Source organism: Mauremys mutica, chromosome 5 (genome assembly GCF_020497125.1).
Source record: "Mauremys mutica isolate MM-2020 ecotype Southern chromosome 5, ASM2049712v1, whole genome shotgun sequence".
NCBI lineage: Eukaryota > Metazoa > Chordata > Testudines > Geoemydidae > Mauremys > Mauremys mutica.
Genome location: NC_059076.1, coordinates 78185571 through 78473928, shown reverse-complemented (window position 1 = coordinate 78473928; position 288358 = coordinate 78185571). Strand labels below are relative to the sequence as shown.

The following is a 288358-nucleotide window of genomic DNA, read 5'->3' as shown; positions in this document are numbered from 1 at the left end:
TTGCCTATTTATTATTTGAATGGTACAGCTGAGTGAGATTCTTTAAGGTACTACATACATTATAAGTGATGACAGAGCAATGAAGGCCAGATTTTTAAAGGTATTTAGGTGCCTAAAGGTGTAGCTAGGTGCCTAGTAGGACTTTCAAAAGTGCCTAGGGATCTAACTCCCAATGAGCTCTGAAGATCCCAATAAGAACCTTTCTACATCTTTAGGCACATAAATATCTTTTAAAACTTTGCACCTAGAGTTTTGAATACATTCTCTGTTGTTTTTATCTTAAAGCTTTAAAGAAATAAATACAGATAATTAATCTGCAGTTTGGTGGCTAAAAGCATTAAGCAAATGATGACCATGCTCTCACTGAAGTCAAGTTGGTGAAATATCCATTTACTTAGAGAGAAACAGAGGAAACCCTTATTTTCTATTGTACCAGGACTCTATACAACTCCAGTTTTTTCAGTCAAGCACCATTTCAGTATCTAGAAAACTTCTTTGTAGCATACAGACATTATTTTTAAGGGTATGTTTTCATTGTACAGTTAACTTGGGCTCTGACCTGGATTTTAGCCTCAACCCCCTTATCATCCAAACAGAAAAATCTCTGACCCAGATCTGGAAGTGCTAGATTACAAAGATGGGCTCTGGGTTAGAGCCTGGGTTCTGCTTTAACTCAGGCTAGAACCTGTTAACTTTGCAGTGAAGTTGCAGGAAAAATCACTTGAGTGTTGATAGTTCCCCGGTGCCTTTCCACAATTCCCCTGAAGGATGGACAAATTATCCCCAGCTGACTGGAGAAAATATCCTAGAGCATCTCAGCACAAAGAACTATGCAATATGTCCCAAGACACACACAGGCAAGTGCAGAAACAGTGAGGACACAATAGTAGAGGTAGGGCTTTGCAAATCTCAGCTAAGCTAACCTGAATCCTCAGGTTGACAATCTGGATGACCATCAGCTAGGTCAACTGTAGAGCTGACATACGGAAAGGGCCATAAAGTTTTCCTATAGCCTCACTCTTTGCATCTCTGCATAAAACTTCCCTTGACATCAAGTAAAGATGCATCTCCATTTGAGCTGTGAGGTGTGATTCCCAGATTGTGTAGACGTACCCACACTAGCTCTGCTTGGGCTAGTGTGCTAAAAATAGCAGTGTGGCCAGGGTAGTGCAGGCAGGAGCTTGGGCTAACTGCCAGAGTACATTCCCTCTAGGTTCATACTCAGGTAGTTACCCCAAGCCACAGCCCAGGTGACCCCAGCTACTCTGCTATTTTTAGTGTGCTAACTAAGCACAGCTAGTGCAGGTACTTCTATGTGAGCTGGGAATCGCACCTCCCAGCTCAAATGTCAACGTACTCTAAGACCTAATCTACATTGTGGGGGGGAATTGATCTAAGTTATGCAACTTGAGCTGAAGTCAACGTACTTAGACCTACTCACCGTGGTGTCTTCACTGCAATGAGTCGACTGCTGCCGCTCCCCCCTTGACTCTGCCTGTGCCTCTCGTGGTGGTGGAGTACAGGAATCGACGGGAGAGCGCTCAGGGGTCGATTTATTGCGTCTAGACGAGACACGATAAATCGATCCCCACTGGATCAATTGCTTCCTGCCGATCCGGTGGGTAGTGTAGACATGCCCTTAGTGTGGCATATGTAACATGAAGAATATGGCCCCTACAGTCCTGTTAGATTCTTTGCTGAAATACTGCAGAGCACAGGTATGTACAGAATATTGTGGGACATAAATCATGGTAGATGGAAATAGGTTGCATTAGCTGGAACTAGAGACAGATAAATGCCCAAATAAGAACCCATGTGTTTTGTTTGTAAAATGTTTCTGTGACACAGACATGCCAAGGCAGGTATGCTGCCCCTGTGTCTGACCATCTTCTCAATATTTCACCAAAGGGGTCAGCTGCCAAAAGCTGAGAACTAGCCGATTGTCATAATAATTGTGAAATGTTTGTAAGGGAAACAATTTTAGAATTATCAGCCATGTAGGATACTGTGTTTCACAACTGTTGGAAGTGAAATTTGTCACCTGAGGCAGGTGTCTCTGAGCTGACTCAATCAATATTGAGAACAATCAATATCTGGAGAGGCAGCCTGTGATGGGGTGTACAAACCTCACACTGGGCAACAAGGTGCTATGGGATTATTTTGGGCTCAGCCATCCCCACCACACCTGCAGCAAATGCTCCATCTGTTGGAGGAATTAAAAAACAGGGAATTTATTTGGGGGCAGAACTGGAGGGGAGCAGACCTGAAGCCCACAGCTCCAGCTGTGTAGGACTGAGGGAAGCCTAAGGGCTCTGACACAGCTGCCCAAGGGGGCTCTCCCCAAGAGAAGGGAGAACCCACCCCAGAGGCAATCAGAGAGGGAAGTATTCCCTTTCCCCCGCCTGTGGACCCTGGACCTTGGTAACCCCCTCTTACTTGGTTTGGACTTCCCCAACAAGGGAAAGCCTTGGACTAAGCTGACCTGGGAGGGGAGGGGGGATGAACGATGAGAGGAAGAGGCCCAGGGAGGACAGCCTTGGTTGCCAAACCACTGGTAGCCCAAAGGGCCCTAGGTGAGAGCCCAGTGGAATGGGAGGGCCTCCCCTCCCCACAACCCCCTGGGCAGTCAGGGTTTGCGGCCATGACCAATAGGTCATGCTCCCCAAGTGAGGACCATTACACAGCCTAAGCCCTGTGTTTATAGTCTGGACCACACACACGCTTGAGCATTCACAAAGATAAAATGACCCCAAGAAAAGTCTCTGAACAGGGGACCTGTTGGTCTGAGTGACACTTATAAGAGAGGGCACAAGATGTTATCTATTATGGAGTGTCTCTTGAAAGGTGGATTCCAGCTTTCTTGACTGGACAAGCACTGTAAAGATTTTCCATTGTTGAGAAGTATCTCATCTGACAGGGAAGTAACTTGTTAATAAGTATAGCCTATAGAGTTTTTATGTTTTTCTTTTACCTGTAACTTTGTTTCAAAATCCTTATATTTGCTTTTATTTGAATCTTTATCTCAAGGTCTGTTAAATAAACTTCAATTCAGTTTTACTGTAGACACAACTAAGTGCACGGTGCTAAGAAGAGGTTGAACAGAGGTGCAACTAGTAAAGTGAGGTGCACTGCTTCTATGGAGCAGATTGGTGTACACTGCAGGTATCCAGAAGATAAGAAACTGGGCTCTGATGTGTATCAAAGTGCAATGCTACACTGGGAAAGAGTGGAGCTTGTACAACCCAGAGCAGAGCAAACGTGCTGCCAGCAGTTGATATTTGTATGCACAAACAAGGCTTCCTCTTGTTGTGAGCAGGTGGTAGCGATTCATTGTGGACACCTCAGTTAACCCTGAAAAGTGTCAGTTTCTACCTGATCAGATCAATTCTGTTAAAAGGTATTTATCTTCCTGTCATTTTGAGAAATATTACCCACATTAACTCCCTTATAATATGACATACTGGATTACTGTGCTAACAGAACATGGAAAATTGCATTATCTTATGATGTGATAGGTTTTTTATTTTAATGTGCATTAAAGAATTATTTGTCAGATTATTTGTCAAATGTTACTAAGATCTTTGATATGGCTTTGTGAGCTATATGTTTTTCTCCTTCCTCTCCAGAGGTCCTTTTCATGTTTAAGTTTCCACATGTCCCTCTTATTCACAATTACAGTGTACAATCTAATTCTTCTCTTTATGCAGTGCTTAAAATTGTGCTACATAATTCCAGTTTCAAGCAAAAATAATAGATTATTGGAGTAACTGATGATGTGAAACAGTTGCCACGGCAAGTGGCAGTGTAAACAGCTCATTGTCGGCAGGAGCGCTCTCCTGTCAACAACGCAAACCCCGCTCGTAAGAGGTGAAAGTATTTTGTCAGCAAAAGTGCCGACAAACAGCAGTTACACTGCCTGACTTTTAGTGACACAGCTGTGTCACTAAAAGCTGTGTAGTGTAGACAAACCCACACTTGTATAACTGCATGGGAGGAGGGATGGGAATCAGCAGTCCTTTGTGCATGTTATATAAATTATTCACTAGAGCAGGGATCACTTACATTTTAACTAATGTTCCCTATTTAAAATACTGCACCAAATTTTGGCTTGATGGGAGGGTCCCTTTGCATCACTCCCATGATGGGGGAAATTCCTACCTGGTGTAGTGTGGGTTGGGGGTATGTCTGGAGGAAGGTATGTAGCCAGAGTGCCTTCAAACCTCAGTTGTAGTAATGGCTACATAGCTAGTTCAAATAAGAGCAGCCAGGAAAGATAGAATCTTTGTTTAGAAAGTAGAGGACTTCTGTTTTTAAAGTATCATCCCATAGACACATAGCATTAATTGCATGACACTTGTTTTATCTAATTTAGAAAGATGAAGGGAGAGGGCAGCCCAGTCAAGATTTCAATGTGATTTTCCAGGGATTCGGGGTTTTCCAAAATTGACACAAAACCATTAAGCCACCCTGTGACTGGATTCCCCAGGGTGCAGCCTGGGATTGTGGTACTGCTGTGCCCCCTTAACACTCCAGCCTGGACTGTCTTTCACAAAGCTTTGCTAGTGACAAGCAGCAAACTCCTCCAAGTGCTTTTATCACTCAGCACAAGCACATGTGGAGCCCCACCCCCAGCTAGATTGCATGAATGCTCCCAAAGCCATTCATGAATGACACAAAGAAAGGCACCAGCCAAATCCCCCAGCTCCCAACCTTGTACCTCAGGAATATACTGTCTTGCACGGCTCAAGACGAGCAGTGCATATTTATTAATTGGTTCACCACTTCATCTGTGGAAAGTGGATATACACTAGCCTTTGTGAACCTGAGCAGATTTACCACATACTTCAGGCAAACTCACTGGTAAAGATAAACAGTTAAACAAATTTATTGACTACAAAAGATAGGTTTTAAGTGATAGGCAAAAAGTCAGAGTGGTTACCAAAAGAAAATATAAGCACGCAGTCTAAACTTTCAACCCTATTAGACTAAGCAACATCTAGATTAAGCAGTTTTCCTCACCCCACTGGATATTCCAGTTCATAGTATACAGGTTTCACCCTTGAAACCTGGGCCAGTCTCCTCTGTTGGAGTCTTCAGTCTTCTCAGTATCCTTGTTGCTTGTGGCATAGGTGGGGGAAGGAGAAAGGCTGTGCATTAGGCCACTGTGTTCGTTTTATACCCCTAGTCCATGTGATTGGAGAACACAAGTCCAGGCATGTCTGGTGGGCATTGCTGAGTCCCCAGACAAGGTTGAGCAATTCCCTTGGTGTGGCCTTGTGCAAGTGAGTCATTGCATTGTAGCTCCCTTGCTGGATAATGGCTGTTGATGGTTGTTCGACACCCACTGGACCATTCGTTAGCTCTCTTGTCCTTGTATCTGGGATCTAATATCTGGGCAGTTCCCCAACTCTCAGCAGATTTTAGTGACAATCATACAACATAATCTGATAACTTCATACACACTAATAACACTGCTCTACAGGCAAAATGCTTCTGAAATAAATGTAGTCAAACTTTACTAATTCTGGGTCACTGAGAACGAAAATGATGCTTAATATTGTTGATTGGCTCTAGTTTTCAAGTTATGCTATTGGGTCAGTATATACGACCCTTGACTTGGCAATAGCAGAGGATAAGTGAGTTATAAAGGGAAGGGATCTCAATTTAAACCAGAAATGACTAAAATACATCTTTGACTGGATCTATGAATAAATCTATGACTGGGTTTGGACAGTACTTGCTTTTTAGGCAAAACAATGAATGATGCAATCTGAAGCTGGTATTGTGTCATACATGATATGAATTGCATCATGTTATTCCTAGAAGTCATGGATGATGCAATCATAACGAAGCTTAAATCACTCTGCTGAACAAATTGCCCTATATCAGCTCTAGAAATCATACAGTGTCGTGCTCTCTTATTTGTCAGTGTTTGATTTTGCAAAGGGACACATTTCTGTTTAGCCAAAGTGAGCAGAGATGCCTCGTACTTGTGTGAACAGTGCAGATAACTTCTGCTATGTTTGTGGTGAAGTGACTTTTGCATCACAAAAGCGCAGTATAACCACTATGGTTAAGAAAGCCTATCACCTTTATTTTGGCTGCAAAATTGGAGATCAGGACAAGAGGTGGGCCCCACACATATGCTGCAACACTTGTGCAACAAATCTTCGCCAGTGGTTGAACAGGAAAAGGAAATCTATGCCTTTTGCAGTGCCAATGATTGGAGAGAGCCAACAGATCATACCAGCAATTGTTACTTCTGCATGGAGCCTCCAGTTGGGAACGGTGCGTCAAAGAAGTAAAGGTGGACTGTGCATTATCCAAACATTCCATCAGCTATACGCCCAGTACCCCACGGAGAAGGACTGCCGGTTCCTGATGCACTAGAATCATTCTCACTTGAGTCAGACAAGGAAGAGGAAGAGGATGAAACTTCTGGTCCTGAACCATCAATGTCACAGGACCCACATTTTCTCCCATCCTCCTCCTCTGAACCACACCTCATAACACAAGGTGAACTGAATGACCTTGTCAGGGATTTGGAACTACCCAAGAATAAGGCAGAGCTGTTGGGCTCCAGACTACAGCAGTGGAATCTCCTGGCAGGTGATGTTAGGGTTTCCATGTTCCGTGACTGTCAAAAGGATCTTGTCCCATTCTTCTTCATGGAAGGTGATCTTGTAGCCTGCAACAACATCGATGGTGTGATGGCAGCCCTCAACATCGTTCACGATCCAGATGAGTGGAGACTGTTCATTGATTCGTCGAAGACGAGTCTTAAAGCTGTTTTACTGCATAATGGCAATGTTTTGCCATCAATTCCAGTTGGTCATGCAGTCCATATGAAGGAAACCTATGACAACATGAAACAACTTTTGAGGTGCATAAACTATGACCAACATCAGTGGCAGCTTTGTGGCGATTTGAAGGTTGTTGCTCTCTTGCTTGGTCTGCAGACTGGCTACACAAAGTACTGCTGTTTGCTCTGCGAATGGGATAGTCGTGCAAGAGATTCCCACTACATCAAGAAAGATTGGCCACTCCGACAGTCATTGGAGCCTGGGAGGAAAAGTGTTCAGCATCCACCACTTGTTGAATCAAGGAAGATTTTGTTACCACCCTTACACATCAAGCTGGGTCTGATGAAGAACTTTGTCAAGGCCATTGACAAAACACAAGCAGCTTTCAAGTACCTCCGTGGAAAATTTCCAAGGTTAAGTGAAGCTAAGATAAAGGAAGGTGTCTTTGTTGGTCCTCAGATTCGTGAACTTCTTCGAGATGATGCATTTGACCATGCACTGCGTGGCAAGGAAAAGACGGCATGGAAAGCCTTCCAGTTAGTGGCAATAAATTTTCTCGGAAACAACAAGGCAGACAACTACAGGTTGTTGGTGGAAAACCTCCTCAAGGCATACAAAAGCCTTGGTTGCAACATGTCACTAAAGATACATTTTTTGCACTCTCATCTAGATTTTTTTCCACCGAACTGCGGAGCAGTGAGCGACGAGCACGGCGAGCGATTTCACCAGGACATTGCAACAATGGAGAAACGCTATCAGGGCAAATGGAGCCCATCAATGCTTGCAGACTATTGCTGGACAGTGACAAGAGATGCTCCATTTAATGAATACAAGAGACAAGCCAAGAAGCGCCGAGTAGACACTGAATAGGACTAAACTATGTACATAATAGTTTTTTGCCTTTTGTTTCATAATAAATTTTAGTTATATAACCCTTTTGCTGATTTTTAAAGCGTTACATAAACAGGACAGATGAAATATTATCATGTAAGGCAACCATAAACACATGAAAAGACCTAGATTTACAATTTATGATTAAAACTCTGCTATCTACACAATATACATAGACATAAAACGTAAAAACTTAAATAACTTAGAAACAGTAGCCAATCAGTTGTTTTAATTGTCATATTTGAATTCAGCACATCAAAATGCATAATAAATAGCACATTTTATCTCTGAAGCAGACGACTTCTCAAAAACTGTAGACCAGTGTAATATACATATTTAGATAGAACCATAGCTTTCAGTGGATCAAACCTTTCCCCTGATACCTCACGTGGCCTGTTTTATATGAAATATCACAATTATATATATAAATTATGAATGTGAGGGTTACAGGGAGCTCCCCTGAGATAAAGTGTAACACATCCTCACTTTTCTGACCTGTACAACCAAGTAGTAAACTACTAAAATCAGTTATTTGTCATTTTTTTGAAAGTTCTGAAACTGAAATATGAAAAAATGTAATTAAACGATGCTATGTATTTTGAAATTCACTTCTGAAAGAACTGGGGGGAGGATATAAAGGAGAAATGGTGAAATGGGCTTGAACTTTTCCAGGTGTAAAGTAACATAACTCAGTTGACTTCAATGGCCATCTACCCCAAAGTTTCTTAAATCAAAGTTTTTCCTCAGACAGCACATCTTTAGCAATTCTTTGCTTTCACAACTCATAAATTTAATGGCCTTTTCTCAGATTTCACAATATCAGCATGGCTTTCAATTCAGACGTCACACTCAAGCCCATCATAGCAAGGGACAATGTGACAATAAAGGACTAGAAAAAGTTGTATTGTAATTGTGCTTGAAAAATGGAGTTTAAAAATGTATTTGTACTCTTCACCTTTAACATGTGTTATTCCAGGAACAAAGGGAGGGCAGAATATGTATGAGCAGGATAATGACAGGCCTGGTCACATCACTGGTTGTTTTGTCCATGACAAATGCATTACCGGTTGTCCCCCTTGTCACAGAAGATAGCAAGCTAATTATAGCAGCTGCAGATCACAAGTTATGCAGCTTTTATTTATAATTATGTAAATCAGAGTTTAGATTCTACATCCCTTATGTAAATGTTTGTATGAACTGGTCTGTTAGAGAAATCCTGGGCCTGCTGAAGTCAATGCCATTGACCTCATCGGGAACAAATGTCCCCCAGCATCAAGTACTTTATTAAGATGTACAAACATTTGTCTTGATGCCAAAATGAAATGCTTTGGAGGATTCTGTGTGTTGTAAAGATTCATGGCAAGTGATTTAGTGAACAGTGCTAAATTAACAGCTCCGTTTAGATAACCTAACTCCCATTCAATTCCCTACCCCTCCTTCCCCCCACCCCGGGCTCAGGAAAGTCATTTTAAGAACCAACTACACGTTGGATCATGATTGAGTATTACTGGCATCTATTTGAGCACTGTCCAGTACTCTTTAAAACGTGATTCTGACTGGTAGGTTCAATCACAGTACAAACCACACCTGAGTGAGTGGTTGTAGCAAAGTTAATGTAAATGCACTTTGCCACAAATGGGTCAAATTCTACTTTAATTAATACCATTCTAAATCCAAAAGAAACTCCATTGACTTAAATGGACACTATTGTCATTCTGTTCACACCGCACCTTCCATTACTCCTCATTGTCCATCATATCTAATTTAAACTTCCTGTCCTCATCTTCCATAACTCTTCTCCTGTCTAATAATCTAACCTAATCTCTTATCATGTCACCCTCGCCTGGTTCTGTCAATGATGCCAGCCCTAATGCCCCAGGCATCTCTTTCTCACATAAGTATTTGTTACTTCTTCCTTGCAACACTCTCCTTTCTCCAATTTCCCAAATCACTACACTCATTCAGATCTCTTGTTAAGTGTTTCCTCTTCTATGATGTCCACAGTAAAAGTCAATTTCTAATATTAACCACTGCTTTTAAAAAATACAATATTAATGTGTTAATTGAGCCATCAAATCATTCGGCCTGAGAAAGACCTTGGGAACCATTCCCTCAACTGGTGGTTCAGGCAGTGAGTTGGGATGTGGGATACCCAAGTTCAAATCTCTGTTGCAGTGAACAGTTAATTATTTATGCAAAGAGGAAAAGCATCAACAGGAAAGACCAAGCGAGAGACACCCCAATATAGTCTGATAGTAAGGGCATTCACTTTGGAAGCAGATGAGTTGGGTTCAGATCCCTGCTCCACACTGGGGATTTGAACCTACGTCTTCCACTTCCCACGTAAGTGCCCTACCAACTCAGCTAAAAGCTATGAGTGGTTTCTCCAACTAGTTTGTGAATCTAACCCTTTACAAATGCCCAGACACAAAATGTATTTGATTGAACCACACGTTTTGAGTTGAATTCAACACTTTCAGTTCACCAAAATTTTTCCTATTGGATTGTAAGTGTGCAGGACTCACCCCTGCGGCACCTCCTGCTGGTCATCTCCAGGAATTAGCTCTCCAAGAATTAGCTCTCTCTGCAGGCTGGTGTCCCTACTGCTTGGCCCCCGTGTCCCTCCCAGACCTGGTGCCCTGTTATTTGGGGCACTGCCCCCTGGCAGTAACCCCTCAGTCTTAGGGTTTACCCTCCCCAGGGAACCCCCACCCACTATCCCCACCTCACCTCAGTATATGGCTACTGCCAGTCATTGTCTAGCCCTCACACCCTGGGGCAGACTTCAGTATCAGCCTACTCATCACTGGCAAGGTTGGGTTTGGACCTGCTGCCTTTGCCTACCCCTGGGCTGCCCTCTGCAACCCCCAGTACCTGTTGGCCCAATGCTAGGCCACAGCCTGAGGCTTTCCAGGCTGGAGCTCCACAGCTTCTCCACCTTTCCCTAGCCCTGCTCCACTCAGGTACCCTGTCTCTAGCTCCCTGCAGCCAGGTCTATCTCCTTCTACAGCCAGAGAGAGACTGGTGAGCTCCTGGCTCCCAGCCTCTTACATAAGAACATAAGAACATAAGAACGGCCGTACCGGGTCAGACCAAAGGTCCATCTAGCCCAGTATCTGTCTACCGACAGTGGCCAATGCCAGGTGCCCCGGAGGGAGTGAACCTAACAGGCAATGATCAAGTGATCTCTCTCCTGCCATCCATCTCCATCCTCTGACGAACAGAGACTAGGGACACCATTCTTTACCCATCCTGGCTAATAGCCATTTATGGACTTCACCACCATGAATTTATCCAGTTCTCTTTTAAACACTGTTAGAGTCCTAGCCTTCACACCTCCTCAGGTAAGGAGTTCCACAAGTTGACTGTGCGCTGCGTGAAGAAGAATTTCCTTTTATTTGTTTTAAACCTGCTGCCTAATTAATTGCATTTGGTGACCCCTAGTTCTTGTATTATGGGAATAAGTAAATAACTTTTCCTTATCCACTTTCTCAACATCACTCATGATTTTATATAGCTCTATCATATCCCTCCTTAGTCTCCTCTTTTCCAAGCTAAAGAGTCCTAGCCTCTTTAATCTTTCCTCATATGGGACCCTCTCCAAACCCCTAATCATTTTAGTTGCCCTTTTCTGAGCCTTTTCTAGTGCTAGAATATCTTTTTTGGGGTGAGGAGACCACATCTGTACACATTATTCAAGATGTGGGCGTACTATGGATTTATATAAGGGCAATAATATTTTCTCAGTCTTATTCTCTATCCCCTCTTTAATGATTCCTAACATCTTGTTTGCTTTTTTGACCGCCTCTGCACACTGCGTGGACATCTTCAGAGAACTATCCACGATGACTCCAAGATCTTTTTCCTGACTCGTTGTAGCTAAATTAGCCCTCATCATATTGTATGTATAGTTTGGGTTATTTTTTCCAATGTGCATTATTTTACATTTATCCATATTAAATTTCATTTGCCATTTTGTTGCCCAATCACTGAATTTTGCGAGATCTTTTTGAAGTTCTTCACAATCTGCTTTGGTCTTAACTATATTGAGTAGTTTAGTATCATCTGCAAACTTTGCCATCTCACTGTTTACCCCTTTCTCCAGATCAGTCTGATATATACTTTATACAGGCTTTATACAGGCTCAGGAATGGGGCATGATCAGGGCGTGGCCCAGCTGCGGCTACTTTCCCAATCAACCTAGCAGCTTTTCCCCCTGCCACAGCCCTCTCCAAGGACTATTTCTAGCCCTGCAAGGCAGGAGTGGGTAACCACCCTGCTACACTGATTCAACCCAAATGGAAGCTTTGCTGATTTTTTAAAATTGATAGTGAACAGAAAATCAGTTATTCATTTTCTGTAGTACCACCACTGAATGTGGTTCATGATCTGTACCAGAAAATTTACTTATACTGAATCTGCTTTCAGTGACTACGGGATTCAAGAACATTTGTTTCCTTATTCATTAAAATATTTTAACTAGGTTACTTTCTGTTTTCCACCTAATTAAAATAGCCACTCAAGACAATGGGAATTCACATGCTACTCTGTCCTAATGCTTTACATTTTTAAAGTTTAGACATAAATACTGTAGCAGAAGGCTAAATTAAGATTAGATATGCAGTATCATGCTGCTGTAAATGTTTTAGTTAATCCAGTGGGAAGAGCATAACAGCAATTTATTCTGTTAATTAGTTTTTGGCAAACTCATGGTATATATTTCAACTTTGTCTATGTTGCTCTACTTTTTGCTTGTTTAATAACATGTACTGATTCTGATTTTCTATGTATTACATTCACTGTTGTCATAGTCCATATAATTCATAGTCATGACCAAGTGCATATTAGATGAAAGGCACAGTCTGATGTTGTTAGTGAAGTTTAATTTAAAATTGATTCAAGATGGAGAAGAAATATTGTCTCAGTCTCTCTCAATGTAGTCTATTTAATGATCTTCAGCCTTCTGTCCACTACTTCAGCTGTAGTGTTCATAGAGAGAAATCATGGAAACATTTAAATAGTTTTTCTATTACATCCAAAGAGAAAACAGCAGTCCCCACAATGTTAGCTTGGATAGAAAAGATTGATAGAGATTTTGCTTCTAGTTCTGCAAAAATTCTGTCCGAAAGTTTACAGATTCCTAGAATCTTAGATGTTAGAGGTGGAGACAGCCCATTGGATAATGAACTGATAATGTTCCCTACAATTCATTTACTAGTATTTTGTTTAGTGCCATATAATTTTCAGGTTTCAGAGTAGCAGCCGTGTTAGTCTGTATCCGCAAAAAGAACAGGAGTACTTGTGGCACCTTAAAGACTAACACATTTATTTTAGCATGAGCTTTCGTGAGCTACAGCTCACTTCTTCAGATGCATAGAATGGAACACACAGACAGGAGATATTTATACATACAGAGAACATGAAAAGGTGGAAGTATGCATAAGTGATGGGACTTCCATCACCCTGTTGAAAGACTATCCCAGAGTTTAATACATCTTGTCAGGAAGATTTGCCTGATATTCAACCTAAAGATTTTGAGATGTTCCTATTTTGTGTCTATGCAGAAGTATAATTTAGAATCACATTTATTAGTAAACAGAATGGACAAAATTTCACTAAAGGACTCAATAACTTACCTAAAATACAATTCAATGATTTGTGCTAAAGTTCATGTAGATTTTGGAGGCCATGGACATTTTCACAAATTCACCAGTGATTTTCCAAGTACTTTCAAATACTGAATAAAATGACTTCATGAATAGTAGCAAGACAAAGTCTCCATGTTTGTTCATTAAAATATGTATGGATAATTGTGTATTATTCTCCCCGCTCTGTGAATCTCCAAGTTGCACCCTCTTTGCCAAGCATAGATCAAAGAAACAGCACACTTGGCTGCTGATCCTATTTAGATAGCTGAACATCAAATCAGAACCCTAGATTGTGAATGTTGTCATCCAGATGGTTTCTCCAACCAAACAGAATCACTTCCATTTTGTCAGAATTGAGCTTTAGCCAATTAGTCCTCAGCCAAGCCCTAGAGTCAATGATGTACTGAGTAAAATGAGACTGCACCATCTGGGTCTGATGAAAAATGTTGATGGTACTACAATCAAAATATGGCCTTAGATATATAAAATTAAAAAAACCTACTATTCAGACTTAGGCAGCTACATCACTAACAATATCAATCATAAAACATATTCCTAACTAGAACTGGTTGAAAAAAACTTAAATATAAGCAAAGTAGACTTCAACTTTTTGGCAAAAAAAATTATGAAACACTGGGTGCCTCATAGGAGTTGTACTTCAGGTGCCTAATTCTCCCCCTAGGAGAAATTACCTTTTCTGATTACATCTCCCATGATGCAACATGGTCTCTCTTTATGGAGAGGGAAGGCAATTGCATCATGGAGGTGCCCAACTGTGGTGCATCATGGAAGATGTAGTCAGACCAGGGAACCCGGCTTATAAAAGAGAATGGGAGAATTAGGCACCTAAACTACCACTATCAAAAGCCAGCATGGCAATATATCCAAATCAAAATACTTACACTTTTGGCCAAAATATTTGGGTTTTACGCATTTGGTTTTTCAACAAATCTAAATTTTCTATGGAAAGCAGACACGATTTGAAGAACTTGGTTTAGCTGAAGACTCAGTATTCACTGAAAAATCATTTGAATGGAAACTTTTCAACTATTCCTACTTCTTAATTTATGCCAATATTTTGTAAAGTTGTTATTTTCAAGTGCCTCTTTCATCATTAAAAAAGGCTTTTTTTAAAAAAGACAAAAATGACAGCTAGATGCCCAACTCCACCTTGAAAAAAGGGGCACTGTTGCCTCCCAAGACCGCATGACTGCAGTTTTGGCTCTGCAGTGGCCTGCTCAATTTTGTTCTCTCAACCCTGGTCAAGGAGAATCCAAACACTGCATTGTACAGCAGTATATCTCCCTTTGATACAGCCTTGAGAAGGAAGCACTTGTTCAGTGATTTAGAGGCTCTTAGCTGAGAGCCTAGATAAAGCTAAAAAAATCCCAAAACAAAAATTCTCTAGTTTCCAGCAGCAGCGCCTTCTTCTGTAAGGCCTCAAGCTTCTCCACTGCTGGAAGAGCTCTGCAGTCTTTCCTCTGTTTGCTCAGGGTATTTCCCAGGCCTCCCTGGGAGCGCCCATCCTCTGGAGCTTCTTTCCTCCTCAGGAATATTTCCTAAGCCTTTTATTAGGCCCAGGTATTCCTTACGTAATTATCTGCTGCCCGGCTAGGTAAGCAGTTAAATATCCTTAAGTGGACTTGGTTGTCTTAGTCCCTTCAGTGAAGCCTGTCACAGGTAGGCTGGACATTATTGAGTCTAGTGTCAAAAAATTGGGAGTTAGTTATATCTTTCTTTAACATTGAAGCTGACCCAGTGAATGGAGATATCCTTAGATCTCCCTGAGACACACAGACTGACAATCTTAGTTTTTTCTATAGCACCTATCCCCATAATAACTTATATTGTTGTCTGTCAATAATATTGCCATGTTTCTTCAGTCTTTTCACTTGATGAATTAGTTTTCATAATTCTTTACTGTTTGGTCTCTCAAATTATGTATTTAAGAAAAGTTTAGCAAGGTCAATCAGGTCAAACTCTTATGAACTCATATGCTCATCCTCATTCATCTTCATTCGCCTGATTGGCTCTCTATAAACTTTCTATACCAGTGGTTCTCAAAATGTGGGTTGGGATCCCAGAGTGGGTCATGACCCCATTTTAATGGAGTCACCAGGGCTGGTGTTAGACTTGCTGGGGCTTGAGGCCCAAGCTCAAGCCCCACCGCCTGAGACCCAAGCCCAAGGGTTTCAGCCCTGAGCAGTGGGGCTCGGCTTCAGCTTTGGCCCTGGGCAAGGGGCTCAGTTTACAGGCCCCCCACACAGGGAGGAAGCCCTTGGGCTTTGGCTTTGCCCCACCTGGGGAGGTAGGGTTCAGGCAGGCTCAGGCTTCCCCCTTCCTGGGGTTGTGTAGTAATTTTTGTTGTCAGAAGGGGGTTGCGGTGCAATGAAGTTTGAGAACCCCTGTACTATACTAATCAACAAGGTCCTCCGTGGCCTTGCTCCTGTTTATTTGCCCTATCACCTTTATTATTATATTCCAGCTTGTATGTAAGAGGTCCTCAAACTTTTTCATAGCATGGACCACATCTTAATAGAAAGATTTGCTTGTGAATCTCATATTCATAATTGCACAAACCACTTCCCTCCCAACTGCAACTGAATAGCATCCCTGTGGTAAATACAGCAATTGCTTATATGGAAAAATGATATCAGGAAAGTATTAATGCCAAAAAATTCAAAAACAGATGCATATAATTAGGCTCTTAAATCTATATTTAGGCATCTAAACAAATGTCCTTATTTTCAAAAATGCTGAGTACCCAGCAGCTTCCACTAAAATCAGTGGGACAGATTGTCTTTTGTAGAAAGGCCCCTTTACTCCACTTTTGCACTGTGAAGCTATTCTGTAATAGCTATTTAGGAATAGCTATTATGGTAACACCATCCCTGAATAACTCTTTGTGTGGACACAATTAGTCTAGAAAAAAAGTGTCCACCTATAGGATTATTTAGGAATAGGTATTGTGTTTTAAATTCACACTCTACCTGAATCTGAATTAACTTTCAAGTGTAGACAAGCCACTAGTGTAAATGACAATTGGTCCCAATGAGACTAATTTTAGATACCCATTTAATAACATATGAAATCAGAAAGAAGTCCTGCAAAAAGTAGAAACATGGACAGATTTCCAAGCTAAAAAATCCCAGTTTTATTAATCTCTCTTCATATGGAAGTTGTTCCATTCCCTTGTTCATTTTTGTTGCCCTTTTCTGAACCTTTTCCAATTCCAATATATCTTTTTTGAGATGGGGCGACCACCTCTGCATGCAATATTCAAGATGTGGGCATACCGTGGATTTGAAGAGAGGCAATATGATATTTTCTTTCTTATTATCTATCCCTTTCTTAATGATTCCCAACATTCTGTTCGCTTTTTTGACTGCTGCTGCACATAGAGTGGATGTTTTCAGAGAACTAGCCACAATGATTCCACGATCGCTTTCTTGAGTGCTAACAGCTAATTTAGATCCCATCATTTTATATGTATATTGGGATTATGTTTTCCAATGTGCATGACTTTACATTTATCAACACTGAATTTCATCTGCCATTTTGTTGCCCAGTCACCCAGTTTTGAGACATCCTTTTGTAGCTCTTTGCAGTCTGCCTGGACTTAACTATCTTGAGTAATTTTGTATCATCTACAAATTTTTCCACCTCATTGTTTACCCCTTTTTCCTGATCATTTATGAATATGTAGAATAGGACTAGTATCAGTACAGACCCCTGGGATACCACTAATTATCTCTCTCCAAAAACTGACCATTTATTCCTACCCTTTTAACCAGTTACCAACCCATGAGAGGACCTTCTCTCTTATCCCATGACAGCTTACTTTGCTTAAGATTCTTTGGTAAGGGACCTGGTCAAAGGCTTTCTGAAAATCTAAGTACACTATATCCACTGTATCCCTCTTGTCCACATGCTTGTTGACCCTGTCAAAGAATTCTAGTAGATTGGCGAGGCATGATTTCCTTTTGCAAAAACCATGTTGACTCCTCCCAACAAATTATGTTCATCTATGTGTCTGACAATTTTGTTCTTTACTATAGTTTCAACCAGTTTGCCCAGTACTGAAGTCAGGCTTACCGGCCTGAAATTGCCGGGATCACCTCTGGAGCCCTTTTAAAAAATTGGTGTCACATTAGCTATCCTCCAGTCATTTGGTACAGAAGCTGATTTTACTTCTGTATTTGCCACTGCTGCTGGAATATTATGTTCAGTTCTGGTGTCCACAATGCAAGAAGGATGTTGATATGTTGAAGAGTGTTCAGAGAAGAGCCACAAGAATGATTAAAGCATTAGAAAACATGCCTTATAGTGATATACTCAAGGAGCTCAATCTATTTAGCTTAACACAGAAAAGATTACGGGTGACTTGACTTGATGACAGTCTTTAAGTACAGAAAACCCTTGCTATAATGAACACCTCAGAATCCAAGCCATGTGTTCATTATAGCCAGTGGTTCATTATAGCAAAAGAGACCCACCATGGGGACAATGCAGGGGAGAGGGCAGCTGTCGGGCCCCGACACAGCTGCAGGGCACGAGGTGGGATCCAGCAACCAGGTTCATTATATCAGAAAGTTCATTATTATGAAGGGTGTTATAGCAAGGGTGTACTGTATCTACATGGGGAACAAATATTTAATAATGGTCTCATCAATCTATAAAAGAAAGTTATAATATGATTCAATGGTTAGAAGTTGAAGCTAGACAAATTCAGACTGGAAATAAAGTGTATTTTTTTTAAAAGGGAGGGTAATTAAGCATTGGAAAAATTTACCTAGGGTCATGGTGGATTCTAAATCACTGGAAACTTTTAAATCAAGATTAGATGTTTTACTAAAAGATATGCTGTAGGAATTATTTCAGGGAAGTTCTATGGCCTGTGTTATACAGGAAGTCAGACTAGATTATCACAACGGCCCCTTCTGTCCTTGGAATCTATGAATCAATGATATTTAGTAAGGCTTTTTATACTCTTACTTGACTTTCTTGTAAACAAACTAGGGAAATATAACCTAGATGGAGCTACTATAAGGTGGTTGCATAACTTATTGGAAAACTATTCCCAGAGAGTAGTTATCGGTGGTTCACAGTCAAGTGGAATGGCATATCAAGTGAGGTCCCACATGGATCCGTTCTGGGTCCAGTTCTGTTCAATATCTTCATCAATGATTTAGATAATGGCATAGAGAGTACACCTATAAATTTTGTGGGCAATACCAACCTGAGTGGGGTCGCAAGTGCTTTGGAGAATAGGATTAAAATTCAAAATGATCTGGACAAACTGGAGAAATGGTCTGAAGTAAATAGGATGAAATTCAATAAGGACAAATGCAAAGTACTCCACTTAGGAAGGAAACAATCAGTTGCACACATACAAAATTGGAAATGACTTCCTAGGAAGGAATACTAAAGAAAAGGATCTTGGGGTTATAGTGGATCGCAAGCTAAATATGAGTCAACGGTGTAACGCTGTTGCAAAAAAAAAAAGTGAACATCATTCTGGAATGTATTAGCAGGAATGCTGTACGCAAGACATGAGAAGTAATTTTTCTACTCTACTCAGCACTGATTAGGCCTCAACTGGAGTATTGTGTTGAGTTCTCGGCACCACATTTTTGGAAAGATGTGGACAAATTGGAGAAAGTCCAGAGAGCAACAAAAATTATTAGAGGTCTAGAAAACATAACCTATGAGGAAAGATTGAAAACACTGGGTTTGTTTAATCTGGAGAAGAGAAGACTGGTGGGGGGGCGCATAAGAACAGTTCTGAAGTACATAAAAAGTTGTTTCAAGGAGGAGGGAGAAAAATTTTTCTAGTTAACATCTGAGGATAGGAAAAGAAGCAATGAGATTGAATTGCAGCAAGGGAGATTTAGGTTGGACATTAGGAAAAATTTCCTGTCAGGGTAGTTAAGCACTGGATGAAATTGCCTAGGGAGGCTATGGAATCTCCATCAGTGAAGGTTTTTAAGAATAGGTTAGATAAATACCTGTCAGAAATTGTCTAGTTATTATGTAGTTCTGGCTTGAGAGCAGAGGATTGGACTAGATGACCTCTCAGGGTTTCATCTAATCTGACACTTCTATGATTCTCATAAGCAAACCCAGGAAATGTGGTCTAGATGAAATTACTATAAAGTAGGTGCCCAACTGGTTGAGAAACCATAATCAAAGAGTAGTTATCAATGGTTCATTCTCAAACTAGGTGGGCGTATCTAGTTGGGTCCAGCAGAGGTCTGTCCTGGGTCCAATACTATTCAACTCTTTCATAAATGACTTGAAGGAGTGGGGAGTATATTTATAAAATTTTCCAGAAGAGTTGTTAGCACTTTGAAGGACAGGATTCGAATTCAAAGTGACCTTGAACAATTCTCCAATTTATCTGAAATCAATAAGTTGAAATTCAATAAAGACAAGTGTAAAGTACTACACTTAGGAAGGACACAAATTCCAGAAATACAAAATGGGGAATAACTAACTAGGCAGTAGTACTGCAGAAAAGGATATGGAGGTTATAGTGGATCACAAATTGAATATGAGCCAATAATGTGATGCAGTTGCAGAAAAGGATAGTATTTGGGATGATTTAAGAGAACTGTCATATTGTTCTGCTACTTGTCACTGGTGAGGCCCCAGTTGGAGTATTGAGTCCAGTTTTGTGTGCCACACTTTGGACTCTCTCCAATTTGTCTACATCTCAGAGGAGAGGAACAAAAACTGTCAAAGTTTTAGAAAACCAGACCTCTGTGGAAAGGTTAAAAAAAAAGGGCATGTTTAGTTTTGAGAAAAGAAGAATGAGGAGGTGGATCTGTTAATCATCTTCCAATATGTTAAGGGCTGTTATAAAGGGGATGGTGATCAATTATTCTCCATGTCCACTGAAAGCAGGACAAGAAGTAATGGGCTTAATCTGCAGCAAGAGAGATTTTGATTTGATATTTGGAAAATCTTTCTAACTATAAGCGTAGTTACACGCTGAAACAGACTTCCAAGAGAGTTATGGAATTCCCATCATTGGAGGTTTTTAAGAACAAGTTAGACAAGCCCTGTCAAGGATGGTCTAGGTATATTTGGACCTGCCTCAATGAAGGGGGCTACAGTAGATGACCTTTCAAGATCCCTTCTAGCCCTACAAGCCTATGATTCTTTGATTTTATTTTTTAAATTCCTGGCTGAAGTGAGCCAGCTCTAGGTGACTCACGAATTCTATATGCACAGCCAATGATCCGTGAATCAATTTGGGAACAATTATTTTTATTTTATAATTCTCAGAAACAGGAAAATATTACATGTCTGAATGTCATGAGATGACAGTTGCTAATGCCATTGTTCAATGTACCAGGGGGCTTTAGAATTCTCTAACTTGTGATTTAAGATCAAAGGTTTGTGTTTCAAAAGGGTTAGACTTCTGCATTCTTCAAAATTTCTTAAATGGTTTACTTTAGCTTAATTTATTATTTCAGTTATTTATTATTGCAACGCACCCTGGTGTGAATTTTAGGGAAGGTGTTTGTCTTTTATTTATTGTATTGTATTCCTAGAATTTTGCAAGTCACATGTATCAGATGATGATACAAACACCCAACAACAAAATTATAAATAGGTTTGTGAATAAATTACATATATCTTGAGATGAGAGATTGTCTCTCTATAAGTCCCTCTAGAAGTGTGCAAAAAAATCCTCACTGCTGTTAAAACTGGGAAAACTACATTTGCATATGATTTAGGAACCAATCCTACAAACACTCGCTGCCAGAGCTAGTACCTAGATTTTGATTTCTGTTCACAGATGTAGTGCTTGCACTATTCAGGAAGTGCTGGGATGTTTTCAGGGGAGTAAGCACTACTCCCAGCAATATTTGCAGTACTGAGCCTTTAAGTCAATACAGATAACACAGTCCAGTCCAGAGAGTCAAATTCTCATCTCATTGAATTCAGGTGTAAAATTCCCTTTGACTTCAATGTGATCAAGAGGGCAAAAATTAAATGGGAGCCTTGGGGGGAATAAACATTATCCCCAGAAGTATGTGGAGGACAAAGCTCTTTTCTTGAAAGCTTAACTCTCTGTACAATGACAAGCATGCTATCAGGGTACAGTAAATACTATATTCCCTCTGTGTGACTTTTATCTTTACTGGCACTCTTATCAAGGCTTCTCTCAAACGTCTCACTTGACCTCTCTCTCATTCCAGTTATCAAACTGTAATTTAGAATTGCTTAAGGCTACACTTAGCAGTGGGCAGGAAGGGATCACTGCTATTTTCCAGTGTGCACTGGGGGAAATCATATATATAAATATGTGAAGAGGCCAATATAAAATGTACCAAAAAAATAAATAAATAAACTTGAGTTGTCATGGGCAACCCTTTTTGCTCATGAGAGAGGGATGACAATGAGAAACATATGGAACAAAAGATACAAGATTTGAAAGAAGGTGCAGAAAGAAATGTAAGAAAAACGTGACAAAATGTATTCCATTCAGCTAATCAAGTGAATTGCCAGACAGACAAATCTCTCTTTTGCTTTTTGTCCTTCAATGAAATCTCATTTGTTTTTGAGAGCAAGTAGTTGTGTAGCACCGTTTTCCATCCAACTGGCAGCAAAACCAACTGCGAGTGAAAACCTCTATAAATGAAGAAGTATGCAAGGAAGGTTCAATTTTACTAATTCCAGCCAGGGTCCATCATTGCCAACTTTTTCCCTTTAGTCTCACTCTCTGACTTTCCATCTTACCCAGAGAGAAAGACAACATGAATTGTTGGTTTTGGGGTTTTTTAATTCTCTCTGAGTCATGCTGCTGCAAAGCATCTGAGTCTTTTGGAGGCATTTCTGGATTGTCTCTTCCTCTTAGAATCAGATGTTGTATTTGTATGGATTAAAGTTGTGGAATCCAAGTATCTTGATTTTTCCAGATAATACATGCTGCAAAAGATCTTAGGAAGTAATCTTAAATTAATTATGAGGCGTCTTTCAAATGTCCTTTCTTGTAGATAAGAGTGAAGATTCTCTCACTGGGCAGAAATTAAACAAATACTTCCAACTGAATGATAAGGTGATGCCATGTAATTTTATAATAATTAAAAGCATTTTTAAAACCTGAGGATTTGTGTCAAAATAAGAAAAATACATTCCCCCTTGATAAAACTGAGGAAAATTTACCAATCAATGTATTTTAAAAGAACGAAGGGCTTGTGGTTCAAGTGTCATAACAGCCCTAATCTACACCTTTTAAAATATTTTACAATATCCAAAAGTAAGGAAATCTTCAAGACAAAATGGTTTTGTGGTCAACCTACTATGTGACCTTCCCCCAGTCACTCAGAGCTTGATCCAAAGGCCTTGAAGTCAATTGGATCTTTTCTGTTGACTGCAATGGCCATTGGATCAGGCTCCTAATCTATATGCCTCAGTCCCAAATTTGCAAAAGAGGAGAAAGAGCTTAACAATATTTTGCCTATCAGATCTAACACTGATCCCTGCAGTACTCCCCCAGATGCCTTCCCCCAGCTCATGTCAATTAGTATTAACCTTTTCACAGTTCATAACTATTTCTATCCAGTCCAATTTGAAATTAATTTTCCAAGCAATTGCAGTTCTGATGTCCCCTTCGCTGCATTTAGCCCCTTTTATAGAGGAGAGTACTGTGCAGTCTACCACAGTGAGTGAATAAATAGCAGGGAGCCATGCCACTAGGGAAAAGAGGGCCCAGTGAGCAGCACAGAGGCCTTGATATCCTCAGAATTAAACCCAGATTTTCATATGGATTATTGAATTTGCACAGTTTGAAGGTGATGCACCTTGCACTCTATGCACGACCACAGAATCCTCATCCTATGGGACTGAATTGTGAAATTTAACCACTGGCTAGAGAGTGGGTTGGAGGGTGCAGCACTGTATAGCCCCATGAGTAGCTCAATTGGGATTGTGCTTCAAGAAGGCACAATATCGTTGGATTACCCAGAGTGAGCGGTAACTGTGCAAGCTTCTCTCATTGGTTTACAGACCCCATGCTTCTATGACCCCAACTGTTACAAGCAGTTATTTAGGTCACACTGGCAGCCTCCTTATAAGCTCTCCAACCCCCCACTTCTGCCTCATCATACCAGTCTCTCACTACCTGGTCCAGAGTGGGAAATGTTTCTGAAATTCTGAGTTCTAACTTGCAGAGTTTTTCGATTAATCTTTCTACATTAGGGAAAATTTACATTAGCCCTAAATCTCTACTAACCTTGAAAATCATGGGCACAGTCAGACTTTTTTTTTTATGTTTCCCATGTTATTTTTCAGGAAATCCCTACCCTGCAGTATAATTGTAACATCTTAGAGTAATGCAGTTAATTGCATGTTCTTTCCATCACTGTTGATACATTAAGCACATTACTACATTTTAATCTTTTATAACTACTTTCAAAGGACAGGATTATCACTTGCTCATATGTCAGTGGCTGCTATGTCACCATCAAGTCCACATTTGGGTAAAATCTAATGGTGGTGATTATTTATATTTTATTTTTAAGTCCTTCTCATCTCTTGAAAGATTCCTCCAGAATATGAAAACACTTGAGAGAAAAACAGCAGCTTTGCAGGATGCCTCAATATGCTTGGCTAGCACTTGACAATACAGACCTGACTGCCAGGAATTCAATATTATTAGACCTTTATGGCAGTATCAGTTTACACTATGCAGAATAGGCACTGAGGTCAGCACAACTGCAGTCATGATTACTGAAATAAAATTATGTCTAATTGATTCAACAGTTAGAAGGCAGGTGCATGAAAAAAAATTAAGCAAAGTAAATTCTTTAGCACTCACAGAAAAGATATTATGAGAAGGTTGTATCACCAGTACGCATGTTTTGTAGACTAAAGCCTCAAATACTACCTTGTAATGAAAAGGCTTATCTGAGCAAAAAAATCACAATAGAAGAAATCCAAGAACACATGCTTAAAAAAGATTAAAAAGGTAAAATGAGATGAGGATACTTGCAACAAAATAAAATAAAATAACTCAGAACTGCAGAGAATAGAGGTTATCCATCAAAGATTCAATCATGTGTCAGATTCCAGATACATCTCTATTTTATTAGCATAAGAAGAGGAATGAAAAGTTCTGTAGCATTCTGAAAGGTACCTTTGTTCTAATGTCACCTTTTGATGTTACCATTTAACACTGTTCTAACCACTTTAACAAGAAGATCACTTTGCTTGGCTTTTCTGTGGTGTATCTCTGGGCACCTACATTAGTTACATTATAGAGAAAAGGTAACTGACGCATCAACTTCTATAAACAGTTCCTAGGGAAAGCGCTCCACAGGCTGTATTAGCTTTCATGTAGTTAAGGTGTAATACATATTAAACATTCTTTTGTAAGCATGCCTGGACGTTAGCTGGTTTGAGTTGATCAGCTCTTAAGGCCTGATCCTGGAAGGTGCTAAGTGTTCAGTGAAGGAAGTGGCCCTTGATTGTGTCCAATCAGTACTCAACAAAAGCACTCAGGCTGGGATTTTGAAAAGCACCTAAGTAAGATAGGCACTTAACTCCCATTTAATGTTCAGGGAAGTTAAGTGCCTATCTTACTTAGGCACTTTTGAGAACTTCAAGCTCAGCACCTTGCAGGATGAGACCCTAAGAATACTGTGAGAAGCACAGATTTTTTTTTATGTTACAGCTATTTCATTCACACCCCCATGGTAGTAGTGCTGATTCAATTTTTTATTACAAGCTGGTAAGTTTGATTATGTGTTTTCAAACCAAATCCTATTTCATGCATTCCAGGTTTTGTTTTGTTTTTGTGTGCTGCATACCAACTACACTGCTGTTAGCAGTTAAACTTGTGAGTCAAGTATAAAGAAGTCACTGCTGGCTTGAACTAGTGGAACTGTTTCTTTAGCTCTTAACTAATCCCTTGTCTGGAAAGCTGGAAACCTAAATTTTAATCTCCACTATTCATAACCTCTCTCTTTCAATGCATTTTTATAAACAGTGTAGTTTATTTCAGAGCTGTGTGTAACACTTGCCAGTTGTCTAGAGTCCAGCTGGATATGGGAAGCAGTATGCAGGTAATTAGAGATATGGACTATAGTGGTGACATGAGCTAATTACAAAATTATCGGTAACCAGGATGATACAATAATGTGAGTTGCCATGTAGTTACCATCTTTGTCAGTGGAGTTACCATGTATAACCCAGGTTTTCATGTCGTTATCCCAAAATAGTATGCATAATTCTGCAAAAAATTTATAACTGATTTGTCATCATAGTGTTCCAAACATCGAAGGGCAATGGGGAAACACACACATAAGAAAAATCCAAACTCATTATGGCAACATGCTCAGTGGGGTTTCTCTGCAATGTTGGCCAGTAGTGCAGATTACAGAGGAAATGCAGGCCAGACCTACAAAATGGGGGGCTGAATCCTGGAAAGCAGTGACTCAGGGAAGAGTTTAGGGGTCATAGTAGGGAAACAACTCAACATGAGGTTTCTGTGCAATGTTGTAGCAAAAAAGGGCTAATGCTATTGTTGGATGTATGAGAAGGAGTAGGCAATTCAGGGATAACAAGATGAAATGCAATGGCCTGTGATATACAGGAGGTCAGACAATGGTCTAATCATCCCTTTTGGCCTGGAGCTTTATGAAGCTATGAAACACTTGACTCTCCAGTTTCCTCTTCCAGCAGAGCAGCAACCCAGAGATATGGAAATCAGGGCAGCCTTTGGGTGCTATTTTTTGATGGACAGTTTCTTTTCCTTCTTTGGCTTTATTTTTATTACTGGATACAAGCACCCTGTGCACCCTTATGTAGTGTACAAATAGTCATAATTAATTCATCATCAATTAGGCACCTAACTTGGGGGAGCACTTTAGACGTGCCAAAGCAGAGATTAGGTTTGAACTCTGGAGAACTGGGTTCAATTTCTTCCTCTGCTATGGACTTTATGTGATCTTAGGCAAGTAATTTAAGCCCAGATCCACAATGGCATTTAAGATCCTAACTTCCAACAATTTCAGTGAAGTTAGCAGCCTAAATAAGTTTGTGGATCTGGGCATTAGGGTATGTCTACACTGCAAAAAATACCCCATGACAGTGAGGCTCAGAGTGCAGGTCTTCAGGCTCATGGGGCTCATGCTAAAAATAGCAGTGTAGACACCCCTTCTCGGGCCTGAAAATCGACATAACTATTTTTAGTACCATAGTACAAGCCTTGCAAGCCAGAGTCTGTAGACCTGGTCTCAGAGTCTCTCTGGACCTCACTTCTCTATCTGTCAAATGAAGATAACACTTCTTACCTCCCAGACATGTTGTGAGAACACGGCTGCTACTCTGAAACGCTAAGGATTGTGAGGCACTCAGATGTTACAGTAATGGGAGCCATAGATTGTTTTAAAATCTTACCATAAACCTGCTTAGCACTGAATTGCTTTTGTTTAAAGACTTCAGTACACAACTAAATGTAATGAGGAACAGGGCGGGACAGGCAATTTCATGGCTGTTGTGGGCAGACATGAGATCTGCTCAATTATTTTCCAGATACATTGCTAAAGTTTCCTAAATTATATATCCCTTTTTAGTTTCCTGATTGATTTAGTGAGAGGGAGGTGGGGAAATGCTCTTCAGATTGATGGTACCAGTGACAGGTTAAACTTAGTCAAAACTGCAGACCCATTATTATTAAACAATAAAAAAAGTTGTAAACTGTTGACCTCCTCCAGAGTCTCTGCTTCATTTTTTTTCCTTCTCCTTAATGTCAAAAAGCTCAAGAGAAATGCCAGAAACCAAGAATTCATAATCCTGTACTCAAGTAGTGCAAAGTGTAACAGCACTGTTGGAACATGATTAAGACATAAATAGAAGTTGCATAAACATCACATTGTGGCCTTTTTTTTAATCAAAGTTTACTAGAACAAATACTGTGCCTGATGGGAAAACAGTAGATAAAGCCAAAATATGACCAAAATAAAACTGTCATGAAAAATGTATTGTTCCAAAGATACCTAGAGATAGATGTGGGTCTGGACTTTCAAAACAGAAGCTGCCCTAGGCTAGACTCACAAAGAGCCTTAGGTGCCTAACTGCCTCTTTAGGCGCTTAACTGCCTCTTTAGGTGCCAAAGTCCAACAGTTAAGCACCACTGACACTCACAAAACCCCCAATCAGCTGCTGCCTAACTCTGTAGGCACCTAAATTCCCACTGATGGGCATGCATAAAACAGTCCTGACAGTGCTGAGCTACATGGTGTCCTGGCTCCTGCTTAAGCCCTGGTGGGATTCCAAAAGTAGGCATTCCCCCACCTCATTGGGGACCAAGGTGGGAAGTGAGCTCTGAACCTACTCTCTATACCTGTGAGGGCCAGAACCAGGACAGTCCTAGGTTAGTGATACTTCCCCATTACCACAGGAGGCTTTGCCAGTGCTCCGGCAGAATGACTTTGTGAGGCTGGGCCCAGGACGAAGTACTGCCCAGCAGTGCCTGAGTGGCAGCTCCTCCCAGCTCATTGATTGGCTGGCACTGGTACTAAGCCAGGACGCCATGATAGGGAGTTGTCTGAGCAACAATACAGACTGCCTGCCTGGCTTCAGACTTGTATGTGTTCCCAGACCCCAGTTTCTGACCCTGCCTCCTGATGTCTGACTGTTGGTTTATACTCTGGTCTGTCTTGGACTCTGACCCTGTGGTACCTGACTTAGCCTAAGTCCTACTCTGACTGCCCATGACCAGCTTATAAAAGTGTCTAAACTGTAGCTAAGCATAGAGCATAGTTTGGGGTAAAGGAATTTTAAAGGAATGTTTAGAGTCTATTATGAAAATCTGATCACTGAGTATGTGTACAGATGCTGGGGATTATGTGGGCAGATGCTGGGTGGATATGAGATAGAGAAAGTGCCCTGAGTTACACAAGTTTAATATGCCACTATTACTTTGTGACCCATGATTTGGGGTTGAAATAGCTCCCTGTGTATATTTTGAAGTAAAGTTTTTTGGCTCTTCTGATGGACACTTGAAAACATAATATTTCTTTCTATTCAGCAATATGTTTATTACTAACACTGATTTGAGGCTACACAATTGTTTTACCATTTTATTTGATGCTACCAATGACACTTTTCAGCAAAAATTCTTAGGATGCCTTCCCCAAATAATTGTTTCAAAAATTCTGAGGAAGAGCTACAGGCTGGACCTCAGATTCCCCTCCTGAATCCAACATTGCCAAACAATAGTGAGAATCTAGTTTGTTGTTGTTCATGCATAGTGTAGAATGAATGTATTAGGAGATGGGAATTAGAAAGCATGGTTAATATGGGATGCTGTTTATTAGGCAAGTCTTGTCTTACCACACTGCATGTTTCCCACTCTAATCCCACATCTTGGTTTCTTTCCTGACATCACCTTGTAGGTGTTCAGTTAGTAATTTAAGATTAACATTGCCAAAACTGAATGTCTTGTTTTCTCTGGTCCCAAAGGCTTCCCTTCTCCCCTATTTCTCTGTCACTTTAGGTAACAAATGCTATCTTCCCAATATTTCAGGTCCATATTCTGGGAGTTACCTTAAACTCGTCTCTTTAGATCCACTTGCCAAAGCTGTGGCCAAGTCTTTCTGCTTCTACCTACATAACGTTGCTATGATCTGACCTGTTTAGACTACCACGATTCTCCTTCAGGCCCTCATCTCACGCTTTATCTCCTCAGCTCTTGTCTTCATACCAGCCACACGTCCCCCACCAAGTGCTGCTGCATTCTGGCTCATCATTCTGACCGCATCATCTCCTTTTTGGGATCCTTCCACTGGCTCCCTCTACTCCAGCACCACATCACACACCAAGTTCGCTGTCTTTGCTTTTAAGGCCCTTCACCATTTAACCCCACCTTCTGCATCCATGTACTGGGATTGCTCATCTGTCTGTTTTTCCCTCTGCTACCTCAGTGCCTTCTCCCAGGCCAACCCCATGCATGGGGAAGACTCCCAACGGAATTCATAAAGCTGCCATCTTATCCTCTTTTAAATTCCTCCTTAAAACTACTTCTGCCATGATCACTGCTTAGTATTGGTTAGGCAAGAGGCAAGCCGAGACTTGTATTTTTCCTGCTAAACGCTCTTCATTTTGTTAACTCATCCTTCCCACACACATCATTTGTCTGTTTTGTCCACTTACTGTCTCTTTTCTGACACCTAAACTGAACATTCCTGCTCCAAAGAACAATGTCTTAATTTGTATGTATAGCACTTAGCCCCAAGGGCCCAGAGCCTTGACTGGGTTTTTCAGGCGCTAGTACACCTCTACCTCAATATAACACTGTCCTCGGGAGCCAAAAAATCTTAGCGCATTATAGGTGAAACTGCATTATATCGAACTTGCTTTGATCCACCAGAGTGCACAGCCCCGCCCCTTGGAGTGCTGCTTTACCGCATTATATCCAAATTTGTGTTATAGCGGGTCGCGTTATATCGGGGTAGAGGTGTATTAATTAATAATTAATCAATTACTGGGCAGTCATCCATGTTCCTGTCCTGTAACAAAGTTGTTCTTCAATTCATTAAGTAGTAATCCTGTAAAATTCACTCTGGAGCTGTTCAGGAGAATAAATCCAGATATTGTCACTGATTATAAAAGGGCAGACAACAGCAGTCACTGCCAGGGAATGTCAGCACTCCTTCTGAAGGATTACCTCACAGTAAAGTTTGAAACCTCTGAAATTGCCAGCAAAGTGGTTCACTCTGCACATCAACTTCTTTTCACCTTTTTCTGTGCCCTTACCCTTTCCTAGGAATCATGGAAAACTCACAGCTTGTTTGAGACAGCTGACTGAGACTGCTGTACACAGATGCTTCTACTGGACTTGCCCACATGTCAGTATTGATTGTTTTTAACTGGACTTATACAAAGTGCTTGGCCAGGGGAAGGGCCCTGCTAGGAAACTCTGCTGGGAAAGATTCCCTCAACATAGGATTGAGTACTGGAGAAAATCTGGTTCTGCAGATACAAGCCAGATTGTACATAAACTTCACACAGAACAACATTCTGGGTACATAATGTAAGGGTCACACATTTCTGCTCTTGCTGTCTCTTTTCTAAGTCTTATGCTAACAGTATGCAAAGTAACTCCTAGAACAGATCCAATTTAGCAAATCTACATTTCTCAGCTGATAACTGAATTCCACACAGTATATTGGTGAGAGTCAGATATGCATGACAGGAAATGACTGTCTTTGAAAGGATCTCATTTTAGAAGTAATTTATGCTCTGAAGGGAGCATGAATACAGCCCTGGGAAGGCCATGGGAAGGGAGTCTTGTGGAGAATTACTAATCTTACAGATAAATTAGGGGCAATGGAGAGTTTTCATTCCATATATAGTTTAAAATCACTCACTGAATTGAGATTCCCAGGGCCTACTTGTAACATGCAAATATGTCCAGACATAACAGCAGCCCTGGCTAGCCCATGAGGAAACAGAGCAAGGCATCCATCAATACTAGTTGAAGCTGGGCAGTGAGGTGTGCTGAGGAGTGTGTGGAACCAGAGTCTGCTTGATGCCCAAATGTCAATAGGATTTTAAAAGTGAGATGCACAGTTGGCTATCTGTTTAGCACTTAGATGTTGCTATTTATATGTTACAGTGTTGCACAGATCATAGGTGTGGTTCTCATCCATTATGTCACATGTGCTAATGCACAATTAGCATCTGTTAATGGCATTTCTGTGTTCAACCCAGGATTTTTAATAGCAATGACAATCAGTGGATATGTTTGCTATTTGCTAGAGATCAGCACCATGTTTGGGGCATCAAGCGCACCAGGCGGTAACTTCTGCTGGTTTTGGTTTACTTGGCAAGCATCCTAATTATTTTCTGTAAAAAGTAGCCCTATAAGTTCTCAGCATCCCTGAAAAACACATCCACACACTGCTGGTGCCTGATATTCACTGAGTTTTTAAGAGTTCAAGGCCTGCTTTATGCATAGAGAGAGCCTGTATTCTAAGGAAACAAAATGCCCAGGAGAGAAATGTGTATAGAAATTAAAATCCCTGTGGAAACAATCATCAGGCAAATATTTTAAATTAGTCAGGATTATAAACTATTTACTTTGTTCATTTATCCACAATCTCCCAGTCAATATTTGCAGATCAAATTTACTACTGCAAAATGCTGCCAAACACTACACATGGCAGAAATTTCTTAGATATTAAAAGCAGGAAATGAGATGAGAAACCTTTTAAAAACATATAAGCCACTAACATAACAAGTTGTATTAGTGAAACTTAAACTGCAAATACTGCTGAATGAGAGTTAGTAAAGTCAAGGAAATGAAGAGAGGGTTTGGGATCTGACTTTAAAATGTCTGAACTATATTTATCCTACCAGCATCATTTCAGATTCTCTTCAGGAGAAGTAGCATCACCCAAGTGTTATGGGGAAATGGAGTATTGTTTGGTGAAAACTTTTAGTTAATGAGCTACACATAATAAATGTAGAGTTTGGGAAATATTTTACTTCTCTCAGAGTAGAATTTAACCACTAATAATTTTGATCCCTGTTTATTAGAGTTGGTTGAAACTTTTAGTGAAGAAAGTTATCCTGCCATAAAATGCTTTTGTATAATTACAATTTTTCCACAGGATACTTTGAAACAATTTTAATTTAACATAGACTTAATATCATTTTGCTTCACTTAAAAAAAAAAAGAACACTTTACGTCAAAACAATGATTCAAAATAATTTTCATTTTTTTCTTTTTCAGTTATAAAAGAACATTTTAAATTGAAATTGTCAGTTTAATTTTGAATAATTTGCAAATTTCACACAGAAAAACCAAAATGTTTCAATCAAAGAAATTTCCCCAAGGAAAACTGTTTCTCACATCAGCTATCCTGTTCATTTGTCTCTTAGGATTTTGTACAGTGCCCATCATTCTGCTGTCTAACATCTGACATCTCGCTGTCCAGCATGGATAATTATTATACTGGAGTTGGGGAACCACAATGACCAACCCCGAACAATACATTTTTAGAATTCCAGAATAGACTGTCTATTATACTGCTCCCATAAATGTAATGATTAAATCAGTGCATCTCGCCTATGAGCATGTTCTCATGGAAAATCATAATAGGACTGTCCTAGCATAATAGATTCATAGAAAACCTTGAGGTTATCTAAGCCATCCTCCTCCATTGAGGAAGGACCAATTACTATATACCTAGACCACCCCTGAGAGGTGACTGTGTAACGGTTATAAAATCTCCAATGACAGGAATTCTTTGGAAGCCTATTCCAGTGCTGAACTATCCCCAGTATCTAACTTAAATCTCCCTTGCTGCAGATTAAGCTGGTTACATCTTGTCCTATCTTTAGTGAACAGGGAGAACAATTGATCACTGACCTCTTTGTAACAGCCTTTATCACAGGAGTAGTCTATTTTTTGTCAAGGTCCATTTTTCTTGTTCAAGATATAGTCAAGGTCCAGACACCAGAGAAAATAATAAAAAATAACAATAATGATAATAAGTAAATTAAAAGATTTCAGGGTCTATTCAAAAGTGTCTGGCAGTCCGGATTTGGCACACAGTCCACCTATTGACTACGCCTACCTTAACATATCTGAAGACTGCTATCAGGTCTTCTTTTCTCAAGATTAAACATGCTCAGGTTTTTTTTACTTTTCATCAGAGGTCAGGTATTCCAAACCTTTTAGCATTTTTGTTGATCTCCTCAGGACTCTCTCGAATTTGTGCACATCTTTCTTAAAGTGTGGTACCCACAACTGGACACAGTACTCCAGCTGAGGATTCCCCAGTGCTGAGTAGAGTGGGACAATTTATGTTCAGTTAGGGTTGCCAGGCATTCAGTTTTCGATCGGAATGCGTGGCTGAAAAGGGACCCTGGCGGCTCCAGTCAGCACTGCTGACTGGGCTGTTAAAAGTCCAGTTGGCTGCCCGCAGTGGGGCAGGCAGGGTGTCTGCCCAATTCTGCACAACTCCCAGAAAGCTGCCAGTATCTCCCTCTGGCTCCTGAGTGTAGGTATGTCCACAGGGGCTCTGTGCACTGCTCCCCCACCCAGCGCTGGCTCTGCAGCTCCCATTGGATGGGCACTGTGGCCAATGGGAGCTGCGGGGGCAGCGCCTGCAGGCAGAGGCAGTGTGCTGAGCCGCCTGCCTGCACCTCTGCATAGGAGACAGAGGGAGATGCTGGCAGCTATCTGGGAGCCGCCTGAGGTAAGCACTACACAGAGAATGCATCCCATGCCCCAACCCCCTGCCCCAGCCTGGAGCCCTCTCCCACACTCCAAATCCCTGGGCCCAGCCTGTACCCTAAACCTCTCATTTCTTGCCCCACCCCAAAGCCCGCATCCCCAGCCCAGAGCCTGCACCCCCTCCCACACACCAATCCCCTGCTCCAGGCCTGAGCCCCTTCCTGCACTCTGAACCCCTTGGCTCCAGCCCAGAGCCCCGTCCTGCACCCTAAGCCTCTCATCTCCAGCCCCACTTCAGAGCCCACATCCCCAGCTGAAGCCCTCACCCCTTCTTGCACCCCAACCCCCTGCCCCAGCCTGCTGAAAATGAGTCAATGAGCGAGGGTCAGGGAGAGCGAGCGAGCGACAGAGGGAAGGGGGATGGAGTGAGTGGGGGCGGGGCCTCGGAGAAGGGGTGGGACCGAGGCAAGGGTTTCAGTTTTCTGCAAATAGAAAGTTGGCAACTCTGTCCTGTGTCTGACCTATAACACTGCTGTAAATAGAACCCCAGAATATTAGTCTTTTTTGCAACTTCGTCACATTCAATTTTGCAATCCACTATAGCCCCAGAAACTCTTCAGCAGTACTACTACATAGCCAGTTAGCCCCATTTTGTAATTGTGTAGCTGATATTTTCTTTATAAATGAGTATTTTGCACTTGCTTTTACTGAATTTCATCTTGCTCAATTCAGTCCAGTTTTCCAGTTTGACAAGGTCATTTTGAATTCTAATCCTGACCTCCAAAGTGCTAGCAACCCCTTCCCTCCCATCTTGGAGGTATCCAAAATTTTACAAGCATATTCTCCACTCCATTATCCAAGTCATTAATTAAAATATTGAATAGTACTGGACCAGGACAGACGCTGGCAGACACAGCTAGATTCATCCTCCCAGTGTGACAGCAAGCCATTGACAACTACTCTTTGAATATGGTCTGTGATGAAGCAGAGAAATTGCCCGCCAGCATGGCAGGGGTCAAAGGGAGCCTTTGGGCCTAGCTAGCTATACTTGCATCCAATGCCAGGCCTGAACAGAGGAGAGCCTGGCTCATTTGAGGGCTGACTGGCTAAGAGGCAGGAGCTAGATGCCTCACTACCTGAGAGGAAGGGTCACTTGCCTGCTAGCCAAGGCAACCACCAGGGAGTAAGTGTTTTCCTTTGTCAGCCAAGGGAGACTGGCAAGAAATCTAGGAGCCTCCAGCAACTGAATTAACTGGGTGTCTGAAACACAGAGACATTGTGGGGTTTGGCCTCACCAAACTTATGACTGCCCTACCCAAAGTAGCCTGGGACTGTGGCAGGGTGCCCTCTCAAGGTCCATGAGGGGGTGCTACTGGAAGTAAGCCACCCTAAACTGAAGGGACAGTGGTAGGAAGTATCCTGGGGCAGTGGATTTAGTCTTCCTGCTGAGGGGGTCCCCCCTGTTCAGGGATTGACTCACACAGGGCCCTGGCTGGGACCCAATGGAGCGGGAGGGCTCATGGTCACCTACCCCACCTCCTAAAAGACTGAGACACCTCAACCAAAGAAACAAGGGGCTGGAATTCAGGCACACCAACCACTAGGCTGCCTGGCTTTCCAAGCACCCTGTTTCATGGTCTTTCAACCAGTTGTGCACCAACCTTATAGTGATTTCATCTAGACCACACTTCCCTAGTTTGCTTATGAAAATGTCATATAGAATCTGTTGAAAGCCTTGCTTAAATCATGATATTGTCAAAGTTAGACTCAGGACTCTCAGTTTGTCAGACCACTCTGTTTTATTAGCACAGCGCTCTGCTAATAACACCAAGATAATGTGAGCACCATGCAAGACACAAACTATCTTATTTATACAGATAAAAGGGTGAGAACTTAATAAGATAACAAAGGAAGCAGAATCAGATAGTTTACCTGGGCTAGGCATGCATATCTTATTTCCTTACTAACTATTACCGATCTTCTGTTAATGTTTTGCCATTAGCACCATTGTTTATGCCTAATGTTTCTTTTCCTGGCACCTGTATTTCAACATTTCTTATTTCTGCTTAAAGGTACATACAACATTTCTTTAATCCATTCTTATTTTTACAATATAATTCATTCTACTTTCACAATATCATATCTATGGCTTCCCACATCCATTAGGCCAGTAATCCTGTCAATGAAGGAAATTGGGTTGGTTTGACATGACTTCTTGACAAATCCACGTTGGTTCTTACTTATAAACCTATTAAATTGTAGATGTATACAAACTGATTGTTTAAAAATTTGCTTTGATACCTAGAAAGATACTGCAGTTAGGTTGACTGGGCTATAATTCTTGGGTGTTCTATGTTTGCCCTTCTCCAGTCTTCTGAGACCTCATCCATCCAGGAGTTCTCATAGATAATCGCTAATGGTTACGAAATTGCTTCCTTAAGTATTGTAGGATGAATTTCATAAGCCCCTGTCAACTTGAATACATCTGACTTATATAAACATTCTTTAACCTGTTCTTTCCCTATTATGGCTTGTGTTCCTTCACCCTTGTTAATATGGATTGTCTTAAGTATCTGGTCACAATCAACTTTTTTAATGAAGACTGAAGCAAAACAGGCAGTAAACACCTCAGCCTTCTGGATATCATCTGTTGGCTCTCCTTCCCTGCTAAGTAGAGAACCTACATATTCCTTCATTAAAATGCATTTAGAGAACCTCTTCTTATTGCCTTTTATGTCCTCTGCTAGGTATAACTAATTCTGTGCCTTAGTCTTTCTAATTTTTGTCCCTGCATATTTGTGCTATTCTTTAGTACTCATCCTTAGCAATTTTTTCAGGTTTCCACATTTTGTCGGATTCCATTTTTATTTTTAGGTAATTTTAAAAGCTCGTGATTGAACCATATTGGCCTCTTGCTGGTCTAATCTTTCCTTTGCACTGGGATAGTTTGTTTGCCTTTAATATTGCCTCTGTGAGTAATTGCCACCTCTCCTGACTACCTTTTTCCCTGAGATTTTTTCTGTCTGGAATTTTAGTTGCCAGTTCCCTGAGTTTGTTAAAGTCACTACTTTTTTCAGGTATGCTTTCCTTATTCTCCCTCCTTTCCTCAGCATCCTGAAGTCTATTTCATGATCACGTTCATCCAAATTGCCTTCAACCTTTAGATTCTCAACCAATTCCTCCGTTAGGCAGAATGAAGTCTAAAATGACTGTCTCCCTGGTTACTTCCTGAACTTTCTGAATCAAGTTGTCCCCCATACATTCCAAAAATTTAATGGAGACTTTGATTTGCCATATTACTTTTCCATAGATATCTGTGTAGTAAATTTTCCCAATTACTACCAGGTCTGTGTTTTGGATACTTTTGTGTGTTCTAGAAATGCCACATCTATCTCCTTCTGATTGGTGGTCTGTAGTAGACCCCTACTATGACATTGCCCATATTTTCCTCACTTTTTTTTTTTACCCAGAGACTTTCAACTTGTCTGCCTCTCACATCCTGCTACACCTCAGAACAAGTGTATATATCCCTGATGTATAATGTAACACCACCTTCCTTTTTTCACCTGTTATCCTTCCTGAACAAGCTATACCCCCTCTACTAATATTCAAATCTTGAAATTTATTCCATCAAGTTTGTGATGCCAATTAAGTCATAATGTAGCTTATATATTAATAGTTCCAGTTCTTGTTTATTCCCCGTACTCCTTGCATCTGTGTATAGACACCTAAGATGCTGAGCAGATTTCCCCACTCTTATCCCTCATGAAGTTCTTCAAATTCTGAAGCATACCAGATCATGCAAAACAGGCCTTGGAGCAGCATTATCTCCATTATGAGCTAGACTGAGAAAACAAGCCTCATGCTGAGGCTCCCTCTTGAGTTGGTAGTTATAATGGAATGGCCCTCCAAGGAAAGTTGCAGAAGCCCGATCCCTAAAACATTTAAAGCTAGATTATTCAAATATGCAGAATGTAAGGACACTGGCAGGAGGCTAACTAGATGACCCAAGAAGTCTTTTCCATCTCATTTCTGAGAGAGATTCTTAATACTGGTTAGAAGAAAAGGGCTGAGGGCTCTCTCTATAGCAGAGGTGGGCAAACTGCAGCCCGCGGGACCCTCCTGCCCGGCCCCTGAGCTCCTGGCCCAGAAGGCTAGCCCCCGGCCCCTCCCCGTACAATGCTCTGGGCGGCGGGGCTGGGAGCAACTGCTGGGCGGCCTGACCCGGTGCTCTGTTCTGCGTGGTGGCATGGCTGGCTCCAGCCAAGCAGCACAGCAGCCTGTCCTGGTGCTCTGGGCAGTGCAGCTGTAGTGCCGGCAGCCACCAGAGCTCCAGGCAGTGTGGTAAGGGAGCAGGGAGCAGGGGGGGTTGGACAGAGGGCAGGGGAGTTCATGGTGGTCGTCAGGGGGCGGGGGTGTGGATAGGGGTCGGGGTGGTCAGAGGGCGGGGAACAGGGGGGTTGAATGGGGGCAGGAGTCCCGGGGGGGTAGTCAGGAAGGAGAGGGGGGATTGGATGGGGCAGCGGAGGGCAGTCAGAGGCAAGGGTGGTCAGGGGTCAGGGAGAAGGGGTGGTTGGATGGGGCAGGGATCCAAGGGGGGGCATTCAGGAATGAGAGGAGGGGTTGGATGGGGGGTGTATGCGGTTAGAGGACAGGGAGCGATGGATGGGGCAGAGGTCCTGGGGGGACTGTCAGGGGATAGGGAAGGGGGGGTGGATGGGGCAGGAGTCCCAGGGGGGCATCAGGGGTTGAGAAGCAGGGGGGATTGGATAGGGGGCGGGGGCCAGGCCACGCCTGGCTGTTTGGGGAGGCACAGCCTCCCCTAATCAGCCCTCCATACAATTTCAGAAACCTGATGTGGCCTTCAGGCCAAAAAGTTTTCCCTCCCCTGCTCTATAGGTACTCTGTCTATGTTCAAATATTAATATGTTTTTCAGACATGTCATAAGGTGAGCAGAGTCCAGTGCACCTGGACTGACTACCTGCTGCCCAACATGGCTTAAGAGGAGGCACCTGTGCCTTATAAAGGGGAAGAAAGCTGCAGGTTATTGTTAGCAGATGGCTGCAGATACTGCAAAAAGTAGGAAGGCTCCTGCAGGGCTCTTAGTCAGCGGGGGAAAGGTCTGTGGAGAAGGCCAAACTCCAGGCAAGAGGTGCTGGGAGAGCAGAAATACAGACCCTCAGGGAGGAAGGGCTATGCCTGGCTTGAAACTGGAGCAGAAAAGTATTGGAACTCTGAAGGGACGACAGACCCTCGGAAAGAGGAAGTTAAAACTGAACACTTTATAAGTCTTTTTCTTTTGAAAGTTTTGTGCAGTACTTAATTGGACCCCAGAAGGGGGAATGTTTTAAATATCTGGGCTGTGTGGACTTTTTAAGGGATCCTGAGTGAAGGGAAAGCTGAGGCAGGGCTCAGTAGAGCCATACTTGGCCGGAACGTTGTGCTACATGGCTGGCGCATCTTTTAACAAGGTATACCTTTTCCTTCTACACCATTTTTTAACACTGAGATCTTAATCTGATAAATTGATGCACTTGTCCAAAATGACTATTCGATTAACAAATGGATGCTTTATTTCTACAACTATCTTCCATTTGTCTATGGTCCTTGGAAATAGCTGATAATATTTCATTAATCGAAATGTTAGTCAAATTACAAAAAAAGTACATTTAAAAATCACCTTCCATTAAAAAAACCAAACCCACATCTCTACATCCAGCATTACCCACTATCAAAATACGGCCACCTCTCGGGTAAAAGGTTGGAGTTGTGTAGACCATTGGTCTACAGTACATAGCCAAAATTCCTCCATTCTGCCAAGGGCACCCAAGAAAACACTTATTCTTATGAAAAGTGCTGTAGAATATTCAATATCAACGCAGAGCAGATAGGATAGACAAGAGTTAAGAGAAGGGAAAAGCCAGACATGCAGGTAAATAGTATCAAAAGCAGACCTTTTGAGAAAGTATACATTCTTTTTTCCTAGCACTTTTCTGAAAGATTTAAGTATAACTGTTAACAGGTCAGAAGACACCCAAGTAAGTGAATGCCAATTGTACTTTCCTGCAATGTATTCTGGAGTTTGTGTAATTGCAACTTAAGCAAATAGACATTTTTTACACAATGTTAGGTGAGTATGACGAGGTGTGCATGTCCCACACTGGGACTGCGGGGTTAACCCTTCACTGTGGGCTGAGGAAGCCACGCCCCCATGGCCCTACTGGGCATACTCAAAGTGCAACACCAGTATAAGAGGGAGCAGCCTGGCTCAGTTTGGGTGGACTGCCGTAGGGGAAGGAGGTGTGCCGCTGGCTCCTGCTAAAGGTCCATTGGCACTTCACGACGCAGAGGTCAGCCAGCTGACAGCAACCCTCAACCCCCAGGCACTGGACATGACTGAGGGAGAAGGAACCAGGGGAACTAGGAATCCACGAGATGTGGAGAAGAGGGTAGGAAGTAACCCAGGGAGTCTACAGGGAGTTGGGTGGACAACCAGAGGCTAGCTCGGCGTGTTTCAACCAGATTCCCACTGAGCTGGTGACCTGCAACCCTGCCACCAACAGGGTCCTGGGTTGGGACCCAGTGGAGAGGGAGGGCCCGGATCCCCCTATCCTGGCTGCCACCCACCCTGAGTGGTGGGCCATCCTGACAGTCACTGACTCTGGCCACTAGGCTGCACAGCCCTGAGCTTGAGGGCAGTTATTGACTCTGGCCGCTAGGCCACACAGCCCTTACCCTGGGGGCAGTGATTGACTCTGGCCACTAGGCTGCATGGGGCAGTTATTGACTCCAACCACTGGAATGCACAGCTCCGGCTAGGGGTGCACAGGCGTGACCATGGGCCTGACCCGTGACAGTGAGCAATATGTAACTTCATTGTATAAGTGTTTTGTGCAGAACCCCGACTCTCACTAAGCAATGAGAAACTTGAGGAATGAGAAAAAAATACACAAATTACTGCCCCACAACTAAAGTAAACTAAAAATAAATTGTAGTGCCTACTTATTTTAATTTCTGCTAATACCAGTAAGAGAACATGAATTATAGTTAAGAAAGGTACACCAACCTTGTTCCTGAGATAACAGCAATGTAAACAATCAGACATTTATACAACCTTGGGAATCAAAACAAGTGCCAACTTCCCACTGAATGTCTGGCATAGGCTCCCGGTAGTAATGTCACTGGGGCTTTCAAAGTGTGCAGCTATAAAAACATTTATTTCAGAAATGCTACAGTTTGAAGAGATTTTAGTGATGAATTAGAATGCTAAAGTTTAAGTCATAGTCTCCACCTGATGGTTATTTATGGGTCCTATTATGCCACAGGATCACTTAAGCCCCAGTTCAGCAAGATACATATTTAAGTACATGCAAAGCTTCATACTCCATTGAATGTTGAAGAAGGAGACTTCCACATCAACTTTATCCATCCACACTGGAGGTAAGACAGGAGGCCACAGATGTGGTTTAATTAGTCTTCAATTTTATTGACTTAAAATATCTGGGAGTAGCCAGCAAAAATTTTGTACAGTGCAGGAAGGAAGGGAGTTGGTTCTCCACTCTGAGATGTAGGATTCCCAATCCTCTCCCCCTTATTCAGCTCTCTTAAGGGATGCTTTCTTTCAAATCCTCTTCCAACCCATTTTACCTGATAACTGTATTCCTTCTATACTGCGCATCTGCACTGGCCATACACCACAACAGCACCATTGAGTCCCTCAGCACCATTGAATCCCAGACGACCCAGGGAGAACATGAAAAACCCACCTGCCTTGGCCAGTGTTGTGGTGAGGGAAAAATTCCTTCCCAGCCCCCTAAGGAAAATGGTAACTGGCATAATGGCCAGAGACGGTCAAGAAGGAACCTTTTGGTCCTTTTGCCACACTCAGGGTGGGTGCTGCCAATCCCAATCATGGGAAGAGGGTCACTACAGAGCTGCATGGGGTATAAATACCTCTCCACTCTTCTGGTCAGCAGGAAGGGCAATGCAGTGACTTTCTCTAAACCTGACCCCAGGTGCTTCCTGCCCTTCCTGTCCATCCCTGTACACTTCCCCCTTTGCCCCATCTGTTGTAAGCAAACCCTTAAAGAAGCAATTACCATCTTCTTTCAGCTATCTGGACAAAGACCCACTCGCATGAAGGTTACAGTGAGCTTATTCTCTTGCATTGAAACCATCTTGTTTTGAGAAATATTGAGTTTGTGGATTTATTATTGATGTGTGAATTAGTGAGATTATTTCTTCTACCTTCATTGGGAATCATTATAGATGTATGATTCATTGAGGAAGTACCTAGTGCTTCCATATAAATAAAGAACATACTATAAATATTTTTCCAACTGCTTTCACAATTCACTTGAAAGATTTATTTGTGGGTTTAAACTCATCATTTTTCTTGGTCATCTAAGTGAACAATCCTCTCTGACTCAGTATATATCATCTCTGAATGTTTAATGCATGCCAGATTGTGTGACAATATTCCTCCTATCTAAAGTTCCCAGTGGACACTTCATCTTAGAAGATTCACAGATTTAGTGTGGCTGGGATGTTGTCTTATGTCAGGAGTCTAACCCTAACTGTAGGAGACAGTAAGGTGCAGTCTAAGGTCTACTCTAATTCCAATTAGCCTTTTCCTGTGTTCTTAACATTTTGTTGATGCTTAGTATTTACGTATATAACAAAGTAATGCTACCAGGAGGTTTGATTTCAGTACTGCTACTGTTTAAGATGATTTCAAGCACAGGGCCTTAGAAATTATGTTTTTCCTCTCTTGGAATATTCCCTTTGATCATCCCTCTCTGGTAAAACTACAACATGAAAAATTACTAGTACGTAGTTTTCACTGTTCATGAAAGTTCTTGGTTTATTATACAATTTGTAAATATATATAAACCAAGATTTTATTCCAGTTTTAAGAACAGTTCTGCACAAACTTTGGAGGAGGGGCCAGTTCTTATTTTATCCATCCGGTTCACCTATCCCTAAGGTGTAATATGATGTGCAAAATCAGCCAAGAAAATCCTGTGTGCTCACTGTATTTACAGATACTGAGATGGGTAATTAAATTATGATAGTAATAAAATAATTAGTCTAATTATTGCAGAAGTTAAAGAAGCTCACTTTTCCCAGGGGATTTTCTTAAACGCCAAGATGATTGCCAGCTATCTAGGAAAAGCTGATTCTTCAGATCATCTTGCCCAATCCTATCTTTTCATGGATCAAGATCATGAGACAATCTGTCAAACTTGATAACTACACTTCTGGATTATTTCTAACATCACAGTCAGAATCAAAAGGCCTTGTACTTGGTCATTATAATGTCTTGAGTGAAAAACATATTGAGACAATGTAGGAAGCAATTAAAATATCTAATCAATACCAACACCCCTCAAATACAACTTGCCTGCCACAGGCGCCGCCTCCCGCAGCTCCCATTGGTCACAGTTTCTGGCCAATGGAGCTGCGGACCCAGCCCTTGGGGTGGTGGCAGTGCACAGAGCCTCTCTGGCCACCCATGCATCTAGGGGCTGCAAGGACCTGGTGGCCACTTCTGGGAGCTGCGCGGAGCTAGGGCAGGCAGGGAGCCTGCCTTAGCCCCAGGCCCCCATTGTGCTGCCGACCAAACTTTTAACGGCCGGTCAGCGGTGCTGACTGGAGCCACCAGGGTTCCTTTTCGACCAGGCATTCCGGTAGAAAACTGGATGCCTGGCAACCCTAATTGAGGTTTATATTTCCAAGAATGCTGACCAATCTGGCAGCCCCCAAAACTGCAGGCAGTTTGTCAGATCACCATCTGAGCAGGTACCTATGTATTTTCTGAAATTGTTCTGACAGTCTGAGTATGAGTCATGACTTATGATAGGGTAGTGTTTTGTTTTACATGATTCTAAGTACCAAGTCAAGTTCTCCAAATTTGGGAGGAGTGGCTTTTATACATAGTTACCAGTTTAGATAAAAGCAATTCATTTTGCAAGCTCAAAGGCATTTCCAAGCAGAAACCAGCAGATTGTATTGAATCTCTTTAAAAAAAAAAACTTTGAAAAAGAGAAGGTCAGAGATCAGGAATATGAAGAATTTGATTTTTCAATAAAACATGAATTCAAAATGAGTGCAATTGAGATGACCAGGTACCAGCTCATGCTAAGGCCCTTAGGCCTCTCTGAACACTGACAAACCAGTCTGGCTCACTTATGTGTTAGTATGGTTAAAATAGATCCTAAGTTTATAAGGATTATTTAGTGTTTAAATTGTAGGAGATGCTGCATGTATTAATCTGATAACATCTCTACCGCATGGTATAAGGTTATAGTAAGTGTTTGCATTGCAATCCTCTGTAATTGTGTAAGTCAAACAGGAAAGGAGTAGAAATGCTGGCTTCCTACACAAGGTGTTAGGTCCTGCCCATGAAGAAAGCCCATTGAAACAGTGAACCATTGTGAAACATGAAACAACAAATGCTTTATTGATTGTTCCCCCACAGCCATGAAGAGACATGCAGGTGGACTCATCTCATCAGCTTGAACTCTGGGGGCAAGGAATAAAAGTCCCTGACAAGAAGGCATAGTTTCTCTAGTCTGCTTGAACTCAGTAGTCTAGTGTGGGTTAGCCCTAGAGGACTTACAGAGCTTGCATATTAAAGCAGCTTTTTTTGCAACCTAAGACTGTAACTCATTTGTGTGTGTTTATCTGATCTAACCTTGTAAATAACTCATTTCTTTTCCTTAATTAACAAATCTTTAGACAGTTTATTATAGGATTGGCTACAAGCATTCTCTATGGTTTTAAGATCTGAGGTGCAATTAACCTGGGATAAGTGACTGGCCCTTTGAGAGTAGGAGTAATTTGAATTGTGTTGTGATTTTTGATGTAAGGGGCCATCCGTCCCAAAGGCAAGTTTGCCGAGGTGGCAAGATAGTCCGTAGTGCCCCAGGGGACTGGCTGGCTCAATGTTAAGCCTGTTAGAGCACTTGAGAGGTTCATACCTGATACTTGGTGAAATCTAATTATAGAACTCACAACCCTTTTGAGGTTTGTGCCCTGCTTCTTCACAGTCTGCCCTGAGGTTGGTACTCATGCTGCTGAGCCACTGCAGACTGCATGACAGTAACTATGTGCACAAATCCTGAGCCTGATACAAAGCCCATTGAACTCAGACTTTTCATTGGCTTCAGTGGGGCTGTGGATCAGGCCTCCAGTGTACAACTAAACCTGCACATTTTTTAAAATCAGACTCTAAACCAAATCTTAATATGTGAAACATTATTTTGGATTCCTCTAGCAGCTCTGTCTCCTATCAATTTTCTAGTTTTTAGAAGAAGCTTGATATTCTTTAGGAAGAATCTGCTTATTTGAGTGGGTGAAGTGAAGAACATACTGAGACAGAGTCACTGAGATGATACATACTTACCACTTATCAAAATATTTGAACTTGTAGCACAAACACAAATTCTTGATTTCTCCCACTGCCAAACAGTAAATAGCTGAGATGTCAAGTCTGGTGTCACCACAGGCCAGAAATTCTTTCTAAGAAAGAGTAATAATTTCTTAGAATTTGCCGTGACACTTGTTGAAACACTATGTTTGACATTTAAGGGAACAGACAAATACTTTTCCACCTGAAGATAACAATCTAGATAGTGCAAAGAAGAGCACAAAGTCTAGAGTAACGCTATTGAAATTTGGATTTAAATTTACATCAGAGCAGAATTTAACGTAAATAGTTTATCTTCCTTAATAATTCTGAGATTATTGGCCTTCCTCTCATAAACAGAAACTAAGCTAAATTTTAAAAGGGTCATAGGAGCATTCGTGTACACAGGAAAACTTGAAGTTTCATAAATCATCCAACTTCAGTTTGGAATTTAGACTTAAATTAGGTCCGATTTCCTTTCTCATTCTGATAAATAGTTCTTCTCCTACCAGGATAAATCTAGGAGTTGTAGAAAGTATAAAATACAAATACATATAAAAAGCATAGTCCAATATGAGATGCAGAGGTCCAGGAAACTCTCTTGTCAGACTACTGAGAAGTGTAAGCATCTGTTCACAGTGCAAAGACTATCAGAACTGTCTCTAAGCTCAAAATAAAAATATCTAAGACTCAGAAAAATATATTGCTTTAAAAGCAATGTTATCAGTTGTATTAAGACAGACCTTTCCCTAAAGAATGTGTTACATTTAAAATTTAATTGGATTTTTTGTTTGGCCAAGCCAAAATGAACATCTTGTCTTATTTAATGATATGAGTCTGTCAGGAAGACTAGTGAGAAACTAGACACAGACAAAACTTTGTAAAGGGTTCCAAGAAACTTGTATTTTGGGAAGATTTAAAATGCTCAAGGCTGTCCTAAGGATTTTGGGGAAGGTTACCGAAATTTCTGGCTACACTTCAAACTTAACAGATACATCTTACATAACAAATCTATGTGTAGGTGGGATCTTCAGGTCCCCACATCTCCTGAAGTGGAAACCAGTTGCTTGATCCTTTCCATTGTACAAAGGAGTTAATATCAGTTCAGTTATCTTCATAGGCAAAAGAGCTAGAAACTCATTTTTTCAATGAAAGCTAATATTTTTACTTCACAAGGCCCAAATATTAGCTCTGTTAAGAAGGGCATTGCACAAGCCCCCTTATTGATGGATAAAAATGCAGATTAAAGAAATAGGTGATTTCTTTGAATGAATGACATAGAATTGACATGTTCACTTCTCGCTCATCCATCAGCATTTATATACTGTGTATTAATAACTGGATGACCCTGTTCTAATTTCACTTCTCCTTGAATGGAAAAAGAAGAGAAATAATTTGACTTACATTAGTCAACAAGCAGATCATCACTGTCCCCCAGGCAACAGATGGTGACAAGACATTATGGTAGATAATCTAAGATTCTTTTAAATCAAGTTAAACATAGATATACAATAAAATATCAATGCCACATATGAATTCATGTCTTCAAATTTGGATGTTGGGGAAGAAGCAGAGATTCATAACACTGGATTTAAACCTGCAATAAGCATTCTTATTTTGATGCACTTAAACTATCATAAACAGTAGACATTCCTGTGAAAACCTCTCAAAAATGGCTCAAATCTTACAAGAACAGCTGATTTCATGGAATTTCCACTATTCAATACTGTAGAAATCTCAGATTTCTGAAATTTGGGATCAAAACCTTCTTGCAAGAATTATTAGCATTATGTCAGCACCACCAAATCTGAGTCATCTTCAGGCTTAAATCCATTCCGTGACCTGACCATCATTTTCTCCGCTTATATTCCCTTCCTCCTCTTTTTTCTTTATCTCACTTACTAACAATATATTATCAGCCATCAGTCACATCTTTTCTAACAAAGTACATTACTTTCTATAACTACTTAAATTCAGTGGCATGAGCAGATCATGTGTCATATGTATAAAACTTGACTTTGTTTCTCAAACCCATTCATGCTGCAATATCAGGATATAACAAGCCAGATTAAATAGGGCCTAATCATAGGGCAGTTTTACACACCTGTAACTTCATTGCTCTCAGCAGAGTTCATCCTGACTTTTACGACAGTGTTAAGAAAGAATCAGGGCCACATTTTCTTACTTCTGTTGGTTTATTTTATAATTGGTGCATTATAATGTGCAGTTTTTTATTGTGTGATCTTATAAAGTAAAATACCTAGGAGAAAGATAATTACCTAGCTTTGACACTATTTGTGACAGAAGTGTTCTTGACAGACATATACTGAAACAGTCATGTTTAATTAAGGTTATAATCCAGCAATGCAGCTAAGCACATCCTTAAATTTAAATAAACAAATAGCCCCACTAAGGTCTATGAGTGCAGGGTGTTCAAGAGTTCAGATAACATTCCTAAGAACCTAGAAATACTTCTCTGCTGGTCTAAATGTTGGTCTGAACCTATGATTTGTAATCCTTCATCAGAAGAGGATTACATGTAATGTATGATTTGGGATCCTTCAGCAGAAAAGACAATTAAGAAATTAAGTGAATGAAATCCTTGTAGGGTGAGGCTAAATCAAGGCTGCAGTTTAACCACTTCAGTGCTTTTTTAAAATTCTGCTGCTAAGGGGTTCCTTTGACTGTGACACATATATGTATTTGGTCTATATATGGACAGCTGGATTCATGGATGGTCAAAAGCAAATCCTTATGTTCTTGAGCAGAATGCTCTACTGGGAGTTCCTATTTTTCAAGAAAAATATCCTCATTACTATCCTTCCTTCTATGATATAAAAATCCTTATAAAATAGACAAGTGAATAGGTATAACTAATTACATCTAATATTAGTCCATTTTTCCTTCAGCCATTAATACATGCTGTGATTAGGATGTACTATGAATTATTACCTCCTCCATCCCCCTTGCCACAAACCCACCACACTTGGCACCATATAACTGAGCTTATAAAAGAGGCCCTTTAAAATATATATATATCAGCACTTCTTCAATTTCACTTTAAGAACTGTCTGTAATATAGATGCTATTTGAACTAGTGACCTTATCCCATAACAATGAGTGCAATGTTTCATGTCAGTGTTTCACAGAGTTTGAATTCCTTTTTCCAACAATAATTCTGAGTTTTCATTTTAAACATCTTTCAAAATCTAAACTTCATGTTCCTACTTCAAAACGCAGGTAATGTGAACAAATATCTTCCTACTCTGTGGGGACTGGAATTTATGATAAAAGGAAGGCAAACACTGACTAAGAGCAATGTACTCTATGCATAAAGCAGAAGAACAATCTGCTACACCATAAGTATAGATCAGTGATGGAAACCAGAGTAGTCTTTAATAGACTGTAGCTGTGTAAGTATGTATTTCTTCATCATGAGAAAAACACATTCTGGAGTTATAGGAAGTGCCATAAGCTGCAGCATTAAAACTCATTTCAGTTCAGTAAATAACAGGAATGAGGTGTGCTAATAAACTGTAAAGAGAGATGGAAGAATGAGCAAAAGAAAGTTCAGGGGCTAAGTTTAATTCCAATGGATCTGGCCTAGTTTCATTTAAACTCTAAACTATGCCTCTCAGCTTGACAGTGTCCAAATGTGGGACACAATGTGTTACAAAGACCTAAAATGAGGGACATAAAAAGTTGTTTCTGCAGCAAATTTAAAATGACACAGGATCTATTCCTTTTCTTTTCATAACCTAACATTCATGATTTTTTATTTCTGACAAATCATTTTCAACAAAAGAAGTGAGGGGACACCAAATTTATGTGGGACATAGTTAATTTGGAGCTAAAATGAATAATGAAAGACATTTGAGAGATATGCTGCAAGTATAAGCCTGAAATTTCACCAATTCATTGGCAACTACAGATCCTCCATTTTAAGTTAATTAGGAGGCCAACAAAGACAACTTTTTCAGATGTTCTAATATCTGGTCAAGGAAGACAACATTTATAAAGATTAGAAAAGTATGTCCTAACTGAGGGTACGTCTACACTTACCTGCCGGTTCGACGCGGAGAGTTCGACTTTTTGGAGTTCGAACTATCGTGTCTGATCTAGACGCGATAGTTCGAACTCCGGAAGCGCCGCGGTCGACTCCGGTACTCCACCTCGGCAGAAGGAGTTGGCGGAGTCGACGGGGGAGCCGCGGAGTTCGACCCCGCCGCGTGTGGACGGGTGAGTTGTTCGAATTAGGGTACTTCAAATTCAGCTACGCTATTCACGTAGCTGAATTTGCGTACCCTAATTCGAACCCCCTTCTTACTTAGTGTAGACCAGGCCTGAGGGAGATATTGAAGAATTCAGCTGGTAGTCATAGAGTTTTGCAAGACAACTGCTTCATTTCAAAGCATGCCAGCCAAAGCTGTACAAATAGAGGAATATTCTACATATGTTTCATATGCAGAAATCTCATTTATGTCAACTGGAATTCAGTGTACAGTGAGGGTATTGAAAATAGCTTATAATTAATGGCAAAGGTAGAATTCAGATAATTCATATTTCCCCATGTTAGTCAATTCCAATTTCTTATTTGCAAGGTGTCATTAGATATGTTTTAGAAAGATAATGTAGAGCTTCTTTTTTAGGAGACTAGCTTAAAAAGACAGGATCTCATATTAACCGGGGAGGATTTTCTATGTACAATTCTTATCGTAAGGGACCTCTTCCCTTTTACATGTCTTGTTACATGGAAACAGAAGTTCCACCTCAACTTCTCTAGCAGCCAACAAATCCTAGACCCGTTATTAAAAATCTAATTTCTCTGTTGATATATCAGCCAAAATGATGAGTCCATAAAGAAACCTTATGGGGTGTATAAATTAAAAAACACAACCCCCCTCCCCAACACCAACTGTAAACCCACTTTAAATGAAGATACACTGAGAAGGTCATGAGACTTCCATGGGCTGAGAATGGATGATTTTCTCAGACTTCCATGGGCTGAGACAATATGGGGAGAGGGGAGAAACAGTGGGAAGGAAAGCAGATGTGTCTGGATATACAATGGTAAGTGAATCACAGAGTCTCCAGTATGTTAAATCACAACTTTTGTCTCAGTAATGTTAAAGGCCACAAAACTAGTACATTCAGAGATAAGAGTGAGGTTTAGCTTTTTAACTCATTTCACTCCTCCTGGGAACATTGAGTGATTTCTTTTACTGTGTTTTATATGCTATGATATCAGGCTCAAATAGCTTATCCAAATTCGATACTTTTTCACTTGCAATTTTCTTTTCCTGGTTATTGCTGTCGTAAAGAAAGAACAAATGGTCTCACAGCTCAAATAATGTTCTCAAATTATTCCTTAAAATTTTTATCTTAATCGTCTTTCATGAGGCATCAGTTCCAAAGGAACACTTATTTATTGAATTAATGACCTAGTCTGTTGGTCAGGGTGTTAGCATAGACCTGAGTCATTTAAATTAGTTTCTGTACCAAATGACTGGAGGATAGCTAATGAGACACCAATTTTTAAAAAGGGCTCCAGAGGTGATCCTGGCAATTACAGGCAGAAAGTTTGACTGCAGCACTGGGCAAATTGCTTGAAACTATAGTAAAGAACAAAATTGTCAAACACATAGATGAACATAATTTGTTGGGGAAGAGTCAACGTGTTTTTTTGTAAAGCAAAATCATGCCTCACCAATCTTCTAGAATTATTTGAGTGGAGCAACAAGCATGTGGACAAAGGGGATCCAGTGAATATAGTGTACTTAGATTTTCAGAAAGCCTTTGACAAGGTCCCTCATAAAAGGCTCTTAAGCAAAGTAAGCTGTCATGGCATAAGAGAGAAGGTCCTCTCACGGACTGGTAACTGGTTAAAAGATAGGAAACAAAGGATGGGAATAAATGGCGGGTTTTTCAGAATGGGGAGAGGTAAATAGTGGAGTCTCCCAGGGGTCTGTACTTGGCCCAGTCCTATTCAACATATTTATAAATGATCTGGAAAAGAGAGTAAACAGTGAAATGGCAAAATTTGCAGATGATACAATGCTACTCAAGATATTTAGGTCCCACGCAGACTCTGAAGAGCTACAAAGGGATTTCTCCAAACTGGATGACTGGGCAACTAAATGGCAGATGAAATTCAATGTTGATAAATGCAAAGTAATGCACATTGGAAAACATTATCCTAACTATACATATAAAATGATTGGGGGCTAAATTAGCTGTTACCACTCAAGAGAGAGATCCTGGAGTCATTGGGGATAGTTATTTGAAAACATCCACTCAATGTGCAGCGTCAGTCAAAAAAGCAAACAGAATGTCGGGAATCATTAAGAAAGAGATAAATAATAAGACAGAAAATATCATATTGCCTCTATATGAATCCATGATATGCCCACATTTGGAATACTGCATGCAGATGAGGCCGCCCCATCTCAAAGATGTATTGGAATTGGAAAAGGTTCAGAAAAGGGCAACAAAAATTATTAGAGGTATGGAACAGATTCCATAAGAAGAGAGATTAAAAAGACTGGGACTTTTCAGCTTGGAAAAGAGTCAACTGAGGCAGGGAGAGATATGATAGAGATCTATAAAATCATGACTGGTGTGGAGAAAGTAAATAAGGAAGCGTTATTTATTTATTTCTTCTCATAACACAAGAACTAGGAGTCAACAAATGAAATTAATAGGCAGCCGGTTTAAAACAAACAGAGGGAAATATTTCTTCACACGACGCACAGTCAACCTGTGTAAACTCTTTGCCAGAGGATGTTGTGAAGGCCAAGATTATAACAGGGTTCAAAAAAGAACTGAGATAAATTCATTGAGGATAGGTCTATCAATTGCTATTAGCCAGGATGGGCAGGGATGGTGTCCCTAGCCTCTGTTTGCCAGAAGCTGGGAATGGGTGACTGGGGATGGATCACTTGATGATTACTTGTGCTGTTCATTCCCTCTGGGGCTCCTGACATTAGCAACTGTTGGAAGACAGGATACTGGGCTAGATGGACCTTTGGTCAGACCCAGTATGGCCATTTTTATGTTCTTATGAGTCCAAGTATCTGTTCTGCTATTTACTTTGCATGACCTTGGCCAATTCACTGAGGGCCAGATTTTTAAAGGTATGCAGGTACCTAAAATGCAGGTGGACAACTAAGTGGGCTTTTCAAAAACACCTAGACACATAACTTGATTGATTTCAATGGGAAATAGGTGGTTAGGTACTTTTGCAAATCCCACTAGGCACCTATCTGGATCTTTAGACACCTAGATACCTTTAAAAATCTGACACTTAGCCTCTCTGTGCCTCTGCTCCCCATCTGTAAAATGGGAATAATAATTCCCTATCCCACAGGGGTGTAGAGGATAAATATATTAAATATTATGAGGTGCTCAGATACTACAGTAGTGGTAGGGGACTATAAGTACCTTAGAATGTTTATTAGCACAGTTCAGGCCAAAGAGAGTATATCAGATGACAGTTGCTCAAATTTAAAGTATTTTCATTCTCCAGTACAACACGTTCAGCAGCATGAGCTAGCCTTTCACTTACTCAGTAGTTAGCATTGCTTTACTTTTTTGATATGCTAAAGAAACATCTCAAGAGAAAGCTACGTCCACACTAAACAGATGGTTCTCAGTGCCGTCCTTCTCATCTAGTTAAACTGCTGAATTAATTTTGGCACATAAAGGTCAAATTACTTGCCTAACGTCAAATAGTGACACAATGGCTTAGCCAGGAATAGACCCTGGGATTCTTATGGATTCTAGATTTTACTTTCACTACTCGACCATCTTATCTAAGAACTGTATTTTTTAGGTTGATATTGAGCAAGGATCTTTGTAGCAAAATTATAAAATTATAGAATAAGCTCTCTTCCTCTGACTCCTCTTGCATATTACAAATTCTAATAGTCTAATATTTACTTCATTATCCTAATTGTCCACTATATTTCCAGAGGCAGGTATAAATATGCAGGCAAGAATCAGTCTAGAGATAACGAGGTTAGTTCAGCTCAGGATTAAACAAAAACTGTGAATGGCTAGCCATCTACAAAAGCAGTTTCTCCTTCCTTGGTGTTCATTCCTCAACTGCTAGAAGAGGGCCTCATCCTCCCTGACTGAACTAACCTCGTTATCTCTAGACTGATTCTTGCCTGCATATTTATAGCTGCCTCTGGAAATTTCCACTACATGCATCTGACGAAGTGAGTATTTACCCGTGAAAGCTTATGCTCCAAAACATCTGTTAGTCTATAAAGTGCCACAGGACTCTTTGTCGCATTTTTTTAAAAGCTCCTTTAGTAAAATCGGGATATCTGGTCACCCTATGCCTCATCCTATTTTACATTCTCATTTTTCATCACAACCTCATTCTACTGATCTTTTAAATTGATATTTCTGGTTCATTCATTTCAAATGAATCTGTAAAATGGCATGAAATTTAATTAGATCTACCTAAAAGTATTCAATTTTTTTAACAATGCTTTATATTTTATTTGTTCTGCCATTTGTAATCTTCAAAACAGGTTACTTTTTGAAGAACATACAAACGTATTGATTGTGCTGGCTTTTGAGCAGCTGGGAATGCTCAGAGGCACATTGTCAGTGCATTGGCAAGGCCATTAAGGTCCTGATCCTAAACCTGTTACAATCAATGGGGTCTTTCCATTGACTTGAATGGGCTTTGGAGCAGACCCTAAGAGCAACTCTTGTTGTTCTTTACACATCTGGTTTCCTATCCATCATGCTGAACATTACCTTGCTAGTTGCTTCCCAGCAATATATTGTAAAGTGTTTCAGATTCAATTTTTAAAAGTCCATTTCTATGGAAGTAATAAATGAGTGTTGGGGACACATATGACTTGCAATGATCATTGGAAGTCTCAGAGAGAGAGCAAGATTTGCTAATAATATGGTGTTGTATGGAGATATTGATATACGATATTCCAGTAGTTACTGTACAATGAACTTACATTGTTTGAAAGGTTACAAGTAACTCACACTGCTATTTTTCCACAATTAACTGCCACATTTCTGATATTTAAGCAATGCACCAGTAGTCACAACTATGTTGTAAATTGTTCACTATACAGTATTAGGACTCGATCCTGCAGCTTTACTGAGACACCTCCTTTATGTCAATGGGAGCTTTCCCTAAAGGCAATAGGACTGGATCTTCATTGTGCTTTTCATTCCTGTCACTTGGAAGTAGCTGCTTGTCCCTACTGGACATGTAGTAAGAGAGAGACAGACAGAAAAGACAGTTTTACAGCCTTAGCTAACAGCCAGTTGGCCATTAGCTCATGTAGCAGAGTCTCATGCACTGAGGTCCCAGGTTCAATCCCACCTGATGATGACAGGGGTCTCTTGGTGTTACAACAGCAATACCTCTTGGATCTCCCAGGTTCATTCAACTAGCAGCACCACTGTGGCCAGCCTGATTATCCCTGAGAACAAGCCTCTTTCATCCAGTACTGCTGAACAACAGTAAAATAGATATTGCACCTGGAATAGTAGTTCTCACATAGATGGTTTAAAAAATATTTATAGTTAAGTCTGTATTCAGCCAGCTGTTTGTATCCCAGCCCTTAGCAGTAATAAAATTATAACTGAGGTCTACCCTGTGCAGAAACTGTCATATTAACCCATAAACAATTTATACCAATTCTACTCTATACTATGGTATCCAAAGAGCTTATTGCAGTTTTCTGCTCCTAAGGGTATGAGAGAATTCATCTTACCTCCAAACAATGTATTTTGTACTTGGAATGTACTAGAGACCATTTTTTATTTCAGAAAGTGGAGAAAGCTTCAAGGGAGAGGCTGTTCTAGATTTGATTGTGACATATAAGGAGGATCTGGTTGAGAGTTTGAAAATGGAAGACAGCTTAGATAAAAGTGATCATGAAATGGTAGAGTTCATGATTCTAAGGAATGGTAGGAGGGAAAACAGCTAATGGATTTCAAGAAGGCAGACTGTAGCAAACTCAAGGCATTGGTAGGTAAGATCTCATGGGAAGCAAGTCTTAGGGGAAAAACAGTTTGAGAGAGGTGGCAGTTTCTCAAAGAGACATTATTAATGGCACAAGAGCAAACTATACCACTGCGTAGGAAAGATAGGGAGTATATCAAGAGACCACCCTGGCTTAACCAAGAGATCTTCAATTATCTGAAACTCAGAAAAGAGTCCAATGAAAAATGGAAACTGGGTCAAAAGACAAAGGATGAATATAAACAAATAACATGAGTATGTAGGAACAAAATTAGAAAGGCCAAGGTACAAAACAAGATTAAATCAGCTAGAGACATAAAGGGTAACACGAAAACATTCTACAATTACATTAGGAGCAAGAAGAAGACCAAGAACAGGGTAGGCCCATTATCCTTGGGACTAAAGGGGGGAAAAAAACACTAACAGAAAATGTGGAAATGGCAGAACTGCTAAATGACTTTTTTTTGTTTCGGTTTTCACGAAAAAGGTTACTGGCTATTGGACGTTCAACGTGAATGCCAGTGAAAATGAGAGAGGCTCAGAGGGAAAGAACAAGTTAAAAATTATTTAGACAAGTTAGATGTCTTCAAGTCACCAGGGCCTGATGAAATACATCCTAGAATACTTAAGAAATTGACTGGGGAGATATCTGAGCCATTAGAGATTATCTTCAAAAAGTCATGGAAGACGGGAGAGGTGCAAGAGGGACTGGAAAAGGGCAAAAATAGTGCCAATCTATAAAAAGGGAAATAAGGACAACCTGGGCAATTACAGAGCAGTCAGTTTAACTTCACTATCCGGAAAGATAATGAAGCAAATAATTAAGCAATCAATTTGCAAACCCCTAAAATAAGGTGATAAGTAACAATCAGCATGGATTTGTCAAGAACAAATTGTCAGACCAATGTAATAGCTTTCTTTGACAGAGTAACAAGACTTGTGGATGGTTTATGTGGTAAATGTTGTATATCTTGACTTTAGTAAAGCTTTTGATACTGTCTCACATGACCATCTCATAAACAAACTATGGAAATACAACCTACTATACAAGCTACTACTATAAGGTGGGTGGATAACTGGTTAGAAAACTATTCCCGAGAGAGTAGTTATCAGTGGTTCACAGTCAAGCTCTAAGGTCATATCGAGTGGGGTCCTACAGGGATCAGTTCTGGGTCCGGTTCTGTTCAATATCTTCATCAATGATTTAGATAATGGCACAGAAAGTACACTTATAAAGTTTGTGGACAATACCAAGCTTTGGAGAATGATTAAAATTCAAAATGATCTGGACAAACTGGAGAAATGGTCTGAAGTAAATAAGATGAAATTCAATAAGGACAAATACAAAGTACTCCAGTTACGAAGGAACAATCAGTTGCACACATTCAAAATGGGAAATGACTGCCTAGGAAGGAGTACTGCAGCAACAGATATGGGGGTCATGGTAGATCACAAGATAAATATGAGTCAACAGTGTAACTCTGTTGCAAAAAAAAAAAGCCAACATCATTCTGGGATGTATTAGCAGGGATGTTGTAAGCAAGATACAAGAAGTAATTCTTCCACTCTATGCCTCGCTGATTAGACCTCAGATGGAGTATCGTGTTCAGTTGTGAGCTCCACATATCAGGAATGATGTGGACAAATTGGAGAAAGTCCAGAGGAGAGCAACAAAAATGAGTAAAGGTCTAGAAAACATGACCTATGAGGGAAGATTGAAAAAAAATGAGTTTGTTTAGTCTAAAGAAGAGAAGACTGAGAAGGGACATAACAGTTTTCAAGTACATAAAAGGTTGTTACAAGGAGAAGGGAGAAAAATTGTTCTCCCTAACCTCTGATGATAGGACAAGAAGCAATGGGCTTAAATTGCAACAAGGGCAGATTAGGTTGGACACTAGAAAAAACTTCCTATCAGGGTGGTTTAGCACTGGAATAAATTGCCAGAGAAGTTGTAGAACCTCCATCATTGGAGATTTTTAAGAGCGGGTTAGACAAACACCTGTCATGGATGGTCTAGATAATACATAGTCCTGCCATGAGTGCAGGAGTGAGAGAGGGACCTCTCTAGGTCCCTTCCAGTTCTATGATTGTGTATTTTTTCCCAGTGAATATTGTGGCTACAATCATGTCCCACTAGTCTTCAGTGAAGATCTGAAGTTGGCGGGTAAAATATTATTTTAAATGTGCTCTTTTTAGTATTGATGTCGCGACTCCAGGAACATTTACGTTGGACACCAAAGTTGACAAAATACTTTCTGACTTGGTACCAAGGACTATCACTAGTTGTAGAGTAACATTTTCAGAAGCCCCTAAATGCCATAAAGAGCCAGCAAAATTTAAGGCCCGGTCTATAATATAAAGGTTTGCCTATAATTATATAATTATACCAGTATAGTTAAACCAGCACAACCCTCTAGTGTGGATGCTGCTATATCAATATAAATGCTTATATTGGTACAGCTTAGGCTGGTTCTGCATTTACCAGCATAGCTATGTCAATTAAAAAAAATCACACCCACTCCCCAACTGCTCTAGCTATGCCAATAAAATTTAAGGGTAGACCTGGCATTTGGCTCTGAAGTCACTTAAGCACTATTAAAAAATTTACCCACAGATGATATCATCTCCCATAGTCAATACTACAATTATGGATAATGAGCCAAATCCAGCAGTCTTTACTCCAATTATTACAATGAAATTAAGAACAGAGAATTATTCACCTCTCCCATGCCCAAGAAAGTAGTCTGAAATACTACCGGTATTTAAAGTAAAAAAGATCAAGGTTTCATGCACTGAATGTTTGATTAGTACTTACTTAGTATCATCTCCTAAAATAACTTTTCCTTTCATTACACATATCTTCAGATATTTTTATTTTTGTCTGGTATATGATCAACACTTCAGTGTTAACAGGTCAATATATTGAATGTCAGTGAAAAATAGGCATAAATTCCTAGTGAATGTTTAGAAAACTTCAGGTGTCAATGCTAATTATGGATCAAAACAATGTATTTAATATTGAGATGTCCATATAAAGTTACCTGGGCAGATGTCCTCCACAGCCCCAAAAATACTGCTTTCCTGACCCATTTGCTTTGAAAACCTTCTACAATTGGTTGTACAAATAAAAATATTCATACTGTTAAGAGCTTTGACAGTACCTATATGATAAGATGCATCTTAAAAGTGCAGTTGCTAAGAAATAAGTGACTGATCTATTGTACACAACATCCAAAAGGGTGATACATATAACTTAGTGTTAAAAAGATATCCCTCATGTGTTAGGAGAGGGTTGAATTCATAAATGCAAGGAACAGTTTTAGAACTGACAAACAGCAGTAATGTAACAGACTTATATGAGCATCCCAGACAGACACCATTCTTCACTGCAGTCTCTACAGTGATTTAATCAGTTGGTGACATGTAGTGTAACAATATTCTGTTACATTTGTTTGTTGAATATATTTTATTCAAAAGTAAACACAATATACTGTCCACTAAACCCAGGATGACAGAATCTAAACGAATGATAGCCATATTAGCACTTGCAGCTAATGACTAGGATTTATTACCAATTCTTCCTCAGAAGATATAACCTTTTGGTTATTGCCCTATGTTTAACAATAATATATGATCTATAAAACAGGCTATAAAAAGGTTATGCTACTCTAGCACTTGAGTTGCATGATTGCCTGGTGCTGATTTGGGGATCTTTCCAGGAGGAGCCAAAGGGAGCCAGTACTCAGTGAGACCCCATAAGTCACATTTCTCTGCTGGCCTCCTCATCAGTTTAAACATTCATTAAAAAACAAAATACAACGAAAATAATTACTGTGATGATTCACATTCCAAATGTGAACTGATATACTGCTGGTTTCCTGAGACTTCAGCTGCCATTCATCTCTCTCAGTGGCAGCTGGTAATGAGGAGCTACAGGAACTAAGCCCTGCCTTTTAAGTCCCTTCCCCTTTAAACAAATGATACCCATCTCTCTCTCTTCTATACCACTTTTCAGCAGTAGATTTCAAATCACTCTACAAAGAAGATTAGTATCATTATTCCAGTTTTACAGATAGAGAAACTAAGTCATGGGAAAGCAACATGTCTAAGGCCACACAACAAACCTTTAGCAGAGCTGGGCTAAGAACTGAGGTCTTGCAAAGCCTAGGCTAATGTATGAACCACTGAGCCACACTGCCTTCCAACAAGTCAGTACATTGTGCCAGATCTCTTTCTTTTATGACTTCTCTCCAGCACCACAAAGAAGAGAGACCAGCACAGGGTGTATGGGGACAATCAGATGCTAGCTTCTACAGGGCAGCACCAGTGAGCCCAGTCAAGGGAGGGATGGACACACAGTGCTGGTAGGTCCCCAGCCCCTAAGGGAGTTTGTTCCTCTGCTGAAAGTATGAAACAGCACAGACAGCAGAGCATGCTCACAAGCTGCCTTTTTAGTCCCCTATGGGACTAAAGCAGATTTGTCCCAAAAGATGTGAACACAGGTGCAATCTTATTTCAGGGCTCCACCTCAGGAGCAGCACTAAGGTCCCAAACTAAGGCAGAGGAGCTGGTCATAGTGTGGTTTCAAGGAGGCAGCAGGTAGGGGCTGGTGACCTGGAGGAGAGGTTTGAAAGGGGGAGCCTGTGATCCAGGGAGAAAGCTGAGCAGCTTGTTCATTTTCAAAAGCAATGGTGGGATTTAAAGCAGAGAAGTTACTGGGGAAGTCAGAACTTATTTAATACAGGGAGAGCCCCAAATTGCTAGACGGTTTGTTTGGAGATCAGAAATGACTTTGTATGTGTTTGGGGTGGGGGATCTAACTGCTAGCTCCAGTCCCACTGTTTATTTTGGGCACCAGGCATCAATGCTCCCTTGGTTTTTATCTCTGAAGCCCAGCGAAGATAATTTGAATGTAAACATTAAGTATTTTACTGCTGATCAGTTTAGCAGAAACAACTGCCTATTCTGTGACTATGAGCAGAGTGTGAATACTGCTACCTTTTCTTTTCCAGTCTGACTTTTGACTGACAACGTATGTTCCTAATTTGTTTTGTGCCTGTAGTTTAGATCCTTGTTCATGGCTTTATACCTTCCCATTTGCACTATGGTTTAATGCCATTTTGCTCATCTATGTACATACGCAATACACAGACTCCATCTTGTATAAATTGCTGCTGCTTGGATTTTGGGTACCAGCAATAAACTGAACACAGAAAACTCCAGTTAGGGTTCCATTCTGTTGCTGGCCAATCAGAGCCCATATTAATTTTGGAGTGCTATACTTGACCTTTAAAGCCTTTCTCATGATCTTTTATTTATTCACTCTTGAATCAATAAGTGTTAACTAAGGGCCCCTGTTATTTCATTAAGGGCTTGATTCAAAGCCCCTTAAAGCACATTTCAATAAGCTTAGGATCAGGCCCTAGTACCTGAATATGTATATGACTTCAAAGGTTTACTTACACAATATGCCCTAATGGTGCATCCGTTCCCCTTACTAAAAATATATAAAGTTACCATATGCAGCTGTTCAGCTGGGAAAAACCACTTCACTGTGTGTCATAGTTTTCACAGCTGAATTAATGAGACAGACTGTTGTAACATATAAACTTCCTCCTACTTTTTGTGAAATATACACAAACATGAACTATGGGTCAGCCCATCTAGCTTAGATGTGTCAGAATGTGACATGACATGAAGTGATATTATCACATAATCTGAGGCTTGGTCATGCCACGTGCTACATTATCTTGTTACATGAAATGAAAAATTACAAATATATTTGTAAAGAAAATGCATGTTCAGATGAAGCAAGCACAATTAATTCAACTGACTATGATCTAATCCAAATTCTTTTGCATTTAGTGCAGAGTCAAACATTTCTACACTGAAATATGTAGATTATCTTTGGGGAGGCTAGAGTTTAATTTAGAGTGCAGTAATGGTCACTCAGAAGTTTTCTTTTACCACTGTATATTGCAGCATAACCACTGAACTATAAACAGATAACATAATGAATTGTAAACCAGATTGCCTGTTCTCATGTCTCCTAAAGAAGGAAAGCATTTGAGGGCTTGGAATGTGTGGGATTTTGACTTGATAGTCTTTTTTGTGCAGTGTTGGCCTTTGTGATATTCTGTGACCTTTAATAATCAATTAGTAGGGTTCTGGTTTATTATCTTTTTGTATAATACAGAAGCATAACACTAAGTAAACATTATAATAAAATAGTATGTTAATAAGGAATTAGGATGGAGGAAAAACATCTATCTGAAGACAAAATAAGAGAAAAAATGATCAGAAACAGTAAAAAGAGTGATATTGAAGGCAGAAAAAATTCAGGGAGCCCATCTTATGGAAGAGATGTGGCTGATATGTCCTGTATTTAATTTTATAATACATTTCCATTGGCTATGACATTGTACAAAATATTTTTTTCAGAGCTGATACCACAATTTTACTACCATACGACCTTTAAACTCTCAGGTAGAGACTACCTTTTATTTTTTGTACATAGCATAATGAGCCCCCAATCCTGACTGGGCACAACAGAAATACAAATAAATAAATAAATAACAGCCTTCTAAATACAAATCAGCTTTCCACTTCAATGACTTCATCACACTTCCTTCTGGATAAATGAACAGATATTTGAAATTTGCATCATTTAGTTGCAAATTCTTGAAGAGGGTACTAAGGTTAACCATACAAGGTTTTTATCTGGTCCAGTTTTTCTGTGATTTCAATATGGCCAAATATGTACATTGTTTACTAAAAGAAATTGAGGGATTCGAGACTAATCAATGAGTAGTGTTTTAAAAAGATACTAGCTACCTCCATATATCACTTCTTGTGTCTGGTCTCATTAGCTGTGTTAATGATTCTAAAGCAACCAAGTATAAATAAGAGGGCAAAGGACAACCTTCCTTGGCAATTTTTGTAGATTATGTGGCTGCAATGACATTCCATTAAAGATCACTGATAAAGTCTAAGCAAGACACACAAAATTACTGCTCCAGGTAGCAAGAGAATCACAGATCCTAACTTCCTCAGATTTCAGACAGGCAGATTCAATCAACTCAGCAGAGTGTATTTTCCACATGGACTAAACCCAGCAATGCTTCTATTGTGTTAAAAATGTAAAGGAATGTCTATTTTAAAAAAGAAAAATATAAGATAAAGGGCAAATATATCACATCATTTGTGGGTGAACACTTTTCACAAACCAATCACTCTATAGCTGACTTATCAGTCCTCATCCTCAAAGAAAATCTGTACAACACTGCCAAAATATGAGCCTGGGAGCTTAAATTAATAGCTTTGCTTGACACTAAAAATCCTGGACCAAATAGAGACCTTGGATTTATGGCTTATTACAACAATATATAACCCACTTACATCCTTCAGCTGCTTCCTCTCCCCGCTTCCTTTCCTTTCTGTGACTGCAGGGGTGTAAACAGGCCACTTCACCTTGAATGGTCCCTTGATATATGTGTTAACTACTTATACTATACAATCTGTGCCACCTTGTATTTAGCTGTGACACTCTGAGTTAGTCTCCCAGACCTGAAAAAGAGTTCTGTGTAAGTTCAAAAGCTTGTCTCTCTCCTGACAGAAATTGGTCCAAAAAAAGAGATTACCTCACCCACCTTCTCTCTCTAATATCCTGGGACCAACATGGCTACAACAACACTGCATACTTAAAAACTCAGCGTTCCTTCACAGTGGACTCATAGGCTACAAAATTGTTGACCTAACTTACCAGCGTACAGCTGGCCCAGTAATTACATTGCTTGTGCACGTCTACACTTTGCTCCTTGTGCCAGCGGTGCACATCCTCACCAGGAGCACTTGTATGGATTGTACTGTCAGTGTGGGGCATTGTCAGAGAGCTCCTGAAAGCTAGTAACAGTTGACATAAGCAATGCAGTGTCAACACTGATACTGCTCAACCCTAACTACATTGACCTTGACTCTACGCCACTTGTGGAGGTGGAGTTATTAAGTCAGTTGTAGTGGGGCTGTTACCTCAGCGGGAATGAAATGAAAGTGTAGACACTTCGATAGTTGGATTGACGTAAGCTGCGTTGCATTGACCTAACTCTGTAGTGTAGACCAGACTCTAGATACTGACATTTTTCCTGTCGTTATTTCACACACCAGTGTGTAGTAATTTGGTAAATGTAGACTTTTAAGGACTAGCACATCATTTATCCAATTCAGCAGTCTAAATATTAAACTGATTAAATATTAAATAAAGGAATCACCTTTAATAGAGAAGAATAAATGAGAGAGACTATGTGTTCTAACTTGGCTGCTTGGATCAAGATAAAGCATTGCATGTTAGTCCCTATAGACTCTGTAGGATGAAAAATTGTATTAATGATGATAGTGGCTACAGTCTTCTCTACTTTAAACAACTAGGTACAGTCTTTACAAGTTGCAAATGCAGTCCTCATTTTGTCAATGTTTGGATTTTCAAGGCTATTGGCTATTTCCTTCATTATATTCAGTTGAAGAAATGCATCTTTAATTAATATTCTTCCCATGTATTTTTTTTCATGTTTTCTTTTTTTCCCTTTGAAATGGTTTACAATAATTGATATGTACCTGCAGTAACAGTTATAAACAAAATTATATCAAAAACATAAGCAATAATCATGGGATCATAAAATTGTTGTGTATAAATACTTGTAAATATGGTTCTAATATAAATAGCTGATCTTTCATAATAAGCCCAGAGGCCAATGTAAGCAATGTTGAACAGGAAACCGCATTGTGTGCTTATGGAATTTTTTATTTCATATATTAGTTCTTCAGAACAAGTTCTTTATATAAATAATTTCTTTTGAATTACTGATGATTTAGCAAATTCCCTTAAGCACATGATGTAGGGGAGGAATCATGAGCCAAAAATAACACATTATTCCCAAGTACAAATTAAAATGAATATAATGTGACAAATTAAAAGTAAAATATTACCTGTGCAAAAACACAATCAGAGTGACTCACATCTGCTGGAGTTCTTTGTGAGGAAGGTAGGCCTTATGGTTATGGAAGTGAACTAAGACTCTGCAGATATGAGTTCAATATCTGGGTCTACTATAGATTTCCTGTGTAATGTTGTGTCATAATCTCTGTGTGTCGATTCTCTATCTCTAAAACAAGTATAATTCCTTCTTTCTTTGTTTTGTCTATTATGCTAGTAAAGAATAGCCTCTGACACACACAATTTGTAAGATGTGTGGACAGTGTTTACTTGGATGGTGCATTAGGAAAAAAAATAATCCTTGGTAAGGTCTTTCTTAATGGATTTTTATGTAAAATACTAGAAGGATACTGTCATCCCATGAGTTTGCAAGCAGAATTCCCCATTCTTGTTGCTGTCGTTTTTGTTTGTTATTTTTTGCTTAACAACTACTGACATGAATCCTCCATGAGTCATTCCTGATATTGCCTTCTTCAAAAATCCTGTAAAGTTTCTGGTATCTGGGTTTTTGAGCTAACTAGAATTTTTGTATATTTCAAAGCATACACATGCATTTATTTTAAACTTGTACAGAATGTATATTCCTATGGCAACTACTTACAGAATTGATTGTGTACACTGTATATGTATAACTGGAAGGTATTAACATTTTGAAATACGTATGGTGGTCACTGATTGCTGAATAATATCCTTCATACTCAAACTTGAGCAATTTTACAAAAATATTTGGCATTTTAGTCAAATGTGATATACTTTGAAGCAGCCTTTGGAAGAGCATTCCTTCACCGATTTCATTAAACTCAACATTCTCTATTAATTACAGGCACTACTATGGATAACATTATAGGTACAGAAGCCACAGCTGTGGGAACCAGATTCTATAGAGAGGCACTGTAAGAATGGTAGTTCCCTAGGGCATTTGGGGCCTTGTTCTTAACAGTCTTGCACCTTGTGCAGCCATTTAACACCAGTGAAAAGTATTTTAAAGCAGTGCAAGACCACAGTGCTAGTGTTTTACATTCACAGGTATAAATAATTGCACAGAGTGCAAGGCAGTGGAGAATCAGACCTGTAGCCTGCAAAATACCCTTTCTTTTTTACTCCAAGGTGAAGGTGCACTAGAAAAGACTACTCTATTTTGGAAGTGCAGTGTGTGCTCCCTCCCAAACTGTCTCCCCCCCACCAGTCCCAGAAGATAGGTTTAAGGAAGAGGGGATGCCTGCCCTTATGGTGTCCAGTCCTACTCTAATCTCCTTGTGCTTAGACTCAGAGGTCCGGTAGAGCTGCCATTCCCAGTAGAGTCACTGGGAATTTTTCCATTAATTTCAATGGGAATTGGATCACACCCACAAATTGTAAGTCCATGGACATTGTCTGTCCCTGCACGAGGGTTCCCCTGTGGCCTTCCCACTAGGGTGACCAGACATCCGAATATTATCAGGCTCATGCCAATATTATAGGACTTTGTCTTGTATACCCTCTTCCCCCCACCCCTCCCAAAATGTCCTGATTTTGCACACTTGCTATCTGGTCACCCTATCCCTATTTCCCATTCTGCATCTACATTAAGGGAGTCAAAATCTGATTTTTCATACTAATTCAAGGAGTGAATTTCAGGATTGGGACTATCTTTTTTACTTGTTTGTACTATAATTGCTGGCCATCCTAAACAACATTGGAAATTAATGCATCAGCAATGCTATTTTACACTCCAAGAATGGGCCTGCCCTAAATTTAATGGAATTAGGTGTTTAATTAAAGCTAGCTACTTAACTTTTCAGTCTCAAGCATGCTATCTAGAAAGTCCCAAGCATAACTTTGAGAAATAGAAACTAGATTTGTGATAATTTGAAAAGAGGTGACAGTTTGTAAACCTTACTGGAACAAAACTCTTCTGGCAGGCTTCAGTCTGAATGCTTACCAAAAAGTTATTGCTGGCTTAAATTTATGCTACACAAAGGGATGGCATACACCCCAATATTCTTTCAAGGACAGGGAGGAAAAGAACAGGAAGAGGTAGAGAAAAGTATAAATGAAATTGTACAGGCATATTTAAAGATCAAAAGGTGTGAGTTTTACCAATTGTTGAATAGAAAAAAAATGTCCTTTGATTTCAGAAATAGGGTATTTCCTACTATACATCATCACCCACAAGTGCTTGCAAAAGATTGTCTTAATCACATTACACTGCTTCCTGCTGCTCCAGCTAAATGCCACTGTGTTTTTCAACTATTGCTACTACTGATATTGTTCAATCAGTGCTTGTTCACATAGCATTGGTAACTAATATGCTCCAGTAGGTCAAAGCTTTGTAGCTGCAAACAGCTGACTAATCTGACAGTTAAACAGTATGATATTATGAATGCTTCATTAGGAGCATGGGAGTAGTCTTAAGTTTATGTAAGATGCTGAAAATTTTGGCAACTATTTCTGGGAAAGTGCCTGATGATTCTTCCTTTAGAAGCCTAATTTGAGAATTTAATTTTGAATTACAAAGGATGCTCCACAGTATTGAACTCTGTATTTGTTCCATAAAACTACAAATTAATTCATTGACACATCTGAGAGCTCCTTATTGAGTGTCATGCTAAGTTAGAATAATAAACAATGTAAAATGTCAAAAGCAAGTTATTTTATCCTCCACATTTTCCCTTTGCCCTAGGGTTGGGTCCTGCAAGTTCTCAGCACCTTGTAAGCAGCATTGTTAATTTGCTTATTTGCTTTCAGTATTTATTACATCCAAAATAAGGACCAACTAGAATGGAATACAGAAGAATGTACATACGCAATATATTTGTTTAGAGGCCTTGACTTCTCTTTCTAACTTTAAATCAAGGATTGGCTACAAATAATAGGGCTCCATTCTTGACCCCCTCATTTCATCTCTCTTGGTGACCTAATTCATAAAATTGGCTTTAATTATCATATTTATGCTGATGATTCCAGCCCTCTCTTCTTCCATCCAAACCAATATCTTGGCCTGCCTTTGCAGAATCTCCTCATGGATGTCCAACTGTCAACTCAAGCTCAGCATGTCCATAGCTGAGTTCTTGAGCTTCTCCATAATTTCTCCCTTATCCCCCTTTCTCAGTCACTGTGGACAACATCACTATCCTCCATATCATCCAGGACATCATCTTTGACTTCTTCCCTGGACCTACACATTCAGGTTGTGTCTATATCTTGCCAGAATCTCAAGCTCTGGAATTTCCTCTTTGTCAACACAGCTAAAACTCTCATCTAGATACTAATCATCTCATTCTCCTCCCTTCTGGCCTTGACAAATCCCCTATTTGTCCCCATGGTATCCATTCAGAACACTGCTGCATCACATATTCCATGTCTCCCTACTCTTTGTATCCCACCCTGATTGACTCCCAGTTCTCCACCACATCAAGCACAAACTACTTGTTTTCATTTTAATTGCCCTTAATGGCCTATCAAGATGCACAGCGGAGGTGGGATTCTACCAGTGTTGCTGCTCTTCATTGATCTGTTTACTCTGGCATTGTTGCATGAAGGGGTGAATTTTACTCTATTTTTACTTTGCTCTGCACATACACAAAGGTGTGGGAGGTCACAATAACCCTATCCGCTCCTTTGTGGCAGCCACATACATTAGTACTTTCTGTGCTCCTGGGGGTGTAGGGGTTGCTCCCTTTGTGTGCAGGACATATCTTCAGATGATAGAGATGGAGAGGAAGAAGGAGGTGGGAACATGGCTCCAGTCCCCACTCTTTAACACTAAGTGCACTGGGTGAGCATGCTGCACCCAGGAAGGGACATGGCCATGGACAAGTGCCCCTCCTCTGCCCCTAACCAGGAGACCTCCCAGCTAGGAGAAATCCTACTTCTCTGATCAACTCCACCCAGCTCCCAACCCACGCCAGTGACAATAAGGCACAAAGAAGCCCCAGATAAATGCCATATCAAAGGTATACTGTAGAAGATTGAATAATACCAAACTATATTAAATAGCCTACATTTTCTATATTCCTTGAAATATAAAAACTACCACTTTCTAGACAAATTTTCTGAATTCTATATGTCTGCTACACCAAGTGAAATTTGTATGTTGTCAGAAACTCCCCCCAGCAAGCCTTTCTGTGATTTTTTTTTCATTTGTATTTTGCATTTTTTTACTCCCTCATGCACAGCGCATAGCATTTACCATCTTTACGTGAAGTTGGTATGTGGCATGTTTGAAAACTGAATGCCAAAAAGTTCCTGAAAGGATTGAAGGTTAATGGCATTAGTCTGCCCCTTGACTATAGGAACCTGTCAATCTAATTTAAACTGACAGATGTGCTTTTACAGCTGGAACTGCATTGAGTATCTTTAAGTTTTGGCCTTCTGGGAGGAAAATAATGTATAAAACAGCAAGGAATTCCACTGAGTAGCTTTTTCTAACACAGAAGTTAGGTAGTGTGTTTTCCTAAGAAGCCTCAAGAATTCACAGGAGTTTCTCCAAAGCAGCAATACTTTTATGCGTTACCAAAAAAGCTAAACTTCTCCCAAAAAACCATATTACGCCAAAGAGAGTAAAACCTTGTGGGTAGCAGTTGTTCTGATACATGATCCCACCAATACATGATATTAATTTGATAGACTTTTTAAATTAAATGGACACATTAAATGAAATTCCTTTTCGAGAGAGCCTTTTCAGAATTTATTTTTGTTACAGCTTTGAATGGATTATTTTGACTAATAAACATACACATATTTTTTTCCCCTCAGAAAGTCAATAGACTCCCATAGAAGTCAATAAGAGATATCTGAGCGGATGTACAGGCAGAATTTGAAATCTCAGAATACATTTCCTGACACAATAAAAAGTGCATTTTTCCTATAATTTTGTTTATATAAAGATCAATAACAGCAGTAGATTCTAGCAAAAAGTTTAGTCTATGGTATTTTTACTGTATTTTAATAAATTGCTGCATAGCTAGATGTGTAGAAGAAACATTGATACTCTGAAATTATTCAAATTTTTAAGATGTATCGTAACACTTATGTGACTGCACTTCATGCTGTACAATTTCAGTTTGCAGACATATTTTGTAATGGAAATATTTTGTACAGTCAGTTGCAGCTCTAAACAGATCAATAAATTACAATGTTTAAAAAAAGATTAGATATAAGGGTCACTTCCTTATAAATGCCACTCTTTCTAGAGAGTGGTACAAAAAGTGCTACTGTTGATCTCCAAGGGTTAGCACTGAAGTCCCTTGAGACAATACATAGATAACATCTGAAAGTTTGTTTGGAGTAGAACAGCACTGAGGTCACTTTTCAAGACAACAAACTGTCTGCTGCATTCTCTGACCCTGAAAGGTTAGAGTTTAGGAATTTCCTGAAGAGATTCTGTTTGGTCTAACATTTTTATGAAAGTATCTAGGGAATAATCAGAGCAATAGTGGGATTATTTTCACCGGAGTTGTAAAACTCTGTTATCTTGCCAAAATACTTTCCGGATGATGCCTGCTAAAAAGTTATATCAATGAAATGGGGAAACTGCAATTCTTTGTGAACCTACAGACAAAATGTTTTACTTTTCCTGGGTGCTTCTCTCTATGTATGTAGCCACATATAAGCAATTTTCAACGTTCCATATAAGAAAGAGTAGCATAAATAAAATGTTACTCATTTGTTCTATGTATCAAAACACTTTTATGTGATTGCACTTCATGCTATGTGATGCTCTCCCTCATTGAATTTGCTGTTGTCGTCTTTCTTATCTGAAATAGACATAATTTAAAAAAAAAAAGAAAAACTTAATACACCGAGTCATTTTCTGAGGTAATAGGATTTGCTAATGACATGCCACAAATCACATGGGCATGCATGATTGACTGGAAAAAACAAAGCTGCAATTTCATTTTTAAATTTTGCATGATAATCAGTAGGGGGTGACAGGTAGGTCATATCTAATCATTTTTCCCCTATAATGGGGCGGCTGCCTCACTCCAGGAGAAAATGGATTAAAGTAGGCCAGAGAGGCTGCGCAGAGGGGCAGCCAATCAGAAAGGGCCTGTGGGCAGCCAATCAGGACCAGGCTGAGCCCTATATAAAGGCTGCAGCACAAAGGAGAGACAAGTCTTCCCCTAACCAGTAAGGAAAGAGTACTGGATTCTTGTAGAAGGGGTGTCACAGAGAGTTTTTGTTTCTTAGTTCTTCATAATCTGTTCTTTTTTAGCTAACATTTTACTCTATAAACACTAAAAAATAATCTGCATAGCTACACTAAAAAAATAAGCTGCATAGCTACCAAAGGCTAACAGTTGGATCCAAAATGATGTGATTCAAAGCTATAAATCAGAGTATAAAATAATATTTTTCATGCAAAATAAGTAAAATTAAAAACATTGTGGAGCTGAAAATCTGAAACAAATAAGCAAATTATCTCAGTACTGTACATGTAATGAGAATGTACTGTAAATGAAGTACATTGCTTTTCTGTTACAAGCATGAAATGTATTTTTAAAATGTTATGAATTTTAAAAAGGAAATACTTTTTCTAATTATAAACTTGAGGCAAAGCACACATACAAGATATATCTTTGCTGTCCTGATGCTGGTTAACAGCCATTTAATGGGCAATAAAGTAGGTACCCTAATGCAGTAAACCGTGTGGTCTTTCCTTGAACTGTCAAGCCATGCGTTGAACTCCAGCGAATAACAGTGCACCTCAATGATCTTAGCAAGATTTCTTTGGGGCTTCTAATAGAGTGCAGAGCACTAAAAATGTGAAAAGGAAATTATTTGCTTTTTTATGGTCCGGGACTAAAAAGGCACTGTTGTGTTCACCCTTCTGTTCAATACTCTTTCTCTCCACCCCCACCCCTTGGATCCTTTCTCTTTTAATGGCCACAAGTAGTTGAAGAGAAGCTCCTCCATCTTTGGCTTTTATTCAAACACAGCAGCTAAACACTCCCACAAAAGCAAGACATAAGGGATCATTCAGAAAGGGCGCAAATTCTGAAGCCTTTACTTAGTCCTTCTTCAGGAAAAAAAATCCACTTGAAATACTGAGTAAACACTGAGAAATGACTTCACAATTTGGCCTAAGTATACAAGTTGTGAATATAATAACTGTATCAACAAAACCCTCAGAGAAGTTCTATTAAAGTGCATCTTTCTCTTCTCTACCCCCGTAAAGAGTAGAGGGATGATGGTGGAGTTTGACTATGCATTTATTTAGGTACCTCCCCCACACTGTATTCACCAAGCAAATTGTTCCAGCACTGCTTGCCCAAAATAGGAGACTATGGCCAAAATAGGGGATAAAAAGTACAACTGTAAATTTTGCTTTGCCCCTAGAAGAACGCTAATTTGAAGACCTCTTCCTGACTTCCCTGTAAACATTAACATACTTGAACAAACCCCTTCCACAATGTCTTAATATAAACACAAAACTAGTCAACAATTTGAAATTATATTTAAAATCAAAGTAACATATTAAAACAAAGATTAAGGATAACATATGCTGCCCAGTGTAACAGCAGGATTTAGGACATAAGCCCTCCACAGCAGTCTTCAAGAAAGAAGCATAGCAGGAGATCAGGGGTGTTAGCGCTTCTGTCAGTGTGGCTGGGCAAGTATATATAATTCGAAAAGATAAGTGATACAGAGTACATGTATTCTTTGTTATAGGTCATAGAGCCACCAAGTATAACAAAATATGACATGCTGAAAGGCAAAAATATAAAGGTAATATATCAAAACAGTCTTTTCAAATCAAAACAGGTTATTGGATCTGGATTATGGCTTGAAAATATTTTTAATAGAATGACAGTTTTGTAGCATTTCTGTGTAAAATGATGCAAAAGGGCCTGAGGGAAAGCATTTCAGTAGTCATCAAAAATTAGTCCTTTGTTCAGATACTGTACAACAGGGAATGCTTTCAGCAGATACTGAATTTTCATATAAAGGAAGTGCTGGTGAGTAGAAGTAGAAAAAGGGCTTTACATTATGAAAAAAAGGTTTGTTTCAATAAACACCTCCTTGCAGTCTATAACCTCACCCTTAGCAAGTTCTGGTTATTAAATGAAAGTTATGGTACTAGGTCTGCTTTCACTGTTCCCATCAACATAGCATGACTGAAAACTTCAGGATGAAAGAAGTCATGAATTAAAAAGAACAGGAGTACTTGTGGCACCTTAGAGACATTCCAGAGCAGGGATATACTTAAGTAGGGGGGAAAGAAAAGCTAAGGCTTTGTTTTCTGATGCATAGCAGTAATGTTTATAATATAGAAAACACATACCCCTTTAAAACTCACTTGATTGGCTAAAAGTTATTTCTTCCACCAACTACAGAAATCCCCAAGCACATGCTGTTTTGCTTAATGGGAACCGATTTACAAAGCATTTATGGAATGTATGGAAGGAACAAGTCTGAAAACATATACACCAGCGATGCATACCAGCTGCAGTTATTCCCTCCTTCCTCGTTGACTTTAGCAATTTAGGGCTTGATCAAGCACAAAATACTCATGACCTTCAGAGCCATGTAAGACCTGTAAGGCTGCAGATCCTAATTCCACAGCGGGCTCAGCTATTCAAAAGAGAGAACATTTTTCCACAGAATCCTGAAATAAATCTGCCTCACTTCTGAGAACTGTGGGGCAGCCGAGGAGGATGAAAGCTCATATAAATTAGTCTCCCATTTCCCATGTTGCAGTGTCCCCAATTCCCAAGAACTTCAGACCTTTCTTTATCATCAAAGCTAGCAGGAGAGCAAGTTATATGTCTGGGTTGCCAGTGATAGCAGAAGACTGGACTTGGTGACCCAGACTGTCTCTTTCTTATGTTGCTCAATGAGCTGAGGCACAACTAGAATATGGGAACTCCCTAAGCCTCACAGTTACTCACAGGACCCTGCTTGCCATTTAAGAAAAAAGCAACATAAATGGCCAAAGCAAATCAGTTAATGGCCCTAATTCTCCTCTCAGTTGCACTATTGCACATTACATGCTTCCTTCATTATTGACTTTGGCCATTTGGCTGAAAGTTCTGCAGAAAAGGACCTGGGGATTACAATGGACGAGAAGCTGGCTATGAGTCAGCCCTCATTGCCAAGAAGGCCAACGGCATATTGGGCTGTATTAATAGAAGCATTGCCAGCAGATAGAGAAGGGATTATTCCCCTCTATTCGGCACTGGTGAGGCCACACCTGGAATATTGTGTCAGTTTTGGATGTGGACAAATTGGAGAGAGTCCAGAAGAAGGCAATGAAAATGATTAGGGGGCTGGGGCACGTGATTTATGAGGAGAGGCTGAGGGAACTGGGGTTATTTAGTCTACAGAAGAGAAGAGCGAGGGGGGATTTGATAGCAGCCTTCAACTACCTGAAAGGGGGTTCCAAAGAGCAGGGGCAGCTCCAAGCAAGTTCAACAAGCGCGTGCCTGGGGTGGCAAGCTGCGGGGGCGGCCTGCCAGTCGCTGTGAGGGTGGCAGTCAGGCTGCCTTTGGCAGCTTGCCTGTGGGAGGTCCACCGGTCCAGCAGTTTCGGCAGCAATTTGGCAGCAGGTACACCAAAGCCGTGGGATCGGCAGCGGCAGATCACCCGCACAAACGCTGCCAAATCCACGTGCTTGGGACGGCAAAAAACATAGAGCCACCCCTGCCAAAGAGGATGGAGCTAGGCTGTTCTCAGTGGTGGCAGATGACAGAACAAGAAGCAATGGTCTCAAGCTGCAGTGGGGGAGGTCTAGGTTGGATATTAGGAAACACTATTTCACTAGAAGGGTGGTGAAGCACTGGAATGGGTTACCTAGGCAGGTGGTAGAATCTCCTTCCTTAGAGGTTTTTAAGGTCAGGCTTGAGAAAGCCCTGGCTGGGATGATTTAGTTGGGGATTGGTCCTGCTTTGAGCAGGGGATTGGACTTGATGACCTCCTGAGGTCTCTTCTAACCGTAATATTCTATGATTCTATGAAAGCAAATATAGGATATCAATTTATTATTTTGTATGTTCTTTGTCTAGGATACTAAATATTGCATTTGCAGAGGGATGGCTTCAATGTTTTTTTTCCCATCTACTTATTTCCATGACGCTATGCTTTGCCATTTTCAAAGATACCCTTAATGATGGGCAATCTGGGTGGCAGGCAAGAATCAGGGTGCACCATTGGAGACAGATGAATATAGATTCCTGATTTGGGGATGTGCCAAATTCTAGTTCTGAGTCTATCCAAAGGCTAGCCGTGTATATTTTACATTTGTAAAGACCAAACAAGTTAAATGGGATACAAGTTAAGAGTAACTATGTGTACTTCATTGGCAACTATTTTGCAAACAGTCTCCAGCAGACTTTATAATGTCTTAAATTTTTGTAAAATATCAGTATAACAAAATATATTTTGTCTTTCCAGCAAGCAAATGAAACTGAGTTTCATAAACATAATCACATTGCTTTCTTTACTATCAATACTGATAGGCTTCCATTGACTTCAGATAGGCTTTGGATGAGGCCCTAAATCTCTGGTTCAGTTCTAGTTCTCAGACTTGCTCTTGATCACATTGTGAATGTCTGTAATGTAAATCTATCCACTTCCTATGCTTGATGTTATAAGGCATGTTTAGTAGTTTTTGTGATAATTCTTTAGACATAAGGCTAAGTTGATGAACATTTTTGTATCTACTTTCCAATTTTTACTTAATTCAATGCACAGAATTCAATCTGTGGAATCCAGTGAGGAAAGGAATCCTGCATCCCAGTCAGTGGAGCGGGAACAGAGCCATTCCATAATTTCCGCCAATGAACCCTGCATGTCTGCTTTATAGGGAGGACTGGCTAGTGAATCCCTGGGGTAGAATATTCACCTGATTACACCTCGTGCCTCAACACCTGCCAGGACACCATGTGCACTAGTGTGTAGTAAGAGCCCCTACAGAGCACAACATCCTGCCTCCCACACCCCATTTGCAATGGAAACACAGTAGTTCCATTGGAGCAGGTCCATCTTCAGCCATGATGGATTTGCCCAAGGACATCTATATTTAAACAGAAAAACAACAAAAAGAATGAAGGAAGTAAAAAACAATAGGATTTAGCTATAAGCCTAGTTGATTTGATTTATACCATCATGGGTAATCATAGAATTATAAGATATCAGGGTTGGAAGGGACGTCAGGACGTCATCTAGTCCAACCTCCTGCTCAAAGCAGGACCAATCCCCAACTAAATCATCCCAGCAAGGGCTTTGTCAAGCCTGACCTTAAAAACCACTAAGGAAGGAGATTACACCACCTCCCTAAGTAACCCATTCCAGTGCTTCACCATGCTCCTATTCTGTGCATCTCTAGATAACTGCACATTGCTATTTTCTGTGACAAAAGTATCTGAATAAAATATAAGCATTCTGTTTAGGCTTTCAAATTATCCAGAGTTAGAATACTTCAGTTATACTTGCATCTAGGTCCTGTTAATAATCTCAAAGAAGAAAAACACTGTCATTACAACTGTAATTAGGCAAGCCATATTTTCTCAAAGGAGCTGTCTAGTCAGGACCAGAAATCTTTCTTCTGCTGAGAGGGCTTTTATCAATTTTCTTCCCCTCAAGAACTATCCTCAAACTTGGTGCAGAGAGTATTTTTCTTGACACACTTAACTTATAACTATTAAATTAAAATCTTAGTTTAAATGTAGATGTTACATCTCTATTTTTACTTTTTATTTATACTAAAGTCAGCAGGATACTCTTTGATTGTATTTCTGGATCCAAATTGAACCCAAAACGACTGGGCAGGGTGGTGTGGAAAAGGAGCCCTGACTGTGTTGCATGAGCATCTGTGTCTCCTTTCCCTGAACATCTGCAAGCCTTTCCATAGACATAGATGGGTTGGGCCGTATGGGTAGAGAGAAAACTTATGGGAGAGGAAGACACTGTGGAACTGGGTGAATAGCCATTATATGTGCCATGCTTCTCTCTTAATCCAGCAGATTTAAAAATGGAAGTTGCCCAATGGTTAATGCCATTCTAAACTGCATAAATTTCCTCTCTGCACTTTTTAATCCCTTCAATGGGAATATGGTACAAACTTGGGAAGAGAACTGTGATGGAGCAGAGAAACCCTATGTCAGCAGAGAAGGGGTTACAGAGATCTCTACCCTGCTATAGCTGCAGCCAATGCCAGGCCTGGAGGGGGAAGACAAGGAGAGAACCTGGCTCAGTTCAGGGCTGACTGGCAAAGAGGCAAGAGGTAGCCAAGCATCTTTATCACTAGAATCAATGGCCTTAGGGAACCAGTCTGCTAGGGCTAGGCTGACTCTTTGTTACAGAGAACCTAGGGCTCTGCAGGATTTCCAGTCAGCATCTCTCTTTCGTACGGAGATTAGAATCCCCCTTGAGAAAAGAATACAGAGGAAACTCTGCCAGGTGAACCTCATGAATTTCCAACGTGTTTTTTTCCCTCCTCCCATAGAAAAAATGATGAGAGGGTGATAATCCCTCTATGTGCAGGGATTATCTTGACAAGCCTGAGCACTGAGATAGCTGCTGGGGAGAAGAACGGTGTGACCGACAGAGATGGGGAGCACCCAGGAATGAGTGGATTTTATTATTTGACTGTAAGGACATTGTGGGGTTAGGCCTCTCCAGTTTTACATCTGCCCTGCCCAGAGGGACCTGAGGCTGCAGCAGGACACTGCAAAATGTCCACAAGGGTGCACTACCCCAGGCAGGACATTATAGACTGTTTGGACTCTCAGGGCTATGCCCCAAACTGAAGGGACATAGGTAGGAAGTGGCCTAAGGTAGCATATTTGCATTTGCTGCAGGGAGGCCCCTGCCAGAGTTGCTTCCTACAGGGCCTTGGACTGAGACTGGGTGGAGAGGGAGGACTATACCCTGGGTTCCAGTACTATACCCCCTCAAAAACTGAGACCCAAAGGTGGGTGGAGGCCTATGGTGTGTGGTCAGCACCTCTGCCATCCTAGCAGAGAAGCAAGGGGTCAGAAGTCAGGGGCATTAACCTCTAAGCCACCTGGCCCTCCAAGCATCTTTATCACTAGAATCAATGGCCTTAGGGAACCAGTCTGCTAGGGCTAGGCTGACTCTTTGTTACAGAGAACCTAGGGCTCTGCAGGATTTCCAGTCAGCATCTCTCTTTCGTACGGAGATTAGAATCCCCCTTGAGAAAAGAATACAGAGGAAACTCTGCCAGGTGAACCTCATGAATTTCCAACGTGTTTTTTTCCCTCCTCCCACAGAAAAAATGATGAGAGGGTGATGATTGGGACTAGTGTTTCTTTGAGCTTTCATTCCTGGAAACATTAAAAAACATTAATCAGTTGAGTTCATAACTCTAAATAATACTGCATTAAATGCAGTCAGTTAATGGTACGCATAATGTCATAAAACTTATGAACACATTATTGAAAACTCAAAAAGTACCCAAGGCACATTAAGAGAAGCACTGGGAATTAAGAAGTAATTTTTCACTGTTGTCTTAAATAGGGCAAGTTTACCCTTTAATAAAAATGTGTTGCTAATGAATAATAAAAAGCTCTTGCTTGCCAGTGTTATCAATGCGTTCTTCAGAGAGAGACCTGGTACCAGCAGGGATGGAGAGTTCTCTCTAAAAAAAAAAAAAAAAAGAATAACTTCTTCTACTGCAGACCTATCATCAGTGTTTGACACAGTTGACCATGGGGTACTACTAAATTATCTGAGAAACCTACCGGGGGGTTGGAGGGACCTGATGTGTACTTTCTTCAGTCCTTCCAGTTACTTGGATTTCAGAGGGTCATATTGGGCACCTGCTCTTCTGACTTGGGAACATTCACAGATGGAGTCCTACAAGCTTAATTCTATTCCCTGTAGCATTCAACATATATGTTAAATCCCTTGGGGATAATGTAATCTGCCATGAACTTCAGTGCCAGAAAAATGTAGTCAAACCTTAATATATTTCCTTCACATCAAACAGAGATAATACCACCAAGCAATTCTCCTGAGCAAGAAAAGCTCTTGGAGAAAGTAGCTCGATGAAAAATAATTCAGTGGAGACAGAAGTGATGCTGGTGGTGGAGAAAATTGTTCTGAAGAACTACTGTTATTAGTTATTTATTTGTATTATCATAATGCCTAGAGCAGAACAGGAAGACAGTCAATGCTCCCAAGAACTTACGACCTAAGGATAAGACAAGAGACAGGTGAATATAGACAGACAGGAGAATACAAGGAAACAGTGAGGATAATATTAATCAGTATGATAGGCATTGGTCTTTGCACACCAGTGGCCTAGCAATTGCCCAGTTTTTGCAGGCAACATGGCAAAGGATAGTTTTCAGGAAAAATCTGAAGGATAATGAGGTAGCATTGAGGATGTTTATGGGGAGCTCTTCCCAAGTGTGAGGGGCAGCATGGGAGAAAGCACAAAGGAATTTGTCTGAAAATTTAACAAGTGGGCAATGGAGGTGGGTACTGTGAATAAAGCACCTCTTCCATGCTACCATCACATGACCTTGGGTCCACTGATTCAGGCACAGGCCAGAGCTGTGCCTTAAGCCCTTGCAGGCTCAGCTCACCCCTGTGATGATAACAGAACACGGTATTCCTGATTAGGGTGTAACAGCAATTTGTTGAATGCCAATATTATGTGTTCACTATTTGCTTTTTGGTGGCCACTCTGCATTGAACAGATGTTTGGATCGAATCATCCACAATGACCTCTGGTCTTTTTTATGAAGGGCTCATTAATTTAGAACCCATGTGTATGTGTAGTTCAGATTATTCCACCCAAAATGCATTCATCATATATAATTTCATCTGCCATCACGCTGCCAATTTGCCTACCTATATTAGATCCCTCTCAAGTTCCTCATAGTTTTTGCTAGTCTTGTCCGATCTAAATAGTTTTGCATGATATGCAAATTTTGCCACCTCACTATTCACCTCTTTTTCCAAATCATTAATAAATATATTAAATAATACTGACTATATAGTCAACCTTGGTATACCCCTCTACTTAAACTTTGGAATGTTAAAAAATATTCCTCTAGTAAGACTAGATACTTAAAAAGACAAAGTCAGTACCCTGAAGAGCATATCATTCATATTAGATATAAGACAGATAAACAAAAGGGAATGGATGCAACAGAAGAAAAAAAAGCATACTGTTTGGTTTGGTTTTGTATGGTTCACACCTTGTTAGTTCTGATTTTTTTTAAATGTGAGTTAAATTTTTAGGAGTATGTGGTCAAGCACAAGAGCAGGATTAGATGATACCAGAGAGTAGTTTAGCATGATGGGAATAACTGAGGGAAGTGAGTTTAAAGGGGGTACATAAAGGGTAAATGGGGTTCAAAGGCATATTTTTTAAAGTACCATGCAAGTTAAATGCTGCATTTTATAGAATTGTAGGATTTTTCATTGAAAACAGTCAGGTATGTTTGCATTGATACTTTAAGCAAACTATTCAAGTTTTCTGCTGGATGCTTATTATGGTTTATTCATCTCTTGTACCTCTTTACTCCCAGAAAAATGTGTGTTGTTTAAATAAGTAACTAACCTTTGTATTCATCTCTTTTTTCTTAGCACATTCTGATTTCTCCTGAACAAATGAGTAGTTTCTAAACTTCCCATGAAATAAATTCACAAGTGTATTTCATAAAACTGTAAATAAAAGTCACATTTAAATGTAATGGTAATTTCAATGAGCAGAGGGGTTTTGGTTTGGTTTGGTTTTTTTAGTTATATTGCTTCAGCAGTTAATTGACTTTCCCCACCAATGAACTCAGCTCTTAAGTACAGTGGGGAAAAAAATTCCTCGAGTGTTTTCTATAAATCCATGTAACCAATTCACGGCTTAATGAATCTTTGCCAGAGGAACTATGCCTGGCATTTCTATTATACTTCAGAAGCAAACTAGGCCAAAAGTCTAAATAGTTAAAGGTCACTAATATGTCAGGTCTTGAGGCTGGAATGGGTTTTCAATCTTTTTGTTAGGTGCATATAATTTTCTGCACAGGCATGTGCAGATGGTGTAGCTGCATAGAGACCCATGCTTTGCAAAAAAAGAGTGGCGTGCCCCATCAGAAAATCAGGTATGAAGACACCCATATGGAAGAAGGATGGGGTAATCTGCTTACATAAAACTCAATCCCAAAAGAATACCATTTCTTTCCTCTTCCTCAGGCTCCACCAATTTTAGCTGTTTATACTAAGCTCCTGACCTGCTGCTTGTCTGTAAAGAACACGGGGAATGCTCCTTGTTCATGTAAGCACAGTAAACAGAACTCTTATCATAGAAGCTTCCCTACTCACTCTGCCTGACTGAGAAATGGTTGCTTTTTCAGCTCTTGAATTCTTCAAATTGAGATTAGATGCTTTCTGAAAAATATGCTTTAGGCAGTCATCAGTTATTAGGTTTAGTATAGGAGTAACTGGATGAGATTCTATACCAGGGGTTGGCAACCTATGGCACGCAGCTCGCCAGGTAAGCACCCTAGCAGGCTGGGCCAGTTTGTTTACCTGCTGCATTGGCAGGTTCAGCTGATCGCGGCTCCCACTGGCCGCGGTTCGCCATTCCAGGCCAATGGGGGCGGCGGGAAGCGGAGTGGGCCGAAGGATGTGCTGGCCGTGTCTTCCCACCACCCCCATTGGCCTGGGATGGTGAACCAAGGCCAGTGGGAGCCGCGATCAGCCGAACCTGCCAATGCAGCAGGTAAACAAACTGGCCCAGCCTGCCAGAGTGCTTACCCTGGCGAGCCACGTGCCAGAGGTTGCCGAGCCCTGTTCTATACCCTGAGTTACACAGGACATCAGATTAGATGGCCTAATGGTCTTTTATGTCTTTAAAATCTATGACACATTTTAGAAATGCTCAGAATTTTTTCCAGTAAAAGAACAGTTGGAACAAGTTTGCTAACTATCTACTAGTATATATGAGGCTGCTTATATATGATTATGAGATGGTTTCAACAAACTCTTCTGCCTTGAAAAATGTTTCAAAACTGTCAATGTTTCAACATTTTTCTAAATGAAAACAATTCGTTTTTCCATTTTGAAACTACTTTGTTTCAAAATGTAAGCTAATTAAACTGAAAAAAGATTACAAGAAAGAAAAAAAGGTTGAAATAAAAACAAAACATTTCAAAATTATTTCAATGAAATGTTTCAACCCAAACCAAAATTGTTTTCAGTTTTGCAATTCATGAACATTTTTTGAGATTTCTACTTTTTGAGATGGTAAAAAATTTCAAACTCTCATAAATATTTATGGGATGGGGAAACCATTTCCCGCCCAGCACTAGATGTGATTAAATATGTTGGGTTGTGTTCCTATTTACCAAATTATATGATCTACTCTGAACAAAATGGCTATTACTTAGCAGCCCACATATAGATGGGAATTTTGAGGCATTAGAAGAAGATTAATATTGCACTCAAAAGAAATACAGTCCATTTGTATAATCTTAAGAAATAGACAGACAAGCATGTGAAAGCATGCAAATCTGAACAGGGAAATATAATGTATCAGAACTGGATGAGCATATTCAGAAATAATCAAAGACCCAGTCTTGCAAAATTCTTATGCACATGCATAATTTTAAACTTGGGAGTACTTCCTTTAAAATAAATAGGATTAATCATTTGTTTAGTTACATACATGCCGAGATGTCTTGCAGGATCAGGGCCCTATTGCAGCAGTTGTATCTGTCTGGCTAGAAGAGGTATAGTTAGATCAGTTTGAGAGGCAGTCTTTTTTTGAAAATGTATCCATGTCTAGTTCTGTCATATGGCAAGAAAATCAATTTTGTCACATTATCCAAATCATGATTTTTTTTAACCTAAGTGGAATGGATTAAAACTGCTGCTAAAAATATGTTGAAAAATTGGCAATTAAGAAGTAAGTTCACATCTGAACAGAGGAAAATATTTCCTTCAGTTTCAGGGGAGATGAAGGTTGAAAATAACATAAAACATACTTGGATTCTGGCTTGCAAAGCCATTTCTGCAATTTGGAAACTAAGAAACACAGAAAAACAATGGAAAAAAAACCTTACTTTCTCAGAATGTGAGTTTGAATTGCCAAAATTTCTACCAAAACTAACAATTGAGAAAATTAAGCAAAGCTGTGTGAGTTTTTATAATACTGTCCCAATTATACAGCAAATCTATTAAAGTAGGACTAATGACTGCTGTGTATTTTAACACTGTTCTGAATACCTGTGAATAATGAACAAAATTAACTTATGAACTATAGTGATATAGCTTTTATTTATGAATCATTTTTCTATTATTTGGCCAATTCTACTGCCAGGTCCATCTTAGCTAGCTTTCAATGCACTGGGAAAACCTTTTATATGAATAATAAAGATATTTGATATAAGTGCCTGAACAAGTCAATGAAGGAACAAATATTGTAAAGCAAAAAGGTGAAATGTTTACCTTAAACAGAACAGATCTCTTAACATTGTGAAGGACACACTTGAATGCTGATACTGATTAATTGTGAAGTTAACTCCAGCAGGTGCCATAGAATGTTTAACTGGTGCCTGGCGTTGTCATAGCAACCAAGGATACAAGCATGGAAAGTATCTTTTGATTTTAATTATGAAGAGGAAGGCCAGTCTGGGGATAGAATCTGACTTGTATAGAGTTACTCAGGCTTAGGAACTCTGGGAGTTGGGTTACGTTTTCAAAAGAGAGTAGCACACCTCAGTTAAAGGATGAATTGGGTCTAAGGCTGGATAATCCAACTGTTTGAACCCAGCAAGATGAGAGATGAAGACTGTATGCCTTTGGCTCAGTAGACTACAGAGGTAGTTGAAGCAAGTGGCACTGGTAAAAATATCCCCTGACATAGTTAGGGAAATAAGCATTCATCTAGGCTTGACTGAGGCTCCCTTGGAAATCCCAGTTATACTGCTGATAAGACTGTTTTACTTTTCCTGCATTTAATTTTTTTTTAAATCCTGTTTCTTTGTTATCTTATGAGAATTATTTTTGAAAGCCTGGTTCATTTTTACACTTTCCACAACTGTGTATATTTAGCTGAAAATTTTGCTAGACTTGTTATTTATCTTTATTTTTTCCTTCAGCTTGTGATTGCCGTTTTCAATCGCTAAGAATGTAATTATGATGGGTGTTTGAATCTATGTTAAATCTGCCCAGCTTCAAAACAAACTAATAAATATCTTAGATGGAGCTCCATGAGATGTATAGCCTTACGAATACTGGAAAAGGAAAGATGAATGTCAGGAACTCTAAAAAATAATAATAAAAAATCTATCCAGTTACCTTAATTTTCATCAAGTGGGTCTGTACTAGAGACTGTGATATCCCCTTTTTTTGCTTGTTTGTTTTTGCTTGAAATAGCAGAACAGGACATATTTTTATTACAGTAAAATGAACAAAAAATTAAACCTTAGGGGAAAAGTCATAGCAATTTTGAAAGAGAGAGGCACTGATCTTGCCTATACTGACTGATTCTCTCTTTTTTTTTTTTTTTTTTTTTTTTAAATTCTGCATTGTTGTACCTGTTGGGAAGGTTTGCCTGGTCTCACTGATGGTATAAAGATTTTATGAGCACCTAGATTCATAAGAAGGCCTCACATGCTGGTTCTAGGTACCAGCATCAGCCAACCTCCCATTCTGTCCTAGCAAGATAAGGTCCCAGAAGTCACTGGCTTTATTCAGCCTTCAGTGGGACTACAAAATGTCTGCTAAACATTAAGGTGGTTCACTCTTCCTGTCCGTGACCTAGGGACAGAGGAGCATTCATTGTATAAACAGTGAGCATTGTTTGAACTCCTGTGAGGTACTGAAGTGGATTGCTTGCTCTGGTCTGACCAGCATGCTCCTGTTTGTGAGACACTTCTATTTGAGTTGTATAGTGTGATGCGGTTACATTGGTTGGTATCCCAGGCAATTCAGCACACCCTGAGCTTTCCAATGCACCTGGGCTGCGGGACTAGCCCACACAAGTTGGGGGGAAGGTTCCTTATCATGTCTCCCCTCTCCCCCACACACACACCAAAGTAAGAACCAAGCAGAACCTTTGGTCCTTAGTCGTAAATTAAGGAATTAAACCTTTGTACAACATGTTACCATCATTTTACCCAACAATACTGGTTAAATTGGTTTTGCATTTATACAGTTGGAAATAATATTTTTCAAGTTTAATGGGGTCTATATCAGTATGCCTGAGTGTACATATGTAATGTGTGAAAATATTCCCATAGGTGATGCATTACTTAGACACACAGCACTGACACAAAGATACACTAAAAGTATTAAGATTTTCAAGTTTACTCAAACTTGATGATGACCTATTTTAATGTACTACAATTTGTGTTTATCTATAGTAGTTACCTGGGCAATCAGGTTTGCTGTAATCAGCTCCTATTTCAGTGGTTTAATATCTTGGCAGTTTAAAAATGGATCAAGTTAATGTTCAACTTCTCAGCCTGTTGGGAAAATTTTGTTACCCAATATGGCTTAAATCTGTTAAGTCATTTGTCAGAGTGCTGCCAAAAATATGGATAATAAAAAGTCAATTTTTCAAAAATAAAATTTGTAACCAGTTGTTCCATAAAACAGACTACATCCATTTGGTATTTAAAGATTTTTAAACAGCTGAGAGATTTAACTATGAAATGTGGGGTTTTCAAGCATACTCAACTATATTTTGATAACATTTCTTCGGATGACAAAACTCCAGTTGCAATGAATAGGACAAAAGTTTAGGGACACTTTAATGGGAATTTGTGTAGCTATATGTTGAATAGGAATGTCTTCACACACGTATATACCCTCTGCCCAGGTGATGCATGTGTGGGCCCTGATCTGATTACAGCCAATGGCAAAACTCCCATTTATTTCAATGGGAGAGGATCAAGCTCCAGGATGCATGGCAGGCTGATGTTCAAAATTAGCTTTGTTCTCTCATCTGAAAATTTTGTACCTTTCTCTTAATCTTGAGCTGGACTCTGTGTATTATTACAATTTTTTTGCAAACCATAAGATCAGTTATCTTGCTTCATTCTTTATAATTGTTCAGTGTAAACTCAGAAACAAAAACCACAGTGGGACAAATAGGGAGAATTACATCACACTGCAAGCAATAATGTTTTTGTGGGGGGGAAACTGTACCAATAGAACAATGGACAGTCCTTCATCTAATACCTAAATTATCTGTACTATGACAATTTGGGAGAAAAAGGGTCTGAATCGGCATAGCTCAAATAAGGTTAATACAGTTATGCCAATTTATGCCAGCTGAGGAACTGGCCCAAATTTTTTAGACTGCAGTTTGACCCAAAGCTGATTGAAGTCAATGAATAGACTCTCATTTAGGTCACAGGGCTTTGGGTTAGACTGCTAGTCCTTGCATTGCTGTGCAGGAGACTTTCTGGATTTTTTTTTAAACCTGTAATACACCGCAGAAGTGAGTTATTACAGAGTTGCAAGCATTGCTTTGGAAATGTGATGTCACAGAAAGTTAGTTGGAGAATGAACTAAAATAGATGTAACCTGTAGCCACAGGGACTGACTTGCATTTCAGGAAAACTCTTATCAATGAGCATATTGCTTGACTGAGGTGTTCAGGATCTGTTCCACAATCATTTAAAAAAAACAAAAACCCAACAACATGTAATGTCCTATTAGTGCCTCCCTCACTAGTCAGTGTTGCGGTAAATGTGCAGACATGCATAGTACTTTGCTATGGTTTCCATCATAGAGTTTTTAAACAGTTGCATCAGATGTTGCTGCTGCAATCTGAGAAACCGTTCATGTGGGAAAAAAATACAGGTCACAGAAATTGGATGGAAAGCAAGAGAAACTGTACCTGAACTGACAATCTGTAACTGGAGAAAAACTAACAAATCAAATGGAAGAGATTAAAAGAAATTAGATCTTCCTGTGAAACAACTCCTCCCTAATGAGATAAAAAAGTAGTCTTTAAAACAGACCTTGTTTTAGACTTCAGCTTCTAGTGTTGATCAATCTACTTACATGTACTATCTTCTTACATCTTATCATATCTTTGGTAAACAAATACCTAAGAATCCACTGCCTTGTACTTGTGCCAAGCTAAGTTTCTTGCTACGAAAAGATGACTTTACAAATAAAAATCTGTCAATTACTATTTTGCAATTCAGACTTTTTTTCCCACGTGTTTCATGAACCAAGGGCTGAACAAGCACTCTGATCACTTAAATACCAGTTAAGTCTCTGTGGGCCTGATTATGCCCATTTAGCAGATTAGAACATGCTGGGGAAGATTTAAGAACTAATAAGACCATCAGTGCAGAGGGTAGATGTTACAGGAAGGAAGAGCTGGGGAGGGAAGTAGGCTAGCACAGCTATAACCAGATAGCAATCACTTCCCCTCAGCAGAGGGCTGAAGAGAAATGGATGCTTTAAATGTTGTAGTGTATTGATCAGTCACGTTTGTGGAAGAGCAATGTAAATAGACTATATAGTGGTGTGTCGCAACAGAAGATCTCTGAACAGTCTCTTTAGGCAGAGCACAAGGAGCAGGATTTTGCCCTGCCACAGCCCCCTTAAAATGAACCTTTTTTTTTTAATCTATGAAAAGTGGGAGTTTGCTTCTGTGCTCAAGTCTCCACATTTGACTAGCTGGCATCTAACAAAAATCCTTGTTTATGAAACTTCTGTAAACCAAATTTTTGCTAACTTTTGATGTTTGAACTTATCTAAGTATTTTCATGCTTGAGAAATCTAATGATAAATAAATTATCCTAGAGAAGCATAGTGAAAGATACCAAACACTTTTAATTTTAGAAATAAAAGGGGAATTGAAGTCTGCCAGAATATACTGATGCATCACCAATATGAGAGAACTTTTTAACTTAATTAATAATTGGAGATATACCTATCTCCTAGAACTGGAAGGGACCTTGCAAAGGCATTGAGTCCAGCCCCCTGCTTTCACTAGCAGGACCGAATACTGATTTTTGCCCCAGATCCCTAAGTGGCCCCCTCAAGGATTGAGCTCACAACCCTGGGTTTAAGTGGTTAATGCTCAAACCACTGAGCTATCCCCTCCCTAATTTATGTTAGCTGCCTGCTTATAAGCAGTTTTGATAACTTATTCATCTTTCTTTAGCTCACCTGATTAGCTTAAATCAGAGATACTGGATATGAGATGCCTAAGACAGAAAAAGAAAGGTAACCTCTCCCACCCCCATTCACCATCCCAGTATGAGATTGCTCAAGATAGGGTAAGTCTGCCTTGTGGCTTTTTTGAGAGAAAAGTTGGGTGAGGTAATATCTTTTATTTGACCAACTTCTGTTGGCAAGAGAGAGAGAAGCTTTCAAGCTACTTAGAGCTCTTCTTCCAGTCTGGGAAAGGTACTAAAAGTTTTTTAGGTAGCTTTGGGGGCTGGCCTGAGGTTCCTCAATGTGCTCTGTGTTGTGTACCAGCTTGTATTCACCTCAGACCAGACCCACTCAGACAAACAACCAGGAACAAAGTTTTATTCTGTAAGGATATATAGAACAGGATTACAGTCCAGTGGTCTCCTCTCTGCTTGCCTCTACCTTCCCGGCTTCAGTGTTAACATTTCTTGGGATACAAGATACTATGGGGACACAAATGGGAAAAAAACAGGGACATAAATGTAGGTCATAAAGTAAACATCAGGTGACTGGAGGACTTCAAGCACAGAGCCCCCAGCAATGCACACTGCTCCTCAAAAGAATCTAAGAAATCAGTGGACACTACCCAGAGGAACTCTGCCTGGAGACATGATCTGAGAAGGGAACAGAAATAGGCCACACGGTTGTAGAGAACCCCCCCCCACACACACACACACCCTGTTCAGCTTTCTCCTCCGGGTATGATGGATGGCCATCTTGACCAGCACCCAGGAGGAGGTTGACAAGGAGGTCTCGTGACTTTGTGGCCACAGATGAGGTGTGCATGATTCAGCAGGTGCAGACAAAAGTGAAGACAGAATCTTACTGAGAGGTTCTGGAGGTGCTAGAAGAGGGGATGCAACCTGACACACCCTACGTAGATGTGCACCAGGGTCTCCCTCTTGCCTCAGAAGGGACAGGTGTCGGGAGAGTTTGTGAACTGTACCAGGTACATGCCCATGCTCAGGGCTCCATGAAGGAGCAGCCAGCTTATAGCCCAGACTGGCCTATTGGAGTTCCTTGCCCTCTTTGGGTGTCAGCATGTCCTGCCACTTGGTGTCAGGGTGGGACATGAGCAAGAGGAACTGAGTGGTGTGAAGCACAAGTGCATACAGGTGTTTTCTGGGCATGGTTTGGAGGTGGACTGGCTGGATATTGTGCAACTGTTTTAGCTTGCATGTCAGAGGTGGGTAGGGGTGAAATGTGCCAGGGAGCACTTTCCTGCAGGACTTGCTCAAGGAAAGCTTCTCCCAACATGCAACAGCTTGTAGTTCCCACTGCTGCTGCTGAAGCATACTGGACCTTGGGTTACACAATGAACATTTGGGAAGAGCTTCTCTGAGAATTTTCTCATGGAACCTACTGTCTAGATACTTTTCTTTTGCAGTATGTTGTGACAAAGATAATTGTCTGGTGTTAGTTAGCATTTCCAAATATCAGTTCCCACTCATGGAAAACAGAATGTACCACAGCACTGGATGTGGGAGGGGAAGATGATTTACCAATGGAAAGCTTGATGGAAAAATATTAAAATAGCCTAGATTTGATACACAAATTACTGATAAACTAAATATGTTGAGATGCTTCTTCAGTATTTTAGTATAGTATCCATAGCAGCTCTTTCTTGCATTTAAAAATATTTTCAAATTTGTGATGTAGCATAAAATTCAACTAGGCAAAATCACTGAAAGCCAGACTATGTCAACAAGTCTTCTCTTTTATGTTTTCATGTTTTCTTGTGTGGGAGAAGAGAACCAGAATGGGAAGATAAGAGACAAAATAATTCAGCCCCTCAATTAAAGAGAGACATTCCTCAGTGAACTGCATAGGATACTGAATCAATTCAGCCAAGGGGGACTGCTTCTGAACTTGGCTTTTAGCGTATTTGTGCCTTTTCTGTAACTTCCTCTCAGAGGCTGGCTTGCCTTTTGAGGCAAGCTGGGATCAGCATTGACCATGACTTAGGAGCTATCCCTCAACCTCACTAACCTGGCAACACGAGGACTATTTAATGACCCCAGCTAGCTGCAATGGGGCTTAATTAGAAAGACTGGCCCCTGACGTGATGGTGAAGCAGGGAAAGCACTACTTATGTAGTAGTAGGATTTTATGTTTAAAAAGAACTGGGAACTCAGAGGGAGGAAACTTAGTGAAAAATAGCACAGTACTTCTAAAAATAGAAGTAAAGGGAAAATAAAATAAAGCCTGCCAGAATGTACTGAGATGGCTTCTTCATCCATTCTTAGGTCACAAAGGGTAGCTTAAATCAGAGATACTAACATAGGAGAAGAACTAAACAAAAAGGGGAGTTCTCCTCTGAAGAGCCTGGAAAGTCAGGCTGAGTCATCCACAGAGAGCAGGATAGGGACCTATGCGGGGAGCCCTGAGTTAGGGCGTACAAAAAGCAGGGAGGTCCTCAGAGGTAAACTGTTAGAGTTCCTGGTGAAAGGGTTGAATTCTGTGGGAGAAGAAGTGGTTCAAGAGAATCTCTGCAGGGCCAAGAAACAGGATTTGAGTTGAGGGAGAGAAAGACAGAACTATTATAAGTTAGGACATTGTGTGTGAACTTTAAGATAGGCATTTAGTTATCCTTGTAGGGGAAGGGGAACTATTATGTGACTTGACTGAGCCACAGAAGACCTAGCGAGGAAGTTGAAAGAAGATGCTAGCTGGGACAGCTGACCATGGGGCCATCTAAGTGATCACAGCAGTAGGGGTGTGCAAGAGGCGAAGTCCCCTGTAATTCTGGATTCAGGTATTAGGAGGGTTCCCATGAGGTAAGGACACACTTACATTCCCTTTAAGTTGGCCTTCCAGATGTCCATTTCATCTTTTCCTTTGATTCATTATTTTACTAAATATTCTAGCACTTTTAGACCTCAAGCAGGTGTAGGCTCCATTGTGTTAATATTTGGGGGGGGTAGGAGGAGTGATCCTTATCTGTACTTCAAACAAGATATAAAAACATGGGTGTTCAATAAAAATCCCTCACAAAGGACTAAATTCTGAGTGGCTTTGAGCCAGTGATTAAAGCAATCAAATTGTACAAATTGCACCAGAGATATTGCAACCACAAAAAGTAGTAGATTTGCAGTTCTGCTTGTCTGTAGCTCTGACTCATAAGGATAACCATGAGAATTGGGACATGTTGCACATCAGGTACCTGCTGCACATGGTGACTTCCTCTAGTCTCTTATACCCCATCCTAAACTTACCATGACATCTTTGCTAATTCTAAGCTGAAATATGTCTTAGGCACAATAGGTGTGGCTCACTGAATAGAAAGACTCCAACTGATTTTGATGGGCATTAGATCACTGACGCAATAGCAACTAGAAACACATAGGACATTTTGCACAAGACTAGAAACAGGAGGGGAGGGATAGCTCACTGGTTTGAGCATTGGCCTGCTAAACCCAGCATTGTGAGTTCAGTCCTTGAGGGGGCAATTTGGGGATTGATCCTGCTTTGAGGTAGGAGTTGGACTAGATGACCTCCTGAGGTCCCTTCTAACCCTGATATTCTATCTGTTAATGCAGTACAAGTGATAACAAAAATGGCAAATAGAATGCTGGGATATATTAGTGGAAGGAGTAAACTATAAAACAAAGAAGGTGATTGTCATATGCTGGGATCAGTCCAGACAAATGAGGGGTTGTGTTACCACCTGCCTGGTAACCTTGGGTGCCTCACAATGCTTTGCTGTTGTAGCTCCCAATGTGAGCTGCAAATAAGAGAAAAACACACCTAAAACTTAAACAAGTTTTGGTTTACTGCTTTGTTTAAAATGGCCTTTCTCACCCACAGTCTTCCAGCAATATACTGATTGACCCTTTCCTTGGTAAGGATCCCCCCCAGCAGCCCAACAGTGCTGGTGCCTTTGTCTCCTTAGGTGAAAGAGAGAGAATTTGGGGTTCTCTACCCCTCTTTTTATAGTCCAGGGAACCTGTGCAGTAGATTCTTGTGGGTTTATTCAGGCAGTGAAGAAAACCACATAGGGTCTGGTGGTAAAGGAGGCTCCAGGCTCTTTCTCCTCACCTGTGTTTGCTGAAATGCAAATTTGCTTTGTCTTCTGCCATTTCCTCCCCCACTGTCTGGAGGACCCTGTTTACTACTTATATGTATATTAAGGTAAAAAACACATTCCTTTTTTTAGGCTAGACCTGTTTGACAACTTTGCCTAGATAAGGCTGTATGGTTTTGAATATGTGCTAATACCATTGTACAGGGAGATTGCATAACTTTACATATAATGTTGCTACATGCATTTCTCCATGATATTATTGACCAGTGAGTCATTAGTTTTCAAATGATACCACACAAAGCATATCTTGTACAAAGATTATTACAATGATGTGTAAGGTGTGAATACCAGGGTGCATTCAGTCACAATGGTATATTTATTTTATAAGACCTTCTTAAAGCTTATCTGGAATACTGCACACAGCACACAGCACCAGTCACTGTACCAAAGCAAGGAGGATATTTTGGATAGGAGCACAGAGCAAGAAAGAGTTTAAAAATCTGTTTTATAAGGAAAAGTTAAGGGATCTCCCTTGATGGTGGGCGGGGGAAGTACTCTTTGAAGTGATATAGTAGAGGCTTTTAAAGTTGTTAAACTGGTTTGAAGATAATGAAAGGGACACTTTTTACACTAGCATGTATTGAGATAAAAAAAATTAGTGACCATAATTTAGAAAGGCCCAATCTTGAAGTCCTGATTCAGTTTTATTTAGTGCTTACTCACTGATTTTGGAATTTTGCTAGAATAAGGGTACTCTATCGGCTACCTTTAAGCAAAAATCCCCTTTGAAACGAATGACATCTGCCAAAAAAAACTCTGTGTAAAGATTTCAGAATTTGACCCAATACTAAGAATGAATAAGGAAACTCTAGAAAATGTTCTTTATTCTAAAAGTGACAAACAGATTAAATTAACATGGGAATGCAATTGAAGCATTGTTTGTACATGAATTCAAAGAACAATTAAACTTATTTTTGGAAAAGGGCATTGTAGTGTGTGATGGAAAAAGCAGACTAGTTTGGACAAAAATATATTTTTATAAGAATGTGTCTGAGTTGCTGTGTGTTAGAGAGTATGCGTACCGTTGAAAGCTGTGGCAGGACAGAGAGGCCTAGAACTAGGAAGAAACTCAGCAGTAAAACAGAGATAGGGAAGGGATAATTTTATGGATAATACTGTTTTCCTTATTCTAATATAGGTCCTTGTTCAGTCTTAGAATAAAGTCTTCCTGTGATATTTTACCAGTATTACATGATAGATGGCATTATCTTGTTTTTAAATTTTCTTATGTGCTTATCTTGACTATGTAAAACTGAATAAATGAAGCAGAATCATGTAAGTAAAATTATGCAGAATGCAACAAAATCTCATTTACCTTAAGAAACACACTTTTGTATTACTGATAAATAAGACATCTAATTTTGCTATATCTATGTAGTTGTCTTTTCTAGCATGTTGCCAGTGAGCCCAATGTAATATGTATTTAATGAAAAGTCAGGCTTGGAGACTGAATATAATTCGAAAGTAAGAAACCTAAAAGTGTGAGAACTTATTTTACTCTGAAAATGCCACAAACAAAAGCTGGTGTTAAAAATCAAGAAATTGCATCTGAAAATATTATTCTAACCTTGTGTCTTTTCCCCTTTTATGCCACAAACTTGCGTGTTACTCGTTGATGGTCCATGCTGCTGAATGCTTGTTAATTTTTGGCTTCAAATATTTACTTCAGATCAAAAAATTATTATAATTTCTACACATATACATACACAGAAATATTTATATTGACTGTTCAACTGTTAAAGACTGTAGTTGAAGATTAACAGATTTTATATGAAATCAGAGGGAGTTTTGTTAGCTAAAACCCTGCAGCTACATGCTATACTATTTTCAAAGGGCATTACAAATGCCATTAAACATTTTCACAAATCCTTCCTGTTTTACTTAGGCTTGTGCCTTTGTATTCATCAAATATTTCTATCCGCTTATTGGATCTGTTTGAAATCAGGGCTAAGCAGCAAATTATAGGTCAGTGTTTAATAACTGAGTTTAGATAATACAAACCAAAAAAGTACCAGGCACCGAAGACATGAAATGTCAAAGGACTCATTTAAGATGCTTGTGCAAATTACCTTATGATCTTCTGTGATCATTAACAGATTTAGAAAGATTACATAAAATGGGATTTTCCTCTCTGTTGCTGGAATTCCAGTATATCTGCTCATTGTCGGTTTGGGAAAGGAAAAGTTTATTCAAGGCCTTTAAAATAATTTTTGCATACCTCTATGCCTGATACAGAATGAAAAGATTAAGTTTTCTAAAAGGAAAATAAAAACATGTTTCTCACACTGTTGTAATGTTAAGATACTAACATGCAACATATATAATTATGATAGGCTCCTGAAAGTACTGATGCTAAACTTTGGGTGAGTAAGTGGAAGTAGTAGGGCAAATAGGTACCTAACTCTATATTGCTTTCCCATTGAAGAGGCCTGGTCTTGTGGTTAAAGTACAAGAGGTTCTAAGTTTTATTCCTGGGTTTGCTATATATTTTCTGTGTGAAGGTAAGTCTGTGTACCTCAGTTTCCCATCTACAAAAGGCAAGTACTAATCTTTCCCTACCTCACAACCAGGGTCAAATTCAGCCATTATGAGGTGATATGGAATATTAGCACCTCTCAAAGCTGCTGTGGGTTTTTTTTTTCCCTCAAAAAACCTCAGTTTTCATTTATAAGACTCTAGCTGTCATGGTTGTCAAGAAAACATCACAAATATGAACTGATGCAAAGATGTCCACATGAGTCTGCAGAAAGCCAGTTCAGAGGATTATGTGCTCAGCTATCCCATTCACCCTGGGAAGGGGTTTACTCAGATGTACAGTGATGGATAATTTAAATGTCAAGATTGATAAATCATTCCTTATGTAAGAAAGGAGAGGGACGTTCACTGATGTGCCCAACTTACTGTGAGTAACATTTCACTTCAAGGGGGTGAGGTTTGGAAGACATTTCTTCCTCTTCCCCCACCCCCCATCTAGAGGATGCCTTGCTCAGGATGGCTAGGGGTATGTCTACACTGCAATTGGGTAAGCACACACAGACATACCCAAGCTAGCGTTGATTGAGCTAGCTCACTGAAAATAGTGTAGCTATAGCGACACAGGCTAGCCACCCAAGTATGTAGCTAGGGTCCTGGAAGAGATTGTATTTAGGTAGCTAGCCTGTGCTACTGCTTGAGCCATTGCGGCTACAATGCTATTTTTTAGAGAGCTAGCGCAATCAAAATTGGCTTGGGTGTCCCATCCCATGCTACAAACACGCTTCCTGACTGCTGCATAGACATACACTAGCAGATCTCATGAAGGGGATCCAAATTCAAGGAGCCCAGTTAGCGCACACATTTTAACTTTTGATCTACTGAGCATGGCATCTCATTGTGATTATTTACGTGAGTGGAGCTTGGAAGTATTCCATCACCCCTTTTGCTCCAATTTGACCCCTACTCACAATGCTTCTGTAAGGCTTGATTTGTAAAGCACTTAGGCCCTGATCCAGCAAAGCAGTTATGCATATGCCTAGCTGTACGCACCTGCAACTTCAGTGCGGCTACACAGATACTCAAAGTTAATCACCCATCTGAGCACTTTGATTAACTGGGGCTGTACTGATTCTCAAATGGAAGGTGCTCTAAAAATGTAATGTATTATATATATTATTATATACAAAGTATTATTTATTTTATTTGTATGACTTTTTGCATATATTTAAACAAGTATTTCCTTTTTATATTCATGACATTACTCTTCCTAGGAATAGCTACTAAGAATATTATCAACCTTTATGTCAAGTTTTCATCAGATATATCGTGTGAGAATTTCTGTATGTTACAAGATTTATCACTACTACCACACACACATATATAAAAAAGGATTACTTTCATTGAGCATTAGGAGAATAATTATAATTCTCTGATTAATCAGATGCATGTTTGATGGACTTTCCAAACAAATGGAAAGTCTCTTTTCAATAGAGAAGGCAAGGAATCCTTCACCTGACAGGAATTCTCAGATAACAAACTTAGGTTTTTTGATAACCATAGAGAAGCAAGCATGTACATTTTTTGTAAGTATTTATGCACATACCTTTAATTGCTTTGAGTCTTATAAGGTATTGCTCAGAGAGATCTCAGAAGAATTTCATCTGCTTAATGGTGGTAATTTAAGATAAAACCCGCATTTACTTGTACCCATTTAACTCCACTGAACCCCCACTGAATCCTACTCTTCTATCTTCATTTCTTCACTGAAGTCAAAGTGGCAAGTAGTATAAATGAGGGCAAAATATGGCCTTTCTTGACTTACTGTAAACTACTGGAAGAACTGGAGATTCAGGCATGGTCTCCAGTCAGTACCTCATGTTAGATTTGTGTAGAGACAAAGTGACACTTGAGGAGAGAGTTTGAAAATATACCTCAAACTTGCAAAACTCCTTATTTAATCCTATAAACAATAAAATAAATCAGATTTAAACTTGTTCGTAGTTTTGGCTGAAGTCTTCATCTTTTGTTTATCTTAAAACCTAAAAAGGAGGGGCGTTTTATACAATGAAGCATTACATTCTTTATTATTAATTGAAATAAATAACAAACAAACTGAGTCTTAAAAGGCATAATAGGATAGCAGGAGTGTCAAGTTAAAGCCAATTGAAATCTGGTGGATTTCGGTCAGTCTAATTACAAATTTCCAAATATTTTCTTCATTAATCTCTTTCAACAATTCAAAGTATTTATAGTTTTTAAAAGCAATGTTTGGTCTGTTTTACCTCTTCTTGATGATCACCAATGGTCTGAAATTTTCATGCAATACATTGCTACCTTTTAAAATAATGAATGAGCTGCCTAAGGATACCAAAATTTGTACCTCTGTGATGGCAGTAAGCAGCTGTGGGAAGAAGACGACAAATGAGTGGTAATGTCTAAAAGGGGAAGGCTGATCAAGAGTAGCGGGGGAAAGAGGGGGGAGGAAGCGACAGTGAAGATTCACTGAGTCATATGACTGACCTATTTATGTATCTAACATGGTTCTTTATCCTCTTCCTTGATCTGTCTTCCGTGTTTGACAATCTCACCTTTTATACTTTTTCTTTTGTCTTGACACCTCTTGCTCTGCATTTTCATGTTTCTCCTCCTGCCGTGCTGATATCTCCTCCAATATCTGTTTTAAATGGGCCTCATCTTCCTCTCTCCATATGTGTGTAAGGCCTTGTCTACATGAGAGTTTTATACCAGTTTAAGCTAAGGTGTGAATTTAAACCAATATCATTTATTGGTATAATTCCCCTTTTTGGTTTGTTAGGATGCTGTGGAAGGGGTATAAACTAAGCCAAAAATAGCCACTCTTATTCTGGAATAAAAGTTTCTACCTGGGGAATTATACGGGTATCACTATCTGAGTTTATCAATATAATTATACCAGTATAATTGGTAAAATATTTCCAGGTAGATAAGCCCTTCATTTCCCTGAGAATTTTCTTCTTGATTCCCCACCACTATCCTTCTCTCTCTCTCTCTCTCTCTCATATTAATCTTAGAGGAGATTAAGAAAGAGGGAGGAGAAGAATGAATGTTTGTAGAATTTTGTTGTAAAGAAGTTGGCAATATCCTGGACAAAGAGGAATGCCATGGAGGAGAAGGGGGCTAGGAAGATGGCTGATCAGGGTGTTTAAGGTAAAGAAAGGTCAAGGGCATTGGATTGGACGAAAGTTTTAGTTATAACTTTTATGTTGATAATTCCAGAATCTACCTGTCTGCCCCTGACATCCATTTGTTCATTCAGTCTTGCATCACTAATGCTTTTCTGATATTTCTTCTCAATTGTCTAGGCGCCATCTCAAATTTAACTCCTCCAAAATTTCATTTCTGCTAATCCCACTTAATATGTCTTTTCTTTTTCCCACTTCTCTGTCTCTTTTTGGCAATTCCACTACCTTCCTGTCCTTCTGACCCATACGCTCCCAGACATGTACGGTGAACTTCTGGGCTTATTGAAGTGAATGGCAAAACTGCTGCTGACGTCAATAAAGCCAGGATTTCACCTACAATTTTGACTCTTCTCTCCATTTACCCTGATTGTGTCTTATAGCGTGTTCTGGTTTAAATATCTCAAAAATTTACCCTTTTTTATTGTCTTCACTGCTAAAATCCTTGTCCACTCCCAGCTCATCTCCTGACTCTCTCAAATCTTGTCTCCCTGCCTCCCAATTATCCCCATTCTAATATGTCTAAATAATTTTCTTTTCCCATCTCTCACCCTTCTTCTGGACACCTTTTTGTCCCTTTTCTCTCATTGTTAGTAGCCCATAGACCCAGTGGTGGATTAATGATTTTGCCACCCCTAGGCCCTGAAATAATTGCCGCCCATGGCCCCATATTAACTTATTAAACATCAATATTTTCAATATCAACACCAATATTTTCACTTTTTACTTCACTGCTACTTTCAACTATTTTTTCTGTCTCACTGTCGGCACTAACTGATACAACAAAGGAATCTATTTTGCACATTTTTGCTATCATTTCATTTTCCCTTCCTTTCTTTTGTATAGCCTTTTTTTTTTAACTGGGAACTGCTTAATTTCTTCCTTCCGGTCATATTATTAACATTTAGGATTCTTGTGAGTATGTTTTCTAAATGGCTTCGCACCGTCATTGGTGGTTTCAATACATGCTATGATTGGTAGAATCGCGGTGTCACTGATGTCACGATTGCAAAAATGCTGCTATTATAAATTTGCCACCCTAGGCCAAGGCCTTGTCAGCCTAGGTGATAATACGCTGCTGCATAGACCCTCTTGCTCCTCACTAGTTGTCCTATGATTATGTTTGTCTTTATTTAAATTAGACTATAAATTGTTCTATGTTCTCTAAATCTGTGTATATGGTGCTATCAAAATGGTTCATAATAATAATTGAGATGTTTGGAGAAATAATAAAGGAGACTATATAATTTATTGCAAACATCCATGTTAAATATTACTGTAACATCTGGAGATGATAAATGATAATGGTTTATATATCAGATTATAATAGCTGGAGTAAAATGAAGAAATTTAGGAGAGCATTTTTTGATGAACATGCAAACTTCTAGATGGCATTTAAAGTCACTGCTATCTTCTTCTAAGCTGTTTAGTAAATAACACTTGTAAAATTCTTCAGAACACAGTGGGGATAAAAAATAAAGCAGACCTAGCAGAGTGAAATTCTAACCCACTTTTATTTCATTCAGTGGTTCTCTTGCTTCAGCATCAGGCTTCACAGACCTTTAATTGTGACTATAGAGCTGGAATAAAAAACCTCCAAAAAACACAGAACTCTGCTAAAATGAAAATCACTTAATACTAAGTGACAGATGCAGGACTGACAGGCTGCCCCTTTTCATCCAGCAAGTAATATTTGTTAAAGTTGAAATACAGAGAGCTGCAATGGTTGAATAAAATTTTAATGATGCCTTGAGCTAGTTAAGTGCTGGCATTAAGAGGAGTTTCATTAGGTGAAGTTATAGACAAATAACACTTGGAACCGTTTCTTCTCATCACAAATTAAATACAGTAGTTGTAAAGTCACTACTCAGGCATTATTTAAAAGGTTTAAGTAGACTTCCCAGGAAGGCTCATTTCCATCCAAATAAAATCCAGCAATGGATAACTCCACCCTATTTGTAATGCCTGGTGGGACACTTAAAGCTTCTGTTGTTTATGAAGTAGTCCAGTGTAAGTAATTTGCCGGGTAAGAGATCTATAGCTTGTAGGTCAAAGGTCTTGATAGCCTGTGACCCAGAAACAAGAAATGTTCAGTCTTTTTGTGTACATAAAGTTTGGCCACTTCAAATCCTTTTGAATAATCATTTGAGTGCCTGTGCCATGCCCCAGCAGCTTTGTGTGAATCTTCTTCAACTCAATAATTGTTTAAAAAAATATTTTTAAAAATAGCCTCTATCAGAGATAGTTAGGCTGTCCAGAGTTCCTTATGTGGATCATAAATATCCCATTCACCTTACCAATCAAGCTCTAAGAGGTGAAAAATATACTTAATTAATTATTCAGTGGGTTAGGTTATCATGTAAACAGTACTCAAATCCATGCTGACTTCACTGGCAGTATTTATCTTGAAAACTTTAATGTCCTAAAAAGCATGATGGTTACAATGAGATTCACAGACTATTTCTTGATTTCAGAAGATCTCTTCCTACCTTATGCAGTAGAAATATTTATATATATATATTACTAAAGAACAGAAAACTGGTTTGGTTAATTCAGTTACCTCTTGCAGGAAAGGACTTTGCCAACTCTGCCGTTTATCACTTCACTGCAGCTGCTTGGACAGGCAGCAAAGGATACCAGTACAAAAACATGCCAGTATTTTGAGCACACGCCTCAACATTGTGTCCTGCATGGTGCTGAGTAACTTCTAAGCACCAGTTTAATTCCAACTGGCTGTAATTAAAGCTTGCTCAACATCTTGCAGCACCTTGCAGGACTGGGCCCTTTGTTGTTTAGGTGGATTCTTTGCCTTGCTTCAGATGTCATTCTACATATCTCTATTGGTCAGAACCTATGACTAGTTTAAGCATTATTATGGTGCTAAGGAGTTCTTCAGTGTCATGTATACTGACTCCATCCAGGGCCAAGCAATTCTGAGGATGATGATGTGAATGTGTGTAAGGATCCCATGTCATCAGCTGGTTCTATACAGTTGCTAAAGATAGGGACTATCATAAGTGGCTAGTATAGAGAAGCAGAGCATGGCCCTAATGGGAACAACTCGTAAATTATTTTGCTGAAATGGCTAATTTTGAGTTGCTGAAAGATCATCTTCTCCCTCTGCTGCCTCACCAGCCTCCTGGAATGGGGGAAATGTTTGGCTGAACAGCAACTCCTCTAATATAGTTGTTATCTAGGATTGTTCCCTTTGGACTGCTCAGCCCATTCAGTTTTCCTATCTATCACTCAGGTGGTAGTGATCCAGCCTTCTCTTTGGGTTCTTAAAGGAAACTCTGTCTGACCCTATATGCATGCTGAAGATGCAGGTGTGACCGGTTAGACCCTTTGTCTGGGATGCCACCTGATTTCACTGGGATTTCACTTACCCTGCCTTCTCCACTAGCCTGGGCTCCCTTTCCCAGTTTTGCTGAATTAGGCTCTCCAGCCTCTGGCAGCACACACACACAGGTAGGGACGCACCAGCTGTTGAATCACACAGAGTCTGCAAACAGCTCTCTATGAGAAGACTCAGCAAGGAAACCACCCAGCACTCAAGTGCAGATCCCCTCTGGAAAGTACACCCAAAATAATATTGTCTTGTTCTGTAGAGAAATCTATACAATGTAAGCTCATAAATTTGCCCCCTCCCTCAATGTGGAGGAAGATATGCACAACGTCTTGCCCACCCAGGTAAAAATTGCACAAACTAGGTTTAATAATAAATGAAAACAAGTTTATTAACTATAAAAGGCAGATTTTAAGTGATTATAAGGAATAGCAAACAGAACAAAGCAGATTAGCAAGCAAATAAAACAAAACATGCATTCTAAGCTTCTCAAGAGACTGATTTCAAGAAATAATTTTTCATCCTAAATGTTGTTTTAGGCAAGTTGCAGAGTTTCTGTAGCTTAGAGTTCCAGTTATTTCTCTTTACAGATTAGACTCCTGTCTTAGTCTGGACTCAACCCTTGCCTTTCCCTCAGCTCAATTCCTTTGTCTCCTCAGGTACTTTCAACGGTCTTTCTTCTTGGGCAGGAAGGCAATGGAGAAGAGTCCAGTTTGCCTTACTCCCCAGCCTTAAATAAGATTTACATAAGGGGGGGAATCTTTTGTTTCCCATTCTTGTCCTCCCCCTCCTTTTAGTGGAAAATTACTAGGCCATGGCTACACTTCCAGCTGTAGAGCGCTTTGGGTTAAACCAGCCTTCAGAGAGCACACTATGGAAAGCACTCCTGTCTGTTCACACTGACAGCTGCAAGCACATTGGCGTGGCCACACTTGTGGCATTTGCAGCGGCATTGGGAGCGGTGCAGTAAGGGCAGCTATCCCAGCATTCAAGTGGCTGCAATGTGCTTTCCAAATGAGGGGGATGGTGTGGAGTGTGTTGTTTGTATGTGGGGGGAGAGAGAGAGTGGAGTTTTGGAGTGCGGAGAGTGTGTCAGCATGCTATCTTGTAAGATCCCCATCCCCCCGCCTCTCTGTCTCTCACTCACTCAGTAAACGTTTGCTTTGCCCCATTGCAAATAAGCAGGCGCTGTCTGAAATGGAGCTCTGAAAAGGCACTTCTGCATTCCTCAGCCAATTTCACAACAAAGAGAAGAGAGGCCACTTGACTTAAGGAGATTATGGGACGTTTCCAGAGGTCAGTCAGAACGCTGTAACTTAACTCCCCTTTTACACTGGCCCTGGGGCATCTCAGCCAATACGCAACAGCCGTTATCCCTCTCATGGAGGTAGAGTACTGGGAGCGCCAGGGAGTCAGAGCACTCTACGTGCCTTGCCAGTGTGGACGGGGAGTAAGGTAGAGCGCTCTGGGAGGCTTTATTGAGGTATAAAGTGCCAGTGTAGCCAAGTCCTAGAAGTCCAAGATGGTGTTTAATACCAGATGACAGGACCCCCTGACCTAGTAGTGTAGCAGCTACATCCCAAGATGCCTCTCAGGAAGGAGAGAGATTAGTATCTTCAAAGTCTTATTGTTTCTTCCTAATGGCACATCAAGGCTAATGGCCTGTTGTTCGGTGGGTGTCTCCCAAATACACACACAGTTGTAATTGTTACATAGTCAATATGCCTCACTTTAGATACAGAAATGATACATGCATACAATTTGTATAATCACATTCAGTAAATTATAACCTTTCCAATGATACCTTACAAAACCCATCTTGCATAAAATATATCTGTTATGCCATATCCATATCATAAGCATATTTCCATAAAGATTATGGGCTGTAACGTCACAGCAGGTAGGGCAAGAAAGTGGCCCTGTGGCATCACAGCACTCACAAAAGTCATTCTATGTTGTCTTTGATGGAGACATTGTAGGTAACATCACATCTATGTTACTCTATGGAAATCACATACAAATCCACTTAAGTGCTTTAAAATTATTTAGATTATTTCTTTTAAAGTTTACTAAAGGTGTCTTGTAGTCTAACTCTGCCTGTAATGTAGGATCTTTCTCTTCTCCACCTGTTACCTTGTCCCTCATTTGACTGCTGGTGAGAGGGAAACAAGAGAAAGAAGAGTCAAGGCCCAAGAAGAAAAAGTTGTGTGGATTTTGTTGTTTTGCTCTAGCTACTAAAACCATTGTTTTCTACAGTTTAGTTTTTATCCTCAGTGTAAAACACAAAACCACAATAGGATCTCAGTGACTATAAGGTCCTGTCAGTTCTTCCTTTTAAGAGAGCAAGTAATTTTGAATGTAATGAATAATTTACATCTAGACATAATGTCTTAATCCTTAGCTGACACTCCAGTTACCCCCATAATCTTTTACAATAAGATTCTTTTTGTTATGAATTTCATTTAACCAGAGTATCTTTATTATTATTTGTTGTTATTAGGGCTGTCAAGTGATATTAAAAAACTAATCACGATTAATTGTGCTGTTAAACAATAATAGAATACCATTTATTTAAATATTTTGGTAGTTTCCTACATTTTCAAATATAGTGATTTCAATTACAACACTGTATACAAAGTGTACAGTGCTCACTTTATATTTATTTTTATTACAAATATTTGCACTGTAAAAAACAAAAGAAATAGTATTTTTCAGTTCACCTAATACAAGTACTGTAGTGCTATCTTTATCATGAAAGTTGAACTTACAAATGTAGAATTATGTACAAAAAAACCCTGAGTTCAAAAATAAAACAATGTAAAACTTTACAGCCTACAAGTCCAATCAGTCCTACTTCTTGTTCAGCCAATCGCTCAGACAAACAAGTTTGTTTACATTTGCAGAAGATAATGCTGCCTGCTTCTTATTTACAATGTCACCTGAAAGTGAGAACAGGCATTTGCATGGCACTGTTATAGCTGGCGTCGTGAGTTATTTACATGCCAGATGTGCTAAAGATTCATATGTCCCTTCATGCTTCAACCAGCATTCTAAAGGACATGCATCCATGCTGATGATGGGTTCTGCTTGATAACGATCCAAAGCAGTGCGGTCCGACACATGTTCATTTTCATCATCTAAGTCAGATGCCATCAGCAGAAGGTTGATTTTCTTTTTTGGTGCTTTGGATTCTGTAGTTTCCGCATCAGAGTGTTGCTCTTTTAAGACTTCTGAAAGCATGCTCCACAATTCATCCCTCTCAGATTTTGGAAGGCACTCCAGATTCTTAAATCTTGGGTTGACTGCTGTAGCTATCTTTAGAAATCTCACATTGGTATCTTCTTTGCATTTTGTCAAATTTGCAGTGAAAGTGTTCTTAAAACGAACATGTGCTGGGTCATTATCCGAGACTGCTATAACGTGAAATATATGTCAGAATGCAGGTAAAACAGAGCAGGAGACATACAATTCTCCCCCAAGGAGTTCAGATACAAATTTAATTAACACTCTTTTTTAACAAGTGTCATCAGCATGGAAGCACGTCCTATGGAACAATGGCCAAAGCATGAAGAGGCATACGAATCTTTAGCGCATCTGGCACATAAATATCTTGTGATTCCAGCTGCAACAGTGCCATGTGAATGCACGTTCTCACTTTCAGGTGACATTGTAATTAAGAAGTGGGCAGCATTGTCTCTCATAAATGTAAACAAACTTGTTTCCCTTAGTGATTGGCTGAACAAGAAGTAGGACTGAGTGGACTTATGGGCACTAAAGTTTTACATTGTTTTGTTTTTGAGTGCAGTTATGTAACAAAAAAACTACATTTGTAAGTTGCACTTTCATGATAAATAGATTGCACTACAGTACTTGTATGAGGTGATTTGAAAATATTATTTCTTTTGTTTATCATGTTTACAATGCAATTATTTGTAATAAAAAATAACATAAAGCGAGTGCTGTACACTTTGTATTCTGTGTTGTAATTAAAATTGATATATTTGAAAATGTAGAAAAACATCTAAAAATATTGAATAAATTTCAGTTGGTATTCTATTGTTTAACATTGTGAGTAATCGTGATTGGTTTTTTTAGTTAATCGCATGAGTTAACTGCAATTAATCGACAGCCCTAGTTATTATATAAGGTCCCAATCCTACAAAGATGTGCATGTGCTTAGGCTCACTGAATTCAGTGGAACTACTCAGAGTGCATACATTCTTGCACAACCAGGGCCTAAAGTTGTTTATAGTGCCAGAGGTATGCATAGTGCTTTACGAAAACAAGATGTCACTGTTCCTTCCCCCAAAGATTTTCGTATCTAAACTAGACAAAGAAAAGGATAACAACCAACAAAAGTAGTTGGAGGGAAAGGTCAGGCAAGGATTACAAGTAGTATTTTTTATGTGACTTATGTTGTGTACACAACTTATTAATTCATACTCATTGCTATTTTTTTAAATGGCTACAATGATATCAGTTTCATATCCTTAATTTAAAAACGTATGTATTCTATGCGGAGCTGTGTAGCAGGGCAGTCGCCCCACTCCGGCTCAGGAAGGGTTAAAAGCCAGCTCTTGGAGAGGGCTGGGGCAGAACCAACAAGAAAAGGCTGGGAGGCAGCCAATCAGGGCCAGGTTGGGCCCTATAAAAGAGCTGCCAGGCCAGACATCAGGCAGTCTCTCTCTAGATTTGGAGAGAGAAGGAGCTAGCTGCCTGGGAGCACAGGGTACCTTGAGCAGAGCAGTGCTGGGGAAGGGCAAGAGCAAGAGGAGCTGGGGAGCTCCAGCTTGGCAACTCCCCAGGCTGAGGCCTTGTTAAAGGCCAGGGGAGGTACCCAGGCTGCAGGGAAAGGCAGCAGGTCCAACCCCCTTGCCAATGATGAGTGGCCATTACAGACTGCAGTTTGCCCCAGTAAGAGGGGGCTAGATGATGACTGGCAGTAGCCACTGAGGCAAGGTGGGCATAGAGGGAGGGGGTTCCCCTGGAAGGGGAGATCCAGAGTGTGGAGGTACTGCTGCAGGACAGAACACCAAGGTAAGGGGCACTGGGGTCCAGGAGGGACCTGGGGGCCCGAGGTAGGAGAGACACTGGCCAGTAGGAGATGCTCTGAGACCGGAAAGAGCTAATTCCTGGACTGACCAGCAGGACGCGCCGTGCCAGTGAGTCGGCGGTCTGCTACAGGCTGGTAGTACTGCCTGACACTTCCCATTATGAGATCCCACTTTCAGTTGTTCATAGCTCTGCCATACTTTAACCATTTGGATTGAAATTTTCCATAGCGGCAGTGTGCCGCATGCCAGTTGATTTTTTTCAGGGCGGATTTCAGCCAAAATGGTCTGGTCATTTCTGAGAACAAGACCCAGTGACCCCTTAGTGCCAACTGACGGGGGGCATGAGGAGGTCTTAGGGGATTACAGGGATCCCCCGAGGTTGATGTCTGCATAATCGTGCATAGGGTGGTATGGGAGGTCTCTACCAAAAGCCAGTAACACACTGGTCATCATAGTACTTGTGAAATATATGTACGGGTAATATTTAAGGAGTTATTTATCTATATTGGAAATTATGTTCTTAAAGCCTTGAAGTTAAAAGTAGGTCACCAGGAAGCGACAGGCTTTCGACAGATTCTGTTCAGTCTGGGATTAGAAGATGCTTATCTGTATCTGATCAGGTGTGTATTGTGCATTGTATATATCACAATCAAAGCCTGTCAGCATGAGAAAGCTAGCCAGATGCTGATTAAAATATTGCAAGGTCCATGAGAGAGGAAGGCCATGGGGAAGGGAAGCTGAGGGTGGCCTGTTTAGGAACAAGAACCAAGGACTGTCCTGATACATCTAAGAGTACCAAGATACATCCTTCTCCACTTCTTGACATATTGAACTGGTGAATTATAGGGGCAGCTCTTATTATCTATTTAATTAGCTACCATTTGTAATGGTCACTTCAGAAGGCATGTTAGGCCCTGACCCTGCATTGTAGCTCAAAGCTTGATCCCTGAAGCTGTGCAAAGTCTCATGGGTGTCAAACCAGCAGCATTTAAAATGTGCTTTGACTACTTGTATGATGAACTGCTCAAAAAAGAGAAGAGGCCACAGAGCCAGAGTGGGAAGCCACAACTGACATCTCAATAACTAATTCAGCCAAAGGTCTTATCTGACACATGCAGACTGTCTAGCATGAACACAGTCTTAAAGTAAATTCAATTTACTGAAATGATTCAGCAGTGCATGCTGCTAATAAGACAAAGCTTGTAAGTATGATTGTGTTCAAGTCTATTAAAGCGGTGTTAAAACCACTATGGCTGTTTGCTGTCTCCAGTATCCTTTTCTTTGCATTCGAAAGCATACTGCTGTGTACCGTGAGTGTGGTGGTGAGGGAAGAGGAGGATGTAGGGCTTGTGGTGGGATGTTAACCCCCACGCTAGCCTGGAAAGAGTTAACATGGCTCAGCAGGGGTTAAGTAACCCGATAAGCTACACCTGAAGGAAGGTTAGGCTTGATAGGTAAGCACTGATGGAGGATGGAGTCCAGTTGGGCTGGAGCAGGAAGGGCTGGTATATGACCAGGAAGTGAGGGCAGAAGGGGGCTGCTGCATGGAAGCCTGCAGTCATTTTCTAGGCTGAGAGAGGGAAAGGGGAAAACCCAGGGGGCAAGTAGTAGTCCTGCGATCCTAGCCCTGAAGAAAGAGCTTATCCAGAGGTGTGGTGGAGCAGAAGTCTGATAAAGATGGAGTAGGAAAAGGCTCTGTGAAATGGCAGCAAAGTTTGGGACACTGCAGATTGTTGCTGATTCGAGGGTCCCTGAGCTGGAACCCAGGGTAGTGGGTGAACTGAAGGACTGTTAGGAACAATACACTGTCAGACGGTCCAGTATGACTTTGATATTCTGGAAGGGGGAAACTATAGTGAACTGGCCCTAGAGGAAGAGGAAGCACTGCAACTCTCTGGAGAATGAGAGGGGCTGCAGCATGAACAAGACAGAAGGGGGTGTCAGACCAGACAGTGCTGTTCCCCAGATGCAGCCCCAAGGAGGTACCCCAGCACTGAGTAGAGAACAGCTTGACAGGCCTCCAGCCCCTTATGAGAATATTCTTTATTTCAGTAGCCATGCATAAAACAATATTACAAACACACATTCGTATTGTGCAAACATTCCACTTAACCTGGATACATAAATGTCATTTTAATAGATTAATAAATTTTAAGGCCAGCAGGGACCATTAGACCATCTAGACTGATCTCCCATTTAACATGGACCATAGAATTTCATCCAGATATTGAGCCCAATGAATAGTGTTTTGACTAAAGCATGTTTTCCAAAAAGACATCAGGAGATGGAGAATCCACCACATCTCTATATAGTTTGTTCCTATGGTTAATTACCCTCACTGTTGTTGTTGTTGTTTTTTAAAGTGACTTGTTTCTAATTTGTCTGTCTTCAGCTTCCAGCCATTGGTTCGTGTTGTGCCTTTTTCTGGTTTTCAAATTCATTGTGGAGCTCTCTCCAACTAGTGATATAAATGCCTGGAGTAACATTTACACCAGACATGCAGCAAAACTGAAGTCCCTATCCCGCATCAGGCTCTGCTAGTGCAGCCTTCCTGTTTCATGTTAAGATCCCCTGAAGTCAATACTGTATATTGGACAGCTCAAAATGAAAGGAGGAAATGTTGCCAGAACTGGCAGTCGCAACTGACATCACAATAACAAATGTAACTGAATGTCTTATCTGACACATGCAGGCCTTCACTTATGAACTTAAACTTCCAGATAAGATCATCAGTTGAATAAGTTATTTAGATGTCAGTTGTGGTTGCCTCCCCTGGCAACACTTCCTCAGACATGCTGAAGGTCACGTCATCTCTTTTTACCCTAGCATCTCTAGCAGGTGAATGCATGTCACTGTGCACATCACAAAGCAGAATGCTTTCAGTCCAGTCAGGAAGTGTAGGGAAAAAGGAACTGTAAGCCACATTGGCTCTCACAGCACTAGTAGCGTTAGTTCTCTAAAGGCTTTTGAACGCAATTAAATTTATGAGCCTTGTCTCATGAGTGGAATTGGGTGTTGAATTATGTCCCAGGTCCCTCTAGATCACCAGAAGATTATGTTAATCATAGAAGGTCTGCATGAATCAGATAAGGCTGTCAACTGAATGAGTCACTGGGATGTCAGTTGTGGCTCAAAGCACCTCTTAGGTACTGCTGGTCTGGCGATCTACCAAAGAACAATTCTTACAGCAGTCGCAGTCAGTCAGGTGTCTAACTTTTATCCTTAAGAATTCATTTGAAAATCTGCTCTGATTACACAACTGCCCTGTTGAGTTCTGAAGTCTCAGTGGCAGATGTGACCTGAAACATCTGTGAGTTTACACTGGAATTGTAGACTTGCCACACACTTTGGATGCAGCAGGAGTATGTATCAAATGCATGGGTTTTGGTGGTGTTTTTTGTTGGTTTGTTTTTGGGTGTAGGGTGGCGGAGAATGGTTTTATTGGAAAGCAATTCCATGCCACAATTAATAGAGAACCTTTTTATATCCTTTTTATTTCCGGTACAGTACTGAAAACTGATCAGATGGAACTTTATTTAAGCTCACTAAGTCATTCAAACACCTAGACTGCAATTCTGGAGTCATGTTATCAGCGGGTGTTTGGGCAGTATCCAAGAGTATCAAGTATTTTAAATTTAGGCCATCTCTGCCTCCCACCATCATTAAGATGTATAACAGTCTAATATTATTTCTGATGATTTTTCCCTAACATCCACATTGTAAAATCATTGTTTTCTTTGTAATGCTTTTTGAACCATGTACTTCATATATGATAAGCCATTCTGAGGTTGGTTAATTCACTGCATCATTTATTCAGAATAAGGAATAGCAGGAGTAGCAGGAGTGTGAAATCTAATTAGACATAGTATGTAATCTTACAAAACCAAAGTTAATTTCCTCCTCCCCGACAAATACAAATTTAGGGATCTAATTCACAAAACATATATTCTCCATCTCAAAGTGAAGTGGACACTTTTTTTAAAACTTATTTCAGGATTAGTTGCATATTACCATTTTTTATTATTCAAATAGTCCTAAAATTACTAGGGTCAAGTTCCATGATTTCTGTTTTGTTCCTCAGACGTGTATAAGGTAAGAATCAGAAACAGCCCAAAATTAAAGGTTTCTTTAGTTCCTTTTGCTGCTTGACTTGTGTTCTTCCTGCCTTCTCCCCCTCAAAAATAGCAGAAATCAATTAATGCAATTCTACCAAAAATTAATGATTTATTAACACATTTTCCAGGACAGTATTTTTAGTGGTAATGAAACAGTGTCTGAAATTCCAGCATTGAATTTTCAGATGCTATAAACCTCCTTTCCTGCAGACTCATAGTTACGGGCTCCACTTCTGCTTCCCCGCTCCTCTCCCCCCCAAAAAGCAGCCAGGAAATAGGGCATGAACAGTAAGAAGATAATTGATTTCTTACTCTTGCTACACCATAGAACCTCAAGAGACTTCAGTGCTCCAAAGATAAGGAATTCTTGCCATTCCCCTGCCCTTCCAACTAAATTAACAAGCTCCGCCTACTAGAAGAAATAAGCACAGAGGTTCTTTCTTATTTTGAAGCCGTTGGTGCCTATCGCCCTGATGGTTTGTACCTTCTCTAAATTTATACAAGAAGCAATAGATTCACAGATGCCACAAACATCTCATCACCACAGTTTAATATTGCACATACATATGATTATGGCTACATTAAACTATATTTATACATAGGTATATTTCTTTACAGTCTACCTCACCATTGATATACAATTCTGCTCCACCACCTTTGCCTTTATTTCGGTCTTTCCTAAACATCACATGCCCTTCAATAACTTTACTCCAGTCATGACTACTATTCCACCATGTTTCTGTTATCTCTATAATAACTGGTTTCACTTCCTGTACCAGTAGCTCTAGATCCTCCATTTTGTTGCCTAGGCTCCTCGCATTAGAGTACAAACATCTTAATTTTTGCTGTTTGGCTTCACTCACATTCTTTACCCGATTAGGCCCAAAAATTCTAGCACCACTATCACCTATTAGACTGGTATCTACACTACCCTTCCTCCTTATGTCCATTGTCCTACCCGCTGCTGTATCCTTTCTTACTTAGTTTTCTTCCCTCTCAATGTTAAAATCCGGCATGGAGATTACCTGGACATCTCCAACCATCTCCCCTAAATTCCTAGTTTAAAGCTCTCTTAATCAGTTGTGCCAGCCTCCAATCTAGAAGTCTATTTCCCTCCCTACTCAGGTGAAGTCCATCCCGAGAGAACAGTCCTCTGTCCATGAATGCGTCCCAGTGGCCACAAATCCCAAAGCCCTCCTTATAGCACCACTGCCTGAGCCATCTGTTGATCATCATTATCTTGTCACACCTTTGTTGCCCTTCTCTAGGAACAGGCAGAAACCCCACTGAAGATCACCTGAGCCTTGATTTCCTTAAGCGTCTTCCTCAGCCTAGCATAGTCAACCTTGATACGTTCCAGCGAGACTCTAGCCGTATCATTTGTTCCCACATGAAGGACAATCAGTGGATTCTTTCCCGCTCCCATTAGGATCCTCTTCAGTCTCAGGTCCACACCCGTATCTTAGCACCTTGCAGACAGCACACCCTTCTGTTCGCTGGATCAGCTCTGGTTACAGGCCTGTCTATTCTTCTCAGTAAGGAGTCCCCAATCACGTAGACCTGCCTTTTCCTGGTGATGGTGAGATTCTCTGGTCTATCCCCTCTGGCCTCAAGTCCTCTCGACTATAACATGAATAATTGAATCATTACTATATTATGGCTATTTGCTTAAAATATATTACAGAACTTATTGTAGGCCAACTTTAAGAATATGGGAGCCATAAATCATGGTGGCCCCCGCAATTCAGTTTAACAGCATCAAAAATCTGTCTCATCATGCTGAATAGACTTTTTTTAGCATTAATGATCTGGAGGTTTTCTACTTAGAAAACTGCCTGTTTCACCTAATAAATGAAGGCCCTACAAAATATTTTAATAAGTATTGTGTTTGAGTTATGAAAGAACAAAAAAAAGTTGAAATACTTATATTATACACACACATACTCTAGTCCTGCAAATAAACATGAGCTTAACTTTTAGCACTTGAGTAGTCCCATTGACTTCACTGAAACTAGTAATATGATTTAAAGGAAGTGATTATAAGGGTTTGCCTATATCCTTGGGGGCAGCCGGTTTAGGAAGAAATCACTTGAGGCCAGGCAGCAGACAGCTAACAAAACTACCATTTTATTTACAGACACAGAGCTCACCAAACCCGCCAAAGCTGGCTGGGCTATCCCCTAATAATCAAACTCAGTTGCCATAGGAACAAAAACCATGACAACCAAATACACAACATATTCCTCTCCCCCTAATAAGAACATCCCCTAAATAAAACACACACTAGACTAGAGAAGGAGGGTAGATTGCCTCCATTCCCGGCTAAACCCTGGGGTTATTTTGCCCCATAACCGTGGGTTCGCCCTAGCTAAAGATCCAGCCAATGAGGAGGCCTTCTGTCTCTAGGTGGATTACGGCGAACTTCTGGTGTTGTTGCACCTGAAAGTACAATGGGCTCAGGGTCCGCAGCACGAACAGGTGAGGAGGTGGTATCAGCTCATGCTGGGCAAAGGGGTATCTCAGCCGCCGGGAGTAATGGAGGAGAATAGTCAGGAACAACTGCAAATGTGTCCTGAGGACTGGCATGACCTGGCAACAGCTGATCTACATGTCGCCGCCAGGTAAGATTCTCTGCAGTCCGGACTGTGTAGGAAACAGGTCCTGTTTGAGTGATGATTGTGGCAGGGACCCATTTAGCTCTGGAAGTATAATTCCGAGCCAAAACTGGCTGTCCCGGGCTAAAGGTTCGGTCTTTTGCTCTGGGTGCCCGTCTGATGACTTGATATTGCTGCTGATGTTGCACAATTTGTCGGGGTTCAGAAGGTTTCAGCAGATCAAAGCAAGTGCGCAGCTGTCATCCCATCATTAGAAAGGCCGGGGATGCCTGGGTCGTAGCATGAGGTGTGTTTCTGTAGGAAAGTAAGAAGGTATCCAGATGCTTTTGAATGGAGTGTTGTCCCCTTGCTGATTTCAAAGTGTGTTTCATTGTCTGCACAAATCTTTCAACTAATCCGTTGGTGGATGGATGATATGGTGCTGACGTGATGTGGTGTATCCCATTTGCCTTCATAAAATTTTGAAACTCCTGAGAGACGAACTGCGGTCCGTTGTCGCTCACAAGTTGTTCTGGCAGACCAAAATGACTAAAGAGTCCTCGTAGTTTTTGGATAGTACTCTCTGCAGTAGTGGACTGCATTATAGAGACTTCTGGCCATTTAGAATGGGCATCTACTGCCACCAAGAACATGCTTCCTTCAAGGGAGCCAGCGAAGTCAATGTGAATACGTTGCCACGGGTTTTCAGGCCAGTCCCATGGGTGTAGGGGTGCCCACTGGGGTGCATTCCTCACACCCTGACATGACATACAAGCTTTTGCCTTCTCTTCAATAGCACTGTCCAATCCAGGCCACCAAAAATAGCTTCGTGCAATTTCCTTCATGCGCACTATTCCACAATGACACATCTCCCCCACAACAAACAACGAGATTGGACCGATAACTCCATCCTCCTGGACATGTAGGTAACGAGGTCGAGTGAGACCGGAGAGGTTTGTCGAGATTATCCATGCATCACCAGGTCCATAACTTGGGACAATACTGGGTCAATGCAAGTTGCCTTCTTTATCTGAGTAGCAGTGATGGGTGTATTCTCTACCTGTTCAAAGTAGAAGATTTCCTTTTGGGCACTATCTTGATGTTTGACCGGCAAAGGCAACCTTGAGAGGCCATCGGCATTGCCGTGCAGAGTGGATTTCCAATATTTGATTTCATATGTGTGTGCTGAAAGTAACAATGCCCAACGTTGCATACGACAAGCAGCTAATGGGGGAGTAGGGTCCAAAAATTGATGTCAGAGGTTGATGGTCTGTGAGGAGCGTAAACTTTCGCCCAAACAGGTACTGATGAAACTTCCGAATTCCAAAAACAATTCCTAATGCCTCACGTTCGATTTGGGCGTAGTTAGTTTCTGCTTTGCTTAGAGTGCGTGAAGCAAAAGCAATAGGTCTCTCTTCTCCCGAAGGCATAATGTGTGACACGACTGCTCCCACTCCATAAGGGGAGGCATCGCAGGCCAATTGTAGGGGTAAGGATGGATCAAAGTGCGTTAGAACTTCAGAATTTAGCAATGCATCCTTAGCTTTGTTAAATGCAACATCACAGGCTTCAGTCCACTTCCAGGCCTTGTTCTGCCCAAGGAGCTCATGAAGTGGTTTTAGCAGAGTGGCTAACTGTGAGATGAACTTTCCATAATAGTTCAGTAGTCCTAGAAATGAGTGCAGCTGGCTTACATTTTGAGGTGGGGGAGCCTCCACAATAGCTTTAACTTTTGCAGGGGCCTTATGAAGACCTGCAGAATCAATGATGTGTCCCAAATATTCAACAGAGGGCTTGAAGAATTCACACTTGTCTTTGCGAACTCGTAGGCCATACTCTTCCAGTCTTTGTAGGGTAGCCTCTAAATTCTTTAAGTGATCCTCTTCATTTCTTCTAGTGACCAGGATATCATCCAGATAGCACTGAACTCCTGACAAGCCACACAAGATCTGTTCCATAGCCCTCTGGAACAGGGCGGGAGCAGACGTTATTCTGAAGGGTAGGCGACAGTATCGATAAAGCCCCTTATGAGTCACAATAGTCAACAGCTCTTGGGACTTTTCATCGACGTGCATCTGTAAATATGCTTGACTCAGATCAATCTTACTGAACTTTTGTCCCCCAGCCAGGCCTGCGAAGAGGTCATCGATGCGGGGAAGCGGGTATTGCTCTGCACACAACACTGGGTTGACAGTGACTTTAAAATCACCGCAAATCCGGAGACAGACATCTTTCTTCACTATTGGAACGATAGGAGTGGCCCATGAGCTATGGGTAACTGGTATTAGGACTCCATTGGTGACCAGGCACTCCAGGTTTGCTTCAACTTTTGGCCTGATGGCATATGGCACAGTTCGGGCTTTCAGATATTTTGGTGGACTGTCAGGTTTGATGTTACATAAGAACATAAGAACATAAGAAAGGCCGTACCGGGTCAGACCAAAGGTCCATCTAGCCCAGTATCTGTCTACCGACAGTGGCCAATGCCAGGTGCCCCTGAGGGAGTGAACCTAAAAGGCAACGATCAAGTGATCTCTCTCCTGCCATCCATCTCCATCCTCTGACGAACAGAGGCTAGGGACACCATTCTTACCCATCCTGGCTAATAGCCATTTATGGACTTAGCCACCATGAATTTATCCAGTCCCCTTTTAAACATTGTTATAGTCCTAGCCTTCACAACCTCCTCAGGTAAGGAGTTCCACAAGTTGACTGTGCGCTGCGTGAAGAAGAACTTCCTTTTATTTGTTTTAAACCTGCTGCCTATTAATTTCATTTGGTGACCCCTAGTTCTTGTATTATGGGAATAAGTAAATAACTTTTCCTTATCCACTTTCTCAACATCACTCATGATTTTATATACCTCTATCATGTCCCCCCTTAGTCTTCTCTTTTCCAAACTGAAGAGTCCTAGCCTCTTTAATCTTTCCTCATATGGGACCCCCTCTAAACCCCTAATCATTTTAGTTGCTCTTTTCTGAACCTTTTCTAGTGCTAGAATATCTTTTTTGAGGTGAGGAGACCACATCTGTACACAGTATTCGAGATGTGGGCGTACCATGGATTTATATAAGGGCAATAATATATTCTCAGTCTTATTCTCTATCCCCTTTTTAATGATTCCTAACATCCTGTTTGCTTTTTTGACCGCCTCTGCACACTGCGTGGACATCTTCAGAGAACTATCCACGATAACTCCAAGATCTTTTTCCTGACTCGTTGTAGCTAAATTAGCCCCCATCATGTTGTATGTATAGTTGGGGTTATTTTTTCCAATGTGCATTACTTTACATTTATCCACATTAAATTTCATTTGCCATTTTGTTGCCCAATCACTTAGTTTTGTGAGATCTTTTTGAAGTTCTTCACAATCTGCTTTGGTCTTAACTATCTTGAGTAGTTTAGTATCATCTGCAAACTTTGCCACCTCACTGTTTACCCCTTTCTCCAGATCATTTATGAATAAATTGAATAGGATTGGTCCTAGGACTGACCCTTGGGGAACACCACTAGTTACCCCTCTCCATTCTGAGAATTTACCATTAATTCCTACCCTTTGTTCCCTGTCCATTAACCAGTTCTCAATCCATGAAAGGACCTTTCCTTTTATCCCATGACAGCTTAATTTACGTAAGAGCCTTTGGTGAGGGACCTTGTCAAAGGCTTTCTGGAAATCTAAGTACACTATGTCCACCGGATCCCCCTTGTCCACATGTTTGTTGACCCCTTCAAAGAACTCTAATAGATTAGTAAGACACGATTTCCCTTTACAGAAACCATGTTGACTATTGCTCAAGAGTTTATGTTTTTCTATGTGTCTGACAATTTTATTCTTTACTATTGTTTCAACTAATTTGCCCGGTACCGACGTTAGACTTACCGGTCTGTAATTGCCGGGATCACCCCTAGAGCCCTTTTTAAATATTGGCGTTACATTAGCTAACTTCCAGTCATTGGGTACCGAAGCCGATTTAAAGGACAGGTTACAAACCTTAGTTAATAGTTCCGCAACTTCACATTTGAGTTCTTTCAGAACTCTTGGGTGAATGCCATCTGGTCCCGGTGACTTGTTAATGTTGAGTTTATCAATTAATTCCAAAACCTCCTCTAGTGACACTTCAATCTGTGACAGTTCCTCAGATTTGTCACCTACAAAAGCCAGCTCAGGTTTGGGAATCTCCCTAACATCCTCAGCCGTGAAGACTGAAGCAAAGAATCCATTTAGTTTCTCCGCAATGACTTTATCATCTTTAAGCGCTCCTTTTGAATTTTGATCATCAAGGGGCCCCACTGGTTGTTTAGCAGGCTTCCTGCTTCTGATGTACTTAAAAAACATTTTGTTATTACCTTTGGAGTTTTTGGCTAGCCGTTCTTCAAACTCCTCTTTGGCTTTTCTTATTACACTCTTGCACTTAAGTTGGCAGTGTTTGTGCTCCTTTCTATTTGCCTCACTAGGATTTGACTTCCACTTTTTAAAGGAAGTCTTTTTATCTCTCATTGCTTCTTTTACATGGTTGTTAAGCCACGGTGGCTCTTTTTTAGTTCTCTTACTGTTTTTCTTAATTTGGGGTATACATTGAAGTTGGGCCTCTATTATGGTGTCTTTAAAAAGGGCCCACGCAACTTGCAGGGATTTCACTTTAGTCACTGTACCTTTTAACTTTTGTCTAACTAACCCCCTCATTTTTGTATAGTTCCCCCTTTTGAAATTAAAGGCCACAGTGTTGGGCAGTTGAGATGTTCTTCCCCTCACAGGGATGTTGAATGCTATTGTATTATGGTCACTATTTCCAAGCGGTCCTGCTATAGTTACCTCTTGGACCAGCTCCTGTGCTCCACTCAAGATTAAATCTAGAGTCGCCTCTCCCCGTGTGGGTTCCCGTACCAGCTGCTCCATGAAGCAGTCATTTAAAGTATCGAGAAATTTTATCTCGGCATTTCGTCCTGAAGTGAAATGTTCCCAGTCAATATGGGGATAATTGAAATAATGTTCAATGTCACAGTGATTCCCTTCATACTTCCCAAATCATCTCCAAAAACAGCAGCATGTTTCCTTAGTATAGGGGTTAGACTGGTTTCCTCTTTAGTCATCCGGTGCACTTCTGCCCAGTTCAGTTGAATCTTCCCAAGCCAAGACCTACCCATTAAGGCTGGGTAGTTACCTTTCACGACAAACAGTGGCAATTTAGCAGCCTGTCCATTGAGCTCCACCTTAATATCAATAGTGCCCAACATGGGCACAGCTTCTCCCGTATACGTCTTCAGAACAGTTTTTGTTGCCTTAAGCGGAAGATGCTGTAGCTTTTCTTTATACACAGTCTCGGAGACCAGCGAGACGGCTGCACCAGTGTCCAGTTCCATGCGTATAGGTTTGCCATCCAACAACGGGGTTACCCAGTATTCATGTGAGCCCACTGCCAAAGACAAAACATGCAGTGGCACTTCCTCTTGCGTTGAGGTGTCACCTTGATCATCCTGGGTCTGCTCTAGGGTATGCAAGGTTCCTCTTTTTGTCGGACAGACCACAGGCCTCTTTTTCTTTTGTTTACAGGCACACTCAATGTGTCCCTTTTTGCCACAGTGTCGACACACCAGGTTCTTACACCAGCATTCTGATGCCTGGTGACCCGGCTTACCACAGCGGTAACATTCTTGACTCTGCACAGTTTTGTGGGTCGGTTCTTGTGACACTTTTTGCACCCTAGGGGATGCACCGATGTATTGTGCCTCCCTTGTAGCCAATTCCATGGAGACAGCAATATCAACAGCCTTCTGTAATGTAAGCTGAGCCTCTGTCAGTAGGCGCTTCCGTATAGCTTCACTGTAGAGGCCACACACTAACCTGTCACGCAGGGCATCATTTAACATCTCTTTAAATTCACAGTGTTCTGCTAGCTTTTTTTAAATTGCTACAAATTGTACAACTGTTTCATCTTCCTTTTGGTCTCTTTTGTGGAACCTATATCTTTCAGCAATTACCAGTGGTTTTGGGGAAAAATGGGACCCCAGAATTTCCACAATGTCACTGTAAGATTTAGTCTCAGGCTTAACAGGGTGTAGTAAGCTGCGTAGCAGGGAGTAGGTTTTAGCCCCTACAACACTTAAGAATATTGGCACCTTCTTTGCTTCTGTAATGTCATTTGCAATAACAAAAAGCTCAAAACGCTCAATATACACATGCCACTGCTCTATATTCTCATCAAAAGGTTCCAGTGGCCTGGTCAGAGTAGCCATGATTTTTAGTTTCACTTTCACAGTCAGTGCAAACAAGCAGTTTCTTTTGTTTGTTTGTTCTTTACCTTGACTTCTACTTCCTTCTGTTACTGGAGCAGCACCGGAATCCCATCCATTGTTGCCACTTGTTATATCCTTGGGGGCAGCCGGTTTAGGAAGAAATCACTTGAGGCCAGACAGCTAACAAAACTACCATTTTATTTACAGACACAGAGCTCACCAAACCCGCCGAAGCTGGCTGGGCTATCCCCTAATAATCAAACTCAGTTGCCATAGGAACAAAAACCATGACAACCAAATACACACCACCTAACTGGGGCCTTATTTTGTAATTCAGTAGCATTCTTAAGCTAAAAAAACAGGTGTTCCTGATCTGAATCCTTTTCAGCTTTGGCAGGTTTATTGTTAAAAGTGGAAAATGCAGGAATTTGGGCCCAATCAAAGACAATGGATACTCTGGTTCCAAATGGAGTGGATCTAGCTCACATGAAGGTGCCAATGCAAACTTAACTATTGTGCTGCTATAACACTGTCTGCAACAATTTTCCAAGACCTTCTCACAACAGATATTAACAGTTGAAAAATAACAGGATTATGCTCTTGGAAGATCTATCCTAAAAGCACTATTTCTATTAAATTTAAAGTGACATAGACTTGGGGTATGTCTACACTACAAGACTATTTCGAATCAACTTAAGTCGAATTTGTGGAATCGACCTTATGAAGTCGAATTTGTGTATCCACACTAAATACACTAATTCGACTGTGTGAGTCCACAGTAACGGGGCAAGCGTCGACTTTGGAAGCGGTGCACTGTGGGAAGCTATCCCACAGTTCCCGCACTCCCCGCTGCCCATTGGAATTCTGGGATTTCCCCCCAATGCATGCTGGGGGAAAAATGTGTCAAGGGTGGTTTTGGGTAACTGTCATCATTGAACCGTCAATCACGCCCTCCCTCCCTCCCCGAAAGCGCCTGCGGGCAATCTGTTCGTGCACTTTTCTGCTCAGTGACAGCACGGGCGGCACAGCACTGCGAGCACGGAGCCCGCTGCAGTTATGGCCGTTGTCAACTCCTCGCACCTTATCGTCCACCTCTTCCACAGTCAGCTGCTGAGAAATAGGGCTACTTTTCAATGGTGCTGCGAGCACTGGTGGACCATGGGGGACGTTTTACCAACATCAACGTCGGGTGGCCAGGCAAAGTTCATGACGCGCGTGTTTTCAGGAACTCTGCTCTGTTTAGACGCCCGCAGGAAGGTAGTTTCTTCCCGGACCACAAAATAACTCTTGGGGATGTGCAGATGCCTATAGTGATCCTCGGGGACCCAGCCTACCCGCTAATGCCCTGGCTCGTGAAGCCCTATGCAGGCGCCTTGCACAGCGACAAGGAACTCTTCAAGTACCAGCGAGCAGCGAGCAGCGTGACCTGTGACTGTTCAGTTTCTTTACAGAGAAGCTGAACCTGCCCCTGTTTCTTTACCAAGTTACTGTTGACTAGCATCTGCAGTTACATACCCCATCCACCCCGCTTCCCCCACTTCCAACACACGTTTAAAAATAAAATACATGTTCCACTGTAATTTTACAAAGGTTTCTTTATTGATGACTTTGCGTTAAAGGGTTGAAACTGGGACGCGGACTGTGCTGGGTAGGGTGTGCGGTGATGTAAAGACCGCCTCTAAACTCAAGGAATGACAGGCTCCTGCTCCCAGAGCGGTCTGCAGTGCCGGACTGGTTGTTTCAACGGAGCCTGCCATCCCTCCTTTTTGGGACTCTGTGTGCAGGGGCTATGTGGCCTTTTGGCGGGGGAGGACGGATACAGATTCCTCTGCTGCGTGGCTCTGTGGTCCAGGACAGGGACCGTTGCATGAGATCTGTAATCCCCCTCCCCCGCTACAAAGTCACATACCCCCCCACCCACACAGAACCTGCAAACCACCTCCCATACTGACCAGGGTGCCTACTGACTGCAGTGTGTGTGTGACCTGCTGCTGATCCTGCCCCCGTGTCTGTACTCTGGTAAAGGTGATTGTCCTGTCCAATTACCAACCCCCTTCCCCCCCTTCAAACACAGTCTCCTCTAAAAGAACATGACGGAAACAGTAATTAACAGAAAAGTATTTTTTATTATCAACTAGACAGTTAGGGGATGAAACTGGGACGGGGACTTGGGTGAGGCGGGAAGGAAAGGTCTTCTCAAAATTTAGGGTATGAGAGCTTTTGGGTACTTGAGCACTCTGCTAGGGTGCAGTGACAGTTTTCACGGCCCCTGGCGCCCCTCCTTCTGGTTATTTTGGGTGAGGGGGTATGGCACTTTGTGGCGGGGAAGGGCAGTTGCAGATACACTGCAGGGGGGCTCTGTCCTCCTGCCTGCGGTCCTGCAGAACATGCACAAGGTGCCGGAGCGTGTCCGTTTGCTCCCTCATTAGTCCAAGCAGCGTTTGAGTCGCCTGCTTGTCTTCCTCATGCCACCTCTCCTCCCGTTCGCTGTGTGAGCGCTGGTACAGAGAGAGGGTCTCCCTCCACTGGCTCTGCTGGTCCGCCTCGTCTCGGGAGCACCCCATAAGTTCAGCAAACATCTCGTCCCGTGTCTTTTTCTTTCGCAGCCTAATCTTTGCCAGCCTCTGTGAGGGGGATGCTGTGGCAGGTCTGGAGACAGTCGAAGCTGTGTGATGGGAAAAAGGGAGTGAATTCCTTACAAAGATAATTTTTTGCGAACAATTAACACAGTCTAGTCTGTCTCTGTGAATTCTGGGTTGAGATCCCAGTGCCTGATGGGGCAAAAACCATTTTCGCGGGTGGTTCTGGGTAAATGTCGTCAGTCATCCCTTCCTCTGGGAAAGCAACGGCAGACAATCACTTCGAGCCCGTTTTCCCTGGATTGCCCTGGCAGATGCCACAGCGTGGCAACCATGGAGCCTGTTTTGCCTTTTGTGCCTGTCACCGTATGTGTACTAGATGCCGCTGACAGAGGCGGTCCAGCAGCGCTACACATGCTGCATGAAAGCCAGCACAAACCAGAGGCCTATGCAGCTGTGCTCGGGGAGGCAATGCTCCCTGAGTACCTCATGAAAGCCTGGCGCGGAAAAGTGTGCTACCACGGAGCACCCAATAAGGCAGCTCTCCCCAGGAACCTCCTGTGGAGGCTTTTTGATTGACTCCTGGAGAGCTTCATGGAGATCTCCCAGGATGATTTCTGTTCTATCCCCATATATATAGAGACTTCCGTTTCACATATTTCAGTTTCCTGTAATATTAAGAATAAAAGTTTACATGTTTAAAGCACTTACCGACTGCTCCTTCCCCTGATTCAGGGTCCGGGTTAACGGCCGGGGAGGGTTGGTAGGGGATCTCCGTGAGGGTGATGAAGAGATCCTGGCTGTCGGGGAAACCAGCGTTGTAAGCGCTGTCGCCTGCCTCATCCTCCACAAACCCTTCCTCATCTTCCCCGTCCGCGAACATCACCGATGAACTGGCCGTCTACACTGTCCCATCGTCAGAGTCCACGGTCACTGGTGGGGCAGTGGTGGCAGGCTCCGTAGCGTCCGTTTGCCGCTTTGATTTTTTGGTAGCCTTGTCTGGGGTCCTTGATTTTCACGCGGCGCTGCGTTGCATCCCGCCTGTATCCTCTGTCTCTCATGGCTTTGGAGACCTTCTCGTAGGTCTTTGCATTCCGTTTTTTGGAGCGCAGCTCCGAAAGCACAGACTCATCGCCCCACACAGCGATCAGATCCAAGACTTCCCGGTCAGTCTATGCTGGGTCCCTCTTTCTATTCAGAGATTACATGATCTCCTCTGCTGGAGAGCTCTGCATTGCTGCTGGTGCTGCTGAGCTCGCCCCGATGTCCAACCACGAAATGAGATTCAAACTGTCCGGACAGGAAAAGGAATTAAACATTTCCTGGGGTTTTTCCTGTGTGGCTGGTCAGAACATCCAAGCTCGGACTGCTGTCCAGAGCGTCAACAGAGTGGTGCACTGTGGGATAGCTCCCGGAGCTACTAAGTTCGATTTGCATCCACACCTAGCCTAATTCGACATAGCCATGTCGAATTTAGCGCTACTCCCCTCGTCGGGGAGGAGTACAGAATTCGAACTAAAGACCCCTCTATGTCGAATTAAATGGCTTCCTGGTGTGGACGGGTGCACAGTTAATTCGAATTAACACTGCTAAATTCGAATTAAAGTCCTAGTGTAGACCAGGCCTTGGAAGACAATCATCCCACCCTTTCCTATCTTACTTGTACATTTTAAAGAAAAAGATTGTCTCTTATAAATTAACCGAAGTAATCAGATAGCTGAAGCTTCCCATGCAGTTTGTGTATTTATTGAATCATTATTTACATTGCATGGGTTGGTCTTGTTGAAGCTGGAAACTAAAGCAGGCCAAATTGTAATCTTTTTTAGATAAAAACAAAATATGCTTGTGTAACTTACATATCTCTTTAGAAGTAGTAAGGCACAAATCAAATATATTATCACTTCAATATCTGGTATTTTGGATCCTCAGCAGGTCTAAATCAATGTAGTGCCATGGATGTCAGTGGAGCTAAGCTGATTTATACGAACTGAGAATCTTGTCTTATATTTATTGGAAGCTATTTCCAGCTTTGCAGGGAGATGAATTTTATGCTCTACTGAATCTTTTCCATCTCTAAATACCATGATTTTATGGGTTCCCCTATATGATAATATAAAGGGGAATAAAATGCACCACCACAGATCACCTCACCAGAAGAGTTTTCAAATGTTCAGTCTCATCTATTTCAGTCACCCCTTTATGATGTCATTTTACAGATGTTACAGGAGAAATTAAATAAATTGCTTGCAAGTTGCTGCTAGTAGTTAACCATCTCTAGTCAGCACTGAGGTAAGTAAGCTACAGCTTATTTACCACCATGGCTCTCTAGTAGTATCCTTTTATAAAATGAATAAGTTTGGTTAAAGAAAGAGTCAGTTTTATAGAAGATAACAAGGTCTCAAATGTTGTCAGATTAAGGCCTTTAACCCTTTTTTCTCTAAGTTCCAAAAGAAAAAAAAATTACGTCTGATCAGAGTCTACAGATATTACTCAGGTGAAATTCTCTTTTAAGTCACTGTTGGTTTTGCCTGACTAAGGAATGCAGGATTGGATCCATAAACATTTTGGGTTTGGCATTTTAATTTCCGCAATGAAATACTTGGAAGAAATTAAAACTATAGGGACAAAAAATTGCACTTTTCCTAGTGACTTAACTGAAAGAATCTATATATAAAAAAGGTACATTAAAAGAACATGCAAGGTTGCAAATCAAGTGCTTAAAAATCAGGAAATGCAAGAATTAATGTTGCCTGTGAAACCTTAATTTGGCCCCTATGTGTGTATGCATTAGGATACAGTCTTTCATCATGTTATTACATACTATTTTTTCCCCACAAAACTCATATCTTTTGGTGTACAGGATAGATCTGCTCTGGGTTCTATAGTAAAGATGGCTGTGATCTGTAGGATCCCTGCCTCATTTGTTGCAGAAGTTGGAAAGTGTGTAGCGAATGAGGCAGGGGACTGCAGGAAGACAGAAGATGTCTCATGGTTGTCAGCTGAATGACACCTGGAAAGTTGGATTTTATCCTTGCCCTCTGTCACAGTTTCTTTGTGATGCTGGTCAAGTCCCTGAAACCAGCATTGCCACAGGTGGCCACTTTGCTTGACTTTGCATCCTTAATGTTCCTTTAATGTTGTTGCTCATCAAACTTGTACCAGTATTGAGCTGTTTAGGGCTTACATTTATCTGCCTCTTTCTGGCCACTGGCTTACAGAAGGATAGAAAAGACAAAAAATAAGTGGGAATGGAAAAGAGAAAAAATAAGTGAGGATGGAAAAGAACACACAAGGGATGGGGGATAACAATGTCTCACATCTCAGGTGGTGGCCTGGATTTAGCCAATATTGGTAGGGGTGGCAACATCATCAGCATCCTTCCTCTGGACTGATCTCATCAGAACATCTTTCAGGATCAGGATGGCAAAGGTCTGGGGTCTCAGGAAACAGTGGGTGTGTCAGCATGATGTGAAACTAGCTCTCGTAGCCCATTTTCCCCCCAAAGTCTCTTCCCTTAGGGACCCCAAAAGGGAGTGTTGGGTGGAATAGCCTGTCCATTGATTATTCTGTCCACCAATTTGGCCTAGTTTCTGATACACCAATTCTGATTTCTGGTTCCACATATTTCTTGTTTAACAGGCATGATCTTAACACAGTCCTTAAGTTATATCTGTAGGCCTTTTTGTTTGTACTGATTCAGTCTGTCTAACTCACTTTGGAAATGGTACAACATTTGTTGTTTTAGGTTATTGTGACATTTTATGGACTTACACTCACTTTCTACAGTTGAGCTCACAGCCCGGGTAAATTTGTAGGCCCAATTATTACAACAGGTCCCCCAGGTAGAGAAGTCTCAGGACAGCAGGAGGCAGAGAAATGTTGCTGCTTGGTAAAGACAGTAACAGGAAATGGATGGCAGCTCTCTTATCTTAGAGGTGAAGAAAAAATAAGTGAAGTCTGGGTCTGAGCAGGCAGGGAGAGAAGTTGCATTTTTGTGTGCATTAAAGGTTGACTTTTCAATCTGAAATTATCATAAATACCAGGGGCGGCTCCAGGGCCCAGCACGCCAAGCGTGTGCTTGGGGCGGCATGCCGCGGCGGGCGCTCTGCCGGTTGCCGGGAGGGCGGCAGGCGGCTCCGGTGGACCTGCCGCAGGCGTGCCTGCGGAGGGTCCGCTGGTCCCGCGGCTTCGGTGGAGCATCCGCAGGCACGTCTGCAGCAGATCCACCGGAGCCGCGGGACCAGCAGACTCTCCGCAGGCACATCTGCGGGAGGTCCACCGGAGTCGTGGGACCAGCGACCGGCAGAGCGCTCCCCGCGGCATGCCACCGTGCTTGGGGCGGCGAAATAGCTAGAGCCGCCCCTGATAAATACATTCACAGAGGGAAATTAAAAAGTCCAAAGACAGACTCTGGTGAAAACCTACTTTAGCAATGAGTATGTTATCTGTACAGTGGTATACAGAGATTGGTGAAATGTGCCTTGGAAATAAATAAGGTTCATATTCAAAACAAAAAGAAGTGTCAGGAACTCAAGGTGTTGAGTTCTGTCTGCCACAAAATGAAAATAGCTATATGCTTTCAACCTTAATGAAGTGTGTGGTTCAAAATTTTGTGAAAACATGGACAAATGTCTCAAGTAATCTAACAAACAACTGGGAGGAAGATGGGTATGTTTAAGTTAGGGTAGTATGAGCTAAAGCTGACACATGCATAGGTTGCAATTTAACAATGTGCTTGTTTTGCATTTGTTCTCTTTTTATGCTAGTTGCTTAATATTTTCTTCCAGCAATTACTATTGCTTCATATTACTTTATAGATTATACCCGGGCAATAGTACAGGCTTGCAGATAGTACTCAGTATATTCTTTTCAGGAACCGGGTATAAATTTCCAGCAACGTGCAGCTTTATATTAGTTGGTTTGCCCAGAGCCTAGCCTCTTCCCTTGGTTGTGGTTATGAAACACTAATTTTCTTTTAGTAAGAAAACAAATGACTAATTAGCCACTCTTACTGCCTGAGCAAACACACTCGTGGTTTTTTACTGTTTAAGAGAAATATTTTTGTGGGAGCCATTTGTTGAAATACTGGCAGCATCTCACTCAATTCTTGGCTCTGTTCATCCTGATCCAAATAAAGAATACAAATTCTTTATTTATAAAAGAGAGTGTTTTTGTAACAATAGAGCAAACCTCCAATGTGCCTCATCATGTGTAACCTTACATTAAACTTCCATTCCTATAGAATGAAGAATTTTAAAGTCATGGTGTTGAGTTGTGCCAACTTGAAAATAAAAAAGCATTACCATTACTCTCCATACAGGATTGAACTTGATGGAGAATCCCTTGGTAATATCAGAGATGGAACTTTGTTTCTGTTTTGCATGGGCCATTTACAATTTAATATAAAAAAAATCACATGCAAAACAGAAATCCTTTATATAAAATCTATATCCAAAGTGTAAGAAAATTCTTGATTACCTCACTTTTTGCTTAAGAAGCAGAACACATATGGTGAAATCCTGGCCTTACTGAAGTCAGTGGGAGTTTTGCCATTGACTTTCAATGCAGCCAGGATTTTACCAATTGTAATTTTTACAAATCTGATTTTGATTAACCATAAAAACCTCAATATGTGTAGCTGTCTTCAGATTACACCCCAAGTGGAAAATGTGCAATCGCCGTGACTTCAGTGGACTTACCCAAGTGTAACCAATTGATTGAAACTTAGCAAATATTTCTCTTGATAAAGCATAACGTAGAAGGTAGTCCTAAAAGTGATGCACAATGTGGATTCTCTTTCACCCTCAACTGTTTAGTTCTGAAGTGAAAGCAGTAATATCTCATTTTGGTTACTAAAGGAATCAGATAAAACTCAATTACACAGAGAGCAGATCTGTTGAGTAGCATGGTGCCATTTTTGCCTAGTTATATTTCAGACTACTTTCACTGCATTTTAAATATCTGAACACTATTGATTATTGTAAATGATATTTCATCTTTAACACAAAAAGAACCTTATCTCTTCCAGTATTTTTGGAAAGTTCATATTTCTCATATTTTTGTAGCTAGTTCCACAATTTAAAAAGAATAATCTATTTTGACAACTAAACTAATTGTAACCATAAGGTTTGCTTATTTAAGTTTTAGTATTCTGGTAGCATGCCTATGACTGATTGAGCAGCAGGACACCATTTGTATACAAGTTAAAATGTTCACCAGACATTAATGAAACCGCAGCCCTGCCAATCTTATATTTAAACATGAGCCAAACTTAGTTGGCTACAATAACTTGTAGACCCTCACAACATACTTCCAAATAAAGGGCTGTTGCTTTTTTCCCCCTTTCAGGATATGTAGTTAATATGTAGCCATTTAAATGTCTGTAAAGGATCAGAAACTGAAAATTTCTAAAATTAAAATGAGTAAAAATGTTCATAAAGTGTAAGTATCCTGTAAGAGTATTAATGACACCCTCTGGGATTTCAATAGATGTCTTACAGTCTCTTTTTTTTAATCTAGCTTTTGGAAACAATAACTATGACACTGATTTATTCAGTTCTATTGTGCCTGTCACACTTCAAAAAAAGACACTTTAGAATAAGATATTCTATTTAAGATACATTTAAACAAACCAGGGGGTAAAGCTGCCTGGGAAAATGGGATTTAAGTGTCTAGAAAACAAGATTAGCCTTCTCCACTTGATCTTTGGTGAAATAAAGTTGAACTGAGATGTTTCAAAGCTGACAGGTCCTAGTGCATTCCACTTTTTCTTTGCATTGCTGAATCAGAGAGCAGAGGCCATAGGCTTTTGCTGCCCTTTTTTGTTGCTTGGTTCCGTTAAGCTGATTCCCATGTGACAACTTCTATTACGTAGCTCTATAGAGCAGCTAAGGCTTCACTAATAGCTCTGCACTTTATAATGGCTCTCTAGCCAACCCTATAGACTCCTTGTAGTTGTTGGATAGACTCAAATCTCTATGATTGATAGTATGTGGCATTTGATACATTTTTTAAAAGGTTCAGTGAAGTAGGACAAACACTGTCACAAAACTGTTTAAGTACATACTCCATTTTAGTTGTTTAAACATCTTACAGTACTACATCATGTACAAGTTATAAAATGTGCAGGAAAAATGGTAGGCATCAATGTTATTTTTACTGATTTTCATTATTGTCTTAAATTAAAACTTGGTGTGCCTTTATAGCAGATAATAAAAAAAGCAGACTGGGGTTTGTTAGTGTCTAGTCATTTTTGTAATGCAGAGGACCTCAATTAAACACAGAATAGTAGATGAAAATATCAGTGCAGTTACTAAATTCACTGCAAGATTTTATAACTAAATTCAGAAAAAATACCTCTCCAATGAAATTTTGCTTCCTGTGATTTAGTGACCAAAAGTACTTCAGCATTCCAAATGTATCCTGTAAATGTACAGTGCTTCAGGTGTACAATATCACGGTATCATTACCTTCATTTTTCTACTCCGCTTTTATTTCAGTCTATCATCTTCTTTTCCTCATTTTCTACAGTTGTGTACTGAAAGCATATTTTTTCACCTTCCCCCCCAACAAAAGTCTCCTGATGGATAGGTGTAGCCTTTGGTTTTCCAGTTGCACAAACTGATTGAGACAAAAGCTCAATGTTTGCAATAAGTCTGTATGTAAAATCAAATATAACATAACCAACATTTTCAAAGTTGGATGTCAAAAGTTAGGCACCTACATTCATATTTAGGAACCTAAGTGCCCTGACTTTTTTTCAAATGTGCTTTTCAAATTTGAACTGTGGCACCTCTGGAAAATCAGGCCACTTATTTGCAAGTATAGTTGCAAATGCCTAAATTTTAGATTTAGATTGGAAACTGTTTTGGGCAGACAACCTGTCTACATGCTTTTGTGTGCTCATAAATAATAATTTTAAAAAAAAGTACCCGTGTTTGAAAATTGGTCTATAGCTATACTTTTGGCAGTGATAGAATATTGTGTTTTAGTGATGAGCAAATTAATAATAATAATAATAATAATAATAATAATGTGTGTAAGTGTTTGCAGAATCTGGACCAAAGATGACCACCAGTTTTCATATTTAAAATCTAATTTTGCAATGAAACAGATGTATATGAACATTATGCTCATAGTCTTCATAAATTCATGGGTAGAATACATCCTGCTCCACAGATCTTCAAATATCACTACCATAACTTCAGTGAGGTAAGATTAGCAGCTCCCAGATCTTTAAAGAGGACAGTACTCTAAATGTCATCTGTCGGGGAAAAATGATGTGGTTTTGGTGTCAGCTATTTTTAACAGCTCTGGTGTTATCTTATTGAAATACTAGTCTTATTGAACTACTCTTCATATCTGCAATGAAATCATAGTTGTGAAATGTAGCTTTTTCTCTTTTCTATCTGACAAGGGTTTTGGCCATGTACATTAAATGTAATCTAATACAGCATGTTGTATGTTCTACTGTAAATATGATATTATAAAAAGATGTCTGTTTGGCAAACATATTCCAGGAATTTTAAATGTTGCATAAAATGTTTATGTAGTTCTATAGAAATCCCACTCAAAAATCTTTCAAGACCCTTATGATTCCACAAACTCCAATAAGCCAGACACCCAAATTACAACTATTGTAAACGGATGTTCTAAACATTATGTGTATCTGTAGGTTGGGCTTGTAGCAGCAGTGAAACCATAAAATGAGGTAGAAAAGAGGACTAATTGTTTTTTTGCCTGCCATAAAAAAAGACATGTAAAAATGTCATCTTTTTCCTTGACAGAACTGCTCCCTATGTGTATTGCAAGTCATATCTGCTCACTTTGACAAAAATACCTTTTTATTGTGTTTTATTCATGTTAGTCCTGCAGAAGATAGAGCCATGGGAGAATGAGCTGGTCTTTTATGAGAGTCATGAATCATCAATAGAATTGTAGCAAAATTCCACTTGCAAAATCTTTAGCAGGAATGATTCTTGGACTAGAAGGAGCCCAGCTTGACTTTTAGATTCCAGATTAAGTTTACAGGGCTGGCAGTTAGAAAAGGCATATATTTTTCTTGTAAAATGAGAAACTTTGATCTGGAGTAATTGAGAAATAATAAACATAGGGTCCAGGTTGACATTTTTAAAGAGACTTTTTGGAGCATAATTATACTTTAAGGCCACTTTCTGTAGCATGAACTGTTGGATTCCCTAGGAGAAATTACTACACGATGCTCAACCCTTATCCATGTTCCATGGCCAAAAAAAACCAAAAACAACCCCCCCCACAAAAAAACAGCATTTTGGATAATACTTCTTTAAATTATAAATCATTGAGCCCAAATAAATACATTATAACAGGGAGGTTTTTTAAAAAGTTTTTTTAAAAATCCAGTCAAAGGTCAGTGTCCTTTCTTTCCTTTATTTATTTATTTTTTGTAATGTATCCCTCATCCTTCCTCGCCCCATCACCTTCTGATGCTAGATCAGCACCATGTCATATCTAAAATTTAACTTTGGGAGCTCTGTAAACCAGGTGTCACAGAGTGCAGGGAGTGAACTGGTGAGCCTGCACTCTGATCACTTAGATGCTATTTAGTTCCCCTGAGGAAGCTGATTGGGGTAATTTATCTAATCAGGGTGGTGGGCATAAAGATCCAATTAGCCCATGAGCCCATAGCTGATAAAGAGGCACAAAAAGGAAGTGCCGGGGGGTGGGGGGCAGATGCCTCAGATAAGGGAGAATTTGATTCCCCTCAGGTCCTGATGAGAGAGCAAAAAGCACTGTAGATATTGTAAATAGACTGTTGCATGGGGAGTGTAGTGATATTGGTGGAGAGAACTTGAAATAAAAGGTCAGTGAGTGCACACCTGGTGGAGTTGGTGCAGTTTCTGAAGGGAAGAAAACAGGAGTGACACCATGCCCTGTTAGACCAGGTGACTTGTTCTTTGGTTTATCACACAAAGCACTTGCACTCTTTGGGCATTGTAAAATATGTATTAATTTACTAATAGATGTTAAACTGATCAGAATGAAGTCATTTCCTACTGGTGATTGTACTGGTTATTAACCACTAGGAAAATAAAGTGCTGTAAACAGAACGCTGTATCCATAACAATGACCACTATTTAACTTTCCAGCCCATTAAAAGGTAATTATTTAATTTTCTTCTTTATTATTCTTTGATACTTCCAAAGGTTTGTAACAACAGACTCCATCTCAGGACCTCACCTCTGCCAACTCATCATTAACTGCCAAAAATGTCCTCCCTGTCGGTCATTGTTCCTTAAACAGATGATATTATTGTTAAAAAGAAGTAATACATCCAGCTGAGTTTCAAAATACCTGATAATATTTTGTTTACATTCCTACTTTTATTTACTGTCCTGGAGTTTTAACATCCTACCTATCTTGTAGGAAGGATGTGATTTTTTTAGTAGAACTCAGTGCAATTTAACAGAATTCACCCTCTAGACTGGAAATTCTCTGCAGGAAAACTGGAAGTGCAGACTTCAGGAGTGAATGTTTGATGCATCAAGTGGAGATGCTATCTGGAACTCTCCCCTGTTTGGGACTAGATCAGAACATTCTCACATGATACAATACCCAATGACCTAGTGGAATCTTCTTCTACTGCAATGGTCATCGCTGCTAGCAGTTTTAGGCTCTAGTCGTGTTCAGATCTCTCCTTGGATATACATTTGTAACTGTCCTGTTTACAATGATCTAGACGTTGTACATACTTTATTCCCAGGAATTTCTCTGAATTCAGATACACAAGAAGAATGTACACTCAAGGTTAAATCTGGATCTACTGAAATCAATGGCAAAACTCCCATTAATTTCAGTAGGGCCAGGATTTCACACTCTCTTGTCATCCACTCTAAAAACTGGCTGCAGTTGCTCCCACTGAAAAGTAAAGAGGAAACTGTATTCACTCAGTCCATGAGGAAGGCCATACTACCATTTATTGCAGTGGGCTTGATGTAAAGGATGCCCATCTTTGAGGTTTTGGCCCTTTAATGCTTCCAGAAATTTTAAATGTAAGGAAAAAACAAACAAATACCGTTGCAGCCTGGAAAAACTGTGGGAACTGAGGCAGGAATTTTCTCCGAATCTTCACTTAAAAAAGAGGGATTTGGGGGACTGCAGAGTAGGGAAAGGATAAGACCCCCCTCCAAGTCTGTATATCCAGGGGATTTACAAGGTAGGAAGGCCAAGAGATCCATAAATGTAGGAACCACCATGTGGACCACTCCTGCCTCCCCATTGTTCTGCTTCCTGTGCCCCTATCTGTGGCACCAAAGCTCCTGTCCCTTGGCTGGGTTGCCCTGACCTGCTTATTAGTATTCAAAATGAGTTATATTTGTACAATGCCCAGCTGTATTTGTACAATGCCCAGCTGCAAGTTTTGGGGATTTGGAGAAATGGAGTACAATGGAGTACAATGATGATGCCAATAAGGAGAGATCCACCCTCAGTGTCCCTTCTGTGAATATTCATGGCAAGCATGCATCAGACCAGGATAAGGGTATTGAAAGCTGCTTCCTGGTTAATATAGCTTTTAATGTAAACATACATTATTTGAAAAAAAGGACATTTATAATTTTGGACTATTTCTTTTGGACTATATTTTTTGTTGCTGCTATAATTGTCATGTTCTATGGGAGGTAGCAGATCATGTAGATAAGGAGAGATTCCATGACTTTTTCCAGTCGCAGAATGGAGGAGGATTAGTGAATCACAGAAATTAATCCATTCACCGATCAGTGCATATTTGGTCTCTTGATTGCATTTTTATTACTTTGTCCAGACTAGTTTAATTGTCCCATTCTGCAGCCTACTGCATCTCTCTCTCTCTCTCAGGAAATTTTTCCTTTTCTTCATTTGATCCTGTTACTTCCCATGAAATCTTCTTATACTACCATAAGGAACGCTTCTCTGTCCTTAGTGTTTCTAATCTACAAATAATGTAGATGATTATTAGTCCCCCAGAATGATCAGAAATAGGCCCCTTTGTATTTCTCTGTTCTCACTGAATCTCAAATCCTCTGTTTAATATTAATCTTTCAAAATTTAGAGTTAATCAACATGTTGTTTACTTTAATTGCAAAGCACTGATTAAGACAGTAAATAAAACTAGAATGGAGCCAGAACCCTGCAGCAACTCACTAGATATCTCCCAGGTTGATAACTTGCAATATATCATAACCCTTTATTTATGATCTATTGGCCAGTTTTCAACTTTGTATAGTATATTTGCTGTATTATCTTCATCCACTGATTTGGTCATTCCTTCACTAAAATCTATCAAGTTTCTCTTTTGGCTTTTTTCATAGGAATTGTAGTTTATTGTGCCTTTATTGTCAGGTTTGTTTGGGTTTTTTAGGTAAATGCCTATCTAAACAGAATGGAGTCAGAAAAAAATCTAAGATATAAAAGGGTAAGTAACTCAATCAGCAAGTCTAAAAATTTGCTACCTTTGATTGGCTGCTACAATCAGACATTCCTGTTGTTTGATGGGTAAGGGAATGACCAGCATAAGTGAACCTGGATAAAAATGTAGCTTCTAATACCAAGTTACCTGCTACCTTCCACTGTGTGGAGCAAATGGTAGCAAAATGCACCAAGCTAGGGGCCAATCCCATGACTCTGCTGCATTCTTTCCCTGACCTCCACATTTCATGACCACTCCTTCACAGCATTGAGACTCCGTGGCTGGGAGTGAGTAGAACGGAGAGAAGTCTGGATGCAGACACTGGATTTGGCTTGCTTTCCATGGGTGTGGCAGATAATCGATTTGAAAACCCGCCCACATGTCACTGCTGCTTAGAACAATACTTAATTCTTCCTGGCTGCAACCCTCAGGTTCTCCAAGAGGCACTGCATGCAGATATGGGTTTGGAAGGGTATCAAGGCAACTGCCCTCTGGAAGCATTCTGACATTTGTGGGATTTTCATAGATTTCAGAGCCTGGACTCACTGTCATTTCCATGGGTGGAACAAATACTGCTCCAACTGCTGAACTGGGGGAGAAATTCAATGACCAGAAACTTTCTGAATTTCCAAATCCATGCATGGTAAAACCCACGTAATTGTAGCCCTTTGTTTGTTTTTAACACAAGCTGCCCTACTCCTTTAAAGAAGGGTAAAGGTTAAATATGCCCTGAAATATTTAATTGCCAGCTCTTTGTTTTGTCATGGTTGATAAACCAAAAGCTGATTTAGCTAAAATTACAATGTTTAGTTTTGCACCTTAGGAAAGGAGTTTACATCTAAGGTCAAGTGTTTAAGTCAACCTGAAAGAATGAGCAGTGTTATAATACTCCTTGTGCTGTGAAAACATGAAGCTGACTAACTGTTGAAATGCTGAAACTTTCACCTCAAGTATGCACTGCAGTAGTGTGTGTGTGGGGAGAGGAGCGGGGGGGACTTGACTTGCAGCTCTCTGTTTGACCTTGACTGCAAATGGACTGAAGTCATGATAGTTTTTTCCCCCTCTCCACTGGCATTCAGCAGGGTTTTTTAATGAGGCCTCTGCAACACGGTTTTACCAGACAATGTGTCATGTGAAAGACATCCTAATAAACACAAAACCTGTTATACTTTAAGTTCTGTTCTGTTCTGTAGCCTTGTATGCATTTTTATATCTAAAATGTAAATCCTGTCTGGCAGAAAAGAGAATAGACTCCTTCATCCCATTCTTATAACTTAAGTAACTAATTTTCAAAGTATATTCCTAGGTAATGATAGAGACTCCATTGTTGCCTTTTGGGGGAAAATTTCCAAATACAGGTAGACACCTAAGTAAGGAAAGAAAATGAGCAGTCTGGCATAAATTTCACTTTAAAATAATATTTTCTTTAGTTTAAAGGGCTTTGATTAATACTTAGGCTCCTTTGAAAATCCCAGCCTAAGGAAAGCTAGGTGTTCAGCTCCTATTGAAATTCAATGGGATTTAGGTGCTTAGCTCCCTTGGGCTGCTTTGAAGATCCTAGACTAAAATGGTGGACTGTAACAGTCTGGAAGAAACAGTAGTCTGTCACATTAAACAACACCCATTACAGAATGGTCTGTACACAAGACTGCTGGACAAATTTGTTAGAGGTGTCTTATTATTATGTATTTTAAAATTTGTGCATGTCTATAATTTATCAGGTGGCAAATAGTGGTTCCAAAGAGCTGTACAGTAAATAATGTATGTATAACTTCAAAGACATGTCCGGGGTGTGCTGTGGGAAGGTGCAGCACATCAGAGCTCTACTCTGCCTAATCCTTCACTGGCATAAGACCAGTGGTGTAAGTTCGAGCTGCTCTCTTCTAGCTTTGGCTTGCACCATGACCACATAATTCAGAATCAGTGAGCCTCAACCAGCTCCATGACAGCCTCACCACCACCACCGTGCTTGAGTGCAGCTCAGACGCAGCTGAAAATCCACTACCATTTCAACCCACTGCGCCCCAAGACTAGCGCACATCTGCCTTTGCCAATAATAAATAAAACTGAAAATAATTTTCACATATAGTAATAGCAGCAAAGAGTCTTGTGGCACCTTATAGACTAACAGATGTTTGGGAGCATGAGCTTTCGTGGGTGAATACCCACTTCATCGTGGTATTCACCCACGAAAGCTCATGCTCCCGAACGTCTGTTAGTCTATAAGGTGCCACAGGACTCTCTGCTGCTTTTACAGATCCAGACTAACACGGCTACCCCTCTGATACTTGACATATAGTAATGTTTACATCTTATCCCTCTGATGTAAGTGGCAAAGGCATAGGGAGAACTTACTGCATTCTGATTGTTTCGAAAATTATGCCAAATTATTAAGCAGAAATCTTAAACTAAGGAAAAACCAGTATTGGAGAAACCAACAGTTAAAACAAGCACCATGACACACCGTAGAAGGAAAGTGGAATGAAAAAACAAAGGTAATCAGAGTTGCACCTACTCACATCAGGACTGAATTTGGCCATCTGTTGAACAATTATACAGGAATTTGTTTTCAATTATTCTGGGGCTTGTTTTCCTCTGTTACATTCCAAATACATTTTATAAACGCTAGCAGGAAAAAGATTCTGAATGCATTCTGTCTCTCTCAGTAAATTGTCAGTTTGAAGAGTAACACACTGTTGGATATGTAATGTGATGTGTGTGGTAGTCATGTGCTATTGACTACTAATATTTTTCTGTTGATTTTGAAGTTATTTATATAACAACATGGCTTTGATGATACACAGACTGTACACATAGACTGTGCAGAATGTTCAGCTAAGGAGCAGTACAAACTCAAGAGCAGTACTTTTTATTGCTTAGATTTAAGGTTATGACTACAACCAGCATTACATGCAGAAATAGTCAGTTTATAGGAAATCAAACCAATATTGCCCACATACCAATGCTTGTACAAGGCTTATGACACCACTAGAGAGAAGCTACATTAAAGAGAAGCCTCCATCCCTATTGTGGGACAACTGAAGACAACCCAAGGCCAAACACACAGCTCTGGGAAAAGATGGGTGTCAGTGTCTGCATTGCTGCCCTCCCCCAGGGATTCCAGCTCAGGAACAACTTTAAAGATTTGTAGTGGCCCCATGAGTGGAGACTACCCAAGTGCTCTGCTGAACAAGCACTTCCCTTGAGCATGCTGGCCAGTGCTGCCTATTTGTGGGTTGCACCAGCTGGCTCCAGTCCTTTAGTAAGGCAAGGATTCAGGTGCCTTTAGACCTCTGACCCTCACCATTCACTGGGAATTTCCACTGCGAGAGGCGTTTTGACAGCTTCAGAAAGAGGAAAACTAGGACTGAATTGAATCTAAAGAGAATGATGTAATTCAAAGCATGATCCTGCAAGCCCTTGAATGCAGAACTCACATCAAGGGCTTGCAGGATCAGGACCTTAATGATTATCACTGGTGATTTTAAACAAGTACAAGTTTCCAAAACAAAACAAAAATAAATAAAATTCCCAGATATTATAGACCAAGTTATCAGTCTAAATATCTTAGATACCACTTCTGCAAAACAATTTTCTTTCTTGTTGAATTAAAAGGCTCATGGCAATTTCTTCTTTAGAGAGGAGTAATGGATAAATCTACATTCTAGAGTCCATGACTAGCACAGATGCATAGTGCAGTTTCTCCTTGGGCATGATTTACTTCACACCATCCTGATCCAAACCCCACGGAAGTCAGTGGAAAGACTCCCAGTGACTTCAAAGGGTTTTAGATCAGGTCTCAAACGACTAGGCTCAGGATCCTAACTTGGATCAGGCAAGGTAACACTAAATACTGAGCCAGCCAAAAAAACTACCCTTTTAAATCAGAGAGCGTGAAGAAGGAAAGAGAGTGCATTAAGCACACAAGCAGTAAAATGGTGTGGTACGTTTAAATACTTCCTTTCTATAAAATACACAAAAGAGATAATGGGGGAACAAAGAAGTCCAGACTGAACATCAGATTTCACCTTTAACTTTGCTGTTGTGACAGCATCTCAGGTATTTTCCCCTGTGTAATAGGCACGTTTCTCAAAGTTGCAAAGAAGCACAGAGAAACATGAAAGGAAAGAATGTCATGTTTCTCTGTGCTTCTTTGCCCACTTTGGGGCATTCAAACACAAAGGGACAGATACTGTGAAACGACAAGTAATTTTCAGTGTCTTGATTTTTGGGTGCCCAACTTAAGGTGCCTTTTAAAAAGGTCTTTTTTTCCCCCCAGAAGTTGAATGCTCAGCACTTTCTGAAAATCAGGCTTCTTTGAGGCATCTCAAGATGGGCCTCTGAGAAAGGAGGCACTCAAAATCACTAATGACTTATGAAAATCTTGGCTAACATCCAGATTTTTTTAAAAAAATCCTTTGCATAGACACAAAGAAAAAGAGTGGTTGGAGGGTGGGGGAGGAGAAGTGAGTCTTACAACAACACTTTCACCTTTTGGAACAACTCCAAAAAAACACCCCAAGGTTCTTTTGATTTGCAGAGCTCAGGAATTGGGCTGTCTGTTTTTTGTTGAGCCTTACATTATATATAAACTAAATTAAACTTGCTAGTGAGAAATAAAGATCTTGTGTGTTAGAACAAAAGCAAAACAGCATTACTTGTCTTTTTTATCTCTTGGAAATACCTCAGTTTATAAAATATGTGAGTCTATTTAGAGACAGAATGCAATTTAATTTTGAATCTAAACAAAAACTCAGTGACTAGTTGAGACTTAAACACAAGGAAAAATGAAAATCACAAAAGAAAATTTGACCACATAAGATTCTTAATTCTATAAGTTCCACAACCACAAGCATAAAACCAAGTTATAATAACAAGCTACTGACTTTACTGCTACTGCTGTAGATAGACTTCCTCAAATCCCACCCTTTCAGCTCATGTTTCCTTATTGCAGTTCCCATATGACATTTCCTATCATTGAGGTATCCTGCTTCTGAAATGTGCATATGTTTCCACAACTGTTTTCTATCTCCATTCATTCAGATGGAACGTGGACATATCAGGTATGTCTAGACACAGTAAGGGAATGTGCTTGACAGATGTACCTGGTGTATTAAAACACCAAGATGGTTGACATTTGGATTTTTTTAACACTTCTTAAAACAATACATTGAGAAAATTGCTTGAAATTGGTTCATATAAGATTCTGTTTGTTTGCTAATCATAGTTAGTATTGCAGCTACAAAGTAGTGGTGGGCAGACTGAAAAATGGCCATGTATGCCTTCACTTATATCTTATTATATATTATATGAAACTCACTTCTGTATGGAAGGCCAGTACAAGGCCTATGCGCTATTAAGTCCCACTGAAGTCCTTAAGTCAGCTACTGGCCTTGCACTGGTTCACTCCATAGGAGTGAAATTCATCCTTACTTATGATGTAGATATCTTACTAATGGTATAACATTTTTTTGTTTGGTTGAGGGTGTGAGGAGGGGTAAATACTTTTAAGTACTCAATAGCAACAAAAAAAATTCAAAATAAGCAATTCTATATTTTCAGATTTTGTGAGTTTTCACGGCAGATTTAATGCCAGGGAAAATCAGGGTTATTCTGTTGTTTACTAGACATCAATATCTGTTGCCAGGTTTGGGCAAAAAGCCCATAGCCAAGATCCAAGTTTGACTTTCTTGACCAGCTCAAAGTAAACCAAATATCGATCAGTTACTCTGAAATCTCTGGATACTTGGTTGTAATGCGTCCTTCTCAGATGATTAGATGAAAAGATTTCCTTGGGTTTGCTGAAAATGTAACTTTTTAATGGTTTTTGGTTATTTTATTCATGCTATAGCATAATATATGATTGTACATAATACTGTATATAATTGCTAGCGAAAAAGGATTTTATGATTTTCTTATTAATTTAGTATCAGAGGGGTAGCCGTGTTAGTCTGGTTCTGTAGAAGCAGCAAAGAATCCTGTGGCACCTTATAGACTAACAGACATTTTGCAGCATGAGCTTTCGTGGGTGAATACCCACTTCTTCGGATGCAAAAGAATATAAATATATGCATCCGAAGAAGTGGGTATTCACCCACGAAAGCTCATGCTGCAAAACGTCTGTTAGTCTATAAGGTGCCACAGGATTCTTTGCTGCTTTTATTAATTTAGCTGTTTAAAAGTTTGTATGTTAACTTACAAATAACAGAAAACGGTCTCTAGTTCAGCTGAAAAAAATACAGCGTGAATTGAAAAAAGGTGTTGAGAAAGAACGGTTTAGCAGCCAGTCCAAATCACCAGTGGCATATCTCATTATCTGCATAGAGAGGATACAAAGCAGGGGTTCTCAAACTGGGGGTTGGGACCCCTCAGGGGGTCACAAGGTTATTACATGTGGAGTCGCGAGATGTCAGCCTCCACCCCAAACCCCACTTTGCATCCAGCATTTATAATGGTGTTATAAATGAAAAACACTTTTTAATATATTTAAGGGGGGGGTCACACTCAGAGGCTTGCTGTGTGAAAGGGGTCATCAGTACAAAAGTTTGAGAACCACTGATACAAAGCATCTACAGTTGGGGATGAGAAGACATGTAAGATTTAGAACTGGTGGATTCTGCAAGGTCTAGGAATTTTGGCCTCTATCTAGAAGAGTTAAGCCTGTGATTAACTTTACACTCTGGAGTCATCCCATTTAACTCAATTGTACTACTCACATGCATTAAGTTAAGCTCAAGTGTATGTCTTTGGAGGATTGGAGTCCTGATTGCAAAGTCAAAGTACAGACAGAGAATGAGTCTGTAAAAGGAGCTGGGAAAATTCTAAAGCTGGGAACTTAGAATAACATGGGTTGTGTTGTGTCCTGACTTAGTTTTAGGGAATTAAGAGTTGGTCCTTGCCTGAGACTCAGAGACTGGAATAGCTGGATCTAAATATATGTCAACAAAGTAAAATTATGGTAACTATGGAAGGCCTGGTCTGTTCCCACATAAGTTATGATTTGGAACTCTGGAATTTTTAACTGTGTAAATTTCAGCTCTTTCCAATTATTAAAGCTCAAGTTTAAGGTACAGCATGGGGGGAGGGAGGAGGGCATTTGCTTTTATTAACAAAGGATGCTAGAACACTACTAGAAAATCCTTTACCTACAGATGGATTATATTTACATAAACATATTCCTTTCACTTATTTTCAAAAGTTTTCATATGTCAGTAGCTCTTCAATAGCACTGTTGACATCAAGGGAAAAGTAGTATGTAAGGAATACAACCCTTTCCTTTCACACACCCAAGACTTAAGCAAAGTATGTATCACCTTACTTTCATTAGAAATGTGTGGTTTTAAAAAGGCATTATTTTTTAACCACAGCTTCAGTGAAATACAGTACCAATATACTTCCGATTGGGCAGCTTCAGTTTGAGGCAGGGCCGGCTTTAGGCCTATTCCACCAATTCCCCCGAATCGGGCCCCGCACCCAGTGAGAATCCCTTCCCTGGCTAGAGGAGCCTTTTTAATTTTTAACTCACCTGGCAGCGCTCCGGGTCTTCAGCGGCACTTCGGCTGCGGGTCCTTCACTTGCTCTGGGTCTTTGGCGGCACTTCGGCGATGGGTCCTTCAGTGCCGCTGAAGACCTGGAGTGAGTGAAGGACCCGCCGCCGAAGTGCCGCCAATGACTTGGAGCACCGACCGGTGAGTACAAGCCCCACGTGTTTTTTTAATGTTTTTTTTTTTTAAATCATCCCTGCTGGGGCCCCATCGAAACTGTTCGAATTGGGCCCTGCACCTCCTAAAGCCAGCCCTGGTTTGAGGATTGCTCCAATTCTATTTGAAGAAGCACAGCACAGAAGAAAGATATTGATGAGTGCCTCTTCTCAAGGTGGCAAAATCTTGCTTGGGCCATCGGTTAAAAAAAAAAGAAAAGAAAAGAAAAACAAACAGCGCCCTCAATCCTCCCCATCTTAGTTAGGCAAATATGCCCAGTGACTCCTTTCTAATAATGGATCTGAAGTCAATGGGAATTTTGCCTAAGGCCTTCGATTTGTCCATTTGTGATGTAAGCAACTCTATGCACTAACATGACTGCTGCTGAAGGCTGAATAAAATACAATACATAAACTTCCTAAGAGTTTGGTCCTGCAGCCAGTGGTACTTTGGCCTATGAAGAAAGGGAGTGCAGAGTTGAGGCTACAATAGTGCGGGCTGTTTAATAGGTGTTTGCAAAGCGCTTTGAGATCCTGGCACGGGGCTTAGCACCTGGCATCAGTTTGAGACTTAGCACCAGTTGCCCCCATGCAGTTGGCTTGGTCTGCAGCCTCCTTGCACCTTTCAGGGCTGCAAATCGGAGGGGGGTAAGAAAGGTGCGACGCTGCCAGCCGCGGGAGGCAGGTCCCGGCTCGAGGGAGAGGCCGGCGCAGCGTGTGGCCCCATCTTGCCGGCTTGCCCGGAGCAGGCGCGCGTCTCCCGTCTCACATTTCCTCAGCCCCGGGAAAGGCGTTGCACGGCGAGTGGCTGCTTGTGGGAAGCGCAGGAGCGGGGGGGGCTCACACCCTTTCCTCCCCGCCCTCCCGCCGCCAGCCAGTCGCTCAGCCTCAGAGGCACAGGCAGAGGGCGCCTGAGCCATGTCCGCCCCCTGCGGCCGCTGTGCCGCTCAGCTCCACGCGTTGGGGAGGCTCCTGCACCCCGGACCCCGCGGCCGCTGACAGGCGTCCTGCGAGCCAAGGCAGGAGACTGAGTAGAGCGGCTCTGTCCCCCGGCGCCGGCTTCGCCTAGTCCATGGGGCTGCGCTGCGTGTGCGCAGGCAGGGGGCTGCTGCTGCAGCAGGAGGAAGCCCCGTTGGTGTGAGCAGCTGCCTCACCTCCCTGCTCCCGAGCGAGCCCGGCTCGGATGTCCGGTTTCCTGCTGGCTTTTCACCTGGCAAACTCCAGCTAACTTCGGTGAGCAATTGCAAAGCGTCCGGGCACGTTGCGAGCTCCCTTGCAGGCAGCTGGTGCTGCTGCATCTTCTCCATCCCAGGGATTCTGCCGCCTTGGATATTGGGGGGAGGCAACCAACAAAGCCAAGGAGCCTCACGATTCCCCGTACACTCCTCAAGCTCCCCCCGCCCCGCCACGCACCCACCCTGCCATCCTTGCACAATGCACTTGCTGGGATTATTCTCTCTGGTTTGCTATCTGGCTGCTGCTGCTCTGCTGCTGGGACCCAGGGAGCCGGCCACCGCCGCTGCCTATGAATCCGGGCAGGGCTACTACGAGGAGGAGCCCAATTTGGGGGAAGCAAAGGTAGGTGCAACTTCTATGCCCTTGCCGCAGATGGGACACCCCTTTCTGAGGCATGTGACTCCTGGATCACTTTGTTTGCAAGTCCTTTCACGGGAGGGGAAAATATTTGAGGGAAATCTTCTAATGTTGTGGTTCTTCACTAGGCTTTTTGGGGCGGGGGAGGCTTTGAACTTTACAAATTGGTGGATTGTTGCAGGTGATACAAATCTCTTTAAAATAAATGGAGACACCTGATATTAAGAATTAAACCCAGAGACTCAGCTCACGTAATAAGTGAATGTAGCGATCACCCTTTTTATTGTTGCTCTTGTATATGGGTTGTACAGTGTTCTCAGTGCTGTATAACGGAGAAGTATCCCCACTTCTTGCCCCCAAGGAATTGACAATCTAGTTCAGTCACTAGCAAACCAAAATCTTCTGTTATGCAATTGGCTTGGTGTTGGCAGTGAGGTGGCTCACTGATATATTTGAAGTTTTTTCGTCAAGGGCAAAGCTGCAGGGTGCCATGTGGGTTTGTGTCCTTGGAGTGGATGCGTGTGGATTCTTGAAACTTTCCGATTTGGATCTAAGTTTTTGGGGTGCATTTCGAGAAGCTGGTGTGTTTGGGAATGATATGATGGGAGGCAAATACATAGGAATAATAACAAAACCTCATATTGTTTCTATCTTCTGGAGGTCTGTTTTGGAGTTTCTGAAATCTGTAATGATTTACTGAAGGACAACATGGTTTGCGAGGGTGTAACTTGACCCTTACATATGAAAGGGCTGCCCGGACATACAGTTACAATTTCAGAGAAATTCTTGGTTTCCCCTGCAGAAGATCTTACATTTGTATTCATTTGTATTAGTATCTTCAGATCCTTAATTTAGAATGTAAGTACCTTGGAACTAGCATTATATCTTGTGCAGCTAGCTCCCAGCATTCTGTCCATGCAGAAAAAGGACATATTTTTAATTCATTCCAGTGTGGAAAACTAGACCAAAATATATTTAACATACAGAATATATACCTTCACTTTGAAGTTGGTTGTTGTTTTTGATCTGTTTGACACAATTAGCTTTATTGAACATATAGTCTAATACTGTTTATACAGGTTTCATAAAAGGTCATATCAGGCTTATAAAACATGTTACAGTGTTGACACAGAAAAAAGATGGTTATGTATATTTGGTTTATAATGCATATTAGTTACTTACTAATATTATGTTCAAGCTGTAGACTCCATGTATTGCATGCATTCTTTGTTTTGCATTTCTAAATATACACTAAAATTCTGTATGAAAGAAGTTACTGTGCATGCTGTACCACTTTAACGAAGTCTGGACGTTTTATAACCCCTTGGAATTTAGAAATTTATATTCTTTTAATTTTAAATGCTAAAAATTAGTCAAACTCTATTATGAGCTAAATGCTTGTCAAATATTTTTAAATCCAAGTAATTTAAATCCAAGTAATATGAACACAAAATCAATCAACTGGTTTTATCACTAATGCTATTTCTAAAACTTTTTGATACAGGGGAAATGCAATCCTTCCTAGTTAAATGGTATAAACCAGTTATTAGCTCAGAGTTGAATTGATGACTGAGTTATAAACCCATGAAAGTACTGTATCATAGTTACATTGATAATGCTGAAATAAGCATGTTGGTTTCTAAAAGTGCAGGAGCAACATACATCTGGTAGAAGAGTGAAGAAATACTCCTGAAAGTTGAATATTGCTGTATGTATACATGCCCATGTTATAGGTTATCCATTCTGTTTCTTACAAGTTTTAAAGTGATTTCAGAATCTTAAATAGTCACCATTGTGCCGCAGTTTGCAAAAGTACCAGGGCTTAGTGGAAAACTTGGAACAATGAGGAAACTGAAGGAAGAAAGAATCAGAAATGGGAAGCGGGTAGGAAAGCAGGTGTCAGGTTGATCATATTAACAGCAAAGATTTTTGTATCTGACTAGAGGTGAGGGGTATAGGGATAGATGCTGTGTTTGTGCCTCATCTTTAGGGTTTAATCTGGCAAGTTTTAGGCACCTTAGATGCTCTTACTCATGAGTAATCGTGTTCATTTCAGTTGGACTACTCTGGTGAGGAAAGTCTGCAGAATTGGGTCCCCATTAACTGTTTCTCCCTGTGAGATGAGAGAAGGTTTCAGTGAATCTGAAGGAATTAAAAAAGATTAGATAAATAAACTGTACATAATCATATTTTCCTTGAAATAATTATGTTGTCATCATATACGTTATTTACTTGAACTTTCTCAACTCATGGAAAATGACTGCCTCTTGTCTTCATAGGTAATACTTAGTCCTGCCATGAGTGCAGGGGACTGGACTAGATGACCTCTCAAGATCCTTTCCAGTCCTATGATTCTATGATTTGTGTGGGTTAACTGAAATCATTTTAACTTTACATTACATATCCTTTACTATTACATAGGAAGTTGAGATGAGCACATATAACTACACTGTCTTTTTCTAAAACTTTTACTATGATAGTTTTGTTCCCATTGATATAAAAGTATACAGAGGTCTATACTGTTTTCAGTGTAGATGACAGTGAAAGTTGGAACTTGTCCTAGACATTTGCAGTTAACTGAATGTCAGTTATAGATAAATAAGTCATTTTTCATATATTGCTGCCTCAAGCACATGTGGTGCAGCAAGTAGACACTGATAAGCTAGAGCAATAGTGTCCAACCTTTTCAGCCTGAGGGGACTGTACTTTTGAGACAGATTCTCTTAGCATCACAAAAACAGAATTAACCTGCAAGTCCTCTGCTACAGATTCCCCCCCCTCCACCCCCCGGAAGGTGTACAGCTAGTGTAACTAGCCTCTGTGCTTCCCTCTCCACAGCCCTGGCATAGGGGGAGTGACTGAGGCATGTTATGCTTCAAATAAACCACAGCTGACTCATGGTCCCTTGGGAACCATTGCCAGCTGGGATAAGCTAGAACAGCCACTAGACTGCTCTAGTGGCAGAAAATCAGGGAACTGTAACTGGTGGTTGGTTCTTAGTTTCTCCACTTTCCCTCTTGTGGGGCTGTGTGGGGAAGGCACACCATTCTTTGCTAAGTGCTCCCCTAAGTTAAGGCATAACGAGTTTTGCTCCTATCCTGCTCCTCCTGGGGCTACCACAGTCCTTTAGAGAAGCAGACAGTGGAGCAGCCTGTGCGCCGCTCCTCACTCCCTGTGATCCAGCAGGCTGTCAACAGGGGAGCTGCTGAGCAGTGGTAGCAAGAAAGGGACAGCTATTGCTCAGAGCCCTTTCAGATTACATCAGAATTGATCCTGAAGCATCAATAAAAGTGGTGGGAGGCTGCTGGGAAGTCAGAACCGCTTACTACTTTCCAAGCTGATTCAAGTACTTCGGATTAAAATCACAGGCTCTGGCTCAGGAAACATATTTTCAATTCATAATCAAATAATTTTCTTTCTAACACAGGGACCACAATTTAGAGTCTTGATATTCAAAAGTGGCCCTGGCCTACAGGTGTCACACTGTGGTGCTAAAGAGAGTTTAAAAAGAAAAAAAGAAAAGTCTCTTGGTGAAAAATATGATCTAAAACTGTAGAGAAAGAGGGATTGATAGAACTGAACTCTAGGGGTATGTCTACACTACAGAATTAGGTTGATTTAATATGTCGATTTTTTTAGAAATTGATTTGATACAGTCGATTGTGTGTGTCCCCATTAAGCGCATGAAGTCGGCAGTGTGCGTCCACAGTATCGAGGCTAGCGTTGACTTTCAGAGCATTGCACTGAGTAGCTATCCCACAGTTCCTGCAGTCTCCGCTGCCCATTGGAATTCTGGGTTGAGCTCCCAATGCCTGATGGGGCAAAAACGTTGTCGCGGGTAGTTCTGGGTACATGTCGTCAGCCCCCCCGCCTGTGAAAGCAACAGCAAAAAATCGCTTCTCACCTTTTTTCCTGGGTTACCCGTGCAGACGACATACCACGGCAAGGATGGAGCCCGCTCAGCTCACTGTCACCGTATGTCTCCTGGGTGCTGCTGTCAGACACGGTACTGCAATGCTACACAGCAGCATCCCCTTGCCTTGCCTTGTGGATGGCAGATGGTGCAATACGACTGCTAACTGTTGTCGTTGTCCCGTGGATGCTCCTGGCTGACCTTGGTTAGGTCGGTCGGGAGCACCTGGACAAAAACGGGAATGACTTCAGGTCATTCTCTTCTTTAAGTTTCATCTGATAGAGATTCAATCCTGCCTGGAATATTATGCCAGCTGGAGGCTTCTGCCTCAGGCTGCTCTCCCAGTTGGCAGCACTGTGCACCTACCCCAGCCTACCCCTTGCTCCCATGGCTCATGAAGCCTGGACAGTAGTAAGGAGCAGTTCAACTATAGGCTGAGCAAGTGCAGAATGGTGCTAGAATGTGCCTTTGGACATTTAAAAGCTCACTGGTGCAGTTTACTGACTCGGTTAGAGCTCAGCAAAACCAATATTCCCATTGTTATTGCTGCTTGCTGTGTGCTCCACAATATCTGTGAGAGTAAGGGGGAGACGTTTATGGCAGGGTGGGAGGTTGAGGCAAATCGCCTGGCTGCTGATTACGCACAACCCAACACCAGGGCGGTTAGAAGAGCACAACAGGGCTCACTGTGCATCAGAGAAGCTTTGAAAACCAGTTTCATGACTGGCCAGGCTACTGTGTGACAGTTCTGTTTGTTTCTCCTTGATGAAAACCCGCCCCCTTGGTTCACTCTACTTCCCTGTAAGCCAATTGAGACCTCTCCCATTTGTTCTCTGCTTGCAGAGGCAATAAAGTCATTGTTGTTTCAAATTCATGCATTATTTATTAATTCATCATACAAATAGGGGGATAACTGCCAAGGTAGCCTGGGAGGGGTGAGGGAGGAGGGAACCACAGGAGTGGGGTAGATGTAGGTGCACCCCCTAGAATGGCATGCAGCTCATCATAGAAGTGGCATGTCTGGGGCTCTGACCCGGAGCGGCCTTTTACCTCTGGTTCTTTGGTAGGCTTGCCTGAGCTCCTTAAGTTTCACGCAGCACTGCTGCGGGTCCCTGTTATAACCGCTGTCCTTCATGCCCTTGGAGATTTTTTTTCAAATATTTCGGCATTTCGTCTTTTGGAATGGAGTTCTGATAGCACGGATTCGTCTCCCCATACAGCGATGAGATGTAGTACCTCCCATTCGGTCCATGCTGGAGTTCTTTTGCGATTCTGGGACTCCATGGTCACCTGTGCTGATCAGCGTGCTACGCTAGCTAAATAGGAAATGAAATTCAAAAGTTTGCGGGGCTTTTCCAGTCTACCTTGCCAGTGCATCTGAGTTGAGAGTGCTGTCCAGAGCGGTCACAATGGAGCACTCTGGGATAGCTCCCGGAGGCCAATACTGTCGAATTGCATCCACACTATCCCAAATTCGACCCAGCAGGGTCAATTTCAGTGCTAATCCCGTCGTCAGGGAACAGTACAGAATTCGATTTTAAGAGCCTTTTAAATCAACAAAAATGGCTTCATCATATGGACGGGTGCAGTGTTAAATTGATCTAATGCTGCTAAATTCGACCTAAACTTGTAGTGTAGACCAGGGCTCAAAGTATGTCTACACTGGCAGAGTTACATCGCCGGCAATTACAGCACTGCTCAGAGAGCGCTGAAGGGAAACCGCTGTTGTGTGTTCACACTGTCAGCTGCCTTCGCAATAGCGTATTCACACTTGTGGTACTTGCGTTGGTATTCGGAGCGGTGCACTCTGGGCAGCTGTCCTACAGAGCATCTCTTCCTCTTCTGCTGCTATGCGTTGTAGGAAGGCGGAGGGGGTTGTAGGGCTTCCTGGGTCCAGTCCCAGTGCCCTGTGATGCATTGCTTCGTATCCCAGCAATCCCTGTGTTTCCGTCCACATTTGGCACCACCTTTCAACTGTTTGTGTACTGCACACTCTGCCTCTTCGTTCTGCAGGAATGGATCCAGCACTGTTGACCAATATGCTGCTCACTCTCACTAGCACATCATGAGTGGCAGTGGAGTTATTCCTTAAACTACAAAGGCAAGAGGAGTTCAGCATTGATCTTGCCACGCGTAGTAGTTATGACACGAGATTGTTTGTGGCATTCATGGAGAGGCTGACCATAGTGGAATGCCGCTTTTGGGCTCTGGAAACAAGCACTGTGTGGTGGGATCACATCGTCATGCACATCTGGGATGACTAGCAGTGGCTGCAGAACTTTTGGATGTGGAAAGCGATATTCATGGGACTGTGTGATGAGCTCGCCCCAGCCCTGTGGCACAAGGACACAAGAATGAGAGCTGCCCTGTCATTGGAGAAGCACGTGGCAATTGCACTGTGAAAGCTGGCTACCCCAGACTGCTACTGATCAGTTGCTAACCAGTTTGGAGTGGGAAAGTTTACTGTTGGACTCATGTTGACAGAAGTCTGCCGGGCCATTAATCGCATCCTGCTCTGAAAGAACATGACTCTGAGCAATGTGCGTGAAATTGTGGTTGGCTTTGCACAAATGGGCTTTCCTAACTGCGGAGGGGTGATAGATGGCATGTATATTCCAATTCTGGCACCAGACCACCTACCCACCGAGTACATTAATCAGAAGGGGGTATTTCTCTATGATTCTCCAGGTGCTTATGGATCACTGTGGGTGTTTCATGGACATTACCACAGGCTGGTCTGGAAAGGTGCATGACGCACATATCTTTTGGAACACTGGCCTGTTCAGGAAGTTGTAAGCAGGGACTTTCTTCCTGGATCAGAAGATCACTGTAGGGGAAGTCGAAATGCCCATTCTGATCCTGGGAGACCCTGCCTACTGCTTAATGCCGTGGCTTATGAAGCCATACACGGGGAACCATGACAGCAGCAGGGAGCGGTTCAACAACAGGATGAGCAAGTGCAAAATGACTGTTGAGTGTGCTTTTGGCTGTTTAAAGGCTTGCTGGCGCTGCCTATATGGGAGGCTGGACCTGATCGACGACCATATTCCTATGCTTATCGTCGCGTGCTATACGCTCCATAATATTTGTGAAGGGAAGGGTGAAAGCTTCACTCAGGGCTGGACCGCTGAGGCTCAGCGCCTAGAGGCTGAATTTGAACAGCCGGAGACCAGGGCTATTAGAGGGGTGCAGCGTGGGGCCATAAGGATCAGGGATGCCATGAGGCAGCAATTTGAAGTTGAAAGCCACTAATATTTGTTGCTATGCTTGGGAGTGCAGTGCTTATAATGCCAGGCGGTGATTGTGATTGGTGCAGACGATGTGCTGTGAAGGTTTAAGAAAATTGCCTGTTGCTTTGCAGGGCTCTGTTTGCTTTCAATTAATGGAATAAAGATTGTGTTCAAACAAAAACAATTATTTTATTTAAAAACAACAACCGGAGGAGAGAGACAAACAAGAAAACACATCTGCACCATGGGGGATGGGGGAAGAGAGCATCTGAGGAGGAGGTGGGGTCCCCGGATGGTTAAAGGTTTGTGTATATGCAGGTATCATATGCAACCTTGTCCTTTGGAGTACATTGCAGTGGGTACTGTACTTCAGCAGGGCTAAACTGCAGAGGGCCAGGTGTTGAGTGCAGTGGGTACTGGGAGTCTGCAGGGCTGGACTGTGATGTGGCAGGAGTGGAATGCAGCGGGTACAGCCTGGAGCCAGGAGGTTGATAAGAGTCTGTTGGCGGTGTCTGGAGGGCGCATGGGAAACGTTTAAGAGCCTCTCCATGGCTTTGTTCTGGCGTGCCACATTCTCCTTTTGGTCCCTCTTCTCACTGTCCTGTCACTCCTTCAATTCTTGTTTTTTGGCCGCAGAGTGCATCATGACATCATGCAGAAAGTCCTCTTTAGTTTTCCGTGGCCGCTTTCTAATTCTGTGCAGCTGTTCAGCCGGCAATAACAAAGAGGGAGGCTGGGCTCCTAAGGTCATATCTGTAAAGCCAAAATGTAACGTTTTACAGAAGCAGTATTGTTTGCAACACACAGACCACTGATTCAGTGATTTAAAACACAGCCACTATTCACATACCTGTCACTAACTGGCTGAGCCCAAGCAAGCACCTATGAGCCACGAGACCCCCAAAATGGTGAGTAACCGCAGGGGCAGGGGAAGTCAGTGTTCCAGGACCATACTGTACACTGGGCACGTGGTTCTTGGGGAGAGCCAGCACTGTGTGTGGGGTGGGGGCTTATAATCATTACTGTCCCCACATTTTCCCCAGGCTGTGTTCATTATGGAAGATATCTCGCTGCTGAGGGTGAGCAGGGAATCAAGAGAGGGTCTTCTCCAATACTGCCGCTTCCACCCTGGCCCTTATGCGGCTTGTCTATGTGCAGCAATGGTCGCCCCTCCTCTCCCTTCCCCCCTCCTGCCCCGTGATGACAGAGTGGTGCAGGAAAGTTACCCATAATGGGGCAAGAAACAAAGCAGCTCTGCCAAAGAACCTGCTGCAGTAGATTGCCCAGTATCTCCATGAGAGTTTCATGGAGATTGCTGAGGTAGATTCCTGTGAAGTGAGGGAGTCGATCAACACCCTGTTCTGCTGCTCAGACTAGGCATGTGGTGGTATGTACATCATACAGACACAAGCCTACTTTCTTCAACCCCCTGCCTCCAACAACTCGCTTCAGTGATTCCCAAATCAAAGCCACTTACCAGGGGCCTCTTCTCCTGTTTGTGCTTTGCCAAGCTCTGCCAGCTGTGTCTAGCTAGCCTCCTCTGGGATAGAGAAGAGTTCTGGGCTGCATGCATCTCTGACCTCTGAGTTGGCCTCTGCCTCTGGATCCCCACTCCAGATCCTCGTCCAAGATTTCATCCTCCTGGCTCGGTCCACTCTCGACTGGCACGCGAGCCACTGAAGTATCCACAGTGGACTATTCTCACTGGAGGTGGAGTCACCACCGAGTATCACGTCCAGCTCTTTGTAGAACCGCCAGCTCATGGGCGCAGCACCAGAGCAGCAGTTTGCCTCTCATGCCTTGTGATAGGCATTCTGCAGCTCCTTCACTTTAACCCTGTACTGCAGTGTGTCCCGGTCATGGCCCCTTTCTGTCATGCATCGTGAAATCTGTCTGTAGGTATCATAATTCCTATGGCTGGAGCACAGCTGGGACTGGACAGCCTCCTCTCACCAAATGCTGATGAGGTCCAGCAGCTTGGCATTGCTCCAAGCGGGGGATCGCCTGGTCCATGGAGCAGGCATGGTCACCTGGAAAGATGCACTGCACACATCACCGAGCAAACAGGAAGGGGACTTTCAAAATTCCCAAGGAATTTAAGGGGTGGGGCTCACGGTTGGTCACCGGAGGGCAGGGCAGTAGAGTTCAAACAGATGACCAGAGAGGCGAGAACGGGACACCTCCCAGAGGCCAGTTGCAGCTCTGTAATCGACTAGAGTGTCTACACTGACACCACAGCGTTGTAGCCCCGGCACAGAAAGCTGTATGCTTCTCGTTGGGGTGGGTTTTTTTTACTGTCCTGCAACTACACAGTTTCTGTGCACTAAGTGGCTTGGCAGTGTGTACACCTTGGGAGTTACACTGCAGAAAGCTGCTTTACTGCACAGAAACTTGCCAGTGTAGACAAGGCCTAAGAAAATAATAGTTTATTGCAAATCCCATGAGACCAGATTCTCTTTACATTAGAGCAACCTCATTGAAGCCACTGGAGTTGCAGTGGTGTAAATGAGAGGAAAATTTGACCCATGTATATTAATGTTACTTTCATCAAAGCAAATTTTGAAAACTTTGCACTTGATTTTACTAGAACGGTTTTTGTAATGTTTTCCGACTTCTGTGTATGTTACACCTGCTTTCGTTATTTTATGGCTTTTAGTTTTATCTGACAAAATTATTCCCAGATATTCTCTGAAACCTACAGTAAACTCTATTCACTGAAACAAAACCTATTGATACATACAGACTTGTTCTCCATCAACCATGCACTCATGGAATCCAGCAGATATTGCTAGAGATTTTCTTTTTCAAAGAACTATAAGCATTCCTTTTCCCATAGGAGTGAAGTAAACAAATGTGAGCTTTAGCAATTGACCTCTTCTTTGCAGAGGGGGAAACAGTTGACTAGCATCAAATGTCTTGAAACTTTGGCTTCCTAGGGGAAGGAATACAATAGCACCTGTCAGGAAGATCTTGTGTGATTTTAATTTTATTATGGAATTACTCCTGTTCAGTACATAGCAAAAGAATCCATAATGTACAGTGAATCTATACTATACACACAAGAAGGATAGAGAACCAAATTCTTCTTTAAAATTATACCTATTCAAATCCATTTCTATCTGCGAAATGAACAGGAAATACTGCAATTTCAAAGCAAGAACACTATGACTGTGTTCTATGAGCATATATACATAAAACTACACTATAATATTTGGTAACATTAGATTCTGTGAAGGTGGTGAAATCAGTATGTGGGTGTTTTTCTTTGTATAAGAAAAGGTTTAAAAAGGCTTTTTAAAACTCTGTCCATTCTTGCAGTGTCATAATACAGTATGTTTCTGGCAATCAGCCAATGATGAGAACACCCCAAATCTAGTAATGCTGGTCTTGAGATACTTTCTGCAAATATGATGTAGGCTGACATAATTTGAATTTAGCTGGTAGCAAGTTAAAATGAATATGTACTATGGCTGTCGATTAATCACAGTTAACTCACACGATTAACTAAAAAAAAATCGCAATTGAAAAAAATTAATCGCGATTAATTACAGTTTTAATCACACTGTTGAACAGAATACCGTTTGAAATTTAGTAAATATTTTGTATGTTTTTCTACATTTTCAAATGTATTGATTTTAATTACAACACAGAATACAAAGTGTACAGTGCAGACCAACACATGTTCATTTTCATCATCTAAGTCAGATGTCACAAGCAGAAGGTTGATTTTATTTTTTGGTGGTTTGGGTTCTGTAGTTTCCTGCTTGGATCATTATCGAGCAGAGAACCCATCATCAGCTTGGACACGTCCTCTGGAATGGTGGTTGAAGCATTAACGGATATATGAATCTTTAGCGCATCTGACATGTCAATATCTTGCAATGCCGGCTACAACTGTGCCATGTGAACACTTGTTCTCACTTTCAGGTGACATTGTAGACAAGAAGCAGGCAGCATTATCTCCTACAAATGTAAACAAACTTGTTTGTCTGAGCGATTGGCTGAACAAGAAGTAGGACTAAGTGGACTTGTAGACTCTAAAGTTTTACTTTGTTTTATTTTTGAATGTAGTTATTTTTTGTACATAACACTACATTTGTAAGTTGAACTTTAATGATAAAGAGAGTGCACTACAGTACTTGCATTGTGAACTGAAAAATACTATTTTTTTTATTTTTTCAATGCAAATATTTTTTTTATATAAATGTGAGCACTGTACACTTTGTATTCTGTGTTGTAATTGAAGTAAATATATTTGAAAATGTGGAAAACATCCAAAATGTTTATATAAATGGTATTCTGTTATTGTTTAAGTGTGATAATCCCGATTAATATTTTTAATCACATGATTAATCACGATTAATGTTTTTTATCACTTGACAACCCTAATATGCACCATATACACCTTAACCATCCACAGTTTTGAAGCATGTAACTAAGTCCTAGCTTTTACCTATCAATATTTAGCTCCCTTTGATTGTAACCACTCCTAGAAACTCTTAGGTCATGTCTTCTTCTGTTTACACATATCCCCTTATGCATGAATGAAAGTTCTTACAAAAGGCTCTGCAGCCACAACAACCACCATATTGGTTGACCGTTCCAAAAGCGTGATAAGACCGTTCCCCTTTCTTCGAAGAAGTCTGACTTGGGAGGGATGATGGTATATTCTCTCTTACTATTCCCGGGTCCCCCACATACACTCACAGGGAAATGTTCTCTTATCCTATCTCTGATTAAACCTCTTTCCAGTGTGGCAGCTCCACATGATGTAACCCCATCATTGCTATAGTTCTCTGTGGAGCTTTCACAGGGAAGAATCTATAAAAGGATATGTGGAAGCCTGAGCTGTCCTCTCCCTCACCTGCCTCTCCCACTTCTCACTCCCATGACACATGAGCTTCCCACTGCCATCCTCAGATCCACAGGATGTAACCATGTAGGTACCGCTTACTATTTTGCACTCCTTCCACTCTGGCCTAATCGTACTTACTACTGAATTGGTCAGGTTGGGAAGAAGGGTTATCTGTATGGCACTAAGGGCCTGTACATACCTTACTCCTGTGTATAACGAGGGCAGCATTTGTCCATATACCGATACAAGTCCCTCAGCTCTGAGATGAATTTTGCCCTTTAAATGTTTACAAAAAATTTCACAACAGTTACGCAACAATTCTTAGCTTCATCCTTAGAGTGGAATAAATACATTCAGTTTGTCACTTGTTGCCAATTCTAAAGTTCATACTCAAAGGTAGCAATATGATCTCTTTACCCAGACAGGATTAGATTGATAAAGTACAGGACGTTCTCTCTCTCTCTCTCTTCCCCCCACCCCCCAAGTCTCTTTTTGCAATGGAAAACTTGAGTTCCCTTTCTCTTGTCCTAGTTTTAATCCCAGCTGAGACAGATCTTTCCTAATAACAGCTTATCCTAAAGAGCTGCCAATTTATATATAACGCAAAGTAGCTTTAACTACTTCTAGTGCATGGTCAGGATTAAAAATAGTGTGGACAGTGTGGATTTCAACTGCTCGCCCTACTCCAGCTTTCTCTGGGTTTCTAATCTATGGGGAAAAATATAGATTTGGTGGCAAAATATGCTATGCTACTTCTTTTTGTAAACTGCTTTATTGTTTATCTTGACACTTCAAAAGATCTATCCAGGTTTCTTGGTCCAGACTCTAGTCATCCGACTCAAACCAGTGCTACTTCAGGCACGTAGAGGTAACTTTATTTTCCTCATGACTGTGATTTGATTTTATTTTTGTCAGCTGTATCTTGTCTTTGTTTATGCTATTTTTTAAATTTATCTTAACTTATGCTTTGTGTCAGGCATGACCTGATCAGCATTAGGGATGCATTTTATAAGGTACGTTTTGAAGGTCCAATTCAATGCCCTTATTCAAGGAAAACTTAGTCCAACAGCTTGTTTGAGTAAAGATTGCAGCTCGTGGCTCTGTCCAGGTCTTGGTATGTATGTCTTCTGAAACATAATTGCAATGCATATTGAGTAGCTCATTTCACAGGAGAATCAATGATGAACACCTGTATTTCTGAGGGCAGAATGAAGCTTCCCGCAGTCCCCAGTGGCCTGGGATGGTGAGCCACGGCCAGTGGGAGCCATGGTCGGCCAAACCTGCCGATGCGGCAGGTAAACAAACTGGCCCGGCCCGCCAGGGTGCTTACCTTGGTGAGCTGCGTGCCAGAGGTTGCCGACCCCTTGTTTAGATGTTCATTTGCAGTATTATTTCTATAGTACTTTATTTGCAGTATTATCCTATTACTTTTATATTAAATATATCTTTTTAATATTTTAATATTCATCATTTGGAAAAAATGCAGAAACAAAAAACCAAGCCTAGAAAGAAAATCCTTTTGACAGGAACCGTTTTAAAGAAGAAATAAGTTTATGGAAGCAGAGTTTTTGTAAAAGCTATCTGAAGAGAATTGTTTCTCCTGAAAGAAGGGTAATTTCTTAATTTATCCATGAGAAGGTTGTGTGTTTGCTGGAACAGCTCAGTTTATATCTGGTTACTGTGCAGCCAAATCTTCGTTTATTTTAAAGTAACGTGAAGAGCCAGGTTGTAGCTGCCCCTGAATGGGCACGGAGGTGGGAAGATAAGCAGTTTCTAAACCTACCCACCCACCCCCGGCCATTCAGCAGTGGCTGGGGGATGTAGGCCTTGCTCCTTCCTAGCACTTTTTTTGGATGCTAGCTGACAAAAAGGGGATGAGAAGAGGTGGCTCGAGAGATGGGATCATGGCTTTGCTTTCCCTATGCACCACCCAGCGACAGCAGCCTGTATCATTCTGATCAGCAGCGTGGAAATGATCTGGGTCTTTATTACAACTAATAAGAATCTTGTCAGTTTCACTCTGCTGCTGATTTGACCAGCAATAAAGGCACTTATGATCCAGAAGAGAGGAGGACCTAAAAAAAACGGTGTAAGGGGGGAAAGGGATAGAGTGAAATAGCAAATACCTTTCTTTTCCCAAGCATCCAGGTACAGAGTAGTAGGATGGTAAGAGAGTATTCCCTTGACGCTCACAACAGCCTCTCAGCAACAGGAACAGCAGGGCCGGCCCACAACATTTTGGCACCTGAGGCAGGGAGCTCAAATGATGCCCCCATACCCTCTTGCTTGGGCCAAAACTTTGAAAGGTCTCAATTCTGCCTTCTTCCTGTCCTATTCCTCTCATGGTACTGCTCTGCTACCTACCCCAATAAAGGAGAACTAACAACTTAAAATGCCTTGTTCAAAAATTTTAAGCAACACTTAACTTTCAAATGCCTGAACAGCAAATGTGACTTTTCTTGTCTGCATAGTAAACACTGGCATTTTTATCTGTTTGAATAATCAAAGTGGTGCTTTCCGTGTCGTCTTGGCTGCAAAGATTTGAACTGCTTCCTGAAGGTCCACAGTCTGGGCCAGCTCATGCTCTATTGAGATGGTTGCAGGGCCAACCAGCCTCTCCTGTGTCATTGTGGAAGTGTAGATGTGTTTTTATTAACTTCAGCTTGGAGAAGCTGCGTTCTCCACTGGCAACTGTTACAGAAAGTGTTAGATATATGCGCAGAGCAACAAAAGTAATTGGAAAGAGGGTCATCTTATATGTGCACATATATTCCAGAACAGCCTTTGAAGTTGATCCTGCTGAAATGTATCTTGAAAGGGCTTTCAGTTCATCACCTAAATCACTCGCATCAATATCACACATGTGTCAACACTGTCTCTAGTGCCCTGCATTGCTGGTGTAGGTCTTCTTCAGGTATAGTGAGGAGTTTTGGAATATCATACAACATCCCAAATATACTGCTGTGTTCCTTGAGTTGCATGAAACTTTCTTCAACTGACTGTATTGCACAATCTAGCACCTGGTTAAAGAATTCAATTTTGAATTGTTGTTTGGGGTCTCTTATGGGATTATCCCGTGCCTTGTAATCAAAATGTCATCTTCTTCGGTGACTCTCTTGTATTCTTGAATGGGTGGGAAAATAGCTTCAGTGTGAAGTTCCTCTGCCAACTTCTGTACACTCTTCAGAACATTTTGAAATCCCTCATCTGACTGGTAAGACTGTAGGTATGACTTTGCTTTGTACAGTTGTTCCATTGCTCCAGATATATCAAGGTCAACACCTTGGAGTCTCTTGTTTACAACATTTATTTCAAACAGTATGTCATGCCATAACACTAAGCCACACAAAGATTGGAATTTATGTATGTTTCTGGTGACTCCATTTCCCTCTGCCACTGTTCTCCCACGAACAGTTCCTGTCATAGCATTATCCTCCATAATGGCAACTATGGCATCATCTGTCTTCCCAATTTGGTGTTTGATAGGCTTTATCGCCTATCCACTCGACTTTCCCATTGTGTGGCAATCAGTGGTTTCAGTGTCAGAGAGGATGTTCCCAGATGTTGCTTCAAAATTTGCCATCGATAAGTTGATGCAGAGAAAAATATACAGATGCTTTGAATTACATTAAAAAATTCAGCAGCCTCACTAGAAGCTGATGCTGCATCACTGACCACCAAGTTCAATGAATGAGAACTCCATGGGACAAAAAAAGCTCGAGGGTTTAACTCTCGGATCCGTGTCTGCACTCCTCTGTTCTTTCCTCTCATGTTGGCACCATTATCATAGCCCTGACTTCTCATGTTGGCTATCACAATTCCCGTATCTTCTAGCTTTTTAAAAAGCACATTTGTCATACTAGCTCCTGTAGTATCATCAATGTCAATAAATTCTAGAAAATGCTCTCTGACAGTCACCATTGCAGGGACATTTTCACTAGGTTCTGTTGCTGTTACAGAAAGTCATTTGTTCCCTATGGCTGATGTCAGGTGTGCAGTCCAGAATAACAAAGTAATATCTTGCTGACTCTAGATCTGCCACAATCTTCTGTTTGACTTCTGTTGCCAGTAACTGTATGATCTCCATTTTGAATTGTTTTTCCAAGGTAGTAGTTTGTGTGCATTTCTTGGTTAGTGACTCATCCTGGAGCACAGCATCAAATTCAGCCATCAGCTCCACAATTTTAAGGAAATTTCCATTGTTTGGCACATACAGCTGATCTGAAGTGCCACGCAGTGCTAGGTTTTAGGCAGCAAGCATTCTCACAATGGCAATGAGCCTTTTCAGAACATTTTGCCAGTAAAGAGACTCTGATGCAATCGTCTGCTGATGCTGATCATCTATGGTGGCCTTTAACCTTAGTCTCATCTCAAGCTCTTTCCACCTATGGAATGCTCTCTGGTGATTTGCTGCCTTCTCATGGCATGCCAGATTTCTAGCCAGATTTTTCCAGTCCTTTGTTCCTGTAGAACCCAATGTGGCTGGAACATTAGACTGGAAGAGTTTGCAACAAAAACAGTATGCAGCATTCTGGGTTTTTGAGTACATAAGCCATGGCCTCTCCACTCCGTCACCATTGAAGATTTCATGCCAGCAATGTGTTGGATGGAAACTTCTATTTTCATTGTCTTTGGGGAACATGAAGTTTTTCACTTGCTGTGGCCCATGCAGTACAAGGATGTCCCTCAGGCTACTGCTCATGTGGGTCCGCAGTCCTGGGTCACCTAGACTTAAGGAACTAACTCAGCAGCAGCTGTTTCTTGCGCTTCCACCACACTCTTCTCTGATCTATACTTTTCTTCAGGAATGTGCATGGTTACATCCATTTGTGATGGAGATATGAATGCTGCAGTAGCTGCTAGGTCACCTGCACTCTGACTAACTGGAAGATCTGGCATCTCCTCACCACTCACTTCCTCACTGGGGCTGGAAGGCTCACTGGGAACATTTGTGCCTATGTATCTCAGGAGAGCTCCTTCCTGCTTAGATAAAAAAGCTTCCTTTGCTTGCTTTCTTTTTCTGAATGCTGCCCCAGAGGGGCGTTTTCTTCTTTCACTCATGACTGCTGTTTTGTGCCAGCTATAGTGGATCTCAACACTCAATTGAAGGGGACAAATAAGCAGGCTGGTAGCAGGGCCTGAGAGAAGGAGGATATCAGCATCTTAGGGCCTAACTGGCTCCTACTACTTCAGTTGACTGCCTGTTCTCCTCAAGTGGGTTCAGGGAAACAGCAGGAAACAGGAAGCTCCCTGAGAAGCTGGTGTTAATCTGTCCAGGCTCATGGGGGTGCTAAAGAGGTACATAAGAAGCTCCTCCTCCTCTCTCTTCCTGTAGCTCCTGTTGCTTTCTATTATTCCCTCTCACCTTTTCTCCTGCCTGCCTGTTATGTCTCTTGTGCCCTCCTTCCTCCAGCATAGCACTCCACCATCTTTGTGCATCTAGAGCAGAGAGAATACATATGCACCAGAATACATATGTTTTTCATATAAGCCTTTAGAGAGTTGGTTTAGTACCTTCGCTAGTTGGTGTCTGGTATTTGTTTCAAGCCCCGAAGTACTTTATTTGGGTGACAAAAATGTTCATATGCTGAGTGAACTATACTTTTCAAAAATGTATTTAGAAAGTATCAAAATGATTGTTGCAGTTTGCTGATAGAGAAGTTGATCAGATCAGTTTGACAGGCCGCAGAGTGAAATGGTGGGATTAATACCCAAATATAAAACAATTCATCCTAATTTCAAAGTGCTTTTATGACTAGGTTAAGTCAGCACCTTGTTTACCTTATTACAGTCTTTTCAATTATATTCATTTTAGCATATTACATCCTTCATTCTTTAAGAAATGCCCATGTTTTATTGAAAAGTTGGAATACTACTTTAGACCTGTGTTTACTTAGAGATCATTATTTGGTGAATGGATGACTCTTATTACTTCCTTAGAATTCATATGAATGCTGCTCTTTCAGAGGCACATCTGAGGATGATATGATCATTCAACCTTCATGCTCATCAAGGTTTGGGATATTTTCGTCTGTCTGGCATCTGTGCAAAATGAGATATTTTTATGAGTCCAGTTATTTTCTGAGTCATGAACTATGATCCATATATTTAACGATTTTGTGACTTTTTAAGGGTAAAAATTATGTCTTCACAGTAGTCTATGAAATCTACAACCAGTTTTAAAACAAACTGCATCATCTTTACAAGTTTTAACATGCTATAAATGTCCAGTAAGATTCATGACAATTTAATTGTAGTTCATTACACATTTTAATCACGTGTCTATACACAGCATATTCAGTATTATAAAATATTCAAAAAGATATACATCATACCTGGTCCAAAACAACGTTATCATTGATGATTGTTCAGTTTCTAACCTGATTTATGCCATGCAGGATGCTACCAGCTTGAATATGCCTGATCTTGTCTGGTGCCAATGTTCATGTTCTTTTTTCTATCTCTATGTAGTTCCTATCTATAATGCAGATACAGAAATAATTTTCAGCATTTAGAAAACAAATAAAATTAATTGTTTCAAGATTTGTGATGTAGCTTTTGAGAGTTTAATGTAAATTCTTGTCAGACTATCATTTAAGTTTGTCACATGAAAAGCAAATTGGAAGAGTAAAATACATGAGACATGTATTTGTTTTGTTCTATTCATTGCTTTACTTTCACCCTGTGTGTTTTAATTAACCAAGTCTAAAAGTATTGCTGCATTGTGGTCAGATCCATGCAGACCCTAGGTGTGCGTTTTTTTCTGGATGTGACTTAGGCAGTGAGCAAGCAACCAGAAGAGATGATTTTCATGCCCATCCTTTCACCCCTCTATTATCTGGATGTCCTGTTCCCTCCCTCTTCCTCTTTCCCAATAGTTATGGCCTCAACAAACAGAAGATGAAAGGTAGGAGTTATAGGGAGAGTTTGAGGAAGAGAAGACAATGTAGTAATAGAGGTAGAGGGTGTCTCTGACCTCCCTTTTTTTCCTCTGATGGGGAAACTCTCCTCCTACAGTCTGGATACATTACTTCTACTGCCTCCTTACGTTTTTCTCCTTAGTGTGCTCTGTGTCCTCCCACAAAGAAGATTCCCTAAAAGTCCTCTAGGCTTCTTCCTTATCTCCCCTGTTCCTTCTTTTTTCTTCCCCTCAGGAGGAATATCAGGTGCCTCTCAAACCTCCATTTCACAGATCTGCGGCTTCCACTAGGGCCCACCTGAGAATGGGTGACGTGTTCAGAAAGATGACTGATCTTTTAGATTTCGGCTAACTATTTAAATGAAAAATACATTTTTGACTAATCTCCAAGACAGATAGTGATCTGACATTATATTTTAGCTCTTAAACTCTATTTTGTGATGGGCACTTGTTTCTGCTGCTTTTTCTATAGATCAGTAGCAACTGTTTCTTGAACAGCAGTGCAGGTAGCCTTATGGGCTTATGACTTGGGTAGAGTGGCTAGTGTTATAGGAAGAGTGGGATAGAATCTTTAGCTTTGGAAGTAAACTGCTGGAGAGACAACAAGCGTGAGTGAGAGAGAGAAGAGGTGTGAACATCTTTTTGTGATTGGAAGCTTCCTGCCTGGGTGACAACCAGGGAGATGCATACCCAAAGGTCTGAACTGCTCTGGCCACATACAGTAACTCTTCACTTAAAGTCATCCCGGTTAATGTTGTTTCATTGCTGATCAATTAGGGAACATGCTCGTTTAAAGTTGCGCAATGCTCCCTTACAACATTGTTTGGCAGCTGCCTGCTTTGTCCACTGCTTTCAGAAAGAGCAGCCCGTTGGAGCTAGCTGGTGGGGACTTGGAACCAGGGTGGACCAGCAGTTCCCCCCCTCCCCCTGTATCAATTGCCGTTCAGCTGTCCCCTGCCCCATTGGGGTGTGCTGCTCCTGCCCTCTGCCTTGGAGCTGCTCCCCAGAGCTTCTTGCTTGCTGTGCAAATGAGGGGTGGAGTGGGGTGGGGGAAGAGGGGTGCTAATGTCAGGGTGTCTGCCTCCCCCCTGCTCCTGCTCTTTGCTCCTTTACCCCATCTGGCCATCTCCACAGAGCAGCGGGGGGACACAACAGGGCTCAGGACAGAGAGAGCTTGCTGGCAGCAGCTATTGTCTCAACGTGCTGATCAGCTTAAAAAGGTAATGTACTTGGAGTGCGGTCAGCAAACTTAAAGGGGTAACACACACACACACACACTCTCTCTCTCTCTCTCTCTCTCTTTGTCGCTCTCTGCCATGCTGTCTCCCCTCCCTCCATTCGTGCTGCCTTGTAGAGTGTTAGGCTACATTAACAATGTGTTAACCCTTGAGGGCTCAGCCAAGTGCTAGTTCATTATTTAGCAGTAAGGCATTCCCTGGGAACTATCCCACCCTCCTCCACCCTCTCACTCCACCACCTCAACCAACCTACACAATCATCATGGCTGTGTACAGTATTAAATTGTTTAAAAAAAATTTCCCTGGAACCTAACCCCTGCTATTTGCATTAATTCTTATGGGGAAATTGGATTTGCTTAGCATCGTTTCGCTTAAAGTAGCATTTTTCAGGAACATAACTACAACGTTAAGCAAGGAGTTACTGTACCAGAAAACAATTGCCAGGTTAAAAAAATGTTCAAATTCTGAACATTTTGATTTTTGCTTTTGCTTTTATCCAGCACAGCTACTACTGTATAGTAGATACTGAAGCAAATGGTGCTTCAGCTTGGCTTTGCTGGTTTTGAACTAGTCACGTTCCTCTTACACTGAAAAGGTCTATACTCTGTGTGTAATAAAATCAACATGATACGGTGGTAATCTTATTCTCGCGAGGTAGAGTATCCCGTATTTTCTTAAGATCGACAAAAAAAATTGGTTTTGTTTTAACTCAATCTTTGTGGCAATGTATTCATTTGTGCCACTATTTAGAATGTTCTGTACTAGAGTTTTGTAAATTGTACATAGAACAAGGATTTTGGATCCAAACATTTTTTTCTGTGAACATCATGTCTCCAATTAATTCCCCACAACTTCCATTTTATTCCTGATAAATTCTCATGCTATTAATTCAGCGGTTGCTCATGCAAAGGTTTATCAAGGTTTATCATGCTTTTAGACAATATGTTCACGTTTTTTAACTTAACTGCCTCACAAGGGAGCTATAAAAAAGACTTTAATAGTGATGCCTAGTAAGGTGTGTTCATTAACTGTCTGGTATAATTTGGTTGGGGATTTCCCTTTCTCAATTTATAAATTTACAGTGTTGAGAGATTTAATATGTGAAAATGAAGTCTTATTACCGTGTTGATTTGATGGCTGATCTTATGGCAGAAATTCTAAAGCCACTGAGTGCTGTGCAGGAATCTTTGAAGGAGAGAAAAATAACAAACTAACATATTTTTATAATCATTAACTTGCCAAAGTAGATTTTAAACCCCTTACTAGCCAGAGCTAGTAATATGCCAAATCCTTTTAAAAATCCAAATTTTGTGATGACCATTCTGAAATTGAGACCTCTAGGAATAAGCATCCTGGTTTTCTCCATTAAGTGACAGTTGAATGTTTTACAGTGTGAGAAATTTTTAGTCTATTTTTTGGATAAGATTACTCTGCTTAAGACCAGATTGTTGGTCCTTGTGGTCGCATAACTGTGTCTGTGAAGAACAAATGCAACATTTTCTCTGGTTGAGTTTCAGACAGTTTTACTTAGGGGCTGTCTGCATATGGAAATTTACCAACATAATTATACTTCCATAGTTATACTGGCATAACTCCCCATGTGGACACCCTTATTCCAGCATAAGTGTGGCTTTGTTTAGTTTAGCTTGTGTCACTTTGAAAGTGGTATAAACTAAACTGGAAAAAGGCACTTATTCTGGAATAAGACTGGGGACTTTGGGCTTATATACTCTTAAAACACTACAGCGTAGACGCTGCCTGTGCCTATGAGAGGGATTCTCCTCTCAGTGTAGGTAATCCACCTCCTTGAAGAACGGTAGCTAGGTCGATGGAAGAATTCTTCCGATGGCCTAGTGCTATCTACACAGGGACTTAGGCAGTGATGAACTCCCAAAATCCTAAGAACCAGTTCCCTACCAGGTCCTCGGTGGCACTTTGACGGCAGGGGGTCTTCACTTGCTCCGGGTTTTTGGCGGCATTTCGGCAGCAGGTCCTTCACCTGGAGTAGTGAAGACACACATCCCCCCACCTCCCTCCCGCGCTGCTGAAGTGCCACCGAAGACCCGGTAGGGAACCGCGCAGTGAGTACAGTACAAGCCCCATGTGCCTTTGTCTCCCCCCCCCAATCCGACCTCAGCCCATGACCTGCTCTCGACTTCCCCCTCCCCACCGGAGTAGCACCAGCATCCCAGGGCTCTGGGGGCTATTTAAAGGGCCGGGGCTCTCCTGCTTCTACCCGGTCCTTTAAATAGCTGCCGGAGCCCTGAAGTAGTAGCGAACTCTGGCAGCTATTTAAAGGGCCGGGGCAGTAGAAGCAGCGGGAGCCCTGGACTTGTAAAATAGCCCCTAGAGCCCTGCAGCCCTACTCCAGGACTCTAGCAGTGGGGCTCTGGTGGCAATTTAAAGGGCCTGAGGCTTCAGCCCCTGTTGGGAGCCACAGGCCCTTTAAATTGCCCCCTGGGGAAGCCGGGCCACCCCTTTTAGCAACCAGTTCTACACTGGCGTCTAAATTTAACAACCGGTTCTTGTGAACTGGTGCGAACCGGCTCCAGCTCACCACTGGACTTAGGTTGACTTAATTACACTGCTCAGGTGTGTGGATTTTTTCTAGTATAATGACTGGTCTACACTAGTTATAACTATAGTGAAATAAGTATGCCAGTAAATTTCCCCGTGCAGACAAGCCCTTACTAAATTATGTTATGTTTGGGAATCTTTGGGTGCTTTAGCATTCTCTCCAATAGAATTTTCTCTATTCTCTCACTTCTATTTAATATGTATACATAGGATTTATTGAGGAAAATAGGGGTTGCTTGTTGAATAAAATAAGTCTTGGTAGCCTCCAAAGAAATGAAATAAAATATGCCTTGGGAATTATCATTGTTTATGGTCTCTGCAAGGTGCCACAATGGATAAAAGTAGAGCAAAGGGGAGAGAAAGAAGGCTTACATACAAATATACACGTACTTCCTATTTCAGTGTAATGGGCCATTCCCTTTATACTTTACCCTTTGACCTCTTATATACTGATACAATTTGGTGTTAATAAATCACAGGATCCTAGTAACTGCCATACTAGATCAGACCATTGGTTTAGCTCAGTGATTCCCAAACTGGGGTTTGCAAAATGTTACAGGGGGTTCTCAGGGGAAAAAATTCCTAATGGCGGACAGAGCTGTCCCTAGGTACCCTGGGCAGCCCGGGGCCAGCAGCCCGGAGCCCCTGGACTTCCAAGAGCTAAGCAGATCAAATCAAGCATATCTATCACACTGAGGAGATTTAAAGTTTAAAACTCCTTATAAGAAATGGAAAGGGAGGTGGATATTTTTTGCTGCTTTTAAAATTAAATAGGCAGCTAGTATTGTTTTTAAAATTATTATGAAGAACAAGTTTAAGCTTTGTTGTAACGTGCGTTGTTTGCCTGGACTGCTCAAGACCTGAATGCTTCTGTAGGAGGAACTCTTCGAGTTGGCTTCTTTAATACCTTCATGCTGTTTCACATCTGATACTCCTTGATGAAACATAGGAGCCTTGTCTTTTAACAGGCTTATTCAAAGTGATACAAACTACGAAAGTGAGATCTTGGAAGAGTGTTGCCATTTTCATAATGTAATAAAAATATTGTAATGATAAATAATAATTAATAATAAATAATGTGTAAAAAACATGTCATAAAAACAAATTTCCATGATCGCTGCTTTTATAATTTATACTAGGGTAAAGGAGAAAATCCCTGGAAATATTCATTTTCAGGAGGGGGTTCGCGAGACTTGACATTTTAGTGAAAGGGGTTCGCAGGTTGTTAAAGTTTGGGAACCACCGGTTTAGCTAATCAGGTATCCTGCTTCCAGGAGTGATTCATGATAATTTATTAAGCTTCATGTTGGCTTTCTTTGTAGTGAGTATTACTGTATGTGTGTGTGATTTGATTAATGACATACTTTTAATAAACAAGGATAATTACTGTAACAAAATCCATGCATCTAAAAATAAGCTGACAATTACTACGCCCTTCCTTTGAGCAATTATTGCTAATTATTTTAACATATGGGATGGGAGGTAATTGGCCAAAAAGTGTTTGTTTTATGTAAGAGTATTGGTGCATGAAAAGAATTCTAAAATGGATGTGATCTACATTAAATTATTAAAATAATAATTATTGGTTACTTTTTATTTTCATCTCTATTCATGCTGTTTGAATTAAGCTTGTTCTCAATTAAGTGAATTCAGTAGCTGAGAATCCCCTCAACACTGTTCAGATCTATGAACCGTGTTGTGTCCTCATTTTACATGGATGATGTGGTCCCAAGGGCTAAGTTCTCCCTTGTACAAAAATACCTTGCGTGAGCATGAAGAAGGTCCATAAGTTTCAACACGCAGAGGTTGAGGTTTTTTCCTCAGCATTCCACCATCAGGATGAATAGGGCAGATTTTTCCATATTAAACTAATTGCTAGTGCTGGTATATATTAAACCAGTTTCTGATTCTGAGAATACCTCCACCATGTACATCTACCTTCCCTTCCTCCCTGGCAGTGCAGTGCATCAGATGCCTGTAACTCTCTGTCCTGCCCCAATAGCCGCTGCAGTGAGCTAATTTTCTTGGAGCAACATTAATGCTTGAGGTTTGTCTTCACTTGAAATGCTCACAGTGGCACAGCTGCAGCACTGCAGCTCACCACTGTAGCGCTTCAGTATAGACACTACCTACACTGAGAGGAGGGGTCAGGATAGGTAATCCATCTCCCCAAGGGGTGGTAGCTAGGTTGACAGAAAAATTTGTCCGTTGACCTAACGCTGCCTACACTGGCTCGGCCTAACTTTTTAGTGCAGACCAGAACTTGATCAGTATCGGTAGTGTCTGGAAGGGAGCAGCCCACAGAAAAGGCAACTCATTGACTACACTCACCCTGTAATCTTTGCAGAGTCTGATACGATAGATTACTTCCCAAAAGGGTCTTATGAAGGCTTTGGGGCCAGAGTGGAAGCATGCTGTGGTTTAGGCCTCTCCTGCCAGGTCTAGAAGGTCAGGTGGGGGTGGGGGATATTGTCTATGTGTAGTTATAACCAGGGCTTTGGAGCTGTGCTCCGGCTCCGCTCCAACTCCAGGAAAAAACCTGCAGCTCCACTGCTCCGGAGCTGCTCCGTGCTCCAGCTCTGGGCTCCGCTCCAAAGCCCTGGCTATAACGTCAAATTTTTTTGTCCAACAACAAAAAGTGATTGTGTAAATTTTCATGCTGTGGCGTCATTCTTCTATGGAGCAATTCTTTCAGGTAAATTAGAATTCAAAATAGTTGCTGTTGTGATGGTCTAAGGCATTTCTCTGTATTCTGCTTGTTCTGTTTTGGACGTTTGTGAGAGGTTGTTTATTTTTACTCGTTTTTTAGTTTGTCTGATGACTCTCACTTGGATTTATGTTTTATTTTGTCCTCTCTTGTCATAAGTCTGAACTGAGAATTTCTCTCAAATTCAAGCAAAAATTCTAATATCGGTAATGCTGATCTAGTATACATAAATATCTGATCATATGGAATAGGATTAGCCTCATCCTCCACTATTGTTGTCTGTTGCTGCTGTTGAGTGACCATCTGTGTACATTGCTTTGTTCCTATCCATCTTTTATAACATGGGGCTTTTTGTGTGTAATTTTCAGAATTTTTATAAAAGCAAACTGAAACAGTATTTCTATCATGTGGTGACATATTGACACCCACATGAATCAGTAGCAGGGTTGGAACATTTAGATCCACCACACTGATATCTGCCACTTGAGCTGACAAAGTAACCAATAACAATAGTAGGTTGTCATCCTCTGTGCGGACCAGCGGGGGATGAGATACACACTTTGCCAGTGGGTTTCACAGGTATTTGCTGACAGCAGAAGAATGGTGAGACTCTGGGATCTTGGGTTCAGTTCCAGACTCTAGTGGGCCCAAACAGTTGTACACATTCCCTCTAAGTGTAACCCCTTCTGCCTTGCCCACAACAACTTGTCCCAGTTCTGTCTCTTCTCCACACTTTTTTTAAAATTCCAGTCCCATTCTCCTCATTTAGCCAGACCCAATCTCCGCTCCTGTGGCTTTTCAGCCCAGTCCCATTCTCCTTGCCCAGCCAGTCCTATTTACACCACTCTGGATTCCCAGTACCAGTTTCCTCCTCTTCCAGCTCCTCATCTTATTTGTCTGGCTCCACTCTGGCCTCCAGTTAGATGCCCAGACCTGATACAGCCTGCAGCATCCCAGAGATGCAATTGCAGAGAAAATCTTGCTTAGTCCCAGGCTTGAGCATGTTTATTGTAATGGAATCTTCAGGGAATTTAATTGCTAAAATCTAGGTCAAACCTTAATTCAGCTCCCTTGTATGTATGTATTACGATAGCTTCCAAACATATGATCACATGCTAAATTTTCCACAAGACCCTGCCTCATTCAGGAGACGTTCTGCTCCCAGGCTGTTTGGGCATTTCCTAAACTATAAGTACCTGATTTTGCAACTTTTAATTAGTGGGTTTTTTAAATGTACTATTATATATATTACTTCAACAATTCTGTTCAGTTGCAGTCACCACTGCTGCACTAGAAATTGCTGAAACGACTGTGCTTAACATAATAAATGTCCCTGTGTCCTCAGACCAAGGATGAGAAGTTAGATGTTACAATCCTGCATGAAGTTACAGCCCCATTACTTAGTGATGAGTTATAAATAAGACAGGTTGAGGGAGGAGATTGAAAGGATAAGGAAAGAAAGTGAAAGGACAGGAGATCAGTGTATCTCTTTTCCGCTATGCTGGAAGGAGGATAGGAGCCACAGGATGAGGTATAATTAAAGGTCACAACTTTATTCCTAAATGTCTGGGAGTACCTGGCAGATACAATTGTACAGTACAGATAATATATACTGGGGGTGGGGGAAGGCCTGGTCCCCAGCCAACCCATTCAGGAGCCCTGAATCTGTCCCCACGCCCCCATTTCCACTCCTTTAGAGCAGAGGTGGGAAAACTACGGCCCGCAGGCCAGATCTGGTCCCTCAGGGCTTTGGATATGGCCCGTGGGATTGCCCCCTGTGGCGCCGCAGGCCCCGCACCACTCTCAGCAGCCCCCAGGCCCTTGCCTCCAGGCACCGCCCCCCCGCGACTCCCATTGGCCGGGAACGGGGAACTGTCAGTGGGAGCTTCGGGGGAGGTACCTGGAGGCACGGCAAGGGCAGCTCATGTGGAGCCCTTCTCCCCCTTTCCCCCAGGTGCTTCCTGGAGTGGCGCAGGGCTGGGGACGGCGCAGGCAGGCAGGGAGCCCGCTCTGGCCCCGGTGTACGCCGCTGCCACCCCGGAGCCTGAACCCCTCCTGCACCCGGCCCCCCAACTCCCTGCCCTAAGCCCCCTGCCTGCACTACACACCCTGCCTGCACCCCAACTCCCTGCCCTGAGTCCCCTGCCACACCCCTCTTGCACCCCAACCCCCTGCCCTGAGTCCCCTGTCGCACCTCGCACCCCTCCTGCACCCTAACGCCCTGCCCTGAGCCACCTGCCACTCCTCTGCCCTGAGCCCCCTCCTGCACCCTGTACCCTTCCTGCACCCCAGCCCCCTTCCCTGAACCCCCTTATACACACCGCTCCCCTCCTCTGCCCCAATCCCTTGCCCTGAGCCCATTCCTGCACACTGCACCCCCTCCCACACCCCAACCCCCTGGCCTGGCCCTGGGTACAATTTCCCCACCCAGATGTGGCCCTCGGACCAAAAAGTTTGCCCACCCCTGCTTTAGAGAATACCTCCTTTAAATCCTTTACAAGTCCATTTTATCTGACCATTGTATCCCTTCCTTATAGAGTACCTACACCAGACATCCACCCCAAGGAGGCACCAGCAGTTAGCTTGACTGCCTCTCCCCCTTACTGAGCCAGGTTCCAGACATCTGCTGATGGCTTCTTTAATATTGGCCAAAAACATATCCGCTGCCAAGTCTGACAAGTGGACTGCCCTGGATAAAGAACAGGAGTACTTGTGGCACCTTAAAGACTAACAAATTTATTTTAGCATGAGCTTTCGTGAGCTGCAGCTCACTTCTTCGGATGCATAGAATGGAACACACAGACAGGGGATATTTATACATACAGAGAACATGAAAAGGTGGAAGTATGCGTACCAACAGGCAGAGTCTAATCAATTGAGATGAGCTATCGTCAGCAGGAAGAAAAAAAACTTTTTGAAGTGATAATTAAGATGGCCCATAGAAGGTGTGAGGAGAACTTAACATAGGGAAATAGATTTCCTGCTGACGATAGCTCATCTCAATTGATTAGACTCTGCCTGTTGTTATGCATACTTCCACCTTTTCATGTTCTCTGTATGTATAAATATCCCCTGTCTGTGTGTTCCATTCTATGCATCCGAAGAAGTGAGCTGCAGCTCACGAAAGCTCATGCTAAAATAAATTTGTTAGTCTTTAAGGTGCCACAAGTACTCCTGTTCTTTTTGTGGATACAGACTAACACGGCTGCTACTCTGAAACCTGCCCTGGATAAGAAATTACAAGCCCCTCTGTGCCAACTATCAATTTGGCCACCTCCCTATTCGCATACCTCCTAGCTTTGTCGTCCCATGGGTGATCAGCTGGTTTGGATGGATAGAAGATTGAACTGACATTGCCTAAAATTAATGTGGCTGTTCTTGTTTAATAAATTTAGCATATATAGTGTTAGCTTACCTTTAGAAAACATCCTTGTGTGTGTACTATTAGAAGAGTTGATAACAATACACCATCCTTCCTGTCATCGAGGCTCATAACTTGTGTGTCAACTTCGTCTCCTCTCTTTCATACCCCCACAGGCACTAAGACCATTTTCTAGTCCTTTGTGCCATGATCCTGCAAAGACTATAGCACATACATAATTTTACAAACATGACTAGTCCCATAGACTTCAATGGGATTACTCTTATATGTAACATTTTTACATTAGATTATAAGAACTTGAAGATAGTCAATGTCTGAAGGTCAAAAATCAGTCTATGTTCCTCTTAATTGCTTGTGGAATCTGCACTGCAGTATAAGTAAAGAACACATTAGAGATCTCACTAATTTGAATGACTTGGACCGTGCCCCCCCAAGCACTTGTGGCCCCCCTTAAAATATCTTTATAGATTCATGGGGTTAGACAGGACCTCAAGGGTCATCTACTCTAACCCCTACCAAGATGCAGGATTTGTCATGTGTAATACTATGTTTTAGTCACAGGTATTTTTAGTAAAAGTCAAGGGCAGGTCACGGGCCATGAATTTTTGTTTACTGCCTATGATCTGTCCATGACTTTTACTAAAAATACCTGTGACTAAAACATAGTATTACACATGACAAATCCTGCATCTTTGGTAGGGGTTAGAGTAGATGACCCTTGAGGTCCTGTCTAACCCCATGAATCTATAAAGATATTTTAAGGGTTCAAAATACCATATTTTAATGTAAAATGTTCACATATCTGTTGTCTATTTTGCTTTTATCCTGTATGTGTGCATGTTTAATATTAAAACTGAACTGCACACATTATATTTTATTAACCTTACTTTTATTATTGGTCCAGTCCTGCCCCTAAAACTCCTGGAACTTAAACATCTGGTATATATCCTTCATTGTCTACATTCTCTCAGGATATTCTTTCAAAATGCTTCATTAAAGGAAATATCAATTACCGGCATTTAGATTCAGAAATATAATTATCAAGAACAATAAGCAGAGGTTAACTAAGAAATTAGTGGCAGTTGATGGTAGATGTTTAAATGATAAATCAGCATCCTACTTATTTTAACTATTCCTGCGGTTAAGATTTCTATGGGTGGCTTTCTATTTCCTCTTATTAGGAGAGAACCCCAAGGAATGTTAAACCCTGTCACTACCTGTGTACTGTACAAAGAAAATTTGTTGATAGTTTGCTATAGTTACTTGCTAAGTATAGGGGATAGTTATCCATGTGTGGTCAGACTTCATCTGTTACATGTTTCATAAAATATTATCTACATCTCATAGATCAGTGTTTTTCAAATGTGGGTCATGATCCAGTACTGGGTCGCAGCATGTAAGGCACTGGGTTGCCTTGCTCTGGTCAGCACCACCGACCGGGACATTAAAAGTCCCGTCAGTGGTAATGCCCAGCTAAGGCACCCTAGTGCCTACCTTTTCCGACACCGCGCTGCGCCCCGGAAGTGGCCAGCAGCGGGTCTGATTTTTTTAGGCGGGGGGGGGCTGCGGGGCTCCGCGTGCTGCCCCTACCATGAGCACTGGCTCTGCTCTCCCATTGGCCAGTTTCCGGCCAATGGGAGCTGGCGGGGGCAGTGCCTGTGGGCGAGAGTCGCGCGAAGCCACTTGTGTGCCTCCACCTAGGAGCCAGACCTGTTGCTGGCCACTTCCAAGGCGCAGCATGGTCCGCAGTGCCAGGACAGGCGGGAAGCACCTGTGCCTGCACCCCAGCTGCGCTGCTGACTGGGAGCCGCTGGAGGAAAGTCCACACCCCAATGCCCTGCTCTAGCCCTGAACCCTCCCAAACCTGGAACCCCTTCCTGCACCGCGAACCCCCTCCCCAGAGCCCCACGCCAGAGCCTGCATCCCCAGCCCAGAGCCCTGACCCCCTCCTGCACCCCAATCTCCTTCCCCAGCCCTGAGTCCCCCCAAACTCAGAGCCCCTCCTGCACTCCAAACCCCTCATCCCTGGCCCCACCCCTGAGCCAGCACCCTCAGCCCAGAGCTTTGACCCCTTCCCGCACCCCACCCTCTGCCCCAGTCCTGAGCTCCTTCCACACCCCAAACTCCTCATCCCCAGCTCTGTTGAGTCACGGGCATCAATGATTTTCTTCAACTGGGTCCCCAGAAAAAAAGTTTGAAAACCACTGTCATAGATGATTCCATAATATTTACTTTCAGATAATATTTTTGAACATTATTTAGCCCACACTGTTATAATATTTTTCCTTTCCAAATTACTTTAAAAACAATGCTTCTGGGAAGTAGGTAAGCAAATATTCTTCTTAATCCATAGGTGCATGCAAACTGCCTTTCTGAAATCATTCCTAGATACTCTGGTACAGAGGAAACAACATTCCCTGGGCAAGAGGAAAAGTTAGGTGGCTATGTACCTTTTGAGATGGTGTGGAACCACCCGTGCCACAGGTACAACAGGAGTGGGCCCTATTTGAATAATTTCCGTAAGGATTTAGGAGTATTTAGGATCTAGAGTTTCTAGGAGAAATTAATGAAAACTCTTGTTTTTATAGAAAATATGGCACATTCAGTTGTTTTCTCTGGGAAAAGGCTGCAGCTTTATTATGAGACAAAACTGAAATGAGGTAATGAAAATACTTATTGATTTACAATCTTACATCCAGACAATCATTATCCAGATCAAGGATGAAAATTTTTCTTCTGTAAAGCCACGCATTTCCCATCCTCATTGGGCATTTGAGGAAATCAGACTGGGTAAAATGTCTTCTTAGAACCCTGGGTATGATGGTTACCTTTTAAAGAGACTAGCCCAAGTATCAGAGCATGCTGACTTTTATGGCCTCTGTAATTAAGTACATTAGCATTTAATATGGCCTAATAGTGGCAACACTTAAAAGTACAGAGAACAAGAACTTTGAATAGAAGATACACATTGGATTTTGTTTGCCTGCCTTCTCATTTTGAATGTGCTTCGTGCTACAGAATGGGGAACAGTATCTTGGAAAGCCATGACTGAAAAAGATTTAGGAGTCATAGTGAACAACTCAGCATGAACTTCCAGTGTGATGCTGTGGATGTATGAATAGCGGAGTAGTGAGTAGGAACAGGGAAGTGATTTTTACCTCTATGTATGGCACTGATAAGACTGATACTGGAATACTGTGTCAAGTTCTGGTGCGTGCATTTTTAAAAGGCTGTTGAAAAATTAGTACCAGAACTCATCCCAAAGATCAAGAGGTGACTTGATTACAGTGTATAACTATCTTCATGGGAAGAAAATACCAGCTACCAAAAGGGCTCTTAAATATAGTTGAGAAAGGTGCCTAACAAAACAAACGGCCAGATGTTAAAGCCAGATACATTCAAATTAGAAATACGGTATACATTTTTAATAATGAGGGTGACTGTTTCAGTGGTTAATCTGCCAAGGAAAATGGTGGATTCTCCGTCTCTTGAAGTCTTCAACTTTAGACTGGAGGCCTTTGAGAAGATACATGTGTAGTTGGAAGAGAGTCTGCGACATAACCCCTTGTATTAGAAGCCTGGTATGAGGCAGGAGCTGCTCACAGAATCTGGCAAGAACAGAGCTAATATTGCAAAAATACACATTCCTAAAAAGTGCTAGTTACAGAGTACTCATGCAAACACATCCCAAAATCAAGTGGGTACCAGAACATTACAATATGAAAGATGGTACAAAAACATTCCCCAAGGATAACAGGAACACCCTGACCCTTCCTAAATGATAAGGTCAGAATAACAGTACATAATAGAGATGTTTTGATGAAACCAACATGTACAAGGTAATGAGTAATAACTACAGTAACTATGTCAGAGGGGCAGTACTAACTTGTTTGTATCAGGGTATAAAGATATATCTCAGAGAGAGTAGCTTTGTCCAGCCTAGGGAGGAATGGAAAGTCCCGCCATTCACTGAGCTGGTCCATTGTTGTGGGCATACATGTATTAGTGGTCCAGTAGAGTCTGCGGGATACTAGTACCGTGCTTCATCGACATTAAACATGGCTTGGGTGCCTTCATCCCTTAACAGATCTTGTGGGTCACTGGGTGGTTCGCTCGAGCTATGCCGTGCCAGTTGTCTGCACAGGGCTGAGGTAGCACACAGAGGGAACACACACACCCAGCCAAACATCTATCAACATCTAACCACAATGTGCTATAGTCAAACACAAGTTATTAGGCTCAATACAAGGGTATCTGAGTGAAATCCTATGACCTCTGGTGTGCAGGAGGTCAGACTAGATTATATAATTATCCTTTATGGCCTTGGAATATATAATTCTAACTTAGTTACTATTTTAAAGCTTTTTTCTGCAAATGTAAGGGTTAGAAACATACATTGGTTTTGTTTTTTGAAAAAGGAAAGCTGAGATTCTTACGAAATCAGCTGTCTCCAAGAGTACAATAACTACTGTTTTGAGACTTGAGATAAAATCGCAAGAGTTGGCAACATTAATAACAGTAAAATGAGTCGTTCAGTCATTTTTGCAGCAAAGTCCAGAACACAAGAGCATAAAAGACATAGTATACTATACTTTAGTTTTTTTAAATTATAAAAGTAAGACGTTTTCTGAATCTAAATGTTCTTCTCAAATTCAGAACAATCCAGAATATAATTTGCATATTAAAAATACATCATCCATTATTTTTGTGATTTGTTCTAACAGTATTAAAGACACATAAAGACACACACACCTCTGAAAAACATAGCTTTTTAGTCAGGGCCAAATTCTCTTCTCACTCAGTTGTACATCCAGATTCATTCCATTGAAGTCAATAGTCACTTCATATTTACATTAGAATGAAAACAGAATTTGGTCCTTAATGTCTACATATAGGTTTCACACTCTGTTAACTTATAGTGTTGAATGTGTAGCAGACACATAATGCGAAAGGAAGCTGTTGCTCTTTATTTTAGGGTAAGGATCAAGGTCCTGATCCTGCTGGAACAGGGAATGGGTCTAAATATAGTAAACCCAGTTGGGGTTGTAAGCTTGGATTTCCAATTTAGAGCTACTTAAAGTTTTCAAACTGGTTTGCCCATCTTTAAGGTTACCAGGCACTCCAGTAGCATAGGGAGCACTCAATTAACCATGATGGGCACTGTATAAAAAACACAGATAAAGTTCATTTTACCTTGTCACATAGATTAAAAATTTCCAGATGTGTACACATTTGCACATGGAGCATAATGCAGACATATAAGGGTAGGAATATCCCTAAAATTGTATCAGCTTTTTCCTCTGTAGGTCAGGAAACAGGCCCCTGGTGGCAGAAAGTCTGGGATAGATTCAGTGTTAAGTTTCTCAGGAGAGACAGAACAGAAGATTCAGCCTCTGGAAAGGTGACTTTAAACTATTGTACTGTGCCTGCTTTGGATGTTGGTGTGACCTACAGCATAAGTTAGAGCACCAGAATAGCTCTAGCTGTTACGGCCACTGCTCCTCCCATCTTTGGCATGTGCCTAAACTGTGAGGGGCAGGGGAAGATAGAGGGAGGGAAGGAATGTGCAGAGGTGGAGGCATCAGCCCTATCTGCTGCTAGGCCAAGAGAATTCTCCCTAGTGCCTTTATGGCTTCTATGACTATATACTGCTGCTAGGCCAGGGGAGTTCTCCTAGGGTCATTGTGGCTCCTTTGTGGTACCTATACCCCACTGGAGCAGCCTATAGAACAGGCCAGAGCAGGGCCCTGAATCTAACCTTCCAGATAGAGGGGGTTACAGCAGCACAAAGCACCCACAACTTCCTCTGCAAAGGATATTCACTTAGAGACTGAGAAGTTGGCATTGCTGGCCAGGAGAAAACATGAGCAGACTGCTGTGATTCAGCACAAATTTTTTTTTTATTCAGAAAAACATTTATTTGCCTGAGTAGTAATCAACAAGATGTCAATGTTCCTTGCACTTTTTTGTAAAAATATATAAACTGTACAGTATGTTTTATGTGCAGAATATTTTGAAGTATGAAATTGTAATAGAGACATCATAAAAACATTTATGGTTTAATGTATAGCCATATATCTTATAGGCTAAAATAGAGTAATACCGTCTTCACTTTGTAGATATTTTTGACCTTTAAATTAATATTTAGGTTAAAAATTTCAGAATGGCCCAAGTGTCTTGGGATCCTAAATCCTCACTGACTTTCCCTTCTGAAAATTGTATTCCTAATTCTTTAATAATATGTACCTGCCAGCTGCAGCTGGATTAATATTGTATAAGCAAATTGAAATACTGTACAAATTAATGTCCATTTAGAATAGTATTTAACTGCCTAGGCATGACTTCAGTGTAATACCGTGTTAATAAATGAGGAATATATGTTTGAATGTGTAGCCATATATTGACAAATGAAAAGAGCAAAAATACTTGGTAATGTACAGTTAGAAATATTGAGAGAAAGGGAGTTTCTCTTAAGCTGTTTGGAGCTATAGACTCAAATAGGATTCACAGACTCAGAGGAAAGAACATAGAAATATGTGGTTTGAATCTGTTATTCTGATCATGTAAGGAAGGGTATTTTCAAGACCTCAGAAATTCATACATTGGCTTATTCTGTATATATGAAAAATTGGTTTTAAACAGAAACCACAATGCATCTTGAACTATGGAGTTGCTTTCTGTCCCCTATAATTAACCAATTCTGTAAATTTTGGGAAAGTTCAATACAGCTGCTTGGACAAGGATCACAATGTGGAAATGAGCTGGTGTCTTAAGGTACTTAGATGCCATGATCATGGGTGCCATATGAGGACCTAGATCAGGGATTGGCAACCTTTGGCACGCGGCCCGCCAGGGTAAGCACCTTGGCGGACTGGGCTGGTTTGTTTACCTGCCACGTCTGTAGGTTCGTCTGATCATGGCTCCCACTGGCTGCGGTTCGCCGCCCCAGGCCAATGGGGGCTGCATTAAGCAGTGGTCAGCACGTCCCTCGGCCCGCGCCACTTCCCACAGCCCACATTGGCCTGGAGCGGTGAACCGTGGCCAGTGGGAGATGTGATTGGCCAAACCTGTGGACGCGGCAGATAAACAAACCAGCCGGGCCTGCCAGGGTGCTGGCAAGCCGCGTACCAAAGGTTGCCAATCCATGACTTAGATAGATAAACTGAAGAAATATGCTCATATGCCCTGATCCTGCAATTGCCAATGAAAGTCATGAATCTGTGAATATAAGGCCACTAATGGTGCCTAATGTTAAGCATGCAAGTTTGAATGCTTTGGCTTTGGGTCACAGCTAATGTATACTTTCAGAATTACAGTAAAAAGCTTTATATAAATACACAGTATGTCTAAATGTACATCTTTTGATCTCTGTATGTTGGTATAGTACATAGAGATTGTGGGATTTTTGGCCTGATACAAAACCTAGTTAAGTTAGTGGAAACCTATCGTTGACTTCAATGGGCTTTGTGTTAGCTGCTGTGTGTGTGTGTAACTCTGATTAACTTTAATGAGAGGATACATGTGTGCTTCAACAGAATATAAAAATCACAAATTAAAATTAAAAATGTCTGCCAGCAAATTCTTTTATCATGACATCTGAGAGAAAACAGAAGATTAAAATACAATAAAATTGTTAGAGATTGCACACATAACAGAGAGATGTGATCATGGAAGGTTTTGTGTGGGGTTGGTTTGTTTTAGCAGCCAATGTAATGTCTGCCTACAAGTGATGCAAAAACATATAGATGGAGATCCATCTTCTTAATGTCTTCGGAAATCTCTGGAAAGTGGAGGGTGTGTAAAATTCAGGGAACAGGATAAAACCTTTGTTCCGCAGGTCATTCAGGCAAACTGATTTGTATATGTTCAACGTTACAAAGCTGATTTTGTTACAGAATCTGCCTTCTTTATTCAACTCCAAATTATTTTCCATACTTTTCTTATTGAAGATAGGTTTTTAAAAGATGTTCAATATCGTGGCCTTTTTTTCAGTCATGACTTTTATCTGCTTTCTCATTCATTAATGGACCTACTTTCTGTACAGTACAACTTTTTCTGTTGATAGACTTAATTTGTAAAAGCTCCTCTTAACTCCATTGGTTAGCCAAAAAGCAAAATAATATTATCTTAATCTTATCTCTGCAAACCTTGAGTATTGCCATCCACTAGTGTTCAAAAATCATGAGCCAGGCCCAAAAAATCAGGATTGGTGTGAAAATGAGATTTTATAAATGATGAGGTTTTAAAATAATAAATGTTGAGTTATTTTTATTTGCCTTCTGTTGTTGGAGCCTTTAGGGTTCAAGTTATCAAGTTTTTCTCTGCGACCACGAGGGTTAGAAACTTACTTTTTTGTTTAGTGAAAGCTGAAATTTTCATGTAATAACAAGACCCTAAAAACTGGAGCATCCTACTATCACAAAACTTGCAATAAAGTGGGGAGAATTGGATACACTGATTCTGATCCTGAGTGTTCTTGCTTGCTCTTCTCTCTCTTTTTCCATTTCTGGTATAGATATTCTTGTATCCTCAGATCTTTGATCACCCCTTTGTGAAGCCACGTTGAGTCAGTCTGTTTTGTCTCATCTTATCTACATACAGTAGAACCTCTGAGTTATGGACACCTTGGGAATGGAGGTTGTCTGTATCTCTGAAATGTTCTGTAACTCTGAACAAGAGGTTATGGACTTCAGCCGTGGGGGGAGGGCTGTTTGCAGCTTCTGGGGATGGGGGGTTCCGTGTGTGGGGATCAGGGCTTTAGATCTGGGGGAGCGCTGGGGCTCAGGGTTTCAGCTCCATTCCTGGTTTCAGCCTCACAGGGGGCACCGGGGCTCGGGAATGGGGGCCATGGGGCTAAAGCCCTGAGACCCGGTGCTTCTGAGGGTCAGAAGCCCCAAGGGCAGCCCCACTCCCCTGTGGCTGAAGCCCTGAGTTCCAGGGCTAAAGCCTCGAGGCAGTACAGTATTTGTTGAGGGGGGCTGGGTGGTTTTTTGTGTGTGCGCTGCTGTCTAATTGATTACTTCCAGTTCCACAGAGTGTCTGGTTGGCCAGTAAGTCTGTAACTCTGGCGTTTGTATCTTTCAGGTTCTACTGTAGTTATTTATATGGCTCCCATCATCATAGTATCTGAGTGCTTTGTTGTTTTGCATTTGTCTTTTTCAGATTAACTGTATTTTGTAGCTAATGTGCTGCGCAGATGCATTTTACATGTCTTCAAACATTCTGACAACTTTACATCTCTCTAAAGAATTTTTGTACTACGATCATATAAAGATTATTCATTAAAGGCTTGATCAAACTTCTGAGCTAGGTGCTGAGCATTTTCAACTCTTACAGACATCAGTGGGACTTGAACCCAGGGGGACACCAAGAGCCCTCAAGTTCTAGATTTGTACTGAAATTGTGAAAATGTGTGAAAATATTTTTCATGCATTTTTCTGGAGTTTTACACCAATACAAACAAGCTTTTTAAAACAATTCATCCTAAGGATATCCCTAGAAGCAAGTATTTCCACAGAATTTGATGTGCTGATCTGACTTGTGGAGGAGTACTAAAACAGCATCAAGGTTTTCAGCTTAACGGAATGATATTTGCCAAAGTCTAAAAGTCATCACTACTGCCAAGCAAATGGCAGCAAAGAGGTGGCATAAATCATAGTATGGTTGACTCAAATTTGTTTTCTTGGTAATAGAGATTTCCTTGCTTTGCAGTCAAAATTTATTGAGTTATGTCTTTATTTGAGTGCAATAAAAAGATGAATACACGTCAGTCAGCAGGTTATGGATATAGATCTTTAAAGAGAAATATTTTCAGTGTGAAAAATTTTTTATTTCGGCAAATGTTTAAAGCTTCTCACTGTATATATTTTTGTATGTGTGTTTTATTCAGCACACACAGTATCAGAAAGCACAGTAACTGCCAAGAATTAATAAGTCTAACCCTTTTAAAATTTGTATTTTTGTTATGATTGCAAGATCTTTGTTACTTTGTTACTAAAATGAAAAATATTATTTATATGTGTATTAGAGACTCCAATAGAGATTGTGGTGCACACTGTACCAACATATAGTAAGAAACAGACCCTGCCTCAAAGGGTTTACAGTCTAAATAGACCAGATAGACAAGTGTTGGGAGGTAAAACAGAGACAGAGAGGCAACGTGTGAGTATCTCAAGATCACACAGCAGTTCAGTGTCAGAGCTGAGAATGGAATCCAAGTCTCCTGAGTCCTCTCCAGTACGTTATCCCCTGAACTAGAATCTCTTAAACAAAATAATTTATATTGTATAAAAAGATTATGTAAATAGGATTCAAATTAGCTTATTGATTATTATTATTTTTGGAACTGGCTAAAGCCCCAAAACTACACAATTAGACAGTTGCTTATTTTTACACACTGAGTATTCCCTTAAAAATACCGCCTGAGAGGTACCATGGCCTGGAAAGGCTCACATATACTGGATGTGGATTGTCTAGAGACCAACGGAAAAAGAAAAGACATTTTGGGTAAGTAGCCTGAGTTTAAACTGACCCGGGGCCAGGTTTCTGATCTAGAATGGATATGACCTTCTGTCCAAGGCAGAGTTTCAATCCTTCCTGGGAAGGATTGGAAGGACTTCAACCTGTTGAGGCCTTATAAAGCTGATGGGTGACTTTTGGTAAGCTTTTAGCACTCACATAGGACCTTTTTATTTTGTTTTATGTTTTCTCTGCTATGCTTTCACCTTAAGAGTAAATGTGCTTGCTTATAAAGAGCTATGTGGTAACTGCTGGCAATTACACTATTCATAAATAAGGCTAGGATTTTGTCAGGGTTATTTTTAGTAAAAGTCATGGACAGGTCATGGGCACTAAACAAAAATTCACAGAAGCCGATGACCTGTCCCCGACTTTTACTAAAAATAACTGTAACAAATAACTGTGGCTCCAGGCGCCCCTGTTGCCCATGGTGGCTGAAAGCACTGAGGTCCCCCCCGCCCCCATTGCCTGCAGCTGTTCGGAGCTGCGGGGCCTGCCCGTGGTGGCTGGGAGCTATGGAGCTCCCGCTGGCTGACAGCTCCAGCCCCAATGTCCCAGGGCTGAAGCGGAAAATGTAACGAAGGTCTCTGAAAGTCATGGTTTCTGTGACATCCATGACATAATCTTAGCACATGCTGGCTGGCTGAGAATATCACAGCATAGGCGGGAACTGTGAAGCCTGGAAAAATCACTCAGGAATGGGAGAGATCTTGGTCTCCACCCAAGGGAGGTGACAGTTGAGGAACCAGGAGTCTACAGTGGGTGCCCTTGGTGGACCGTAGAGGGGAAGTACAGATGTAGTTGCCTTGAACTATGACATAACTAACAGTGTATAAAATTAGGCATGTATGTAAACCTTTGCAGTATTGGGCCTGTTTCTTTTCATGCATTTAAAATATTAACATTTGAATTCATTATGGCTCTAATTCAGCCAAGCATGTAAGTATGTGCTTAAGAGCTTTACTGAAGTTCATCCCCTTTCAGTAAGTGCCTAAAGTTAAGCATGAGCTTAAGTGCTTTGTGGTGTTAGGGTCTATGGTTTAGTCCGAATAAAAGGAAAATCATTTATTTTTATAAAATTGAAGTCAATTGCTTTACCTTATTAATCTCAACCAGAACTGCAAAGATGCTCTGGTCTTATTATAAGGATGAATTATCTTCAGAAGCCAAGGTTTCTAAGCTTTATGTTAAAGAATTCTTATTAAAGAAGATGTTTATTATAAGGTGAAAGTGTGATGGAGCTCAAATAGAGTATCATGACTTAAGTTCAGGAATCATCTTACAGATCAAAGACTTAACATGAAGCTGAGGTATTTCATAATGTTTTGTTATAATAGGTCATAATAATAATAGAAAAATGTTAATCCATTTTTCTTACTATAAAATTAAACTTAACAGGGATATTGTAATTAAATTCCAATTTGACTCATGTGTCTCACTCTTGAAACACTTTTGCTGTGGTTCAGACACTATGATTTAAAACGCTAAAAATGAACACATTATTGTTAAACACTAATTCAATCCTTTTTTTAAAAAAATATGAATTTATGTTGGAGGGGCAAAAAAGCTGCTGAGTCCAGACTTCTTTACTCCTGTTTTAAACTACTAATCTGGAGTAAACAATTTGTTAATTTAAATGCCTGATGGTGAGTCTCACTTTCAGTGATTGACTGCTTTCACACACCCCCTCCCATACCCCATCATTTGTGTGTGCTGGAACATTGATGTTGAAAAGGAAAAATAGGTATAGGCCTGATAGAACTTCCATAGAACTCAGTGGGAATTTTTCAGTTGATTTCAGTGCGAGTTAGATCAGTCCCTAAATTCTGTTTGTTTGGTTTTCTTTTTTTGTCAACCTTCTTAAATAGAAGCATTTTCAAAATTAGTGATAGGATTCCTCTGTTGATGGTAAGTTCTGTGTGAAAAAGAGACGTGACTTAAAGCTGACAGCAAGAGAGTTGTGGCATTATTTCATACATACACGCAGAATTACTATAGTAAAAAAGAGGCGTGGGCACTGGCTTTTAATCATATAAACTTGATGGGACACAAATTTGGATTCTCTGTGATCTCTCTCCTGCAGTTTCTGTACTTAATTTAAATAGATATTCAGAATGAAGATTTTTTTATCAATAGTTTTGGTTTTTCCCTTTGAAAACAATACAGAGAGATAATCTGCGATAACATGCCATTAGCATCCCATAGTTAAATTTCCTGAACAAGTACCAACAACAATTGCAAATATGCTTATAATATTTTGTATACCCACATCCTCTGAACTTTAAATAAACTCAGGTTAACGTCTTTTAACATTTTAAGGAAGCCCTAAGGCTGTTTTACTGATTTTTAGCATATGTCAATAATTGTAGTGGGCTTTCTTTTTTAGAAACCTAGACAAAACCGCTGTAGAAAGTAGTCATACAACAAACTAAAGGATTTTTCAGTTTTGATGTATGTAGTATTATATGAAATGCATTTTGTATACGTAATTATAAATGCTGAAAATCTAATACCTTTTTCTTCAATTGTTAGCTGACCTCTTCTACTACAAGTCCTTCTCTAATCCATACAGGACTCCATAGCTTCCCAGCTGTATTATTGTTCTTGGTGCAGGGACCTCCAGATGTAAAACACAGAGGTAGCTGAGAAAGGATATCTGTGCTTAAATTGCACTGTGTACGCTTCCATATATAGATTTGGCATGTTCACAGCCTTCAGCTGATCTAAAAGAGCTATTGGTCTCCTCCAGAACTTTGCTTGTCGTCAGCTATCATGGGTAACCGTTGGCCAGCATGAGACTCCCCTTTTTCTATAATCCAATACTATTTCATTTTATGTAGTAAAATGTGCTTTGTTCTGTCTTCTGATTTGTCTCAGAAGCTTTAATGAAATTAATATATAGATGAAAAATATGGGGAAAAGTGTGAGTTTTTACTCTGTGTGATACTTTCGACACGTCTTTTTGTACAGCATCATTATAATGGGGCCAGCACCCACCTCTTGTGAGCGCCCCCTCTGGTTGGATGTGTCTATGTTTTTTTAAACCAGTCCAGCCCTGGTATGGGGCCGTATCTCCAGGGCTTCATAGAATCATAGAATTCAAGATCAGAAGGGACCATTATGATCATCTAGTCTGACCTCCTGCAAGATGCAGGCCACATAAGCTGATCCACCCACTCCTTTAGCAAGCGACCCCTGCCCCATGCTTCGGAGGAAGGCGAAAAACCTCCAGGGCCACTGCCAATCTACCCTGGAGGAAAATTCCTTCCCGACCCCAAATATGGCGGTCAGCTGAACCCCGAGCATGCGGGCAAGACTCTCCAGCCATACCCTCTGGAAAAAGGTTAAGAATATCATATCATTGACCCATTGTACTATTTACCAGTGTGGCACTTAATTGACCTATTGACTAAGCCCGTTATCCTATCATACCATCTCCTCCATAAACTTATCTAGCTTAATCTTAAAATCATGGAGGTCCTTCGCCCCCACTGTTTCCCTCGGTAGGCTGTTCCAGTATTGCACTCCCCTGATGGTTAGAAACCTTCGTCTAATTTCAAGCCTAAATTTCCTGACTGACAATTTATATCCGTTTGTCCTCGTGTCCACATTAGCACTGAGCTGAAATAATTCCTCTCCTTCCCTGGTATTTATCCCTCTGATATATTTAAAGAGTGCAATCATATCTCCTCTTATCCTTCTTTTGGTTAAGGAAAACAAACCGAGCTCCTCAAGTCTCCTTTCATACGACAGGCCTTCCATTCCTCGGATCATTCTAGTGGCCCTTCTTTGTACCCGTTCCAGTTTGAATTCATCCTTCTTAAACATGGGAGACCAAAACTGCACACAATACTCCAAATGAGGTCTCACCAACGCCTTATATAACGGGACTAGCACCTCCTTATCCCTACTAGAAATACCTTGCCTAATGCATCCCAAGACCGCATTAGCTTTTTTAACGGCCACATCACATTGCCTACTCATAGTCATCCTACGATCAACCAGGACTCCTAGGTCCTTCTCCTCCTCCGTTACTTCTAACTGGTGCGTCCCTAGCTTTCTCCCTGGAGACACTATCTTCCTGAAGCCCTCCCCAGGCTCAGTCCCTACTAGGGATGTAAAATATTAAACAGTTAACCGGTAAGCATTAGTCCCTGATGTGTGAGCTATCTCCCTTTGTGGACATATATAATGGGGAAAGAATGAAGTCTAAGACTGAGAAACCTCAGAAATATTGTTGAGGTATTGGAGATGAGACAGCTAAGAGTCCACAGAGAATATTGATTCCTAAGAGGCACTTCTTATACCAGCTTTCTGGATGTGGATGAAGATTCTGGAAAATGGGTGAGACGTATGTAGTTTTTTTTATTTCCAGTATGTAAGAAAGTAAGCAACTGCATGTTGGACCAAATGAAATTTGAAAGCACAAACAAGGGAATATTTTGGGAGATGAATAGTTAAAACATGATTTGATGTGGGCTGTGTTGTGGAGATATTAGGAATTGGGACATGTAGGAAGCAAAAGAGAGTTCAGAGTCAATGTGAACACTTAAGTTCCTGCCAGTTGTGATAAATCAAAAAGAGAGGCCAAAATAGTGGATGAATGATATTATCCTGGTGAAGCCAGGCAAAAAGAAGGTAAAATGGATGTAGATTTTCATGTTAACTGCATAGCAGTGAGGAGGTTGAATTCAGACAGGAAATGGCCACTGGGGATGACACAGAGGAGAGTGCCAGGGACTGAACTCTGAAGGACATTATGTTGGTGGTCACTGATGGAAGAGGAATATTGCTATTGTAAATTGAGACTCTGTTGTTCTCCCATCCCACATATATATAGCAATTATATACTAGACACTGTACAGATGTACAGTAGTAGACAATACGGAAGAGGACCGGAATGTCATACAAGATGATCTTGTAAACTGGAGTAATAGAAATTAGATGAAATTTTGATAGTGGGACTTGGTGCAGAAGAATCACAGGAGCAGGTCCCAGGTAAGCAACTTTTATTGCAATGCAAAGGTTTTGGGAGAGGAGGGGGTGAGGTATGGCTGCATGCCTGCATGCCTAGACATGGAATATCCCATTGATGTGGTCTATCACGTCACGGTAATCTGCCTCTGTAATATCTTCAAACGTTTTTGCAAGAGCATAGGCAATTCGCGTGACCAAGTTTAAAGGGAGAGCCAGTGTGGTCCCTGTCCCAGTCAGGCTAAGGCGTCCGCGCCACTGTTCCAGGAGGGGTTGGGGGACCATGGCTGCACAGAGGCAAGCTGCATAGGGGCCAGGGCGGAATCCACATTGTTGTAGGAGACCCTCCCTTGCTTCCCAGGTAACCCGCAGCAGGGAGATATCTTCAAGTATTAACTCCTGTGGGAAATGGAGGGAGTGTTTCAGTGCAGGTCTCCCAACTGATGCTTGCTTCCTGCCTTTAACAAAGCCCAAAAAAAGGCAGTGTACCCATGAAGCAAAAAACCCCCTGCCCAGGCAAACCGCGGCAGGAACCCCAGGGTTAATTCCTGAGGGACATGGGACTACTACCCTCACTTACCATTTCTGGGAGGCTGTGAATTCTGTAGCTGTGTTTGAAATGTCTGAGGAATGCTACAGTGTGAGACTTGAAACTAACTTCAGATTATACACAATGCAGGCTCTATTAAAATGTATCATTTGCTGTATTTTTATAGTGTCCTTGACTAGTCCTGGTCCGGTGTTATCAGTGACTGAAAGAAAGCTTCAAAACCTAAGAAGGAAGCCTAACAAAAGCAAGGAAGATTTGGTGAAGGCAGTTATGAACCAGTGTGCAACAGAGAATAAAACTGCGCAGGAATGGAGAGAAAAGATGCAGCACTGGAAGGAAACAGAAAGCAGGAGAAAGGCGTTGATGCTGAAGAAAACCACGAGGCAGCTTATAAACCTCATGGCGCGCCAAACAGACTGTATGCAGTCACTGGTAGCAATGCAGGCAGAGCACTACCGTGTCAAACCCCCACCCTCCCAAACCTCTTTCCCCTATGCACCAATGTCAGCTCCAAGTCCCGTTCCCCAGCATCCAGGTTCTTACCTACACCATCACCAGCTGCCCCCGACACCTGTATGGTCACCTATGAGCCCAGAGAACTACAACCCTTACCCTCTGCACTCAACCCCCATCACCATGCAACAGTACAATCCTGAGGTGCACAACAGCACTCCTGGCAGTACATATGCAAAACTATGAATGTACAGTTCAACAACCAACCCCCCTGCCCGTTTACTACCTTTTTTTTAAATAAATGATTTCTTTGATTATGAAACAGTTTTTATTATTGCATAAAGTGAAAGATACCTGTGTTTTCCTTGGGGTTTGTTAACAAACAGCAAGGAAAACACAGGCACTTAAAAGAACTGTAACCAGTGCACGTCACTCCTGGTCAAGGCAAAAAACGTTACTGTTGGCTTTCAGCCTCAAATTCCTCCCTCAAGGCATCCCTAATCCTTGTTGCCCTGTGGTGGGCGTCTCTAGTAGCCCTGCTGTCTGGCTGTGCAAATTCAGCCTCCAAGACTTGCACCTCGTTGGTCCATGCCTGGCTGAATGTTTCACCCTTCCCTTCACAAATATTATGGAGGGTACAGCACACGGATATAACAGCAGGGATGCTGCTTTCCCCCAAGTCTAGCTTCCCATAAAGCGCCCGCCAGCGCCCCTTTAAACGGCCGAAAGCACACTCCACAGTCATTCGACATCGGCTCAGCCTGTAGTTGAAACGGTCCTGGCTCCTGTCCAGCTTCCCTGTATAGGGTTTCATGAGCCAAGGCATTAATGGGTAAGCGGGGTCCCCAAGGATCACAATGGGCATTTCAACGTCCCCTACTGTGATCTTTCGGTCTGGGAAAAATGTCCCTTCCTGCATCTTCCTGAACAGGCCACTGTTCTGAAAGATGCGTGCATAATGCACTTTTCCAGGCCAGCCTGTGTAAATGTCAATGAAATACCCACGGTGATCCACAAGCGCCTGGAGAACCATAGAGAAATACCCCTTGCGATTAATGTACTCATAGGCTAGGTGGGGTGGTGCCAGAATAGGAATATGCGTCCCATCTATTGCCCCTCCACAGTTAGGGAAACCCATTTCTGCAAAGCCATCCACAATGTCCTGCACGTTCCCCACAGTCACGGTTCTCCTTAGCAGGATGCGATTAATGGCCCTGCAAACTTGCATCAACACAATTCCAACGGTCGACTTTCCCACTCCAAACTGGTTCCCGACCGACCGGTAGCTGTCTGGAGTTGCCAGCTTCCAGATTGCAATAGCCACCCGCTTTTCCACCGTCAGGGCAGCTCTCAATCTTGTGTCCTTGCGCCGCAGGGTGGGGGCGAGCTCAGCACACAGTCCCATGAAAGTGGCTTTTCTCATACGAAAGTTCTGCAGCCACTGCTCGTCATCCCAGACTTCCATGACAATGTGATCCCACCACGCACTGCTTGTTTCACGAGCCCAAAAGCGGCGTTCCACGGTGCTGAGCATTTCCGTTACCGCCACAAGCAATTTCATGTCACCCGCATTAGGCAAATCCATATCATCGTCGGACTCCTCACTGTCACTTTGGAGCTGAAGGAATAGCTCAACTGCCAAACGTGATGTGCTGGCGACAGTCATCAGCAAAGTCCTCAGCAGCTCAGGCTCCATTTCACACAGAAAGCGTGCTGCACTCACAATGGCAAGAAACGTGGACGGTGAAACTGTGACTGCTGGGAAGTGAAGCGATGCACCACGGGGCGTTGGAACAGGAAGCGGAATGACCCACACACTTCCTTCCCCTTCCCACAATACTCGGCGCCAAAACGGGACGAGGTGCTCTGTGGGATAGCTGCCCACAATGCACCTCTCAGTATAGCGCTGCAAATGTGGCCACACTGCAGCGCTGGTAGCTGTCAGTGTGGCCACACTGCAGCGCTGGCCCTGCACAGCTGGACGACCAGCGCTGCAAACTACCAGCGCTGCAACTCGCCAGTGTAGCCATACCCTGAGTTACATCACTCAGGGGGGTGGTTTAGTCACCCCTCTGAGCAACATAACTTATACCAGCGTAAGGTGTCGTGTGTACATAGCCTTCAAGTTTGTCAGTTGAGAGAACAAAGAACTTTGGCTGGATTGAAAAGGGTTTCCTCAAGGACAGCTGTCTGAGAGACTTCAGGGGAATAGATTGAGATCAAGATTCCCACAGGTTTGGGTTCTGGTGTACGATAGTCAAGCATGAGGACCTATTATTAGTATTATTAAATAAAACTTTTTTCTCAAATTATCCTTTTTCCTACTGTTAAAATTAAACACTACTTTGTTGTAAGAGGCTGTTTTGGGTCACTGTATTCACTGTTTGTCAAAAGCCCTGATGGGGAAGTATCACAGTATCATACCCAGTCAGACCTGCTGGGCAAGCACAAGTTGACACACAGGGTACTAGAGCCTCGGACCCAGCCTAAGAATGGGAGAATTACAGGATTCCACCCAATAAAAGGTAAGGGCACAAGGACTGCACCTGTGCAGATACACTCAGAGGGACCAGAGAAAGGGTCGGAAGTACAGCTAGCTCTGGGATACTTCATTCAATATGCCTAGGTTTCCCTCTAGCACTCATCACTAGAGCTGGTTTGGGATTTTCCTTTAGAATGATTTTCTGACAGAAAATGTAGTTAGCAAAATCAAAATCTTATGCAGGAAAATTTCAGTTTTGCTAAATGTTTCTCTCCAGAAAATCAAAAAGATATATTTTATTTAGGGTCAATTTGATCCAAATCAGACTATTTTGTTTGTTAAATTGGCAAACGTTTTGTTTCATATTAGTTCCACAAAACATTAAACCACACGTCTCTATTAGCATGTTGTTGCCTCATGGGATTTCTAGTTCGGACCCCTATGCTTTCTTATGGGCTAGGCTGTTTGAAGAACTACATCTCCCAGAATGCAACATGAAGTTCCCTCTGATCAAGCTGTGTGGTGCATCAGGGAAAATGGGAGTCTGGTGCATAGGAGAGAGTTGGGGTATCAGGCTCTTGGACTCATATAGGGTGACCAGATGTCCCGATTTTATAGGGACAGTCCCGATTTTTGGGTCTTTTTCTTATATAGGCTCCTATTACGTCCCACCCCCATCCCAATTTTTCACACTTGCTGTCTGGTCACCCTAGACTCATAACAGTTGTAGTTTATGTGCCACAATTGGGAAATGCAGTTTAATGATGAACTGATTCTAAAGAAAGCATTTGGGTTCAGTTCAGCAAACTGAAACAAAACATTTTGATTTTGGGGATATAAAAATGTTTAATTTCAATCAAAAATGTCTAAACAAAACGTTTTGCCATTTCCAAATTGAAATTTATGTCATGAAAAATTGCAACTTATCATCCCAATTCACAACCAGAACAGATGTTGAAACATCAGAATTTCTCACCGGATGGAAATTCCAAATTTCAGTCAGCTGTACTCATCACCATAATATCTGAGCATATTAAACAACTGAGAGTTAGGAAAGTATTACTCCCATTTTACAGATGGCGGTATTAAGGTATAGAGAGGTTAGCTGGTTCCCCAAAATCACATAAGATGTCTGTGGCAGATCCATGGATATAACATGGATCTTGTGAGTCCTAGGTTAGCACCTTAATCACAACAGTACCTTTCCTACTATATGCATATTTCCATTTTAAAGGAGTAAACAATCACACAGTTTCTAGAACTTTCTCGTCTTTATGGTATTATGTCAAATATTTAATGTTATTTCACTGCATACATTTTGTGCTCTGTTTTTAAAAAATAAATTTGGCATTAGTCCATGATAAAGTATTGTTTTTCCTCTTTATCCAAATTGTAGTAGGTTAACTTTAGCTATAAACTCATACTATGTTTGAGTAACACCTATAGTTATTTGCAAATTTGAGTTTATTATTATTATATTGGCAATGGTCAACATATACAATTACTGCTAATATTAGTAAAAACAATATTTTGTTGTAACATGGCTATTTCCCTGTAAGGATAACTAGTTTAGAACTCTATAATTAGAAAAAGGAAATACAGTTTAAAGGTAGAGATGGATGTATTTCTGGGATATAAATTAGTTCATCTGATCAGAAGAAAGTAAGCCAGATCTGAAGCCACACCAATTTGCATCCATTTGAAAAATTGGACTAACAATAAGGTTTTTTTATTATAGGAATCCAAGGTAGATTTATAACCATTTCTTTCCAAAATGATTGTTGTAATATCTTGAACATAGTATGTGCCAGATGCTTCTTCTATTGAAATTAACAACAAAATTCCCATTTGATTTCACTGCTAGCAGGATTACAGCCTGTCTCTTTTTGAAGAGAGAACTTTTTAAACAATTATTATGATGTAATAAAAATATATGGATTATGTCCACATTGAGACATCACAATAATTATATGATGCCAAAGTTTACTACAATCTGACACGGTAACATCAGCTTTATTTGAGCTAATATTAGTAAATGTTTGCTTATGTATGTTTCCAGTTTAGAAATGCATAATTTCTATACTTTATTCATGGCTTCACACTATAGCTGCTACTGAGATAGACTGCAGATATGGCAAGTACAGCAACTTCTACTATGTTGTTATCGGTATTTAACTCTGTTGAATGGATCAAAGACCAATTTGTTCTTCCTTTCTGCTCCTCCCTGTTTTTGGGGCTCCTTGTTTGACTCCTGCTCTCAAATAAGGGATTTATGTTTCTAGCACAGAAAAGCAGTGATGTGATGGTAGTACCTTATAAATCTAATGAGCTGTATCCTAGAAACATTTCCGTCTCATAATCATGATTTATATCTGCCCTGTTTAGTCCTTAAACGTATCTCATTTCCTTATTGTCTTTTCACTTTCAGTACCTAAATAACTATGCTGTTAAATTTCATGCATGGCTTAACAGGATCTAAAACCTTATGTATTTGTATGATGTAAGTAGTTTGGATTATGGGAAAGTAAAGCAGAATTGAACCACTTATTCAGTATGCATGGTCATGCAGTGCAACAAGCATATTTCTGCATTTGGTTAATAAATTCAGTAAGTCAGAATTTATCAACATCTGGTATCTGCCTTTTTTGTTCCTCCAAATGAACAACTGGTGCATGGTGACCTTTGGTATTTTTTTTCGTGGTTGTTTGGAATTCTCACAGTGGTTTTACACTTAGTTAGGATAAAATGCTGTTGCTGGCATACTCTTGTACATGCTTATATCTTAATCTGCTTCTTGAACTTGTTTTTTTTATGCATACTACAAAACCATACACATTGCTGTTCATAAAGGAAGACAAGCTGCTCTGTTCATGCATCGCAAAGCAACTTACTTAATACAGCACTTCAGTAAGGTTAGGCCCCAATTCTGTAAATGCTTATTGCCTTATCTTTACACATGAGTAGTTCCACTGAAGTCTCAACTGCAGAATCAACTGTGGGCCGCAAAGAACATACAAAACGTAGGCTTTGTGTAATGAAAAGTTGTCTTTGCCTGAAAATGTGATTTAATGGTTTATTTAAATATCGCTTCCTTCACAGTTCTTTAAGTTTACAATTAACATTTTTTCTTTTCAATATGGAAAAATAAATGAATGCTCTTTCTTTTGTAGCTGGTAGAGTGTGTTTTGAAGTTCCTAGAAATAAGCAGTTAAAATATTTTTGGATTTGAGGGAACATAGTTATCTTTACTATGCTTGAAGACACAGTTTCACTGTCTCTGTTCAGCTACTGTTTTATTTTTTCAAATAGAATACATCTTTTTGCTCATTTTAAAAGACTACTACTGGTGACAAGGCAGAGATGTAGGCAATTCACAACGTCTGGAAGTGAGCTAAAGCTTCATCGTTGCATTTCCAAATTTGTGGTTTGCTGGAAATGTGCCTGTGGATTTTGCCCTGAAAACCACTGAAAGACCTTATGAAACAATGCGCCAAGTGCTTTACAGCACTTCATCAGACATGAGTTATTTATAAATTACTGTGATGTAAATACATTTTAGGCTACAGTGGCCTCTGGGTCCAATTTACACCCCATGTAATCCCATTGATGTCAATGGAATTGCACAGGGCAAAGTCAGAGCAGAACTCAAATTGGAGGATCAGATCTCAGCTGCTACAAATGGTCATAGCTCTGTTAAAATCAATAGAATTATATTCACAACTGCCAGTGCAGAATTTTTCCTTACAGTATGTTCTCCATTGCGTTTTCTGGTCCCCAAAAGTCTCCAGCAAGGGAAGTTTTGTCACTTCTCTAGGGAGGTTACAGGTCAGTAGATCTCATTGTTAGAAATGTTGTCCTAATATTATATTAGTCTTGTTGTAATGTTCAGTGTGATATGACCTAGTGTCTGAATATTGAAAGACGGATTCATGATAACTCAATAATGGAATGATTTGTATACTAAAACACACATTAAAAAAATAGAGCCAACCTGGACCCCCAGCCTGCTACCATGGATGTGCTTAACTTTAAGCATGTGAATCTAATGCTTAAAGTTAGGCATGTGCATAAGCATTGGATTGTATTATCCCATGTGAAGTTCTGGATTGTATTATACCATGTGAAGAAGCAGTAGCTATGTATAAGGCTATGCACACAGGGATAAAGAAACCTAAGCTTGCGGGGCTCGGGCTCTGGGACTGAGAAATTACTTTGTAGGTGTTCTGGCTCAGGCTGGAGCCTGAGCTTTGGGACATTGTGAGGGTGGAGGGTCCAAGAGCTTGGGATCCAGCCCGAGCCTGAATGTGTGCGCAGCAATTTTTAGCTCCACAGCCTGTGCCCAGGGCAGCCGTTGCCACAGATCTTTTACCTCTGTGTAAACGTACCCGTAGAGGCCACATAAGTTGCCTTTGCTAGACATGCACAGAGAAGATATTACAGCATCAGTGATTCACAGATGGGTATTCAACATGTTTTTTCAAACCATATTATTTTGCAGTCTTGTCACTTAGTAGCTAATAATGCGAACTACTGAAATGTAATAGATAAACCTGAATAAGTATCTTCCATGTCCCCTCCAAGGGCACCTCTGATCCCTAAGGGACTCCATCATCCTTGTTCCTTCCTCCTCCCTGACACCTTTAGGACCAATCATCTCTGTGCTCATAGCGACCAGCGTTCCAGCTAGTGACCGGGTGTACAAAAGACTAACAACCCGATTATCACTTGGCTATTACCAAACTGCTACAGCATCCACATAAAAATAAAGTTTATTCCCTGGGCAAGAGAGGGATAAAATAAAAGTATACAGGAACAGGCAGAGGTCTTAGGGATGATAACTAAACAAGGCCCCAACCAATCTTGCAACAACTGATAGCCCACAACAAAATCAATATAATAAACTCTCACCTCTCCTCAGAGTCATAGTTTCAAGAGTCAACTGTACCTTCCCCTCACCTCCCTCCCCCATGTCTTCCTTGAGGGCACCCTTAGCTGTCACTTTTCCAGGCAGAGACCTGTATCTCTCTCCCATTCCAGACCAAGGGTTTAGGTTTACTGTCCTGCTGCACCTGACTCTCCTCAGCAGGTGTGACCGGGATTCAGTACCTGTGATTATCCTCTGTCCAGGGGCTCTAATAGTGTACACCAGTTAGCAACCAGCCTTCACAAAGAAGCTGCATTTATTCTTAGGGTAAAAGCATGACAGAGAAAACCTATAAAAACAAAATAACCTACATGCATGCTGGAAGCTTACCAGAGGTCACCCCAACTCCAATCTAGGGCTCTCGTAGGTATCAGACTTTCAAACCTCCCAACTGGGTTTACCCTGTTGGTACAAATCCATGTCAATTTTCAGATCAGAAACAAGAACCCAGACTGGATAGTTCAAGCATTTCTTTATATGGCATGAGCCTTTGATCTTCAGTCTCTGCAGACAGGTAATAATCACTAGTCAAGGTCCCTTTCTTCAGAGTTGGGGTTTGGGTTTTTTTTGTTTTGTTTTGCATAATCAGAGTTGTGGAATTTGCATTAACCATTCCCCAGGGATTCCCCCACTTAACACTTATTGTCCCAAAAATTCATGTTTGTCTGGCGCATCTCAATATAGTCTTTTGAATTCCTCACACTTCCCAGGACTCACATCTGTAACTATCCTCACGCAGAGCTAATCCGAGCGGAACCGGATGTCAGGATGTAGGGCAGGCAGTTCGATGTAGATGGCAGCTCTTGTGTCCAGCTGGATGGTGTCCACAGTAGAATCAAGCCCTGGCTTGCAGTTGAGGGGGCCTAGGTTTCTACTAGTTTTCAGCCCCTATTTGTGCCACAGTTTTTTGGAGCTTGGACTGTCTGTAGAGGAGGAGGGGGCTCTGGATCTGTGTCAGGCCCTCTTGACTGGGAAAAAATTGCTGTTTCTCCTGTTCTCCCACAGAGTGAGTCAAAACAGCTGCTCCTCCCAAAGCTGCAGAGATCAACCCAGTAGTATAGTTGAGGGTAAAAAGTAAGTAAATGGAGTTTTCCCAATTCTCATTTAGGGAATATGGAGTTTAGTTTATCTTAGTTTACCCATTTAAAAAAAAAAAAAAAGCCTAGAACACCATTCTTATACAGTTCATATGCAGGTTCTACTGGTTTTAATCCATCAGTGGTATGAGGGAGACTGGAGACGTGTCAGGAGTTCTCATTGGTAGATTTCCTAGTAAACAATATTTACTACAGAAAATAAAAAGCCCACTGTGGGCTATTGTCAAAGTCCATTCACCTGCTGTTTAAATTACCATATGATTAGGATTTCTGATTTTTTGTTTTAACTGTAAACTCTGATAAAACACCCAGATAGGGAAAAACAGTGAAATTGGTGTTCATCTGGAAAACACCTGAAAAACATGGGAGATGGGTTACTTGTATCTAAGGCCTTGTCTACATGCAGAATAATGTGGACTTAGGGGTGAAGGGAAAAGGATTTCTGAAACTCACTATTATGTTGCACATTAAGTGGTCTGTGTAGATCCTGCTTGGTTCGCACTAAAGGTTCTCTAGTGTGCCTAATGTAGTGCTGTTTGAGAAAGCCCTGAAAATGACCAAATTTTGGACAACTACATAAAACTCAAAAATTGCTAAAAAAATAAACTCAGAAAAATGAAATTAATAAACCCCCCAAAATAGAAATTCTGCGTATGATACAAATCAAGTACAGAATCTTTTTCTGTCATGACTGTTTTTGTAATCAGAATGCCTCTTTTGAGCTCTATGGGTTTAAATTTACTGATCAGTGCTATCTCATGTACATTGATATCAGTGTCTCTGATCACTATTTCAATACTATTTTGTTGCCTGAAGCACAGATATGGAAACACTTTTCACAGCCAGATTTTCACACTGCCTAAACAAACAAACCAGCAGAATACTGAATTGGTTGCACAGCCATTATAGCATCCTGAGATACACATGCTCCATAGCGAGAAAGATAGAAATAGTATACTTTTATCTATTGATAGATTATGGTCAATTTTATATATTTCTCTGCTGCTTTTCATAATATGTAACATGCAAAATCACAAAACTGAAGAGACCTCGTTCATTAAAGCATTTTACAGTTTTAGGATCTCAAAAGATAAAAATCCTAATCAGTATTCAGGTGTAAATCTGTTTTCTTGATAAATGACTGACTCATTCACAAAACTCTTTCAGTATGAACTGATATAATAATTAAGGCCAGGACCCTGCAACTGTGTTCTTTAGCAGGGGAATTCTTATACAGTTGCACTCTATGAACAATCGGGTGTGTACAAATGGATCGTGTTACAGAAACCGGATAAGTCATGATATGGTACATTAACTTTGAAATGATGATTTAAAGCAATTTATAGTTAGAGAGCAGTTTTACTGATCTACATTTTTAATATAACTTTTTAAAAACACTACATTGTACAGATGAAGTATGCTTGTCTAACTTACGTATTTTTTTATAAAATCAAACTAATTTTGTGGTAGTAAATAAAAAATATACTTTTTTTAAACACTCACATTTTCACTTTTGAAAATCAGTTTTCAAGCTTCCATAGGTCTGTAATTACATTGTGTTTCATTATTTTCATTTATATTCATACCAAAGTGTTTTAATATTACATATGATATTAATAACATTCCTTAAGTGTGGACATTAGAGAGCTGATAGAGGATGAGAGGCACATGGGAGCTGAGACAGTCTGAGAGTTGCTAATATTCAGCTTTTTCACTAGGCCAATTTTCATTACATTTCTGGTATTTTGCTTTAAATATTTGCAGTGGCAAAAGGCTAACTTTCTTACTGTAAACTATTTCACTTGTTAACACTCTTCCATATCACCCAGCAGAAAAAATAATTAAGGCCCATTCAGGATTGTCCTGGAGCTATGTATCAGAGGGGTAGCCGTGTTAGTCTGGTTCTGTAGAAGCAGCAAAGAATCCTGTGGCACCTTATAGACTAACAGACGTTTTGCAGTATGAGCTTTCGTGGGTGAATACCCACTTCTTCGGATGCAAGCAGTGGAAATTTCCAGGGGCAGGTGTGTATATATAAGCAAGCAAGAAGCAAGCTAGAGATAACGAGGTTAGATCAATCAGGGAGGATGAGGCCCTGTTCCAGCAGCTGAGGTGTGAAAACCAAGGGAGGAGAAACTGGTTCTGTAATTGGCAAGCCATTCACAGTCTTTGTTTAGTCCTAAGCTGATGGTGTTAAATTTGCAGATGAACTGGAGCTCAGCAGTTTCTCTTTGAAGTCTGGTCCTAAAGTTTTTTTGCTGTAGGATGGCCACCTTAAAATCTGCTATTGTGTGGCCAGGGAGGTTGAAGTGTTCTCTCACAGGTTTTTGTATATTGCCATTCCTAATGTCTGATTTGTGTCCATTTATCCTTTTCCTTAGAGACTGTCCAGTTTGGCTGATGTACATAGCAGAGGGGCATTGCTGGCATATGATGGCATATATTACATTGGTGGACGTGCAGGTGAATGAACCGGTGATGGTGTGGCTGATCTGGTTAGGTCCTGTGATGGTGTTGCTGGTGTAGATATGTGGGCAGAGTTGGCATCGAGGTTTGTTGCATGGGTTGGTTCCTGAGCTAGAGTTACTATGGTGCGGTGTGCAGTTGTTGGTGAGAATATGCTTCAGGTTGGCAGGTTGTCTGTGGGCGAGGACTGGCCTGCCACCCAAGGCCTGTGAAAGTGTGGGATCATTGTCCAGGATGGGTTGTAGATCCCTGATGATGCGTTGGAGGGGTTTGAGCTGGGGACTGTATGTGATGGCCAGTGGAGTCCTGTTGGTTTCTTTCTTGGGTTTGTCTTGCAGTAGGAGGCTTCTGGGTACACATCTGGCTCTGTTGATCTGTTTCCTTATTTCCTCGTGTGGGTACTGTAGTCTTGAGAATGCTTGGTGGAGATTTTCTAGGTGTTGGTCTCTGTCTGCGGGGTTAGAGCAGATACGGTTGTACCTCAGTGCTTGGCTGTAGACAATGGATCTTGTGGTGTGCCCGGGATGGAAGCTGGAGGCATGAAGGTAGGCATAGCGGTCGGTAGGTTTTCGGTATAGGGTGGTGTTAATGTGACCACCACTTATTTGCACCGTGGTGTCTAGGAAGTGGACCTCCCGTGTAGATAGGTCCAGACTGAGGTTGATGGAGGGGTGGAAGCTGTTGAAATCATGGTGGAATTTTTCCAGAGTCTCCTTCCCATGGGTCCAGATGATGAAGATGTCATCAATGTAGCGTAGGTAAAGAAGGGGCGTGAGTGGACGGGAGCTGAGGAAGCATTGTTCCAGGTCGGCCATAAAAATATTGGCATATTGTGGGGCCATGCGGGTGCCCATAGCGGTGCCACTGATCTGGAGATATATATTGTCATTAAATTTGAAATAGTTGTGTGTGAGGATAAAGGCACAGAGCTCAGCAACCAGTTGTGCTGTGGCATCATCAGGGATACTGTTCCAGACAGCTTGTATTCCATCAGTGTGTGGGATGTTTGTGTAGAGAGCCTCTACATCCATGGTGGCTAGGATGGTGTTTTCTGGAAGGTCACCAATGCATTGTAGTTTCCTCAGGAAATCAGTGGTGTCACGGAGATAGCTGGGAGTGCTGGTAACATAGGGTCTGAGTAGAGAGTCCACATATCCAGACAGTCCTTCAGTGAGAGTTCCAATGCCAGAGATGATGGGGCGTCCAGGATTTCCAGGTTTGTGGATCTTGGGTAGTAGATAGAATAACCCTGGTCGGGGTTCTAAGGGTATGTTGATTTGTTCCGGTGTTAGTGTAGGGAGTGTCCTGAGTAGATGGTGCAGTTTCTTAGTGTATTCCTCAGTGGGATCTGAGGGAAGTAGCCTGTAAAATTTGGTATTGGAGAGTTGTCTGGCGGCCTCCTTTTGGTAGTCAGACCTGTTCATGATGACAACAGCACCTCCTTTATCAGCCTCTTTGATTATAATGTCAGGATGGTTTCTGAGGCTGTGGATGGCATTGCGTTCTGCACGACTTAGGTTGTGAGGCAAGCGATGTTGTTTTTCCACAATTTCTGCCTGTGCACGTCGGCGAAAGCATTCAATGTATAGGTCCAGACTGTCATTTCGACCCTCAGGAGGAGTCCATGTGGAGTTCTTCTTCTTGTGCTGTTGGTGGGAGGGTAACTGTGTATCAGTGCGCTGTTCAGTGTTGTCCTGGAAGTATTCTTTGAGTCGGAGACGGCGAAAGTAGGCTTCCAGATCGCCGCAGAACTGTATCATGTTGGTGGGGGTGGCAGGGCAGAAAGAGAGTCCCCGAGATAGGACAGACTGTTCTTCTGGGCTGAGTATGTGGCTGGATAGATTGACGATATTGCTGGGTGGGTTAGGGGTATCACGGTTGTGGCCCCATGTGGCAGGTAGGAGTTTAGACAGCTTACAGTCCTTTTTCCTTTTTAGAGAGGTGAAGTGAGTAATGTAGATCTCCTCTCTTATTTTCGTGAAGTCCGTTTGTATGGAAGTTTGGTTATTGATGAGAGTCTCTAGGTTGGAGAGCTCTTTTTTGATGTTTTCCTGTTTGCTGTATAGGATGCTGATCAGGTGGTTCCTCAGTTTCTTAGATAGAGTACGGCATAATCTCTCACTGTGGTCTGTGTAGTATGTAGATAGCAGTGGATTTTTTACCTTTAGTCCATTAGGTATGATGTCCATCCGTTTACATTTGGAAAGGAAGATGATATCCGTCTGTATTTGTGCAAGTTTCTTCATGAGGTTGATGGATTTCCACTCCATACGGCTAAATGCAGTGCCTTGCATGGTGTCAAGTATCAGAGGGGTAGCCGTGTTAGTCTGGTTCTGTAGAAGCAGCAAAGAATCCTGTGGCACCTTATAGACTAACAGACGTTTTGCAGCATGAGCTTTCGTGAGTGAATACCCACTTCTTCGGATGCAAGCAGTGGAAATTTCCAGGGGCAGGTGTGTATATATAAGCAAGCAAGAAGCAAGCTAGAGATAATGAGGTTAGATCAATCAGGGAGGATGAGGCCCTGTTCCAGCAGCTGAGGTGTTTATATATACACACCTTATATATACACACCTGCCCCTGGAAATTTCCACTGCTTCCATCCGAAGAAGTGGGTATTCACCCACGAAAGCTCATGCTGCAAAACGTCTGTTAGTCTATAAGGTGCCACAGGATTCTTTGCTGGTCCTGGAGCTATGGATCCTGGAAGCCTTGGAATCCTCAACTTCAATGTAGTTTCAATGGCGGGGCTGCCCTGTAGTCATGGGCCCTGGGGGAGTCTGCTAGGCAGAGCTGCCCCAGAGTGGCAGACCCTGGTGCCCTGGCTCCCCAGCAACCCATCAGGTGAGCTGCAGGAAACCAAGCAGCTTTCTGACTGAACCCTGCCTATTTTTTGTTGGAAGTTCATCAAAATCTGTATGTTTTTGAGAAACATCTCAGTTACAACAAACCGCACTTTCCAGTGAAAACTTGTTTCATCACAAACTTCTTGACCAGCTTTACTGAAAATGGATAATAGAGGCACAAGCAGAGGTGAAAGTAAGCCGGTACGCCCCGGTACGGCTTCCCCAGGCGGCAATTTAAATGCTAACATTTCAAAATTTCATTTTGTCACAGATCTGAACAAAAAGTCAAACTTTTGAGATTCCCCTCAAAATGAAATTCTGAGCAATTTTGTTTCAGAAATATCTAAACAATCTTATCAAAGAGCTTCATTTTGATAAGGTTGAAGTACTTCATTTAATTAAGGTTGAAGAGCTTTGTTTCAATTTTTATAATATATCATATATGTGATGTTTGCAGGGTTCATGCTCGTGCCTTTACTTTCCTAGAAATCTGCCATTCTACCGTTCTTAGACCAGGTGCCAAGATACAGCACCTAATGTACCAACCAGGCTTTCCCCAACAGGGCTCACTGGGTTTAGATACCTGCAGTTCTTCCCATTGGGAGCTTGTGACCAGTGGTGAATCACAAGACAACCTTCTTAAAACAAAGTATTGTTTAATCATAGCAGCATGAACAAAGCATGACATAAAAGCTTTTAAACACAACAAAAGGTCTACACACAAGTCTATCTTATCTGGAGTCTAACCATCCTCTCAATAGGTCTAACTTGCCCCAGAACTTCAACCTCTAGAGTCTGGGTTCCCATTCTCTGATCCTCTTTATCCAGTCTTATTGTTCTGTATTTTCTGAGCCTAGTTAAACCAGTTTCGAGAGCTCTGCATGATCTTGGATGTGGCCCTTCAAAACAGAAGGCTCTTGAGTTATGACTTAAGTGTTTGCTAGGAAATGCATAGCAGGAGCCACCCTCCTTTCTGGGTGCATTTCCTGACAACCCTCTGACAAGTTAACTCAGTATATGCATACTGTAAACATCCTTTCAACAATCAGACAAATAGATATATAATATTAACAGGTTATTATAGGCAGCTCAAAACTCATCATAATAAGACATGCTACAATAGTTGAACCAATAAAGTGGAAGCAAAGTGCCTTGACTTTATCAAAACAAAGTGCTTTGTTGAAGTTTTTAATGATAAATTATCAAAATTGATACAAAAATGATGATGGACTAGATTCAGCTCTGGGTTCTGCCAGTGTAACTCAGGAGCCAAAGATTCCCTAAAAGATTCCATTCACAATTTCTCCTGGCTTCTAGTCAGCAGAAAGTCATCTTATATCTGATACCACTGATGCACTAGTCTATCCCAAACCACTTTTCAAAAATTAACATTATATTAATGAATGCTAATTATGAGCTAGCTTATGGAGTTACCATGAGTTCTGAGTAAGGTGCAGCATATAGGTGTGCTGACTCAGGTGCACAGCAGAAGGCAAATTGGTCCCTGGATCCCCCTTTCTCCAAGAGTCTCCCTTTACATCCAGTAAGTTGTACCAGCCCTTTACATGGCACAAGTAATTTTTTTCTTTGTACTGGCTAAGCTGTATTGGTGGTATATTGGGGAGGCAGCGAAGGTTCTTCCAAGTTCTCATTCACATGTGCAGAAAGGGGACAGCAGACCTGTGGCAGCTTCTGTCTCCTTCACGTTGTGACATGCAATGTGGATAGTCTACACAAATGGAGTAAGGGGGTGGTGCTTACTTCCCTGTCAGGTGCATAGTATGAACCACTGATTGACCCTCCTGAATGTGTACAGATTATATAGACTAATCCATGGGTGGGCAAACTATGGCCTGGGGGCCGTATCCAGCCCTCCAGACATTTTAATCCGGCCCTTGAGCTCCCGCCAGGCAGTGGGATCCAGGGTGTGCCCCACTCTGGCACACCAGCTGGGGAGCAGGGTTGGGGGCTTGTCCTTCTCCATGTGGCACCCAGAAGCAGAGGCATGTCCCCCCTCCAGCTCTTACACATAGGCTCCACATGCTGCCCCCGCAGCTCCCATTGGCTAGGAACTGTGGACAGGGCAGCGTGTAGAGTCGCCTGGCCGCGCCTCCATGTAGGAGCCAGAGGGGGGACATACAGCTGCTTCTGGGAACTGCTTGAGGTAAGCGCCGCCCGAAGCCTGCACCCCGACCCCTTCCCACACCCCAACCCCTCTCCCCAGCCCTGATCCCCCTCCCACCCTCCGAACCCCTCCATCCCAGCCCGGAGCAACCTCCTGCACTCCCAACCCCTCATCCCCAGCCCCACCCCAGAGCCTGCACCTCCAGCCGGAGCCCTCCCCCTACCCCGCATCCCACCCCTCTGCCCCAGCACAGAGCCTCCTCCCACACCCTGAAATCCTCATTTCTGGCACCACCCCAGAGCCTGCACCCCCAGCCAGAGCCCATACCCCTCCCGCACCCCAACACCCAATTTTGTGAGCATTCATGGCCCACCATACAACTTCTATACCCAGATGTGGCCCTCGGGCCAAAAAGTTTGCCCACCCCTGGACTAATCAAACAGCCAAGAGAGAAATTGAAATATATCATTCCAACTCAGACTTTTCCACTGTGCTTAGAACGTTAGTTTAATGCAATTAGTTACATTTAATAATTTGCCTTTAATCAAATTTCTTCTGCTTTTGTTTTGTGTTCCCTTCATTTGCAATATTCTCCTTAGATGCTTGAAATTAAAACTTCTTTTCCTATTGCGTCACTGTATATGGAAAACTTACTTTTTTTTCCTTTGCTTCAGTACATAGCTTATATTATTCTCTTTCTTCTTGTCATCCACTTTAGTCTAGTTTTGGGTTTACGGTTAGATAGTTAACTTGTGTTTTTCCTCTACTGACTGGCTGTCTTTGCAGCATCAAAGCAAAAATACTGTAGGGTCAAGGTATACACAGTGGTCTTTATTTTTTGTTTAATTTCTTTGCAGCAGATGGTAGATTTACAAAGTCAAAGGAGATCCAAATTATGTTCCTCATCATAACAATTTAGGGCAGGCCAAATTATCCCACCCCACCCCCAAAATTTTTGTTTTGTTTTGTTTTTAACCAAGGAAAAACAACACTGCTTTGGGATGGCAAGTACCCTGCTCTCTGTGTCCACTACATTCTGTCTACATTCAAAATATATTTTAATTATACCTATTTTAAACTAATGAAGAAGCTTTTTATAAAGTGTTTGGGTAAGATCCCAATTTTTGACATCACAAATACTAAAGCTTTTCCAGCTTATTATTTCTTAATGGAATCTTCAGTCAGAAGTAAAAAGTTGAGGTATCAGTGGTATAGTCATGTGATTTGTTATTCAGTCCAGTGTGCTTCTTAAGAATACAATAGAGTTTTTTTTTTTTAATAAGACTTTTAGCAAGTAGACTCAATCTTGGGCATTTGTATCAAAAAGAATCAGAGAATAACATTTTTTTACTGGAATATCCATAGACATTCTTGAGATTTTAATAAGTCTTTACATTTCTAGTCTCAATTATCGTTTGTGGGAAACAGTGCCTAGAATTATTCAAAGCAACTGTTTTGTTAATAAATTCACTGTGTTATAATTGGACCATTAACTTACTCTTTAGCTTTTTATGAGATTTTTTTCTATTGGTGAATAATGTTTATCATTGAAATATTTGTTAGAATAGGCAATGTGACAAGGTAGGTGGTCTTCTAATTAATATTACAGTTCAGATCTGTAAACTATACAAGGATTGTTTAACAGTTCAGAATTCATGCCCTATTATGTTCAGACATTTGTTTAGGAATAAAGTTCAACATTTGCCTTGAAACCCAATTGCTGTCATTTCATGGTCTATGGAAATGATTTTTTTTTCAAGAATTGCTTTAAATGTATAATTAGTTGAAGTAATTTCTGTGACCTACAGCTAAATATTTAGACTGTACCTTACTTCTGTTTGCGCAGAATTTTATAACTAGTACTGTAATTCTTAAACAGTTGCCAAAAAGAAGGTTTATAGCAATATGAAGGACATTATAAACAATAAGAGGCGAGATGTGTTTAAATAATAATGTCCATCATAAAAACATCCGAGTTGTCAAAAATGCAACAACTGAGTTGAGTATAAAACTAAATGTTGTCTAAAACCAGGATTGAATTTTTCTTATGATAAACCTGTTTGAGTTTTTTCCTTCAAATCTCAACCAAATTTCCTTTAGTTGCAAAATCATGTAAATAGTTATACAGTACATAGGGTTATCAAGTTGTTTAAAGTAGACTATTTCAGTGTAGTTTTTCAGATTAAGCTAAAAGTCCTAATTTTGATTTATTATTTTTGACCAAAGACACACATTTCAGGAATATTTTTTTTCAGAATATGCAACTACTAATTAATTTAATTCACCTGTTACATAAGCTTTTATGTAATATTTTTGCAACATTGACTGACTATAGATATAACACTCTACAGTTTCAACTTTGGAGAGGTACCAGCTAAACTATGGGTCGTGCTCTATCATAATCCATCTTTTGATGGATGGCCAGAACTTTTATTTTTAACCCTACTAATTACAGTCTGGCATATCTTCACATAGTACGTAGTCTGTCCTGAAGCAATATTCAAGAGTGAGCTGGCATGCAGATTGAAATAATAGAATTATCTCTTACATTTAGAGATTGCAAACATTTGAGTTCACTGTTGAGAACATTGATGGGAGAATCTGAAGAAGCATCTTGCATTGTGGTCGCCTGTATTGCAGCTGGCCAAATGATAATAGGTGACTCCAGTTTTCAGCATATTAATGGTTTACTTCATGAGTATAGTTATTCACAACATTAATTTGTCTCAGTATTTGTTTGCTTTTAGCTGTGGAGCAGTTGGCAATTGCTAACAGAAATAATGATAGTATCAAGGGAATTCAGCTAGGGATGGTAATAAAGCAACATGAATACAAATAATAATAGTTTACTCTTGTATACTGATTCTATTAGTCATTTCTGACAGTCGTAAAGAAAATACAAGCTGGATAACATTGCATGTTATTGAAAAGTGTTCAGAATTTAAACTAATAAAAGGAAATCCTAATTACTAAGATTCTCTTAGGGCTTATCTACACAGCACTGGCAATGCACGCTAGAGGAGTGTGCTTTGTAAAGTGCTCTAATGTGCTGCACTCTAACTGCCCTGTGTGTAGACCCTACTGGCGTGCTCTAAAAGGCACTTAGTTCACGTTAACATAGTCGTAGCTGGACTGTGTTAGGACTGCATTAACACAAACTAGGTATCTTTTAGAGCATACCAGCAGGGTCTACCCAGGTTAGAGTGCAGCATGTTAGTTAGCATGCCACACCATGTAGACAAACCCTTAATTTACAAGAGAATAAGATTTTATAAGCACAGCACTACAGTGATTCTCATCTTTCCTGTCTAGTAGAACTCTGAGAATGGTGATGGAATGTCCCTGACAGTTGCATTGCTTTAAAACAATGCAGATCACAAAGACCAGACAGAAGTGCCTAAGAGCTGGGACGAAACAGCTTCAGTCAAGGGGATCAATATGGGAGGAACTTCCAGAGAGGTGAAACAAATCCAGACACTGACCATCTTTAGGAAATGCTGCAGAACCTACCTTTTTAATGAAGGCTTTCCAGCATGCCCAGAATGACGCTCACAACACTGATACTCCTTCTACCTCCATCCCATAGACCCGGTCAACGAAACAGAAACTAACAGTAACAAAAAATTACCCCAAGCGGAGCTTTTACCTGAGAAGTGAGAAGAGACAGAAATTCTGTGACGTCCACTAGGGACTTCACTGCTGCTAATCAGTTTTATGTGAGAGATGGTCAGATACTGCACTAATGGAGATGATATAAAACCATGAAATCTTAGGATTGTACCATCATTGCTTTCTAATTGGAAATCCCTTCTCATAGCCTCCAGCTCTCTCCCGTGAGAATGTATGGTTTAGCTAAGATCTAGAAAAATTAAAATTTTGTTTCCTTGAAATGTTTGGTCTCCTTTTTTTCCCCCTAGCTGTAACTAAGACTCTCTCTGTCTCTGTAATCTAAAATTGTAGCAATACTGTAATTGTATTTTCTTGTGTAGCAGACCATTTGGCAAGACTACTATAGAATTTAGCTACTTCAGTTCATCTTGTGCTTCCAAATCAATATGGAAGGAATTTGCTTCAGGACTTTTCTTTTTTGTAGGAATTCCAAGGGTTTAGGTATTTTCCACACACAGATTTGGTTTCCCATCTTTTTTTATAAGCCTGTCACATACTGTGCAGTATTTTACAAGAGTGGATTAAATTCTTCCACTCACTGTTTGCTCACATTGTTCACATTATCCAGTCACCCTTCTATCTTGGTAACATATTCATCTAGAGACTTTATTTTTATAAATAAAATATCAAGTTTGTCTCCCATAAAAGACTTCGTGTGAGTCCATCTGTATTGGTAACTAATGATTCTCAAAGTTCTCAGAACTTTTCTTGTTTACTGAAGTAGGGGAGGGAAAAGATGGCTGCTGCAATGAGTCCTACATTGGAAAAAAACTGAAATACATAGATTTCAAAGTGATTCACAAAGGAGGGGAGAAACTGAATTACTGAGAAGTTAAGTTGCTTGCCCAAGATTACTTAATACACCTGCATGTGGGATATATACATACTTCTCTGTCAAAATTATTTGATCCAAACATTCACCCTTAAAGCACTGTTGGATAATTAGAATAACATGAAGCAACAGAAAGCCATAACTTCAGACAGTAACTAAATTAAATTAATTTATAGGTGATAAAATGATTTATTGGTAAATATTGACAGAAAGCATTACTGTCAACAATAGATTAATAAACCAAAGAAGCTTACAATATGTCATTTTCAAAGCTGTATTTTAAGTATGATTTCAATAAATCTGGTTTTGGTAAAATCTCAACCTACAATGTTGCATATAGGAGTACAAATTCAGTTCTCATTTAGTCAGTCTTAACTGCACAGTAAATTTAGATCAGATTTACACTGATGTAAATAGGAGTAGAATTTGTCTCAGGGTCATAAACTGGGGGTCAGTGTTCTGAGGAGAACTGAGATCAGTCTGCATTCAAGCACTGTGACAACACTTCTTCAGTTTGGTAATACTTCTTTATATCACTTATATAGTTAAATTTAAAACAAATTCTGGTTTTGGTGATTGATAATTTCCTAGCCTCAGAATCAGACTACATCTAGACTGTGATGAAAACAGCATCGTATGAGAAAATAATACATAACTATAAAATAAACCAGATATCTTTCAAGGGCATTTGGATGCTATTATTGATTACATTCACAGACTATGATAACTCTTCAGTAGAGATGGCTGAAAATTTTCCAGTGGAACAGTTTGCTTTTAGGAAATGCCAATTTGAAATATTTAATGGGGACATATCTATTTTGTCAAAAATGTTGGTGGGAAACTATTGAAATGTTTTGTTTTGATTTTATCATTTGGGGGTGTGTGTGCCATTTAGGTATCTGGGGGAAAAATCTGTCTGGGGGGATTGATCCTGCTTTGACAGGGGCGGCTCTAGACATTTCGCCGCCCCAAGCAGGGCGGCATGCCGCGGGGGGCGCTCTGCCGGTCGCCGGGAGGGCGGCAGGCGGCTCCGGTGTACCTCCTGCAGGCGTGCCCGCAGAGAGTCCGCTGGTCCCGCAGCTTTGGTGGACCACCGGAGCCGCGGGACCAGCGGACCCTCCACAGGCATGCCTGCAGGAGGTCCACCGGAGCCGCCTGCCGCCCTCCCAGCGACCGGCAGAGCGCCCCCCGCGGCATGCCGCCCCAAGCATGCGCTTGGTGTGCTGGGGCCTGGAGCCGCCCCTGTGCTTTGAACAGGGGGTTGGACTAGATGACCTCCTGAGGTCCCTTCCAACCCTGATAGTGTGTGTGTGTGTGTGTGTGTGTGTGTGTGTGACAAAATTATTACATTTAAACAGAACATTTTAACCTTATTGAAACAAAATGTTTAGGTCATTTCAATGTTGCCAAAACAAAATATTTCAGAACTTTCATTCTGCAGTAAATTAAAAAAATTCTAATATTTGTTCTTCTTAGGGACAAAAGAAATTTCAAAATATCAGAATTTCCTGTGGAAGGAAAATTCTATTTCTCGACCAGCTGTATTCTTCAGATACTTAATTATGTAGAATAGGTAAAACATGTGGATAAATTAAATAACTGAGGATAGGATTAGTTTCGTGCAGGATTATCAGCTATCTCCTTGTTTTGTTTTAAATTAAAGAATTTGTGTACTTTTTCATTTAGAAATAAAACTTTTGCAGCTCTTTACATTTTGTTTCATCCTCCCTTTACATGATGTTATAGCCTTCTTCCTGTGTGTCAGACTTTCACTCTCTCTTTCTTCAGATCCCTTCTCAAATTCATTTATTTTGCTTTTCTTTCCACCTTTAACCTCTATTCATTTCCCTTTTCTCTCCCTCATTCTCAGTGTTAACAATATCAGAATATATAAAGCTCATTTTCAGTATAATGCAAATCATATCGTATTTATTTGATCCTTTTTTCACTTCCTTTTCTATCATTTCCTTTGTCTGTTTTCTGTTTTCTTGTTTGTCTAGTGTAGTTTTAAGCTTTTTGGTGTAGGGGCAGTGGGTCTGGTACTGATCTCACTCATATCAGCTGTACAGTATAGTCCAATTGACTTCAGTAGTGTTATTCCTGATTTTAAATTACCATGAGACCAGAATCAGGGTCAGTGTCATCTTCTGATTTCTGTAAAGAACCATGCAAAATTACAGTGCTCTGTAAATATTTAAAATTAATAAAAAGGAGTTTTACAATTTTGGAAATCAGTTAAATTATACTAGTGCTAAACAGATGTGAGATCAAAATCAGGTGTATCATATTCAGCTTGAATGTAAGTGGCATATAGCAAAGTTGATGTTTAATCATACTATATGGTTCAGATTTTTCTTCATTGGAATTATTATATTTTCACTTAATTGACATTAATCACATCAATATCCTAGAGGAAAATACATATAAATTGGAATAATTCTAAAAGATTATGCAAGAAAAATGTTTACGTGCAGCATTCTTTAGCAATATTTCCACACTACCTATGTTTGCTTCCCTATGCTAAATTAATTACATGATTTTTTAAATATATTTCAGTTGGTCAATATATGTGGTATACAAGTACATTAAAATGGATTGCTTTAGAGCCAGAATTTTCCTGTTAAGAAAATCCTTGAAAATCTAATGTGCTGACAACTATAATCACAGCAGATGCATTAATTATTATTATTGCATATTGAACCATCAATTATGTGTCATAGTCTCTGCCAAATATTAAGTATGTTGACCTTTGATATTAATAGAGAAGGATATAAGGGATACTTAAAATAAACTGTAAATGTAAAGAATAGGGAAACATTATAAACTTCATTTTGTTCAGAGATGGTTTTTAACCTTCCAGATATTTTTTCTGTTAACTATAATTTTATGAAATACTTATAGAGTTGGAATACCACATTATGAAATACATCTATTTTGCAGAACAAAGTTTTCCAAAATTTATGTAATTATGTAATAGCTTTGGCATAAGAAAATCAAGCCATATACTTCCTTGTTTCACAATGCCACTAAGATAGCAGAGTGATAAGAACTATAGAAATATAGATAGGTAGATCTGTAAGTAATTTACTGTGTGGGATAGTTTATTTACTACGTCTTGTTACTTTATTTAGAAGAAGAGGATTTGTCACTTGATTAATTTAGGGCCCTTTTCTCCCCTGCTACTCAATAAACTGTGTAGATGAAAAGAAATGAAGTGAGCCTCGTCTTGTGGGATTTCCTGCCCACACTTCTGTCTTTTGAGGAGTTGTTCCACTCCACACAGTCATTCCAAATCTTGTAAAGATTGGTCAGTGAAAGAATTGTTCAGGCTTTTCCTCCAAAATGTAACCAGCTCCTACTCAGCGTGATCACACAACAGTGCCCAGGGTTGGCTTGAGTATTTTAGGACGAGTCAGTGAAATGTTTCCTTGGACTTAACTGACTCATTTACATAATAGAACGAGAAAGGAAAGCATGGTGTATATAGGTAGCGCTCTTCCCTCCCATCTTGAAGCTAGGGCTGGGCTCTACCCTCCGTTGCATGCAAGTGGCTCCCATTGAAATCAGCAGACTACTTAATTAATCAGAAATCACAGTCTGGCCCTCACTGTTTTAGCTTGATAATGTTATGTTATCTTATGGCACCATAACAGTTGTCAGGTTTAATACAATGGTTTTATTTTAAATTTAGGATTACATCTAAAAGTTCATTTGAGAATAACTAGCATGGTGTAAGTAATCAAATATTCAAACCTTAATCACTTCCAAACCTTGTTAATCTGATCCAGCATAACACTGTTAAACATAAGGGCTCTAGTCATTAATTTACAGTACATTTCTGTTCTTGTTTGGTTTCTTTTTGTTTTTGTTTTTTTCATGTTATGCTTTTCTGAACAGTTATTATGATGTTGATTTTCATGAAGCCAAACTACTAGAGATTTAAAAGTATCATTGCTACAAGCAGATGTACAACCAAAAGCAGAACAAAGAGCCTAGATTAAAAAAAAGAGTTAGCTAGTTTGATTAGATTAATTAACCAAAACCACTAAATGTAGATTTTTGCAAATGTCCAGACATCAGTTAGAACTGCTTTTGTAGTTCTGGTTTTAAAGAATTCCTTTATTCATTTATTTTTATACTGAATACTTTTTCCTTTATCAAATGTTGCTGGCAGTTTATTCCAGCTCAAGGTTCCTTGGCCAACTCAATTACTATTAGAAATGCAGTTAACGCCCTCATTTAATCAAGTGGAAATTAAGATTTAGTTGTGTGGACAATTTGGCAGTTGTGTCTGTTTGATTTCTGGGCCAAAATTAAATTTCTACATAGGTCTTTAATGCCTCTAATTGTCTCATTCAACCTGAACCAGTTATAAATACTTGTCTAATTTGCCACAGTTCAAAATTCATGCCTACAGGTTAATGATGACTATAGCAAGGAGAGGTCAACACATTTTGAAATACATTTGTAGACACCTACCGGCAATAAATAAACAACCTTCCTTTTCTTTCTCCTCTAAATCTTTAATGGTGCTTAGGAGGGCTCTGGTTACAATTAGGGTGACCAGATGTCCCGATTTTATAGGGACAGTACCGATTTTGGGGTCTTTTTCTTATATAGGCTCCTATTACCCCCCACCCCGGTCCCGATTTTTCACACTTGCTGTCTGGTCACCCTAGTTACAATACTTAGTACAGTATGTGTACCTTGCTATTCACCCTTGCTTCCATTCTTTCTTCTCTTGTCAGGCTGAAGAGAAGAAATAGCAAAAGCCCTCTAGTGACTGAATAGGCTCCCTACATTGTACTTGTAAACCTGACTTAAAACATCAATTGCTTTTAAGGGAAGTGTGTTCATTAATTAAGATCAATAGCGAGTGATTCTTAAGAACAAAAATTGCAATTTTGTGATCATTCTAATTACTCACTTGTAACTAGGACAATTATAGGCCCAGTTTCATGGGTTATTTATAGAATAAACTAAGTATAGTGCATTAGAAAACTTCCCTCTGCTATACTAAAAATGCTTAAATACTCCCTGTGAATCTATTTTAATCAGTCTCCTAGAATTTGAGCAGCTATAATGGAATAATCTTGTTGCACTTCCTCAGAAAACATCAAAATAGTTTCTTCTTCTCCACCAAGACTTAATTTTGCAGAAAATATGTACTGTATCTTATAAATATATTGTGTTTTCCGTTTGCCCACATTCGAAAAAAGTGTGTTCATGCTTCATTATGTTCTCCTCTAAATGAATACTTTAAATTGTAAACACTATTACATTAACAGTACACGTGGCCTTCTGGAAAATCCATGAGGAAATGTATTTTTAAAACAATATTTCACAACCTTATCTTAGATCAGGTCTTGAAAATTATACTTATCAGAAGTGAATATGCAACTTTCTCTGGCAAGTGGAGCTGGAATATTAAGCCATCAATTTCTGTAGATTTTAAGCTTCAGGTGCACATTGCATGTCTAGCTCTTGACAGAATCATAGAAATGTAGGGCTGGAAGGGACCTCAAGAGGTCATCTAGTCCAGCCACCTGTGCTGCCTCAGGACCAAGTTACCTAGAACATCCCTGACAGCTGTTTGTCATGCCTGCTCTTAAAAACAATTAAGAGGATTCCGTATCAGCTCTTCGATGCCTATTCTAGTGCTTAACTACCCCTATAGTTAGAAAGTTTCTCCAATATCTAACGTAAATTCCCTTGCCAGAGATTAAGTCCATTACTTCTTGTCCTACCTTCAGTGAATTTGGAGAACAGTTGGTTACCATCCTCTTTATAAGAGTCTTGAAATATGTTAAAGGCTGTTATCAGGTTCCCCCTCAGGTTCTTTTCTCAGTAGTATGGATATACAGAGATGAACTTCTGAATGTGAGTGAACCAAGGTGACTTCCTCAGGGTATGTCTATACTACAATCCTAAATCAACTTACATTTGGTCGACTTACAACCACCACAGTAATTTCTGCACTGGTGCATGTCTATGCTACCCTCCTGGGATCATTTGTGCGTGTCCTCACCAGGAGCACTTCTACTGACTTAAGAGGGGCACTGCGGGGAGCTGAGAGCCCGGTCTCTCAGCTCCACTGGCCGCTCTATTACAAGAAGAGAACAATAGAGTAGATTTGCAAATGAAGAAATAATGTAATGTAAGGAGAATATGTTTGACTTTTTAACTGTTCTTAGTACTATTGCTTTTTTATAAATGCTTCTGATCTTATCAGAAATAAATAAAACTTCAGCACTTTAAAATTATGACCAAACACTTGTTTCTAAAGCCATCTTCTCAATTGTGTTGAATAGTTGAAATTGCATATATCATCTCCAATCCCGTTTGAAGATGAAGCTTTTTACTAAGTGGTGTGGCCATGAAGAAATTCAGTTTGCAACATAGATCTAAAATGCTATACAAGTGCCTAATTTATGACTTAGCTCATAAGCAAAACAGTTTAGTAGAGTTTAAGCAAATCCACTTGTCTAGGTTACCAGAAGACTAAACATACCAGCTTGAGATCAGTACTAAAGATGAGGGATGGGGAACCTTAGCAGCATAGTCCAGGATCAACTTTCTGATGAACAGCTCTTCTGATGGGAAGGGCAAGGATTCCTATTGAGATGCTTGGCCTTGCACCCTAATTTCTGGCTACATCTTTCATATCAGCCTCTGGCTAGTAGGTGTCTGGTAAATTTGAAGCCCCCACCCTTTCACAACAAGGTTTTAGTTAGCTCCTTTTTTAATCTTTTGGTCTTTGGTGGTCTGTAAATGAACAAAATAATCTGTTTTGGCTCTGGTTTCTGCTACTAGACCGGGGGTGGGCAAACTACGGCCCAGGGGCCGCATCCGGACCTTCAGATGTTTTTAATATGGCCCTCGAGCTCCCACCAGGAACCAGAGTCTGGGGCTTGCACCGCTCCAGTGCTGCAGCCAGGGAGCGGGGTTGGGGGTTTGTCCTGCTCCACGCATGCCATGGCTCTGCGTGGCTCCTGGAAGCAGCGGCATGTCCTCCCTCCGGCTCCTACGCGTAGGGACAGCCAGGGGGCTCTGCACACTGCCCCTGCCCCAAGTGCCCCCCCGCATCTCCCATTGGCCATGAACTACAGCCAATGGGAGCTGCAGGGGAGGTGCCTGCAGACAGGGCAGTGCATAGAGTCACCTGGCTGTGCCTTCACATAGGAGACGGAGGGGGGACATGCCGCTTCTTCCAGGAGCTGCTTTGAGGTAAGTGCCGCCTGGAGCCTACATCCCTGAACCCCTTCCGTGCCCCAATCCCCTGCTCCAGTCCTGATTCCCCCCTCCTGCCCTCCGAACCCTTCAGTCCCAGCCTGGAGCACCCTCATGCACCCCCAACCCCTCATCCCCACCCCAGAGCTTGCACTCCCAGCACACCCACCCACACCCCTGCCCCAGCCCAGAGTCCCTTCCCACACCCTGAACTCCTCATTTCTGGCCCCACCTCAGAGCCCGCACGCCCAGCCAAAGCCCTCACCCCCTCCTACATCCCAACCCCCAGTTTCAAGAGCATTCATGGCCCCCATACAATTTCCATACTTAGACGTGGCCCTTGGGCCAAAAAATTTGCCCACCCTGGGCTAGACAAATGAATTTAGAAGACATTTTATTACCTGAGGCGACTTTTTCCGATTTGATGTTTGATGTAGTGCTTCCTGTCTTGTCTTGGTATATGATAGACGAAGTAGTGGGAGAAAGTGGGGAGGAGGCGAGCTAGCACAGGGCTTGTAGTGTCATAGAGCCAAGTCTCCAGGATGCAGGCGATCTTGGGTACTTCATCACTGATTGATTGTTGGTGACAGATCTTGCACTGATCATGAGAACATCATAACGCCCATACTGGGTCAGACCAATGGTCTATTCATCCCAGTATCCTGTCTTCTGACAGTAACCAGTGCCAGGTGCTTCGGCGGGAATGAACAAAACAGGCAATCATTGAGTGATCCATCCCCTGTTGTCCACTCCCAGCTTCTGACAATCAGAGGCTAGGGATACCCAGAACATGGGGTTGTATCCCTGACCATCTTGGGTAATAGCCATTGATAGACCTGTCGTCTATGAACTTATCTCATTCTTTTTTGAACGTCACTGTAGTTTTGGCCTTCACAACATCCCCTGGCAACAAATACCACAAATTGACTGTGTGTTGTGTAATGAAGTACTTCCTTTTGTTTTAAACCTACTGCCTATTAATTTCAGTGGCCCCTGGTTCTGGTGTTATCGTGAAGGAGTGAATAACAGTTCCTTATTCACTTGCTCCACACCATTCATGATTTTATAGACCGCTATCATATGCCTTCTTAGTTGTTTCTTTTCCAAGCTGAAAAGTTCCAGTCTTTTTAATCTCTCCTCATATGGAGCTGTTCCATACCCTTAATCATTTTTGTTGCCTTTCTGTGTACCTTTTCCAATTCTAATATATTTTTTTCAGATGGGGTGAACAGAACTGCACACAGGTGTGGGCATACCATGAATGTATATAGTGGCATTATGATATTTTCTGTCGTCTTATTTATCCTTTTCCTAATGGTTCTCAACATTGTTAGCTTTTTTTGACTGCTTCTGTACACTGAGTGGATGTTTTCAGACAACTATCCACAATGAATCCAAGATCACTTTCTCGAGTGCTAACAGCTAATTTAGACACCATCATTTTTGTATGTATTGTTAGGATTATGTTTTCCAATGTGCATTACTTTGCATTTATCAACACTGAATTTCATCTGCCATTTTGTTTCCCAGTCACGCAGTTTTGCAAGATCCCTTTGTAACTCTTCACAGTCTGCTTTGGATTAAACTATCTTGAATAATTTTGTATTGTCTGCAGATTTTGCCACCTCACTGTTTATCCCTCTTTCCAGATCTCTTATGAATATGTTGAATAGCACTGGTCCCAGTACGGATCTCTGTAGGACACCACTATTTACCTCTGTCCATTCTGAAAACTGACCATTTAGTCTTATCCTTTTTTTCCTGTCTTTTAAAAAGTTTCTGATCCATGAGAGGACCTCTCCTCTTATCCCATGACTGCTTACTTTGGTTTAAGAGCCTCTGGTGAAGGACCTTGTCAAAGGCTTTTGGGAAATCCAAGTACACTATATCCACTGGATCACCCTTGTCCACATATATGTTGACCCCATCAAAAAATTGTAATGGATTTGTGAGGCATGATTTCCCTTTACAAAGCCTTGTTGACTTTCTTCCCCAACAAGTTGTGTTAATCTATGTGTCTGTTAATTCTGTTCTTTACTGTAGTTTCAACCAATTTGCCTGGTACTGAAGTTAGGCTTACCGGCCGTTAGTTGCCAGGATTGCCTCTGGACCCTTCTTTAAAAATTGGTATCACATTTTCCAGTGAACTGGCTATCATCCAGATATCCTCCAGTCATCTGGTACGGAAGCTGATTGAAATGATAAGTTACATATCACTCACTGTTAGTAGTTCTACAATTTCATACTTGAAGCATCCATTTTATTTCAGGTAACTTTGGGTATGTCTATACTGCAGATACCCAAGGCTGGTCCATATCAGCTGACTTGGGCTCACACTAAGGGGCTGTTTAATTGCTATGTAAACGTTTGGGCTCAGTCTGGAGCCTGGACTCTAGGATCCTGCGAGGTCCAAAACGTCTACATTATAGGAGAAGCAGGGTCCCAGCCCCTTTAAGGGCACTCAGGCTTCTCTGCTGCTCCTATGGGGCTGGTGGCATGTAGCAATTAGAGCTGGTCCCTGCTGCTGTGTCCCCGATGGAGGGAAGAAAGGGGGAGAATACGTCATATCTCTTGTAATGAAGAATAAATAAGATGAACATGTTATCGTTCATTCAGATACAAAGGGTTTTTCAGTATATATGAAATCTTTGTATCATTTATATTTGTCCTGGTAGTAATTGTACAGGACAGTCTTGCCAACTCCAGTCATTCAAAAATCATGAGTCAGGCCTCCAAAAAAATCATAAGATTTAAAAAAAAGGGTTCTTTTATTTGACTTCTTGATTTCTGAGCCCTTAGATTGTGCTTATTTCAGGGTTTTCTCTGCTGCCTGGAAGGCTAGAAGGTTCTGTTTTGTTTTATAATGGAAGATGAGTTTGTCAGCTCCAGGACCTGGGGTTTAAGTAAAGCAATAAATATTGCAAGACTGACAATAAAATCATGAGAGTTGGCAACATTGAGAGCAATATTTTGGAACTGTGCAGGGAATAAAATATTTCTTATTATGTAATAGTTTTTATTTTGTTTACATATAGAAATTAATTCATGACTAAATCTTGCAACCAATTTATGTAAGCCGTATTCATTGCTAAAATTAATACTACTTCTTGTCACAGACACCTAAAAGCATCCATATCAAAATATTTGAAAATTTAGAAATACACTATTGTTCAGGTTAGGATAAAAAATAAATTTGACCTGCTTAAAATTGTTAGACTCTGATAAGCCTATATTATTTTTAAACCACCTGTTTTGTCTCCAGTATTTTTTTTAATGTGGCCATTTCTTTCTGGGATACAGAAGACAATAGTTACTGTATGTGTATGTATTTATGTGTACAGAAGCAATAGTTAATGAACACTGCTTACATTGTCTATAATATTGCCATTGAAGGGCCACACTGTGTCCATTCCTGCATGCACATGCATGAGGAGTTGTATCCTTCTCCTGCACTGGATATCCATACTGTGAGTAGTTGCATCTGGAGAGACAGCAACTTCCAGAGAACCATTATGTGTGGTTTTCTCCACCATCATTGCACATGTGGGTAAGAGTGGGCAGGGAATGGATGGTGTGTTAACCAGGTATTTTCTGCGTGATGTATGGTGGTGGGGTGCATGTTCCACCGGCAACATGGGGGAATCACAAGGCAGAATGTAATTTATAGTCATCATCTCTTTCACAATCTGCATTTGAGACAATGGAAAACCACACTGGCTCCTACGTGGAGCTTGTGGCATAGTCATGATTGACCCTAAACAAGATTTTTTTAAAAATACCTATGTCCATATCTTATTTACATTTGAGATGGGAGAAACTGATATTTACCAAATAAAGAGCTACAATATAGGGCTGGTCCTACAATAACTTATTACCAAATATAGTGCTTACTACTATGAATAGTTTCATTGGCTTGTATTGAACTATTCACAATAGTAAACACTATGCTCTATAGCGAGTGTCTGCAGGATTGGTCCCTAACAATGAACAAAATTATAAAAAACAGTTTTCAAAAATTCTCTAATTTCATTTTCACCCATTTTTGCACTTTCATCATTTTTTGCTCTCATTAAATTTTGGGAAAACATGCACAATTTTACTTGATCTCATCCTTTTTAATGTTACATGATGCTAGGCAATATGCATATAATTATAAACTCTGTCTGATTTTGTCTGAAAAAGTAAAAATGTTATTTAAAAATCATTCGGTTATCCATACAATGTATGGATAACCATACTGGCTCCTACATGTAATACATTGCCTTAACCTCCAAATTGTATCGTGCAAGGGTTTACTTCTGCAACTCTTTTCTCACAGAATAATACTTATCTTGAACAACATGTTTGAGTAAGAATTAGTGATGAGAGAAAGGCATTGCAGTATCAGATGTTACAGAACAACATCAGTGTAGACTTTTTCGTAAGAAGATTCTTAAGGGGGAGACTTGATTTTACAAAAGCTTATCTGTTCAACAAACTAATTTACAGCAAAACTTGTGCAATGCAGAAAGTAATTAATCTTGCATGTTTCTTTAACAGGCTCATGCAAGCAAAGAGCTGGAAGAGCAGTTGCGGTCTGTGTCCAGTGTGGATGAACTCATGACAGTACTTTACCCAGAGTACTGGAAAATGTTCAAATGTCAGTTGAGGAAAGGGGGCTGGCAACACAACAGGGAACACTCCAGCTTCGACACAAGATCAGATGATTCAGTAAAATTTGCAGCAGCACATTATAATGCAGAGATCTTGAAAAGTAAGTTCAGGAAATAAAAGATGTACTAAATACTGTAAATCAAAATCTGAAGAAATGTCAATTGTGTCAAAAACACTTTAAAATCTAAGCACTGAAAATAAAAACGGCTAAGGCCTTTGATTTGTATTAATGCATAAGTTACGACCTTTAAACCAGTGCTTAATTTGTAATTAAAGAGGTGCCAGGGCTCAGCAATTTTTCTTATTTTCATAACTGACGTGGCAAGTCCAGAGGTGCCAGGGCTATGAACTGCCAAACCTACAGGTGCCGGGGGCTCAGCCCTGGCAAGCTCTGGCACAAATTAAGCACCGCTTTAGACACTTCCATAATGAAAGAAACTAATCCTTATGGCTATTTTTTTCTGATATACGTTTTGTGAACTCAGTGGGATGCACAAGGTGTACACTGATGCAGAAGGAAGTGTTTGCACCATTTTCAGATGGTACAGTACAGCAGATATTTGAAATTAAATCCAGAAGTCCTCAGCTGGAAAGAATCTCTGCTATGCTGAGACTTTGAAGACTTTGCAGGAAGTAAGAAGGCAGTAATAGGTGACTCCCAAAGAATATCCCCACTGAGGGAGGAAAAAAGAAAATATTTGTCTTTTTCCCCCCTGATTTTCTTCAATTAAGCAATAACCCAGAATAATGCATGCATTATTCAGCTATTGATGCATGCCTCAGATGCACTGAGAGGCTCATGGCAAAGAATCTTTAACCACCTGGAGTAGCCAAGTAATGCACACCTTGGTGTGGCTTATTTTGATTGTGTAAAGTATGTTTATAATATTACAACAGACCAGTTGAAGCATTAATGGACATTAACATATTTTTTTATCATTCTGCCTGAAAATAGAATTACTTTATGGTAGGGCTGTCAAACAATTAAAAAAATTAATCGCGCTGTGAAGCAATAATAGAATACCATTTATTTAAATATTTTTGGATGTTTTCTATATTTTCAAATATGTTGATTTCAATTACAACACAGAGTACAAACTGTATAGTGCTCACTTTATATTTAATTTTGATTACAAGTATTTGCACTGTAAAAAAACAAAAGAAATAGTATTTTTCAGTTCACCTAATACAAGTACTGTAGTGCAATCTCTTGTAAATTGAACTTACAAATGCAGAATTATGTACAAAAAAACCTGCATTTTTTAATAAAACACTGTAAAATTTTAGAGCCTGCAAGTCCACTCAGTCCTACTTCTTGTTCAGCCAATCGCTCAGACAAACAAGTTTGTTTACATTTGTAGGAGATAATGCTGCCCGCGTCTTATTTACAATGTCACCTGAAAGTGAGAACAGGCATTTGCATGGCACTTTTGTAGCATGGCACTTCTGCAAGGTATTTTATGTGCCAGATATGCTAAACATTTGTGTGCTCCTTCATGCTTCAGCCATCATTCCAGAGGACATGCTTCCATGCTGATGACACTCATTTAAAAAAAAAATGAGTAAATTAAATTTGTGACTGAACTCCTTGGGGAAGAATTGTATGTCCCCTGCTCTGTTTTACGTGCATTCTTCCATATATTTCATGTTATAACAGTCTCGGGATGATGACCCAGCACGTTGTGAAAGTGTTCTTAAAATCAACACTTTCACTGCAGATTTGACAAAATACAAAGTAGGTACCAGTGTGAGATTTCTAAAGATAGCTACAGCACTCAACCCAAGGTTTAAGAATCTGAAGTGCCTTCCAAAATCTGAGAGGGACTAGGTGTGGAGCATGTTTTCAGAAGTCTTAAAAGAGCAACACTCTGATGCAGAAACTACAGAACCTGAACCACCAAAAAAGAAAATCTGCAGGTGGCATCTGACTCATGATGATGAAATGAACGTGCATAGATCCACTCTGCTTTGGATTGTTATCGAGCAGAACCAGTCATCAGCATGGACGTATGTCCCCTGGAATGGTGGTTGAAGCATGAAGGGACATACGAATCTTTAGCGCATCTGGCATGTAAATATCTTGCAACGCCAACTACAATAGTGCCATGAGAATGCCTGTTCTCACTTTCAGGTGACATTGTAAATAAGAAGCGGGCAGCATTATCTCCTACAAATGTAAACAAACTTGTTTGTCTGAGCAATTGGCTGAATAAGAAGTAGGACTGAGTGGACTTGCAGGCTCTAAAATTTTGTGTTACTTTATTTTTTAGTGCAGTTATGTAACAAAAAAAGTACATTTGTATGTTGCACTTTCATGACAAAGATTTCACTACAGTACTTGTATGAGGTGAATTGAAAAATACTATTTATTTAGTTTGTCATTTTTACTGTGTAAATATTTATAATAAAAATAATATACACTTTGATTTCAGTTACAACATAGAATACAACATAGATGAAAATGTAAACAAACATCCAAAATATTTAATAAATTTCAGTTGGTATTCTATTGTTTAATAGTGCAATTAAAACCGTGATTAACTGCGATTAATCGACAGCTCTACTTTATAGATTTTTTTTTTGGTGGGAAGATGTAGAACTTATAAGAGGAAGAGTAAAATTTACAATAGAGTAGGTGGGTTTGAATTGAATTGTTATAGGAGGAATTGATTATATAACAGGTGTAATGTTAGTTCTTCTTTGAGCCAGAAAGCAACCTAACAGACGTTGGCTCCAAGACAGAGGAGCGGGGCTGTGGTGAGGCAAGTTGCATCACTTTTTAGTGATGAGGTCTCATCTGTACACAATTGCAATTTGGCAGAAATGCCAAGTGAGAAAATCAATGTCTAAGGGCCTAGCCTAATTAGAATTTAAGTTTAATGAAGAAGGTATAAAATATTGCCCTGTAACTTGTTTTTTTGCTTGCATCAGAAAAGCATAGATAGAGCACTCTGTAGTTAACAAATGTAAATGAACATCCAATTAAATATTTGTCACTTTAATAGTACAGGACACAAATCAAACAAGCTTTTTAACATACAGTGTGGTCCAAATCCTGAAGTGTTTGTTACCTAGGGCCAGATGATTCTCCTCTGCAGATATTGCCACATAGGGATAGGAAACTCTACATGGAAGTCTCTCTGAAATCTTCGGATATCCTGAGATCTGCCTAGACTTTGGAGATGTTTACTAGGATCCCAGTGGTTCCACTACAGCTCTGTCCCCACAGCGGCTCTGCTCCCTGGCAGCACTGCCATGGGATTCTGGAAAGTTACTGCAGAGAGAATTCAGTTTCTCTAAACAAATGTGTATTTAATTGAATCAAGAATCTAAATACACGAAGTCACATGCTAGTCTGATTCCAAACATAAGCAAGTTGCTGTTAATCTATGGTGGGGTGTTGTTCTTATTTTAACTAGCTGCATTATAATGTATGAACTTCCCTATAACTTGGCAGGTATTGATAATGAATGGAGGAAAACTCAGTGCATGCCACGTGAGGTGTGTGTAGATGTGGGGAAAGAGTTTGGAGCAACAACAAACACCTTCTTTAAACCCCCATGTGTATCCATCTACAGATGTGGAGGTTGCTGCAATAGTGAGGGGCTGCAGTGTATGAATATCAGCACAAGTTACATCAGCAAAACGGTAGGTTCTTATTCCAGTTATATTCTGAGTTGTCTTTACATTTCAAGTAAATGGATAGTTATGCATTTTAATGTATTGCTACATGAAAAACATATCCCAGAATCTACTTTTATTTCAATTTATTATTCATTTGAACACACATTGGTTCCAGAACAGTGTTACCTTTATATACCATGCAGCTAACAATAATTAAAGACATAAGGAGGGGGGAGAAACTGTGCTAAAAGAAATTTAGGTTGCAAGGTCAAGCACTTGAAAGTTATGAAATGCCAGATTTGCGATTGCCCATGCAACCTTAATCCTACTCCCAGGTGTGTCTCTGTATGAGATAGGAGTGCTGCAGAAAAATAGTATGTGATCATCTCAATACAGACTGCTTCATACTGTACATGCAAGAGGGCAGAATTGAGATTGCATGGACACAACTTTCAAGTGCTTAACTTTCCAACAGAAATGACATTTGTTTAACATAGTTGGGTTTTTACTGTAATTTCTAGGGTTTTTTAAAGGAAAAAAAGCTAAAATTAAATACTGTTATGTGCAACTATAACAATCACACATTCCATCATTGAGCAGCATAGTTAAGCAGCCTCCCAAATAGTCATTCACTATTGTCATCTGCTCAGATCTGCTGTCTGTGTTTTTCCTTTGGGAGTCTGTTTTTTCCTCTCTCTTTTCTTGCTGGATGCTCTAAATGAGGATGATCTAATTTTAGTGTCAGTATAATCTCCTTTATCACCTAGTTCCCTTTTTGGTGAAATACTGCACAATTGGAGCCCCAACACAGCAGAAGCAGCTGTGCAGTGGTAGCTGATGCAAGTAGGATTCCTTACTATGAAACTGCTTAGTGTACCACCCAGCTAAGGAAAGGATTAGGGAAAGGGAGAGAAGATGAGTCAGTGAAGAAAAGATAAATGTTCATAATCTTATCCAGTCCTGAAAGCCATTTTTCAAACATACTAGTCTGAAATTGTGCATCCTACCAAGGATTTCCAGTGCAGAATGTGAGCTACTCTAGCGTTCTAGACAGCCACACTTGGATGGTACAAGTCAAACAGTTTAAAAAAAGAAAACAACTGTTATTTCAAAGCCACAGTTCTTCTAGCTGGTTGAGAGATACAAATGATATATCTTCACCTTGCTATAACTTCAGAAACATGTGCTTCACTCTTTCAGTAGCTACTGTCTCAAATATGTACTTTTGTCAAGTCCTGCTTACCTGAATAAGAGCTCGCCTAATGCAGATGTAGTCATAGCATATAGCTCAGATTTCCAGATTCAGGGCCAGATTCTCAGCTGCGGTACATAGGCACCAGTCCATTGATGTCACTGGAGCAACATCAGTTTATGACATCATTTATATTTCTGATACCGGTAGTGACCTCATTCTTCAAGATCTTAAGAAAGTAGCCTTTTAAGAGGTGATAAATGTCTTTGGAGGGACCTCACATGAACAGTTAAGAAAATATCAGAACTAAAGACAGAAGGCTCTTGGGGGGTAGGTTGCCAAGAACTAAACAAAGCCTTAGACAAAAGAGGTAGCACTATATGGTGGTGGGTGGAGCTGGGTTTTCTTGTTCTTTTTTTTTTTTTTTTTTTGTTACCTATTCCACAAAGCCAAGGAACTTCTTCATTTAGGTTCCTATCTTCCTCCTATTGAATGAATTCATTGGCAAAATTCCTTAGAAATGGTACTGTAACTTCCAGGACCAGCGAGTTTCAGAAGACTTCCTTTTAAAGGGAGAGACCTTAACACAGCTTATTTTTTTTAATTTTGCGTACCTGAAAATTATTGTATTGAAGCTATGCAACAGTGGTTCAACATTGTTATATTGCAATGAAATGAGCAAAGATAACATCAGACAAAAGGATATCGGGTCTAATTTCAAAGGACCACACTGTAAAATTTCAGATGCCAGTCTCATTTTTTTCACTCCTTCTCTTATATTTCCCGAATGAAATAAGAAAAATTGTTCTTCTTCAAGTGAGTGTTCATGTTCATTCCAAGCAGGTGTGTGTGCGCCGCGTGCACGCCAGCTGGAAGATTTTCCCCTAGCAGCGCCGTAGGGTTGGCCTGTCGACCCCCTGGAGTGGCGCCTCCTGGCGCCCTATATAGGGGCCCGCCGATCCTCCACCCCCTCAGTTCCTTCTTAACGCTGGTGACGGCTAGCTGGAACTTGCTCGCTCTCGCAGCAAGCCTAGCAGTGTCTCTATTAAGTGTATATAGTTCGTTTTTTCTCATAGTTTAGAGTTAGTGTTAGTTGTGAGATAGTTAATAGCTGTTGGGGGGCTTCTCCTCCCCTTGTAATCGTCGTCCTGTCCTGGGGCATGCCTGGGTCACCAGGGTTTAAACTCTGCGTGGACTGCGGGAAGTTTATGCTGAAGAGTGACCCGCACTCTTCCTGCTTGAGGTGCCTCGAGGAGGGCCACCAAAGGGACCAGTGCAGTATCTGCAAGGGGTTTCATCCCAGGACTCTTAAGGACAGAAAGCAGAGACTTAGAGTGCTCCTGATGGAGGTGGCCTTACGGCCACACTTGGACCCCTAGCCTGCCGACCCGGCGCCCAGCACCTCATCCTCGGTACGCAGCGCTCTGGCACCATTAGCAAGAGAGGAGGCCCGGTTTAAGAACTCTAAGTCCCGGCACCGGAGACAATCGGGACTTAGAAAATCAGCCTCCATGCGGCACCGATCACCATCACCGGTGCCTGCGCTAAAGAAGAGTCCGGTGAGGAGCGGATCACCGCACCAGGACCTTAAAAGGCCGGAGGGGTCCACAAGTGTGGTGGGACAAGCTGTGCCACAGCCACATCCTCCCAAGGTCCCGTTGTCTTCTGCCCCCGTGGGGGTGCAGTCAAGTCCAGAGTTGAGGTCCCCGGACCTCAGCAAGGATGTGTGCCTCCCATCGACGCCGGAGGCGTTCGAAGTGGCCTCCCCGCGCCGGAGGGAAGAGCTGCCAGGGATGGCCCCCGATCAAATCAAGGGGCAAGCCGGCCATGATGACGCCACAGTCCCCTCCCCGCACCGCTCCAGCAGTAACAGTGCAAAGAGAGCGTTCCCCGGCCTTGCAGCACCACTCGCCGGCAACAATGGGTACTGCCCCTCCTCGGTCTTCGTATTCAGAAACCTCGGAGTTGGAGGTGGAATCCTACCGCTCCAGTAGATCAAGGAGCAGGAGGTCGGCTTCACAGGCAAGCCAACGACCTTACCTTGTGTTTGTCAGTCTGTTTGGTTGGTTGTTTGAGGGACCGTGTGCTCTGGCTGGCAGTTGGAGGCAGGTTTGAAAGCTCGAAGCCTCTGGTAATTGGCTGAGCCTTAATCAGTGGGCGGGGCATTCACTCAGGCCAGGGCTTTATAAAGCCGCGCACAAGCGACCAGGGGCTGCTAACAGGGAGTTTCGCAAGGGAGTTCTCCAGGTGAAGGAGGAGCTAATACAGCATCTGTGGGGTAAGTGACTGTCTGTAGTGTGTGTTTGTTTGTGTTTGGGGGTTACTTGCTGTGTGCTGAGCTTGTGTTTGTCAGTCTGTTTGTTTGGTTGTTTGAGGGACCGTGTGCTCTGGCTGGCAGTTGGAGGCAGGTTTGAAAGCTCGAAGCCTCTGGTAATTGGCTGAGCCTTAATCAGTGGGCGGGGCATTCACTCAGGCCAGGGCTTTATAAAGCCGCGCACAAGCGACCAGGGGCTGCTAACAGGGAGTTTCGCAAGGGAGTTCTCCAGGTGAAGGAGGAGCTAATACAGCATCTGTGGGGTAAGTGACTGTCTGTAGTGTGTGTTTGTTTGTGTTTGGGGGTTACTTGCTGTGTGCTGAGCTTGTGTTTGTCAGTCTGTTTGTTTGTTTGGTTGTTTGAGGGTCCGTGTGCTCTGGCTGGCAGTTGGAGGCAGGTTTGAAAGCTCGAAGCCTCTGGTAATTGGCTGAGCCTTAATCAGTGGGCGGGGCATTCACTCAGGCCAGGGCTTTATAAAGCCGCGCACAAGCGACCAGGGAGCTTTGCGAACAGGGAGTTTCGCAAGGGAGTTCTCCAGGTGAAGGAGGAGCTAATACAGCATCTGTGGGGTAAGTGACTGTCTGTAGTGTGTGTTTGTTTGTGTTTGGGGGTTACTTGCTGTGTGCTGAGCTTGTGTTTGTCAGTCTGTTTGTTTGGCACATCAGAAAAAGGTAGGCTAATAAACAGGGACAAGTTTTTAAAGTGCTTGTACACAAATGCCAGAAGTCTAAATAATAAGATGGGTGAACTAGAGTGTCTTGTGATAAAGGAGGATATAGATATAATAGGCATCACAGAAACCTGGTGGACTGAGAGCAATCAATGGGACACAATCATTCCGGGGTACAAAATATATCGGAAGGACAGAACAGGCCGTGCAGGGGGAGGAGTGGCACTATATGTTAAAGAAAGTGTAGATTCAAATGAAGTAAAAATCTTAAGCGAATCCACAGGTTCCATAGAGTCTCTATGGATAGAAATTTCATGCTCTAGTAAAAATATAACAGTAGGGATCTATTATCGACCACCTGACCAGGACAGTAATAGTGATGATGAAATGCTAAGGGAAATTAGAGAGGCTATCAAAATTAAGAACCCAATAATAGTGGGGGATTTCAATTATCCCCATATTGACTGGGAACATTTCACTTCAGGACGAAATGCAGAGATAAAATTTCTCGATACTTTAAATGACTGCTTCATGGAGCAGCTGGTACGGGAACCCACAAGGGGAGAGGCGACTCTAGATTTAATCCTGAGTGGCGCACAGGAGCTGGTCCAAGAGGTAACTATAGCAGGACCGCTTGGAAATAGTGACCATAATACAATAGCATTCAACATCCCTGTGATGGGAAGAACATCTCAACTGCCCAACACTGTGGCCTTTAATTTCAAAAGGGGGAACTATACAAAAATGAGGGGGTTAGTTAGACAAAAGTTAAAAGGTACAGTGACTAAAGTGAAATCCCTGCAAGTTGCGTGGGCCCTTTTTAAAGACACCATAATAGAGGCCCAACTTCAATGTATACCCCAAATTAAGAAAAACAGTAAAAGAACTAAAAAAGAGCCACCGTGGCTTAACAACCATGTAAAAGAAGCAGTGAGAGATAAAAAGACTTCCTTTAAAAAGTGGAAGTCAAATCCTAGTGAGGCAAATAGAAAGGAGCACAAACACTGCCAACTTAAGTGCAAGAGTGTAATAAGAAAAGCCAAAGAGGAGTTTGAAGAACGGCTAGCCAAAAACTCCAAAGGTAATAACAAAATGTTTTTTAAGTACATCAGAAGCAGGAAGCCTGCTAAACAACCAGTGGGGCCCCTTGATGATCAAAATTCAAAAGGAGCGCTTAAAGATGATAAAGTCATTGCGGAGAAACTAAATGGATTCTTTGCTTCAATCTTCACGGCTGAGGATGTTAGGGAGATTCCCAAACCTGAGCTGGCTTTTGTAGGTGACAAATCTGAGGAACTGTCACAGATTGAAGTGTCACTAGAGGAGGTTTTGGAATTAATTGATAAACTCAACATTAACAAGTCACCGGGACCAGATGGCATTCACCCAAGAGTTCTGAAAGAACTCAAATGTGAAGTTGCGGAACTATTAACTAAGGTTTGTAACCTGTCCTTTAAATCGGCTTTGGTACCCAATGACTGGAAGTTAGCTAATGTAACGCCAATATTTAAAAAGGGCTCTAGGGGTGATCCCGGCAATTACAGACCGGTAAGTCTAACGTCGGTGCCGGGCAAATTAGTTGAAACAATAGTAAAGAATAAAATTGTCAGACACATAGAAAAACATAAACTCTTGAGCAATAGTCAACATGGTTTCTGTAAAGGGAAATCGTGTCTTACTAATCTATTAGAGTTCTTTGAAGGGGTCAACAAACATGTGGACAAGGGGGATCTGATGGACATAGTGTACTTAGATTTCCAGAAAGCCTTTGACAAGGTCCCTCACCAAAGGCTCTTACGTAAATTAAGCTGTCATTGGATAAAAGGAAAGGTCCTTTCATGGATTGAGAACTGGTTAAAGGACAGGGAACAAAGGGTAGGAATTAATGGTAAATTCTCAGAATGGAGAGGGGTAACTAGTGGTGTTCCCCAAGGGTCAGTCCTAGGACCAATCCTATTCAATTTATTCATAAATGATCTGGAGAAAGGGGTAAACAGTGAGGTGGCAAAGTTTGCAGATGATACTAAACTACTCAAGATAGTTAAGACCAAAGCAGATTGTGAAGAACTTCAAAAAGATCTCACAAAACTAAGTGATTGGGCAACAAAATGGCAAATGAAATTTAATGTGGATAAATGTAAAGTAATGCACATTGGAAAAAATAACCCCAACTATACATACAACATGATGGGGGCTAATTTAGCTACAACGAGTCAGGAAAAAGATCTTGGCGTTATCGTGGATAGTTCTCTGAAGATGTCCACGCAGTGTGCAGAGGCGGTCAAAAAAGCAAACAGGATGTTAGGAATCATTAAAAAGGGTATAGAGAATAAGACTGAGAATATATTATTGCCATTATATAAATCCATGGTACGCCCACATCTCGAATACTGTGTACAGATGTGGTCTCCTCACCTCAAAAAAGATATTCTAGCACTAGAAAAGGTTCAGAAAAGAGCAACTAAAATGATTAGGGGTTTAGAGAGGGTCCCATATGAGGAAAGATTAAAGAGGCTAGGACTCTTCAGTTTGGAAAAGAGAAGACTAAGGGGGGACATGATAGAGGTATATAAAATCATGAGTGATGTTGAGAAAGTGGATAAGGAAAAGTTATTTACTTATTCCCATAATACAAGAACTAGGGGTCACCAAATGAAATTAATAGGCAGCAGGTTTAAAACAAATAAAAGGAAGTTCTTCTTCACGCAGCGCACAGTCAACTTGTGGAACTCCTTACCTGAGGAGGTTGTGAAGGCTAGGACTATAACAATGTTTAAAAGGGGACTGGATAAATTCATGGTGGCTAAGTCCATAAATGGCTATTAGCCAGGATGGGTAAGAATGGTGTCCCTAGCCTCTGTTCGTCAGAGGATGGAGATGGATGGCAGGAGAGAGATCACTTGATCATTGCCTGTTAGGTTCACTCCCTCAGGGGCACCTGGCATTGGCCACTGTCGGTAGACAGATACTGGGCTAGATGGACCTTTGGTCTGACCCGGTACGGCCTTTCTTATGTTCTTATGTACCTGGTGCCGTGGCAGCAGCAGTGGCAACCACCCTCCCAGTGGCCAGTCTGGACTCCCTGGGCCTACCATCAGTCCCTGGGACAAGTGCACGGTCTGCACTCCAGGTCTGCGTCTGTCTCCTCAATGTGGGTTGCTCTGGTGCAAATGCCTCCACCACCAGCACCGCTGTCTGACAGGAGTGTGCCACAACAGAATCCAGCACCCCCTAGTCAGACCTCGCACTTACGGGGGCCAAGTTTTCGAAGCTGCAGTCACCACCCAGCACACCTCATCGTTCGGCGTTGACCCCGGTACCAGTCGCGGTGCCACATCCTACATCTGCACCAGCCACGCAACCAGAGTACCGTGTGCTGCAGGACCCTGCAGAGGCTGAGGGTAGTGAGGAAGGTCCCCTGCAAGTGATCTCTTCTGCCTCACCGGATGAGGCGGTCACAGGTACTTCAGCAGCATCGGCTCTACTGGGTGCTTCAGCAGCTACTTAAATGTGCCACACAGAGCCTGGCAATCCAGGCGGAGGAGGTCGAGGTGGATGTAGATCCGGTAGTGGACATCTTTGCTCCCTCGGGCCCGTCTAGGGTCGCCCTGCCGTTGATCAAAACAATAGCTGACACATCCCGCATCCTTTGGCAAACACCAGCTTCTTTGGCCCCTATGGCCAAAAGGACAGAGAGGCGCTACTTTGTACCCTCCAAGGGCCATGAGCACCTATACGCTCACCCTCCCTCAAACTCTCTGGTTGTGAATGCGGCCAACCAAAGGGAGTGTAAGGGGTTTCAAGGCTCTACACCAAAGAACAGGGAAGCCAGCCAAGAAGTTGGACCTCTTTGGTAGAAAGGTGTACTCAACAGCGGGTCTGCAACTACGCATAGCCAACCAACAGGCTATAGTGAGCCAGTATGGCCATAACATGTGCTCAGCCTTGTCCAAGTTTGCTGAACTCCTTCCCCAGGAATTGCAAACGGAATTCTCCGCTCGGGTGGAGGAGGGGAAACTGATTTCACGTGCATCCCTCCAAGCAGCCCTGGATGTGGTGGATGCAGCCTCCCGCATGCTGGCCACTGGGCTGGTGATGTAGCGGGAGGTCCTGGCTTCAGGTCTCAGGTCTCTCCACATGAGGTCCAGCAGACCATCCAGGACCTCCCCTTTGAGGAGACATAGCCTAAAGGATTCAAGGGCTACCTTACGCTCACTGGGTGGCTGCACACTCCAGCCACCCAGGGCAGGCAATTCAGGCTGCAGCCGGCCCCATAGCCATACCAGCCCCAGAACCACCCGGAGCCCTCACGTAGGTGGAGCAGAAGTGGCAGGAGGAGGCAACAACAGCCCTCCTACCAGTCAGGACTTTGGATCCTACCAATCCTACCTTTTCATCACATCTGTCCCTTTTCTATTGTGCCTGGTCCTAAATCACATCGGACAGTTGGGTGCTCCGCACAGTAGAGAGGGGATATTCTATCCAATTCTCCTCCCTCCTGTTCCACCAGCCCCCCTTCCCATCCTTCTTCAGGGAGCCCTCTCATGAGCAACTTCTAATTTAGGAAGTGCAGTTCCTCCTCATTGTAGGGGCAGTGGAGGAAGTTCCTCAAGAACTCAGGGGCAGGGGGTTCTACTCCCAGTATTTCATAATACCGAAGGCGAAAGGGGGCCTCAGACCTATTCTGGACTTGCGGCATCTGAAGAAGCTCAAGTTCCGTATAGTCTCCCTGTTCCTCCATCGTTCCCTCCATGGATCCAGGAGACTGGTACGCCACCCTTGAAGGACGCGTATTTCTGTATCGCGACAATCCCTCAACACAAACGTTACCTCAGATTCGTAGTGGGCAACACCCATCTCCAGTTCGCAGTCTTGCCTTTCGGCCTGTCAACAGCCCCAAGGGTCTTCATAAAGTGCATGGCAGTTGTAGCAGCCTTCTTGCGCAAGCAGAAAATTCAGGTGTTTCCCTACCTGGACAATTGGCTCATCAAGGGCCACTCCCAGGCACAGGTGGAGGCTCATGGTCTTTATCAGACAGACCTTCGTCGAGCTTGGCCTCCTGCTGAACAAGGCCAAGTCTACCCTGTCTCCCGTCATAGGGGCAGGTCTGGACTCGACACAAGTCAGAGCGTACCTGCCAGAGTCCAGGTTTCGGTCCATGCCCGACATCATTCTCGGTCTCTGGCGTTTCCCAACCACCACAGCAAGGAACTGCCTCAAGTTGCTGGGGCATATGGCTGCGTGCACTTATGTGGTGAGCCACGCCAGGCTCAGGCTGCAGCCTCTTCAGTCCTGGTTAGTGACTGTGTTCTGACCAGCCAGGGATGTGCTGGACTCTGTGGTGATGCTTTCCCTAACGATGTTAGATTCCCTCCGATGGTGGCTTGACCCACGGGAGGTCTGCATGGGAGTACCCTTCGCCAGCCCCCAGCCAGCCCTATCCTTGGTAACAGATGCGTCGGATCGGGGGGGGAGGGGGCGCATCTGGGGAATCTTAGGACCCAAGGCCTTTGGTTCCCAGAGGACCTCTCCTTGCACATCAACATCAGGGAGCTACGGGCGGTGCGTCTTGCCTGCCTGACCTTCAAATCTCGCTTGGCGGGCAGGTGTGTTGCAGTCCTCACGGACAATACCTCGGCAATGTTCTATATCAACAAACAGAGGGTGCACGCTCCTCTCCCCTGTGCCAGGAAGCCCTCGTGTTATGGGACTTTTGCATACAGAATGCAATTCACCTAATGGTATCCTACCTCCCGAGGGTGCAGAACGGCCTAGCGGACACCCTCAGCAACTCGTTCCATGGTCACGAGTGGTCCCTTCGCCGGGACGTGGCAAGTTCAACCTTCCGTCTCTGGGGCTTTCCCCAGATAGACCTGTTTGCCTCGCGGGACAACAGGAAGTGCCAACGGTTCTGCTCCCTCATGGGGCGCAGTCCAGGGTCTCTCACGGAGGCCTTCCTCCTCTCGTGAGAAGGTGGCCTGCTTTACGCCTTCCCTACGATTCTGATGGTCCACAGGGTACTCGTCAAGATTCGCAGGGATCACGCTCGAGTCATACTGATAGTGCCGGCATGGCCGTGCCAGCATTGGTTCATGTCGCTACTGCAGATGTCTGTACAGGCGCCCCTCGCATTGCCCCTGCTCCCGGACCTGATCACGCAGGATCGAGGCCACCTCCAGCACCTGAACCTGGAGTCGCTCCAACTCGCAGCCTGGATGCTCCATGGCTGAACCCGGTAGAAATGCAATGCTCACAGCAGGTTAGACAAGTCCTCCTTGGTAGCAGGAAACCCTCCACCAGAGCCACATACATGGCTAAGTGGAAACAGTTTTCCATCTGGGCAGAACAGCAGGGACAGGCCCCATTGCTCACCCCGATCCCACTCATCCTTGACTACCTACTTTATCTGAAACAGCAGGGTCTTTCCCTCTCTTCAGTTTGGGTCCACTTGGCGGCCATCTCCGCGTTCCACCCAGGAGCTGGCGGAGGTTCAGTCTTTGCAAACCCACTGGTTGGTCACTTCCTCAGGGGCCTGGATAGGCTTTTCCCGCATACTCAACAATCTGTACCGGCCTGGGACCTTAATTTGGTCCTTTCTGCCCTCACGGAGCCCCCCTTCCAGTCCCTGGCTATGTGGTCATTACTGTATCTCTCCTGTAAGGTCGCATTCCTTGTGGCTATCACCTCAGCCAAGGGTATCAGAGCTCAGAGCCCTGATGTCCGAACCTCCATACACTGTTTTTCACAAAGACAAAGTCCAACTCAGGCCACACCCAGTGTTCCTTCCCAAGGTGGTCTCCTAATTCCACATGGGTCAGGACATTTTTCTCCCCGTGTTCTATCCTAAACCACACTCCTCCAGCACACAGTGTAGGCTGCATTCCCTAGACATTCGTAGGGCCCTGGCATTCTATATTGAAAGAACCAAACCGTTCAGGAAATCGATCCAACTCTTTGTTGCTGTGGCCGACAAGATGAAGAGGCTCCCTGTCTCATCACAGCGTATCTCCTCATGGATCATGGCCTGCATCCACGAATGCTACGATTGGGCTAAGGTGCCTGCCCCGCCGATCACAGCCCACTCCACAAGGGCACAGGCCTCCTCCGCGGCGTTCCTGGTTCAGGTCCCGATACAGGAAATATGCAGAGCTGCAACGTGGTCTTCAATCCATACATTCACGTTGCACCAGGCCAGAGATGATGCAGCCTGTGGCCGTGCAGTGCTCCAATCTGCAGTGAACTCCGACCCCACCGCCTAAACTCAGGCTTGTGAGTCACCTGCTTGGAATGATCATGAATCACTCGAAGAAAAAAATGGTTACTCACCTTTTTGTAACTGTTGTTCTTCGAGATGTGTTGTTCATGTCCATTCCAATACCCACTCTCCTGCCCCTCTGTCGGAGTGCCGGCAAGAAGGAACTGAGGGGGTGGAGGGTCGGCGGGCCCCCATACAGGGCACCATGGAGGCGCCACTCCAGGGGGAGCACAGGCCGACCCTATGGTGCTGCTAGGGGGAAATCTACCGGCTGGCGTGTACGCGGCGCGCACACACCTGGTTGGAATGGACATGAACAACACATCTCGAAGAACAACAGTTACAAAAAGGTGAGTAACCGTTTTTTCTATTTGCTATACATTGTTTGATTTCCATAAAAGCTATCAGACCAGTTGCCATAGTAGATCCCCATTGTTATTCCTGAGGATAAGCTAGCATTGCCACTCAGGAAAGGCATGAAAAAACAGATTAGTCATACAGACGAATGCAAAATGAATTCCAGTGTTTAGGGCCAATAACTGGACACTGGAGACTAAAAGACAGCTAAAGATACACGTATGCTTTTCTGATATCACTTTCCCCACAAAAGTATTTGATGTAGTTGGCACAGGGAGATTATGCAAATGGGAGGGGAGATGGTCCACAAGACAATTTTTTTATTCAGATGTGGTCCACAACATGAAAATGTGTGAGAACCCCTGGACTAGGTAACTTAATACAGCAGACCTTTTCCTTCTCTGATTTCTGTCTTTCAGTAACGTCTTAAGTTTGGTGGTGGTGGCTTGTCCAGTGAAGAAACTGACTTTGTATTAATTTATGCATTTTATAAAGTATTTATTTCCATAGCATCTGGGTGATGCAACAGCAATTAAATTGCTGTACTCCCTAGACTGAGATAGCAGAATCTAGTGGAAAAGGAACCAGTTCCTAGTTCTATGCTGCCTACATCTCAGCCACAATGTCCACAAAGGCACTTCTTCAAGGAAGGTTGAGACCATGCCTTACTGACATCTTTCCCCATTTTGTGCCTTTGCTGGCAAGACCCACAGTTCTTGGTTTCTCTCTGATCATTGAAGTGGAAGTGAGCATAAAGTTCTAAATCATTTCATTTCATGACTACAGTAATAATCTCTCAAGGGAAAACATTTCTCAAAATAGTTTGAAATATGTGTTAGAGGAACTGTTCTCACAGGAAACATGCTACCAGCTTGAAATTGCTTGCAATATTTGAGACTTACATTATGTTACATTATGTTCATATGCACAGTTTGGAGATGTATGGGTCAGAAGAATGCTTGAGTCATTTATGAACTATGGGCCTGTTTTTCCCATGTATTTTTTTCTGTTTAATCTGACAAAAATAATGATTTAGTAAGTAATGTTAATATTGGCTGTTGTATCAATACAGAGTCAATAAGTTTTCTTTTGATAATGTTTGATAATGTTAGTTTACAGTGTAAGATGATTTAAATTTCAGAAGGTGGCATAATGAAAGCTAATATATTAACAGAAGTTAAATGCATCATTTGACTTGATTTTTTTTCCACTGTTATCAGTTTATATATTACCCACAAAATTCAATGTAATTTTTCAAAAGAGAGGGATGTGACCTAAAGGCAATTTAGGTAATCATAAAAGGATGAACTATATTTTACCAGCTATCAAATTACAATTTATTTTCCTCATTTGTAGTATAGAAAGGATTTGGGTTGGTTTTTTTTTTCTTTTTTTGAACCAAACAAACTTTTGTCCTCTTGCAGGAAAGCTTTCTAGCCAAATTCTACTCTCGGTTACACTGGAATACTTGGCCTGTACTTTACCCTATAGTGTCAGTTTAGGAAGTGTACAGATCACAAGTCATGGAAACCAAGAGTCAATTACTTGGCATGAAAGCTGCCAAAATAAACCACAGTCCATCAGAAAAGCATAGTACAGTTAATACAAATTGGGATGTGAGGAGGCGAATTACATAAATATGGTGCTTCATGCAAGAGGGAAAGGATAAGTTTACACAAAGCATTGCCTTAAGGTGAGGTCCTCAACTGTGATTGTATCAGAAATTACTGGTCATAATGTTAATTTGTATGTACCAGAAAGAATGGCATTATCTCAAGGTAGTCTGTATATAAAGAATTGACCAGACAGTGACTCAGAAATACAAGATTTAAATAAAGATGGATGTGTGAAAAATATATTAATCATTGCCTTTATTTGGATTTTGATAGCTTTTCTGGAGAGGCAGTTGGGGATTCTTTTTATTAATGTACTTTACCCTGCCCTACCTCGGCTGCACCTTCTCAAGAGATGCAGGTACAGAATCTACTCCCTTGTTTTCAAGGATTTCAAAAACTGTACAGATAGGGGTAAAACCTGTGTTCCTTGAAAAGCATTTCTGTTACAGTCACATAGATGGTTATACAGACTCTCTGATTATAGTCTTACCCTTGTTCTCATCCAAAAGTTCTTTATTGTAATTTCAGACCTGTAAGAGTTAAGTATTATTAAAAATAGTATGTCATTTGGTGATTCTGGACGTGTGTGTTGTGGCTTGATGTTGTACTTTTCATAGCTCTCCACATGCTTTACAAAAGAGACCAGTGTCATCATCCCAGTTTAACAGATGGGGAAACTGAGGCACAGAGCAGTGATGTGACTTGTCCAAGGTCACCAGGGGTATGTCTACATTGTAGCTGGGAGCGATCCTCCCATTTTGGGTAGATAAACTCTCACTAGCAGGGCTTGATCTATTGTTAGCAGGGCTCAAGCGATCGTGCTCAAAATAGCAGTGTGGACATTGCAGTTTAGGCTGGAGCTTTGGGCTCTGAAGCCCACCTGATTCCCAAGATTAGAGATCTCAAGCTACAACATCACACTGCTATTTTTAGCATGCTAGCATGTGTATGGGATGGGAGGCCCGTGTCTGCTGCAGTGTAGACATACACTAGCAGGTCAATAGCAGAGCTGGGAATAGAAATTAGGTCTCCTGAATCCCAGTTCAGTGCTCTATCCACTAAGCCATACTATCTTGAATGACTGATAAAATGATGGTTTAAAAACTTTACTATATACTCAAAAGTTTTACCCTCCAGAATTCTCAAATCCTGTCCATGATCCTGTAGGTATCTGATACAAATACACTGAAACGCTTTTCTCTTTTTACTTTCATGTGTAAATTTATACTTTGGATAAGTTTCTTCAGCGTCTTTTTGTACAGGATCATTCAGCCACACCTTGGTTTTGAACTTGTTTGAGCTTTTAAATTAAATTGAACCATCCTTTTTAGGAAATGTTGGGCAATATTCTTATGTTTGTATCTTTTAAAGTTATAGGCCAAATTATGGCTTCTCCAATGCAAATGTGCAGGACAGGAGAAGATGCAAGAATCCGCTTTCTAACTGTAAAACACACAGCGGAATCTGCCATAATTTGACTGCTTGCACTCCAGGAGTGCAAGGGTTAGGTGAAGGCAAGCCAGTGCTGCCAGCGTTGGCTCTGAGGATTGCATTTGGGGTTATGGCACAGAATACACATTACTAATTATGCTTGAGGTAAATATACTTGCTATTTAAATTAGAGCTATCTCCAAATTCTTTGAAAGAAATCTCTGATTTGTTTATCTGGCTGTTATGCTTTGGAAGTAAAGTGTAGTTTGACATATTCAACTATTCTGTTTACTTTCTTTACATATGTAAATAAGATAACAGAAGTTAAAGATGGAAGAGACTATCAAATCTGTTCACTGCCATTGCAGGATATAGCAGATGTAGCAAATATTAAACTTATTATTCACTTGATCTCAATCAAGTGAGGGGGAGAGGGATATCTCAGTGGTTTGATCATTGGTCTGCTAAACCCAGGGTTGTGAGTTCAATCCTTGAGGGGGCCATTTAGGGATCTGGGGCAAATATTTGTCTGGGGCTTGGTCCTGCTTTGAGCAGGGGGTTGGACTAGAATGATGACCTCCTGAGGTCCCTTCCAACCCTGATATTCTATGATTCTATGAAGAAGACCAGTGTCTAGAGAACTCCTACTATTCACAGGAGGTGATTTCAATCAGTTGAATATACACCACTATGATGATATATTCTTTAATTGTAGGCTATAAAATAAGCATATGAGAATATAATATAATGAAATACAAACATTGAAAATTAAGCCAGATATTTTCTATCCAACTGTACATTAAGTACCAGCCTATCAAAAATACCAGAATAAATAATATGTTGTACCATCTATTAACTTTAAATGCTTTTATACATATGCTTTGATCCCAGATATTAAAATGGAGATTTTAATCCCAGATTTACAAAAATGGAGAAATATGGAAAATGGATTATATTATGAAATAGAGGATCCATTCTGTGATATCCGCTTTTGTTTTATTAGCAATGATGTGGGTAGTATTTCAAAAGTGAGAGAACTCACATTCCAAGGCTTCCTGAAGCATGTCATAGGGCAACCTCTCAAAATTGAAATGGTTCCTTTATGAATTTACATAAAATGTCTAACAGCGCCTCATAGCAACCCTGGGTGGCTTTTTATGAGCTTTAGCATGAGTGCTGTTCAGTCCTTTCTGTTGCATGTAGTTCCTTCTTAGCTGTCTTACATCACTGGAAGACCCAGCAGTTTAATTGAGGGAAAAGTTAGGTACCAGCTTAGTCCAGCATTCCAGTTACCTATTTCTTGACTTGGATATACTTAATAAACAGAAACAAAGGAAGCCAGATTAAAAAAAATAACCAAAAAAACCCAACAAATAAACAAAGCAGAAACAAACCCAATTCGTACTTTCCTCCCTGTCTTCTCTAGATTTTCATACAGGATATATCAACTTACTGTATATCTGAACATTCCTGTTTGATGGCATAAGTTCTAGGCTTGAATAGATTGGGACTGGTAAATATTCCCCCATGTTAAAGTTTTGTACAATCAAGAACTATTGGTATATTTGGGTGGGTGGGTGTGTGCGTGCACGCGTGCACGTGAGCATGTCACATTCAGGTATGTCCCACGTTGACAAGGAGATGGTAAGGAGAGCCTGTGGACCCAGTTGGTCCCACCACATACACCTACAGTAAATGTAAGGCACAGCAAGGGGAGCTAAAAGGAGGAGAACTTAATGCAGTTCAGGGCTGACAAGGAAGGAGAACAGCGGCAGCTTCTCTTGATGGGAGAGGAGCCTGATTGCAGGCCAGAGTGTGAGCTAGCTTGCCAGCAGGGTAAACCCCTGCCAGAAGGGACAGCCAGGCCCAGGGGGAACAGCTGAACATGTAGTGTGTTGAGACAAGCCCTGAGACAAGGAAGGGATCCCACCAAAAGCTTCTTGGATTCACCCTGTTTTGAGTTGTGGTTTTTTTGGTTCCTAGTTTCCCTTGGATCTTAACATGCTCTAAAAGGTAGGACTGAAGTGTTCTTTGGCCACTACCTCGGACCTCCCACAGACAGCAATGTACTGACAGAGACCTGTAGCTAGGGGCGGCAACCCTGGCACAGCCAAATATAGATCTTTGTTCTTTATCTGGTAGAGTCCTGGATTAAATGAATCAATGATCTGCTCTGGTGTGACAGTCCCTATGTTTCACTTTTTTGTTTGTTTATATGTTTTAAAATATTTGGCTAGGTTTTTGTTGATTTTTGTACTCTTCCACCAGTTCGTTTGGCAATAATGACTGTAAAAACGAGAGACAATGAGGGTTTACTATAAACTACATTTGTACAGATCTTAGTTGTAAATTCCTGTAAATATAGCTATAAATATTGAGCATTTGTCTGGCACTTTTGAAAGCTTTCCATAATGATAATGAAATAATTTATCAATGGCTAATTCAGCTGATTTCCTAGAAATCTTAATATAGTCAGACAGATAACATTTTGTACACAGCTTTGTTTTCCGTTTAAAAAATTAAGAGTCCTGGTGCTGAAACATTAGGATTTTATTTTTAAAAGGTGAAAAATTAAGTGTTATGACACACTATACATGTTATCTTACACTCATATTTGATTTGTAGTGGTGTGCAGTAGGTATCTGGATTGAAAAAAACAATTTTGATATGGGGTTATCAGCCACTCTGTTTGCTTCCACCCAAAAATAATTAACATATATTATAAATTACAAAGACAAATGTGTATGGTTACTCATGAAAAGCTAGTTTATAGAAATCTTCTTAGAAATATTTAGACAATAAAGTTCAACAAAGTGCACATTATAATAATGTGTCTGTAAACAAAGCCTTCTTTTCAAAGTAAAACCTCATGCACTTAGCATACCAAGAAAGTCAGCTATCTGATAATGCATGCTTCAAAGTACTATATCTAGCTGCTATTATTAACCATTTTATCTAAATGCTTTGAGAAGTAAAATATAAAAATAACACTTACTGTCTGAAGTATGCAAGATAGGAAAATGCAACCAGAAGAACAAATATGATTTTGGTGGTGAAACACATTTATTAGTACTTAGTAGTAGTTTTACAAAACAGAAAGTTACATTTTATTCTAATTAAAATAAATGTGTTTATTGTACATGATATCTAGCTGGGAGCAGAAAAAAATGCTTGTCTCTATCAGCATCTGGATTGGAAAATGAGCAAACTTCTACCTTAAATATACACTGAAAAGAGAAAATAAATTTGAAAATAATTATTTTTATTATTTAAAAATAATGGTCAATCATGGAGACCTTCATTAGGAACTTTAAAGAAAAAATATATCCTTCTAATTTACAGATGGAACTAAACTCTGAACTCACTTATACTATGCAACTCCCCCATGCAGGGGCGGCTCTAGGAATTTGGCCACCCCAAGCAGTCATGCCTGTGGGAGGTGCACCAGAGCCGCGGGACCAGCGGACCTCCCGCAGGCATGACTGCGGAAGGTCCGCCGGATCCGCCTGCCGCCCCCCTGGCAAAATGCTGCCCCACGCGCGCGCTTGGCGCGCTGGGGTCTGGAGCCAGCCCTGCCCCCATGCAAAGGAATTGAGGCAAAATTTGGACTATGTTTTCAATGTTATAAGCAGGGTTTGGATTTTACTCAAATCAGAGATCTTGCTATTTTTTTCATTCTCCAGGACATCTCCAAGGCATCAGGGATGAGGAAATTATTTCATTTATGATAAAGTTGTACATGAATTTCATTAAGATACAGTATACGTGGTGCTGGTAGCAATGCCTGTTGTTATAACTTTGCCAAAATTAGGACAAGGAGCTTGTGGGTGGGGACTGGGACTGAAGGCTGGTTACGGGGAGGGAAACTGGGACTGACTGGGCCTAGGGTGACCAGACAGCAAAAGTGAAAAATCAGGACCAAGGTGGGGGGTAATGGAAGCCTATATAAGAAAAAGACCCAAAAATCAGTACTGTCCCTATAAAATCGGGACATCTTGTCACCCTAACTGGGCCTGAGAGTTGGGGAGGAATACAATACAGACTGTGTGTCTGTAGGAGTGGGGAGACTGGGACTGGCTGGTCAGGGAGGGGAGACAGATCTGATGAGGAATCATAGTGAGTGGGACAAAACCTGGGACTGGCTGGGCAAAGAGACTGGTTGCAAGGGATGGGATTCTTGCCTGCAGAATCCAACTATATTAAATTTGGTCTTGGTGTGGGGGTGGAGGGTGGATTTGGCCTTATGTGAATAAAATAAAAGTAACCTTTAGCTAAACAAGACAGTTCAGACAGTCTATCAGCTGCCTGACCTCTGGGCAGTCCCAGAGGTAATTTCATGTCCATGAGATAGCCAGCAGTAGTGCCAGAAAAGAAGCCAGCCAACAAGCTAGCCATAAATATGTGATGCATTTCTGCTTGGAAAATCCATACTAGAGATTGATAGCTGGCTATTACACTGCCAAACATGCCCCAGAGTGGCCACAGATGTTGGGTTCATTGCTGGATCAGATGGAGTGCAAGGACTAACAGGAAATGAATTAAAGATGCAAACAAAAGAGAGGAGACATTACTAAGAGTCAAACCTTGTTTAATTGATTTGATTCATAGCGAGAACAATGTGAGACCAAATCCTGCTTCCACTTCAGCTCCATTGACTTCATTGGTGCTGCTGAGAGCAGAATTTGGACCTTGATCTATTTTAAATTTTCAAAAATTAATACACAAAATAATTCTTTGATAAACACCATTTTCAGTACAGGTTGAACCTCTCTAATCCGGCACTCCCTGATCCGGCCACATCCGTGGTCCAGCACAGGCACCAAATCCATGGGTGCTCTGGGGCTAGAGCACCCACAGGGAAAAAATAGTGGGAGTGGAGCATCCACCGGCGCTAAACTCCCATCTCTGACCCCTACCCCCCTGCACCTCTTGTGCGCTGGCAACCCCATGCTTACTATCTTCTCCTCCTCCCTCCCAGCACTTCCAGAGTGCCACAAACAGCTGATTCATGGCGTTCAAGCTCTGGGAGGACGGGTGAGGACCTGGAGCCGGTGGCTGGGATCTCGGGTAGCAGTGGGGCCCAGGGTGGGGGGCCACACTGGCCACAAAGCCTGGGGATGCTGCAGCACACACACACCTGCACCTCTACTTCCTGCACCTATGGAGACCCACTGGCACTCTGCATTGACCTCCCGTGGTTCAGCAAATTCTCTGGTTTGGCACCAGTCAGGTCCCAAGGGTGCAGGACTAGAGAGGTTCAACCTGTAGTAATATTTCCTGTAGTAGTAGGTTATGCTTCAGAAATTTGATTATAATGAAGTGGTTGAATGACACGCTTCTAGAAGAAGAAATAGGTACAAATATGAACTCTTCCTGTATGATTCAGAGCTCTTAGTAGCCTATTCTGACACAAATAGAGAGAGGAAGACAAAATATCTTCAGTAAGGCAGATGACAGTATCCCTTCCAGTCAGGAGAATTGGTGTTCTGTGTTTGGTTTTTTTTTACAGCCTGTGGCATTTAACAAAAAGGAGGAATAGAAATTTAATAACTAATATAATATAGTCTGTGACATAGATTAGTATGCTGTGTTATTTTGACTTTGCCTATGCATAGCATCTGCTTGTGGGTAATATGAAATATTCCACTAAATTCTTTTTAGTTAATAGCAGTATACATTCGAGAGAGTTCACAGAAGTCAAAGGATTTAGTCTAGTTTTATACTGGTGTAACTGAGACCTTGTTTACATGATAAAATGGAACTATTAATGACAACAGTTAACAACATTTGCTGCTGAACTGGTACTAAATATGGTTTAAATGTAAATGTAGACAAGGACAAACTGTATTCATCTCCATTTCAGCTAAATGTTGTTAAACCCTACTTTTAGATGTTTGCTGAGATTGTTTTTTCCAGAGTGTTTATGTTGTTCCAGCAGCATGAATAGGGCAGAAGTAGCTCTTGGGGAATAATTGAGGCAGAGCGGACTTCTTCAGGTGGCCTAGTGCTGCAAGAATAGTCCTGTACTGCTCTCCCTCGCAATCCTGAGTGTAGTCTTGTTACCCAGGGTTTTCAGAACCTTTGCTTCTGAATGCCTGTTTTTAAATTAACAATTACATGGTGTTTGTTTTATTAATTTAGGGTGGCTAAATGCACATAATATGGTTGCAATTGGCTTCATTACATTCTGGGATATACACACCCCTTAAATCCAAGGCAACAGTCTAATTTACATCATGAGTAGAAGTGGCAGCCAGATGGCCTAAAAATACAGGAGGTACAAAAATGTGTTGAGCCCAACTTTGTCCCTCATCCCTGTTCCTACATGAATCACAGCTTGGCTGCAGCCGAGACTTGGTCTCAGATATTAGAGATCAGATATTAAATAGTGTTCAGATAATAGATTTTGCCAGTTCTATCTATAGTACTGTTTCATTTAGGGCTTGGGGGTGGTGTGCATGTTCATAAATGAGAATAGGGAAAACAGAAAAATGTCTGTGTGATTGTAATATAAAATGAAGTAAACCCCCTTTGTCTTATTCCAAAAGTTCTCATATATATAGGAGAGTCAATGTGATAAACCTGTTTTTACATCTGTAAATCCTTTTATGTCATCCTTATTTTCACCCTGGCCTTTGTTTTTGTGTGCACAACTTGGTATACACAAGTGCTAGAATTTGCATCAAACCCACTGGCTTTCGTGTGTGAATTATATCACAGACACAAAGAGGAGCTAGTACGTGTGTGTGTGTGTGTGTGTGTGCACGCACATGCATACGTCTTCTCGTGTGGCTCTGTGTGCACAAATAAAAGCCACTTTTGAAAATTTGTTCCTTTGTGTCTATTAAACTAAAGCAAGGAAACTGTAATGAAAACCAAACATGAACAATCTTCCAACTAGTTTGCACATGTAGTGTATTGTAGCAAAAACAAATACCGTGGTCTGCGGTTGGTGAATGTCTTTTAGACAAATAAATAGGCACTTAGCACAATAGCCATATAAAAAAGAGATTAGTTAAAAAACCTACATCTCTGCTTCATTTGTGTACTTACAATTACTTTTTACATGCTTTTTTTGGATGTGACATACTGGTAAGAATGTGTGTAGTCATGAATTTGACAGTACTGCTATAATAGGCAGGATAAGGAAGGGGCCAGCAGTGGATCGTAAGGCAAAGGGGATTATAAATCTAATAAAAAGTTGATAAGAAGCCTCCTCTTAGGGGTCTGTGTTGAACTCTTAGTGAAGACCCAGGAGGTCTCTCTGGTGATAACTATGCTTGAGAGAGGCAGACATCAGTTTAGAATTCATTTTAATAGCACAAATCTTTAAACTAAAAATGGACTTGTCCTTTGACTTGACCTATTCTGCTAATCCCTGTGCGAACCAAATCTTAGAGTTATTTTTTCCAACTGAAACAAGAGTCTAAATATTAATACAGTTTGGCTAGTTTGCACTGAATTAGATGACATCATTCTTCCTATGGCAGCTCCCTAGATAGATGACCATTTCATCAGGTTGGATGATCAGTGAATCTGCTTTCTGATTGTTTATTTTTAATCCACAACAGTAGACAAATCTATTTACAATCTTTAGAAACTCTGTTGCAAATGATCACTTAAAAATATTCACAGTAATTTAATACTCCTAAAAGTTGCTGGACTCACAGGACTGTAGAATAAAAGTCCTCTGTTTGTTAACAGAAAAGGTGCAGCACAGGCAGTGGTAATTCAGACTTCTCTAATAGAAAAAAAGAATCCCTTTGCCCATTCAGTCCTTGGTTTCTGATGAGACTGCCAACAAAAAAAGGCCCCATTACTGCCAAATATCTTTAAAGGGACACTGTCATCAAAATTTGGACAAAATTCACATTGTCAAAACTAACTTCCTTAAAACCTGAGATCACTAGTACTATTTCTACAATTTTTTAAATCATTAACCAACATCACCTTGCAGTGTTTGAAACATAAACACTGCAGCACTAACAACCTGAAAGTGAAATTGAATACACATAAAGGTTAACTGACATTACTGCATTTCACTAGCCAATCTAAGAGAAATGCAGGAAGTAAATACCATTATGCACCAGAAATAAGTAGTAAATTGAATTTTTAAAATTCTTAACTTTAAGGGTGGCATTGTTACTATAATGAATGACTGTGTTTGTTTATAACAGATGTTTGAAGTTGAAAATGTCTAATAAATGGTAGAAATCTGAACTTTGCTTTTCTTATTAATTTAAAAATAAGCCTGTATTTCTAGGCTTACCTTAGACTGCTACTTAATAACATTAGTGAAAATAAAGCACAGGCTGTTTTATTTACCACAACTTTACTCCCATTTTACATTGGATTGTTACGTACTTTGGAGTAGCACCAATGGTGTTACACCAGCATAAAACATAAAAGCCGTGGAATCAAGCCCAGTTAATTTAGGAGCAGAACCAGACCTTTCTTGTGCTTGGAACTATTTGATAAATTTTCCCTATTCTCCATATGTCTTAAGTGTTTTGAAACTTTAAAATAAAACCTGTAAATGTTAAGGGGTAACTACATTTCACATTGCTTGTATGTTAGGAGTATAAAACAGTTTAACATAAAAGATTATAGGGTTAGCAAGTGTATTCCAGCTCAGCGCTAATTCATTGTTACGTTGCACAATCCCATCAGTGGAAACTATTGGGGTTTAAAAACTAAGGACCAAATGACTTCTCCTGATTTTATTCTGCATCCAGAGGAAAAGTCTTGTATTAAGTAATTGAAATGATTTTCCCTTCTTTCCTGTTATTCATCCCAACCTCACTCATTCCACCCTGTATCATTTTTAAGAGTCTTGCTCAGTATTGTTGCTTGTTTTACAAAAAAACAGAAATGGTTTGTGTCCAAGTGGGACATCAGGTATTATTGTCCAATATTACTATAATCACAATAACAAATATTAATAATACAGATGGGACTTTAAAGGTTACCATAAAACTGATCCAAAGTGAACAACACTACCAAAGAAAATCATGCTGCAGGACACAATAAATATGCTCCCTTCATACAGAAGTGTTTTGACCGAAATCCAGTATTACTGTTTTACACGTCTTTGTAATTGCATAGCCAATATTCCACATTGTAAAAGTGCCACTTTTTAAACTATTCTTAATACACAACCTTTTGATGAGGATAGTACCTTGCAAATATTAATTTTTGGTTTTAAAAATATCAGCAAGTCTGCAAGTCATTTTCTCTGGAACAATGTGTTCTTTATACATTCACTGCTTTTTAACTTTCTCCTTACCTCCCAAATACTCTAGTATGCAAATGATAGAGACATGTGAAAGACTTTGTAATGCAGGAAAAAATGCTATTTTAATGGAAGGTATAATTACCTAATTGTTATACTCATCAGGTGCATAATGGTAATTTATTAAGTCATTAATACTGAATAAGGATGTAGAACAAGAATCAAGATTTTATCTCATTTACGTTTCATTTTGTACACACAGTTTTTCTTTTCAAGTATACTCTGATTTATAAGTGGTTCTTTTCTCTTTTCCCTTTCTGTAGTTATTTGAGATTACTGTGCCGCTGTCTCATGGCCCTAAACCTGTAACAGTCAGTTTTGCTAATCATACATCCTGCCGATGCATGTCTAAACTGGATGTTTACAGACAAGTTCATTCAATCATTAGACGTTCCTTGCCAGTGACGCAACCACAGTAAGTATATGAGTTGCATATTTCCTTATGCCTTATCATAAAGCCTGTGTACAATAGCTTACTATTTGTTGTGGTAATTCAGGCAATAGAACTCGGTTAATTGTGAATACTAATATGCATTTCCCTCAAGAACAGCTTTAGGAAATATACCAATAAGGAAAATATATTGTTCTTCATTGTTTTACATGGGAGGAACCCTACTGTTGTTAGCACAGTACGTTTAAGCAATGATGTAATCTAGGGGGCTGAACCCACTGTCATTCAAATCAAAGGGAGTTTTGCCATTGACTTCCATTTAGGGTGACCAGATGTCCCGATTTTTATAGGGACGGTCCCTATTTTTGGGTCTTTTTCTTATATAGGCTCCTATTACCCTCCACCGTCATCCCGATTTTTCACATTTGCTGTCTGGTCACCCTACTTCCATGGGAGGAGGATTGCAATGCAATGTTGTAGTGCAGCTATTGATTTTTAAATAAAACTGGTATATAAAATGACTAGATGTGATCAAATCATAAAGTACTGTACCACACAGTTTGGGTTATGACTAGTCCCTAATCAACCAAATCATGGACTTGCTTATTCATTTTAATAATCATTATCATTTTCTTTATAAAGCATCGAGCTGCAAAAGCAGTCAGGTTGCTGAACAACAGTCAAAACTATTTTTCATTCGTTAGTAACAGAACAATCTACCTCATCAAAATTACAGACATGGTGGGTAAACAAAAACAAAACAATAAATTTCACTCACTTTTTTCTCAGGCAAACTCCCGCTGATTCCAGTGAGAGTTTGTCTAAGTGTAGACTGAGCATGGACCTCAGAATTTAGCAGAATACACTGAAAACAGTGGTACCATGCTGATCAACTCCAGAAATGATTTGAACCATAAAAGGAATATAAAATAGCCTATTTAAGAAGAATTAAATATAGAAAGAACACGAAAACCAAGACACCCATTTAACATAGCTCTGTAAGTACCAGTCAACATTTCTATTACAACCTCTTGGTGTCTACATTCCTTTGCTGTGATGCCTACAAAAAATTGACCATGTTTAGGCTGCTGGCATGCTGAGACCACAGCCTCTTATGCTGACCAATACTATCTCATTGTTTATTTGTATCCCCCCAACTGGCTGTATCCATCTGTCATCTCTTGCTTATACTTATGTCATAAGCTCTTTGGGGCAGGAACTGTCTCTTTGTTTTGTGTTTGTACAGAACTCAGTGGAGTCCTGGTCCATGTTTGAGGCTCTTGGGTGCTATGACAATACAAATTATTAATTATAAAATGTGTGGATTATAAGGCCAGGAGGGACCACTGAGATCATCTAGTGTGCCTTCCTGCATAACACAGGCCCTAGGACTTCCTGTTTGGATGTTTTTGTAAAAGATTATGCTCTAGAGTCTAGTTCAGTGTTGAATTAAAAATTGCAGTAATAGAGAATCCGCCACAGTGCTTGGTAAATTGTCCCAATGACTGATTACCCTCACTGTTCAAAATGTTGCTTGTTATTTCCAGTCTAAATTTGTCTAGCTTCAACGTCCAACCATTGGATCTTGTTATATACCTTTCTCTGCCAAATTAAAGAGCCATCTATTATCAAATTTCTGTTCCCTATGTAGGTACTTGCAGACTATGAGCAAATTATCCCTTAACCTTCTCTTTGATAAACTAATCAGATTTCGCTCTCTCATTAGGGGTATATCTACACTGCAGTTGAAGAAAGTGATTACATCTCAGGTAGACATATATGCGCTAGCTTTAATCTAGCTAGCATAGCTAAAAATAGCAGTGAAGCCACACCAGTGCAGACTAGGAATGCAAGCACTTACCTAGGCTTCCAAGCGGGTTTGTACAGCCCATGCTGAAGCCCACACCGCATGGCTCCACTGCTGTTTTTAGCTGTGTTGGCTAAACTAAAGCTAGCATGGGTAGGTACACCTGAGTTGCAATCACACCTTTTATTGTAGTGTTTTCCAATTGTTTAATCATTCTCATGGCTCTTTTCTAAATCTTCTCCAGTTTGTCAACCTCCTTCTTGAATTCTAGACACAGTACTCCAGCAGCAATCGCACTACTGCCAAATAAAGAGTGTATAAGCTCTGCTTTCACTTGATATTCCCCTGTTTATACATCCAAGGATCACATTGAGCCCAAAATCTTTTTCAGTATTGCTTCCCAGGATAGTCCCCCATCCAGTAAGTATGGCCTACATTCTTTCAATCTAGATGTATGATTTTACATTTGACCATACTAAAACACACATTGTTTACTTGGACCCAGCTTATCAGGTGATCCAGATGGCTCTGTATACATCACTTGTCCTCTTCATTATTTATCACTTCCCCAATCTTTGTATCATCTGCAAACTTATTAGTAATGATTTTGTTTTCTTCCAGGTAATTGATAAAAGTCTGAAATAGTGCAGGGCTAAGACCCAATCCCAGCAGGACCTCCCAAACTACACCCACCTAATGATGATTCCTCATTCACAATTGCATTTTGATACCTGTCAGTTAGCCAGTTTTAATGTGTGTGATGTTGATTTTATATCATTCTAGTTTTTTTTATTCAAAGTGTTACAAGGTACCAAGTCAAATGCCTTTCAAAAGTTTAAGCATATTACATCATCACTGTTGTCTTTATCAATCAAACTTGTAATCTCATAAAAATACCAAGTTAGCTTCACCAGATCTGTTTTTCATAAACTCATGTTGATTGTCATTAATTATATTACATTGCTTTAATTCTTTATTAATCAAGTCCCATGTCAGCCATTCCATTATTTTGCCAAGAACGAGCTTGTAATTACCTGGGTCATCCTGTTTAGCCTTTTTAAATATTCATGAAGCAGTTGCTTTCTTCCAGTCTTCTGGAACTTCCCCAAGACATATAGATAATCAACATTAATGGCCCAGAGAGCTCCTCAGCCAGCTCTTTTTAATACTCTGATTAAAGTTATCTAAACCTGCTGATTTAAAATGGTCTAACTTCAGCAGCTGTGTATAACATCCTTCTGAATTACTATTGGAATGGAAAGAGTTTCATCATCACCCCATGAATACTTCATCTGGCTTTCCAATACAGAAGAGAAATATGTATTGAACCCTTCTGCATTTTTATTAACAATTCTAGCATTTCCATCTAATATCCCAGGGGGCAGGATAGCTCAGTGGTTTGAGCATTGGCCTGCTAAACCCAGGGTTGTGAGTTCAATCCTTGAGGGGGCCACTTAGGGATCTGGGGCAAAAAAATTGGTCCTGCTAGTGAAGGCAGGAGGCTGGACTCAATGACCTTTCAAGGTCCCTTCCAGTTCTAGGAGATTGGTATATCTCCAATTATTACCTTTTAATGGATTATACCATTGTTAGGATTACTTTTGTTCCTAATATTTTTTTTTAAAACTCCTTCTTATTGTCCTTAACTCTGATGGTCATTGATTTCACCTTGGATCTTTTTGCTTCTCTGATCAATTTTCTACAATTGCATTCTCTTAATTTATATTCATCATTAAGGCTAAGATTTTGCCAGGGATATTTTTTAGTAAAAGTCGCAGACAGCTCACGGGCAAAACAGAAAAATTCACGGAAGCTGTGACCTGTCCCTAACTTTTACTAAAAATATCCCTGACAAAATGGGGATCTGTGGATCCCCACCCTATTTCAAGGCGGGCAGCTGCAGCAAGACTAGGAGCTTCCTGTAGCAGCTCGGGGCTTCCCTCGCTGCCTCCCACTGGGGCCAGGAGCTGCTGCAGCACCAGGGAGCTCGGGGCTTCCCTCCCTGCCTCCCACTGGGGCCAGGAGCTGCTGCAGCAGCAGGGAGCTCAGGGCTTCCCTCACTGCCTCCCACTGGTTCACCCCCACAGCATCACCCCTGATGGCAGGGAGCTGGGGGGGGGTTCCCCTGCCACCTCCCACTAGGAGCTGGGGGGGGTCCCCCACTCCCTCCAGCGGCAGGGAGATTGGGGGGTTTCCCCGACTGCGGCAGCAGGGAGCTGTGGGAGCCATCAGAGGCAGTGGGGGTACCCCACAGCATCCTGCCCCAGAAGTCAGTGGGGGACCCTGCCACTCCTGACCACCATCGCTGAAGTCACTGAAGCTGCTGGAAGTCACAGATTCCGAGACTTCTGTGACCTCTGTGACTAAATCACAGCCTTATTCATCGCTATCAACTTCCTCTTCCTTCCACTTGTTATATATTATTTTTATAGCTACCTGCCTCTAAACCAGGTAAGATTTTTTTTTAACCAGTGTAGCCTTCTTTCTTAGTTGTGGCTTTTTGGGTATCTAGTAAAATATTCTTAGAATTTAAACAGAAAAAAAAAGTGAATGATTATTGGGAATTGTCTCTCTCCTACTTGGTTTGGCTCCTAATTGTCATAATTGTTTACAGCTTTTTTGGAATTAGACCTTTAAAAGTAAGTGTGTGTGTGTGTGTGTGTGTGTGTGTGAGAGAGAGAGAGAGAGAGATTACTAGTTTGGACTTGATTACAGTTGTTCTGTGCAAACAGATCAAAAGTCATGATCACTTGCACCTAAACAAGCACTAAGTTTTAGTTCTGTGATCAATCTCTGTGTCTCTCCAGCTGAGATCCAATACAAAATTCCTCCAACTTTTGGAGTTGGGAAATTGTTATCTATACATTTTAGAAATTCATAGGATATTTTAGTGCTGGCAGAATGAGATCTCCAGGATGCATCACTTAGAATGAAGTCCATAATGATAACACAGCTTTTTTTTTCCTTTACACATCATAGATAGGGGCTTAAAGAACCAGTCATCCTTGTTCCCTCTCATGATTTGGTGGTCTGTAGCAGACACCAACTAGTACTCATCTTGTGCTTTACCTGGTAAACACTGAAGTATTCAAGATCATTTGCTTCTGAGTTGTCTGCAATTCAAACAGGTAATATCATTTATGACAGAATGACACTCCTCCTCCCATTTTGCCAACTTGATCTTTCCTAGAGAGGTTATAGCTTTTGATTTTAACATGAAAATCACCACTAGGTTTCAATAATACCAGCTTAGGTTACATAAGAATGGCCATACTGGATCAGACCAAAGGTCCATCTAGCCCAGTATCCTGTCTTCTGACAATGGCCAATGCCAGGTGCCCCAGAAGGAATGAACAGAACAGGTAATCATATGGTGATCTACCCCCTGTTACTCATTCCCAGCTTCTGGCAAACAGGGACACCATCCCTGCCCATCTTGGCTAATAGCCACTGATGAACCTATCCTCAATGAACTTATCTAGTTCTTTTTTGAACCCTGTAATAGTCTTGGCCTTCACAACGTCCCTTGGCAAAGGGTTCCACAGGCTGACTGCGTTGTGTGACGAAATACTTCCTTTTGTTTTAAACCTGCTCCCTATTAATTTTATTTGGTGACCCTTAATTCTTGTCTTCCTTATTTGCTTTCTCCACATCAATCATGATTTTAGAGACCTCAATGATTATCCACCCTTAGTTGTCTCTTTTCCAAGCTGAAAAGTCCCAGACTTATTAATCTCTCTCCATACAGAAGCCGTTCCATACCCCTAATCATTTTGTTGCCCTTTTCTGAACCCTTTCCAATTCCAATATATCTTTTTTGAGATGGGGCGACCATATCTGCACACAGTATTCAAGACATGGGCATTCCATGGATTTATATAGAGGCAATATGATATTTTTTGTCTTATTATCTATCCCTTTCTTAATGATTCCCAGAATTCTGTTTGCTTTTTTAACTACCGCTGCACACTGAGTGGATGTTTTCAGAGAACTATCCACAATGATTCCAAGGTCTCTTTTTTGAGTGGTAACAGCTAATTTAGACTATCATTTTATATGTATAGTTGGGATTATGTTTTCCAATGTGCATTACTTTGCATTTATCAACATTGAATTTCATCTGCCATTTTGTTGACCAATCACCCAGTTTTGAGAGATCCTTTTGTAGCTCTTCACAGTCTGCCTGGGACTTAACTATCTTGAGTGGTTTTGTATCATCTGCAAATTTTGCCACCTCACTGTTTACCCCTTTTTCCAGATCATTTATGAATATGTTGAATAGGATTGGTCCCTAATACAGAGCCCTGGAGGATACCATTAGGTTGAATTTATGCTCATAAATAATCTATTTAAATTTCTCTTGCTAATTACTGAGGGTCCTAGCATGGGTGGATAGGTAAGTAAGAATTCATTATTAGAATAAAAATCCTTAATTACCTATCCACCCATGCTCGGACCCTTCCTCTTCTCTTGGTACCTTGATTAATTTTGTTATCAACATCCTGATCTTGTTGTAAATGAATGGTCATTAGTTCCCCCTTTTCATCCTCTCCTTTTTGTTATTGGTTTATTTCTCTCCTGACTAATGCACCCATCCTGGCTCCTACAAGATTGGAATGGGTTTTAAAAAGCAGTTGAAAAAAGGAGATAGCAATTTTTATTAATTTGGATGGGAGTTTTTCCTCATGCTGGGGATGATGAGTGGGGGAGAGAGGACATGAAAGAAAGCACAAAGGTGCCTGAGGGAGAGGCAGACAAACATCTGATCAAGCAATATTGGAAAAGTGAAGGTGGGGATTCACACCTTGCTAAACTAGTGGACGTGATAGGGTGGTGCTAAATGATGGGAGACCTTAAAGACAAAGACAAGGAGTTTGTGTTCAGCACAGTGGAGGAGGATGAGCCCATTGGAGGCTGGTGATGTGTTAGGATTGCTGAGCTAGGATGATGATCCTAGCAGCAGCATTTCTGAATGGACTTGCAGGAGCAATGAAGTTGGCATCAAGGTAAAAAGGAATGAGATAAGTATTTGAGGGATGAGATGGTGAGCATGAACAAAGGCCCTGGCAGTCTTCATAGTTAGAAAAGTTGGAACATTACAATTATTATATAGGTAGAAACAGCAAATAGTTGATACAGCCTGTATAGGTGGGTGTAGAGAGAGGCCCAAATCTAAGATGGTGCCCAGAGTGCTTATGAAAATCTGCAAAGACAGAGAAATTGCAGGAGAGGGGAAGATCAAATTATGTGGTTGACAGTGATCTGTTTTTTGTGTTGTAGACTGTATTTGTTGCAGGCATACTGGCGGAGTTCAGTCAACCATGACAAAGAGCCTGGCTGGCTCTGTTTCCTTTGTCACTCTTGCTCAGGCTCCGAATATTTGAGGGAGCAGCGGAGGCTATCTACTGAACTATTAGAAGTGTCTCACATCATTGATCTCTGCAGTTTATTAAGGAGCAGTGCTGATAACATCCAAGGGAAACCCTGTCATCTTTAGATGTAAAAATGGTGATTGAGAAGTGAGTGGTAGATCAGGGGCGAGGGGAGAATCAGACTGATTTAGGACTTGCTTGTAAGTAGAAAACCTGGTCTTGTGACATTTGAAGTTATGTTTCTCTCTAAAGCCATCATAATATTTGCTTTGTATCAAAATATCTTTTGATAGCAATATGCCTAATTAAAAACAAGCATGTATTATGTTGCAAAACATCTATGGTATTTTATAATTGACGACACCTGTGTTTCATTCTGCAAGCAGCTAATCATTAGAACTCACTCATTGTAGCTCCCTTTTACATAAGGAGTAATGTACATTTGAGAGTCAGAACCACGACCAGAACTACACTGGGAGAAGTGTCGTACTATCAGTAAACATACTTAAATGGGTTAAGGAAGGAAGATAATTAGGGCAGTTCCCAGCCTACACAAAGGGGTCTTGTAGCTTCCTTAAGCAGTTGACTGAGGATTTATCTGGTGTGTGCAGGGAAACCTCAGCTAGTATAAGGGATATTCAGAGGTTTAGCTGGAGCATAATGTGCTCCTGTGATCCCTAGGAGCTAGTTACAAGTTGGTGCAACTTAGAGCTGCAACCTTTGTTCACACACCCCTGTGTCCAACAAGATGTACTAAATGCAGCTCCTGAGCACGTATGGATAATGTCCTTAAATTATCAAGAACTGGAACTTGATTCCTTTTGGGATTTTATACAGGACACCATTAAGATGCTTTTTTGGGAGGAATTTATAGTCAAAGGCTGACATTGTCAAAGGAGTCTAAGGGAGTTAGGTGCTAAACTCCAAGCCAAAATGTAGGTCAATTCTCCATCTCACATGTTCAATGAAGAAGCAAATCATACACTGGCTTAACTCTAATTTTCAGGAAATTTTGCATTACTGTACACTTCGGTATGAATAAAAGAATGGACTTGACCTCTCAAGCACTTTCTATTGAATATGTTGTCAGCCTATAGCCTTAGGTGCAGCAAAGAATTGAGCCCTGTGTGTTTTAATTTCTCAGAACAGAGGTGATGATCACTTTTATTAACTAAATATTTACAATTTGAACAATATTCTTTACTAGGTAATGAAAGTTTAGGAGAAGTCAGAGTTGGAGTCTCAAATCTGTTTCATACTTCTTATTTAAAGCTTAGAAAACAGATTTCCACCCAGTATACAGAACTTCTATTTTTGTTTTGAATTTTACTGAAATTTACCAGATACAACAATAATACACATTAATAGCAGTAGGTTTTTATATTCAGCGACACCTTCCCAAACCTCATTCTTATTTAGACACTTCTCCTCTCATCTCCTAAGTCTTTCGTTATATTGGCTGTTTCAACATAACAAGCTGTTTTCAAGATATTCATCCCCAAATATAAACATTTCTTTAGCTAATTTGGTTCATGTTGTCCCATAATTGCCACTTACTTCAGGACACTTTTTGTGAATATTTCTTGTGAAAAACAATGCTGTAGGCTGCATTTTTCTTCATACTCTGATTTTCCCAAGTTTCTTAGTTTAGTCATTCTTATAAGTGGGTGTGTCTGCACTGCAATCTGAAGTATGATTGTAGCTCAGGCAGACATAGCTGCTAAATAGTGTAGATGCGGTGGGCTGGGCTTCAGCACAGGCTGTACATGTATGCTGAGGACCCTGGGTCTGTATTCGCATCATTCACCTCCACTGAAGCTCATGCCCCGACATCTGCACTACTGTGCCAGTGTGGGTGTGTGTACCCAAGCTGCAGTCACACCCCCAATTGCAGTGTAGACATAGCTGGTGGCATGAAAGCCCCTCTACAGCATAGTCTTGATACTAAATGCTGTGCAAAGGGGATCCATTTGTCCGTGACTCTGGAGACCATGTTCTTTGGACTCATTCCACCTGCATTGCAGGCCATTTCCATCTGTGGGCTATCACATTTTTCTCTTAGGTGATCAGATAAGTCATCTTAATAGTTCATCCTTGGCAGTTTGAAATAATGTCAAAGGGGAAATTCATTCTGTATTGTGGGCTTTCAAAGTTAATGGTCACCAGAATGTACCATTTTCCAAAGTCTTTGATGTGTGGGCACTCAAACCTATGTACATCATTTCCATCATACATTAGGCATCATCCGAGAAGTGAATATCCCCCTCTGATTTCTTAAACATTTTAAGCATTTCTTTTGTAAATTCCAAGGCCAGAAGGGACCACTGTGATCATCGAGTCAGGGCCCCCTATATAATGCAGGCCATAGAACTTCCATGAAATAAGTTCTAGAGCAGATCTTTTAGAAAAACATCAACTCTTGATTTTAAAATGGTCAGTGATGGAGAATCCACCATGACCATTGGTAAATTGTTCCAATGGTTAATTACTCTTATTTAAAAAAGTACACCTTATTTCCAGTCTGAATTTCCAGTCTGAATTTCAACATCCAGCCATAGGATCTTTCTCTACTAGAGTGATCAGCCCATTATCAAATAGTTGTTCTGCATGTAGATATTTCTAGATTGTAATCAAGTCACCTTTTAGCCTACTCTTTGTGAAGCAAAATAGAGTGAGCTCTTTGAGTCTATCACTATAAAGCATTGTAACAGGGTTCTAGCTGGGTCTAGGGATCAGCTCTCACCTGGTCTAGCATCCCCCTCTATCACTCACTTGCCCCACCGTTCCTCTTATGCTCCAGGTCATTATACAGTTTTCCCCTTCTGAGGTAACGGATTCCCACTGGACAAACTGTCCATATGCTGTGTTCTATTCCAATTCACCAGATCCTGTGGCACTTTCCCAGTGACTGGCCAAGGAACCAAGGCCCTCCTTCTACACTGGGTTCCAGCCCAGAGACCCTATAACCAGCAGACAAGGTCTGCACAGTCCCACTCTTCTCTGCTGTTTTCCTGGGCTTCTTCCTACCCCATTTCTCAGGTCTTCATTTCCCAATGTCTCTGGCTTGACCCTTCTTTTGGGGCTAGGAACCAAGATCTCATTCTCCCCTGTAGGCTTCCTCTTCACCACCTCTCTGCTCCACAGTCTCTCCCTGTACCTCCATACTGCTCTCAACTTCCAAGCTTTATACTAACCAGCCTGCTCCTGCCCAGCTAAACTTCATGGTTGGTTAAGCCTGGCTGTCCCTCCAGGTGCAGCCTGTCATGGGGCTAATTAGCTCTTTTTTACCTACTCAGGCCTTGTGTCAGGTAGACACCCCTCACAGGCATGTTTTTCTAATACTTCACCCATTCTCATGGCTCTTCTCTAAACCTTCTCCAATTTATCAACATCCTTCTTGAATTATGAGCATCAGAATTGGACAGTGTTCCAGCAGCAGTCACACCAATGCTAAATACAGAGGTAAAATAACCTCTCTACTCCTACTTGAGATTCCCCTATATATGCATCCAAAGCTCACATTAACTCTTACTGGTCACAGTACCACACTGGGAGTTCATGTTCTGCTGTTTATCCACCCTCTACCCCCAAAAAAATCTTTTTCAGAGTCATTGCTTCCTAGGATAGAGTCCCCCATCCTGTAAGTATGGCCTATATTCTTTGTTCCTAAATGTGTACATTTACATTTAGTCATTTAAAAAAAACATTTGCTTGTAGCCAGTTTACCAAGTGATCCGATCACACTGAAATAGTGATCTTCATTATTTACCATTTCCTCAATTTTTATATCATCTCCAATTTTTATCAGTGATGGTTTTTTGTTTTCTTATAGGTCACTGATAAAAATGTTAAACCGTATAGGCCCAAGAACTGTTTCCTGCAAGACCCCACTGGAAACACACCCGCTTGATGACTATTCCCAATTTACAGTTACATTTTGAAACCTATCAGTTAGCACACACATTGAATGGATTAAAAACTGACATTTATATCATTCTATTCTTTTAATCAAAATGTCATGCTGTACCAAGTCAAAGTATTACATCAACACTATAACTTTTATTCATCAGACTTGTAATCTCAAAAAAAATCAAGTTAGTTTGATTTGCATTAATTACATTACCCTTTAAATATATTACAATATGACCATTTCTGTATATAATCCCAGAGTTTGGATTCTCTGGCAATAACACAGGGCCATCCGGGGGCGGGCAGAGGGGCAATTTGCCCCAGGCCCTGCAGGGGCCCCCACGAGAGTTTTTCGGGGGCCCTGGAGCAGGGTCCTTCACTTGCTCCGGGGGCCCCGGAAAACTCTCGTGGGGCCTGGGCCCTCGGAGCTTCTTCCGCTCCGGGTCTTTGGTGGTAATTCAGCAGTGGGGGGGTCCTTCCGCCCCGGGACCCGCCACCGAAGTGCCGGGTCTTCGGCAGAAGACCCCAGGCCCCCTGAATCCTCTGGGCGGCCCTGCAATAACATGTTCAAATCTTTTTTGTCAGTAGATCAGATACTTTTGCTGCTGTTTTTGTCATAAGATCAGAGTAGTCTTCTATGCAGAGAGACCAACTCTTTGTAAAAAGTGGTTGGAATTTGTTTTCCCTATATCTATGGCTTCCCTACAGAAGTGGACTTTATGTTGAGTAATAGTAGAAGTGCTGCCTTATCTTATAACTTGTAAGTGTTCCACTGACATTTTTGCCTCCTTAAAAAGCTGTGCTATTCTAATTATATCAGCCATTAGCAAATGCTGAATGAGCTTCATTTTATCTTTAGTGGTCTAATGACAAGTACTGAATGTGAAATATTCCTCTTCAGTTTTGCAGTCTGTTGTTTAGGAAACCAAGAAAATGTTTTTCATTCTCAAATACTTGAAAATATTCTCTTTTACATTTTTAAGAGGCCCAGTTCCCAATTTGAAACATCCTTTTCTGACTTGACTTAAATCTAGTTTTCTAAGGAAATTAGAGATATCACAAAAATATCACAAATAGTCATGTATTTTCAGTTCAGGGATGGATTTTAATTCAAGGAAGTTTTCCAAAATGGAAAAACATTTCCGGCTTCAATTAGGATTAAGTGAATTCTTAACATGTTAAAGACAGAGCTGGACCAGACTTGCTGAAAACTTTTCATCAGTCATTCCAGTGCTAATTACTCACACCTTTCTCTTAATACCTATAATGCTTTAAATGAGTCGAACTGTACTTGTTCTTGAACCTGTCTTCCCAATTGGCAGCCCTCTAGTGAAGCAGAGCATCATGACATTTTTATTACGTGTACTGGACTAAATCATAACTTATGTGTAGTAGTATATACATGCTTAGATGAAATTGGATCACAAAACCCAGTATGTTTTATAATCAGTTTTTCATATATGGAAAAGAAAATAACCTATAAAGTGCAATATGCTGGTGACAATGTGAATGAAATCAAAGCTTTCAACAGTTACATTTCTAACAGGAGAATGCCTGTTATCTTTTGTATTTTTATGGCAATAAACAAACAGTGTATTTCACCATAGGTGTCACATGGCAAACAAAACTTGTCCAAAGAATCTTATCTGGAATAATCAGATTTGCAGATGTCTGGCGCAGCATGACTTCAGTTTCTCTTCCCATCATGGAGATACTGGTAAGCAGTTATATTTTATAGGATTAAATGTAGTTGTTCTGTGCTGATTTACATAAAAAGAAAACAATACACACCATGCAAATTAAACAGTTTGAATTTTTGTAATTCTTTGTTTACAGAATGGCATTTTAGATAATTAGCATGCATCCTGAGGGTTGGATTATATTTTCACTATTTTAAAATTGGATTTATCATAATTCCTTAATAAAAAAGTAATGTGTGGATTCTGAATTTTTTATGTTTGCTGTATTCCTAGACACTGCTGACGAATTCCATGATATCTGTGGACCTAACAAAGAGCTTGATGAAGAAACCTGTCAATGTGTTTGCAGAGGGGGTGTACGGCCTTCAAGCTGTGGACCCCAAAAAGAATTAGATAGAACATCATGCCAGTGTACATGTAAAAACAAACTTTTGCCTAGTTCCTGTGGTCCCAACAAAGAATTTGATGAAGATAAGTGCCAGTGTGTATGTAAAAGAACCTGCCCCAAACATCAGCCACTAAATTCTGCAAAATGTATCTGTGAATGTATAGAATCTCCAAATAAATGCTTCTTAAAAGGAAAAAGGTTTCATCACCAGACATGCAGGTGAGTTAAATGACTAAAAGATTCTGTAATCCAATTGTTATAGCACTGGACAGGGACTAAAAATGTTGGGTTACCTTTGCCATGTGTGAGGGTTTACGCCCCCGGTAGCAGGGCAGTACGGCCTAATGGCCAGAGTCTATAGAATCGCCCCTGGTTGCAGGGCAGTATGGCCTAATGGCCCAGTATGGCCCACTCCGCCGGGCCCTGGCCCGCGGCCCTAACAGCGACATAGGACCTTGCCACTGGCTCAGCGGAGGGGTCCTACCGAAACATGCTGAGGCTTACCAGGGCAAGGTACCAGTCCGTCACACCCCACCCCAGGTCACTTCCTACCAGCTTGAGAGTTGGGGTCTCCCATGAGTCCCTAGCTTCTCCGTGGGTCTCCGGGTCCGTCGCCTCCTCGGGCACCTCCCAGAGTAGGGCTTCACACCAGTCTGGAGAAGCTTCAGTTCCCAGCAACTGCCAGGCTGGTGGCTGGTTCTCCACAGGACCTTCCCAGTTAGGTCCTTCCCCTGCGGCTGCCAGCCCAGACTGAGCTGAGTTCCCTCCTTTTATACTCCCAGAGCACTTGGAGCATGCCCAGTACAGCCGGGGCGGGACTTCCGCCATCAGAGCTACTGGTCTGACGCTGCTGGGGCTAGTGCAGGGTGGGGCTACCCCGTCATACCATGGAATTACTTTATGACTGAGAACTTTATGATTTGCCTATCTGTAAAAGGATAGTCTGATGGTTAATGAGTATTTGAAAACCACATTGAGATTCTTGGATCCTATATTCACTGTGATTTCAGGTAGAGAAAACAGCCAAAAGACCTACTAAAAGAGTGTCAGTTCATGTTGAGACATACTGTAAAACCAAATTCTAGACTATTTGTGGTCCTTAAAAATCCCAGTGTACTTTTCACTAGAGCTGGAATATTCACAGTGTCCTAGCCAATATCCAACCTAATTGCCCAAATTATCCTTTAAAATGGGATTCTGGTCAGCAAGCAGACTGTACATTTGATGATGTTCATGTTCATATTGCATACAAGATTTTTCTCTTGGCTAACCACTAAATTTGGAAATATTTCACAATTCTGAAAATCAGTTTTTCTTCTGCTTCCTACATCATCACTATCAATTAAAGTGCAGTGATCTGTCATGTAATTTTGTTGAGGTAATTAATTATTGCAGGTATATATAAGGCACCTGTCACTATCGTATCTTGTTTGGCTGCTTTGCTGAAACACTCTTAATTCTGCAGTGTTGAAAACAGTGAAGCCTTGTTTCTTTTTTGAGTGATTACACATGTGCATTCCACAGTAGGTGTGCGTGCTTGCCCTCTGCACCGGTACCGGAAGTTTTTCCCTTAGCAGTACCCATACTGAGGGAGCACCACTGCAACCCCTGGAGCTGCGCCGTCCCCCCACCCTCAGTTCCTTCTTGCCGCCAGTGAAGGTGGTCAGAACTTCGTGCTTCAGCTCTGCTGCAGCCTTTCTATTCCTTAGTGGTACCGTTCACTACAGTTAGCTGTTTTCAGTTGTTAGAGTGCGCTTGGGGCATGCCCCGTGCCCCAGGTTTCAAGTCGTGCAACTCCTGTCGCCATTCCATGCCAAGGAGTGATCTGCATGCTGAGTGTCTCCGCTGCTTGGGCGAAACTCATGTGAGTGAACGCTTCAAGATCTGAAGGTCATTCACACCACGGACTAAGAAGGAGAGGGACATCAGGCTTCGAGCTCTCCTTATGAAATCAGCACTGGCCCCAACTCCGACGCATTGAGCAGACTTGGCACCCGGCACAGCTCCCCCTCCAAGAAGCAAGGAAGGGGCTCCGCCTCGCAGTGGCACCGAATGAAGGAAAGAGGAGAGGCTGGTCCTGCGTTGAGCAGCCCTCGGTCCCCCCGGGCCCAAAACCTCCAACTCGTGCTGAGAGGAGCAGCCCGGCACTGTCCACACATGCGTCTCCTGCGGCCAGGATGCCATTGACACCGAAGGCTCTACAGGCTGCATGAGACATTCTGAGCCTACCAGCACCCGGGGGGGCACCGTGATGGGCCCTCGGTCCCGTGGCAAGCTGCCACTGGGTGCTCATCAGACCTCCCCAGCGCGGCACAGCTCCCACTCCGAGGACTGCTCCCTCCCTCGTTCAAAACACAGTGGCCAGTCAACTCACGCCCGCCCTCGATACCAACCAGGCTAACCGGTTTGCCACCCGGGCAGGACTCTTGGGGTCCCTCCGTGCCATGCAGTAGCAGGCGCAGGCACTGAGACAGGCGCCAGAGACGCTGCTCCTCCTCCTCCTCGCGGCGAAGTTAGCATAGCCGATCTCGGCGCAACCAACATCGATGCTGACGCTCGAGTTCCCACTCTGCCAGATGTTGCACACGGGACTCTCCTTGCGATTCTCCGGCATCGGAGCTCCCAGCGCCGAGGCGAGTACCGAAGCAGCACTTCTGATGGGTCCCAGTCCCGCGGAAGACGGCGTCGCAGGCACCATCTTTCCTACCGCTCCTATGGGACCGTGGGCTCGACGGTGACCTCAGCCTCGGCATCCAGCCGCCCATCTCCGGGCTGAGCCAGACCAGCCAGTGCCACTGAGCCCTCAACTTGGACAGTAGCAAGGGGCCCCGTGGCAGGTCATTGTGGCCACCAATGCCCACCCAGACAGGAACCCGCTCGGTGGCCAGGGTGTCCCAGGCTCCATCAGCCTCTCCACTTCGGCCTAGGGACAAATTGGCAGGTCATGAGTTGGCAGTTCTGCGCCCGGACTCCGACCTGGGGGTCGATCCCCTGGGTGAAAGGAGGCCCACGGCTCCGTGTCAGCTCTCTCTCCGGTGCTGGTTGACACCATAACGGCACTCCCGCCCTCTCTCCCGCAAGAGGATTTTAAGGCGCATCAAGACCTGCTAAAGCGGGTGGCATCCAGCCTCCAACTGCAGGCCGAGATGACGGAGGGCCCATCCAACTCCCTCTTTAATGTACTGTCTTCCTCGGCCCCGGGCCATGTGGCACTACCCCTCCACCAGGGGATAGCCAACATCTACAACACCTTGTGGCAAACTCCCGCCTCCTTGGCGCCGATTTCCAAGAAGGCTGAGAGGAAGTACCTCATGCCAGCCAACGACTATTCTCACCCGGCACCTAACTTGCTAGTGGTGGAATCTGTGAACCACCAAGAGCGACAGGGCCAGCCCACACCCACTCCCAAGAACAAAGATGCCAGAAGACTGGACTCCTTTGGTAGGAAATTTTATTCCTCTGAAAGTTTCCAGCTTAGGGTTGCCAATCATCAGGCCTTGCTTAGCCGGTATGACTTTAACCTATGGGCTTCCCTGCCAAAGTTCAAACCTCTTCTCCCAGAGCGGGAGAGAAAGGACTTTAAGGCTCTGGTGGATGAGGGGGCGACGGCGGCCAAAGCGGCCCTTCAGGCAGCATCGGACGTGGCCGCCCATTTGGTGGCGTCTGCGATATCTATGCACAGGGTGTCATGGCTCCTCCTGTCCGGGCTATCGGCGGAGGCCCAGTCCCTCATGCAGGACATGCCATTTGATGGAAAAGCTCTGTGCGCAGATCAGATGGACATCAGGCTGCACGGGATGAAAGATTCCCGTACCACTCTACGTCCCTTCGGCTAAGGACAAGGCAAAACTGCAACCGTTGGCTCAAGCAGCAAGGAGCAGATATGAACCCCCGGTACAAGAGGCCGAGAGACCAGAAGCAACAGTCCCGCTCTGCCCTGCAGCCAGGGCCCTCTAAGGGCAAGAGGCAGGGAAAGAGGTGGTTTTGACTATTTGCAGGGGGCACCAGAGGGGAGAACGGGGAGACCCCCCCCCAATTAATAAAGTTTGCGTTCTGCAATCGATTGTCTGCCTTCCACATGGCATGGTCCTGTATAACTTCGGACCAATGGGTCCTCCACGCCGTTTCCAGGGGCTACACGCTGCAGTTCAGCTCACCCCCACCCAACCACCCCCCTCCCTGATGGGCCCAGGGGACCCGGAGCATGCCCACCTCCTAGGGCAGGAGGTGGAGTGTGTACCAGTAGAATTCCAGGGCAAGGGTTTCTACTCCCGATATTTCCTGATCCCAAAGGCAAAAGGGGGCCTCAGGCCCATCCTGGACTTGCGGGATCTCAACCAGTTTCTGGTCCGCATGGTGTCCCTGGCCTCTACTATCTCCTCCCTGGACCCAGGGGATTGGTACTCGGCCCTGGACCTTCAGGACGTGTATTCTCACATTCATATTTTTGAGGGGCACAGGCACTTCCTCTGCTTCCTAGCGGGGTTAGACCACTACCAGTTCAACGTCCTCCCGTTTGGCCTATCCACAGCACCCAGGGTTTTCACAAAATTCATGGTTGTGGTAGCGGCCTACCTCAGATGGGAGGAGGTACAGATCTTTCCATACCTGGACGATTGGCTTCTCAATGGCAACTCTCGGTCCCAGGTGGAGCTGCTCCTGTCCACGTGTCGATCTTGGCCTAGTGGTGAACGAGACCAAGTCAACGTTAGTTCCAGTGCAGTGCATAGAGTTCACTGGGGTGCTGCTGGACTCCTCAAGGGCCACAGCCTCTCTCCCACTGAGCAAGTTCGAGGCCCTAAAAGATCTCATCGCCTCGGTCACGGCTTTCCCGGTGACAACGGCAAGAGCGTGCCTTCGGATCCTGGGGCACATGGCGGCATGCACGTATGTGGTCTGCTATACCAGGATCTGGATGAGGCCCCTCCAGCTCTGACTAGCCTCCCAGTTCTCCCAGGCCTGGGACGGGCTAGACAAGGTTCTCATGGTGCCGTCCCCGATACTTGCCTATCTACAATGGTGGTCTTACCTGAGCAATATGATGCAAGGGGTTCCCTTTCGGGAGGTGACCCTATCTTTAGACCTGGTGGCCAATGCATCAGCCTTGGGCTGGGGAGCTCACACAGGGATCATGCAAACCCAGGGGATGTGGTCGACCTCGGACTAGTCCCTCCACATAAATGTCAAGGAGCTCAGGGCGATATGGTTGGCATGTGTTGCCTTCAACATGCACCTTCACGACAAAGTGGTTAGAGTCCTGACCGACAATACTGCCGCGATGTACTACATCAACAGGCGAGGCGGGACTCATTCCTCGGCCCTCTGCCAGGAAGCCCTGAGCCTATGAGATAGCCCACAATATCTCCCTGAGGGCATTCCACTTACCAGGCATCCGCAATACGCAAGCCGATCACCTCAGCAGGGTTTTCTCCCCCCAGTACAAGTGGTCGCTCCATTTGGAGGTCACTCACCATCTCTTCCAAGAGTGGGGAGCTCCCCAGGTTGACCTCTTCACAACCCACCAGAACTGGCGTTGCCCCCGGTTCTTCTCCGGGGAGGAGTAGGGAGGGGCGTGATCTCGGTTGCCTTCCTTCTGCAGTGGTCGGGACAGCTTTTTTATGTTTTCGCACCGTTTCCCCTCATCAGCAAAGTCCTGCAAAAAGTAAAGACAGACAAAGCGCGTGTCATCCTTATAGCCCCAGCATGGTCCCACCAACACTGGTACAGGACCCTCCTGCACCTCTTGGCAGCCCCTCCGAGGAGGCTGCCACTTCGCCCGGACCTCCTCTCAGGATGGAGGCTGCCTCCTCCATCCCAATCTGGCCACGCTCTACCTGACAGCATGGCTGCTCAGTGGCTAGACAAGGAGGAGGGGAGGTGTTCAGAGGAGGTCAGGCGGGTCCTCCTGGAAAGTAGGAAGCTGTCCACGCGCCGGACATACCTGGCAAAGTGGTCCAGATTCTCCAGGTGGGTGGGGGATTGGGGTGCCTCCCCATCGTCCGCACCACTCCAGCTCAACCTTGAGTATCTTCTGTCCCTTAGGACCCAAGGGTTGGCACCCGCCTCTGTCAGGGTACACCTGGTGGCTATATTGGCCTTCCACCCGCCGGTGCAAGGGCACTCTGTTTTCTCTCGTTCTATGACCTCCCGCTTCCTGAGGGGTCTTGACCATTCATTCCCATATGCTAGACCCCCTGTGCCGCAATGGGACCTAAACTTGGTGGTGTCCCACCTCAAGGGGCCTCCCTTTGAGTCCTGGACTAAGTGTTCCTGGTCTCATTTCTCATGGAAGGTAGCCTTCCTTGTAGCAATCACTTCGGCCCGTCGTGTCTCGGAACTAAGGGCCCTGACATCGGAACCCCCATATACGGTCTTCCATAGGGATAAAGTCCAGCTTCGCCCTCATCCGGCATTTCTCCTGAAGGTGGTCTCCACCTTCCATATGGAACATAACATCTTTCTTCCCATGCTCTGTCCTAAGCCTCATTCCTCCAATGAGGAACGCCGCCTTCACACACTCAATGTGCATAGGGCGCTGGCCTTTTATCTGAATCGGACGAAGCCATTCAGGAAATCCTCGCAACTTTTTGTTCCCTCGGCCGAGCGTGTGAAGGTGCAACCAATCTCCACCCAGCGTCTTTCCTGCTAGATCACCTTGTGCATTTGCACGTGCTCTGATCTGGCAGGGGTTCCCCCTGCCACCGATCATCAGGGCGCACTCTGAGGGCTCTGGCCTCATCGGCTGCCTACGTATCCCATGTCCCTATCCAGGACATCTGTAGGGCAGCTACTTGGGCCTCAGTTCACACGTTTACTTCGCATTATGTGATCATCTCCCAAACTAGGGATGACGCCAGGTTCGGCAGGGCAGTTCTGCATCCTGGGAACTCGTAACTCCTGCCCACCTCCAACACATATAGTTTGGAATCACCTACTGTGGAATACACATGAGCAATCACTCGCAGAAGAAAAGACAGTTACCTGTTCCGTAACAGGTGTTCTTCGAAATGTGTTGCTCATGTCTATTCCACGTTCCGCCCTCCTTCCCCTCTGTCGGAGTTGTTCGGCAAGAAGGAACCAAGGGTGGGGGGAGCGCACAGCTCCCCTTATAGTGCGATATAGAGGCGCCAGTCCAGGGGTCACAGCGGTGCTACCCCAGTACGGGTACTGCTAAGAGAAAAACTTCGGGCAGCAGTGGACGTGGCGAGCACGCACAACTACTGTGGAATAGACATGAGCAACACATCTCGAAGAACGCCAGTTATGGAACAGGTAACTGTCTTTTTTAAGTAAAGCTAAGCAGATATAACTCAGATAACACTGCTTGGAGAAACAAGATCACGAAGTTCATTAATAGTAGTAATAATAGTAATAGTAAATATTCATAGTATGAGATACATATTTGTTCAGTTACCTAAAACCATTGACATGGTTACAAAATTAACATTTTAATTTATTTATAAATATTCTGGCAGCACCTAAAAGGCCCCAAACAGCACTGGTGGACATAGAATAGAATATGGATCCTTCCCTGAAGATTTTAATATCTAAAATGACAAGACGCACAATCAAATATAGACAAACATATCAAAATACAGTTCACATGGTACATCTCTACTCCCTCCATTTTATGTTCAGCAACAGCTCCTGGCCACTCCTCGTCCCTGACTTAATAGGAAATAAGGGCAATTACCACCAGGCATTTGGCATCCAGTAGGATGGGGGCTAGAGGTCATCAGTATCTAGTATAAATTCCTTCTGGGGTGCATTGCAAATTACACTTTGAGTTGTGGTCCATTGCAAATTACACTTTGAGTTGAGTTGAGTTTGCTGGTAAGAGAGACATTTAGTGATCTTCTCCAGCCACAGAATGTGCCTCTTTAGTGGTGTTATGCACCAGAAAACAACATTAAAGGTTTAAGGTTGCAAAGTCAAGCACTCAAAAGTTAGGAAATGCCAGAATTAAGTTTGCCTGTGCAACCCCCTTGTGCATGTGCATTATGATACAGTCTTTAATTGTAGTCACATACTGTATTTTCCAGAGGACTCCTGCCTTGTTCAGTGCACAAGCTGGACGGTGCTCAGTTAATGAGCAGCTATTCAATATTTTGTTTTCTCCTCATTGTCTAGTGCCTTATTTACTGCATACCATTCAAACCCTGCTCTGAAAACAGTTATTCACTTCCTCATGTGCTTCTCTATGGTGCTCTTCACTATAGTATTCTAGTGCTTCCGAACATTTCTGTAAGGAGAGGAGCGGGAGGTGGTCAGAGTCCCAATTACCAGTCTCTCTCCTCCACATCTGCAGTCCTAGTCACCTTGCCCAGTCAGTCCCAGTTCCCCACTCCTGGTTCCTCACCTGACATTTCTTTCCCCACCTCCACTCCCTGGCCCAGTCTCTTTGTCCAATCAGTCCCAGTTCTCCCCCCTACACCTCCTTGTCACATCTGTCTTCCTATCCCTCACCCAATCTCAGTATTCTCCCAGCCAACTAGCTCCCAGTATCCCACCCAGTTTCCCTTCCCAGCTCTGTGTCCCCACCAGCTCCCAGTTCCTAATCTGCCTCGTTGCCCAACAAGTCCTATTTGCAGCCTCTTCCCCCCAGCTCCAGTCTCATTGCCCACTCAGTCCCAGCTTGCCTCCCCTCTGCAGTCCCAGTCTCACCAGATTCCTTGTCCCAATTTAATCCTTTCCCTTCCCCTTGCTTCAGCTTTGGGTCCCTCTGCACTTTAACCAGACCCCTCCTCTATGCTGCCTGGTACAGGAGATTTGGGCTTCCTTCTCTAAATTCCACAGCCTAGGCCCAATCTCCCAGCTCAGAGAAGCTGGAAGCAGCATTTACAGGGAAAGTCTGGCTTTGCCCTTGTAAAAATGTAGACTGGAGCAGGTGGGGATGGTGGCACATGAACAGTCTGGTCAGCACTAGGAGTTGTGAAAGGACCAAACATGCTTCATGAGGACAGAATCTTCTGAGATTTTAGTTGTTCTCTTCTGGCAAGACTCTATTGGGCATGTGCCTGCTATGATTTTTCTAAAGCTTGTAACTTGGAATGATATAGGCAGAATATAATGGGGATGGCAAAAGGCACATCCTTGACACAAGGTGATTCCCCCGGCAAATTGCTAGGACGGGTCGGCAACCTACGGCATGCGTGCCACCTTTGGGGCCACTGGAATGGGGTGGGGAGGGCTCACAGGGGGGCTGTCCACCCTCCAGGGGAGTTCAGGGGGCGGGAGGGGGGAACCTGGTCTGGGAAGCAGCACCTGGGCACGGCTGGCCCCTCGGGTCTATAAAGGCTCGTTGAGATTTGCCCCTCAATGAACCGAGGGGCAAGGGCGGGGGGAGGGGGCACAAGGTGGAAGTTTCACCTAGGGCGCAAAATATCCTTGCACCGGCCCTGCCCCAGGGGGTGTGTTCATCCCAGGTTAAGAACCACGGCACTAAATTGATAAGATCTGCATTTTAATTTAATTTTAAATGAAGTTTCTTAAACATTTAAAAAAACTTGTTTACTTTACATACAACAATAGTTTATAGACTTATAGAAAGAGACCTTCTAAAAACATTAAAATGTATTACCGTCACGTGAAACCTTAAATTAGAGTGAATAAATGAAGACTCGGCACATCACTTCTGAAAGGTTGCCGACCCATGTGCTAGGACCTGCTCCAAAGCATGGGGATATGTAGAGCTGCTTGAAAGAAAGGTCCCCAGAATTTTTTTTTTTAACATAGGGAAAAGTTTTTTGCCCCTAGCCTCATTCTCAGAAATGGCTGAAGCATTTTGGCTGAATTTTTCTGAAAGAGTCAGGTTGAGGCAGACACTTGACGCATAAAATCAGTCCAGATGGTTAAAGTTTGACAGTTATAAGCAACTGATAGCACCATCTTAGAATGAGAAGTATTGCTCAACCTTAACAATAGGTAACAGTATCAACCCCATCTATAACTAACTGTTCTTCCCTCACACTCTTACCTATACAGACTATCAGCATAGCTAGGTTCCCGTAGTTATGCCAGAAACCACATAGCTTAGATACTGCCAACAATGATGGAAGGGGTTTTTCCATTGGGATAGGAACACTACATCCCTAACCAATAGCAGCTACACCGATGGAAGAATTCTTCCATCAACATTGGAGGTTAGGTCACTATAGCTATATTGGTCACGGTTGTGGATTTTTCACACCCCTGACTGACTATGTTGGCCTAACTTTTAAGTGTAGACCAGGCCTAATGCCAGATTGTTTTGATGAGAGCAGAGAGATCTGTGGGTCAGATGAAAGCATCCAGATGGCAGTATCCAGTCTGTTTGACAGCACTTATGTACTTTTTTTTTTATTTATGTTGCCCAACTGCTTTGCTAGGGTTAGGCATCCTGGGAAATACAACATCCAAATAGGTAAGTTTTTTGGCTTTGCCTTAAAGATCAGTGCCTCAGATGGTATGACCTTCTAGTGGGATTCAGACAAAAGCTTTGAAATCTTTAAATGAAAGGCACTATAGAAGGACAAACATCATTGTAACATACAGCTCCGAAAGAAATTCTACATCCACTCCACCCCCATTTTTGTATCCACAGAAGATTAATTTTCCAAGTCCAAACTTATTCCTGATTCTTTTTTTGCTGGCACTATCAGGGATGGTATACAGGAGGATAGGTGCATTTCTATGAAAGAGCCACATTATTTTGGTTAGGGGTCAGCTCTGCCTCTTTCTTGCTTCAGCATCCTCAACACCTTTCCAACACTAACACCCCCACCCCAAACTGCAGGTGTTGTATATTTTATAAAATGTTTAGCGTGTTTTACAGAAATTCCATGAAAGTTGTTACATTTTTCCGAGATAGCTCTAAAGTTTGTCCTAAGTGACATGATATAACATGAACCTTGGAATTACATAAAACCTGCTAATGAATCAGACCACTGTGACAAATTACACTGAAATATCTGAACAAGATATGGCTAGTCAATAACTACCATAACTGCTGGGTCTTCCTCATTCTTTACTGATTTCTTCATATTCATGTTCATTGGTTTAATTAATTGGCTTGCATTAATGTAACTGTAATCCAGGATCTCATTTTATAAACACATTACTGTAAAGTGGCAAGTCAATGTCCAAAATAAGCATGCAATGTGCTAAACCATCTGCAATGATAATTAGAGTACGCATAGTCTAAAACAGAAAAAATTGCCTGGGGAAGAGAATATTAAAAGTACCTCAATAGTATATTGTGTAGTATCTGTAAACAGAAATATATATAGCAAGAATTATTACAATAGAACATTATATCAGTATGTTTCATAAAACACAGACACATTATTTAAAGACAAGTTTAAAATATAACTGTTGAAACTTGAAACATATACTTTTCCCTCTTGAGTCGCTGCCAATGTCTGAAAAAGCCACAGACTAGTACTTTGTCTCCATTACACACCAGAGGTTATTTGGCATTGTTATTGTAAGGTTATTTTAGGTCAAGCTGTTAAAAAAAAAATGAGGTGGGGGGAGAGAAGCCAAGGAATTAGCTTTGTACAACTCCTTGTATAAGCAAATATCCACTAATGAGGAACATCTTGTTTATAGATATAATCTGTAGTTTAATGATCTATTTGCATTAAAGTTATTTCAGTTAATATTATTGTTATTGTTACCCTTTCTTCTCCTTTAAAATTTACCATATACTTATGGGCCTGGATCCTACAATAAAAATCACACAGTGCAATATGGCAAACAGACTCCCACTGAACTCACTGGGGATCTGTGGAAGTATATGGGTTTTCCCTGTGCAGTTCTCAGTGCAGGATCAGGGTCATAGTATAGAAAATCTATCTTTTCTATTACGCAAATAGCTGGTAAATATACAGAAAAAAATTAAGCATTCTGGCCCGTAACATCAACTCGTTAGGGAATGCTGGCTCAAGCTAGGAGACATTCAGTAGTGGCATACTAAACAGGGTTGCCTACCAGAAAAAAATGTTAGAACTATTTGCCAGAATAATATACCAACGTATACTCTAGCTTAGAATGTAATTAGAGCTGGTAAGTATTTCAAGAGAGTATTAATGAATATTCATATGAATAAAACCACAGAGTCACCTCAGCAGTATTTGTAACCCTATTTATTTGCTTTTCATTGCAAGACAGTTCACAGAAATATTCATGCACATATGTAATATGTTATATATCTTTATAGGATTTAAGTGTTCTCTGGTATAAGTGTAGCATAAGTGTACATAGTCAGATGTATATTTCTCTTTGATTCATGTGCCTGCCCCATTTTACCAGTGGCTTTTTGTTTCCTTCCTCCAGCTGCTACAGACCACCGTGTACAGTTAGAACGAAACGCTGTGAGCCTGGATTTTATTATAGTGAAGAAGTGTGCCGTTGCGTACCCACATATTGGAAAAGACCACTTATTAATTAGTGAAGAAAGCACTACTTGCCATTTTGGTGTACATTTTTCCATTAAAAAACCAACAGCATTAACATTGGAATTAACTGTGCACCAGAGACCCTGTGGGATTCACAGAGACAAACACGTGCTTTTTCCCCAAGAAATGTGGAAAGCACATGTAGACAATAATGGGGCTCATGTTGTGTAAAGAACTCACTAAGGACTTGTTTTCTGCCAATGACAAAACAGCCTTGGTTTTCCTCCTTGTGATTTTTTTTTAAAAGAGATAATGACTATATAATTTATTTCCACTAAACATTGTGCAGCATTCCTGTTTATAGCAGTAACAATTGTTAAAGCTCACTGTGATCAATATTTTTATATCATGCAAAATATGTTTAAATAAAATGAAAATTGTATTATATACTGGTGAGAATGTTTAATTGATTATTTTATGACCCAGTCTGTACAAACCAACCACAGCTCAACAACGTGAATGGTGGTTCTTAAAATAGTTTCTGGAAATCCAGAGCTAGAATTCCTATCCAATAAAAATAAGTGATTTTATGAAAGAAAGTGTAAGTGAGACAGCAGTGAACTTTTTTGTATCTGCTTAAAATATCTAGGCTGAGCTATTAAAAAAAAAGTTATATTTACAACATCTATGTCCAGTGATATTTTACTATGTAGACCAACTAGCTAAGTATGCGTGATATTTTATAAAAACTATTATGAGTCCTCTCTATTGCACAGGAACAAAGCTTGTTCAAAGGAGTGCAGCAGCTATTAGTAGTCACATACATGCATGCCAATATATATTCAAAATACTTTAAATGGTAAGTGTTCATGCAGGTATAATAATTAAAATCTAATTAAAATATTTACATATGGAAATATCAATTATGCTGTTTTATTTAGTTTTAAAGATTGTGCCCTAAAATTCAAAACAAAATAGTTTAAAATTATTTGATGTTTTACTATGTCATACTGTAAGCCAAATTATTGTGATCTAAAGTCTCTTGTATGCCAGGTGCTTTTAAGAGAAAATAATGTATTTTTCTTTCCACTGGGCACCAGAAAAGACTTCCAACAAGCCAGTCTGGATTTACAAGATAATCTCTGTACAAACAATTGTTACAGAGCATTTTTACATGGAGAGTCTCCAATCTAACATCTACAAACTCTAGAAAAAGAGGTAAGCTTTTAACTTGGATAGAATAATAATGTGAATGAGATAGTCTAATAGTAATCAAGGAATCATTTCATTTCCACTTCTGGTTATGCATGCACTCAATATGTCTGAGATAGAGAAGTTTTCACTGGTAGCATCTGCTGGCCTGCATATGAGGCCCTACCCCACCTTAATGCTCCCTACTGAGGGTATAAAGGGTGCTGCTGGCCAACTGCCACTCCAGTTCCTTTTCTACCACTTAACCTTGAAAAAGGGTCTCTGAGCAGAGGGGAAGTAGGGCAGGTAGTAAAATATATGGACAACTCAAGTTACTGTACAAGGTAAGTAACTTCTTTCTTCAGGTGTTTGTCCCTATGTGAATTCCACTTCTGGTGACTTCTAAGGAATAATTTAGTCAGGAGATGGGTGCTTGGAGTACCCACAGCATCATTTGAAGCACGTGCTTGTACTAATGTGTAGTGCTGAGAGAAGGTATTTATAGAACCCTATGTTGCAGCTTTGCAGATATCTAGGATGGAGACATTATTGAGCACAGCCACAGATGCTGTCTGGAGTCTTTTTGAATGTGCCCCACAGGAACTGAAACCTTATTTGGTTATGCATCCTGAGATCCATTTGGACAGTCTTTGGGTACAAACAGCATTACCTTTCATTAAAGGAAGTGAACAGTTTGGGAGACCATCTGAACAGTTTAGCCTTGTCTGGATAGAAAGTCAATGCTCTTCATATATTTAACAAGTATAGCTTAAATTCTTGTCTGCTCTTATGTGATTTTGGATAAAACAGAGGAAGATGAATGACCTGATTCAAATAGAACCCAAAGACAACCTTCAGAATGAACTTAGGGTTGAGCCTCAAGGACACTTTTTCATGATGAAAGACAGTATATGGTGGATCCGCCATGAGACCTCTCTGATCAACAGCCCAGGGACGTACCGACACCTGAAGTGGCGCACCCCCAGTGACATCACATGAAGTAGTAGTATTCCCTTGCAGTGATGGAATTCATTGAATCGAGACCGGATTCAATCTTCTGTGTCAGGGCTAAAATGGACTTTTGCTGTGTTTAATCTGAGGCTGAGATGTTGAAAGACACCTCACCATGTGTGTGGCCTCTTGTACACTCTGGTATTATTGACCATTGATGAGCCAGTTGTCCAGGTAAGCAAGACTGCAATGCCCTGAGGTCATAGATGGGCTACCACATCCATTAACACCTTATGAATACACTTGGTGCTGTCCAAATGGAAGCACTCTGTATTGATGATGGTTTATACCTATGACAAACATCAGGAATCCCCTGTGTGTTAAATGAATGTCTTTATGAAAACAGCATTTTTTAGATCAAGAGTTGTAAACCAGTTGCCTTGATACCAGGATGGGATTATTAAAGAGTGGGTGACCATCCTGAATGTCAGATTTTCAATGTAAGAGTTTAGAAGCCTTAGGTCCAGGATAAGTCTTTTGTCTTTGGGATGAGGAACTATCTTGAATAGAAGCCTCTCTAGATGTGCTGAGTGGGGCCTGGTTCTGTAGCTCCTGGGTCGGGAAGTGATTCCACCTTTTGTATAAGAACCTTCTCTTGACGGCATGCTGGTTTTCTCTGTACTATTTGGCACCATCTGTGTCTTCAGTTTGGTCAGAGTGCTGGCCCCTTAGCAGTACCATCTGTACTTCTCATCGCCTAGGACACAAGGCCTCCAAAGTTTTATAGTGGGATGTAGATAGTCCTTTTCTCTTTGAAGACAACAATGATTTGGAGGGAGATTTATCCTTAATATTTGGGGGGGGGGGATATCTAGATCCCATCTCCTCACTCTTTCCCAGCTTCTTACAGCAATCTAAGAGCTTGATGTTGAAGGCTCTGGAACCAACTGAAGCTGACCTCAATAGGGCACTCCTGGACTCCTAAGGCCAATGTAGGGGGAGTTCCCCTGGGTCTGGATCAGCCTTTGCTTTTATGGTTCTGTCCACGAGGAACATTTTCAGACAGACCTCCCTCTCCTGACAGACCTCCCTCTCCTGTCTGGTCCATCACTAAAAGGAATGGCAGATGCTGCACTTGGAGGTGATGTGAGTCTCTCCGACGTAGTATAAACAAGCATCATGGTTGTCACTGAAAGGCAGTGGCCTCAGACAGACCCCACAGTTTTTGAAACCAGGGGTCTTGGGTGTAATCCACAGGGTCCTGGTGGCAGGAAGCAGGAGGGAGACGGGATATAACTGCCATACCTGAGACCCCTCTACCAAACTAAACTATTTCTAATTAACTATGAAAAGGTTAAAACTATAGTAAACTACAATAACACTAAATACGTACAAGAAAAAAGGAGCTATCCAAGAGTACAGCTAGGTGTGGACATGAGCACTCTGTCTTCAGCCAAAGGTGTGAGAAGGAACTAGAGTGACAATTGGCCAGCAACAGACACTGCTACCAAAAACCTTTCAGTCTCAGGTTTGTTGACCACATGTGCTATCAAAAGTGGAATACACATAGGAACAAGCACTCTTTGAAATGATAATCTATCATGTAGCAATACATAAATTTTACACTTAAATGGCTTTATTTCAGGTTGTTTCTTTTGTTGTTGTTTTGTTTTGTTTGTGTGTTTTAATATTATGATCTCCATGTTCCTTAGAAAGTCAATGCATGTTTTTAAAATGTTCCTGTACTTTCCCTAGACCATGGGATGCTCAGATATCAGAGTTCATAAAATGGAATGAATGCACCTTGTACTCATTCAATCCATGGGGCAATATGAAGCTAGTGTAATATGTAGGCAAGAGCGGTGATAGGTTGATGTTCCTTGGAAAAATGATAAGCAGTGGAATTTGTGAGTTCTAGTGTTCCCAAAGTTCTTCCTACGAGGCCAGCTGTAATCACCCAAATTGGATAGAAATCAGGCATACAAATACTAAGGAGATGAAGTAACATAATAAAACAATGAATCTCATCTCAGATTAGGGTGGAGAGCCATTGATGACAGATCAGCATCAAAGTGCACCCTTGAGCCAGTATGACACACAACTTCCTGTCAATTGGACTAATGGTGATTTTAAGTCACCAAGGTGTAATTTGTCAAAGGCAATCACATCTAATGTAATTTTGATAATATAGGTATTGCTAAAAAAGTTGGAGAGAACTGGGTACCCATTTATGAATATCAGGCAATCAGTCATACAGGCAGAAAATATCATTAGAAACGAATTATGATGAAATACAATTTTACTTGACTGGACCATCAAAACAAAATTTTACACAGTGTTACAATATACATTTCCCAGTTCTTATACAGGTCAAAAAAACTAGAATAGTGGCTGCGGTGAGCCAAAACGTAATAGATTTTAATTCTACCCTTGAGGTGAAATGTGATTATCATCAAAAGCTAGGAAATACGGATGAAGACAAAGCAGTGCCAGGAATTCCAACAATCAGCTCTATATGGATCATAAAAATCCCATTGTACACTACTAAGGGATACCAATAAAGAAGGTCAACTGAAGTCCTAGCTATACTAATGCTCATTTTGCACATGAACAAGTGCAGCACTGTGAACATGTCAAAGCCAGATAAAAAGGTTTAACTAGAATAGTAATCAAGCAGACATTTTGAGTTCCAATTGGACATACTGTATATACAGTGATCACCATTTTCCAGTACATGGTCCTCACAGATTGGGAAAGTGAGAAAATGAGAATACAGAACTTTAAAAACAAACATTAATAGTCACAAATAAAGCATTTATTGCAAGCAATTTTTCAAGTTGTTTAGCTTCTCAAATATATTGTGGTTCACTATCTGTGAGCAAGTGCCAAATCTCCTTTTCAACTAAAAATATTAAAATGCAATTTTTAAAATTTTGACAAAAGCAAGGGCCTGATTTTTAAAAGATCTGGCACCTAAATACACGTATGCTTAATTTGCAAGTGCAATTAGCATTACTATGTACACAAATTAGGTATTTGTATGTGCAAATGAATAAGTGGCCATTCTCCCAGATATGCATATGTGCAGATAAGTCAGCATTACTATGTTCTAGCACCAGAATGCAACTTTTGGAAGTCAGGTCCTAAATTTGTTTTTTGTTTCAAACAAAATATTTTTTCATTTACTATAATTATAGGCTTGCAGTAATTACTTGAATTAGCATTAGCCTGCTGATCTCCTTTCTTTCTTATAAAATGTAATTTTGTATATCCCAGTGTTTCAAGAAGTTTACGGTAGCTGTTTACTTAAGGATGCAAAATTTGGAGTGCTTTTTTTTTTTAGATGAGCAGCACAAGCTACATAAAAGTTGACATTTTCCTCTTGCTGTGTGAAGGTGATATATATATGGATTACAGTTGGCTTTGGTGCATTTTTATAGTGTTGTTTGAATATAAACTATACAACAGTTTCCATTTTGTTTTTCATTCTAATCTTATTACTTCATTGTTAAAAATGAAATGTGCAGTGTTCAGGGTGGACAGAGCTGAGTTTGTAGGCCAATGCAGATTTTATATTCTAAGTGGTTCAGCACCATCAAGCACAGTTCAGGCTGTTTTGGCAACTCCAGCCCTAAATAAAAAGGTCACAACCATCTATGTAAAGTGTCTCCATACTAATGTCAAACAGTCTAACTGAAAATGTTAAAATAGTGATGTAGACAGAAAAGTGATGGCACTCAAGCACAAAACGATAAATTTGATTTATGGAAATAATGCTAAGGGAAAATGCAGCTTGGTTTAAGCTTATGTCGCATTACATCAGGAATGTACAGAGAATGAGAGTATAAGTTTCTACCTAGTGCAGCTATCATCATGTTGTGTAGACATCTTGAATTGTGAATAAACTTCTCTTCAAGAGGAAACAGATTTTGTACAGTATCATGTGTCCTTAGCTCCTTTGTGGTCTAAACATAGTTATGCTTATAAATTCATACTGAACAAACTGGTATATCAATTCCCTTATCTCCACATCAAAGAGCAGCATAAAAGCTTATGGTTCCCCTCTTGGATTATGTTACTTTGACTGGCCCTCCTATATAACTTTTATTTTGGGGGCTTTTGACCCTCCAAGAGATCTTTATGATTTTTCTAGCCTGTATCTTAATGACAGCTTCAAGTGCCCTTCAACTCCATGTTTTCCTTTCCTCATTTTCATGGAGATTTGTCTTGTTTTGTTTCCAAAACAGGTATAATTAAGTGCAATAAATCATGTAATGGGACATTCTTTGCAAAGCCTTTACAATACACTTTCCCTTGCAGAGTTATTCATGTAAGAGTTCATATAAGACCACTGTTTTAACACCTGTACCTAAATCTGAATAATTTGTGTGGCTACTGTGCTCTACAGACAGACTGGCCAGTCTTCCTATCTAGAAACTGTTATGGACATATTGCAGCATTTGGAGGAAGGAGAGGTTATTCCTAGCTGGAGAAGTTTGAAATCTACCAATTGAGACTGTTATTAAGGGTACATATATCTGAAGTAGCTCTTAGTTGTAGTAATTTACTACTTGACCTCAGTGAATCAACTGAAAAACTGCAGTAGTGCATAGAGGTTCCTTAATAATTTCCTGGCTTCTTTCTCCTCTATCTCGGTTAACCTGCTGATCATCCAAAAGAATCTTCCGCTGCCCGGCTGAATTTGCCAAAATCAGATTGGCCAGGTATAGAAATCACTTCTATCACTTTCTTTGGATGCACAAAACGCTAATAAAAATAAATAAATTTAGTGCATGTGAAAGGCTCAAGTTTGACAGCCCTGTAAGCTAGGGTTCTCTAATTAGAGATGCAGGATGGGTTTAAAAAAAAAACTGATAAAAATCAAGCTTTCTAGTTTTAAATTCTAATTTATTTCATTGATAAACTTTTAACACTTCTCTATAATATCATATATAGTAATTTATTTCATATGTATTCCTACCTCCAAATGTAGGAAATGGAATATGAACAATAGTGGTTACCAATCTGATTGTGGTATGACTCATAATATTTCAGTAATTTGTCATAATAACGATGTATATTATTTTATCCGGTGCCTGAAGCTACAAAGTGAACTTAAATTTAGTTTGGGGATATGTTAGAGAATTGCAATGGTTTGCATTACATGAAAAGTTTTTCATCATAAAACATAATGCTTTGCTGCTTGCATAAGCATTCATTTGGCAAACCTCTATGGAAATTTCTGTAAGTCATTTTATTGCACTATTACCTTGTTTCAGCATACAGTATTGCGCTATTGTCTTGTTTCAGCAAAGTACTCTCCATCTAAACCACAGTTTATATGTTCATATTTTTATTCTGGGTGAAAGTTCTGTATCTGTTCTCGACACACACTGACCTTTCATCTCAATTTCAGTAACATCTCTATTCCAGTTTCTACATTTGGATCAGCATCTATGGCCATGCCACATTGACTTGGTAACATTCTCAGTGTGTGTTAAATCATGCACACAAACTAATTTTAAACAACATAGGCACAAATTCCACTCTTTCCTCTTCTCTTCCATTTGTCCCTTTGAATGAGATGAATCTCTAGTTGGATTGGATTTTTATATAAATCTAGATGGCCAAATTTCCATTTCTATCATCCTAGCGATGTGGAAAAGACACTAATCTGTTTCTATTCTTCATCTGTCTGCTGCCTTTGCCATCATTAATCACTAATCTTCTCTTACACTTCCTCTCTGCTCTAATCTTCTATAACCAGAGCTTTCCAAGTTCCACTCCTAACTTTCTGACTGCACCTTCAGCATGTCCCCATCCTTCTCTCCTCCTATAAGGGTGAAGTTGACCCCTATACGGAGCACTGATCCCACTGAAATCCTATTTTAACAGCTTGTGCTGGACTTCTGCTATGGGTGTATTTCATCCTAGATTAATTTATCCTGTCCCATGATTTCACTCATTCCTACTCTATAGATGATTCCCAAATCTCTCTCTCCAGCCCTGACCTCTCCCTCTTGTCCAGGGTTTACAACTTTAAAAGCCTTTCTTCTTGGACATCTGGCCACTGTCTCAAATTAAATTTTTCCGTAAGAGAGCATCTTGTCTCCTTTCAGTTGCCCCTCTTTCCTCTCCTTCTACCTTTCTCATATCAATGCTAACTTGCTTTAGTCTTGACTCCTCATTCTTCTTTTCTCCTTGCATCCAAGCTCTTGCTAAACCCTGTCAATTTTTCCTGCATTTTATTACCAAAATCCACTCTATCCACCTGCTACCACCTGGGCAGCCATACGCCACCCCCACACTGGGCACAGTCTAGCTATAAGTGATTAGTAATAATTTAAACTGTATATAAAAGCAACATCTAAAAGTACTGGCTCAAAACTTCGCATTGTATATGTACAAAGCCCATCAGCCCCTACAGATACAGTTTGCATGCAAAAATTAGTTTCTGCCTATGCAAACCTTGCAATCAAAAACTTCCTGCCCAAAAAATGGCTATGGAAAATGGCTCTGAAATATTAGAGGCCAATTTATGACCTCTTTGAAGTTCGGGAGCTGAATCCTGCCTGGTGATGAGCACTCTGGCCCCAATCCAGCATTGCACTTAAATAGTGCTACTGACTTCAATCATTCAAATCAGTTCCTTAAACTAAGACATTTTTGTTGCAGCAAATTATCTGTGTTTCTAAAACACCAAACATAAGTCTTTAATAACTTACATCACATGCTTTTTTTAGCTTCAGAAAATTGAAGAACTCTCTGTTTAAAGGGACTTAACAGCAAAACCATACCAAATTGCTTTGCTCCTTAAAAATGCATACACCTGCAAAATTTGTCAATGTTTAACCCTGTTAGATTACCATGCTAAACTCCAGAGTGCAACTTTGCTAACTCCACAAAGAGACAGATTTTGAATTTTTTTCTGAAATAAAACCAAGCTAATTACTTTTACTAAGATAAAATTTAGGAAGTAAAATATTGATTTCACTACTGTCTCCTGTACTATTATTAGGTTTCCCTGGTGAGAATAATAAATGAATAGGAGCATTAAATGGAGTTTAGGTACCTAGTAGAGTAAGTACCAAAAACGGAAGAACAAGGCATCCTGGAGTGCATTTTATATTAAGGCTAATAACTAACATTTCCCAAAAGAGAGCATATTTTATATAAGGAAAACAAGTTGTGCAGAGTAGCATCACTGTATGTTGGACATATTATAAATACGAGGAGATATTCTAATCACATTTCTATAGTACTTTCATGTATTAGATCACTTTCAGCAGGCTATAGACAGCACTGTGATAGCAGAAAAACCAATATTGAAGGTAAATAGAAATAGATGAGATTTATCCTTGCCCTGATACACAAATTAATTCCATTAACATTATGCACACTTTGATGAGACAGTAAGATACCTCAAGGTCCCTGAAAATGCAGATTTGATAGCCCATTCATTCTCCAGCTACTGCAGGATAGTACCTCAGGACTGTCTTTCCTCTGAATAGAAATCTGATCTCATTTTTCCACCACATTCTCTTCCTTAGATCCCATTGACTATTATTTTTCTCTGCAGTAAAAGTTCCTCAAATTAATTTTGACAAATTTCAGACTCTAATTAAAAAAAAATTGTACAAATTTTAGAACATACTAATGATGTACAAAAAAACAAAACTGTAAGACTAATGATAGATCACAGCCTACCCTTAGAGAATAGCAGCATTCAAACTTACTGATGCACTTAAAACAATGTGCTTGTTCTGTGTAATTTAGAATTTATGGAAAACTTTATTAAATCTACAAATATTCAGATTTTGGATACCTCTGAGACTATTGCTATTAAGAATCTCTTAATTAAAGGTTCACTTTGTTTCTTTAAATATACTGGAACTATCTCCTGTACCCTTTTGCAAAATACTTCTATTATAACTTGTAGGATTGTAGTTGTTTTCACAACACAATAGAAGAAAAACTGAAATGCAATTTGGTAAAATATTAGGTTTTTTCATAATATCTTTAACAACTCATAATCCCCATAAGAAAATTATTAGCATTGCCATCTAAATTATTATATGGGTCCTGATCCTGCAATTCACTGCACAGGTGGCCTCCTACACTAGTGGATTCTTATTGACTTAAATGAAACTCCATGCAAGTGCAGAGGTATGCTCATATGCTTCTAGTTGCAGGACCTGGGCTGAGGTTTCCTGGTCACTATCATTTCCCACTACACTTATTTTAATTAATGGCATGTATAATTTTTTCTCTGTTTTTGCTTAATAATAAGAATTAATAAAAGACCTTATTTTGTGTAAGTGATTTGCTGGATGCTGAAAGGTTGTCTCTATCCTTGCTTCCTGAATATCAATAACATCTTGTGATGGTTTATCTTTCTAGTTTTATTTTTAATGCCAATAATCTGTAAATTACACTACATATTAGCTAAAAGATGCTTACTGTTTTTGATACACGTAGCTCTCTGTATGTGTTCATTTGTGTGGTCTTTTCAAACAGGAGATGGTATATTTATATTATTTACTTCTCGTGTGTGTGATTTATTGTTTCTTGCATTTTGTCCTTTGAAAGAATGTTGGGGTTTTTTCTATTTCAAAGCTAAATGAAAAATATGAAAAACTAAGTCAGTCATATAATCAAATGAAAACAAACATGTTTATCACAAGTAAATATGTTCTTATGTATATTTAGTAAACATGCCTGCTCTAGCAACTGTACCCCAGGTAAAGGGGCCGGAGTGGCATAAAGGTGCCCTAAAAAACCTCTTTGTGGCTGTGTAACCCCACCAGTGTAACCCCACCCCCACTCTGGGAGCTGCAAGTTCTGTGCTACGCCTCATGCATGAGTCACAGTGAAGATATTTGTCCAGCCTTAAGCAATTCAATGCCATGAAAATCTTTTGCAGAAGACAGCCTGATGTAAGGGTATCCTTTAATCCTTCTGAAGTGAGGAGTATATTGCTGAAGTTTCATTGTTTTATGATGTTGTAATTTAATGTGAAGAAATGGTGTAGTTGGCAGTTTTGAGCAGCAAGCAGAGCCCAAGTCAAGTAAACAAGAGAGATTTATGCATACTCATTAGTAACACAATCTGCAGGAGGAGAAGTGGTGCTGGAGAAAGGAAGGTTCCAGCAGAACAGAAACAAAATAGAGCAGCTCTTAGCCATGCAAAGAGTAGCAAGGATGTATGGCTACAGCAACGGCTATTGGAGACCAAAATGATGTCAAAACACTTCAAGTGAAGACTGTAAAAGTAAAACAAAGGAGCTTTCTTGATATAAATCAGTCTAGTAAGTTTCAGGTACTTGCAAGTATTTTGGGAAACCCTAAACCAACATGAAGCCAGATGGGAGCAGAGCAAGCGACCTGTGAATGTGTGTACTGCAAAAGTGAAAGGTATGCTAAGTGCCAATATACATGCACAGTGTTGGACCCGAAACGGTACAGCATGTCCTCCTTAGAAGAATCTCTGCTGGCAAGTGCCACCCACAAATAAACTCTGGATCCAACATTTTCCTTACATTTGCATGACTGCTTGTTATTTTTATTTAAAGCAACAGTAAATGGCCACGTTATACATATACACCATTTCCCTATAAGGTAAGTTGTGAACATGCAAGAATTTTCCCCAGCAGGTTTAAGCACATGACGACGTGGTTGTGAGGGAGAGAGTCACTGATGTGTATGCAGCCATGAAGTCAATGTAGTTGCATAGGTAGCTTAGAATATAAAATATATAAATCAACCAGATACAGTATTTCTAACTCACTGTGAAACATTTCTACTTTCATGAGAGTATGTGTAGTCATTTTGCTGCCACATCTATAATCCAGGATCAGTTCGAATGTGATTTAACCAACATTTATCAAGCATATGATGGCATCATTTAAATACAGTTGTATACTATGTTCATGACAGCAAGATCTGGCAAAAGTCGCCAACAATCCTACTCTATGCAGGTTGTTCCAGCATGTTTGATTAATCAGAAGGGAGAAAGAGCAATATATTATCTCCAGTATAGAGTTCACTTATAGAATTAGACTCACAATACCTAATCCTAAACAGCAGCTGCTGGAAAAATGCCATTTCTCCAGAAGAGCTGACCTGGGTGACACTATCCATCTGCATCGTCCTTGAATTTAATTTTTACTACTATTTTTAAACAAAATGAAATGTATAGGTCTCTACTGAAATTCTGGGCCGGTTTTCAGGAAGATGAACAAAAGGAGCCCCAGCTGGTGGAGTTCAAAGCATACATTGTGAGAAAGGACTTACAGGTGAAAGAGAGAGAGAGTTGGGAGATCTTACAAAAAGCTGGCTGGTGAGCAAACTGTTCTTTAAAAGTTCTTCCTGCCCTAAGAGCCTATGGGGAGCTGACAAAAACACAATGGAATTTTTTTTTAATTCAGATGTGGTGCACAATTAAATTTCCACACTTAAAGTATTAACTATCCTTAAAACACATTTAACTGTAAATGGGACTCATTTAAAATGGTCTGGCTGAGGTCTATGTTTCCCCTCAGATTGTCTTTTATATTTCCCACATCTGGAGCAGTGGTTTAACATCACTGAATGATATTTGGCAGCATAGGCTTTGACGGCAGTACTAATAAAGAGTGTCAAACTACAGAATGGAGGAATGGTGAAGCCTGGGCAGAATGAAGACCCAGGCTTTCCCAGTATTGTTGTATTGTAGGCTGTCATCGTCATGCCCCTAGCTGCTTGGTCATGTAGCAGATAGAACTCACTCATATAGAACGAGCTACGGAACTGAATACTTTAAAAATTAGCTGGCCACCATATCTGCTTTTTTGGGAAGCTCCATTGAAACAGACGCTTTTGGACCTATAGCACATGCCATCATTTACACAACTGTGCAAACATTCCCAAAGGACTAAGGAAGCCCACTAGCTTCTTAAGCAGCTAATGCTTCTGATCTTGTTCTCCTACTTTAAAAGTAGTAATTTCCTCTATGATAAACATTGCCAGACCCCTTCGGAAGCTACCAAAAGTAGCCTAGCAGCAAGCTAACAGGAAATGCCAATAGCCAGCCCTTTTCATTCACAGAACAATTGCTCCATGCTCCATTCCCCTGCCATGAGAGGCTGCAAAAGAAAACAGCAGAATTCAAAAGGCTTTCCTGGTTAAAGGTATCTCAGAGAGAGAGACTAGCCTCTCTCCTGGCATTTTCATTGAAACCAGTAAGTACAGAGCCAGGTGAAAGGTGAGAGATAGATACATATGTTTAACATGTAGTTTTTTTATCTATATTGATAACAGTGCTTTATATTACTACACTGGAAAGAATTTTGAATTCCAATTTACTTTTAGCTGTTTATGTCATATGGGCCTGATCCAACACCCATTAAAGTCAAAGGGACCCTTTCCAATGACTTCTGCGGGTGCTGGATCAGGCTCTCAGTATGGTTAATGAAGTCAATTTCATTTTGCTTTATAGTCAGGTTCACTTTCAGGTTTTCAAGGTCTGTGTACCAGAGCTTGCAATGCAATGCTTATCAATTTAAAAACTCACAGAAACATGTGTAATAGTTGTCCTACTGTCATTACAACATGGCTCTTGGGTTTCGTACTTTTTTTTGTTTTAATTTAAATTTTGGATAAAATTTAAAAATTTAAATTGACAGTGTCCCATTTATCTCTTTCCTTCCTCCCCCGCCCATCCAAATGAAATGACATTGTCCTGAATGTTACTAGATGACAACTTCATACTGCTCAGCAGTTCCAGAGCTGTGGCAAATCCAAGAACAAATTCTGTTAGTCTACGTCATGTGAGTAGTTCCATTGTTAACTTTCACGGTGCTTTACTAGAATAGATAAGAGATGTTCCTTGGCCCTTTGACTGACTCTATTTTCATGAGATATTCATGACCTCCACAGAGCATTACAGGCAAAGGTACAACTTTTTGTATATTTGCTACAGTTTCATTAACTTGTAGGATAAATTTAATTTGTTAGAACTCAGCTGCATTAATCAAGTAGGAATTCTGTTAGTTTTACTTGATGTGCACTTTGTTCTTTTGCTGCACTTTGTTGGTTTATCATTACAGTTGTTGACATAGATAATCATTATTGAATATTATATATTTTCTTGAGACCAATGCATTTCCCATGAGAAAAGCATTACCTTGATTTTTAGTTTATGCATAACAATTAAAATGACTCAAGAATGCAAAACATTTTGAGTGGAACAATCTTATTATCTAAACTCAAATGGAGTGAAATGTCCTGAAGACAGGAAAGTAACAGCATAAATTCGCCTCCATGTCCTTAATAACTCTGACTTTTCCTCAAATTTCCAGGAAAAAAATCAGAGTTCTAAATGGCAAAATGTGTTATAAAAATCAATATGAAGAGTCTGT

The 288358-nt window shown here is 41.3% G+C and overlaps 1 protein-coding gene and 1 long non-coding RNA gene across 5 annotated transcripts; one reads left to right on the top strand and one right to left on the bottom strand.

Annotated features, from left to right (window-relative positions):
* Positions 1 to 77439: 77439 nt before the first annotated feature.
* LOC123371684 lies at positions 77440 to 82432 on the bottom strand. The gene is made up of 3 exons (XR_006579904.1): positions 82351 to 82432; positions 81569 to 81623; positions 77440 to 77533 (listed from the first exon to the last, which is right to left on the bottom strand). It is a non-coding gene; the product is annotated as an uncharacterized LOC123371684 (long non-coding RNA).
* A 4639-nt stretch (positions 82433 to 87071) lies between these two features.
* VEGFC (vascular endothelial growth factor C) lies at positions 87072 to 274273 on the top strand. 4 transcript variants are annotated; one of them, XM_045019471.1, is made up of 7 exons: positions 87072 to 87152; positions 220011 to 220224; positions 223582 to 223772; positions 248139 to 248290; positions 260962 to 261071; positions 261328 to 261661; positions 273758 to 274273. In XM_045019471.1, exons 1-7 carry the CDS (start codon positions 87072 to 87074, stop codon positions 273870 to 273872), a joined length of 1197 nt encoding a protein of 398 aa, XP_044875406.1. In that variant the 3' UTR covers positions 273873 to 274273. The 4 variants fall into 4 exon arrangements, with proteins under 4 accessions (XP_044875406.1, XP_044875405.1, XP_044875408.1 ...); XM_045019470.1 differs by lacking the exon at positions 87072 to 87152 and adding an exon at positions 141649 to 142469; XM_045019473.1 differs by lacking the exon at positions 87072 to 87152 and adding an exon at positions 142985 to 143065.
* Positions 274274 to 288358: the final 14085 nt, after the last annotated feature.

Coding starts and splice junctions, on each gene's coding strand:
- VEGFC (XM_045019470.1), top strand. CDS start 142,326: ATGCACTTGCTGGGATTATTCTCTCTGGTTTGCTATCTGGCTGCTGCT. Junction 142,470..220,010: donor CCAATTTGGGGGAAGCAAAG/GTAGGTGCAACT, acceptor TTTCTTTAACAG/GCTCATGCAAGCAAAGAGCT. Junction 223,773..248,138: donor CAAGTTACATCAGCAAAACG/GTAGGTTCTTAT, acceptor CCCTTTCTGTAG/TTATTTGAGATTACTGTGCC.